The sequence below is a fragment of the Ranitomeya variabilis genome, chromosome 1 (genome assembly GCF_051348905.1).
Source record: "Ranitomeya variabilis isolate aRanVar5 chromosome 1, aRanVar5.hap1, whole genome shotgun sequence".
NCBI lineage: Eukaryota > Metazoa > Chordata > Amphibia > Anura > Dendrobatidae > Ranitomeya > Ranitomeya variabilis.
Genome location: NC_135232.1, coordinates 192,701,098 through 192,989,455, shown reverse-complemented (window position 1 = coordinate 192,989,455; position 288,358 = coordinate 192,701,098). Strand labels below are relative to the sequence as shown.

The 288,358-nt window shown below is 44.4% G+C and overlaps 2 long non-coding RNA genes across 2 annotated transcripts; one reads left to right on the top strand and one right to left on the bottom strand.

Annotated features, from left to right (window-relative positions):
• Positions 1 to 66,238: 66,238 nt before the first annotated feature.
• LOC143793850 (uncharacterized) lies at positions 66,239 to 184,666 on the bottom strand. Its single transcript, XR_013220296.1, has 3 exons — positions 184,487 to 184,666; positions 184,289 to 184,376; positions 66,239 to 66,653 (listed from the first exon to the last, which is right to left on the bottom strand). It is a non-coding gene; the product is annotated as an uncharacterized LOC143793850 (long non-coding RNA).
• A 400-nt stretch (positions 184,667 to 185,066) lies between these two features.
• LOC143793851 (uncharacterized) lies at positions 185,067 to 197,816 on the top strand. Its single transcript, XR_013220297.1, has 3 exons — positions 185,067 to 185,099; positions 185,399 to 185,454; positions 197,785 to 197,816. It is a non-coding gene; the product is annotated as an uncharacterized LOC143793851 (long non-coding RNA).
• The last annotated feature ends 90,542 nt before the right edge of the window (positions 197,817 to 288,358 follow it).

Below are 288,358 nucleotides of genomic sequence, written 5' to 3'. Positions count from 1 at the left end.
GCTCCTAAAAAAAGCGCAAAAGCACAGCATATTGCATATACATGTTTGTTGTGTTTTTCTAAAGGATCATATACCACCTGCTCAGCTCCCTCGTATGGAGCCAACAGGCCTTGTTTGCTGCTAATGCCATACATAATTCAGAAGAACTCCAAAGGAATCCAAAGGAACACACAAACAGTTTTCCATTAGGTCTGTACTGAATTAAAGATATGTACGCCTTGATATTACAGTTTTCTACTACTCGGATTTTCTTTATAGACTTCATGTAATGAAGAGTTGTAGGTAACACATACTGATGTCTAGATGCATGTTCTCTTTTGTTGGATAAAACAAAAGATAGGTTATAGCAAAGTTAGGTTATATTGTAGGAATCAAAATCCACTGAAACATGCTAAATTTTATTCAATCATGAGGCATAATACATAAAACAAAAATGCAAAAAAGTCAAAACACGGAAAAAGCTCAGATGTAAAGGACATCAATGCAGCCCTTGAGGAAGCCCACGTGAAACACGTGGACATCTGCATGGGACATCTCATCACACAGGCACTAGTATGGATAAGCTGGCCTCATTCTCTTCACCTTAACTTTGGATCCATTTCTTGCTGTACCTTAAGTTTTATGTGTATTACTACAACAGCTATTAAGTTTTATATATTACTCAATTTTGGTATTGGCTTCTGTGTAGTTTATACCCATGTTTTGGGGGTGTATACATAACTACAGTATATTACTGTCATGATCCTATGGTAGGTTTTGGACTGACAAGCCAGGGGTTAATTATTGTGGCCTCTCTCTGGATCTAGGAGGGCTTTTTATAGCCTCAGTTAGCTCGAATCCTTGTCAGTTATACTCCTGCCCTCGGCTGAGTTAGTTGACCCTGGTGTGTTTGTGTGCTTGTCGGCTGCCTCACTTCTTACCTTTTCCCGTCTCCACAGTGCTCCGCTCAGCTATCCGTGAGCTCTCGTGGCTGGCCCCGCCTTCGTCCCTCCCTCTGTGGTCACGTGCCGCATGTCCTGCAGGTCGGCGGTCAAGCTACCTCATCCTCCAGGTGCCGCCATCCACATCCAGCCTTGCACCATACCGGACATGTGTACTGTCCGCGACAGGTCGTCACGCAGTTCATTACGATTACAATGCACTAGTGTTGCACTTTGTATGCACTAAGCACTTTAAATAACCATTAATCATGGTGTTATGGTGATCTATCTGCCCAGACTTTCCCTACCCTGATACGTACATGATGAATTGATGCCCTTTACACCTGAGCCTTTTCTGTGTTTTGACTTTGTTATGTTTTTGTTATATGTATTATGCCTCATGATTGAATAAACTTTTCTGGCATTAATAAGAATTTTTTGTGGACATTTACTCCATGTTTTTGTAGGTTTTATATTAATATTGTGGTAGAGAGTGGGGATAAAAGTCACAGATTAGCTTCATCTATACTTCTGGTGAGGTTGATGTAAACAGGCACCAGCTCAATTGTAAATTTCATGGAGCTCCCTGTATTCAGAGCTTATACAGTGCCCAAAGACTTTCTGTGGTGCTCCACTGAAGTAAGTCTGTATAACAATGGGAAGAAAAAAAAAGTGACACTCACCACATCCTGGAATTAAAAGTGGTGCATCATGAGCTTGGGACACGTGTTTGATGAGGGTAGGGGATTTGCAGAGCTCAGACGCATGGCATGCTTATAAGCTGTAATTTTTTTTCCTAACTTTATGTGTGCACATTGAAATCAGGGTGCAGGAAACATCCACAATGTACTGACACAGCGGCTTGTATCATTGGCAGCTGAACTAACATGTCCCTCTCCATATAAAAAGCGGACACCTTGTTTTAGCGCCATTTTGATACTGTTACAGTGCAAAGAGTCTGCTCCTGATGCTGGCAGTGTTAGAAGCTAGATTTTATGTAGTTAGCTAGGTGGTTGTTTATTAGTCAGATAGTTTAACTAGCTAGTGTTCGGTGTGGCTGTGAAATCAACCTTCCAGCATTTTTCATGTGCCATTACTGAGGTCCACAGACAAAGACAGCAGGGCATATTTCATACAAGTGTGTTGTGCACTGCTTCTATTGTTCTCCACACACGAGTAGACCGTTGTAAATCTTATTTTTTCACTAACTAAATGTGAAATAGCATGTCATATCCCACTGTGTGATTTAGTGATGTGGTGACATTGTTCTGTGATTTGAGCTGTTGTACATGAAAAAATATTTTTGGGCGCATTTGCTATTGTGATTCACCATGCCATATGTGCCTAATGCACATAAAAAAAAAAATCTGGTGATAAACTTGATGCAGCCAGCTGTAACCCACATTGTAACTTTGTTGTGGTGATATGAAGCTGTCTGCAGACCTCACACATTACATTTTTTTTCTTGTCTGTTCCTAAACGTGATACAGCCCACCATATCCTACCTTGTCATTTAGTGGCATTGAAATAGTTCTGTGTGCAGAACTGTTGCACATTAAATTATCATTATTTTTTTACAAACATTATACAGCAGCAAGGACCTGAGTTTGAATTTTTTTTGAGCCTATCTTCTAGATTATGTGCATCTTTGGCAACCAATTTCTCACGGGCATCATTCATGCCTAGCTTGGGACGCACATCTGTTACACCTATCTTCTGACGAGCATCAAACACTCTCTGGTTGGTGGAGTGTAAATGACTAATCGTTGTAGGCTTGATCCTGGATTTCATATCTCCCATAGCCTCCCTTTTATTGATCCTGTTATCCATTCCCATCGTCGTCATGCCCCTTTTCCTGATCAGTTTATCTAACGACACGTCGGCCATATTTCTCCTGCAAATGCTGCACCTTCCTAGCAGCAACTGTGTAGGAAAGAGGGTGATCCAACACCACGGACAATGTTCTAGATTATACAGGCCTCATCCACACTAAAAATATATTATTTTTTGCTACTAATGTGTTGTGAATTAGACTTTTTGGCTCCCTCTTGTGGTCACTAGTGATATGACTCTGGGATTGTCTTTCTTCTCTTTGGCACTCACCTGGGCCGTTAGTCCAGGGGTGTTGCTATATTAACTTCCTGGATCCTTAGTCCAGTGCCTGGCATCGTTGTAATCAGATCCTTCTGTTTGCTCCTGTCCGCTGGTCCTGGTTTTTGCAAAATTAAGCTAAGTCTTGCTTTTTGGTTATTTGGGTTATTTGCTTTGCTTCTATTTTTGTCCAGCTTGTACTAAATGTGATTTCTGACCTCGCTGGAAGCTCTAGGGGTGCTGGTGTTCTCCCCCCGGCCGTTAGACGGTTCGGGGGTTCTTGAATATCCAGTGTGGATATTTTAATAGGGTTTTTTCTGACCATATAAGTCATCTTACTATATTCTGCTATTAGCTAGTGGGCCTCTCTTTGCTAAATACCTAGTTCATTCTTATGTTTGTCTTTTCCTTTTACCTCACCGTTATTATTTGTTGGGGGCTTGTATCCAACTTTTTGGGGTCTTATCTCTGGAGGCAAGAAAGGTCTTTCTTTTCCCTTCTAGGGTTAGTTAGTTCTCCGGCTGGCGCGAGACGTCTAGAATCAACGTAGGCACGTTCCCCGGCTACTTCTATTTGTGGTGCTAGGATTAGATATATGGTCAGCCCAGTTACCACTGCCCTATGAGCTGGTTTTTTGTGTTTGCAGACTTGGTTATTATTTTTGAGACCCTCTGCCATTGGGGTCATAACAGTATGCCAGGCCAACATTGAATGTTTAATGCATTGCAGAAGTGGGATTATAAGAAAGGAAATTCTGAGTTTTTTTTTTTTTTCCTCTCTTCCTCCCCTTTACCTCAGAGTGGCTTGTGCTTGCTGCAGACATGAATGTCCAGACCTTGATTACAAGTGTAGACCAGCTTGCTGCTCGTGTGCAAGGCATACAAGATTTTGTTACCAGGAGTCCTTTGTCTGAACCTAAAATACCTATTCCTGAACTGTTTTCTGGAGATCGATTTAAGTTTAGGAATTTCAGGAATAATTGTAAATTGTTTCTATCTCTGAGACCCCGTTCATCTGGAGACTCAGCTCAGCAAGTTAAAATTGTTATCTCTTTTTTACGGGGCGACCCTCAGGATTGGGCCTTCTCGCTAGCGCCAGGAGATCCGGCATTGGCAAATATTGATGCGTTTTTTCTGGCGCTTGGATTGCTTTACGAGGAACCCAATCTTGAGGTTCAGGCAGAAAAAGCCTTGCTGGCTATTTCTCAGGGCCAGGATGAAGCTGAAGTGTATTGCCAAAAATTTCGGAAATGGTCCGTGCTTACTCAGTGGAATGAGTGCGCTCTGGCCGCAAATTTCAGAAATGGCCTTTCGGAAGCCATTAAGAATGTGATGGTGGGTTTCCCCATTCCTACAAGTCTGAATGATTCCATGGCGCTGGCTATTCAAATTGACCGGCGTTTGCGGGAGCGCAAAACCGCTAATCCTCTGGTGGTGTTGTCTGAACAAGCACCTGATTTGATGCAATGTGATAGAATTCAGACCAGAAATGAGCGGAAAAATCATAGACGTCAGAATGGGTTGTGTTTTTACTGTGGTGATTCTACACATGTTATATCAGCATGCTCTAAACGCCTAACAAGGGTTGTTAGTCCTGTCGCCATTGGTAATTTGCAACCTAAATTTATTTTGTCTGTAACTTTAATTTGCTCATTGTCCTCTTACCCTGTTATGGCGTTTGTGGATTCAGGTGCTGCCCTGAGTCTTATGGATCTGTCATTCGCCAAGCGCTGTGGTTTTGTTCTTGAGCCGTTGGTAAATCCTATCCCTCTTAGAGGTATTGATGCTACGCCATTGGCGGAAAATAAACCGCAGTTTTGGACACAGGTAACCATGTGCATGACTCCTGAACATCGGGAGGTGATTCGTTTTCTTGTTCTGCATAAAATGCATGATTTGGTCGTTTTGGGTCTGCCATGGTTACAGACTCATAATCCAGTCTTGGATTGGAAGGCAATGTCTGTGTCAAGTTGGGGCTGTCAGGGTATTCATGGTGATTCCCCGCCGGTGTCTATTGCTTCCTCTACTCCTTCGGAAGTTCCTGAGTATTTGTCTGATTATCAGGATGTGTTCAGCGAGTCCAGGTCCAGTGCTCTGCCCCCTCATAGGGACTGTGACTGTGCCATAGATTTGATTCCAGGTAGCAAATTTCCTAAGGGTAGACTATTTAATCTGTCTGTACCTGAGCATACCGCAATGCGTTCGTATATCAAGGAATCTCTGGAGAAGGGGCATATCCGTCCATCCTCTTCCCCTCTTGGTGCGGGATTCTTTTTTGTGGCCAAGAAGGACGGATCTTTGAGACCTTGTATTGACTATCGGCTTTTGAATAAAATCACTGTTAAATTTCAGTATCCCTTGCCTCTGTTGTCAGACTTGTTTGCCCGAATTAAAGGTGCCAAGTGGTTCACCAAGATAGATCTTCGTGGTGCGTACAACCTTGTGCGCATTAAGCGAGGAGATGAATGGAAAACCGCGTTTAATACGCCCGAAGGTCATTTTGAGTACTTGGTGATGCCTTTTGGGCTCTCTAATGCTCCTTCAGTGTTTCAGTCCTTTATGCATGATATTTTCCGGAAGTATCTGGATAAATTTATGATCGTTTATCTGGATGATATTCTGGTTTTTTCTGATGACTGGGACTCGCATGTGGAGCAGGTCAGGATGGTGTTTCAGGTTTTGCGCGAGAATGCGTTGTTTGTCAAGGGCTCAAAGTGTCTCTTTGGAGTACAGAAGGTTCCCTTTTTGGGGTTTATTTTTTCCCCTTCTGCGGTGGAGATGGACCCAGTCAAGGTCCGAGCTATTCATGATTGGACTCAGCCCACGTCAGTTAAGAGTCTTCAGAAGTTCTTGGGTTTTGCTAACTTCTACCGTCGTTTTATTGCTAATTTTTCTAGCATTGTTAAACCTTTGACGGATATGACCAAGAAAGGTTCTGATGTTGCTAACTGGGCTCCTGCAGCCGTGGAGGCTTTCCAGGAGTTGAAGCACCGGTTTACTTCAGTGCCTGTTTTGTGCCAGCCTGATGTCTCACTTCCCTTTCAGGTTGAAGTGGATGCTTCTGAGATTGGGGCAGGGGCCGTTTTGTCGCAGAGAGGCCCTGGTTGCTCTGTGATGAGACCTTGTGCCTTTTTCTCTAGGAAGTTTTCGCCTGCTGAGCGGAATTATGATGTTGGCAATCGGGAGTTGTTGGCCATGAAGTGGGCATTTGAGGAGTGGCGTCATTGGCTCGAGGGTGCTAAGCATCGTGTGGTGGTCTTGACTGATCACAAAAATTTGATGTATCTCGAGTCTGCTAAACGCCTGAATCCTAGACAGGCCCGCTGGTCATTGTTTTTCTCCCGTTTTGACTTTGTGGTCTCGTATTTACCAGGTTCAAAGAATGTGAAGGCTGATGCTCTTTCAAGGAGCTTTGTGCCTGACTCTCCGGGAGTCGCAGAACCAGTTGGTATTCTTAAAGAGGGAGTTATCTTGTCAGCCATTTCTCCGGATTTGCAACGTGTGTTGCAGAGATTTCAGGCTGGGAGACCTGATTCTTGTCCACCTGACAGACTGTTTGTTCCTGATAAGTGGACCAGCAGAGTCATTTCCGAGGTTCATTCCTTGGTGTTGGCAGGGCATCCGGGAATTTTTGGCACCAGAGATCTGGTGGCTAGGTCCTTTTGGTGGCCTTCCTTGTCTCGGGATGTGCGGTCGTTTGTGCAGTCCTGTGGGACTTGTGCTCGGGCTAAACCTTGCTGTTCTCGTGCCAGCGGGTTGCTCTTACCCTTGCCTGTCCCGAAGAGGCCTTGGACACACATTTCCATGGATTTCATTTCAGATCTTCCGGTTTCTCAGGGCATGTCTGTCATCTGGGTGGTATGTGATCGCTTTTCTAAGATGGTCCATTTGGTACCTTTGCCTAAGCTGCCTTCCTCTTCCGATCTGGTTCCTGTGTTCTTTCAGAATGTGGTTCATTTACATGGCATTCCTGAGAATATTGTGTCTGACAGAGGATCCCAGTTTGTTTCCAGGTTCTGGCGATCCTTTTGTGCTAGGATGGGCATTGATTTGTCGTTTTCGTCTGCCTTTCATCCTCAGACTAATGGACAAACGGAGCGAACTAATCAGACTCTGGAGGCTTATTTGAGGTGTTTTGTTTCTGCGGATCAGGATGATTGGGTGACCTTCTTGCCGTTGGCTGAGTTTGCCCTTAATAATCGGGCTAGTTCCGCTACATTGGTTTCGCCTTTTTTCTGCAACTCTGGTTTCCATCCTCGTTTTTCCTCGGGACATGTGGAGCCTTCTGACTGTCCTGGGGTAGATTCTGTGGTGGATAGGTTGCAGCAGATCTGGAATCATGTGGTGGACAACTTAAAGTTGTCACAGGAGAAGGCTCAGCGTTTTGCCAACCGCCGCCGCGGTGTGGGTCCCCGACTTCGTGTTGGGGATTTGGTATGGCTGTCTTCTCGATTTGTTCCTATGAAGGTCTCCTCTCCTAAATTTAAGCCTCGCTTCATCGGTCCTTACAAGATTGTTGTGAGTTTGGTTTTTGGGCTCCCCCGGTGGTCACTGGTGGTACTGGACTTGTGTGCTTCACTTTCTCTGTTCACCTGTTTCCATCAGGATATGGGTGTATCCTATTTAGCCTTGCTGCTTAGTTATTCTAGTGCCGGCCATCAATGTAACCAGAGCCTTTCTGTTGCATGTTCCTGCTTCTAGACTACTATCAGCTAAGTTGGACTCTTAGTCCTAAGTTTGTTTTGCATTTTTGTTCCAGTTCATAGTTATGTTATTTTTCTGTAGCTGGAAGCTCTTGTGGGCCGAAATTGCCACTCCGGTGTCATGAGTTGACACATGAGTCTTAAAGTAATTTCGGGATGGTATTTTAATAGGGTTTTCAGCTGACCGTGAAGTTCCCTATTGTATCTTCTTGCTATCTAGTAAGCGGACCTCGCTTTGCTGAACCTACCTTCATACTGCGTATGTCTTTTCCTCTGAACTCACCGTCAATATATGTGGGGGGCTTCTGTCTCCTTTTTGGGGGAATTTCCCTAGAGGTAAGCCAGGTCTGTCTTTTCCTCTATTAGGGTTAGTTAGTCCTCCAGCTGGCGCTAGGCGTCTAGGGATAAAACGTAGGTACGCCACCCGGCCACTGTTAGTTGTGTGGTAGGTTTAGCTCACGGTCAGCTCGAGATTCCATCACCCTAGAGCTGTTCTGTTATTTATGTTCTCTGACGTTCCCTTGCCATTGGGAACCATGACAGTATGGCCGGCCCAGTGTTAAAACCGTTGGCAGAAGAAAGGAGAGAAAAAGAAGTCTGCAGATTTTTTTTTTTTTTTCCTCTGAGCTTGCTCTATAGTTGACTTAGTTGCATTTCTGCTCTAATTGCAGCCTTTGTCTCTCTCTCTCCTTCTAATCCTTGAATGGCTCTGATCTCACCTGATTAAAATGGATCCTCAGAGTTTGGCTACAGGTTTGAATAATCTTGCTACGAAGGTTCAAAATTTACAGGATTTTGTTATTCATGCTCCTATATCTGAACCTAGAATTCCTATACCAGAATTTTTCTCCGGGGATAGATCTCGTTTCCTGAATTTCAAAAATAATTGTAAATTATTTCTTTCCCTGAGATCTCGCTCCGCTGGAGATCCCGCACAGCAGGTTAGGATAGTAATTTCCTTGCTGCGGGGTGACCCTCAAGACTGGGCATTTGCATTGGCACCCGGGGATCCTGCGTTGCTCAATGTGGATGCGTTTTTTCTGGCTTTGGGGTTGCTGTTGTGAAATTGGATTTTGGGCTCCCCCGGTGGCCACTGGTGGAATTGAACTGGTGTGCATCATCCTCTCTGTTCACCTGTTTCCATCAGGATGTGGGAGTCGCTATTTAGCCTTGCTCCTCTGTCACTTCCATGCCGGTCAACATTGTAATCAGAAGCCTTTCTGTGCATGTTCCTGCTGCTAGACAACTCCCAGCTAAGTTGGACTTTAGTCCTAGTTTGTTTTTGCATTTTGTTCCAGTTCACAGCTGTAGTTTCGTTTCTGTGTCTGGAAAGCTCTTGTGATCTGAAATTGCCACTCTGATGTTATGAGTTAATACTAGAGTCTTAAAGTAATTTCAGGATGGTGTTTTTTGATAGGGTTTTCAGCTGACCATGAAAGTGCCCTTTCTGTCTTCCTGCTATCTAGTAAGCGGACCTCAATTTTGCTAAACCTATTTTCATACTACGTTTGTCATTTCATCTAAAATCACCGCCAATATTTGTGGGGGCCTCTGTCTGCCTTTCGGGGAAATTTCTCTAGAGGTGAGCCAGGACTATATTTTCCTCTGCCAGGATTAGTTAGTCCTCCGGCCGGCGCTGGGCGTCTAGGGATAAAACGCAGGCTACGCTACCCGGCTACTGTTAGTTGTGCGGCAGGTTTAGTTCATGGTCAGTTTAGTTTCCATCCTTCCAAGAGCTAGTTCTTATGTTTGCTGGGCTATGTTCTCTTGCCATTGAGAACCATAACAGTTTGACCGGCCAGAAAGGGTTAAATTAATTGACAGAGAAAGGAGAGATAAGAGAAGTCTGCTGAAGATTTTTTTTTTTTTTTTTTTTTTTTTCCTTCAGTTCTGAGTGTGCTTGTAATTGAATCTCTTGCAAGTCTGCCTATATTGCAGCCTTTCTCTCTCTCCTTCTAATCCTGGAATGGCTCTGTGTTCACCTGTTTAAAATGGATATTCAGAGTTTAGCTGCAGGTTTGAATAATCTCACCACGAAAGTTCAAAATTTACAAGATTTTGTTGTTCATGTTCCTATATCTGAACCTAGAATTCCTTTGCCTGAATTTTTCTCGGGGAATAGATCTTGCTTTCAAAATTTCTAAAATAATTGCAAGTTGTTTTTGTCCCTGAAATCTCGCTCTGCTGGAGATTCTGCTCAGCAGGTCAGGATTGTGATTTCCTTGCTCCGGGGCGACCCTCAGGATTGGGCTTTTGCATTGGCTCCAGGGGATCCTGCGTTGCTCAATGTGGATGCGTTTTTTCTGGCCTTGGGGTTGCTTTATGAGGAACCTCAGTTAGAACTTCAGGCGGAAAAGGCCTTGATGTCCCTATCTCAGGGGCAAGACGAAGCTGAAATATACTGCCAGAAATTCCGTAAATGGGCTGTGCTTACTCAGTGGAATGAGTGCGCCCTGGCGGCGAATTTCAGAGAGGGTCTCTCTGATGCCATTAAGGATGTTATGGTGGGGTTCCCTGTGCCTGCGGGTCTGAATGAGTCCATGACAATGGCTATCCAGATCAATAGGCGTCTGCGGGAGCGCAAACCTGTGCACCATTTGGCGGTGTCTACTGAGAAGACGCCAGAGAATATGCAATGTGATAGAATTCTGTCCAGAAGTGAACGGCAGAATTTTAGACGAAAAAATGGGTTGTGCTTCTATTGCGGTGATTCAACTCATGTTATATCAGCATGCTCTAAGCGTACTAAGAAGCTTGATAAGTCTGTTTCAATTGGCACTTTACAGTCTAAGTTTATTCTATCTGTGACCCTGATTTGTTCTTTATCATCTATTACCGCGGATGCCTATGTCGACTCTGGCGCCGCTTTGAGTCTTATGGATTGGTCCTTTGCCAAACGCTGTGGGTATGATTTGGAGCCTCTTGAAACTCCTACACCCCTGAAGGGGATTGACTCCACCCCATTGGCTAGCAATAAACCACAATACTGGACACAAGTAACTATGCGGATTAATCCGGATCACCAGGAGATTATTCGCTTTCTTGTGCTGTATAACCTACATGATGTGTTGGTGCTTGGATTGCCATGGCTGCAATCTCATAACCCAGTCCTTGACTGGAAAGCTATGTCTGTGTTAAGCTGGGGATGTAAGGGGACGCATGGGGACGTACCTGTGGTTTCCATTTCATCATCTATTCCCTCTGAGATTCCTGAATTCTTGACTGAATATCGTGACGTTTTTGAAGAACCTAAGCTTGGTTCATTACCTCCGCACCGGGAGTGCGATTGTGCCATAGATTTGATTCCGGGTAGTAAATACCCTAAGGGTCGTTTATTTAATCTGTCTGTGCCTGAACATGCTGCTATGCGAGAATATATAAAGGAGTCCTTGGAAAAGGGACATATTCGTCCTTCGTCATCTCCCTTAGGAGCCGGTTTTTTCTTTGTGGCTAAGAAAGATGGCTCTTTGAGGCCGTGCATTGATTATCGGCTTTTGAATAAAATCACGGTTAAATATCAATATCCGTTGCCACTGCTGACTGATTTGTTTGCTCGCATAAAGGGGGCCAAGTGGTTCTCTAAGATAGATCTCCGTGGGGCGTATAATTTGGTGCGAATTAAGCAGGGGGATGAGTGGAAGACCGCATTTAATACGTCCGAGTGCCACTTTGAGTATTTGGTGATGCCTTTTGGTCTTTCAAATGCCCCTTCAGTCTTTCAGTCCTTTATGCATGACATTTTCCGTGATTATTTGGATAAATTTATGATTGTGTATCTGGATGATATTTTGATTTTTTCGGATGACTGGGACTCTCATGTCCAGCAGGTCAGGAGGGTTTTTCAGGTTTTGCGGTCTAATTCCTTGTGTGTGAAGGGTTCTAAGTGCGTTTTTGGGGTTCAAAAGATTTCCTTTTTGGGATATATTTTTTCCCCCTCTTCCATCGAGATGGATCCTGTCAAGGTTCAGGCTATTTGTGATTGGACGCAACCCTCTTCTCTTAAGAGTCTTCAGAAATTTTTGGGCTTTGCTAACTTTTATCGTCGATTTATTGCTGGTTTTTCTGATGTTGTTAAACCATTGACTGATTTGACTAAGAAGGGTGCTGATGTTGCTGATTGGTCCCCTGCTGCTGTGGAGGCCTTTCGGGAGCTTAAGCGCCGCTTTTCTTCCGCCCCTGTGTTGCGTCAGCCTGATGTTGCTCTTCCTTTTCAGGTTGAGGTCGACGCTTCTGAAATCGGAGCTGGGGCGGTTTTGTCGCAGAGAAGTTCCGATTGCTCCGTGATGAGACCTTGTGCCTTTTTCTCGCGTAAATTTTCGCCCGCCGAGCGGAATTATGATGTTGGGAATCGGGAGCTTTTGGCCATGAAGTGGGCTTTTGAGGAGTGGCGTCATTGGCTTGAGGGGGCTAGACATCAGGTGGTGGTATTGACTGACCATAAAAATCTAATTTATCTTGAGTCCGCCAGACGCCTGAATCCTAGACAGGCGCGCTGGTCGTTGTTTTTCTCTCGGTTTAATTTTGTGGTGTCCTACCTGCCGGGTTCTAAGAATGTTAAGGCGGATGCCCTTTCTAGGAGTTTTGAGCCTGACTCCCCTGGTAATTCTGAACCTACAGGTATCCTTAAGGATGGAGTGATATTGTCTGCCGTTTCTCCAGACCTGCGGCGGGCCTTGCAGGAGTTTCAGGCGGATAGACCTGATCGTTGCCCACCTGGTAGACTGTTTGTTCCTGATGATTGGACCAGTAAAGTCATTTCTGAGGTTCATTCTTCTGCGTTGGCAGGTCATCCTGGAATCTTTGGTACCAGGGATTTGGTGGCAAGGTCCTTCTGGTGGCCTTCCCTGTCTCGAGATGTGCGAGGCTTTGTGCAGTCTTGTGACGTTTGTGCTCGGGCCAAGCCTTGTTGTTCTCGGGCTAGTGGATTGTTGTTGCCCTTGCCTATCCCGAAGAGGCCCTGGACGCACATCTCGATGGATTTTATTTCAGATCTTCCTGTTTCTCAGAAGATGTCTGTCATCTGGGTGGTGTGTGATCGTTTCTCTAAGATGGTCCATTTGGTTCCCCTGCCTAAGTTGCCTTCTTCTTCCGAGTTGGTTCCTCTGTTTTTTCAAAATGTGGTCCGTTTGCATGGTATTCCGGAGAATATCGTTTCTGACAGAGGTACCCAATTCGTGTCTAGATTTTGGCGAGCATTCTGTGCTAGGATGGGCATAGATTTGTCTTTCTCGTCTGCTTTCCATCCTCAGACTAATGGCCAGACCGAGCGGACGAATCAGACCTTGGAGACATATTTGAGGTGTTTTGTGTCTGCAGATCAGGATGATTGGGTTGCTTTTTTGCCTTTAGCGGAGTTTGCCCTCAATAATCGGGCCAGCTCTGCCACCTTGGTGTCTCCCTTTTTCTGTAATTCGGGGTTTCATCCTCGATTTTCTTCTGGTCAGGTGGAATCTTCGGATTGTCCTGGAGTGGATGCTGTGGTGGAGAGGTTGCATCAGATTTGGGGGCAGGTAGTGGACAATTTGAAGTTGTCCCAGGAGAAGACTCAGCTTTTTGCCAACCGCCGGCGTCGGGTTGGTCCTCGGCTTTGTGTTGGGGACTTGGTGTGGTTGTCTTCTCGTTTTGTCCCTATGAGGGTTTCTTCTCCCAAGTTTAAGCCTCGGTTCATCGGCCCGTACAAGATATTGGAGATTCTTAACCCTGTGTCCTTCCGTTTGGACCTCCCTGCATCTTTTTCTATTCATAATGTTTTTCATCGGTCATTATTGCGCAGGTATGAGGTACCGGTTGTGCCTTCTGTTGAGCCTCCTGCTCCGGTGTTGGTTGAGGGCGAGTTGGAGTACGTTGTGGAAAAAATCTTGGACTCCCGTGTTTCCAGACGGAAACTCCAGTATCTGGTCAAATGGAAGGGATACGGTCAGGAGGATAATTCTTGGGTGACTGCCTCTGATGTTCATGCCTCCGATTTGGTCCGTGCCTTTCATAGGGCTCATCCTGATCGCCCTGGTGGTTCTGGTGAGGGTTCGGTGCCCCCTCCTTGAGGGGGGGGTACTGTTGTGAAATTGGATTTTGGGCTCCCCCGGTGGCCACTGGTGGAATTGAACTGGTGTGCATCATCCTCTCTGTTCACCTGTTTCCATCAGGATGTGGGAGTCGCTATTTAGCCTTGCTCCTCTGTCACTTCCATGCCGGTCAACATTGTAATCAGAAGCCTTTCTGTGCATGTTCCTGCTGCTAGACAACTCCCAGCTAAGTTGGACTTTAGTCCTAGTTTGTTTTTGCATTTTGTTCCAGTTCACAGCTGTAGTTTCGTTTCTGTGTCTGGAAAGCTCTTGTGATCTGAAATTGCCACTCTGATGTTATGAGTTAATACTAGATGTCATGATTCTCAATGGCGAGAGAACATAGCCCAGCATATATGAGAACTAGCTCTTGGAAGATGGAAACTATACTGACCATGAACTAAACCTGCCGCACAACTAGAAGTGGCCGGGTAGCATGCCTACGTTTTTTTATCCCTAGATGCCCAGCGCCAGCCGGAGAACTACCTAATCCTAGCAGAGGAAAAGACAGTCCTGGCTCACCTCTAGAGAAATTTTCCCAAAAGGCAGACAGAGGCCCCCACATATATTGGCGGTGATTTTAGATGAAATGACAAACGTAGTATGAAAATAGGTTTAGCAAAAATCGAGGTCCGCTTACTAGATAGCAAGAAGACAGAAAGGGCACTTTCATGGTCAGCAGAAAACCCTATCAAAACACCATCCAGAAATTACTTTAAGACTCTAGCATTAACTCATAACACCAGAGTGGCAATTTCCGCTCACAAGAGCTTTCCAGACACAGTAACGAAACAGCAGCTGTGAACAGGAACAAAATGCAAAAACACACAAGGACAAAAGTCCAACTTAGCTGGGAGTTGTCTAGTAGCAGGAACATGCACAGAAAGGCTTCTGATTACATTGTTGACTGGCATGAAACTGACAGAGGAGCAAGGTTATATAGCAACTCCCACATCCTGATAGGAGCAGGTGAACAGAGGGGATGATGCACACAAGTACAATTCCACAAGTGGCCACCGGGGGAGCCCAGAATCCAATTTCACAACAGTACCCCCCCTCAAGGAGGGGGCACCGAACCCTCACCAGAACCACCAGGGCGATCAGGATGAGCCCTATGAAAGGCACGGACAAGATCGGAGGCATGAACATCAGAGGCAGTGACCCAAGAATTATCCTCCTGACCGTATCCCTTCCATTTGACCAGATACTGGAGTTTCCGTCTGGAAACACGAGAGTCCAAGATCTTTTCCACAACGTACTCCAACTCACCCTCAACCAACACCGGAGCAGGAGGCTCAACGGAAGGCACAGCCGGTACCTCATACCTGCGCAACAATGACCGATGAAAAACATTATGAATCGAAAAGGATGCAGGGAGGTCCAAACGGAAGGACACAGGGTTAAGAATCTCCAATATCTTGTACGGGCCGATGAACCGAGGCTTAAACTTAGGAGAAGAAACCCTCATAGGGACAAAACGAGATTCCGTCTGGAAACACGAGAGTCCAAGATCTTTTCCACAACGTACTCCAAGGTCTGATTAGTCCGCTCGGTCTGGCCATTAGTCTGAGGATGGAAAGCAGACGAAAAAGACAAATCTATGCCCATCCTAGCACAGAATGCCCGCCAAAATCTAGACACGAATTGGGTCCCTCTGTCAGAAACGATATTCTCCGGAATACCATGCAAACGAACAACATTTTGAAAAAACAGAGGAACCAACTCGGAAGAAGAAGGCAACTTAGGCAAGGGAACCAGATGGACCATCTTAGAAAAACGGTCACACACCACCCAGATGACAGACATCTTATGAGAAACAGGCAGAACCGAAATAAAATCCATCGAGATGTGCGTCCAAGGCCTCTTCGGGATAGGCAAGGGTAACAACAATCCACTAGCCCGAGAACAACAAGGCTTGGCCCGAGCACAAACGTCACAAGACTGCACAAAGCCTCACACATCTCGTGACAGGGAAGGCCACCAGAAGGACCTTGCCACCAAATCCCTGGTACCAAAGATTCCAGGATGACCTGCCAACGCAGAAGAATGAACCTCAGAGATGACTCTACTGGTCCAATCATCAGGAACAAACAGTCTACCAGGTGGGCAACGATCAGGTCTATCCGCCTGAAACTCCTGCAAGGCCCGCCGCAGGTCTGGAGAAACGGCAGACAATATCACTCCATCTTTAAGGATACCTGTGGGCTCAGAATTACCAGGGGAGTCAGGCTCAAAACTCCTAGAAAGGGCATCCGCCTTAACATTCTTAGAACCCGGTAGGTAAGACACCACAAAATTAAACCGAGAGAAAAACAACGACCAGCGCGCCTGTCTAGGATTCAGGCGCCTGGCAGACTCAAGGTAAATTAAATTTTTGTGGTCAGTCAATACCACCACCTGATGTCTGGCCCCCTCAAGCCAGTGACGCCACTCCTCAAAAGCCCACTTCATGGCCAAAAGCTCCCGATTCCCAATATCATAATTCCGCTCGGCGGGCGAAAATTTACGGGAAAAAAAAGCACAAGGTCTCATCACGGAGCAGTCGGAACTTCTCTGCGACAACACCGCCCCAGCTCCGATTTCAGAAGCGTCGACCTCAACCTGAAAAGGAAGAGCAACATCAGGCTGACGCAACACTGGGGCGGAAGAAAAGCGGCGCTTGAGCTCCCGAAAGGCCTCCACAGCATCAGGGGACCAATCAGCAACATCAGCACCCTTCTTAGTCAAATCAGTCAATGGTTTTACAACATCAGAAAAACCAGCAATAAATCGACGATAAAAGTTAGCAAAGCCCAAAAATTTCTGAAGACTCTTAAGAGAAGAGGGTTGCGTCCAATCACCAATAGCCTGAACCTTGACAGGATCCATCTCGATGGAAGAGGGGGAAAAAATGTATCCCAAGAAGGAAATCCTTTGAACCCCAAAAACACACTTAGAACCCTTCACACACAAGGAATTAGACCGCAAAACCTGAAAAACCCTCCTGACCTGCTGGACATGAGAGTCCCAGTCATCCGAAAAAATCAGAATATCATCCAGATACACAATCATAAATTTGTCCAAATAATCGCGGAAAATGTCATGCATAAAGGACTGGAAGACTGAAGGGGCATTTGAAAGACCAAAAGGCATCACCAAATACTCAAAATGGCCCTCGGGCGTATTAAATGCGGTTTTCCACTCATCCCCCTGCTTGATTCGCACCAAATTATACGCCCCACGGAGATCAATCTTAGAGAACCACTTGGCCCCCTTTATACGAGCAAACAAATCAGTAAGCAGTGGTAACGGATATTGATATTTAACCGTGATTTTATTCAAAAGTCGATAATCAATACACGGCCTCAAAGAGCCGTCTTTCTTAGACACAAAGAAAAAACCGGCTCCTAAGGGAGATGACGAAGGACGAATATGTCCCTTTTCCAAGGACTCCTTTATATATTCTCGCATAGCCGCGTGTTCAGGCACAGACAGATTAAATAAACGACCCTTAGGGTATTTACTACCCGGGATCAAGTCTATGGCACAATCGCACTCCCGGTGCGGAGGTAGTGAACCAACCTTGGGTTCTTCAAAAACGTCACGAAAGTCAGACAAGAATTCAGGAATCTCAGAGGGAATAGATGATGAAATGGAAACCAAAGGTACGTCCCCATGAGTTCCTTTACATCCCCAGCTTAACACAGACATAGCTCTCCAGTCGAGGACTGGGTTATGAGATTGCAGCCATGGCAATCCCAGCACCAAAACATCATGTAGATTATACAGCACCAGAAAGCGAATAACCTCCTGGTGATCCGGATTAACACGCATAGTCACTTGTGTCCAGTATTGTGGTTTATTACTAGCCAATGGGGTGGAGTCAATCCCTTTCAGAGGTATCGGAGCCTCCAATGGCTCCAAATCATACCCACAGCGTTTGGCAAAGGACCAATCCATAAGACTCAAAGCAGCGCCAGAGTCGACATAGGCGTCCGCGGTAATAGATGACAAAGAACAAATCAGGGTCACAGATAGAATAAACTTAGACTGTAAAGTGCTAATTGAAACAGACTTGTCAGGCTTCTTAGTACGCTTAAAGCATGCTGATATAACATGAGTTGAATCACCACAATAGAAGCACAACCCATTTTTTCGTCTAAAATTCTGCCGCTCGCTTCTGGACAGAATTCTATCACATTGCATATTTTCTGGCGTTTTCTCAGTAGACACCGCCAAATGGTGCACAGGTTTGCGCTCCCGCAGACGCCTATCGATCTGAATAGCCATCGTCATGGACTCATTCAGACTCGCAGGCACAGGGAACCCCACCATAACATCCTTAATGGCATCAGAGAGACCTTCTCTGAAAATCGCCGCCAGGGCGCACTCATTCCACTGAGTAAGCACAGACCATTTGTGGAATTTTTGGCAGTATATTTCAGCTTCATCTTGCCCCTGAGACAAGGACATCAAGGCCTTTTCCGCCTGAAGCTCTAAATGAGGTTCCTCATAAAGCAACCCCAAGGCCAGAAAAAACGCATCCACATTGAGCAACGCAGGATCCCCTGGTGCCAATGCAAAAGCCCAGTCTTGAGGGTCGCCCCGGAGCAAGGAAATTACAATCCTGACCTGCTGTGCAGGGTCTCCGGCAGAGCGAGACTTCAGGGACAAAAACAATTTGCAATTATTTTTAAAATTTTGAAAGTGAGATCTATTCCCCGAGAAGAATTCAGGCAAAGGAATTCTAGGCTCAGACATAGGTGCATGAACAACAAAATCTTGCAAATTTTGTACCTTTGTGGCGAGATTATTCAAACCTGTAGCTACACTCTGAAGATCCATTTGAAACAGGTGAACACAGAGCCATACAAGGATAAGAAGGAGAGAAAGAGAGGAAGGCTGCAGTATAGGCAGACTAGCAAGTGATTCAATTAAGAGCACACTCAGAACTAGAGGGAAAAAAAAAAAAAAAAAAAATTGTAGCAGACTTCTTTTTTCTCTCCTTTCTCAGCCAGTAATTTAACCCTTTTTTTTGGCCGGTCAAACTGTCATGATTCTCAATGGCGAGAGAACATAGCCCAGCATATATGAGAACTAGCTCTTGGAAGATGGAAACTATACTGACCATGAACTAAACCTGCCACACAACTAGAAGTGGCCGGGTAGCATGCCTACGTTTTTTTATCCCTAGATGCCCAGCGCCAGCCGGAGAACTACCTAATCCTAGCAGAGGAAAAGACAGTCCTGGCTCACCTCTAGAGAAATTTTCCCAAAAGGCAGACAGAGGCCCCCACATATATTGGCGGTGATTTTAGATGAAATGACAAACGTAGTATGAAAATAGGTTTAGCAAAAATCAAGGTCCGCTTACTAGATAGCAAGAAGACAGAAAGGGCACTTTCATGGTCAGCAGAAAACCCTATCAAAACACCATCCAGAAATTACTTTAAGACTCTAGCATTAACTCATAACACCAGAGTGGCAATTTCCGCTCACAAGAGCTTTCCAGACACAGTAACGAAACAGCAGCTGTGAACAGGAACAAAATGCAAAAACACACAAGGACAAAAGTCCAACTTAGCTGGGAGTTGTCTAGTAGCAGGAACATGCACAGAAAGGCTTCTGATTACATTTTGACCGGCATGAAACTGACAGAGGAGCAAGGTTATATAGCGACTCCCACATCCTGATAGGAGCAGGTGAACAGAGGGGATGATGCACACAAGTACAATTCCACAAGTGGCCACCGGGGGAGCCCAGAATCCAATTTCACAACAACTAGAGTCTTAAAGTAATTTCAGGATGGTGTTTTTTGATAGGGTTTTCAGCTGACCATGAAAGTGCCCTTTCTGTCTTCCTGCTATCTAGTAAGCGGACCTCAATTTTGCTAAACCTATTTTCATACTACGTTTGTCATTTCATCTAAAATCACCGCCAATATTTGTGGGGGCCTCTGTCTGCCTTTCGGGGAAATTTCTCTAGAGGTGAGCCAGGACTATATTTTCCTCTGCCAGGATTAGTTAGTCCTCCGGCCGGCGCTGGGCGTCTAGGGATAAAACGCAGGCTACGCTACCCGGCTACTGTTAGTTGTGCGGCAGGTTTAGTTCTTGGTCAGTTTAGTTTCCATCCTTCCAAGAGCTAGTTCTTATGTTTGCTGGGCTATGTTCTCTTGCCATTGAGAACCATAACAGGTTGCTTTATGAGGAACCTAACTTAGAGATTCAGGCTGAAAAAGCCTTGATGGCCCTATCTCAAGGGCAAGATGAAGCTGAAATATACTGCCAAAAATTTCGTAAATGGTCTGTGCTTACTCAGTGGAATGAGTGCGCCCTGGCGGCGAATTTCAGAGAGGGTCTCTCTGATGCCATTAAAGATGTTATGGTGGGGTTCCCTGCACCTACAGGTCTGAATGAGTCCATGACAATGGCTATTCAGATTGATCGGCATTTGCGGGAGCGCAAACCTGTGCACCATTTGGCGGTGTCTTCTGAGAAGGCTCCAGAAAATATGCAATGTGATAGAATTCTGTCCAGAAGCGAACGGCAGAATTTTAGGCGAAAAAATGGGTTGTGCTTCTATTGTGGTGATTCAACTCATGTTATATCAGCATGCTCTAAACGTACAAAAAAGGTTGATAAGTCTATTTCAATTGGCACTTTACAGTCTAAGTTTATTCTGTCTGTGACCTTGATTTGTTCATTATCGTCAATTACCGCGGATGCCTATGTCGACTCTGGCGCCGCTTTGAGTCTAATGGATTGGTCCTTTGCCAGGCGCTGTGGGTTTGATCTAGAGCCTCTGGAAGTTCCTATACCTCTGAAGGGTATTGACTCTACACCATTGGCTAGTAATAAACCACAATACTGGACACAAGTGACTATGCGTATGAATCCAGACCATCAGGAGATGATTCGCTTCCTTGTGTTGTACAATCTACATGACGTTTTGGTGCTCGGATTACCATGGTTACAATCTCATAACCCAGTCCTTGACTGGAAAGCAATGTCTGTGTTAAGCTGGGGATGTCAGGGGGCTCATGGGGACGTACCTTTGGTTTCCATTTCGTCATCTATTCCCTCTGAGATTCCGGAATTTTTATCTGATTATCGTGATGTTTTTGAGGAGCCTAAGCTTGGTTCACTACCTCCTCACAGAGATTGCGATTGTACCATAGATCTGATTCCGGGCAGTAAATTTCCAAAGGGTCGTTTATTTAATCTATCTGTACCTGAACATGCTGCTATGCGAGAATATATTAAGGAGTCCCTGGAAAAGGGACATATTCGTCCTTCTTCATCTCCCTTAGGAGCCGGTTTTTTCTTTGTATCTAAAAAAGATGGCTCTTTGAGGCCGTGTATTGATTATCGACTCTTGAATAAAATTACAGTCAAATATCAGTATCCTCTGCCACTGCTGACTGATTTGTTTGCTCGAATAAAAGGGGCTAAGTGGTTCTCTAAGATTGATCTCCGTGGGGCGTATAATTTGGTGCGAATTAAGCAGGGGGATGAGTGGAAAACCACATTTAATACGCCCGAGGGCCATTTTGAGTATTTAGTAATGCCTTTTGGTCTTTCAAATGCCCCTTCAGTCTTTCAGTCCTTTATGCATGACATTTTCCGTGAATATTTGGATAAATTTATGATCGTGTATCTGGATGATATTTTGATTTTTTCGGATGACTGGGATTCTCATGTCCAACAGGTCAGGAGGGTTTTTCAGGTTTTGCGGGCTAATTCCTTGTGTGTGAAGGGTTCTAAGTGTATTTTTGGGGTTCAAAAGATTTCTTTTTTGGGGTACATTTTTTCCCCCTCTTCCATTGAGATGGATCCTGTCAAGGTTCGGGCTATTTGTGATTGGACGCAACCTTCTTCTCTTAAGAGCCTTCAGAAATTTTTGGGCTTTGCTAATTTTTATCGTCGATTTATAACTGGTTTTTCTGATGTGGCTAAACCTTTGACTGATTTGACCAAAAAGGGTGCTGATGTTGCTGATTGGTCCCCTGCTGCTGTGGAGGCCTTTCGGGAGCTTAAGCGCCGCTTTTCTTCCGCCCCTGTGTTGCGTCAGCCTGATGTTACTCTTCCTTTTCAGGTTGAGGTCGATGCTTCCGAGATCGGAGCTGGGGCGGTCTTGTCGCAGAAAAGTTCCGACTGCTCCGTGATGAGACCTTGTGCGTTCTTTTCTCGAAAATTTTCGCCCGCCGAGCGAAATTATGATATTGGTAATCGGGAGCTTTTGGCTATGAAGTGGGCTTTTGAGGAGTGGCGTCATTGGCTTGAGGGGGCTAGACATCAGGTGGTGGTATTGACCGATCACAAGAATTTGATTTATCTTGAGTCTGCCAGGCGCCTGAATCCTAGACAGGCGCGCTGGTCGTTGTTTTTCTCTCGGTTTAATTTTGTGGTCTCATACTTACCAGGTTCTAAAAATGTGAAGGCGGATGCCCTTTCTAGGAGTTTTGAGCCTGATTCCCCTGGTGATTCTGAACCTACAGGTATCCTTAAGGATGGGGTGATATTATCTGCTGTTTCCCCAGACCTGCGACGGGCTTTGCAGGAGTTTCAGGCGGATAGACCTGATCGTTGCCCGCCTGGTAGACTGTTTGTTCCTGATAATTGGACCAGTAGAGTCATCTCGGAGGTTCATTCTTCTGTGTTGGCAGGTCATCCCGGGATCTTTGGTACCAGGGATTTGGTGGCTAGGTCCTTCTGGTGGCCTTCCCTGTCTCGAGATGTACGAGTTTTTGTGCAGTCTTGTGATGTTTGTGCTCGGGCCAAACCTTGTTGTTCTCGGGCTAGCGGATTGTTGTTATCTTTGCCTATTCCGAAGAGGCCTTGGACTCACATCTCTATGGATTTTATTTCTGATCTCCCTGTTTCTCAGAAAATGTCTGTCATCTGGGTGGTGTGTGACCGTTTTTCAAAGATGGTTCATTTGGTGCCCTTGCCTAAGTTGCCTTCCTCATCCGAGTTGGTTCCTCTGTTTTTTCAAAATGTGGTTCGCTTGCATGGTATTCCGGAGAATATCATTTCTGACAGGGGGACCCAGTTCGTGTCTAGATTTTGGCGGGCGTTCTGTGCTAGGATGGGCATTGATTTGTCTTTTTCGTCTGCGTTCCATCCTCAGACTAATGGCCAGACTGAGCGAACTAATCAGACCTTGGAGACTTATTTGAGGTGTTTTGTGTCCGCGGATCAGGATGACTGGGTTGCCTTTTTGCCGTTGGCGGAGTTTGCCCTCAATAATCGGGCTAGTTCTGCCACTTTGGTTTCTCCTTTCTTTTGCAATTCGGGGTTTCATCCTCGTTTTTCTTCCGGTCAGGTGGAGTCTTCGGATTGTCCTGGAGTGGATACTGTGGTGGATAGGTTGCATCGGATTTGGGGACAGGTGGTGGACAATTTGGAGTTGTCCCAGGAGAAGACTCGGCATTTTGCTAACCGCCGTCGTCGTGTTGGTCCTCGTCTTCGTGTTGCGGACTTGGTGTGGTTGTCTTCTCGTTTTGTCCCTATGAGGGTTTCTTCTCCTAAGTTTAAGCCTCGGTTCATCGGCCCGTATAAGATTTTGGAGATTCTTAACCCCATGTCCTTTCGATTGGACCTCCCAGCATCTTTTTCTATCCATAATGTCTTCCATCGGTCATTATTGCGCAGGTATGAGGTACCGGTTGTGCCTTCCGTTGAGCCTCCCGCTCCGGTGTTGGTTGAGGGTGAATTGGAGTACGTTGTGGAGAAGATCTTGGACTCCCGTGTTTCCAGACGGAAACTTCAGTATCTGGTCAAGTGGAAGGGCTACGGTCAAGAGGATAATTCTTGGGTGACAGCCTCTGATGTTCATGCCTCTGATTTGGTCCGTGCCTTTCATAGGGCTCGTCCTGATCGCCCTGGTGGTTCTTGTGAGGGTTTGGTGCCCCCTCCTTGAGGGGGGGGTACTGTTGTGAGTTTGGTTTTTGGGTTCCCCCTGGTGGTCACTGGTGGTACTGGACTTGTGTGCTTCACTTTCTCTGTTCACCTGTTTCCATCAGGATATGGGTGTATCCTATTTAGCCTTGCTGCTCAGTTATTCTAGTGCCGGCCATCAATGTAACCAGAGCCTTTCTGTTGCATGTTCCTGCTTCTAGACTACTATCAGCTAAGTTGGACTCTTAGTCCTAAGTTTGTTTTGCATTTTTGTTCCAGTTCATAGTTATGTTATTTTTCTGTAGCTGGAAGCTCTTGTGGGCCGAAATTGCCACTCCGGTGTCATGAGTTGACACATGAGTCTTAAAGTAATTTCGGGATGGTATTTTAATAGGGTTTTCAGCTGACCGTGAAGTTCCCTATTGTATCTTCTTGCTATCTAGTAAGCGGACCTCGCTTTGCTGAACCTACCTTCATACTGCGTATGTCTTTTCCTCTGAACTCACCGTCAATATATGTGGGGGGCTTCTGTCTCCTTTTTGGGGGAATTTCCCTAGAGGTAAGCCAGGTCTGTCTTTTCCTCTATTAGGGTTAGTTAGTCCTCCAGCTGGCGCTAGGCGTCTAGGGATAAAACGTAGGTACGCCACCCGGCCACTGTTAGTTGTGTGGTAGGTTTAGCTCACGGTCAGCTCGAGATTCCATCACCCTAGAGCTGTTCTGTTATTTATGTTCTCTGACGTTCCCTTGCCATTGGGAACCATGACACAAGATATTGGAAATCCTTAATCCGGTGTCCTTTCGCTTGGATCTTCCGGTGTCGTTTGCCATTCACAACGTGTTCCATAGGTCTTTGTTGCGGCGGTACATTGTGCCTGTGGTTCCTTCTGTTGAGCCTCCTGCTCCGGTGTTGGTTGAGGGCGAGTTGGAGTACGTGGTGGAGAAGATCTTGGATTCTCGTCTCTCCAGGCGGAGGCTTCAGTATCTGGTCAAGTGGAAGGGCTGTGGTCAGGAGGATAATTCCTGGGTGGTTGCCTCTGATGTGCATGCGGCCGATTTAGTTCGTGCCTTTCACGCTGCTCATCCTGATCGCCCTGGTGGTCTTGGTGAGGGTTCGGTGACCCCTCCTTAAGGGGGGGTACTGTTGTGAATTAGACTTTTTGGCTCCCTCTTGTGGTCACTAGTGATATGACTCTGGGATTGTCTTTCTTCTCTTTGGCACTCACTTGGGCCGTTAGTCCAGGGGTGTTGCTATATTAACTTCCTGGATCCTTAGTCCAGTGCCTGGCATCGTTGTAATCAGATCCTTCTGTTTGCTCCTGTCCGCTGGTCCTGGTTTTTGCAAAATTAAGCTAAGTCTTGCTTTTTGGTTATTTGGGTTATTTGCTTTGCTTCTATTTTTGTCCAGCTTGTACTAAATGTGATTTCTGACCTCGCTGGAAGCTCTAGGGGTGCTGGTGTTCTCCCCCCGGCCATTAGACGTTTCGGGGGTTCTTGAATATCCAGCGTGGATATTTTAGTAGGGTTTTTTCTGACCATATAAGTCATCTTACTATATTCTGCTATTAGCTAGTGGGCCTCTCTTTGCTAAATACCTAGTTCATTCTTATGTTTGTCTTTTCCTCTTACCTCACCGTTATTATTTGTTGGGGGCTTGTATCCAACTTTTTGGGGTCTTATCTCTGGAGGCAAGAAAGGTCTTTCTTTTCCCTTCTAGGGTTAGTTAGTTCTCCGACTGGCGCGAGACGTCTAGAATCAACGTAGGCACGTTCCCCGGCTACTTCTATTTGTGGTGCTAGGATTAGATATATGGTCAGCCCAGTTACCACTGCCCTATGAGCTGGTTTTTTGTGTTTGCAGACTTGGTTATTATTTTTGAGACCCTCTGCCATTGGGGTCATAACATAATGTGATACAGTAGAGGAGATCTCACTTTGAAATTGTTTGGAGCATCTAGTTAATGTTATACAGGCCTAATACACAGGCCAAAATAAAATTCTTCTGTTAGTAACATAATACAGTAGGGCAGAGGTGTCAAACTGCATTCCTCTAGGTCCGCCAACAGGTCATGTTTTCAGGATTTCCTTGTATTGCACAGGTGATAATTTAATCACCTGCACAGAATGATTCCAGCACCTTGCGGAATGCTAAGGAAATCCTGAAAACATGACCTGTTGGCGGCCCTCGAGGAATGCAGTTTGACACCTCTGCAGTAGGGGACATCTCACTTTGAAATTGTTTGTAGCATCTACTCTATGTTATAGAGGCCTCATGCACAGGCCCAAAACAAATTCTTCTGTTACTAATGTCATACAGTAGGGGACCACTCACTTTCAAATTGTTTGTAGCATCCAGTCTATGTTATAGAGGCCTCATCCAAAGGCCCCCAACAATTCTTCTGTTGCTAACATCATACAGTAGGGGACATCTAACTTTCAAATTGTTTGTAGAATCTAGTAGCATCTATATAATGTTATACAGGCCTCATCCACATATCCCCAAAAATGTTGTCGGTTACTAACGTCATACAATAGGGGAGATCTAATTTGAAAATTGTTGGGAGTATATCTTTGTCATACAGCCCTTATCCACACTTAAACAATTCTTTCTTCTGTTACTACCATCATACAGTATGGGGATCTCACTTTGAAATTGTTTGGAGCATCTAGTCAGTGATATACAGGCCTCATCCACACTAAAACAGTTTTTAGTCTATGACTAACGTTATTCAGCATGCCATATTTCACCTTTTCATTTAGTGCTACTGAAATTCAGCTGTGCAGAGCTGGTGCAGAGTAAAAATTCTAATTTTTAGTTGCTAATACTGTGCTCCTAGCACACTATCTGAGCTGATTGGGAAAAAGTGAGGTCGTGGTAGAAGGGGAATTAGGCGTGTAATCAAGGTTAATGTGGGGTAGGTGGTAATGTTTGTGAAAGTACTAGTTAATTCATGAGAGTGCTGCTGCCGCCATTTCTTGTCCTCCTCAGAGATCAGTAGTGGCAGCCTCTACACTGAAGCACCATTCTCTGCATGAAATTCCATTATTTTGTGCTAGTAATCCTTTTAACCCTTCAGACATGGAGGTGTGATATGTTGACCTTAACTATACTGACAGGTCTGCTTCAAAACATGAAGACCATGTTGACAGAAGGTTTCTCATGGTTGTTTTTTTTATAGGGTTCAATACTTTTGCTTTCAGATTAAAGATTAAAGATGATTATTTCTGTGGACATTCAAGAGACATCAGGGTTCTTGCTATAGAAAGTGTCACGTTTTGCATACAAGAATTACATTGCTCAATCACACATAGGTAACATGAGAATCTGGAGATCACCATCTACTTTCAAGTCTCTTAATCTAGAGTTACAGAGCTCAGAGCAAAGTATTTTATAAAAGCGTCCTCCTTGAAATTAAACAATGTGATTATTATTTGTCATGTGTGGATAACTTCCAATGTTTGTCATGTAAAGGTGCTGCTGTTTTAGATCATTGCACTTTTGCTAATCACGTTGTCTCCTCTGATATTTACTCAAGGGTTCTACTTAGAGTAAAAGGTCTAAAACTTAAAGGAACTCCTGTAAAATGGTTCAAAAATATAGACCAAGCGAAAGAGCCTTCTGATGGGCCATCGTTATCTAAGCTAACAATCAATCTTCACTGTTGTTTTGTCCCACACTGTTTGCCTTTTATGCCTATTTCTATGGCTATTCTGTGACATCCTCTTACTAAACATATTTACCACCAAATGGTTGCTGCTCTGCATTCCCTGCCTTGGCTTTTATACAGATTACAATAGAATGTGTGATTCTATGCGATTGGACTCTAACATTTCTCCTTGTGGAGTGTGATTTACCTGGCATGCCAGTGTCAGGATTCTTAAAGTTATAAGCCATGCAATGCTCCCCTGTCAATGTAAAACTGCTAGTGACCTCTTAAGAGAGGAAGAGGACTCTAACTCTAGTGCCACCTACTGGAATTTGCAATCCTAAAAGTCAATATCGACCCTTTAACCCCTTCCCGACATCGGACGTACTATACCGTCCGATGTCGGGTCCCCTGCTTTGGTGTGCGCTCCGGCGGTGAGCGCACATCAAAGTCGCGACATGTCAGCTGTTTTTTACAGCTGACATGTGCGCACAATAGCGGCGGGTGAAATCGCGATCACCCGCCGCTATTAACTAGTTAAATGCCGCTGTCAAACGCAGACAGCGGCATTTAACTACCGCATCCGGCCGGGCGGCCGGAAATGAGCGCATCGCCGACCCCCATCACATGATCGGGGGTCGGCGATGCTGGTATATTGTAACCATAGAGGTCCTTGAGACCTCTATGGTTACTGATCGCCGGTGGCTGTGAGCGCCACCCTGTGGTCGGCGCTCACAGCACACCGGCATTTCAGCTACATAACAGCGATCTGATGATCGCTGTTATGTAGCAGAGCCGATCGGGCTGTGCCTGCTTCTAGCCTCCCATGGAGGCTATAGAAGCATGGTAAAAGTTAAAAAAAAAGTAAAAAAATATGTGAAAAAAATAAAAAAAATATAAAAGTTTAAATCACCCCCCTTTCGCCCCAATCAAAATAAATCAATAAAAAAATAATCAAACCTACACATATTTGGTATCGCCGCGTTCAGAATCGCCCGATCTATCAATAAAAAAAAAAGCATTAACCTGATCGCAAAACGGCGTAACGAGAAAAAAATAGAAACGCCAGAATTACGTTTTTTTGGTTGCCGCGATTTGCATTAAAATGCAATAACGGGCGATCAAAAGAACGCATCTGCACCGAATTGGTATAATTAAAAATGCCGTCTCGGCACGCAAAAAATAAGCCCTCAACCGACCCCAGATCATGAAAAATGGAGACGCTACGAGTATCGGAAAATGGCGCAATTTTATTTATTTATTTTTTTGCAAAGTTTGGAATTTTTTTTCACCACTTAGGTAAAAAATAACCTAGTCATGTTAGGTGTCTATGAACTCGTACTGACCTGGAGAATCATGATGGCAGGTCAGTTTTAGCATTTAGTGAACCTAGCAAAAAAAAACAAACAAAAAACAAGCGTGGGATTGCACTTTTTTTGCAATTTCACCGCACTTGGAATTTTTTTCCCGTTTTCTAGTACATGCCATGGTAAAACCAATGGTGTCATTCAAAAGTACAACTCGTCCCGCAAAAAATAAGCCCTCACATGGCCAAATTGATGGAAAAATAAAAAAGTTATGGCTCTGGGAAGGAGAGGAGTGAAAAACGAAAACGGAAAAACGAAAAATCCCACGGTCATGAAGGGGTTAACAATTGTTACCATATGACTTAGGTGTTTCAGGATGTCGAATCTTGTCAGTGCAAAGCATGAGATCTGATTTGGCTGTGTGAGAGGCTTATGACTTGAATCTAAGAGGTAACATTTCTGCTTCTGGAGAGTGACATGCCTGGAAGACCAGTGTAAGGAGGCTTATAAGACATGCAATGCTCCTTTCAGAAATGAAATATATAAATTGCCTCTTTTAGGATTGCTATTTCCAATAAGTAGCACTAGAGTTAAAGTCCTATTACTCTCCAAAGAGGCTATTTGCACAGTCTATGTGATGTACTATACTATGCTACTATGCAATGTGATGTGATAGCTGACAGGCATTATCGAGAAGCCCGCCCATTCTTTCCCGAGGTTATTTGAGCTTTCTCAGGTTATGCAATCTTCTGCATTGTGTAAAATAGCTGTAGGCATTGTTGGTGATATACGCAAATTGTTGGAATTCGCCGGGTCCAGCAAATTTCCTAAATTTCAATACAAGTTTGATTTGCATGAAATTGATGCACTCATCTCTAATAAAAGCTATTAAGACAATGGCATGCTTGTTATTCAGGCTCATTCACAATGTAATGAAACCATATGCTATAAAATATGTTTCTGCCTTATCCTATTACACAATTTATGATATCCTTCTGAAGACTTACAGAAAATGATTGACCTCTGTCATTGCCAACAAAGGATATATAACAAAATATTGAGATGACCTTTTGTTAATGACCAAATACTTATTTTCAAGGTTGGCACACACTGTTGGTGTTATGTTGGCCCATTCCTCATGCAGATCTCCTCTTGAGCAGTGATGCTTTGAGCCTGTCGCTGGGCAACACGGACTTTCAACTCCCTCCAAAGGTTTTCTATGGGGTTGAGATCTGGAGACTGGCTAGGCCACTCCAGGACCTTCATATGCTTCTTATGAAGCCACTCCTTCGCTGCCCTGGCAGTGTGCTTGGGATCATTACCATGCTGAAAGACCCATCCACGTTTCATTTCAATGCCCTTGCTGATGGAAGGAGGTTTGCACTCAAAATCTCACGATACATGGCCCCATTCATGCTTTTATGTACACGATCAGTTGTCCTGGTCCCTTTGCAGAGAAACAGCCCCAAGGAATGATGTTGCCACCCCCATGCTTCACAGTAGGTATGGTGTTCTTTGGATGCAACTCTAGTAGAATGATAGGAAACAAAAAAGCGCAAATAGGGTCTTATCCCACTGATTATTCCAATCAATGTTAGAGAACTGCTCACCTGATGATGTAGAGTAAAAGAATGTAGATGTCAGCTGCCACAGATCCACAGGTCGGCAAAACGACCTCTCAGAGATGTTATAAGAAATGTGTGTGGATGATATCCACGCTGCTGTGACAAAACAAATCCAGATACAATTGTAATACCACCAGAGTTTATTACAATTATATCTGGATTTGTTTTGTCACAGCAGTGCGGATATCAGTCACACATCTAATATATAATTGCCTAGAATACTACTTCCTGCAATTTGTGCCAACTTCCGTGGCTAATGTCCGGAGCTAATGTCCGGAGCTAATGTCCGGAGCTAATGTCCGGAGCTAATGTCCAGAGATTAATTGCCTAGAATACTACTTCCTGCAATTTGTATAATACCAGTGGAGATCGCCAGCCCCTACGCGCGTTTCGCGTAGGCTTCTTCTTCTACGCGAAACGCGCGTAGGGGCTGGCGATCTCCACTGGTACACACCACGTCTAATATGGGTGAGGCCCGGTTTTGTACATACTGATAGTCCTTCACCGTACATGTGTTTTGGGTGGGATTAGTAAGTTGGTATTGCCACTTACCTACTGTTTTTACCTGGGCTCGCTAGGCGTATACTGGAGGTGTGCACTGTGGATTATTGTTACCTGTTTCCATGATTCACAGCATTATTTTGTTTTGACCCTGAGTATGTATCTTACTATTGGCATTTTAGATTAATGGTTGTTAATAAACATGTTACTTTTTTGTACCTCTAATGACAACTCTATGACTCCTTTTTTCGGATTATTATATATATTGTTGGGGAGTTTTTGTTTTGTCCATCCTTGGACTTATATGTGGCTGAGTTCTAATTTTCTATATACTTCCTGCAATTTGTGCCAACTTCCGTGGCTTTGTCCGGAGCTAATGTCCAGAGATAATGTCTGGAGCTAATGTCCAGAGCTAATGTCCGGAGATAAGTGACGTCACCAGTGTCCTACACCCAGGCTGAGCACAGGGGCCCCAGGCAGCATATGGGGCCCCAGGCAGAGCACAGTGGCCCCAGGCAGAGCACAGGGGCCCCAGGCAGCATATGGGGCCCCAGGCAGAGCACAGTGGTCCCAGGTAGAGCACAGGGGCCCCAGGCAGCCTATGGGGCCCCAGGCAGAGCACAGGGGCCCCAGGCAGCATATGGGTCCCCAGGCAGAGCACAGGGGCCCCAGGCAGCATATGGGGCCCCAGGCAGAGCACAGTGGCCCCAGGCAGAGCACAGGGGCCCCAGGCAGCATATGGGGCCCCAGGCAGAGCACTGTGGTCCCAGGCAGAGCACAGGGGCCCCAGGCAGCCTATGGGGCCCCAGGCAGAGCACAGTGGCCCCAGGCAGAACATGGGGCCCCAGGCAGAGCACAGGGGCCCCAGGCAGAGCACAGGGGCCCCAGGCAGCATATGGGGCCCCAGGCAGAGCACAGGGGCCCCAGGCAGCATATGGGGCCCCAGGCAGAGCACAGTGGCCCCAGGCAGAGCACAGGGGCCCCAGGCAGAACATGGGGCCCCAGGCAGAGCACAGGGGCCCCAGGCAGCATATGGGGCCCCAGGCAGAGCACAGGGGCCCCAGGCAGAGCACAGGGGCCCCAGGCAGAGCACAGGGGCCCCAGGCAGAGCACAGGGGCCCCAGGCAGAACATGGGGCCCCAGGCAGAGCACAGGGGCCCCAGGCAGCATATGGGGCCCCAGGCAGAGCACAGGGGCCCCAGGCAGCATATGGGGCCCCAGGCAGAGCACAGTGGCCCCAGGCAGAGCACAGGGGCCCCAGGCAGCATATGGGGCCCCAGGCAGAGCACAGTGGTCCCAGGCAGAGCACAGGGGCCCCAGGCAGCATATGGGGCCCCAGGCAGAGCACAGGGGCCCCAGGCAGCATATGGGGCCCCAGGCAGAGCACAGTGGCCACAGGCAGAGCACAGGGGCCCCAGGCAGCATATGGGGCCCCAGGCAGAGCACAGTGGTCCCAGGCAGAGCACAGGGGCCCCAGGCAGCCTATGGGGCCCCAGGCAGAGCACAGTGGCCCCAGGCAGAACATGGGGCCTCAGGCAGAGCACAGGGGCCCCAGGCAGAGCACAGGGGCCCCAGGCAGCATATGGGGCCCCAGGCAGAGCACAGAGGCCCCAGGCAGCATATGGGGCCCCAGGCAGAGCACAGTGGCCCCAGGCAGAGCACAGGGGCCCCAGGCAGCATATGGGGCCCCAGGCAGAGCACAGTGGTCCCAGGCAGAGCACAGGGGCCCCAGGCAGCCTATGGGGCCCCAGGCAAAGCACAGTGGCCCCAGGCAGAACATGGGGCCCCAGGCAGAGCACAGGGGCCCCAGGCAGCATATGGGGCCCCAGGCAGAGCACAGTGGTCCCAGGTAGAGCACAGGGGCCCCAGGCAGCCTATGGGGCCCCAGGCAGAGCACAGGGGCCCCAGGCAGCATATGGGGCCCCAGGCAGAGCACAGGGGACCCAGGCAGCATATGGGGCCCCAGGCAGAGCACAGTGGCCCCAGGCAGAGCACAGGGGCCCCAGGCAGAACATGGGGCCCCAGGCAGAGCACAGGGGCCCCAGGCAGAGCACAGGGGCCCCAGGCAGCATATGGGGCCCCAGACAGAGCACAGGGGCCCCAGGCAGCATATGGGGCCCCAGGCAGAGCACAGAGATATTTTGGACCACTGTGCGGTGTTTCAGACCCCCTGTGTGATGTCTGGGGCCCTGTTCTTAAGTATATTAAAGATTAAAGTAACGTATATTAAAGTATATTATAGATCAAATTTGACACGTTTATGAGCACCATTGAGTGATATACTCAAGAATGACATAATTTTTCAACATTTTATGGTTTCAAACTGTAAACACTCAGAGTTTTTTTTACTTCAAGCAGAAAACCTTAACGGTTCATAAAAAACTTGACTGTTCAGGATATGATAAAAGTCATAGTATTCTGAATCTTTAACTTATAAAGATACCTTTACATGGGGTGATTATTGGTTCCAGAGAGGCTTTCGGCCGATAATCGTACACATGGCTGGTGACAGGACAATACAATATAAACGTTCAAAGGTAAACACTGATAACATTAAAATCTAATATATAATTGCCTAGAATACTACTTCCGGCAATTTGTGCCAACTTCCGTGGCTTTGTCCGGAGATAATGTCCGGAGATAAGTGACGTCACCAGCGTCCTACACCCGCTCAGGGTGGACAAAGATATATGCCTTCGTGGTGCGCGGCACTTTTCTGATTGGTTGCCGCCTGCCGCGAGCGACCAATCAGAAATGTGCCGTACTGTGACACACTCCGCCCGCCATTTTGGTGTGATTTTTGAATTTTTACCTCACAGCAAGTTTCTACTGCGTGGAGGCGGTCCCAGTGACGTCGCTCTTCAAGCTCCTGCCGAATTTCGTCAAAAAAATGATAATACCATTTACCAAAACTATATATATTTAGTTGTGAAGTGGTTCAGTGACATTTTCACACCAATTTTGAACTTTTGTTTGGTGTTTTCTCCATATACTGCCTATTATTCACTGACTGTTATATTGAGAGACTGCCGTTTATTAACCTCTTCTTTGCCACACTGGGTATATTGCTCTATTATTTGCCACATAAGGACATTGTCCATTATTGCCCAGCAATTTCTCTGCAATATAAACTGCCTATTTATTAATATCTGTATTCCTGCAAAGAACTATTGCCTATTATTAACTGGCTATTTTCCTACTACCTGACACTGCCTCTTATTAACCTGTTGTTTGCCACCACCACGCTTAAAGCTGTTTAGCTTAGCCAACATGAGCTCTAATAGTAAGGATACTAATGACAGAGCCCAAAGCTGCTGATGGCGCACGTAAGATTAGGTCTGATATAAAGTATACTAATAATGCAGAGCAAAAAGACGCCGATGCCGCACGTAAGCGTAAACAGCGTGCTAACAAGAGTACAGAGGATAGATGCAAGCGCCTGGACACTGTTAAGTATAGTAATGACACAGAGTCCAAAGCTGCTGATGGCGCACGTAAGATCAGGTCTGATATAAAGTATACTAATAATGCAGAGCAAAAAGACGCCGATGCCGCACGTAAGCGTAAACAGCGTGCTAACAAGAGTACAGAGGATAGATGCAAGCGCCTGGACACTGTTAAGTATACTAATGACACAGAGCCCAAAGCTGCTGATGGCGCACGTAAGATCAGGTCTGATATAAAGTATGGTAATGATGCAGAGCGAAAAGCCGCCGATGCCGCACGTAAGCGTAAACAGCGTTTTAACAAGAGTACAGAGGATAGATGCAAGTGCCTGGATACTGTTAAGTATACTAATGACACAGAGCCCAAAGCTGCTGATGGCGCACGTAAGATCAGGTCTGATATAAAGTATGGTAATGATGCAGAGCGAAAAGCCGCCGATGCCGCACATAAGCGCAAACAGCGTGTTAACAAGAGTACAGAGGATAGATGCAAGCGCCTGGATACTGTTAAGTATACTAATGACACAGAGTGTAAAGCTGCTGATGGTGCACATAAGATCAGGTCTGATATAAAGTATGGTAATGATGCAGAGCGAAAAGCCGCCGATGCCACACGTAAGCGCAAACAGCGTGTTAACAAGAGTACAGAGGATAGATGCAAGCGCCTGGATACTGTTAAGTATACTAATGACACAGAGTCCAAAGCTGCTGATGGCGCACGTAAGATCAGGTCTGATATAAAGTACGGTAATGATGCAGAGCGAAAAGCCGCCGATGCTGCATGTAAGCGCAAACAGCGTGCTAACAAGAGTACAGAGGAGAGATGCAAGCGCCTGGACACTGTTAAGTATACTAATGACACAGAGCCCAAAGCTGCTGATGGCGCACGTAACATCAGGTCTGATAATAAGTATACCAATGACGCAGAGCGAAAAGTCGCCGATGCTGCACGTAAGCGTAAACAGCGTGCTAACAAGAGTACAGAGGATAGATGCAAGCGCCTGGACACTGTTAAGTATACTAATGACACAGAGCCCAAAGCTGCTGATGGCGCACGTAACATCAGGTCTGATAATAAGTATACCAATGACGCACAGCGAAAAGACACCGATGCTGCACGTAAGCGCAAACAGCGTGCTAACAAGAGTACAGAGGATAGATGCAAGCGCCTGGACACTGTTAAGTATACTAATGACACAGAGCCCAAAGCTGCTGATGGCGCACGTAACATCAGGTCTGATAATAAGTATACCAATGACGCAGAGCGAAAAGCCGCCGATGCCGCACGTAAGCGCAAACAGCGTGCTAACGAGACTACAGAGGACAGACAGAAGCGCCTGGACACTGTTAATGCTGCTTGCAATAAACGCATTACTAATGAGTCTTTTGAGGACAAAACTAATCGATTAAGTAATAAAGCTGCTGCTGCACGCTCTCAACGTTGCAAACATAATATTTCCACGTCCTCAGTCATAGATTCTGCCCACAATACAGCTTCTTTGTCTCTATTCATAGAATGTGTGCAGCCTCAAGCTCCTTTAACCGTTGGTAAATCTGCACGTAAGCGCAAACACTGTCCTACTTACACTCCAAATGATAAACGCCGTCACCTGTACACCGTTAAGTCTGCTTATAAGACATGCTTCACACCTGACTCTTCTAAGGCAACAAACAAACCATTACCAAATGCAGCTGGTGCACGCCGTGAACGGCGCAAAAAAAACGCTTGCACCTCCATATTAATAAACCCTGACCACGATACACCTTCCAACTCCTCAGTGATTGAATCTGTGGACAGTGAAGATCCTCTACCAGGTCCACGCTTTATATATGTTGGCTTAAAGAAACATTCCAATGCTCCGTTACCACAACCTGTACCTCAACATCCTACAGGTTTTACTAATGATTGATGACAGTACCATAGTAGAACACTCCTGTGGTCCTATGAACTATTTATGTGAACATTGTCAAGCATTACATTTTAATGCTGAGATACCAGCAGATAAAAATTTTACTCTGTGTTGTCACAAGAGTAAAGTGCATATACCTATACCCCAATATCCCGAGGTCTTTAAACGATTGCTGACAGGGGAGAGTGAGTTCAGTAAGAATCTCATGGAAAATATTCGTAGTATTAACAGCTCATTTGCTTTCGCCTCCATGGGTGCCAATATATCCCCTCCACCTGGACATGGCCCTTACTGTTTCCGTATACATGGACAAATATATCATCGTACTGGAACCCTACATCCCAGTGATGATCAAGTTCCAGCTTATGCCCAACTGTATATTTTGGATACCGCTACCGCGAATGAACAACGTTTAAACTGTGAACAAAATCAAAAATGTCATCCCACTTTGATGAGTATAATTGCTCTTCAGTTAGACAATATGAATCCCTTTGTTGCTGCCTACAAAATGTTACGAGATGTGGAACATGAAGAACATCTTAAAGCTGAAGCTAATGGCACTCTCATGCCAAATATCATCATGGCCCTTAAACAAGATCGGAATCAAGACCCTCGCCGATATAATAATCCAACTGTCAATGAAGTTGCTGTCGTATTTGAAAATGACAATGGAGAGCCACCATTTAATCGTGATATTTTAATACATTTACAACCGGACCCCAAAAATCCTTTGGCGCCAAGAACACAACAGGTCAGCATTCTACACAGTAATTTAGATGCTTTACTCTATCCTTTATTTTTCCCTTACGGAGACCAGGGCTGGCATGATGGCCTCAAGCAACAAGGGCAAAGTCCACTCAGAGTTACACAACTGCAATATTACTGCTATGTGCTGTCTGTCCGTAATCAGTTTAATCCACTCCTGAATGGTGGCAAACTCACTCAGCAGTACTTAGTGGATGCTTATGTGAAAATCGAGGCAAATCGCCTAAATTATATCCGTCAACACCAAAAGGATTTGAAAGTAGAGGATTATTGTGTACTCCAGGAACATCTCCAGAAAAAATCCATTGAGAAGGGCATCCCCATTGGAAAAACGGTCATTTTACCATCTTCGTTTGAAGGCAGTCCCAGGAATATGCAGCAGCGGTACCAGGATGCCATGGCTATTGTGACTAAATATGGTCGTCCTGATCTATTCATCACCATGACCTGTAATCCGAAATGGAATGAGATTACTGAGAATTTGGAACCTTGGCAGCGTGTGGAACATAGACCTGATTTGGTGGCACATGTTTTCAAAATAAAACTGGAAGCACTCTTAAAAGACATTAACAACGGATTATTTGGGAAAGTTTGCGCTATGGTTCATGTAATTGAATTTCAAAAACGTGGCCTTCCACACGCTCACATTTTGATTATTCTGGACAGCAACTCCAAATTAAGGACTGAGGAGGACATAGACAATACAGTGTGGGCTGAAATTCCCAATCCTACCCACTACCCTCAGCTCCATAAAATTGTTCTCCAACATATGATTCATGGTCCGTGTGGAGAACACAACCCAAATTCTCCCTGTATGGATCTGGGGAAGTGTACAAAAGGTTTCCCTAAAGATTTGCAACCAAGAACCATCATAGCTAAGGACGCCTATCCTACTTATCGCAGACACTTTGGCCCATCTTTTCAACACCATTCTAACATGATTGACAATTCGTGGGTGGTTCCATATAATCCGTTCCTGCTATTAAAATACAAGTGCCATATAAATGTCGAAGTTTGTGGTTCCATTCAGGCTGTGAAATATTTATTTAAATACGTCTACAAAGGACATGATAAAGCCAATCTTGAAATCTGCCAGACTAACATCCAACATGATGAAACACACCAATTCACGGATTCAAGATATGTCAGTGCACCAGAGGCAGCTTGGCGAATATTCTCATATCCAATGCATAAACAATCTCATAGCATCATTCGCCTTGCTGTACATCTACCACATTCTGAGCCACTCTATTTTCATGAGGATGACTCTATTGGAAACATCAAACAAAAGCTCCATCAAAATTCTACACTTATGGCCTACTTCAAGCTTAATCAGAACGACCATCATGCTCATATTTATTTATACCGTGAAATTCCCGAAAACTATGTTTGGAAAGAAGGTTCTTGGGAAGTTAGAAAGCGAGCAGGTGGTTCTGTGATTGGACGAATGTATACTGTCAGTGTGAAAGACCAAGAACGCTACTATTTAAGATTGTTATTGTTACATGTCAAAGGTGCAACCAGTTTTGACAGCATAAAAACTGTACACGGAGTCACACATGAAACCTTCAAAGATGCGGCATTAGCTCTTGGCTTACTATTTGATGATAGTCTGTGGAGAAATACATTACTTGATGCCAGTATTCTCAACATGCCAGCACAGCTACGTGACATGTTTGCCTACATTTGTATTTTTGGTCCTCCAGCTAAACCTCGGGACTTATGGGATGAATTTAAGGAACACTTTGTAGAAGACTACTGCTATGCATACCACTCCGACACTCTGGAGTGTGTCAATTGTGAAGGCTATGCTATGACAGATGTCCAACATGTTCTTAAAGCTCATGGCAAAACTTATACTGATTTTAATTTGCCACGTCCAGTCAAGAAACAACACCTCCTCCCACAGTATGATAAAGATTATGAGTTATCAGCAGCTGCTGAAATGAAAGCTACTCTAAATGAGGACCAACTTTTTGCTTTTGATGCTATCACTCAAGCTTTAGAAGACACTAATTCTACAGCAAAGTGTTTTTTCCTTGATGGTCCTGGTGGCAGCGGAAAAACGTACCTATATCATCTACTCCTACATCAGCTAAGAGGACAAGGAGACATTGTGTCACCTGCTGCCACTACTGGAATTGCCGCCAACTTGCTACAAGGTGGACGAACCATTCATTCTCTTTATGGGATTCCAATTCCTGTGAATGAAACATCTGTTTCCAGGATTAAGAATGATACCGATGCAGCAAAAGATTTGCACAGCACTAAACTTTTTGTTATTGATGAGTGCACAATGCTATCCAAATATGCATTGCATGTCATTGATAGAGTTTTACGTGATGTCATGACAACAAATGTAGCTCACAAAGAAAAAACACCGTTTGGAGGTAAAGTGATTGTTTTTGGAGGCGACTTTAGACAATGTCTTCCTGTCATCCCTCATGGGACAAGAACTGATGTTGTAGAGAGCTGTATAAAATATTCACAACACTGGCAACATTTTACTCGCCTGCCACTTATTAACAACATGCGCTCCATTGATCCTCACTACAGCAGTTGGTTGCTTCAACTGGGAAATGGTGAACTATCTAATGAACATAACCTTGGAGATGATGTAATTGAAATTCCTCCAGACATGGTATGCACTGGCTCTTTAATAATTGAAATTTTTGGAGATAATCTTTGTATTGATGTGAATGACACCGAAAGCATAAATACAGCTGCATCTCATGCAATTTTATGTCCAAAAAATGAGGACGTTGAGAAAGTAAATTCCCAAGTCATGGATTTATTGATAGGTGACTATACTGAATATATCAGTGATGATTCCATCGATCCTGATGAAGCTGATGACCTCGATCAATACCCACTTGAGTTTATGAATTCACTAACACCAACTGGAATGCCTTCACATCGGCTGAAACTTAAAATTGGCACCATTGTCATGTTATTACGTAATCTGAACACGAACAAAGGTCTCTGCAATGGTACGCGGCTCATTGTCACTGCCTTACATGCCAATATCATACTGGCTAAAGTAATTAGTGGGTCAGCAGCAGGAAATGTGGTATTCATTCCACGAATTGATTTGTGTCCATCAGAGACTGGATTACCTTTTAAATTAAGACGGAGACAATTTCCCATCAAGCCCGCATTTGCAATGACCATAAATAAATCTCAAGGCCAGACCCTCCATCGAGTTGGCATTTATCTACCAGAACCTGCTTTTGGCCATGGTCAATTGTATGTTGCTTTTTCCAGGGTGAAGCAATGTTGCAATGTGAGGGTTAAAGTGGTTAATACACCACTTCAAGGACAATTATTGGCTGATAGTACTAAAGTGTTCACACGTAATATTATCTACAAAAATATTTTAGTTTAAAGTTACTTTTCTTTTTTTTCATTATTCAGTTTTTCTAATAACATAGACAGCAATAGGCAAATTCTATGTATAGAGATAAGGAAAAAAAACAAAAACAAAAAAAAATTAGTGTAGCCATAGACATATAGATTTTAAGTACTTATGTAAGAAATACGTATATAACATACGTACTCATTAGCATATAGGGTTAATAACTCTATATCATATCTACATAAATTTAGAAATATGATATATCAATACATATTTTTATAGGTAAGTAGAACACACATTAAGTACAAGATGTAAGATGTGTATCATCCAAATGCCTGTATTTGGTGATAGGAACCTGTATTTGAAGCTCCAGCAGTATAGCTGCTGAGTAGTGTTGAGCATTCCGATACCGCAAGTATCGGGTATCGGCCGATACTTGCGGTATCGGAATTCCGATACCGGGATTCCGATACTTGCCGCGTATCGGATACCGGAATCGGAAGTTCCCAGATTCAAAATGCAGAAATTCAGCCAATGAGAATGATTTCAAGTGTGGGCACATCCTGTTCAGCATGGAGGGCATGAAACTACTGGCATGGCTGTGATTGGCTGCTGAAATGATGTCATGATGCAGTTTAAAAGTCGCTGGCGCCATTTTGCGATCACTCTGCTGTGAATTCAGTTAGTGACAGGACGCTGTTTGCTGACTGAGGGCCAGTTTAGAGATAGCCATTTGCTTCTTTGTGCTTTCCAAAGGCTAATTTAGCAACCGCTGTGTTCACCTACTATTCACCTTGCTTTTGCCTTGTAGCGCTGTTTTCACAGCGATCTGCAAGGTCTGTGTGTGTGTGAGTGCAGCCCACTCTCTAGTCTGAGTGCAGCCACATAGGCCATCCATAGCTGGTTGTATTCAGTTCAGGGAGGGTGGTTCATTGCCTCATACTGTCCTTTTTTTTTTTTTTTCCAAGTAGTGTAGTCTGCTGCTAATTTATTCAAAAAAATCCTATTAGTGTCTTTCCACCCGTCTCCAGCTAATTTGTGGAAAAACACTAGATAGGATAACGTAGAGGAGAGTTTTTGGGCCTTGCAGCGCCGTTTACGGCTGTCTGCACGGTCTCCGTGTGACTGCAGCTCGCCCTGTAGTCTGTGAGCAGCCATAGCCTGGTTGTCTCCAGCTCAGGGTTGTTCACTGCGTCATACCGCCAAATCAATTTTCATTTTGTTTTAAGTAGTGCAGGCTGCTGCACATTTTTTCAAAAAATTCCTATTAGTGTCTTTCCACCTGTCTCCAGCTAATTTGTGGAAAAACACTAGATAGGATAACGTAGAGGAGGGTTTTTGGGCCTTGCAGCGCCGTTTACGGCTGTCTGCACGGTCTCTGTGTGACTGCAGCTCGCCCTGTAGTCTGTGAGCAGCCATAGCCTGGTTGTCTCCAGCTCAGGGTTGTTCACTGCGTCATACCGCCAAATCAATTTTCATTTTGTTTTAAGTAGTGCAGGCTGCTGCACATTTTTTCAAAAAATTCCTATTAGTGTCTTTCCACCCGTCTCCAGCTAATTTGTGGAAAAACACTAGATAGGATAACGTAGAGGAGGGTTTTTGGGCCTTGCAGCGCCGTTTACGGCTGTCTGCACGGTCTCCGTGTGACTGCAGCTCGCCCTGTAGTCTGTGAGCAGCCATAGCCTGGTTGTCTCCAGCTCAGGGTTGTTCACTGCGTCATACCGCCAAATCAATTTTCATTTTGTTTTAAGTAGTGCAGGCTGCTGCACATTTTTTCAAAAAATTCCTATTAGTGTCTTTCCACCCGTCTCCAGCTAATTTGTGGAAAAACACTAGATAGGATAACGTAGAGGAGGGTTTTTGGGCCTTGCAGCGCCGTTTACGGCTGTCTGCACGGTCTCCGTGTGACTGCAGCTCTATCCGTTGTCAGTTCAGCCCCCAAAAAATAAATAAATAATAAAGTTCACCAAACACACCAGTTACACCACTTTACATTTGTGTAGGCCACATTAGCTCATATTAAAGTCTAGTCCACACTTTAGAAAATTAGTGTTTCTTATACCTGTTAGGAGGAGTTGTTCAGGAATAAGCACACAAAGCCGTTAGTACTTTTCTGCTTATCTTTATCAGTCAACCAAGATGAAGAAGGCAGTGAGTAAGGCACGTGGGCGTGGGCGCGGAGCAGGGAGGGGACGTGGGGATTCTGTGCCTGCTGCCGGCACCGGTGACTCATCAGCACCCACTTTCACCAGGCAACAGTCATTCATGCGCAGCTTTGTGTCAGAGCGCCGTACACCGCTGCTGCGTGAAGAACAAATTGAAGCCGTTGTCGGATGGATGGCAGCTAATGCATCAACTTCAATTAGTGCCACATCCTCTCAGACACAGAGCACTGGAGAGCAGCCATCTGTCTCTTCACCACCTGCCAAATTGCCCAGGCAGACAGAGAGCCCAGGGCAGGAGCCGTCTCTACTTCTGTTCTCTGAATCTCTTGGCTTGGAAACAGGGGGCCAGCCAAGCAGCATTGGAGAAATGGAAGAAGAGGCAGGGTGCAGTGATGCCCAACAGCTTTTTCTCTCTTCCCCTGAAGAGGCGGGTGGGCCAGTGGCTCCGGTCACCACATCGCAGGCCGCATCAGCTGATGATGACACTCAGGTGCCACTTACTGGTGCGTGCTCTGCTGCTGAGACTACCCAGGAGGAGCAGTTGGGGGCAGAGGGTAGTGTAGATGATGAGGTCCTTGACCCATCTTGGCGTGAGGGACAGGAAGGTGGTGGGAGCAGCTCTGAGGAAGAGATTCCCCGTACGGCCCAAAGAGGGAGAGGGAGGGGGAAGACTGCGGATCCTGCAGCCTCCGCTTTGGCACCCGTTAGGAGCATGTCTCTTCCAAAAGCCAAAAAGGGCGCTCCCAAGACTTGCAGTGCCTGGTCCTTTTTTGACACAGTTGCAGATGACATTTGCTATGTCAGATGCAAGGTGTGTCATCAAAAAGTCAAAAGAGGTCGAAATGTCAGCAACCTCAATACCTCCAACATGTGGAAACATGTGCGCACCAGGCACCCGGCGGAGTTAGAAAAACACACTGAAGAGCTAGGCCAACCAACAGCGGCAGCTACCACCTCTTCAGCTCGTGTTGCCTCTTCCTCCAGCTCACACGCAGCTGGTTCGGCTTCCTCCCAGGATCGCCGTGGAAGAACCTCTGGCCCTGTTGTCCAGAGACCCGCTGTAATTCCACCCGCAGCACCACTTTCCCAGTCATCCACACACTCCCAGCCCAGTCTACAGCCATCGGTAGTACAGGCATGGGAGAAAAGGCGGCCTTTCTCGTCAAACCACCCACGAGCACAGGCTCTGACTGCAGGCATTGCCAAACTTCTGTCACTGGAAATGCTGTCATTCAGGCTGGTGGAGACTGACAGCTTCCGTGACTTGATGTCATTGGCAGTCCCACAGTACAATGTGCCCAGCCGCTTTTACTTCAGCAGGCAAGCCGTCCCTGCCCTGCACAAGCATGTGGAGGGACACATAAAACACGCGCTACTGAACGCCGTCAGTAGCAAGGTCCACCTCACCACCGATGCGTGGACCAGTCAACATGGACAGGGGCGATACCTTTCCCTCACTGCCCATTGGGTTAATGTCGTTGAGCCGGGTACAGACCGTGCGAGTGGCGCAGGACGTGTCCTGCCCACTCCAAGGATTGCAGGAATCCATTCTGTACGCATTGACTCCTCCTCTTACACCAGTTCCTCAGAATCATCGCTGCAGGAGCCGTCACAGTCCACCTCCACATGGACCCGTGATGAACGTGTACCTGTTACGACCGACATGAGCACAGCCGTGGCCAAACGTCAACAGGCCGTCTTGAAATTAATTTTTTTGGGGAATCGTAGCCACACAGCGCAGGAGCTCTGGAATGCCATCAAGCAGGAGAGCGATGTGTGGTTTGTGCCAGCGAATCTCCAGCCAGGCATGGTAGTGTGTGATAATGGCCGAAATCTGGTGGCAGCTCTGGGCCTCGGCAACCTCACTCACATCCCATGTCTGGCACATGTGCTCAATTTGGTCGTGCAGAGCTTTTTGAGGGACTATCCGGATCTTGATGCACTGCTGCACAAGGTCCGCCTAGAGTGTGCTCACTTGCGGCGTTCCAGCACGGCAAAAGCGCGCATTGCGGCTCTGCAGCGCCGACACCGCCTGCCGGAACATCGCATCATATGTGACCTACCTACCAGGTGTAATTCCACGTTACATATGTTGGAGCGGTTGTGTGAGCAGCAGCAAGCTGTAATGGAGTACCAGCTGCTTCAGGCGCAAAGAAGTCGCAGTCAGCGCCGTACAGACTTCACAACCACAGAGTGGGCCACTATGAATGACGTCTGCCAGGTTTTGCGTCCCTTTGATTATTCCACGCGGATGGCGAGTGCAGATGATGCACTAGTCAGCATGACTGTCCCCCTTATCTGCCTGCTTGAAAAATCACTGCAAGCGCTAAGGGATGATGTTGTGGAAGAGGTGGAGGATGAGGATTCACCATTTCCATCATCTTCTGGACAGTCAGCGCCACGTGGTTCCTCACAAACGCGTAGGCAGGGGACAGTTTGTGAGGAGGATGAGGAGGAGTCAATGGAGGAGGAAGACATCCGTCCAGAGGAGGGAGTTACACAATTGTCCAGTACTCAGTGTGTACAGCGAGGGTGGGGTGATGACGAGCGGGCAGAGATCACGCCTCCAGCAGGGGACAGCGTTTCTTGGGCAGTTGGCAGTCTGCAGCACATGGTGGATTACATGCTGCAGTGCCTGAGAAACGACCGCCGCATCGCCCACATTCTCAACATGTCTGATTATTGGGTGTTCACCCTCCTCGATCCTCGCTACCGGGACAACGTAGAAAGCCTCATCACACCGTTGAACCGGGAGCGAAAAATGCGGGAGTACCAAGACACACTGGTCAATTCCATCATCTTCTCCATTCCAACTGAGAGAAGTGCTGCTAGTGCATTCCAAAGCAGCTCAGTGCGTCCAGGCAGTGGTGGAGGCTCTGCACAAAGAGGGAGCAGAAGCAGTGCCTCTGCCCAAGGCAAGACCAGTATGGCCCAACTGTGGCACAGTTTTCTGTGCCCGCCACAAAAGTCTACACCATCACAGACGGCTCCAGTTAGCAGGAGGCAACGGTTCCGTCAGATGGTGACAGACTACATGTCTTGCCCTCTTGCTGTACTCCCAGACGGCTCTTCCCCTTTCAAGTTTTGGGTCTCAAAGCTGGATACATGGCCAGAGCTAAGCCAGTATGCATTGGAGGTGCTGTCTTGCCCTGCGGCCAGTGTATTATCGGAACGTGTCTTTAGTGCTGCAGGTGGTGTACTAACTGACCGTCGCATGCGACTATCCTCCGATAACGTTGACCGGCTTACTTTCCTGAAAATGAACAAGGCCTGGATCTCGCAGGAATTTGCCACTCCTCTTCCTGATTAAATAATTAGGTGACTGTCTACAGTATCCAGGTCTCCTGTTGTGTTCATCTTTCTACCACCTGAACTGTAATTCCTGGGCTCCAACACCGCCAGTTGAGGCTCAGAAGTGTCGTCTGCACAGTCAAAACATACGACCCAGTGTTATTGGGTTTCAGTAACGTCAGCTGATCCCCAGCTGTGTAGCCGGCAATGTGTCCTGCGACCGCCACGCTGACACAACAACTGAAATGTAAGGGAATCTGTCCCCCCCCCCCAAGGCGTTTGTTACTGAAAGAGCCACCTTGTGCAGCAGTAATGCTGCACAAGGAAAAGGTAGCTATTTTTGTTTAGCTCCTTGCACACGCAGAACTTAACACTTATAAAATGTGTCCACTGATACCGTAAAACCGTCCCGGAGGTGGGACTTTCCTTCGTAATATGACGCAGCACAGCCGTCATTCCTACCCCCTTGGCGCCGTGCCCCGGCTCCTCAGCGTTGTTTGATTCCGTCCCGGAGCCTGCGCTGTTATGTTATCCCGTGACCAGGCACACTTAGCGCTGCCCGTCTTCTGGCATCATTTGGTGTCAGGATGGCTGCGCCTGTGCGGCCGTGCTGGCCGAGAGCCCGCCTCGCAGTGTCTTCTGATTTAATCCCACTGGGGGCCTGGGATCCATGGACATGCGCAGTGCATATCTGAACCTCCACCTCTCACTCATCTCCCTATGGCTTCTTCAGACTGTTCGGTGTCAGCTGGTCCCTAATAGCATGCCACGGCCGTGACACCGCACAGTCTTAAGAAGCCGTAGGGAGGGGAGTGAGAGGCGAGGATATGCACTGCGCATGGCCATGGATCCCAGGCCCCCAGTGGGATTAAATCAGAAGACACTGCGAGGCGGGCTCTCGGCCAGCGCGGCCGCACAGGCGCAGACAGCCTGACACCAAATGATGTCAGAAGATGGGCAGCGCTAAGTGTGCCTGGCCACGGGATAACATAACATCGCAGGCTCCGGGACGGAATCAAACAACGCTGAGGAGTCGGGGCACGGCGCCGGGGGGTTAGGAATGACGGCTGTGCTGCGTCATATTACGAAGGAAAGTCCCACCTCCGGGACGGTTTCACGGTTTCAGGGGACACATTTTATAAGTGTTTAGTTCTGTGTTTGCAAGGAGCATGATGAAAAGAGCCACCTTTTCCTTTTGCATCTTTTGTGCTGCACAAGCTGGCTCTTTCAGCTACAAACGCCTTGGGGGGGGGTTAAAGGTTCCCTTTCGACTTTCTCAGGCTTCGGCCTACATTGTGTTCCTCTGCTTTTCCACCTGTCCCTGGGCTCCAACACCGCTAGTTGCCGTCCAGAAGTGCTGTCCGCACAGTCCCAACAGTCGCTCCTCTGTTATTGGGGTTCAGTAACGTCAGCTGTGCCCCTGCTGTGTGTGTGGCAATCCCTCCTACCTCCTCCTACCTCCTCCTCCTCCACCTGTCCCTTGGCTCCAACACCGCCAGTTGCCGTCCAGAAGTGCTGTACGCACAGTCCCAACAGTCGCTCCTCTGTTATTGGGGTTAAGTAACGTCAGCTGTTCCCCTGCTGTGTGTGTGGCAATCCCTCCTAACTCCTCCTACCTCCTCCTCCTCCACCTGTCCCTGGGCTCCAACACCGCCAGTTGCCGTCCAGAAGTGCTGTACGCACAGTCAACAGTCCCTCCTCTGTTATTGGGGTTCAGTAACGTCAGCTGTTCCCCTGCTGTGTGTGTGGCAATCCCTCCTACCTCCTCCTACCTCCTCCTCCTCCACCTGTCCCTGGGCTCCAACACCGCCAGTTGCCGTCCAGAAGTGCTGTACGCACAGTCAACAGTCCCTCCTCTGTTATTGGGGTTCAGTAACGTCAGCTGTTCCCCTGCTGTGTGTGTGGCAATCCCTCCTACCTCCTCCTACCTCCTCCTCCTCCACCTGACCCTGGGCTCCAACACCGCCAGTTGCCGTCCAGAAGTGCTGTACGCACAGTCAACAGTCCCTCCTCTGTTATTGGGGTTCAGTAACGTCAGCTGTTCCCCTGCTGTGTGTGTGGCAATCCCTCCTACCTCCTCCTACCTCCTCCTCCTCCACCTGTCCCTGGGCTCCAACACCGCCAGTTGCCGTCCAGAAGTGCTGTACGCACAGTCAACAGTCCCTCCTCTGTTATTGGGGTTCAGTAACGTCAGCTGTTCCCCTGCTGTGTGTGTGGCAATCCCTCCTACCTCCTCCTACCTCCTCCTCCTCCACCTGTCCCTGGGCTCCAACACCGCCAGTTGCCGTCCAGAAGTGCTGTACGCACAGTCAACAGTCCCTCCTCTGTTATTGGGGTTCAGTAATGTCAGCTGTTCCCCTGCTGTGTGTGTGGCAATCCCTCCTACCTCCTCCTACCTCCTCCTCCTCCACCTGTCCCTGGGCTCCAACACCGCCAGTTGCCATCCAGAAGTGCTGTACGCACAGTCAACAGTCCCTCCTCTGTTATTGGGGTTCAGTAACGTCAGCTGTTCCCTGCTGTGTGTGTGGCAATCCCTCCTACCTCCTCCTACCTCCTCCTCCTCCACCTGTCCCTGGGCTCCAACACCGCCAGTTGCCGTCCAGAAGTGCTGTACGCACAGTCAACAGTCCCTCCTCTGTTATTGGGGTTCAGTAGCGTCAGCTGTTCCCCTGCTGTGTGTGTGGCAATCCCTCCTACCTCCTCCTACCTCCTCCTCCTCCACCTGTCCCTGGGCTCCAACACCGCCAGTTGCCGTCCAGAAGTGCTGTACGCACAGTCCCAACAGTCGCTCCTCTGTTATTGGGGTTCAGTAACGTCAGCTGTTCCCCTGCTGTGTGTGTGGCAATCCCTCCTACCTCCTCCTACCTCCTCCTCCTCCACCTGTCCCTGGGCTCCAACACCGCTAGTTGCCGTCCAGAAGTGCTGTACGCACAGAGCCAAACACCTCGCCAATGTGTTAGTGGGGTTCAGCACCGCCAGCTGTTCCCCTGCTGTGTATACGGCAACGTGTACTGCGACCGCCACGCAGGCACAACAAGTTAAATTTAAGGGAACCTGTCCCCCACCCCAGGCGTTTGTTACTGAAGGAGCCACCTTGTGCAGCAGTAATGATGCAAAGGGAAAAAGTGCCTCTATTCGTGGTGCTCCTTGCACATGCTGAACCTAACACTTATGAAATGTGTCCCCTCACAGCGTTAAATCGTCCGGTAGGTGGAACTTTCCTTTGTCGTGTGACGCAGCACAGCCATCAGTTTTACCCCCTTGGCGCCGTGCGCCTCCTCCTCAGCGTTGTTTGAATCTGTCCCGGAGCCTGCGCTGTTAGGTTAGCCATTGGCCATGCACACATTTTGCGCTGCCCGTCTTCTGACATCATTTGGTGTCAGGCTGGCTGCGCCTGTGCGGGTGCGCTGGCCGAGAGCCCGCCTCGCAGTGTCTTCTGATTTAATCCCACTGGGGGCCTGGGATCCGTGGCCATGCGCAGTGCATATCCTCGCCTCTCACTCCCCTCCCTACGGCTTCTTCAGACTGTGCGGTGTCAGCTGATCCCTAATAGCATGCCACGGCCGTGACACCGCACAGTCTTAAGAAGCCGTAGGGAGGGGAGTGAGAGGCGAGGATATGCACTGCGCATGGCCACGGATCCCAGGCCCGCGGTGGGATTACATTAGACGACACTGCGAGGCGGGATCTCGGCCAGTGCACCCGCACAGGTGCAGCCAGCCTGACACCAAATGATGTCAGAAGACGGGCAGCGCAAAATGTGTGCATGGCCAAGGGCTAACCTAACAGCGCAGGCTCCGGGACAGATTCAAACAACGCTGAGGAGGCGGCGCACGGCGCCAAGGGGGTAAAACTGATGGCTGTGCTGCGTCACACGACAAAGGAAAGTTCCACCTACCGGACGGTTTAACGCTGTGAGGGGACACATTTCATAAGTGTTAGGTTCAGCATGTGCAAGGACCATAATTAAAAGAGCTAAGTTTACCTTTTCCAGCATTAGTGCTGTACACAATGGCTCTTTCAGCTACAAACGCCTGGGGGGGGGTTAAAGGTTTCCTTTCAACTTGCTCCGGTGCAGGCTTCGGCCTACACTCCGCTCCCCCTGCTCCTCCTGCTGACCCTGGGCTCTAACACCGCCAGTTTTGGCCCAGATGTGCTAGCTGCACAGAGAAAAACACCAGCCAATGTGTCAGTGGGGTTCAGCACCGCCAGCTGTTCCCCTGCTGTGTAGCCGGCAACGTGTCCTGCGACCACCACGCAGACACAAGAACTGAAATTGAAGGGAACCTGTCCCCCCTCCCCCAGGTGTTTCTATGTTTTACAGCCACCTTGTACAGCAGTAATGCTGCATGTGTGCAAGGTGGCTCAGAAATGTATTCTCCTTGCACTCGTGGAACTGAACACGTCTAAAATGTGTCCTCTGTGACCATTAAAACGTCCCTCAGGTGTGATTTTCCTTTGTATTGACACGCAACAAGCTCCTTGGTAACGCTGCCCGTCTTCTGGCATCATTGTTTGGCTGGGTGCGCCTCTGCGGCCGCCTTGCCCCACACAACGCCCCTCGGTGTCTTATTTATTTTGACTGCGAGGGTGTGATTGACGGGCATGAACGGTGCATTTCTTCGCCTGTCCCTCATCTCCTTCCGCCTTCTTCGGACTGTGCGGCTTCATGGCCGTGGCATGCGATAAGGGATCAGCTGACGCCACATAGTCTGAAGCAGGTGTAAGAACCCAAGCGAGAGGCGAACATATGTACTGCGCCAGGCCATGAATCCCAGCCCCGCAGTGTTTTAACTATGTCAAGACACTGCGGGGCTGGGATTCATGGGCATCGCGAACCGCACCGGCCGACATCAAATGATGTCAGAGGACGGGCAGCACTAACAGCGCAAGGCCAAGGGATAACACGACAGCGCAGACTCCTGTGCAACAAATAACGATGCTCAGGAGGCCGCGCAAAGCACCAAGGTGGCATTTTTGCCAGCTGTACTGCGTCTCTTTACGAAGGGAACTCACGCCTCAAAATCAGTTTGACTGTGTAAGGGCCTAAATGTTATACGTGTTCCTTTCAGCGTGTGCAAGGAGCAAAATTAAAAGAGCAACCTTTGACTTGTGCAGCACTACTGCTGCATAAGCTGTGGCTCTTCTACTTTGTAACCCCTGAGGGGGGGTTAAAGGTTACCTTTGAAATTGGTTCAAGTAGGCTTCGGCCTACACTCTGCTCCCCCTGCAGAGCCCGGGCTCCAACACCGCCAGTTGGGGCCCGGTACTGCTAGCTGCACAGAGCCAAACACCAGCCAATGTGTCAGTGGGGTTCAGCACCGCCAGCTGTTCCCCTGCTGTGCAGCCGGCAACGTGTCCTGCAACTGCCACGCAGGCACAACAGACCCAAAGCTGCCGCCAGTGCAGGCTTCGGCCTACACTCTGCTCCATCTCCTCCTCCTGCTGACCCCGGGCTCTAACACCGCCAGTTGGGGCCCGGTACTGCTAGCTGCACAGAGAAAAACACCAGCCAATGTGTCAGTGGGGTTCAGCACCGCCAGCTGTTCCCCTGCTGTGCAGCCGGCATCGTGTCCTGCAAAAGCCACGCAGACACAAGAACTGAAATTGAAGGGAACCTGTCCCCCCTCCCCCAGGCGTTTGTACGTTTTTAAGGCCACCTTGTACAGCGGTAATGCTGCATGTGTGCAAGGTGGCTCATAAACGTATTCTCCTCGCACATGTGGAACTGAAAACACGTCTAAAATGTGTCCTCTGTGTGACCATTTAACCGTCCCGGTGGTGTGACTTTCCTTTGTAATGACACGCTGCAACCCCCTTGGTAGCGCTGCCCGTCTTCTGGCATCATTGTTTGGCTGCCTGCGCCTCTGCGGCCGCCCTGACCCACACAACGCCCCTCGGTGTCTTATTTCTTGGGACTGCGAGGGTGTGATTGATGGGCATGAGCAGTGCATCAGTTCGCCTGTCCCTCATCTCCTTCCGCCTTCTTCAGACTGTGCGGCTTCATGGCCGTGGCATGCGATAAGGGATCAGCTGACGCCGCACAGTCTGAAGCGGGTGTAAGGACCTGAGTGTGAGAGGCGAACATATGTGCTGCGCCAGGCCATGAATCCCAGCCCCGCAGTGTTTTAACAATGTTAAGACACTGCGGGGCTGGGATTCATGGTCATCGCGAACCGCACCGGCCGACATTAAATGATGTCAGAAGATGGGCAGCGCTAACAGCGCTAGGCCAGGGGATAACACGACAGCACAGACTCCTGTACAGCAAATAACAACGCTCAGGAGGCTGCACCCAGCACCAAGGTGGGATTCTTGACATCTGTGCTGCGTCTCATTACAAAGGGAACTCGCGCCTCCAACACAGTTTGACTGTATAAAGGGCTAAATGTTATACGTGTTTCATTCAGCGTGTGCAAGGAGCAAAATTAAAAGAGCAACCTTTGACTTGTGCAGCACTACTGCTGCATAAGCTGTGGCTCTTCTACTTTGTAACCCCTGAGGGGGGGTTAAAGGTTACCTTTGAAATTGGTTCAAGTAGGCTTCGGCCTACACTCTGCTCCCCCTGCAGAGCCCGGGCTCCAACACCGCCAGTTGGGGCCCGGTACTGCTAGCTGCACAGAGCCAAACACCAGCCAATGTGTCAGTGGGGTTCAGCACCGCCAGCTGTTCCCCTGCTGTGCAGCCGGCAACGTGTCCTGCAACTGCCACGCAGGCACAACAGACCCAAAGCTGCCGCCAGTGCAGGCTTCGGCCTACACTCTGCTCCATCTCCTCCTCCTGCTGACCCCGGGCTCTAACACCGCCAGTTGGGGCCCGGTACTGCTAGCTGCACAGAGAAAAACACCAGCCAATGTGTCAGTGGGGTTCAGCACCGCCAGCTGTTCCCCTGCTGTGCAGCCGGCATCGTGTCCTGCAAAAGCCACGCAGACACTTGCTCTTGTACCTTCTGCTCCCCATCCTGGTTCCAGTACCGTCAGCTGGTTCCGGGCAGAGCCTTTGGCTTAGGTGCCTCCCTCTGGGTATCCGAGTTCCACCAACATCAGGTGGTCCTTGGTAGTGCTTTCAGGCACGGGTACCTCCTGCTTAGTAACCGGGTTCCAGTAATGTCAGCTGGTCCTCGGTAGTTCCATTGGCTCTTGGACCTTCGGCTACCCATCCGGGTTCCAGCACCGTCAGCTGGTTCTCGGCAGTGTCTTTTGCTCTTGTACCTTCTGCTCCCCATCCTGGTTCCAGTACCGTCAGCTGGTTCCGGGCAGAGCCTTTGGCTTAGGTGCCTCCCTCTGGGTATCCGAGTTCCACCAACGTCAGGTGGTCCTTGGTAGTGCTTTCAGGCACGGGTACCTCCTGCTTAGTAACCGGGTTCCAGTAACGTCAGCTGGTCCTCGGTAGTTCCATTGGCTCTTGGACCTTCGGGTAGCCATCCGAGTTCCAGTTCCATCAGCTGGTTCTCGGCATTTTCTCAGCCTTCTTGTACCTTCTGCTACATTTCCAAGTTCAAGAGACTAAACACGATGACCCGGAAGACCACCCCTAAGATGACGACGACACCAGAGACGACAACCACCGTGATGACGACGACCCTGGAGACGATGACCCTGAAGACCACCCCGATGACGACGACCCCGGAGACGACGACCCTGAAGACCACCCCGATGACGACGACCCCGGAGACGACGACCCTGGAGACGACGACGACCTGGAAGACCGAGAAGCAGAAGAACAAGAGGCTGCAGAACAAAGAGCAGAAGAACATTAAGCATAACACTAAATATCAGAGCAAAAAATATTATCTAAATTATAAGCAGAATAAGACTAAGCAGTGTATGGGGGTGAGTCCGTTCCTCCTCGTGGTGCCCCTGGATAAAGCCTGATGCTGCAGGCCAAACTGAACGCGGACAAATGTAACTGTTTTGTGACAGGCAGAATGGAAGGTGTAATCTTCAAACTTTTATAGATAACAAATACGGGAATGCCTGACACAAATAAGAATATGATGAAGAAGTAGAATATGATGAAGATAATAGTAAAATAAAAAGAATATGAACAATGTAACCAAAAAAATAATAGGTAGAAGATGAAGAAGAAGATGAATAAGGTGAAGAAGTTGATGTCAAAGAAGCTGATGATGAGGATAATGAAGAAGAAAGTGTGGGAGAAGTAAAAAAGAAGGTGAAGGGCGTGGAAGTAGTGAAACATCAATATCTGACAAAATAAAAAAAAAATTAACATAGTCAAAATCTTTCTAACGCCGAACGTCATAAAAAAAAATAAAAAATCCTGCTATTCTATTAGATTGGGCTAAACCTCTGTGCCTTTAATGTCTCCGCCACGTCCCCCAATACAGCCTACATTATTCTTAGTTGTTTTCCTTCATGTAGAATGAACCTACAAGTTTATAAAGGGTTTATTTTAATTCCGATATTTTCATCCCATTGACTTGCATTGGGATCGGGTATCGGTATTGGATTAGATCCGATATTTTGACGGTATCGGCCGATACTTTCCGATACCGATACTTTCCGATATCGGAAGGTATCGCTCAACACTACTGCTGAGAGATTTCATTTTGTTTTTAAAAAGGGTGAGGTTTTTGTGAACAGGTAAGAGACGGGTGGGATGGCTGTTCACACACATCTCTATCTCCAGGTGTGTTCTGTACATAGAAATAGATATATAGATAGGGAAAGAATAGAGATTTTGCTTTCACATCAACATTTTTCTTCTATTTGGTGAATTTATGGTGGAAAAAAGGCTATTTCTGCACTTCCTGCCTAAGGGCTGACCCACGCCACTCTTGCTGTAATGTATACGGAATTTGTACTTCACTTGCGGCAGGTGTGGCACATGTGGTTTCTGCAGTTTTCGCCACAAAATCTCCACTTACCAGTGTTTTTGTTGTGGCTGCATTTAATGCAATTGTCGAAGCCGCGTTTGCCGCATTTACTGCAAGTTAACTCCAAGCTTCATCTACATTGCATGGCACTTGCTGAAAGTGTGTTGTAGGTCAGTTCTTTGGTGCCAAGTGTGGAAGTTGTATTGTTTTTAACATTACTTCTGCAAATATCAGAAACATGCAGATGTGAAAGAGGTTTGAGTATTAAGAAATAGGAATCAGTTAGTTAGGACCCATCAGTTCAAAGGCTACCGTGACGTGGTTAATGGGCATGCTTATATTAGCCCATCGGTGTACTATGAACGTTGATTTCTTAAATTTTACACTTCTGTAAAAATAAACACAAAAAATTTGGATACACAAAAAGGCTTTTATTTCTGTTGTACTTATTAGAATTATTTAAAATGAAGGCTTAGCTAAGCCCAAGAGATGATTAAAAACGTTTCATACCAACCCATCAGATGTAAAATTACTGTGAAAATACCTGATGGGCACACAAGTATGCGCCAGTATGGGTACTAAGAGCTTTTCCACATAATAATGAAATATTTTAAAATGTCATAGAACATACCAATATACATAGTTATTGATACATATTATTTATTATTTACATTATTGTTCTTAAGCAAAGAACCGTTGTTGTGGCATTTGCCACAACACGCAAAGTTGTTGTCTGATGTCTTTCATTCCTCCCCTCATAAGCATGTTCATGGATCCTGTGTAACTGTACCTTAAATAACAAGAATTGTCAAGAGCTGGTGAGTGCAGCCATTTTTTGTTCTTTCTTACTATTATTTATTAATTGTATTATTCTTACATTTGAATAAATAAAGTATATATGGATTCTAGACTCCCGATTCTTTAGAATCGGGCTGCCATCTAGTTTATTATAACGTCTTGGATGCATTTCAGCATTCTGTCTCCTCCAAACATGATGAGTTTTGTTTCTACCAAACAGTTCTACTTTGGTTTCATCAGACCATATGACATTCTCCCAATACTCTTCTGGATAATCCAAATGCTTTCTAGCAAACTTTAGACGGGCCCGTACATGTACTGGCTTAAGCAGGGGGACACGTCTGGCACTGCAGGATCTGAGTCCCTGGCAGCGTAGTGTGTTACTGATGGTAGCCTTTCTTACGGTGGTCCCAGCTCTATGCAGGCCATTCACCAGGTCTCCTCATGTGGTTCTGGGATTTGTGCTCACCTTTCTTGTGATCATTTTGACCTCACAGGGTGAGATCTTGCTTGGAGCCCCAGATCGAGGGAGATTATCAGTGGTCTTATGTGTCTTCCGTTTTCTTATTATTGCTCCTACAGTTGATTTCATCACACCAAGCTGCTTGTCTATTGCAGATTCAGTCTTCCCAGCCTGGTGCACGGCTACAATTTTGTTTCTGAGAGACCGTGAGCAATGGAATATATTAAAAATAGAAAATTTATTGATACAAATAATATGATTATACCACACACAAAAATTACAAAAACAAATAATGCAGGAAAATAACATCCCCTTGATAAAGCGGGTTCTTTTTCCCGCGAAACGCGCGTCGGGGTACCGATACCCGGTCCAGGACTCCTGCATCTCAGTCTTTTGGTGAGCATTACATCCCCAGGAACATGTAATTTGATACTTGTGGTAATATTGTAGCCTGGGGTTGATGGTGATGCCGCCTATACATGCTGATGTTGCACATTGCACTTTTTTCTATGGCATACTATTTGCACTCAGCAAATAATTACTGGATGTGGAGATACTGTGGCGCTCTGATGTTTCTCCTGCATTATTTGTTTTTGTAATTTTTGTGTGTGGTATAATCATATTATTTGTATCAATAAATTTTCTATTTGTAATATATTCCATTGCTCACGGTCTCTCCTATATTATTAATTCTAATTTTTGAGCAGGATTTGATTCTTTTGCTGTTCTTGTGACATGCATTTAATGCTATTGGGGTTTTTGTGTTTCTCAATTTTGTTTCTGGTGTCCTTCGACAGCTCTTTAGTCTTCACCATAGTGGAGTTTGGAGTGTGAATTTTTTAGTTTGTGAACAGGTGTCTTTTATACTGATAGCAAGATCAAACAGGTGCCATTACTATAGATAATGAGTTGAGGACAGAGGAGCCTCTTGAAGAAGAAGTTACAGGTCTGTCAGAGCCAGAAATCTTGCATGGTTTTAGATGACCAAATACTTATTTTACACCATAATTTGCAAAATAAATCTTGTAAATCAGACAAGTTGATTTTCTGGATTTGTTTTCTCACTTTGACTCTCATAGTTGTAGTCTACCTATGATGTCAATTACAGGCCTCTCTCATCTTTTTAAGTGGGAGAACTTGCACAATTGGTGGCTGACTAAATACTTTTTTTCCCCACTGTATATGCTGTTCAAGTTAGGCACAGAATAAGTGACTCCATAAAATGGAAATGTACACACTTAAAGAATCACTATCACAAGTGACATATTAAGACTATAACTAATTTCACTGCGTACTTCAAGTCATAAAAATGTAGTCATGTTTCTTTTGGAAATCTTTGTACCTTACACGTTTTCTCTAAAATACCTATACACACTCAACTGTACAGGAGCTGGAGTCACAAAACAGTAGGAGATTTATAATGGTCTTTATGGCAGGTTGATTTTTTTTTAAATGACTGGAACAGCTAAAGGGGTTTTCTCTTTGTGGAGAATAGTAGCACACCCCTTCCCAGCCTATCGGCTACTGACTGATTGATAGGTCCAGCTGCATGGTTGTGCTGCTGAAACAAACTGTGTACTCTCCAGTGCTGCAAGCAGAGGCAGCATCAGAGGCGTGTGAAGGGGAAACTGAAGATGAAAAACCAGGTCTAGGGATCCTGCCAGATTCAGAGGAGCACTTACAACCTGTGTCACAAGGCTCTATATCCACTATGAAAGGGGATATCAGAGTAATATTTTAGTACTAATAAACTATATTAGTGAGCCAATTAAATGGGCCATTTTGTTTTTATTTTGACAAATGATCCACGTGATCTTGTAGTACTTTCTAATATGTAAGATAAACAGGTTCTTCTTTTGTACTTTTTATTACACAGTTATCCTTTTCTTATAAGAGCACTTAATGGACGAGCATGTGACCAAACATGTCCATCATACTCATCCAATTGTAAAACACAAAATATGGAGGAGCTGTTTTTAATTGGAGGCAGCTGTTGGAGATGACCATCATAAGCTCCCCCTTAGCTGACATTATTTAGACAAGAGAGATGTATAAAAATAAAGTGGCCAACCCCTTAAATTGCCTTACTAATATACCTTAATTAGCACAGATGCATTGATCTTTGATCCCTCTCATTGTCCCAGCAGCTGCACTTCCATATTTGTTGCAACACACTCAGAGCCCTCTCTCCTTCCCTCTGAGTGTTGCTATGTGGTGAAGGCGGTTGTCTGTCTGTCTGACTCAGTTTTATAGCTAAGCCAGCCCCATTCTGTCATAGCTGATGTAGATACAAAGACAGAGGATGACTTATCTAAAGCAGTATAGTGATGCGCAGTACAACTCTTTTTGGCAAACTGGATCGCTTGGCTCCACTTACCAAAAATAGCTGGTTCTTTTGGATCCTAACTGGATACCTATAAAATATGTGTTCACAATAGGTGAACACACATTTATGATTAAATTAATGGTGCTGAGAAGGGTTTTATATTGGATTTTGGCAACCGAACACATTCATTTTATCCCGGAGAGATCCATTCAGAGATTTTAGTAGTTCTTACTAGGGTGCTAGCTCCCATCGTTCCCAGCAGGGAGCCTGCTCTTTGTACCGCATCGGACAAGTGAAACTTGGTGAGGGGTGATAGCCATGGGTGAGGCTCTCGTCTGAGGCACCCGGTCCCATTACATGAAAGTGCAGGTCCTGGCTGGGTGTGTGGACTTGTGCTGTGGGGGCATTATGCCCATGCAGGCCGCATGTAACCGCATGTTGCTGGTTTGTGAGGGCGAGAGGTTTCACATTTCAATGAGAGAAACCACGGTTCAAAAATAAATTATTTACTAAACTGTACCTTGGTAAGGGTTATGTACAAGGGATAGCAGGTACAAAGTCTTATGGATGTTGCCTTTATAATTTGAAACATTTTCCACACAGCATCCTTCCTCTGTAGTAAACTCCAGGGCTTTCTATACACACTGTTTCTCCCTTTTTCACCACAATCCAGCTTTAATGCTAGAGTCTTGATTAACAAGATGCCTTTGCTTGTTCAGCTGTTCCGCGTCCCATTTCTTCCACTATCGGTACCCTGGAACTCCCACTTGGGACCCTTCACTAATCCCAGACTCACAGTCCTGTTTAGGCCCGTTAACTTTTCAGTGTTACAAGCCCAAGATCTCATGGCTAGGCGTCCTTTCCTTTGTCACTTAATCTCAGGATCTTGCTATCCCTTGCCTCCAGCCTCCTCTCACTAAGGGTACCGTCTCACATAACGATTTACCAACGATCACGACCAGCGATACGACCTGGCCGTGATCGTTGGTAAGTCATTGTGTGGTCGCTGGGGAGCTGTCACACAGACAGCTCTCCAGCGACCAACGATGCCGAGGTTCGCTGGTAACCAGGGTAAACATCGGGTTACTAAGCGCAGGGCCACGCTTAGTAACCCGATGTTTACCGTGGTTACCAGCGTAAAAGTAAAAAAACCAAACCGTACATACTCACCATCTGATGTCCGTCAGGTCCCTTGCCGTCCGCTTCCCGCTCTGACTGAGTGCCGCCGTACAGTGAGAGCAGAGCGCAGCGGTGACGTCACCGCTGTGATCTGCTCTCACTTTCCGGCCGGCAGTTCCCCAAACGCGGCATGGCAACCAATCTCAATTCTAGCCAATTCTGCGTTGAAAAAGTCAAACAAAGCACCTTCACTTCCAAGTTCTGCCATGCGCCCAAACCGTGGTTTACCCCCCTCCCCCCACATATGGGGTATCGACGTATTCAGGAGAAATTGCACAACAACTTTTGTGGTTAATTTTTCCTTTTTACACTTGTGAAAATAAAAAAAATTGGTTCTGAAGTAAAATGTTTGTAAAAAAGTTAAATGTTCATTTTCTCCTTCCACATTGCTTCAGTTTCTGTGAAGCACGTAAAGGGTTAATAAACTTCTTGAATGTGGTGTTGAGCACATTGAGGGGTGCAGTATTTAGAGTAGTGTCACTTTTGAATATTTTCTGTCATGTATACCCCTCAAAGTAACTTCAAATGTGATATGGTCCCTAAAAAAATGGTTTTGTAAATTTTGCTGAAAAAATAATAAAAAATAAAATTGTTTCCAAAATTGTGCTGTTGTAAAGTAGACATGTGGGAAATGTTTTTATTAAGTATTTTGAGTGGCATATCTCTCTGATTTAAGGGCATATTTCTGTTTTTTTCATAAATAAACACAAGTCATATTGAAGAAATGTTACTGTTACCATGAAGTACAATGTCTCACGAAAAAACAATTTCAGAATAAGTGGAATATGTTGAAGCGTTCCAGAGCTATAACCACATAAAGTGACAGTAGTCAGAATTGTAAAAATTGGCTTGGTCATTGAACAGCAAATTGGCTCTGCCACTAAGGGGTTAATTGTTTTATTTTTAATGGAGCAAAAAGGGGGAGATTTGAGCTTCTTTTTTATTTGTTATACTGTTTAAAGCTTTTTTCTTTTACATTTTACTGTATTTAATAGTCCCCTTAGGATACTTAAATCTCATAGCAGAGCATCAGCAGTGCTATGTATAGCTAAAATAATGATCTCCGCAGGTGGATTGTGATAACCGGCATGGAGGTCTTCTGCAGACCCCTGGCTGTCATGGCAACCAATCAGCACCCCAGGATCATGTGACGGGAATGCTGTTGGGTGGGATCAATGACATAATTCCTGTCAGTGATTAACAGCGGCATTTAACTGGCTAACAGTAGATCTCCAATCCATCGGTGGCTGTTAGAGGCACTTGATGGCTGATTTAATCAGCCATCAGGTGTGTAGAAAGATGTGGGCTCAGCGTGAACCTGCATCAAAGGCAAGGACACAGCCTATGACATACATGTACGTCATCGGTGGTGAAGGGGTTAATGATATGTAAATGAGAAAAAAATTAAAACAATATTTTTAAAGCATCTTATTTTATTCTGTATCAAGCGTGAGCACCTTGGGCAGAAATACATGCACACAGGGCTTGAACAAGGGGTAGGCAGAGTAGGCTCATGCCTAGGGTGCCACCTCTTGCCTACCAAAAAAGAAATGCTGAATGTCTGTGGTGGGCTGATATCTACCTGCAGCCACAGACATTCAGCACAGTGATGGCTGGAGTGTGGGCATGGAGGTGAGTGGTCAGTCACTGACACCACTCACCCCTCTCTCTGTTCTGCACCCAGTTCTGCTCTCAATTGCCTTCACGTCTATCAGAATGCAGTTGCTGTGTGCGCAGTCTGTGGGACAGAAGCAGAGGAGCTGTAAGCTGTTGGAGTAGGTGCACACGGGACATTGGATGGTGCAGTGACGTCAATCGCAATGTACAGCGTCCACTACTGCCCAAAGAGACGGTGGACAGGAGCCAGGATTGCCAGGATTAGGTGAGTATGAGCTTGTTTTAAAATTCTTATATTACAGTGCGGGGGGCATAAAATGAGGGGAGGGCTGTGCTGATGGGAGGCATAAAATGATGGGCTGTGCTGATGGGGGGAATAAAATGAGGGGCCGTGTGTTATGACCCCAATGGCAGAGGGTCTCAAAAGTACATACCAAGTCTGCAAACATAAAAAACCAGCTCATAGGGCAGTGGTAACTGGGCTAACCGTATATCTAATCCTAGCACCACAAATAGCAGCAGCCGGGGAACGTGCCTACGTTGGTTCTAGACGTCTCGCGCCAGCCGGAGAACTAACTAACCCTAAAAGGGAAAAGATAGACCTTTCTTGCCTCCAGAGAAAAGACCCCAAAAGTTGGATACAAGCCCCCACAAATAATAACGGTGAGGTAAGGAGAAAAGACAAACGTAAGAATGAACTAGATATTTAGCAAAGAGAGGCCCACTGACTAATAGCAGAATATAGTAAGATGACTTATACGGTCAGCAAAAACCCTATCAAAATTTCCACGCTGGATATTCAAGAACCCCCGAACCGTCTAACGGCCCGGGGGGAGAATACCAGCCCCCTAGAGCTTCCAGCAAAATCAGGAATTACATTTAGTACAAGCTGGACAGAAAATAAGAGCAATACAGATAACCAAAAAACAAGGAAGCAGGACTTAGCTTAATTTTTCAAGAACCCAGACCAGCAGACAGGAGCAAACAGAAAGGATCTGATTACAACGATGCCAGGCACTGGACTGAGGATCCAGGAAGTTTATATAGCAACAACCCTGGACTAACGACCCAGGTGGGTGCCAAACTGAGGAAAGACAATCCCAGAGTCATATCACTAGTGACCACAAGAGGGAGCCAAAAAAGTCTAATTCACAACAGCCATGCATATGGGGGGAATAAAATGGGGTGAGGCACTGTGCTGATGGGAGGGAATTAAATGAAATAAGGGGCTGTGCAGATGGGGGAATAAACTGACAGGCTGTGCAGATGGGGGGAATAAATTGAGAGAGTGTGCAGATGAGAGGAGTAAAATGAGGGGCTGTGCAGAGGAAGGGATAAAATGTGCACCTGTGCAGATGGGGGAATAAAATAAGGTGAGGGGCTGTACTGATGGGGGAATAAAATGAGGGGAGGGTTTGTGCTGATGGGGGGACTAAAATGAGCGGCTGTGCAGAGGGGGTATAAAATACGGGGCTCTGTAGATGGGAGAATAAACTGTGGGGCTGTGCAGATGAAGGACTAAACTGAGGAGCTGTGCAGAGGTGGGTAATAAAATGAGGAACTGTGCAGAGGGGCATAAGATGAGAGGGCTGTGCAGATGGGGGAATAAAATGAGGGTCTGTGCAGAGGATAAATAAATAAGGGGATGTGCAGGGAGGCACGAAATAAGGCAGTGCCATAAAATAAGGGGCTGTGCGAGGGCATAACATGAGGGTGTGTGCATTTGGGCTGTGAAATGAGGGTGTGGTGACCATCATACTGTGTAGGGGGACAGTGTGAGGAGTAGTTACAGTTTCAAGAGGGAAGCATGGTGGGCAGTATGAGGACATAGTGTGAAAAGGGGCACAGAATGCATATGGACAGGATGAAATGGAGGCACAATATGGAGAGGGGTTGCATGGTTGGGGGACAGTGTGCAGATACAAAAAGTGTAATGGATAATTAGAGAGGGGACAACCATGGTATAGTCCATGGATCATAATGGCAGATGGTGTGGTGGTTATAGCTGATAATGGCAGACATATACTATAAAAGGCTTATTTAGAATCTTAATATGGACAGATATTTTTATGCAGAGGGCATTTTAATAACACTCATATTTTTAAGAGCACTGAGTCAGGATTTGCTGCAAAAGACCGGAGAAGAGGGAGGTCTACAGAGAACAGCTGTGGATGTGAAAAGTTATCATGGTATTTAGTCAAGATGGAGATGAAAAGAGATGACTGTAAGATGTAATCTATAAGGTACCTGGATGTAAATGTGTATCTGCGATACTAACTAATTCTTATTAGTACTGTGGTTCCTGCATTATCCACAGTCTGATGATGGCTGTTAATAACTTCCAGTATCTCCTTACTATTGTTAAGTACATACTAATTATGCAAATTGTCTGAAGAGACAATTTGCATAATTAGCATATTACCCATATTGCGGCTTTAAGTCTCCTCATCTCGGCATGCTTAGCATGTCGATCTCCGGAAGGAGAAATTATACTTCTTGATTAAGTATATACTGGAAGTTGAGGGTTTGAGATACAGTTATTTTTGTGGCTGACTTGGTATTACAATTGATTGCTGTACTAAGCTTGATTCTTTTATTCAACTACTCTTGGTTTTGGTTATGCATTCATGTACTGATGGAGGTTCTGGTGATATATTAATTTACTGTTGCTGATTCTGGTGATGTAGTCAAGTACTGATGGTGAGTCTGTTGATGTATTCATGTACTGATGGTGGATATAGTGTTGCATTCATGTACTAATGGTGTTTCTGGTGATGTATTCATGTACTGATGGTGGTTCTGGTGACATTCATGTACTGACGATGGTTCTGGTAATGTATTTATTTATTGATGATGTTTTTGGTGCCATATTCATGTACTACTGATGGCTCTGGTGCTCTAATTATATACTGACAATGTTTTGTCTTCATATTCATGTACTAATAATGGTTCTGGTGATGAATATATCATTATTATCACTACATGAATACAGCACCAAAACAACCATCATCACATGAATGTCACAATTACCAGAATACATCACCAGAACCACCACCAGTTTTGTGCAAGCTATATTTGTCACATGACAGATGTAAAAACCATCAGATGTATCCCTTTATCTATAATGGGCATCTGTTTATTTTCCATTAGAGTATTTGCCAATGATGGATACCTTATTTGAAACCAAACAGACCCAATTATAGTTACGCTTTATTAGTTTCCATAACTATCGTTGGGTTCTACATTAAAATATAGGATGTCAGGGATGAATATTGTTATTTTTTTCCCCTGTATTATGTAAATGGTCAGAAAAAAATTATTGATTCTGTATCTAGCTTTGAAATTTCACAACCTTTTAAGTCACATCCCTAAAGTACACCACTTTTTTTTACGTTTGATAACTTATGTTGTGAAAAAGGTAACAATTCTAGTGGAAGTGGTCATCAGAGTTTGCTACCCAACCATCACATGGGAAGGAGGGATATGCATTAGGGGTCCTGTTACCTTAGTCTCTCATTCATTCCTTTACTTTGGGTTGGAGGGGGAGACACCATAGATTTCATCTGCCTAAGGTATCAAATACTTTGTCCTAGCCCTGCATGCACATACTTACTTTGTCATGCCATCAATGAGGTTATTAATGGTTGTTTTTCATCCTGAATGTACTTGGGCATGCAAATCATCAAGAATCACTGATGGCTGCTCCCTTTGCAATTGATGATCAATGATATCCCAGATGTGCTTTACGGGAGCCATTGTAGCAAGCTTAAGCCATGGAGACTTTTCACAGTAGCATGAACAACATGCAACCTGGCATTGATATGTTGAAAAATGGTTCCTGGGACACTTTGAAGAAATGGCCGTACCACTTGTTGATTAAATCAATGTAAAGCAAATTGTTAGTGAACCTGAAATGAAGACTAGAGGGGTCTGGCTATTGTATAATATGCCACTCCAAAGCATAATCCTGGAAGTTGGCTCAGTGTGACATTCCCTTGTGAATGCCTCTGCATGGTGTTACTCACGTAGACTCCCGACCAATCTCCAGATATAATTTTGTCCAAGGCAAAAGTGAGACTCATCCTTGAAGAGGATAGACTTCCATTCCAACCCCCCTTACATCTTGCTTTGCATCATAATAGGCTTTGAGAGCGGTGGCGTGAGGTCAATGTAACACCTGTAGTTGGACATCTGAATCATAGCCCATTGTCGTGGAAATGCCTTGTGATGTTTTGTTTAGACAGTATCATGTCTTAGACTCAGAATATGACATCTAATTTCACTTGTAGTACAGAATGGATCACTACATGCTATTCTTTTAATTTGAGGATCCATCTGTTCAACTGTTTGCCTCTTTCCACTTCTTCTGTTCTTCCAGTTTGTCAATGTTTTACCAACCACTGGGACACACAAAGTTGAACAATTATGGCATTTCAGCTTACCCATGTTATGATCTGCCACTGTGATAAATTAATGACTCTCAGTTAAAGGGTTCTGCTCCTCTCAGTTTATGATATGATTTGATAACTGGCCCGCCAAGAAACAGACAACATTGTGCACTTAGAATATAGGAAATTCAGAGCATAATAAAAAAAAAGCTGCAAGAAATTACAAAATTTGAATAAAAGTCCCAGTAAAAGTCTCTTTACCAAATTTTCAGTGGAGATGGAGCTGAAAGACCAAAGAGAACTTCACAATAGGCAGAATAAAATGAAGAGATAAGGGCAGCACAACCCTATCACAGTCTGAATGGTGCCCTGAAAAACCCACAGACCATCAACTTTTGTAATAATTCTTTGATACTCTGATAAGACAGGCTTGTCTTATGTTTTCAACACCTAAAATGCTCTTCTTCGAATAATCGGCGGGATTCTTTATAAATAAGAGTAGCCAAACCTATACCTCTCTGATTTATAGAGGTAAGTGGTGAGGTAAGGCTATAAGGATATGCTTATTATTATAGAAACTTGATTTCAGCTCACCTAGTAGCTCTGTGCTCATCCACCTGGGGCTCAGACACTGGCCTCGCCCTGGCCTCACATCAAGGAAAATAGAAAAAATTGGAGTCCGGCTCAACAGGACTGAATTTTCCTTTTCTTTTTCTTTTTCAAAAGAAATGATAGTGCATACAAATGAAAAATGTACATTTTCGACATGACCCAGTCGACGCGTTTAGACTGCACTAGGCAGTCTTACTCATGACTCAAGACTGCCTAGTGCAGTCGAAATGCGTCGACTGGGTCATGTTGACCATGTACATTTTTCTTTTGTATGCACTATAATTTCTTTTGAAAAAGAAAAAGGAAAGGAAAATCCAGTCCTGTTGAGCCGGACTCCAATTTCTTCTATATGCTTGTTATGCTCTGGGGTATGGAGACACCCGAAAATATAATACGTGACATTAAATTTGTAGTGGATAATGTTTCTGCTAATTGAATTTTGCAGAAGTGTCGAATTTGAATTTTGCCTGATCCACTCATCTCTAATTTACCAATAGTGTAGTTATAGATTGTATGAGGTATATATACATATATAAAGCCAAAGCAATGATTTCCTATTACTTTTCCATAACTTGGCACACTTGGCCATTGGACAGGTTTTATTGCAATGTTGATGTTGTTGATATTTTTCCTTCTTCCTTATGATTTGTTCCATGCAATATATTTCCTGCTTGTTCCTATATCGTGTAGATCTGCATGCTTTAAGAGAACCTACATGTTCTAAGACACCTTTGCTAAGGATTATTCTGGTGGGCTGCCATCTCTAATTAATCCTGTAATGGAAACACAAATAGCAGAAAGTCATTAGTGCTAATGGCGACACGCTGCCATATGGTTTTCAGTTCCGATCACATATGAACATTTTCATGAGAATAGTCTTTACCATGGACAGGTTTTTCAATGTGCACAGAGTGATCTCATTGCCACTATTTGTCACTTGACCTTGAACATCATGACATCCTGACATTGCTCCTCCTAAATATTGCATGCTGGGATGTGTGAAATAACATCTGCTATTTTAAGTGCATTACCAGAACAGCGCCATGCTAACAACAAACATTAAGGAACATCAAAGGCAACTAACACTGTGAAATTATCTGTGATGTGGTACAAAAAAAAACATGAAAAGGGACTAAGTGTTCTTAATGTGAAAAGGACATTTAATTAAAGAAATGATAAAAAAGGATATTTCCTAAATGGATCCAAAATGTTTTGATAAATGTTGAAAATTAAAATAAATTCACTATAGATTTTTAACCTCTTGAAACACCATCGAGTCAGCTTTTTTTCTGTTTTAAAATGAATATTTTTTTTAACATTTAGTTATGTCAAACATTATTGGCAAATAATCTCAGCCAGTTACTTGACACAGTTCTGTCTGCTAACACTAGATGGCGCTTAAAAGCTTAATGCATACTGTTTCATAAATGAGATTATAAGATGTATGCAGTAAGCTCATAAGCTCCCCCTAGTGGTGGCTGCAGGTAGCAACAAAATATCACTTGATTTTAGGCTTATACAGAAAATTTGGAGATCTGAAAGAAAAATAAAGAATTTCAACCTTTATAAAGATATAATTTGAAATTAATATAAGAATAATTCTAGGCCTATCTGAATGGCACATACCACATGTTACACATTGACACATATTCTAATATGGAGACAGGATGTTTGACCAGTTATGAGAAATGAATATGAAGTGTCATTCAGAACTTTTCATAGTATAGTAAACTTTGTCGGTATCAATGTACAAACAGGACATAATTAATGAGGTTTTATAGGTTATTTGGAAAATGCTTTCTTCTGATTATAATCAATGTATTTTCAAATTGTTTATTTCCATTAAATCAGTGCATAAATCACATCAAGTGCAGTACCAACACATTAACATTCTGTAAACTTCACCAGGTTTAAATTCCTATTCTTTTACATCCATAAGGAAAGCGGAGTGTCCTGCACACATGTGCAAAGTTTCAGGGGTGTTCCCCATTTCTAAAGCATGCGCTGCTGTGGCTATCCTACGATTGCATAGGAGTGAAAATGTGTCTAAACTATTATAGTGCATGTTTTTATAATTACAGATGAATATTCTGCATATATACATATGTATGTATATATTGAGGTAGACTGACTTGCTCGACTGCTTAAAGAGGTAGTCACAGGAACACTTTCGGTTTAAGTTTTCCACTGGTTTATTAAAACTGTACTGCATAAACCAGTTCAAAATTAGGTAAAAAAAACATGGTCCTTCTGGCATAACAGGAAAAACAAAATAGCATACAGTACAGTCTGCGTGGTTGTGGCTGTGTGGCTGCAGTCTTTGCCGCCCACTCAGGGAAACAAAAACAAGGTTCAGTTCTGTTTAACGTGAGAACAGGTCTGGAGCTCTCATCTCCAGGCACACTGAACACTGGGACCTGGGCAGGTACCTACTGCTGCCCATTATAGCTGTGTTACCTTAACATAATAAGAATTCAAAGCTGGTGAACGATGAACAAATTATTATTATTCATATTGCATACAGAATGGTGAATATTCTGAAAATACACTTGATGTGATTTATGTATTGATTTCATGGAAATGAAGAATTTGAGAAAAAAGAAAATGTTTTATGAAGAGGATTGAGATATTCTGAATAACACCCAGACGTGGAGGTTGTTCGCCTGTTTCATGTGGACTTGTTCTATTTGAGTCCCATTATTGTGCCAGTGTTTGGGTCAACTAGAAGATCCAACGAGGTAGTGAATCATAAAGAAAATTTAATAAATGTAAACTTTATACAATAATTATGCAACCATGTATTTGATTAATAATATAAAGCTCATATGGCTTCAAGTGAGACAATAAATAATAATCGTTATAAAAACATATCTGCGATTTTAAGTGGCAGTGACCAACAAAAACAAACATTTCCAATTAATGAGGCCATGTTCAATTATAACTATTATTTATTTTTGCTGAGGAAAAGCATGGGGGTGTTGTTTTTTAACAGAATAGTCATTCATTTTGCTGCACACACTCAGTCGTAAAACAATGGGACCATAGAGTGGAGGACAGAACCGTCTTCTCTGGGCACAAAGGCTGCATGTTTTTTGCTATGTCATTTTGAATACTCATAACAATGGTCCATTAACACTGAGGCCCTTAGGTTAATCAGATAATAATCACAGTACGTTATGATATTTTGATATATATATATGTCTTCCTTTGTGTTCCATTCAGTTTGGAGGATTATTCACAGTAGTTTCAGCAAATATGAATGTATAGAGCCTAATGAGATTTTGAGATTGATAATGAGATCTTTCTCTTAATGTAACCACATTCTTTGGTGCTGAGTGCATTTTGCAGCAAATTAATTAATTTGCTGCAATTCTGAATATAGTTTAGAAAAAATATTTTGTAGATTACCGCATCAATTTCATTACATGATTAATAATTCTAGCAGAGTTGACGCAAATCCATAGTCTGCTATGACTAAAAACAGTTCTGCTTAGAGCAGAGATGTCAAACTCAAATACACAGGGGGCCAAAATTAAAAGGAACCTGTCAGCAGCTTTGAGTTAATGATATGCTCGTGCTCCGGGGCCTGCAGGCACGTGATGGCAGCAACGCCGCCTGCGCTGTAGCATGATAGCATCTATAATGTGTATTTAATTATTGTTCTTGATGGTATACAAAAATTAAGAAAAAAACATCAGTAAGTCTACGTTCACATTTGCGGTCTGCGCCGCAGCGTCGGGCGCCGCAGCGTCGCCGCATGCGTCATGCGCCCCTATATTTAACATGGGGGCGCATGGACATGCGTCGCACTTGCGTTTTGCGCTGCATGCGTCCCTGCGGCGCCCGCGTCCGGGCGCAGAGGACGCAGCAAGTTGCATTTTTGCTGCGTCCAAAATCAATTAAAAAAAGGACGCATGCGGCGCAAAACGCAGCGTTGTGCATGCGTTTTGCTGCGTTTTTGTTTGCGTTGTGCGTTGCGGCGCTGACGCTGCGGCGCACAACGCAAATGTGAACGTATCCTATGAAATTGGGGCCGGCCACACCTGTGCAGTAGCTGCTATCGACATTCGGCCATCTTGGTAGAGAAAATAAATTGCCTCCTCCAAGATGGAGCATCCAGCGCCTGTGCAGTACCATCTATCGGATGCTAGTTTTTTTTCTATGTTAATCTGAGAGCAGAATGATATAGGACCGGATACTCTGGTCCAGCAATGTGTCACTTAGGCCGGCATCACACTCAGCGTATGAAAATAAGGTCCGTTTTTTACAGCCGTAATACGCAGAAATGTTCCCAAAATAGTGATCCGTATGTCATCCGTAGGCAGGGTGTGGCAGCGTATTTTGCGCATGTCATTCTCTGTATGTAATCCGTATGGCATCCATACTGCGATATTTTCTCGCAGGCTTGCAAAACCGACATCTAATGGATTTATGTGCTCAAATGTTCGTTAAAACATATATACAGTATCTATATATATATGTATATGTCATTGAGACATATATATATATATATTTAATTCAGCGCTAGATAGCATAAAAGCGGATAATTCAATTGCCGGCTTTTGTGATCTCCTTCCCAAACCCGACATGATATGAGACATGGTTTATATACAGTAAACCATCTCATATCCCTTTTTTTTTGCATATTCCACACTACTAATGTTAGTAGTGTGTATGTGCAAAATTTGGGCGCTCTAGCTCCCGCGCAATTTTCTCCGCCAGAGTGGTAAAGCCAGTGACTGAGGGCAGATATTAATAGCCTAGAGAGGGTCCATGGTTATTGCCCCCCCCGGCTAAAAACATCTGCCCCAAGCCACCCCAGAAAAGGCACATCTGGAAGATGCGCCTATTTTGGCACTTGGCCACTCTCTTCCCACTCCCGTGTAGCGGTGGGATATGGGGTAATGAAGGGTTAATGTCACCTTGCTATTGGAAGGTGACATTAAGCCAGGTTAATAATGGAGAGGCGTCAATTATGACACCTATCCATTATTAATCCAATAGTAAGAAATGGTTAATAAAACACACACACATTATTACAAAGTACTTTAATGAAATAAAGACACAGGGTGTTGTAATATTTTATTAGACTCTTAATCCACCTGAAGACCCTTGCTCTGTAAAAAAGGAAAAATAAAAAAACAACAATATCCCATACCTTCCGTTGTTCAGGTCACATCCCACGATGTAAATCCATCCGCAAGAACTCCACGCCGCATGGACCCCTCCCCACCCCTGGGATCCAGGCCGCCGCTGGGATCCAGGCTGCCGCTGGGATTCCGAACGCCACTGGGATCCAGACCGCCGCTGGGATCCAGGCCGCCGCTGGGAAATTTTCCCACGCTACAGTTCATATGAGTTTATGCCACCAGGGGGCGCAGCTTTGGTGACGGCACCGCTAGTCACCGAAGCTCCGTTCCCTGCTTTTCATTCATTCCCCATCTTTTACAGTCGGGAGCAGCTGCATTAGCAGGGCTCCCAGTTGTAAATATATTTAACCCATTCTGATGGATTTACAGCGTGGGACTTGACTGTACGTCGAACAGGTATGGGATATTGTTGTTTTTTATTTTTATTTTTTTTTTTCCAGAAGAACGAGGGCTTCACTTTGGATTGAGCATACAATAAAGATATTAAAAACCTGTGTGTTTCTTTCTTTCATTAAAATACTTTATTCTTAAAGTGTGTGTGTGTATTTTTAACCATTTCCTACTATTGGATTAATAATTGATAGGTGTCTTATTGACACCTCTCCATTATTGACCAGGCTTATTGTCACCTTAAATTGCAAAGTGACATTAACCCCTTATTACCCCATATGCCAATGCCACAGGGCAGTGAGAAGATAGAGGCTAAGTGCCAGAATAGGTGTATCTTACAGATGCGCCTTTTCTGGGGTGGCTGGGGGCAGATGTTTTTAGCCGGGGATGGCCAGTAACCATGGTCCCTCTCTAGGCTATTAATAACTGTCCTCAGTCACTGGCTTTCCCACTCTGGCGGAGAAAATTGTGCGGGAGCCCACAACATTTTTTTTCTGTGAAGTAACCCTTTAAATTAACACCTACAGTACAGTACATTCACACTGTGTTGCTCCACATGGAAAGAGCTCCTCATAAGCCTCCTGCTAGGTCTGACTTCCAGACCAATACTGACACACCCAAACTCTCTTGCAGGGTTTTTTTTTCTTTCCTCTAGATTCTATGGCCATGGGCCACTATAAGATCTGGGCTGGAGGAAATGGACCGGCCCCACTACCTTCCTGCAGTCCGTTTCAAAAATAAAAGCCCATACCGGGTTTTCCTGAATAATTTCTGGGTCAAATAACTTGACCCAGTTCACACTCACTTTTATTCTTCCCTGTGTCTCACAGCCAAACCTGCTGTGAGCACAGGGCACTCCAGCGGATCTAATATGCTTCTAAGCACATCCTGGGGGATACATAGCGACCCTCGCATATGACACCGGTCACTTGCCTTACAATATATATATATATATATATATATATATATATATATATATATATATATATATACACATTACAGACCAAAAGTTTGGACACACCGTCTCATTTAAAGATTTTCTGTATTTTCATGACTATGAAAATTGTACATTCACACTGAAGGCATCAAAACTATGAATTAACTCATGTGGAATTATATACTTAACAAAAAAGTGTGAAACAACTGAAATTATGCCTTATATTCTAGGTTCTTCAAAGTAGCCACCTTTTGCTTTGATGACTGCTTTGCACACTCTTGGCATTCTCTTGATGAGCTTCAAGAGGTAGTCACCGGGAATGGTCTTCCAACAATCTTGAAGAAGTTCCCAGAGATGCTTAGCACTAGTTGGCCCTTTTGCCTTCATTCTGCGGTCCAGCTCACCCCAAACCATCGCGATTGGGTTCAGGTCTGGTGACTGTGGAGGCCAGGTCATCTGGCGCAGCACCCCATCACTCTCCTTCTTGGTCTAATAACCCTTACACAGCCTGGAGGTGTGTTTGGGGTCATTGTCCTGTTGAAAAATAAATGTTGGTCCAACTAAACGCAAACTGGATGGAATAGCATGCCGCTGCAAGATGCTGTGGTAGCCATGCTGGTTCAGTGTGCCTTCAATTTTGAATAAATCCCCAACAGTGTCACCAGAAAAGCACCCCCACACATCACACCTCCTCCTCCATGCTTCACGGTGGGAACTAGGCATGTAGAGTCCATCCGTTCACCTTTTCTGCATCGCACAAAGACACGGCGGTTGGAACCAAAGATCTCAAATTTGGACTCATCAGACCAAAGCACAGATTTCCACTGGTCCATTCCTTGTGTTCTTTAGCCCAAACAAGTCTCTTCTGCTTGTTGCCTGTCCTTAGCGGTGGTTTCCTAGCAGCTATTTTACCATGAAGGCCTGCTGCACAAAGTCTCCTCTTAACAGTTGTTGTAGAGATGTGTCTGCTGCTAGAACTCTGTGTGGCATTGACCTGGTCTCTAATCTGAGCTGCTGTTAACCTGTGATTTCTGAAGCTGGTGACTCAGATAAACATATCAGAAGCAGAGTGTCAGGACTCTGAACATTTTTTACCTTTTGTGCATTACTGCCCTCTTCCAAGATGGCGTCTTTGGTCTCATGTGCACTGTGTCTTCCTGCTATAAAACTACACTCCAGCCTTCAGTCTGTGCTAGAGTATTCTGCCTTGCATCTAGCTCCTGACCTCTGATTACTCCCTGGCTATACACCTGCTCCTGTGAACCTGTGTGGTGATCCTGCTACTCTGCTCTGAGTTCCTGCTGCATACACAAGTTTCCAGTAATACTCCTTCATCTGCTGCTCGTGTTTACTTCATCTGCAATTGCTGGACATGTAAGCTGCTGCTGCTTTGCTATAACCTGAGACTATTAACCAGGCCTCCCTGGTTGAGCTAAGATATGATTTGAACTGCCTATAAGCATATCTATCTGTGTCTGGACTAAGACAAGGATTTATTCGTGTCAAGTATCCTCAAGAATAACTGTGCTTCATAGACTTTCTGCTTGATTGCATTTTTCTCTGAAGACTGCTAAGCTGCATTTATTATTTGCACCAAGTGTTGTGGACTTGAGTTTCTCTCTGCACCTGTTTGAATCACCATGTGATAATATAGACTTTACCACTTATAAAACTGTGTCCTGTAGTTGTCTTGTTCCACGCAATGAGTCTCCTGAGTTATCCCCTATAATTATTACACAGAGGTGACTCTTGGTCTTCCTTTCCTGGGGCGGTCTGTTATGATTTTCCCAATGGCAGGGAAATCAAAATAACAACGGACTAGCTCTCGGGTGATGGAAACTAAAGTGACCGTGACCTGAACCTGACACGACACTGGAAGTAGCCGGGGAGTGTTTCCTACGATGCCCTAGACACCACGCGCCAGCCGGAGATCTAACTACCCCTATCAGAGGAATATACAGGCCTGCCTTACCTCCAGAGATGAACCCCAAAAGGAGATAGCAGCCCCCCACAGATATTGACGGTGAGTCAAGAGGAAAAGACATACGTAGGATGAACAGCAGATTTAGCACAGTGAGGTCCGCTTACTAGATAGCAGAAGTACAGGAAAGAGTCACTTCACGGTCAACTTCAAAACACTACTCAAAAACACCATCCTGAAATTACTTTAAAACTCCAGTGACAACTCATGCCACTGGAGTGGCAATTCCAGTCCACGAGAGCTTCCAGCTACAGAGAGTCACATTGCAAATAGCTGGACAAAAATAGCATAAACTAGAAACAAAATTCAACTTAGCTGAACAGGATCTTGAGGCAGGAGAAAGCAACAGAATGCTACTGATACATTGTTGGCCGGCATCAGACCAGCAGCCAAGCAGCCTTAAATAGGAAACTCCCCTAATGGGTGTCAACAGGTGATCAAGGATAGAAGAAGGCAAATAAGTGGCACTACCATAAAGCACCACCGGGGGAGCCCACAAACAGAATTCACAACAGTACCCCCCCCTTAAGGAGGGGGCACCGAACCCTCACCAGAACCACCAGGGCGATCTGGATGAGCAGTATGAAATACACGAACCAAATCAGGAGCATGAACATCAGATGCTGTCACCCAAGAATTATCCTCCTGACCATAGCCCTTCCACTTAACCAGATACTGAAGTTTCCGTCTGGAAACACGGGAGTCCAAGATCTTTTCCACCACATACTCCAACTCACCCTCAACCAGCACAGGAGCAGGAGGATCAGCAGACGGAACAACCGGCACCTCATACCTCCGCAACAATGACCGATGAAAAACATTATGAATAGTAAAAGATGCTGGGAGGTCCAAACGAAAGGACACAGGATTGAGAACCTCCAGAATCCTATAAGGGCCGATAAACCGAGGCTTAAACTTAGGAGACGAGACCTTCATAGGAACAAATCGAGAAGACAACCAAACCAGGTCCCCAACACAAAGACGAGGACCGACACGCCGATGACGATTAGTGAACTGTTGAGTCTTCTCCTGGGACAACTTCAGATTGTCCACAACCTGTCCCCAAATCTGATGCATTCTATCAACCACAGCATCTACTCCAGGACAATCCGAAGACTCCAATTGACCGGACGAAAAGCGAGGGTGAAACCCTGAATTACAAAAAAATGGAGAAACCAAAGTGGCAGAACTGGCCCGATTGTTAAGGGCAAACTCTGCCAATGGCAAAAAATCAAGCCAATCGTCCTGATCAGCGGACACAAAACACCTCAAGTAAGTCTCCAAAGTCTGATTAGTACGCTCAGTCTGGCCATTAGTCTGAGGATGGAATGCAGACGAAAAAGACAAGTCGATGCCCATCCTGGCACAGAACGCCCGCCAAAATCTAGACACAAACTGAGTACCCCTGTCAGACACTATATTCTCAGGAATACCATGCAAACGCACAACATTCTGAAAAAATAGAGGGACCAGCTCAGAGGAGGAGGGCAATTTGGGCAAAGGTACCAAGTGAACCATCTTGGAAAAACGGTCACACACCACCCAGATGACGGACATCCTACGAGAAACAGGAAGGTCAGAAATAAAGTCCATAGAGATGTGCGTCCAAGGCCTCTTAGGAATAGGCAAGGGCAACAACAACCCGCTGGCCCGGGAACAGCAGGGCTTAGCCCGAGCACAAACATCACAAGACTGCACAAAAATACGTACATCTCGAGACAAGGAAGGCCACCAGAAGGACCTAGACACCAGATCCCTGGTGCCAAAAATTCCAGGATGACCTGCCAACGCGGAAGAGTGAACCTCCGAAATAACTCTACTGGTCCAGTCATCAGGGACAAACAGTCTACCAGGCGGACAGCGATCAGGCCTATCCACCTGAAACTTCTGCAAAGAGCGCCGCAGGTCTGGGGAGACAGCTGACAATATCACCCCATCCTTCAGGATGCCAGTAGGTTCGGAATCACCAGGCGAGTCAGGCTCAAAACTCCTAGAGAGGGCATCCGCCCTCACATTCTTAGACCCAGGCAGATATGAAACCACAAAGTTAAATCGAGAGAAAAACAACGACCAGCGCGCCTGTCTAGGATTCAGACGCCTGGCTGACTCAAGATAAATTAGATTTTTGTGGTCAGTCAAGACCACCACCTGGTGTCTAGCACCCTCAAGCCAATGACGCCACTCCTCAAATGCCCACTTCATGGCCAAGAGCTCCCGATTTCCAACATCATAATTTCGCTCAGCGGGCGAAAACTTTCGAGAGAAAAACGCACATGGTCTCATCACTGAGCAGTCAGGACCTTTCTGCGACAAAACTGCACCTGCTCCGATCTCGGAAGCATCTACTTCAACCTGGAACGGGAGCGAAACATCAGGCTGGCGCAACACAGGAGCAGAAGAAAAGCGGCGCTTAAGCTCCCGAAAGGCCTCCACAGCCGCAGAGGACCAATTAGCAACATCAGCACCCTTCTTGGTCAAATCAGTCAAAGGTTTAGCAATGGCAGAAAAACCCGCTATGAATCGGCGATAGAAATTAGCAAATCCCAAGAATTTCTGAAGACTCTTTAGAGAAGTAGGTTGTACCCAATCACAAATAGCCTGAACCTTAACAGGGTCCATCTCCATAGATGAAGGGGAAAAAATATATCCCAAAAAGGAAATTCTCTGAACCCCAAAAATACACTTTGAGCCCTTCACAAATAGAGAATTAGCTCGTAAAACCTGAAAAACTCTCCTGACCTGTTGAACATGAGATTCCCAGTCCTCCGAAAAAATCAAAATATCATCCAAATACACAATCATAAATTTATCCAGATATTCACGGAAAATATCGTGCATAAAGGACTGAAAAACGGAAGGGGCATTCGCGAGACCGAAAGGCATTACCAAATACTCAAAATGGCCTTCAGGCGTATTAAATGCGGTCTTCCACTCATCCCCCTGCTTAATCCGCACCAAATTATACGCACCACGTAGATCGATCTTAGTGAACCACTTCGCCCCCTTTATGCGAGCAAAAAGATCAGTCAGTAAAGGTAACGGGTACTGGTATTTAACTGTAATCTTATTCAGAAGTCGATAGTCGATACAAGGTCTCAATGAACCATCCTTCTTACCCACAAAGAAAAACCCTGCCCCCAGTGGAGACAAAGAGGGGCGAATATGACCCTTTTCCAAAGATTCTCTGATATACTCCCGCATAGCAGTATGTTCAGGTACAGACAAATTAAACAAGCGACCCTTAGGAAATTTACTACCGGGAATCAACTCAATAGCGCAGTCACACTCTCTGTGAGGGGGGAGAGAATCAGTTTTAGGCTCCTGAAAGACATCATAAAAATCTGACAGAAATGCTGGGATCTCAGAGGGAGTGGATGAAGAAATGGGAACCAAAGGTGCATCCCCATGAATCCCCTGACATCCCCAGCTCAGCACAGACATTGATCTCCAGTCCAAGACTGGATTATGAATTTGTAACCATGGTAATCCAAGTACTAATACGTCATGTAGATTATATAACACAAGGAAACGAATAATCTCCTGATGGTCTGGGGAAAGATGCATAGTCACTTGTGTCCAATATTGTGGTTTATTGCTAGCCAAAGGTGTAGAATCAATACCCTTTAAGGGAATAGAAACCTCCAGAGGCTCTAAATCAAACCCACAACGCTTGGCAAAGGACCAATCCATGAGACTCAGAGCGGCGCCAGAATCCACATAAGCATCCACAGTAACAGATGATAAAGTACAAATCAATGTCACGGACAAAAGAAATTTAGACTGCAAGGTACCCATAGAAAAAGATTTATCAACCTTTTTATCAACCTTCTTTATGCGTTTAGAGCATGCTGATATAACATGAGCTGGATCTCCACAATAGAAGCACAACCCATTTTTGCGCCTGTAATTCTGTCGTTCGCCTCTAGACAATACACTATCGCATTGCATATGCTCTGGTGCCTTTTCAGAGGTCACCGCCAAATGATGCACAGGTTTTTGCTCAGAAGATACCGCCATATGGTGCACAGGTTTTTGCTCAGAAGATACCGCCATATGGTGCACAGGTTTTTGCTCAAAAGATACCGCCATATGGTGCACAGATTTTTGCTCAGAAGATACCGCCATATGGTGCACAGATTTGCGCTCCCGTAAACGCCGATCAATCTGGATAGCCAATTTCATGGCATCATTCAGACCTGTAGGCACAGGGAACCCCACCATGACATCCTTCACGGCATCAGAGAGACCTTCTCTGAAATTAGCTGCTAGAGCGCACTCATTCCATTTAGTAAGCACCGACCATTTACGAAATTTTTGGCAGTATATCTCAGCTTCATCTTGCCCTTGGGAAAGAGCTATCAAGGCTTTCTCAGCCAAAATCTCTAAATTAGGTTCTTCATAAAGCAACCCCAAAGCCAGAAAAAACGCATCTACACTTAATAACGCAGGATCCCCTGGCGACAATGCAAATGCCCAACTTTGTGGGTCACCCCGCAATAGAGAAATAACAATTTTAACCTGTTGCGCAGGATCACCAGCAGAGTGAGATTTCAGAGACAAAAACAATTTACAATTCTCTCTGAAATTCAAAAAACGGGATCTGTCTCCGGTAAAAAATTCAGGCATAGGGATCTTAGGTTCAGACATTGGAGCACGTATAACAAAATCTTGTAAGTTCTGGACCTTTGTAGCCAGGTTATTCAGACCTGCAACCAAACTCTGTGGATCCATGATTCAAACAGGTGTAACCAAAGCCATTCAGAGATTAAGAGGAGAGGAAAAAAAAAAAAGGCTGAAGACTGCAGTTTAAGCAAGGAGTACAAATAAGCACTAAGGTGCACTTTCCAAACACAGAAGGGAAAAAAAAACCTTTTCATATCCTTTCCTGCTTTAGTGCATAGTTTTAACACATGTGGGCCGGCCAAACTGTTATGATTTTCCCAATGGCAGGGAAATCAAAATAACAACGGACTAGCTCTCGGGTGATGGAAACTAAAGTGACCGTGACCTGAACCTGACACGACACTGGAAGTAGCCGGGGAGTGTTTCCTACGATGCCCTAGACACCACGCGCCAGCCGGAGATCTAACTACCCCTATCAGAGGAATATACAGGCCTGCCTTACCTCCAGAGATGAACCCCAAAAGGAGATAGCAGCCCCCCACAGATATTGACGGTGAGTCAAGAGGAAAAGACATACGTAGGATGAACAGCAGATTTAGCACAGTGAGGTCCGCTTACTAGATAGCAGAAGTACAGGAAAGAGTCACTTCACGGTCAACTTCAAAACACTACTCAAAAACACCATCCTGAAATTACTTTAAAACTCCAGTGACAACTCATGCCACTGGAGTGGCAATTCCAGTCCACGAGAGCTTCCAGCTACAGAGAGTCACATTGCAAATAGCTGGACAAAAATAGCATAAACTAGAAACAAAATTCAACTTAGCTGAACAGGATCTTGAGGCAGGAGAAAGCAACAGAATGCTACTGATACATTGTTGGCCGGCATCAGACCAGCAGCCAAGCAGCCTTAAATAGGAAACTCCCCTAATGGGTGTCAACAGGTGATCAAGGATAGAAGAAGGCAAATAAGTGGCACTACCATAAAGCACCACCGGGGGAGCCCACAAACAGAATTCACAACAGCGGTCCTCATGTGAGCCAGTTTCTTTGTAGCGCTTGATTGTTTTTGCAACTGCACTTGGGGACACTTTCAAAGTTTTCCCAATTTTTCGGACTGACTGACCTTCATTTTTTTAAGTAATGATGGCCACTCGTTTTTCTTAGTTGCTTTTTTCTTGCCATAATAGAAATTCTAAGTATATTCAATAGTACTATCAGTTGTGTATCCACCAGACTTCTGCACAACACAACTGATGGTCCCAACCCCATTTATAAGGCAAGAAATCCCACTTATTAAACCTGACAGGGCACACCTGTGAAGTGAAATCCATAGCTGACACAAAGGTGAGAACCTTCTGACTGTGTTGGAATAAATGTGGAGTAGACAGTCTAACAATAGAGGACATCTTAAATAGAAGAGCTGAAAAGTAAAGTATACTAGAAATTTCAATTCTTACATGTGACCTTTCTTATGACATTGACCTTGATGGTATCTTCGGTTCTGTACTCAATTACTAGTCTTTTCTCTCCCATTTGATATAATTATGTCCAGCTAAAGCCACTTTGATGGAATAAAGGCAAAGGAGCTCCAGTCTAATCAGAGTACAAGACCTTCGCTAAAGATAACCGTGTTTTAGCATCCTGAAATAGACACAAGCTAAATAACCTAGTAACTTCCTGATCCCTAACAAATATACAATTCCATCCATATAGCAATCAATTAGGTCAATGTATTTTTTTCTGTTTTACATTACATACAAACATCCTGCCTTGCGTAACACACATTTAATGGCTCTGTAAGGTTGGCCACTAGTGATGAGCGAATATACTCGGTACTCGAGATTTCCCGAGCACGCTCGGGTGTCCTCCGAGTGTTTGAAAGTACTCGGAGATTTAGTTTTAAGTGCCGCAGCTGAATGATTTACATCTGTTAGCCAGCATAAGTGCATGTGGGGGTTGCCTGGTTGCTAGGGAATCCCCACATGTAATCAAGCTGGCTAACAGATGCAGCAGAATAAAAAATATCTGCCCTGGGCTGTGACCCTGAATAAATAATTGCTCCTCACTATATTGTCTATGCAAAATATGACCCCACACTGTCCCTCATATGGTACACGCTCTCTACAGTGACAACTCCTTTCTATACTGGCCCCCCTTTTCACACTTTCCTCTCACACTGTGATCCCCTATGGGACCCAGTCTCTATACTGTACCCCCTCATCACACTTCCCCTCCTTAGTATACTGTCCCCTCTTGGCTGTACCCTTACACTGTCCTCCCATGCTACGCCCCCACTACCTAGTCTCTATTCAGTGCCCACTCACTTTTCTTCCCACATACTGTCTCCTCACACTTTTCCCCTCCATACTCATACTGTCTCTTCTCACATCCCCCCTATTCACCATAATGTCTCCTCATATATTTACTCCCTCACTCTATATACTGCATGCTCACACATACCCCCAACTCCACAAACTGTGTCTGCATGCATCCCGTCACCCTCACTCCCCATACTGTGTCCACATACATTTTTCCCTTGATTACTCATACTGTGTCTTCATACACTTCCCCCCTTTTCTCCCCATATTGTCTGCCTCGATCCCCCCACTCACCATACTGTGTCTGCATCCATACTCCCAGAATGTTTCCTCATACATGCCCCCCATTCTCCCATACTGTTTCCTTGTAAATGCCTCCCATTCTCCCACACTGTTTCCTCATACATGCCCCAATTCTCCCACACTGTTTCCTCATACATGCCCTCATCACTCCATACTGTTTCTAAATACAAGCCCCCCATCCTCCATTCTGTTTCCTCTGTGACAGGGTCACTGGTGAAGAGATGGAGGGGAGAGACATGTCACTGCACGTGATAGCATCAGTGATGTAAAACCAGTAGTTTCCACCAGCACACTACGTTTTGGATGGTTTATGTAGAGTTATGCTATGGACTGGTTTTGTGGACCTCCATAGAGTGGGTGGGAGTGGGTCCACCATATCTCCACATACAGAGTCCTGACAGAACCTGTGTGATGTCAGGATCATGTCATCAATCACATGATGGAGGAGTCACAAGGTCTGCGCTTAAATACCCCATACTGTTTCCTCATATATGCCTCACAGTGTGAGCAGGCTCATGACTCTATGGCCATGTGCACACGTTCAGGATTGTTAGCGTTTTTTTCGCGTTTTTTTCGCTATAAAAACGTGATAAAAACGCGAAAAAAACGCTAACATATGCCTCCTATTATTTACAAGGTATTCCGCATTTTTTGTGCAAATGTTGCGATTTTTTCCGCGAAAAAATCGCATAGCGGAAAAAAAAGCAACATGTTCATTAAAAATGCGGAATTGCGGGGATTCCGCACACCTAGGGGTCCATTGATCTGCTTACTTCCCGCACGGGGCTGTGCCCACGATGCGGGAAGTAAGCAGATTATGTGCGGTTGGTACCCAGGGTGGAGGAGAGGAAACTCTCCTCCACGCACTGGGCACCATATAATTGGTAAAAAAATAAGAAATAAAATAAAAAACAGTCCTATACTCACCCTCGATGTCCGGCGCTGTGTTCCCGCCTCTGTGCTGCACGCTGGCTGGTTCCTGTAGCTGGTGTGCGCTGAAGGACCTCGCCGAATGACGTCACTGTCCTGTGATTGGTCGTGAGCGGTCATGTGACCGCTCACGTGACCGGACCGTGACGTCACGGAAGGTCCTGTGCGCACACGCCAGCTAGAGAAAGAGGAACGGACGCCGCTGAGGAGATGTCTGGGTGAGTATAAGCATTTTTTTATTTTTTTTATTATTTTTAACATTCTATCTTTTACTATAGATGCTGCATAAGCTGCATCTATAGTAAAAAGTTGGTCACACTTGTCAAACACTATGTTTGACAAGTGTGACCAACCTGTCAGTCAGTTTTCCAAGCGATGCTACAGATCGCTTGGAAAACTTTAGCATTCTGCAAGCTAATTACGCTTGCAGAATGCTAAAAAAACGCGAAAAAAACGGAAAAAAAACGCAAAAAAAAAAATGCGGATTTCTTGCAGAAAATTTCAGGTTTTCTTCAGGAATTTTCTGCAAGAAATCCGCAACGTGTGCACATACCCTATCAATCAATCCACCAGACTGAAAGTAAAAAAAAACTTTTTTTATTCACTCCAGTCCAAATCCGATTGTATGGATACATTTCAAAAACTCATAAAACGTGAATTAAAAAATCTGAATCTTAATATCCGGAAAGATGACCACAAATTTAAAAACTTCTCAAATGCAGACTATGTTGAAATAAAAGAATTACAACAGATGTTGGACATCACAATCAAAATGTCCGACAAAGATGGAATAGTTCTCATCATTAATTCTAGAAGATTACAGAAGCAAAATTATGGAACTGTTATTTGACGATATGACCTATGAATCACTTTGCAATATTTTTACTATCAAATGTAAAAATTAATTAAATACGTTGTCCCTAGGAGCCCCGACCAATCAGCGATATTGGGGCGGGATTTAAACACCGCTTCACTTTTTACTATTGATGCTGCCTATGCAGCATCAATAGTAAAAAGATATAATGTTAAAAATAATAATTAAAAAAAAATTGTGATTTTCTCACCTTCCGGCATCCCCGGCAGCTTTTCCCACTCCTTCTGATGCTCCGGTCCCAGTAATGCTTTGCGGTAATGACCCCAGATGATCATTACGGGTTATTGCCGCAAGGCATCACTGGGAACGGACCTGGCGGGAGCATCGCAAAAGGCCTGGGCTGGATCCGGGGGTCGCCGGAAGGTGAGTATATAACTATTTTTTATTTTAGTTCTTTTTTTAACAGGGATATGGTGCCCACACTGCTACATACTACGTGGCTATGTTATACTACGAGGGCTGTGTTGTATACTGCATGGGCTGTGCTTTATACTGTCTGGGCTTTGCTATATACTATGTGGGCTGTGCTATATACTACGTGGGCTGTGCTATATACTGCGTGGCATGTGCTATATAGTGTGTGGGCTGTGCTATATACTACATGGGCTGTGTTATATACTATGTGGGCGGTGTTATATACTACATGGGCTGTGCTATATACTACGTGGCTGTGCTATATACTACGTGGCTGTGGTATATACTACGTGGGCTGTGTTATATACCATGTGGGCTGTGTTATATATTATGTGGCTGTGCTATATACTATGTGGCTGTGCTATATACTACGTGGCTGTGCTATATACTATGTGGCTGTGAAATATGCTATGTGGCTTTGTTATATACTACGTGGCTGTGCTATATGCTACGTGGGCTGTGTTACATACTACATGGGCTGTCTTTCGCCCGGGGCCCTCAAAAACCTGGAGCCGGCCCTGGCTTCACTGATTGGTCGCGCCCGGTCGGCGTGACCAATCAGCAACAGGCGCAGTCCGGCTGCGAATTGGCGTGGGATTTGAACCACGCTTCACTGATTGGTCATGCCCAGCCGAATCCTGTGTATTCATTGCATTATTCTTAAATCTTCATAAATAAACTACATACATATTCTAGAATATCCGATGCGTTAGAATAGGGCCACCATCTAGTCTATATATATAATTGTCTAAGTGTTTGTTTGTCTGTAACTGCAATCCCGCGTCATTGATTGGTTGCGCCCGGCCGGCCTCGACCAATCAGCGTTCATAAATAAACTACATACATATACTAGAAAGAGAATAACATGAAGGATAATCTTTGAGGGAGAGAATAACATGGAGAACAGTCTGTGAGGGAGAGAATAACATGGAGGACAGTCTGAGAGGGAGAGAATAACATGCAGGACAGTGTGTGAGGGAGAGAATAACATGGAGGACAGTGTGTGAGGGAGAGAATAACATGGAGGACAGTGTGAGGGAGAGAATAACATGGAGGACAGTCTGTGAGGGAGAAAATAAAATTTTTCCCCGTTTTTAAGTTTATCATATGGTAAAATAAATGGTGCCTTTGAAAACTATAAGTCATCCTGTAGAAAACAAGCTGTCATACAGCAATAGATGACTAATAAAGTTTTGACTCTTAAAATAAAGACAGGAGAAAACAATGGCAGTGTGTCCAATGGGTTAAAACATAAATGTAAGCACTAATGTTTATATGAATACTAGATGGTGGCCCGATTCTAACGCTTCGGGTATATACTAGACAATCATCTAATTCTGTTTGTTTGTCTGTAACAGATATCCCGCGTCGCTGAATGGTCTCACCAGCTGCCCACGACCAATCAGCGACAGGCGCAGTCCGGCCGCGAATTGGCACGGGATTTGAACCACGCTTCGCTGATTGGTCGTGACCGGCCGGCCGCGACCAATCAGCGATATTGGCGCAGTCCGGCCACAAATTGGCACGGGATTTGAACCACGGTACACTGATCAGCCGGCCAGGCGCGACCAATCAGCGATATTGGCTCGGGATTTAAACCCCGTAGCGCTGGTTGGTCGCTCCCGGCTGGCCGCGACCAATCAGCGACAGGCGCAGTCCGGCCACGAATTGGCGTGGGATTTGAACCACGCTTCGCTGATTGGTCGCGCCCGGCCGGCCGCGACCAATCAGCGATATTGGCGCAGTCCGGCCACGAATTGGCACGGGATTTGAACCACGGTATGCTGATCAGCCGGCCAGGCATGACCAATCAGCGATATTGGCTCTTGATTTAAACCCCGCTGCGCTGATTGGTCGCTTCCGGCCGGCTGCAACCAATCAGTGATATTGGCGCGGGATTTAAACACCGCTTCATTGATAATGTATATATTTTACCACTGGCACTCTTCTTGGCACGTCATCAGTGCTGTGTGAAAGGGGCTTGCTTACTGATCATTTCCTTAAAAGAGTTGTTCACTACTAGGACAACCCCTTCTCAATCTGAATGTTTGGTGCTAAAAAAATACAAACTCTTAGGCTGCCGTCACACTAGCAGTATTTGGTCAGTATTTTACATCAGTATGTGTAAGCCAAAACCAGGAGTGGGACAAATAGAGGAAAAGTATAATAGAAACATATGCACCACTTCTGTATTTATCACCCACTCCTGGTTTTAGCTTACAAATACTGAGGTAAAATACTGACCAAATACTGCTAGTGTGACGGCAGCCTGATAGTTACCTCAGGTGCCAGAGCCATTCCAGCGGTGTCGGCACTCACATTCCTGGGGCTCTTGTGCGGTTGTAATGACACGAAAGCCCTGCGTCCAATCAGCGCAGTCCCCGCCTTTGGACATTTTGAACATCAAATTGTCTTAGTTGCTGAAATGAGAAGCGAGCCACTGTCACACACTGCAGTGATCAAGTGCCAGTCCAGAAATAATCTTTTTTTTTAGCACAGAGCCCAAATTGTATCTGCTGGGACCCAGGAATGAGGATGTTAATGGAAGTTGAGTGGACCATGGAAATTAAAATATGCTAGTCAGTTTTATATATTTAAAGGGTTATATCAACTCCATTCATCTTTGTATCAGGATGTGAGCACGGCAGGAGATGACATGTCTATGGATATTGGCAGGCATCAAGTCCTATTCATTAGAATGAGACAGGTGCATGATACGTGCCTATTGCACATGTATCTTGGCATGTATCAATAGATGTGACATCAGCAGCCCTACTCACCTCGAGATAGGGAAGTTAATGAAGTTGCAATAACCCTTTAAAGTGGCAACAGAACTGAACATATTTTTATGTGTTGCTATAAAAGATACTCTGCCATTAAGTTAACCTTGCAACCTTGTGTTCCTATCATTGATGTTGCTGTAGTGTGGAGGCTGAAAACCACCATTCCCATGAACATTCTGGTGTTGCTCGCTCCTGCGGAGCCTCAGCCACTCCTCCTATGCTGCGGGGTGGGTGTTTCTTGCAGTGAAGTCTATGATCACATGCTTGTAATGGTTAAACCTGGTATCATCTGATTGGTGACATTTTGTATCCTTGGCTGGGAAGGGGACATGCGATTAAAATATGAAACTTTACTCATAGGGAAATTGAGAGGTAGTTTTTAGAATTGGAGGTCACATAGTGATGTGTGCTAAGAAGAAAACTGGAGTCTATACTAACGGCAAACATGTTAGCAAGTGGTGTAATACATCTCACTGATTAAAGGAAATAGCTCAGGATTAGTGATGAGCGATTGTGCTCGAGTTGCCACTACTCGTTACTCGCCCGAGTATCACTGTACTCGGTGTACTCGGCGAGCACCGAGCATTTCCGGGATTATTCGCCAGGAGCTCGGGTCTCCGCCCTGCAATTTTGGTGCTCTTTAGAGGGATGCAGGGATTGTCTGCCATTCACTGTAATGCCGCAGCCATCTTTGTTGTGGTATTACAGTGATTGGCTGGCCGCAGACCATCATCAGGTCTATGAGACCGGATGCAGCTCTGCTCGGCGCATTCTGCTCCGGACTCAGCTAGTGTAGAGAAAGCTGCTGCTGAGATAGGGTCAGATTTGTTCTTTTATTAGTTAGCGTTCGTCTACCATCACAGAATCCACAAATCCAGATAAACCAACAGTTCTTTTTAGGGCTAATTAGGGCGTATATAGATCATTGTGCTAGGTAGACAGGGGAGTCTATGTGCGCATATCCACATCAGTGCAAGGCATGCAGGCACTGAATGTGAGTATATAGATCTCACTGCATACATCAAGAGAGTCCATTACTGTCTGCTGCTGCCTACTTTATGTATATCTAGCTGCAGGTATTTGTCGCTAGGATTATTTTTTTTTGGCACCTGAATCCTGCTAATTTTATTACAAAGCAATACAGAGCCCCCTTTTTTTTCTACATTTATTTGCTTGGTCACACTGCAGACTACATCCAGGTCATTTTAATACAACAGCGTGAAAATCTAGCAATTTAAAACTGCTTTTTTTTTTTGTCCCAGGCATCAAATATGAGTGGCCTTTTTTCTTGCACTGTAGTATTTTTTGCAGCGTCTTACAACATTTTTGGATACTATCATTGCACTAAATATTTTACAATTTTAGTACTCCAACTTTTTTTGTCCCAAAAAAATCCAGGCCACATGTTTAACAGTGTTCTAGCTCCGTCAGACACCAGATCTATCTGTGCTCTACAAATAGTTGCTTTTCAGGTCTACATTCCACTTTTTTGGCTTTCCGCTACCCTAAGTCTATACAGTATTTTGGGGTAAAAAAAAGAAAAAAAAAACTCTCCAGGCCACATATTGAAGAGTGTGATATCTCCGTCAGACTCCTGTTCTATCTGTGCTCTACAAATAGTTGATTTTCAGGCCTACATTCCACTTTTTTGGCTGTCCGCTACCCTAGGTCTATACAGTATTTTGGGGTAAATTTAAAAAAAACTCCAGGCCACATATTGAAGAGTGTGATATCACCGTCAGACTGCTGGTCTATCTGTGCTCTACAAATAGTTGATTTTCAGGCCTACATTCCACTTTTTTGGCTGTCTGCTACCCTAGCTCAAAACACTATCTCTATGACACGCCTCATCTATCTGTGGCCTACAAATTGTGTCATTAGATTAGAGTCGAGGCTTGCATTCACCTTTTTATTAAAATGGGCAAGGTGTGTGGCAAGGGACGGGGAAGTGGACATGATGGTGCTGCATGCAGAGGTCGAGGCTGTGGGCAAGCTGAAAATGGGCTACAAAAACCACCAACATCTTATCGCAACAGATTCCTGTTAGAATTTATAGGGCACGGCAGAACAGCACTCTTGACACCAGAGCAGCGTGAAAAGGTAGTTGGTTGGATGACGGATAATGCTTCCAGTCACTTTGACACCACCACCAGCATCATCTTCCACACGGTCAAGTCTGAGTAGCCCTGACTCTGGACTGCATATTCCTCATCCTGATCCTCCTTCCTTCCACCATGCTGAGTGCCTGAGACAACTGATCCAACACTTGGACACTCCGAAGAGTTGTTCACTTTTCCATTTATCGATTCTGGCCTCTCTCCAGGTCTACTTGAATGAAGGCAAGATGAGATTCCATGTAGCGATGCCCAAATATTTGAGCAGCCACGGTCACATGAAGGCGATGATGTTAACGTGTCACATGAGGTGGATGATGATGAGACACAGTTGCCAGAAAATCAGGAGGAGGACCAGGGTGTGGAAGTGGGAGAAAATGTGGTGGATGATATAGTAACTGACCTAACCTGGCAGGAGGACATGCAGAGTGAGGACAGCAGCACACATGGGGATGAAGGCATAGCACTCCAACAGGCAGGAAAATGCAGTGTGGTGTCCACAGACAGAAGGCAGGCAACCGTTCCACGCAACACCAACATGACAGAAGTTGCCAATCCAACTGTAAGGTCTTCATGAGTCTGGTTGTTTTTTAAAGACTCTGTCGATAACCCCAAACAGGCCATTTGCAACACCAGCCATGCCTGCATAGGCAGGGGTAGCAAACTTACCAGCCTGACCACCACCGGCATGATCAGGCACATGGCAGCAAAGCACCCGACTTTGTGGTCCGAACCACAGGGACCAGGAACAGTGTCTGCGGGTAACACTACACCTTCTTCCACTGTCCCCTGTCCACAGTGCATGGGGAGATGTCTCCTGCCCTGCACCTGCCGTTACCCAGACTCAACTAGCACCATCATCGAGCACGTCCACATCCTTTTCCAAGTGCAGCCTTCAGTTGTCCATACCACAGTTATTAGCATGCAAGCAGAAGTTAGCCTCCAACACCCAACAGGTCACAGTACTAAATTCACAAATTTCTCATCTGTTTCCACTCAAAATGTTGCCTTTTAGGCTCGTGGAGACGGAAGCTTTCTGCAACCATATGGCTGCGACCATCCCAAGGTATTCGGTCCGCAGCCGCCACTATTTCTCCCGGCATTACACAAGCACGTGTCCCATAACTTTAGCCGTGCCCTCAACAATGCTGTTACTGTGAAAGTCCACCTAACCACAGACACATGGACAAGTGCTTGTGGGCAGGGATGGTACATCTCGCTGACGGCACACTGGGTTAACATGGTGGAAGCTGGGACCCAGTCTGACCTTGGAATGGAACGCATCCTCCCCACGCCGAGGATTGCTGGCCCTACGTCAATCAGGGTTGCCCCCACAGTCTACAGCTCCTGCACCTCCTCTTCTGCCTCCTTTTCTGCCTTCATCTCCAAAAGCAGCACATCAGTCACAAGCTTGGAAGCACTGCAGCACTCTCTCAGCCAAGCGCCAACAGGCTGTGCTGGAGCTAATCTGCTTAGGTGACAAACCGCACAATGCTGAAGAGTTGTGGACAGCTCTGAAAGAGCAGTCAGATCTGTGGATGACACCGCTAAATCTAGAGCAAGGCATGGTCATGTATGACAATGGCCGGAACCTGGTGGCGGCTCTGAGGCGAGGCGAGCGCACACACGTGCCTTGCCTGGCCCAGGTGCTTAACCTCGTGGTTCAGCATTTTCTCAAAACCCACCAGAGTTGCCTGATCTGCTTATGAAAGTACACTGACTGTGTGCCCATTTTAGAAACCGTCAGTGTGTGATGTCTCCACTAGTGTTGAGCATTCAGATACCGCAAGTATCGGGTATCGGCCGATACTTGCGGGTATCGGAATTCCGATACCGAGATCCGATACTTTTGTGGTATCGGGAATTGTTATCGGGATTAATATCAATGTGTAAAAGAAAGAATTAAAATAAAAAATAGGGATATACTCACCTCTCCGATGCAGCCTGGACTTTACCGCCGTAACCGGGAGCCGTTGTACCTAAAAATGCGCGCTTGAAGGGCCTTAGATGAGGTCACTGCGCTCTGATTGGTCCGTAGCGGTCGCGTGACCGCTACGTGACCAATCAGAAGCTGCGGACGTCTTCTAAGGTATTTCAAGCGCTTGAAAGACCTTAGGTGACGTCACGGCTTTGTGATTGGTCGCGTAGCGGTCACGCGACCGCTACGGACCAATCAGAGCGCAGTGACCTCATCTAAGGCCCTTCAAGCGTGCATTCTTAGATACAACGGCTCCCGGTTACGGCAGTAAAGTCCAGGGGCCGCCGGAGAGGTGAGTATATCCCTATTTTTTATTTTAATTCTTTATTTTACACATTGATCTGGATCCCAGGGCCTGAAGGAGAGTTTCCTCTCCTTCAGACCCTGGGAACCATCAGGATACCATCCGATACTTGGTGTCCCATTGACTTGTATGGGTATCGGGTATCGGTATCGGATTAGATCCGATACTTTGCCGGTATCGGCCGATACTTTCCGATACCGATACTTTCAAGTATCGGACGGTATCGCTCAACACTAGTCTCCACGCGTTGGTACTCTACACTGCATATGTTGGAAAGGATTTGTGAGCAGAAGAGGGCAGTTGTTGACTACCAGCATCAACAAGGCTGTCATTATTCAGTTCAGACACCACACATAAGACCTCAGGAGTGGACATGGATGTCAGACATCTGTACCATCCTGCAAAACTTTGAAGAGTCCATCAAGATGGTGAGTGGCGATGACACCATAATTATTGTCACCATCCCACTTCTCTGCATTCTGAAAAGCTCTCTGCTCACAATGAAAGAGGATACATGAGGCGGAGCATGAGGATATGGAGCAAGGAACCATTCAGGGTGATTACACACAGCCCAGCCTCATGTTATCTCAATGTGGATTGGTTGACAATGAGGAAGAGGAGGAGGAAGAATGCCAAGAATGTGCAAAGCAGTCGTCAAAGCAAAAGGTGGCTACTTTAAAGAACCTAGTATATAAGACATAATTTCAGTTGTTTCACACTTTTTTGTTAAGTAAATAATTCCATATGTGTTAATTCATAGTTTTAATGTCATAGTGTGAATGTACAATTTTCATAGTCATGAAAATGCAGAAAAATCTTTAACCCCTTCCTGACGTCAGATGGGAGAGTACGTCCGACGTCAGGTCCCCTGCTTTAATGCAGGGCTCCGCGGTGAGCCCGCATCAAAGCCGGGACATGTCAGCTGTTTTGAACAGCTGACATGTGCCCGCAATAGCGGCGGGTGAAATCGCGATTCACCCGCCGCTATTAACTAGTTAAATGCCGTTGTCAAACGCAGACAGCGGCATTCAACTACCGCATCCGGCCGGGTGGCCGGAAATGACGTCATCGCTGACCCCCGTCACATGATCGGGGGTCGGCGATGCTTCAGTATTGTAACCATAGAGGTCCTTGAGACCTCTATGGTTACTGATCGCCGGTAGCTGTGAGCGCCACCCTGTGGTCGGCGCTCACAGCACACCAGATTTTCTGCTGCATAGCAGCGATCTGATGATCGCTGTTATGTAGCAGAGGTGATCGAGTTGTGCCTGCTTCTAGCCTCCCATGGAGGCTATTGAAGCATGGCAAAAGTAAAAAAAAAAGTAAAAAAAAAATGTGAAAAAAATAAAAAAAACATAAAAGTTTAAATCACCCCCCTTTCGCCCCAATCAAAATAAATCAATAAAAAAAAAATCAAACCTACACATATTTGGTATCACCGCGTTCAGAATCGCCCGATCTATCAATAAAAAAAAGCATTAACCTGATCGCTAAACGGCGTAATGAGAAAAAAATCCAAAACGCCAGAATTACGTTTTTTTGGTCGCCATGACATTGCATTAAAATGCAATAACGGGCGATCAAAAGAACGTATCTGCACCAAAATGGTATCATTAAAAACGCCAGCTTGGCATGCAAAAAATAAGCCCTCAAACGACCCCAGATCATGAAAAATGGAGACGCTACGAGTATCGGAAAATGGCACAATTTTTTTTTTTTTTTTTTTTTTTTTAGCAAAGTTTGGAAATTTTTTTCACCACTTAGATAAAAAATAACCTAGTCATGTTAGGTGTCTTTGAACTCGTAATGACCTGGAGAATCATAATGGCAGGTAAGTTTTAGCATTTAGCGAACCTAGTGAACCTAGCAAAAAAGCCAAGCAAAAAACAAGTGTGGGATTGCACTTTTTTTGCAATTTCACCGCACTTGGAATTTTTTTCCTGTTTTCTAGTACACGACATGGTAAAACCAATGATGTCGTTCAAAAGTACAACTCGTCCCGCAAAAAATAAGCCCTCACATGGCCAAATTGACGGAAAAATATAAAAGTTATGGCTCTGGGAAAGAGGGGAGTGAAAAACGAATACGGAAAAAACGGAAAATCCCACGGTCATGAAGGGGTTAAATGAGACGGTGTGTCCAAACTTTTGGTCTGTACTGTACAGGTATATACTATATACAGGAGATGACATAACGTCTGTCAGGGACTGTATGTTGCTTATCCATGTTATGTAAATAAAAGCTTATAACCTGACGTTAAATTCATCTATTGGTTGTATAAATTATTCTTTTGAAAGCTGAAACCCTCCGAAGTGTGGTTTAAGTTAAGAAAATAAATTGGCATCAATGCAGAAATATTGATCAGTTAAGGATTGCTGTGCCCTTTGGAGGTTCCTAGTTCGCCATGGTCACATCTTTGCTATGGATTTTAACACCGATCTGCAGGTCTCTGAGGGTTTTTCTGTCATCTGGGTTGTTGTGGACCGGTTTAGTAAGAAGTGTCATCTGGTCCCATTCAATAAATTACCCTGCGCCAAGACTCTAGCTAAGGCATTTGTGAAAGAGATTGTCAGGCTCCATGGGGTTCCCATGGACATTGTTTCCGATAGAGGACCACAGTTTGTGGCTCGCTTTTGGCGTGCTTTTTGTGACAAATTAAAGGTTCATTTATCATTTTCAACAGGTTATCATCCAGAGTCCAATGGACAGAAAGAAAGAACCAGGAAATGGAGCAGTTTTTGAGATGTTTTGTAGCAGACAATCAGGAGATGTGGTCGGAATATCTACCACTAACTGAGTTTGCTCTTAATAATCATACGTCTTCCTCGGCTTGGTGTTCTCCTTTTTTTGCTATACAGGGAGGCATCCATCTTTCGGTCCATTTTCTAAGATTGGGGCAGCGGTGCCTGAGGAGGAGAGTATTTCTGGAAATTTGGACAGGGTTTGGACCAATGTACGCCATAATCTGAAAAAGGCTAATAGGAGGTCAAATAAATATTTTGACTAGAAAATAAGGGAGGACAGTATTAGAACCCTTCTTGGTGAGATCAGTTATAGGTTTAGCAATCACAAAAAAATTCTTTATGAATGTTCTGTAATAATTGGCAAACCCCAAAAATCTCTGAACCGACTTCAAACATTCAGCCTAGGCCACTCCAGCACTGCCTGAACCTTCACCGGGTCCATCTCAATCCCATCACTGGAGACAAGGTACCCCAAAAAGCTCATTTTCTGTACCACAAACTCGCACTTCTCCAATTTAGGAAAGAACTTTGCGGACTCTCTGCCAATGCGACTCCAGATCAGGTGAATATATCAAAATATTGTCCAAATAAACAATAACACTCCTACCAATCAACGACCTCTGTCAAGACTCTGAACATTTTTATTACCTTTTGTGCATTACTGCCCTTTTCCAAGATGGTGTCTTTGGTCTCATGTGCACTGTGTCTTCCTGCTATAAAACTCCACCCCAGCCTTCAGTCTGTGCTAGAGTATTCTGCCTTGCATCCAGCTCCAGAACTCTGATTACTCCCTGGCTATATACCTGCTCATGTGAACCAATGTGGAGATCCTGCTACTCTGCTCTGAGTTTCTGCTGCATACACCAGTTCCAGTAATCCTCCTTCATCTGCTGCTCGTGTTTACTTCCATCTGCATTTGCTGGACATGTAAGCGTTTGCTGCTTTGCAAAAACCTGAGACTAATAACCAAACCTCCCTGGTTGAGCTAAGATATTATTTGAACTGCCTTATAAGCATATCTATCTGTGTTTTGGACTAAGCAAGGACTTATTCGTGTCAAGTATCCTCAAAAATAATTGTGCTTCATAGACTTTCTGCGTGATTGCATTTTCCTCTGAAGTTTCCTATAGACTGCTGAGATGCATTTGATATTTGCACCAAGTGTTGTGGACTTGAGTTTCTCTCTGCACCTGTTTGAATCACCGTGTGATAATATAGACTTTACCACTTATAAAACTGTGTCCTGTAGTTGTCTTGTTCCACGCAAAGAGTTTCCTGAGTTATCCCCTAGAATTATTACAGGATACTCTAGCCTAAAAAAAGGGAGACTGCTGGAACAAATGACTGCAGAAAGCAGACTAGAGCAGGTGTTTTCCATAATTAGATCACTGCAGAAAGATATGGAAGGTCTGCAAAAGAAGTTTGGAAGCTTTGAACAAAATCAACAAGTGTTTGGACAAACTTTGCAGGACTTAAGCAACCGCCACCAGCTAGCCCACCTAAGTTGACCCCATTCAGATTTAATGGTGATCGCGACAAATTTTGTGGCTTTGTGAATCAATGTATGCTATATTTTGATGTTCATGCTGACCGTTTTCCTAATGATAGATCCAAAGTATTGTGTGTAATAATGCTGCTGACCGCACAAGCGCTCGCCTGGGCAAATCCGATGATTGAGTCTCGTGACCCACGGTTAAATAACTTGGATGATTTCTTGGCCGCTATGGCATTAATGTTCGATGACCCTAATCACCGTGCAACCGCTGAATCTGCTTTGTTGTCTTTACGCCAGGCTAAACGTTCTGTTATTGAGTATGCCACTGAATTCAGGAAATTAGTGGTAGATACCAATTGGGACAGTTATGCAGAATTGCTTATTTTTAAAAGGGGTCTGTCTAGTATTATAAAAGATGAACTAGCTCGCTCTGAGTCACCAGAAGAGCTAGAGACATTTATACAGCATTGTGTGCGCATAGACATTCGCCTTACTGAGCGTAGGCAGGAGAAATTTGCTGCATATAACCATATTTCTAACTTTTCCCTTCCTTTCAAAGAGCCTGCAGGTAAAACCTCTCAGGAGGTGGAGGAGGTGCTCATGCAAATTGATTCCGTTCAGAGGTGCGAGATCAATGAGCGCTGGGAGTACCGCCTTCGTGAAAGTCTATGTTTCTACTGCGGCCAGTCTGACCACTTCTTGATCAATTGTCCTAAGTGTCCTAGATGGCCTAACAAGGTGCTAGCAGCAGTAGGGAAGTATGACAACTGTGATGATGAATCTGACATCTCTGAATGTAGCCTGCCTTTAAACGCTGTATTCCATTCACTTTCTATGACTTCACCCCACAAGGAGCTGAAGGAAAAGAACTCTCACTGTCCTCTCCCTATTAAGATCCTGTGTTCAGGACAGTGGATTTCCAGTGCAGCTATGATTGACTCTGGTGCAGGTGGCAATTTCATGGATATCGCATTTGCCAAGGAAAATGGTATTGAAATTCAGCAAAGAGCCTCTCCAATTACCATGGAAACAGTGGATGGGTCACCTTTAATCTCTGGGCCTGTGGATCAGGAGACAGTACCCCTTGAAATTGTGTTTGAGCCTAGTCATCAAGAGCAACTTTCTTTCTTGCTAATTTCTTCTCCTCATTTTCCTGTGATTTTAGGCATTCCTTGGTTGCGTTCTCAGAGCCCAATTATCAACTGGGAGACCAAGGAGATTACCTTTCCAACAAGGAGCAACTCAGCGTTAACAGAAGCTGTCCCAGAGTCCACAGCTACGGAACCACATGTACAGGTATTTTCTTTACCTCCAGCATATAAAGAGTTCTCTGACATCTGTGACAAGAAGAATGCAGATCAGCTTCCTCCACACAGGCATTATGACTGTCCCATTGAGCTGCTTCCTGGGGCAGCTATTCCTTTTGGTAATGTACACCCTTTGGCGGCATCTGAGCTTCAAGCCTTAAAGGAGTATATTGATGAAAATCTGGCCAAAGGTTTCATACGTACTTCTTCCTCACCAGCAGGGGCACCTATCTTTTTTGTAAAAAAGAAGGATGGGACCCTGAGACTCTGTGTTGACTATCGGGAACTCAATAAGGTAACCGTACGAAACCGTTACCATTTGCCTCTGATTCCCGAATTACTGGAAAGAGTCCACCATAGTAAGGTGTTCTCTAAACTGGATCTTTGTGGGGCTTATAATTTGGTGCGTATTCATCCAGGGGATGAGTGGAAGACAGCATTCAGATGCCGGTATGGACACTTTGAATCTCTTGTGATGCCCTTCAGGCTTTGTAACGCCCCTGCAATGTTTCAACACCTTGCTAATGACATTTTCAGAGATTTGTTGGACCAGTTTGTGGTGATCTATTTGGAAGATATACTAATCTTTTCTGACTCTTTACAGGAAGAACATGTCAAAACTGTTTTAAGACGTCTGAAAGAGAACCATCTGTATATTAAGCCGGAGAAATGCGAGTTCCATCGTTCTCAGATACAGTTCTTAGGTTATATCATCTCTCCCCAGGGGCTGAACATAGAATCTGGTAAGATTCAGGCTATCCTTGACTGGCCGGTACCCAAGAACGTTAAGGAGGTCCAACGATTTATTGGTTTTGCTAATTTCTACAGACTCTTAATTCGAAATTTTTCTGATATTGTCCGTCCCATTACTTTCTTGACAAAGAAGGAAAAGCCCTTTAAGTGGTCATCACAGGCTCAAGAAGCTTTTGATCGGCTTAAGATCTGTTTCACATCAGCACCGCTGTTGATACACCCAGATCTAACACTTTCATTCATTGTGGAGGTGGACGCTTCTGATAATGCTTTGGGGGCTATTCTCTCCCAAATAACTGGAGAGAAGGGTCTGCTACATCCTTGTGCTTTCTTTTCCCGTAGACTAACCTCAGCAGAGAAGATTTACGATGTGGGAGACAAGGAATTGCTTGCTATTATTGCGGCTTTCAAAGAATGGAGGCTGTTATGATCCGGTGGCCTTGGAGCCGCATGAGAGACTTTCTCAGGAGTAGGTGGCACCTGTACTGACCGCAATCCCTAAACTAACACCGCAACTAGAGGTAGCCGTGGGATGTACCTAACACGTCCTAGACACCTCGACACAGCCGGAGGACTAAATACCCCTATAGATGGAAATGGGAATTCTATCTTGCCTCAGAGCAGAACCCCAAAGGATAGGCAACCCCCCACAAATATTGACTGTGAGTATAAGAGGAAAAACACATGCAGGCAGAAAAACAGGATTTAGCAAAAGAGGCACTTCTAGCTAAATAGAAAAGGATAGGACAGAATTCTAAGCGGCCAGTATTAAAATCCTAAAAATATCCACAGCAGATAATACAAATATTCTACATCTAACTAAAGACATAGAAAGTATATCTGCATCTCCTGAGAATCCAGCATGACTGAAAAATCCAAACAAAGTCTAAGCTGGACAAAAACACAATGAATTGCACTGAATTGCAAAGCACACTGCATGTGTGCACAGAGACAAAAAAACAGACACTTATCTTAGCTGAATTGGCAGCAGGGCATGAGGAGCCAGAGAGAGATGCAATCCCTCCAAGTACAATGGGCAACTGGCATGGACTCATGGATCCTGCACACCTAAATCACCTAAATACCTAATAGAGCTGCAATCAGCAGAAACACCTGCCTGCATTACAACCCCAAGACAACTGCACTACCACCAACAACCACCGGAGGGAGCCCAAGAGCAGAATTCACAACAGTACCCCCCCCTTGAAGAGGGGTCACCGAACCCTCACCAGAGCCCCGAGGCCGATCAGGACGAGCCAGATGAAAGGCACGGACCAAATCAGCAGCATGGACATCAGAGGCAAAAACCCAAGAATTATCCTCCTGGCCATAACCCTTCCATTTGACAAGGTACTGAAGCCTCCGCCTCGAAAAGCGAGAATCCAAAATCTTCTCAACCACATACTCCAACTCCCCATCAACCAACACAGGAGCAGGAGGATCAACCGAGGGAACAATGGGCACCACATATTTCCGCAATAAAGATCTATGGAAAACATTATGGATGGCAAAAGAGGCCGGAAGGGCCAAACGAAAAGACACCGGATTGATAATCTCAGAAATCCTATAAGGACCAATAAACCGAGGCTTAAATTTAGGGGAAGAAACCTTCATAGGAACATGACGGGAAGACAACCAGACCAAATCCCCAACCCGCAGCCGGGAACCAACACACCGATGACGGTTAGCAAAACGCTGAGCCTCTTCCTGAGACAACACCAAATTGTCCACCACATGAGCCCAAATCTGCTGCAACCTGTCAACCACAGAATCCACACCAGGACAATCAGAAGGTTCAACTTGCCCCGAAGAAAAACGAGGATGAAAACCAAAATTACAAAAGAAGGGTGAAACCAAGGTAGCCGAACTAGCCCGATTATTAAGGGCAAACTCGGCCAATGGCAAGAAAGCCACCCAATCATCCTGATCAGCAGACACAAAGCATCTCAAATAAGTTTCCAAAGTCTGATTAGTTCGCTTGGTCTGGCCATTTGTCTGAGGATGAAATGCGGAAGAAAAAGACAAATCAATGCCCAGCCTAGCATAAAAGACCCGCCAAAACCTAGAAACAAACTGGGAACCTCTGTCGGACACAATATTCTCCAGAATACCATGCAAACGAACCACATGCTGAAAAAACAACGGAACCAAATCAGAAGAGGAAGGCAATTTAGGCAAAGGCACCAAATGAATCATCTTAGAAAACCGGTCACAAACCACCCAGATAACCGACATCCTCTGGGAAACCGGAAGACCTGAAATAAAATCCATAGAAATATGCGTCCAGGGCCTCTCAGGGACCGGCAAAGGCAAAAGCAACCCACTAGCACGGGAACAACAAGGCTTGGTCCGCGCACAAGTCCCACAGGACTGCACAAAAGAACGCACATCACGCGACAAAGAAGGCCACCAAAAGGACCTACCAACCAAATCTCTGGTACCAAAAATACCAGGATGACCAGCCAACACAGAACAGTGAACCTCAGAAATCACTCTACTAGTCCATCTATCAGGAACAAACAGTTTCCCCACAGGACAGCGGTCAGGTTTGTCAGCCTGAAATTCCTGCAGAACCCGTCGCAAATCAAGGGAAATGGCAGAAAGGACCACCCCTTCCTTCAGAATGCCGACCGGCTCAAATACCCCAGGAGAATCAGGCAAAAAACTCCTAGAGAGGGCATCAGCCTTAACATTCTTAGAACCCGGAAGATACGAGACCACGAAATCAAAACGGGAGAAAAACAGGGACCATCGAGCCTGTCTAGGATTCAGCCACTTGGCAGATTCGAGGTAAATCAGATTTTTATGATCGGTCAAGACCACAATACGGTGCTTGGCTCCCTCAAGCCAATGTCGCCATTCCTCAAATGCCCACTTCACAGCCAACAACTCCCGATTGCCGACATCATAATTCCGTTCAGCAGGTGAAAACTTACGGGAAAAGAAGGCACACGGTTTCATCAAGGAACCATCAGAATTCCTCTGAGACAAAACGGCCTCTGCCCCAATCTCAGAAGCGTCAACCTCAACCTGAAACGGAAGAGAAACATCTGGCTGAAGCAACACCGGGGCAGAAGTAAATTGGCGTTTAAGCTCCTGAAAGGCAGAGACAGCCACAGGGGACCAATTCGTTACATCAGCGCCTTTCTTCGTCAAATCGGTCAGGGGTTTAACCACACTGGAGAAGTTAGCAATGAAACGGCGATAAAAATTAGCAAAGCCCAAAAATTTCTGAAGGCTCTTCACAGATGTGGGTTGAATCCAATCATGAATGGCCTGAACCTTAACCGGATCCATCTCTATAGATGAGGGACAAAAAATAAAGCCCAAAAAAGAAACCTTCTGCACTCCAAAGAGACACTTAGACCCCTTCACAAACAAAGTATTATCACAAAGGATCTGAAATACCATCCTGACCTGTTTCACATGAGACTCCCAATCATCGGAAAAAATTAAGATGTCATCCAAATATACAATCATGAATTTCTCAAGATAATTCCGGAAGATATCATGCATGAAGGACTGAAAAACAGATGGAGCATTAGAGAGCCCGAATGGGATCACAAGGTATTCAAAATGGCCTTCGGGCGTATTAAACGCAGTTTTCCATTCATCACCCTGCTTAATACGAACAAGATTATATGCCCCCCGAAAGTCAATTTTAGTAAACTAACTAGCCCCCTTAATCCTGGCAAACAAATCGGAAAGCAAAGGTAAAGGGTACTGAAACTTGACCGTGATCTTATTCAAAAGGCGATAATCAATACAGGGTCTCAAGGAGCCATCCTTCTTAGCAACAAAAAAAATCCCGCTCCCAACGGTGAAGAAGATGGCCGAATATGCCCTTTCTCCAAAGAATCCTTAACATAACTCCGCATGGCGGTATGTTCCGGCACAGACAGGTTGAAAAGTCGGCCCTTAGGAAACTTACAGCCTGGAATCAAGTCAATAGCACAATCACAGTCCCTATGCGGTGGAAGGGAACTGGACTTGGGCTCATCGAATACATCCTGAAAATCAGACAAAAACTCTGGAACTTCAGAAGAGGAGGAAGAGGAGATTGACATCACAGGAACGTCATTATGAACCCCCTGACAACCCCAACTAGTCACAGACATAGACTTCCAATCCAACACAGGATTATGTATCTGCAACCATGGAAAACCCAGCACAATAGCATCATGCAAATTATGCAACACCAGAAAATGACAATCTTCCTGATGGGCTGGCGCCATGCACATGGTCACCTGTGTCCAAAACTGGGTTTTATTTTTAGCCAAAGGTGTAGCATCAATGCCCCTTAAAGGAATAGGGTTCTGCAAAGACTGCAAGGGGAAACCACAACGCCTGGCAAATTCAAAGTCCATTAAGTTCAAAGCGGTGCCTGAATCCACAAACGCCATGACAGAAAATGACGACAATGAGCAGATCAAGGTAACAGATAACAGAAATTTAGGTTGTACAGTTCCGATGGTAACTGAACTAGCGATTCTCTTTGTACGCTTTGGGCAGACTGAAATGACATGAGAAGCATCGCCACAATAAAAACACAACCTATTCTGACATCTGAATCCTTGTTGTTCCGTTCTAGACAGAATCCTATCACACTGCATAGGCTCAGGCACCTGCTCTGAGGACAACGCCACAGCGCGCACAGTTCTGCGCTCCCGCAAGCGCCGATCAATCTGAATGGCCAGAGACGTAGAATCACTCAGACCAACAGGCGTGGGAAACCCCACCATAACATCTTTAACCCCTTCACCCCCAAGGGTGGTTTGCACGTTAATGACCGGGCCAATTTTTACAATTCTGACCACTGTCCCTTTATGAGGCTATAACTCTGGAACGCTTTGACGGATCTTGGCGATTCTGACATTGTTTTCTCGTGACATATTGTACTTCATGTTAGTGGTAAAATTTATTCGATATAACTTGCATTTATTTGTGAAAAAAACGAATATTTGGCGAAAATTTTGAAAATTTCGCAATTTTCCAACTTTGAATTTTTATGCCCTTAAATCACAGACATATGTCACGCAAAATACTTAATAAGTAACATTTCCCACATGTCTACTTTACATCAGTACAATTTTGGAACCAAATTTTTTTTTTGTGACGGAGTTATAAGGGTTAAAAGTTGACCAGCAATTTCTCATTTTTACAACACCATTTTTTTTTAGGGACCACATCTCATTTGAAGTCATTTTGAGGGGTCTATATGATAGAAAATACTCAAGTGTGACACCATTCTAAAAACTGCACCCCTCAAGGTGCTCAAAACCACATTCAAGAAGTTTATTAACCCTTCAGGTGTTTCACAGGAATTTTTTGAATGTTTAAATAAAAATGAGCATTTAACTTTTTTTCACACACAATTTATTTCAGCTCCAATTTGTTTTATTTTACCAAGGGTAACAGGAGAAAATGGACCCCCAAAGTTGTTGTACAATTTGTCCTGAGTACGCTGATACCCCATATGTGAGGGTAAACCACTGTTTGGGCGTATGGCAGAGCTCGGAAGGAAAGGAGCGCCATTTGACTTTTCAATGCAAAATTGACTGGAATTGAGATGGGACGCCATGTTGCGTTTGGAGAGCCCCTGATGTGCCTAAACACTGAAACCCCCTACAAGTGACACCATTTTGGAAAGTAGACCCCCTAAGGAACTTATCTTGATGTGTGGTGAGCACTTTGACCCACCAAGTGCTTCACAGAAGTTTATAATGCAGAGCCGTAAAAATAAAAAATCATATTTTTTCACAAAAATGATCTTTTTGCCCCCAATTTTTTATTTTCCCAAGGGTAAGAGAAGAAATTGGACCCCAAAAAATGTTGTGCAATTTGTCCTGAGTACGATGATACCCCATATGTGGGTGTAAACCATTGTTTGGGCGCATGGCAGAGCTTGGAAGGGAAGGAGCGCCATTTGACTTTTCAATGCAAAATTGACTGGAATTGAGATGGGACGCCATGTTGCGTTTGGAGAGCCCCTGATGTGCCTAAACATTGAAACTCCCTACAAGTGACACCATTTTGGAAAGTAGACCCCCTAAGGAACTTATCTAGATGTGTGGTGAGCACTTTGACCCACCAAGTGCTTCACAGAAGTTTATAATGCAGAGCCGTAAAAATAAAAAATCATATTTTTTCACAAAAATGATCTTTTCGCCCCCAATTTTTTATTTTCCCAAGGGTAAGAGAAGAAATTGGACCCCAAAAAATGTTGTGCAATTTGTCCTGAGTACGATGATACCCCATATGTGGGTGTAAACCATTGTTTGGGCGCATGGCAGAGCTTGGAAGGGAAGGAGCGCCATTTGACTTTTCAATGCAAAATTGACTGGAATTGAGATGGGACGCCATGTTGCGTTTGGAGAGCCCCTGATGTGCCTAAACATTGAAACTCCCTACAAGTGACACCATTTTGGAAAGTAGACCCCCTAAGGAACTTATCTAGATGTGTGGTGAGCACTTTGACCCACCAAGTGCTTCACAGAAGTTTATAATGCAGAGCCGTAAAAATAAAAAATCATATTTTTTCACAAAAATGATCTTTTCGCCCCCAATTTTTTATTTTCCCAAGGGTAAGAGAAGAAATTGGACCCCAAAAAATGTTGTGCAATTTGTCCTGAGTACGCTGATACCCCATATGTGGGTGTAAACCATTGTTTGGGCGCATGGCAGAGCTTGGAAGGGAAGGAGCGCCATTTGACTTTTCAATGCAAAATTGACTGGAATTGAGATGGGACGCCATGTTGCGTTTGGAGAGCCCCTGATGTGCCTAAACATTGAAACTCCCTACAAGTGACACCATTTTGGAAAGTAGACCCCCTAAGGAACTTATCTAGATGTGTGGTGAGCACTTTGACCCACCAAGTGCTTCACAGAAGTTTATAATGCAGAGCCGTAAAAATAAAAAATCATATTTTTTCACAAAAATGATCTTTTCGCCCCCAATTTTTTATTTTCCCAAGGGTAAGAGAAGAAATTGGACCCCAAAAAATGTTGTGCAATTTGTCCTGAGTACGCTGATACCCCATATGTGGGTGTAAACCATTGTTTGGGCGCATGGCAGAGCTTGGAAGGGAAGGAGCGCCATTTGACTTTTCAATGCAAAATTGACTGGAATTGAGATGGGACGCCATGTTGCGTTTGGAGAGCCCCTGATGTGCCTGGACAGTGGAAACTCCCCAATTCTACCTGAAACCCTAACCCAAACACACCCCTAACCCTAATCCCAACGGTAACCCTAACCACACCCCTAGCCCTGACACACCCATAATTCTAATCCCAACCCTAATCCAAACGTAAATGTAATCCAAACCCTAACCCTAACTTTAGCCCCAACCCTAACTTTAGCCCCAACCCTAACTTTACCTCCAACCCTAGCCCTAACCCTAACCCTAACCCTACCCCTAACCCTAACCCTAAACGTGACTGAAATACGTGGCACTGAAATACGTGGCACTGAAATACGTGGCACTGAAATACGTGGCACTGAAATACGTGGCACTGAAATACGTGATACGTGGCACTTAAATACGTGGCACTGAAACACGTGGCACTGAAATACGTGATACGTGGCACTGAAATACGTGGCACTGAAATACGTGGCACTGAAATACGTGGCACTGAAATACGTGGCACTGAAATATGTGATACGTGGCACTGAAATACGTGGCACTGAAATACGTGGCACTGAAATACGTGGCACTGAAATACGTGGCACTGAAATACGTGGCACTGAAATACGTGATACGTGGCACTGAAATACGTGGCACTGAAATACGTGGCACTGAAATACGTGATACGTGGCACTTAAATACGTGGCACTGAAACACGTGGCACTGAAATACGTGATACGTGGCACTGAAATACGTGGCACTAAAATACGTGGCACTGAAATACATGGAACTGAAATACGTGGCACTGAAATACGTGGCACTGAAATACGTGATACGTGGCACTGAAATACGTGGCACTGAAATACGTGGCACTGAAATACGTGATACGTGGCACTTAAATACGTGGCACTGAAACACGTGGCACTGAAATACGTGATACGTGGCACTGAAATACGTGGCACTAAAATACGTGGCACTGAAATACGTGGCACTGAAATACGTGGCACTGAAATACGTGATACGTGGCACTGAAATACGTGGCACTGAAATACGTGGCACTGAAATACGTGGCACTGAAATACGTGGCACTGAAATACGTGGCACTGAAATACGTGGCACTGAAATACGTGGTACTAAAATATGTGGCACTGAAATACGTGATACGTGGCACTGAAATACGTGATACGTGGCACTGAAATATGTGATACGTGGCACTGAAATACGTGGCACTGAAACACGTGGCACTGAAATACGTGGCACTGAAATACGTGGCACTGAAATACGTGGCACTATGACTGTCAGAAAATGTTCATTAAACGGTTAGGGGTGAGGTTAGGGGTAGAGTTAGGGTTAGGGTTTGGATCCCTTTATCACCTTGATGGTGGTGGGTGGCTTTTCAGTGTGTTTAAATGCATGCGTTTTTAACGCAAACAAACGCATGTGCTTAAAAACGCAAGAAAATACTGCAGGTTGTATTTCTGAAAATGAACGCATGCAGAAAAAAAACGCATGCGTTTGAAAACGCGACCAAACGCGTACAAAAAAACCGCATGCGTTTTCAATGTTAAATATAGGGAAAAAACGCATGCGTTTTTTTGTGCAAAAAACGCTGCAGACAAAAACGCAAGTGTGAAACCAGCGACGCTTTTTATAGCAAAAAAGTTTTTGCGTCTCCACATTTTGAGACCTATAATTTTTCCACATTTTGCTCCACAGAGTCATGTGAGGTCTTGTTTTTTGCGGGACGAGTTGACGTTTTTATTGGTAACATTTTCGGACACGTGACCGTTTTTGATCGCTTTTTATTCCGATTTTTGTGAGGCAGAATGACCAAAAACCAGCTATTCATGAATTTCTTTTGGGGGAGGCGTTTATACCGTTCCGCGTTTGGTAAAATTGATAAAGCAGTTTTATTCTTCGGGTCAGTACGATTACAGCGATATCTCATTTATATCATTTTTTTATGTTTTGGCGCTTTTATACGATAAAAACTAAAATATAGAAAAAATAATTATTTTCGTATCGCTTTATTCTCAGGACTATAACTTTTTTATTTTTTTGCTGATAATGTTGTATGGCGGCTTGTTTTTTGCGGGACAAGATGACGTTTTCAGCGGTACCATGGATATTTATATCAGTCTTTTTGATCGCGTGTTATTCCACTTTTTGTTCGGCGGTATGGTAATAAAGCGTTGTTTTTTGCCTCGTTTTTTTTTTTTTTTTCTTACGGTGTTTACTGAAGGGGTTAACTAGTGGGGCAGTTTTATAGGTTGGGTCGTTACGGACGCGGCGATACTAAATATGTGTACTTTTATTGTTTTGTTTTTTTTATTTAGATAAAGAAATGTATTTATGGGAATAATATATATTTTTTTTTTATTATTTATTTAGGATTTTTTTTTTTTTTTTTTTTACACATGTGGAAAAAATTTTTTTTAACTTTTTTACTTTGTCCCAGGGGGGGACATCACAGATCATTGATCTGGCAGTGTGCACAGCACTCTGCCAGATCGACGATCTGCTGTGCAGGGCTGCAGGCTTACCAAGTGTCTGCTCTGAGCAGACACTCGGTAAGCCACCTCCTTCCCTGCAGGACCCGGATGCCGCGGCCATCTTGGATCCGGGACCTGCAGCCAGGAAGGAGGTAGGAGACCCTCGCAGCAACGCGATCACATCGCGTTGCTCCGGGGGTCTCAGGGAAGCCCGCAGGGAGCCCCCTCCCTGCGCGATGCTTCCCTATACCGCCGGTACACTGCGATCATGTTTGATCGCGGTGTGCCGGGGGTTAATGTGCCGGGGGCGGTCCGTGACCGCTCCTGGCACATAGTGCCGGATGTCAGCTGCGATATGCAGCTGACACCCGGCCGCGATCGGCCGCGCTCCCCCCCGTGAGCGCCGCTGATCGGTGATGACGTACTATCCCGTCGGCGGTCATACGGGCCCACCCCACCTCGACGGGATAGTACGTCAAATGTCGGGAAGGGGTTAACAAACTCAGAAAGACCCTTTCTGAAAATTGCCGCCAAAGCATCCTCATTCCATTTAGTCAGCACAGACCATTTTCTAAATTTCTGACAATACAATTCTGCCGCTTCTTGACCCTGAGACAGGGCCAACAAGGTCTTCTCCGCTTGATCCACAGAATTTGGTTCATCATATTATAATCCTAGAGCCTGTGAAAAAAGGCATCTACATTAAGCAAGGCCGGATTCCCAGATTCCAGGGAAAATGCCCAATCCTGAGGGTCGCCACGCAGCAGGGAGATGACAATTTTAACCTGCTGAATGGGATCACCAGAGGAACGAGGCTTCAGAGCAAAAATAAGTTTACAATTGTTTTTAAAACTCAAAAATTTGGACCTGTCCCCAAAAAACAAATCAGGAGTAGGAATCCTAGGTTCTAAAAGCAGAGTCTGAACAATATAATCAGAAATACCCTGTACCTTAGCAGTAAGCTGGTCTATACGAGAAACTAATTCCTGAACATCCATGCTAGCACAAGACTCCTCAGTCACTCAGGGCAAAAGAGGGAAGAAAAGACAAAGCAGGCTACAGAAAAAAATGGCTCTTTCTTCCCTTCTTCTGAGATGCATTTAACTCATTGTTGGCCAGTTGTACTGTTATGATCCGGTGACCTTGGAGCCGCATGAGAGACTTTCTCAGGAGTAGGTGGTACCTGTACTGACCGCAAACCCTAAACTAACACCGCAACTAGAAGTAGCCGTGGGATGTACCTAACACGTCCTAGACACCTCGACACAGCCGGAGGGCTAAATACCCCTATAGATGGAAATGGGAATTCTATCTTGCCTCAGAGCAGAACCCCAAAGGATAGGCAACCCCCCACAAATATTGACTGTGAGTATAAGAGGAAAAACACACGCAGGCAGAAAAACAGGATTTAGCAAAAGAGGCACTTCTAGCTAAATAGAAAAGGATAGGACAGAATTCTAAGCGGCCAGTATTAAAATCCTAAAAATATCCACAGCAGATAATACAAATATTCTACATCTAACTAAAGACATAGAAAGTATATCTGCATCTCCTGAGAATCCAGCATGACTGAAAAATCCAAACAAAGTCTAAGCTGGACAAAAACACAATGAATTGCACTGAATTGCAAAGCACACTGCATGTGTGCACAGAGACAAAAAAACAGACACTTATCTTAGCTGAATTGGCAGCAGGGCATGAGGAGCCAGAGAGAGATGCAATCCCTCCAAGTACAATGGGCAACTGGCATGGACTCATGGATCCTGCACACCTAAATACCTAATAGAGCTGCAATCAGCAGAAACACCTGCCCGCATTACAACCCCAAGACAACTGCACTACCACCAACAACCACCGGAGGGAGCCCAAGAGCAGAATTCACAACAAGAGGCATCATCTGCAAGGAGCTGCACAACAGATCATAGTGCTAACTGACCATTGCAATTTAGAGTTCCTTAGATCCGCTAGATGTCTTTCTCCTCGTCTGTTGTGAATTTGCTTTTTGCTCCCTCTAGTGGTTACTAGTTTTTTGACTCTGGTTTTTCTGTCATTCCTTTTATCCGCACCTGGGTCGTTAGTTAGGGGTGTTGCTATATAAGCTCCCTGGACCTTCAGTTCAATGCCTGGCAACGTAGTTATCAGAGCTAGTCTGCTGTGCTCTTGTCTACTGATCCTGGTTCCAGTTATATCAGCTAAGTCTGCCTTTTGCTTTTTGCTATTTGTTTTGGTTTTGTATTTTTTGTCCAGCTTGTTCCTATCTATATCCTGACCTTTGCTGGAAGCTCTAGGGGGGCTGGTGTTCTCCCCCCGGACCGTTAGACGGTTCGGGGGTTCTTGAATTTCCAGTGTGGATTTTGATAGGGTTTTTGTTGACCATATAAGTTACCTTTCTTTATTCTGCTATCAGTAAGCGGGCCTCTCTGTGCTTAACCTGGTTCATTTCTGTGTTTGTCATTTCCTCTTACCTCACCGTCATTATTTGTGGGGGGCTTCTATCCAGCTTTGGGGTCCCCTTCTCTGGAGGCAAGAAAGGTCTTTGTTTTCCTCTACTAGGGGTAGCTAGATTCTCCGGCTGGCGCGTGTCATCTAGAATCAACGTAGGAATGATCCCCGGCTACTTCTAGTGTTGGCGTTAGGAGTAGATATATGGTCAACCCAGTTACCACTGCCCTATGAGCTGGATTTTTGTATTCTGCAGACTTCCACGTTCCTCTGAGACCCTCGCCATTGGGGTCATAACAGTTTGCCAGGCCAGTATTAAATGTTTAATGCATTGCAGAAGAGGGATTATAAGAAAGAAGATTCTGAGTTTTTTTTTTTTTTTCTTCTTCCCCTTTTCCTCAGAGTGGCTATGCTTGCTGCAGACATGAATGTCCAGACCTTGATTACAAGTGTGGACCAGCTGGCTACTCGTGTGCAGGGCATACAAGACTATGTTATCAGAAATCCTAGGTCAGAACCTAAAATACCGATTCCTGAACTGTTTTCCGGAGACAGGTTTAAGTTTAGGAATTTCGTGAATAATTGTAAATTGTTTTTGTCCCTGAGACCCTGTTCATCTGGAGATTCTGCTCAGCAAGTAAAAATTGTTATTTCGTTCTTACGGGGCGACCCTCAGGATTGGGCTTTTTCGCTGGCGCCAGGAGATCCGGCATTGGCTGATCTTGATGTGTTTTTTCTGGCGCTCGGTTTACTTTATGAGGAACCCAATCTTGAGATTCAGGCAGAAAAGGCCTTGCTGGCTATGTCTCAGGGGCAGGACGAGGCTGAAGTGTATTGCCAAAAATTTCGGAAATGGTCCGTGCTGACACATTGGAACGAGTGTGCACTGGCCGCTAATTTTAGAAATGGCCTTTCTGAAGCCATTAAGAATGTTATGGTGGGTTTTCCCATTCCCACAGGTCTGAATGATACTATGGCACTGGCTATTCAAATTGACCGGCGGTTGCGGGAGCGCAAAACCGCAAATTCCCTCATGGTGTTTTCTGAACAGACACCTGATTTAATGCAATGTGATAGAATCCTGACTAGAAATGAGCGGAAAATTCATAGACGCCGGAATGGCTTGTGCTACTACTGTGGTGATTCTACACATGTTATCTCAGCATGCTCTAAACGTATAGCTAAGGTTGTTAGTCCTGTCACCGTTGGTAATTTGCAACCTAAATTTATTCTGTCTGTAACTTTGATTTGCTCACTGTCATCTTATCCTGTCATGGCGTTTGTAGATTCAGGTGCTGCCCTGAGTCTCATGGATCTCTCATTTGCTAAGCGCTGTGGTTTTACTCTTGAACCATTAGAAAATCCTGTTCCTCTTAGGGGTATTGATGCTACACCATTGGCAGCAAATAAACCGCAGTATTGGACACAGGTTACCATGTGCATGACTCCTGAACACCGCGAGGTGATACGTTTTCTGGTTTTACATAAAATGCATGATTTGGTTGTTTTAGGGCTGCCATGGTTACAGACCCATAATCCAGTCCTGGACTGGAAGGCTATGTCAGTCTCAAGTTGGGGCTGTCGTGGTATTCATGGGGATTCCCTGCCTGTGTCTATTGCTTCTTCTACGCCTTCGGAAGTTCCGGAGTATTTGTCTGATTATCAGGATGTCTTCAGTGAGTCTGAGTCCAGTGCACTGCCTCCTCATAGGGACTGTGACTGTGCTATAGATTTGATCCCAGGCAGTAAATTTCCTAAGGGAAGACTGTTTAATCTGTCGGTACCTGAACATACCGCTATGCGTTCATATATCAAGGAGTCTCTGGAGAAAGGACATATTCGTCCGTCTTCTTCCCCTCTTGGTGCGGGATTCTTTTTTGTGGCAAAAAAGGACGGATCTTTGAGACCTTGTATTGATTATCGGCTTTTAAATAAGATCACTGTCAAATTTCAGTATCCTTTACCGCTGTTGTCTGACTTGTTTGCCCGGATTAAGGGTGCCAAGTGGTTCACCAAGATAGACCTTCGTGGTGCGTACAACCTTGTGCGCATTAAGCAAGGTGATGAATGGAAAACCGCATTCAATACGCCCGAAGGTCATTTTGAGTACTTGGTGATGCCTTTTGGGCTCTCCAATGCGCCTTCAGTTTTTCAGTCCTTTATGCATGACATTTTCCGGAAGTATCTGGATAAATTTTTGATTGTTTATCTGGATGATATTTTGGTTTTTTCTGATGATTGGGATTCGCATGTGGAGCAGGTCAGGTTGGTCTTTAAAATTTTGCGTGAAAATTCTTTGTTTGTCAAGGGCTCAAAGTGTCTCTTTGGTGTACAGAAGGTTCCCTTTTTGGGGTTCATTTTTTCCCCTTCTGCTGTGGAGATGGACCCAGTCAAGGTCCGAGCTATTCTTGATTGGACTCAGCCCTCGTCAGTTAAGAGTCTTCAGAAGTTCTTGGGCTTCGCTAACTTCTACCGTCGTTTTATCGCTAATTTTTCTAGCATTGTGAAACCTTTGACGGATATGACCAAGAAGGGCTCCGATGTAGCTAACTGGGCTCCTGCTGCCGTGGAGGCTTTCCAGGAGTTGAAACGCCGGTTTACTTCGGCGCCTGTTTTGTGCCAGCCTGACGTCTCACTTCCCTTTCAGGTTGAGGTGGATGCTTCGGAGATTGGGGCAGGGGCCGTTTTGTCGCAGAGAGGCCCTGGTTGCTCTGTTATGAAACCTTGTGCCTTTTTCTCTAGGAAGTTTTCGCCTGCCGAGCGAAATTATGATGTGGGCAATCGGGAGTTGTTGGCCATGAAATGGGCATTTGAGGAGTGGCGTCATTGGCTCGAGGGTGCTAAGCATCGTGTGGTGGTCTTGACTGATCACAAAAATCTGATGTATCTCGAGTCTGCTAAACGCCTTAATCCGAGACAGGCCCGCTGGTCATTGTTTTTCTCCCGCTTTGATTTTGTTGTCTCGTATTTACCAGGTTCAAAGAATGTGAAGGCCGATGCTCTTTCTAGGAGCTTTGTGCCTGATGCTCCTGGAGTCGCTGATCCTGTTGGTATTCTTAAAGATGGAGTTATCTTGTCAGCTATTTCTCCGGATCTGCGACGTGTGTTGCAGAGATTTCAGGCTGATAGGCCTGAGTCTTGTCCACCTGACAGACTGTTTGTCCCGGATAAGTGGACCAGCAGAGTCATTTCCGAGGTTCATTCATCGGTGTTGGCAGGTCACCCGGGAATTTTTGGCACCAGAGATCTGGTGGCCAGGTCCTTTTGGTGGCCTTCCTTGTCAAGGGATGTGCGGTCATTTGTGCAGTCCTGTGGGACTTGTGCTCGAGCTAAGCCTTGCTGTTCTCGTGCCAGCGGTTTGCTCTTGCCCTTGCCTGTCCCGAAGAGACCTTGGACACATATCTCCATGGATTTCATTTCTGATCTTCCGCTATCTCAGGGCATGTCCGTTATCTGGGTGATATGTGATCGCTTCTCCAAGATGGTCCATTTGGTTCCTTTGCCTAAGCTGCCTTCCTCTTCCGATCTGGTTCCTGTGTTTTTCCAGAACGTGGTTCGTTTGCACGGCATCCCTGAGAATATTGTGTCAGACAGAGGATCCCAGTTCGTTTCCAGGTTCTGGCGATCCTTTTGTAGTAGGATGGGCATTGATTTGTCGTTTTCGTCTGCTTTCCATCCTCAGACTAATGGACAGACGGAGCGAACCAATCAGACTTTGGAGGCTTATTTGAGGTGTTTTGTCTCTGCTGATCAGGACGATTGGGTGACATTCTTGCCGTTGGCTGAGTTTGCCCTTAATAATCGGGCTAGTTCCGCCACCTTAGTTTCGCCTTTTTTCTGCAACTCTGGTTTCCATCCTCGCTTTTCTTCGGGTCATGTGGAGCCTTCTGACTGTCCTGGGGTAGATTCCGTGGTGGATAGGTTGCAGCAGATCTGGAATCATGTGGTGGACAACTTGAAGTTGTCACAGGAGAAGGCTCAGCGCTTTGCCAACCGCCGCCGCGGTGTGGGTCCCCGACTACGCGTTGGGGATTTGGTATGGCTTTCTTCCCGCTTTGTTCCTATGAAGGTCTCCTCTCCCAAATTTAAACCTCGTTTTATTGGGCCTTACAAGATATTGGAAATCCTTAATCCTGTATCTTTTCGTCTGGATCTTCCTGTGTCGTTTGCTATTCACAATGTATTTCATAGGTCCTTGTTGCGGCGGTACATTGTGCCTGTAGTTCCTTCTGCTGAGCCTCCTGCTCCGGTGTTGGTTGAGGGCGAGTTGGAGTACGTGGTGGAGAAGATCTTGGATTCTCGCCTCTCCAGGCGGAGGCTTCAGTACCTGGTCAAGTGGAAGGGCTATGGTCAGGAGGATAATTCCTGGGTGGTCGCCTCTGATGTTCATGCGGCCGATTTAGTTCGTGCCTTTCATGCCGCTCATCCTGATCGCCCTGGTGGTCGTGGTGAGGGTTCGGTGACCCCTCACTAAGGGGGGGGTACTGTTGTGAATTTGCTTTTTGCTCCCTCTAGTGGTTACTAGTTTTTTGACTCTGGTTTTTCTGTCATTCCTTTTATCCGCACCTGGGTCGTTAGTTAGGGGTGTTGCTATATAAGCTCCCTGGACCTTCAGTTCAATGCCTGGCAACGTAGTTATCAGAGCTAGTCTGCTGTGCTCTTGTCTACTGATCCTGGTTCCAGTTATATCAGCTAAGTCTGCCTTTTGCTTTTTGCTATTTGTTTTGGTTTTGTATTTTTTGTCCAGCTTGTTCCTATCTATATCCTGACCTTTGCTGGAAGCTCTAGGGGGGCTGGTGTTCTCCCCCCGGACCGTTAGACGGTTCGGGGGTTCTTGAATTTCCAGTGTGGATTTTGATAGGGTTTTTGTTGACCATATAAGTTACCTTTCTTTATTCTGCTATCAGTAAGCGGGCCTCTCTGTGCTTAACCTGGTTCATTTCTGTGTTTGTCATTTCCTCTTACCTCACCGTCATTATTTGTGGGGGGCTTCTATCCAGCTTTGGGGTCCCCTTCTCTGGAGGCAAGAAAGGTCTTTGTTTTCCTCTACTAGGGGTAGCTAGATTCTCCGGCTGGCGCGTGTCATCTAGAATCAACGTAGGAATGATCCCCGGCTACTTCTAGTGTTGGCGTTAGGAGTAGATATATGGTCAACCCAGTTACCACTGCCCTATGAGCTGGATTTTTGTATTCTGCAGACTTCCACGTTCCTCTGAGACCCTCGCCATTGGGGTCATAACATCGTCAGGCTCGTTGGAACTTATTTTTAAATCAATTTATCTTTGTTATCTCGTACTGTCCAGGTTCTCGTAATGGGAAGGCTGATGCTTTATCCCGAATCCATGCTGCGGATTCCGTACCTGGAGCCCCATCCAAGACCATTCTATCTGATGCCAATTTCATCAGAGTTATCCATGATCAGGACTTGTGGAAGGAGTGCAGGGAGGCCTATGACGGTGATGTATTTCTGGCCAACCCACCTGTGGATATTAATCTTGTCTTTAAGGGTGGCATGTGGTTCAGAGATCGACGTATCTACGTCCCTGAGGTCGTCCATCTGCAGATCCCCAAGTTGGTACATGACTCCAAGTTGGCTGGTCACAGGGGGGGTACAGAAGACACAAGAGTTCCTGAGCTGATTCTTCTGGTGGCCAACTTGCCTGAAGGATACCAAGGACTATGTTCTCTCTTGCGAGGTATTTGCCCATTACAAGACTCCTCATGTGGCACCTATGGGTCTTCTACAACCATTACCTGTTCCATCCGGCCCTTGGGGGTCTATATCAATGGACTTTATTGTGGAGCTGCCTACATCGGGAGGCATGAATACTATCATGGTGGTAGTTGATCGCCTGACTAAAGCTGCTCATTTTATTCCATGCACCGGCCTCCCCTCAGCTAAAGATACAGTGTACTTGGTTATACAGAATGTCTTTCGGTTGCATGGGGTTCCGGATGAGATCATCTCTGACCGTGGAGTGCAGTTCACTTCAAGATTCTGGAAGGGGTTTTGCTCTGCACTTAATATTAATGTCTGTCTCTCTTCCGCTTACCATCCCCAGACAAATGGTCAGACTGAGCATACCAACCAGATGCTGGAACAATATCTAAGATGCTATGTCAGCCATCTCCAGGATGATTGGTTGGAGTTGCTGCCGTTAGCCGAATTTTCATATAATAATTCTCAGAGCGCCTCCACTAAATTTACACCTTTCTTTGCAAATCTGGGTTATCATCCGTGTATTTTACCTAGGTCTCCAATTAATTCTCCGGTTCCGGCAGTGGAGGAAAGGCTGACTGCGATGAGACAAAATCTGGAGGTTCTGAAGGAATCCCTGACCATAGCTCAAGAACGTTATAAGAGATCGGCTGATAGATTCCGTAAACCTGCACCCATGTTCAAAGTAGGAAATTCCATGTGGTTAGCAACTAAGAATCTGAAGTTAAACGTTCCTTCACAAAAACTTGGACAGAAAGTCATTGGCCCTTTCAAGATCAACGGTATTGTGAGCTCTGTGGCCTGCAGGCTGAAGCTGCCTAGGACTATGAAGGTACACCCAGTTTTTCATGTATCTTTACTAAAGCCTGTATCTCCTAATACCTTCCAGGGACGTGTTGTGCCACTTCCGCAGCCTGTGGTGATTGACGGGCAAGAACAATTTGTGGTGGAGGAAATTGTTGATTCCAGGATTCGCAGGAATCGGCTCCAATATCTGATAAGATGGCAGGGATATCCCCCTGAGGAAGACTCTTGGGAACCTATGGAAAACATCAATGCCCAACAGAAGATTTCTCGTTTTCATCAGAGATTCCCTGAGAAACCAGGTCCAGGATCGTCCTGAGGCCGCTTCTAAGGAGGGAGTAATGTCAGGACTCTGAACATTTTTATTACCTTTTGTGCATTACTGCCCTTTTCCAAGATGGCGTCTTTGGTATCATGTGCACTGTGTCTTCCTGCTATAAAACTCCACCCCAGCCTTCAGTCTGTGCTAGAGTATTCTGCCTTGCATCCAGCTCCTGACCTCTGATTACTCCCTGGTTATATTCCTGCTCCTGTAAACCTGTGTGAAGATCCTGCTACTCTGCTCTGAGTTTCTGCTGCATACACCAGTTCCTGTAATCCTCCTTAATCTGCTGCTCGTGTTTACTTCCATCTGCATTTGCTGTACATGTAAGCGTTTGCTGCTTTGCAAAAACCTGAGACTATTAACCAAGCCTCCCTGGTTGAGCTAAGATATTGTTTGAACTGCCTTATAAGCATATCTATCTGTGTTTTGGACTAATCAAGGACTTATTCGTGTCAAGTATCCTCAAGAATAATTGTGCTTCATAGACTTTCTGCATGATTGCATTTTCCTCTGAAGTTTCCTATAGACTGCTGAGCTGCATTTGATATTTGCACCAAGTGTTGTGGACTTGAGTTTCTCTCTGCACCTGTTTGAATCACCGTGTGATAATAATAGACTTTACCACTTATAAAACTGTGTCCTGTAGTTGTCTTGTTCCATGCAAAGAGTCTCCTGAGTTATCCCCTATAATTATTACAGGATACTCTAGCCTAAAAAAAGGGAGACTGCTGGAACAATGACTGCAGAGAGCAGACTAGAGCAGGTGTTTTCCATAATTAGATCACTGCAGAAAGATGTGGAAGGTCTGCAAAAGAAGTTTGGAAGCTGTCTTCCATTCATCGCCCTCCTTCACCTGCAGCAAATTATATGCCCCGTGAAGGTCAATCTCAGAGAACCACTTCGCTCCGGTTAGTTGGTTAAACAAATCCGGAATCAGCGGCAAAGGGTAAGGATTGCGCACAGTGATCTTATTAATCTCCCGAAAATCCAGACACGGCCTCAGGGCCCCATCCTTCTTTTTGACAAAAAAGAATCCTACAGCCACAGGGGATTTAGAGGGTCTTATATGACCTGCAGCTAAGCTACTCTGTAGGTATTCCTTTAAGGCTTCCCTCTCGGGAATCGTCAGATTAAATAAGCGAATCTTATGAAGTGTGGCACCTGGAACGAACTCAATAGCGCAGTCGTAATCTCTATGGGGTGGTAGAGCTAGCGACTCGACCTCTGAAAATACCCTCCAGAAATCCTGAATGGCTTCAGGTAGCTCCTTCTTAACAACGGCAGCAATGTGAACATTACAACAATTACCATAACACCCCTGACCCCAGGACCTTATAGTACTAGACGACCAGTCCAGCAAAGGATTGTGCATTTTTAACCAGGGTAAACCCAGGATGACTGGGCAGGGTAATTTAGCAAGAACAAACAAGTCTATACACTCCTGAAGTGCCATATTCACAATAAGTGGGAACCCGGAAACCTTTCAAGAAATACACCCATGTTTCAGAGGAGTGTTATCAATAGCCACAACAGGAATAGGAGATGACAGTGGTTCAGAATCAAACCTATATTTGTCTAGGAATTGTTGATCAATCAAATTAAGTGCAGAACCACAATCCACCATTACCTGAAAATCAATGGAATGACCACAACATGTGGTACTACCAGAAAAAAAACTCCTGCCGACCGTAAAAATGCAATACGAACTGGAGTGTTTATCCTACTGACCTTTTTTTTGACCTTTTTTTTTCTTTCCTTATGCGAACCTCACATTGCTTAATAAAATGGACATTACAAGCATAGCCCTTCAGCGAACATCTTCTCCCTCTCCTGGGAACGAGAGGACATCACCCCAAGTTGCATCGGTTCCCCGCAGTCGACGGGGCAATCCTGAGAGACTGGGTCCAGTATTATAAGAGTCGTCTCTTCACTCCGCCTGTCTCTTAATCTTCTATCCACATGGATAGCTAACTGCATAGCAGTTTTCAAAGTATCAGGTGCAGGATATACAATGAGCAAATCTTTAACTCTTTCACTCAAACCTGCTTAAAATTGACTCTTGAGATCTGGGTCATTCCACCTGACCTCTGCGGACCATCGTCTGAACAGGGTGCAATACCTCTCAGCATCCACAGAGCCCTGTTTAAGCCATCTGAGCTCTGCCTCAGGTGATGTGACCCGATCAGGATCATCATCATATAACAACCCCATAGCAGAAAAAAATGCTTCTACTGATGTCAAACAAGGATCTTCAGGATGAAATGAAAATGCCCAGATTTGGGGTTCACCTCTCAATAAAAACAAAATAATCCCCACACGCTGTAATTCACTCCCTGAAGATCTGGGTCTAAGCCAAAAATATAGTAAACATGCATTTTTAAACGTAAAAATATTCCTGCCGTTTACCAGAAAAAAACTCAGGTAATGCTACCTTAGGTTCTTCAGGGCGTGCTCCAGTGCAATTACTCACATGCTGTTGAAGGTTGGTTACTTTCAAAGTTAACCCTTGCAAGCGTTGAGCAAGTTCCAGGACCCTGCACATATTGAAAGAATCTGTGAATTTTTTTTTTTATATGTGTTGCTGGACAAACCGTTACAAAACTGCAGCACAGAACTAGGAGAGATGGGGGAAACTGACCCTGCACTAAGACTAGGCTGAAACCCTATGATGGAGTGGCGACCCATTCCTTGCGAATAGACCCACCGACGATCCTAGTCTAAACTCAGCGAAGACCTATAGATAAGGGGAAAGGCGGTCCCTTAAAGATCTAAGGACTGGGTGCAAAAACAGGTCACCTCCTAATAGGAAACACAGAGAAGGCTGCACAAACAAACTGAAAACAGAAACAAAAGATAGCAGAACCAGAGATCCCAGAACTGCAAAATATCAAACACAGAAAGCTGCCTAAGCACCTAGCCAGAACTCTAGCGGATTAACACTGTTGTCCAGCAAGGAATGGGAGGCAGGTGCTGGGTAATAAAGGGTGATACAATCACCTGACCAAGACAACCCAGCACCAGGGGAAAAAGATCAGCAGCCAGAAAACCACAAGATGGCGGATGGTCAAAACAAAGCAGATTCTAACAATCACTTTCTATGGGCGACAAAGCTTTTGTTTTGCCAAAATCTGACCATTCTGTGTCCATTAACTGGTCAATATTTCTGTATTGATGCCAATTTATTTTCTTAACCTAAACCACATTTCGGAGGGTTCAGCTTTCAAAAGAATAATTCATACAACCAATGGATGAATTTAACGTCAGGTTATAAGCTTTTATTTACATAACATGGATAAGTGACATAACTTCTGTCAGGGAGTGTACATGTATATACTATATACAGGTCAGATGACATACAGGTATATACTGAGGGGAAAATGTGAGGTATGAGGTGAAAATGAGAGGTGCGAGGTGAAAATGAAGAGGTGTGAGTGCAAAATGAGATGAGTGAGGGGAAAATAGTGGAGTAATTGGAAAATGACAGGGTGAGGTCAAAATGACAGGTGTTAGGGGGGGAAAATGAAAGGAGTGAGGGGGAAAATGAGAGGTGTGAGGGAGAAAATGAAGGGTGAGGGGAAAATGAGAGATGTGAGGGGAAAATGAGAGGAGTGAGGGGAAAATGAGACTTGTGAGGGGAAAATGAGAGATGTGAGGGGAAAATTGAGAGATGTGAGGGGGAAAATGCAAGGCGTGATAGGAATATGAGAGAAGTGAGGTGCTGTAATTAACCACAGTTAGTTACTATGCCCGGGCAACGCCGGGCTCTTCATCTAGTAGAATAATTAAAAACATTACCTGGAACATATATACAATTGATTAATAAAGGAAATTGTTTAATAAAATCAGGCCTTGATGATAAGAGGCGAAGAAAGGACAATTGCTCAGGAACTTCCACCACTTTGGTGGCGACTTCAACCCAGTTTTTTCCATTGCTTCCAAGAGAAAACAAAAAAATGGAGCAAAACATGAATGATTTTATACGTATGTGTCAAAAGAGTAAGTTAGGCAGCTTTTATTACTGGCAGAGCTTCACTAGATTATGATGCCCAATCTCCTTCCTGTTGAATTGTCTTAAGACCCTTCTTGACCCATTTATCTCCTTGTTCAAATCCAACCTGCTGAAGATGGACAGAGGCTGCATCCGAGCAGGTAGTGCTATCGCTCCCTATCGTGGTGCTTCATAATGTTGCTCACTCCTTTTCACTAGTGGGCTCATAGAATGACCACCCTGAATCCAATACATTTTGTTGGCTTGTTCAGAAACTACAGAAGCATGACGGATTTAGTAAAATGAATCATGATTTTATTATTATTATTATTATTATTATTATTTATATAGCACCATTGATTCCATGGTGCTGTACATGAGAAGGGGTTACATACAAATTACAGCTATCACTTACAGTAAGAAAACGAACAATTACAGACTGATGCAGAGGGGCGAGGACCCTGCCCTTGTGGGCTTACATTCTACAGGATGGTGGGAAAGGAGACAATAGGTTGAGGGTTGCAGGAGCTCCACTGTTGGTGAGGCGGTAGCTTCGGTAGTGGTGAGGAGGCAGCAGGGTCAGTGCAGGCTGTAGGCTTTCCTGAAGAGGTGGGTTTTCAGGTTCCGTCTGAAGGATCCGAATGTGGTTGATAGTCGGATGTGTTGGGGCAAAGAATTCCAGAGGATGGGGGATATTCGTGAGAAGTCTTGGAGGCGGTTGGGTGAGGAGCGAATAAGTGTGGAGAAGAGAAGGAGATCTTGGGAGGACCAGAGATTATGTGAGGGAAGATATCGGGAGATTAGTTCAGAGATATATGGAGGAGACAAGTTATGGATGGCTTTGTAGGTTAGTATTAGTAATTGAACTGGATATGCTGAGGGAATGGGAGCCAGTAAAGAGATCTGCAGAGGGGGGAAGTGGAGTAGTAGCGAGGAGAGAGATGAATTAGTTGGGCAGCAGAGTTAAGGATGGACTGGAGAGGTGCAAGGGTGTTAGCAAGGAGGCCACAGATAAGGATGTTGCAGTAGTCAAGGCGGGAGATGATGAGGGCATGCACAAGCATTTTAGTAGATTGACGGTTGAGGAAAGGATAGATTCTGGAGATATTTTTGAGCTGGAGGCGACAGGAGGTGGAAAGAGCTTGGATGTTTGAAGGACAGGGCAGAGTCAAGGGTTACTCTGAGGCAGCGGACTTCCGGTACGGGAAAAAGCGTGATGTCGTTAATTGCAATAGATAGGTCAGGTAAGGAAGATCTATGAGATGGAGGAAAGATGAGTTCAGATTTGTCCTCATTGAGTTTGAGAAAGTGAGAGGAGAAGAAGGAGAATATGGCTGATAGACACTCCGGGATTCTGGACAGCAGAGAGGTGACGTCTGGGCCAGAAAGGTAGATCTGAGTGTCATCAGCATAAAGGTGGTAATGGAATCCATGAGACTTTATGAGTTGTCCCAGGCCAAGTGTATAGATTGAGAAGAGTAGGGGTCCTAGAACAGAGGCTTGGGGGACTCCAACAGAGAGAGGGTGGGATGAGGAGGTAGTGTGGGAGTGGGAGACGCTGAATGTGCGGTTGGAAAGGTATGAGGAGATCTAGGATAGGGCGAGGTCTTTCATGCCAAAGGAGGAGAGGATCTGTAGTAGGAGGCAGTGGTCAATTATGTCGAAAGCAGAGGACAGGTCTAGAAGGAGGAGTACAGAGTATTGTCCGTTAGCTTTGGCTGTAAGTATTTCGTTAGTAATTTTGGTCTAGGCTGTCTCAGTTGAGTGATGGGAGCGGAAACCAGATTGTAGATTGTCAAGGAGCAGGTTAGATGAGAGGTGGGAGGAAAGTTCAGCGTGGACGTGCTGCTCCAGGAGTTTGGAAGCAAATGGGAGCAGCGATATTGCGCTATAGCTGAACATAGCTGTTGGATCGAGGGTTGGCTTTTTAAGGATAGGCGTGATTGTGGCATGTTTGAAAGCAGAAGGGAAGGTGCCAGAAGTTAGTGATAGGTTTATCTCCTTCCCTTCGCTTCTTGTCTCTGTTATATTATTTCTGTCTTCATATTTCTGGTCTGAAAAAAGCTACAAATAATTTTCTATCTTTTTAATTATGAAAAACCCATTAACAAGTATTACTTTTTAACATTCACTTTTTTTCTCATTTCTATAATAAATGTACTCAGAAAACAATAGGAAAAATACAAGAAAATAAACAATTTTTCATGTTAGATGGCCGAAGTTATCATAATGTGAGAAGTATGTGACTCTTATATATACATTGGTGTTATTCATGCTATGTGCCTTCATTAACCTTCTAATGTGACAGGTATGTAGCATGACATTCACTTGTAGCTACAATGAGGGCTCGGCAATCCAGTGCTATAATCCATGTTCATATTGTGGGAGAATTTTTTGCGTAATAACATATTTAAATATTTTGACACATAAGTTAATAGAATGTCACATTACTAAGCAGCCAAGATTGCAGAACAAAACACTCATATTGCTCACTGCTCAACAATCACAATGTAATGCATTTTTTTGGCTTTGTGCTTACAGACATAATTTCACGCCATTGTCTTATTTTATGTGGAAGTATAGCTCTAAGAAGGCTTATAATCCAATAAGTAATGTATTCAAACTTTATGCCTGCTTCAGTATTGTAAGCTATCTCACTATAAGGAGCATGTGAGTGGTTTCAGGCAAACATTTGTGTTTCATTTTTTTCTATGGAAACAGTCCTATTCATGTGATTAAGCTTTATTTACATGGAATTGCACAGAGCATCAAGTTTCTTGATCAATGGAGTGTAACAAGGGCAATATTTTTCTTTGGGATAGAAGCTAAATGTTTAATAGAAATTTGTCAATTTTGCTACTTTATCTGAGAGCAGCATAATGTAGGCAAAGAGACCCTGAATCCAATGATGCATCATTTAGATTACTGGGTGCAGCAGTTCTGACACAAACAGCATTCTTAGACTTAGAATGCAGCAGAGCTGATGAAGCTAACCCGCCCACACCACAGCTTTCTATGTACATTGTATATTGACAGTGAGCTGATTATCACAGATGTGGGCGTGGTCAGACTAGCAATCGTGAGCACATCAGACCTGGCAATGATAATCTTGTGATAAAGCATTCACTGTAAGTAAGCAACAACATACAGCTTGATAAGAGCCATACCATTGAAATCTGAGGTTTAACCCCTACATCATGCTGTCCTTAGATTGCATAGCAAAAGCCTGCCCTGCTGACAAATTATCTTGAAGTCCTCATTTAAAATAAATCTGTGAACATGTTTGACCCCAGAAACTACTTAAATTGATAGATAAATCTGTGATCTCAAATGTGACATTTTTATATTTCTAATCACTGTTATTTCCCCACAATAACCCACAATCTGCAATCCTTGAACAATTTACCGATCTTGGGGCCATTGTAGCGTGAGGTGCTGTGTAATAAGTGACCAACTATCATGGGATTGGAGCAATATTAACACATTGGTACCCTGTGAGGTGCTGTTTGAAAGGGCCGATATTTATTTGTTTTGGGATTAGTGCAATGATCAATGCATTGTCTCTTAAGGCCCCGTCTCACATAGCGAGATCGCTAGCGAGATCGCTGCTGAGTCACTAGTTTTGTGACGCAACAGCGACATCCATAGCGATCTCGCTATGTGTGACACGTACCAGCGATCAGGCCCCTGCTGCGAGATCGCTGGTCGTGTCAGAATGGCCTGGACCTTTTTTTGGTCGTTGAGGCCCCGCTGACATCGCTGAATCGGTGTGTGTGACACCGATCCAGCGATGTCTTCACTGGTAACCAGGGTAAACATCGGGTTACTAAGCGCAGGGCCGCGCTTAGTAACCCGATGTTTACCCTGGTTACCAGCGTAAATGTACAAAAAAACAAACAGTACATACTCGCCTTTCGGTGTCCAGGTCCCTTGCCGTCTGCTTCCTGCTCTCACTGACTGCCGCCGTACAGCGAGAGCGCAGCGGTGACGTCACCGCTGCGCTCTGCTCTCACTGTACGGCCGGATCTCAGTCAGAGCAGGAAGCAGATGGCAAGGGACCTGGACACCGAAAGGCGAGTATGTAGTGTTTGTTTTTTTTGGTAACCAGGGTAAACATCGGGTTACTAAGCGCGGCCCTGCGCTTAGTAACCCGATGTTTACCCTGGTTACCCGGGTGCTGCAGGGGGACTTCGGCATCGTTGAAGACAGTTTCAACGATGCCGAAGTCGTTCCCCTGATCGTTGGTCGCTGGAGAGAGCTGTCTGTGTGACAGCTCCCCAGCGACCACACAGCGACTTACCAACGATCACGGCCAGGTCGTATCGCTGGTCGTGATCGTTGGTAAATCGCTTAGTGAGACGGGGCCTTTAGAGATGTTGTGTACTAAATGATGATCTACATGGGATCAGTGCAATGGACTGACACATGTGAGACGCCGTATGAACAGGCTGCTATTTACTAACCTTGGAACCAATTCAAAAATCCGTGCACTGATACAAAGTATTTTATCACTTTATATTATTGTGAGATGCTTACATGGTTATAACAATTTGCATTCATGCCATAGACGTGCTAGGATTATATTCCAATACATGGATCATTATGACATGATCTGACATCTTCACAAACATAGCCCCCTCTGTCAATGTGACTCCATGTGCGTATTTGGATATTTAAAGAGAAGCTCACCCCTGTATTTTTTGGCTCCTACTCTTCCTGGATTCCTGGAATGGTAGGACATGCTTTTGTTCATTGCATTATATGTTTTTTTCATTGTTAATGTTAATTTGATTTACTGCTTTTTGGACTTTGATATTCTTATATAGGTTATATATACACTTTGCCGATCTTATCTGCCAGGCGTGTCAAATATTTCTATTTTATTTCTGTTCCTCTGCCCCACACTCTGCTCTGTTAGCCAGGGCTTCAATTGATCAAAAATGTTAACAGTGTATTGGCTTGAGCTATTTGCATATACTGGACTCCTAAGCCCTGCCACATAGTGCAAAAGTGTCTAAGGGGCCGATTCATTTGCATATACTGGACTCCTATGCCCTGACACATAGTGCAAAAGTGTCCAAGGGGCCGATTCATTAAGACTGGTTTTTCATTAAATCAGTATAAGATATACGCTAAGTCGGGAAAAGTGTGAAGCCCCTATTCATTTTTGAGTGGGTAGGTACAGTATATTACAAGCAGAAATGACATATGGGTCCAACAGGAATGCTATCTCTCCTTTTGACCTGTTCTTCATACAGAATGTTCTTGTTAATGATAGAAAATATTTCAGGGTGAGAAAAATGCACGTTCAGGTTAAATAAGCTATTACACAACACACATAAGAATAATAATTATATGGACTTGCCCTCACATGAACTCAAATGTATATTGTGCAAGCTTTTCTTGGCTACAGGGGATTACGGACAAATAAAGCATTAGACAGGTCGCTTTAGATGAAAATATTTGCAATACAATGTTTCAGAGGTAGCTGTGCCAATTGAACTTTTAGGGCGCGCTCACATGGCCGTTGATTCTCTCATGCAAGAGAATGGGGACAATTATGTAAATGACACTCGGCCCTAATTCTGATCAGAGTCAGCTTAGTGTGATCTGATTCTCTCTGATGAGAAAATTGTAGGACAGTTAAGGAAATATGGAGAACAAAATGTATCTGTTCTGTGAATACGTGGAAATCGGACTGCAATCAGATGTCATCCGGGTGCAGTGCGATGTTTTCCACGCACACATAGACTTGAATGGGTGAGTGCAATCCAATTTGCAGCATGCTTCAATATTTATTCCATGCTGAATTGATATGAAAACAGAAACGCTGTCCGAGTGCTATCCCATGAAACACTTTATAGCACTCGTCCTATGTACACACTCGTGTGAGTGAGCCCTTAGGGCTGTAATGACTTTTAGATTATGATGTGTATCTTCTCCCACCACCACAGATGCTGTTGTTGGAGATATAAATTAGAGGATCTGTTCACATACACCTGCAAAGTATATAAGTGTAAAGTGGGGTACATCACTATTAGTCTTAAATTCTAAACACAAAGTTTACTTCATGGCATTTTTTTTTACTGAGTACCACTGACAAACTGCAAAAAAGCTTATCAAAGGGTACCCTACAGTACTATATGTTGGCAGTTCTGGAACACTGCTGGCCAGAAAATACAGGAATCAATGGTTGACATTAAAGATAAGAAAAAAATCCACAATACTTCAGTATTGGTTGGCACTTGAATGTCATGACATCAATGGGGCCTAGTAATTGCAGGAGATGCCTAGGATGCTGACATTCGAGTGCCAGCAGTGGAAGTTCACCATCTTGGAACCGGTGTAACAGGCCAGATTATACCCCCAGGCCAGACTATACCCGGGGTTAAAGTGGCCTAGGCTAGATTATACCCCGGGTATACTTTGGCCTAGGCCAAACTATACCCCGGGGTATAAAATAGCCTAGGCCAAAGTATACCCCTCCAGGCCAGATTATACCCCCCAGGGTAAGCTGAGGGAAAGCTGCTCATTCTTCTAGGTCACAGCTCCCCCTCCCATCGGGCACTGCTCCTTTTCAAGCTCCTCCACCTCTGGTGACGCCAGGGATCTCCCTTTCTAAGCCCCACCCCCTCCCTATAGTCACATGTGACATGAAATCTTCAGCCCTGCTCGTGCCAGCTCGTTGTCTTGGCGCCTTGGATATGCTTGGAAAAGGGCTTTGTATACCTAGGGGGCACTGACGAGCACTGAGGGGTGGGTGGGGAACCCCTTTACTGGTTGCTATGGGATATAGCATGATCACTCTATCCTAGCAACACCTTGGATACGCTTGGAAAAGGGGTTTATCTATCTTGGGGGCACCATTGCAGCACTGCGGGTGGGTGGGGAAACCTTTTACTGGTTGCTATGGGATTTTACATGATCACTCTATCCTAGCAACGCCTTGAATACGCTTGAAAAAGGGGTTTATCTACCTTGGGGGCACTCTCGCAGCACTTAAGGATAGGTGGTTAACCCCTTAGGTGGTTGCTATGGGATTTTACATGACCACTTTATCCTAGCAACGGCTTGTATACGCTTGGAAAAGGGGTTTATCTACCTTGGGGGCACCCTTGCAGCACTGTGGGGAAGCCGGGGAACCCTTTTACTGGTTGCTATGGGATTTTACATGACCAATTTATCCTAGCAACGCCTTGTATACGCTTGGAAAAGGGGTTAATCTACCTTGGGGGCACCCTCACAGCACTGCGGGGTGGGTGGGGAACCCTTTTACTGGTTGCTATGGGATTTTACATGGCCATTCTATCCTAGCAACGCCTTGGATACGCTTAAAAAATGGGTTTATCTACCATGGGGGCACCCTCGCAGCACTGCGGGGAAGCCGGGGAACCCTTTTACTGAGGAAGGAAACAGCACAAAAATTCAAAAGCTGACTTAGGCCATAGTATACCCCCGGGGGATAAACTTTATACCAGGGGGTATAAAATAGTTTTTATAGTATTTCTCTAGGCCATAATGTTATCACTTCACTGTTTTTCTCACCCTATTGCTTATTTGTTGAAAAGTGTGCAGATCTGAACTGACAGTAGATGGCGCTGTCCTGTCAGTGCATAGTTAATGATAACTTGTTTTGTATGTTCTCTATGACACCTCTCTGCTCTCTATGACACCAAATCTTTTCCAATTTTGACAACCATGGAAGATCAATTGTATGACCAGCTTTTGAGATTCTACACTGCAACAGAACAAAGGTACCCTCAGTATACCTACGATCTACCTCCTGAGAAACGTGCAAATGCCAAGTCCCAGTTTAGACAAACAGCAAAGCCATATCGAGCCCAAGGAGGAATTGTTTATCATAGGGAAAAGGAGGTTCTTACTAAAAGTCGACTGCCAAATATCCTGAAGGCCTGTCATGACAACCCAATATCTGGGGGCCATTTTGGCAGAGATAAAACTTTAGCCAAAATCTCTGACCGGTTTTACTGGAAGGGAATGAAAAATGACGTTCACCAGTATGTGAAAGCCTGTCAAAAATGTTTTGTTATAAATCCCAAAATCACAAAGGAAGCTCCACCACTCAACAGTATATCAGTGCCTGGAAAAGTATGGAGCTTAGTTGGGATTGATATGATTGGCCCTCTTCAGGAAACATCAAATGGCAACAAATATATAGTTGCTGCCACTGATCATTTCTCCAAATGGACTGAAGCAACAGCTGTCCCAGATAAGAGTGCCAAGTCAGTGGCAAATTTTTTGTACTCCGTTATCTGTCGCCTTGGCTGTATGGAGACTCTGATTAGCGACCAGGGACGAGAGTTTGTAAACTCGATCATTGACAACCTGATGGAACATTTTCAAACAGATCACCGTATTTCATCTGCATACCACCCACAAACAAATGGCCAGCGGGAACGTGATAATCGGACACTTAAAGAAGCTCTTAGTAAGCTTGTCAATGACCAAGGAAACAACTGGGATCAATTCATCCCTGGTGTTCTGTTTGCCTATCACACATCTGTGCATGCTTCAACCAAGGTTACTCCATTTGAGGTCATGTATGGACGGAAGGCCAAGCTTCCCATGGACCTTAATCCCTCAAAAGATGATACGGTGGATCCCATGCCCATTTCAGATCATGCCACCCCTGATGTGCTAAATACACTGTCAAGCATTCTTAAAAAGCTGCACTCAGACGTCAGTACCAACATCCACTCTGCTCAAGAACACCAGAAGTGTGCCTTTGATCGCCGACACAAAAGCAACAAAGAAATCACTGCTGGTACCATAGTTTATATCAAGAATCAGCGCCGTATTCAACGCATAGGTTCAAAGATGGAACCACGCTGGATTGGACCTTATTTAGTTGTGGAATCCTTGACCAAGGGACGAGTAAAACTTAAGAACAACAAAACTGGCAAGATATTAAGCAACACATACCACACCAGCAACCTAAAGATTTACCAGGATAAAGAGGCTTCTCCACCATCCGATGATGATTATTCCAGTGACTCTGCCACACAGAAAAATAAGCAAACTAAGGCTTTCAACCTACTACCAAGTTCAAGAAGGAAGTATCTTAGCACCACTCTTGGCCTTACGTTTAGTAAGGTTGTATACTGTGGATGCAGACGAGACCTTGAACAACCACGGCGTACATATAAAACCAAAGGTGATGGAAACTGCTTCTTCCGGGCCATCAGCTACATCTTGACAGGAACAGAGGACAACCATTCCCTTCTCAGAGATAAAGTCATCCACCATATGAAAACTGACTTGACAAAAAAACTACAGGACTACTTGAACCAAAATGTGAATGAATATGTGAACATCTCTGGAATCTCTCGTGATGGAGTCTGGGCAACTGATGCAGAGATCATGACCACGGCGAATCTGTTGAGTTGCGACATAATAATCTACACAAACGTCGGTGACTCCATGGATTGGTTGACATATCCTGCAAGCTTCAATCTGCAGTCAACAACTGAACATGCACTGTATCTTGAAAATAAGCACGATCATTTCAATGTTGTTATCAGTGTTTAGCTTTAAACGTTAATTTGGTAGCAAGGACATGCTAGACTAAATGTCATAATACACAGAATGACTGTTGGGCGATTTGTTGCCCCAGATAATTGCATTGCATGATAAGTGACTTATAGCTAATGAGAAATTATTGCCCCCCCTCCCACCGCTAGGTGGTGCTGGCTCTGCTTCTACAAGCTCCAACGGCACTAGCCAGGTGCCGCTCTCCTCTATGGCGCCTGGCTGTGACGTCGGCGCATGGAGAGGCAGCGCCACCTAGCGGCAGGAGGGGGACCCCGTCTACCAGGAGACGGGCAGCGGCGGTTAGCGAGGGGGGGTAATCGGGCAGCCCCCCTAAGGTAACTATAAAATGGGGGGGTATTTGTAATGCATATGCATTACAAATACCCCCCTTTACAACTACTTTTGCCATGGGCAAAAGTTTTGTATAGTGGGAGGTACTCTTTAAGAATTGTCAGTTTGGTTTCTCAATAAAATGTTGAAGCATTAAGTAATTCTTGTGTATATCACTCAATGCAAATGATTTCATTGGGGTATAATATGAGCTGAGAGGTATAAATTGGGCTAGGCAACTTTAACCCCAGATTAGTTACATAATCTGGCCTGGAGGGGTATAGTTTGGCCTAGGCTATTTTACACCCCGGGGTATAGTTTGGCCTAGGCCAGTTTATGCCCGGGTATACTCTGGCATAGACCAAATTATACCCGGGGTTAATCTGGGACAGGGTTACTTTGGCCTGTTACACCGAGGAACCCTTTTACTGGTTGCTATGGGATTTTACATGACCACTTTATCCTAGCAATGCCTTGTATATGCTTGGAAAAGGGGTTTATCTACCTTGGGGGCACCCTGCTTGCTATAGGGTTTTACATGGTGTAAGTACCTTAGATTGATCATTTGAAATCGCTTAGCAACCAGGAAAAGAGTTCCCCAGCCTCCATGCAATGCTGCGACAGTGCCCCCAAGGTAGATAAGCCCCTTTTCCAAGCGTATCCAAGGCGTTGCTAGGATAAAGTGGCCATGTAAAATCCCATAGCAACCAGTAAAAGGGTTCCCCGGCTTCCCCGCAGTGCTGTGAGGGTGCCCCCAAGGTAGATAAACCCCTTTTCCAACCGTATCCAGGGCGTTGCTAGGATAAAGTGGCCATGTAAAATCCCATAGCAACCAGTAAAAGGGATCCCCACCCACCCCGCAGTGCTGTGAGGGTGCCCCCAAGGTAGATTAACCCCTTTTCCAAGCGTATACAAGGCGTTGCTAGGATAAATTGGTCATGTAAAATCCCATAGCAACCAGTAAAAGGGTTCCCCGGCTTCCCCGCAGTGCTGTGAGGGTGCCCCCAAGGTAGATAAACCCCTTTTCCAACCGTATCCAGGGCGTTGCTAGGATAAAGTGGCCATGTAAAATCCCATAGCAACCAGTAAAAGGCTATAGTCTGGCCTGAGGGTATAGTGTGGCCTGTTATAGTTTGGCCTAGGCTGTTTTACATCCTTAGGTATAGTTTGGCCTAGGCCAAAATATACCCAGGGTTAAATGTAGCCTAGGCCACTTTAACCCTGGGGGGTATAATGTGGCCTGGAGGGGTATAGTTTGGCCTAGGCTATTTTACACCCCGGGGTATAGTTTGGCCTAGGCCATTTTATGCCTGGGTATAGTTTGGCCTAGGCCAGTTTATACCCCGGGGTATACTCTGGCCTAGGCCAAATTATACCCGGGGTTAATCTGGGACGGGGTTACTTTGGCCTGTTACACCGGGACAGTGCAAATTTCTACACCAAGTATAGTCACATGGCCTTCATGACCACATGTTCTCATATTGGACAGTAACAACAGGTTTTTTTCTTAATGTAAGATCACTTCTTTTTACATTGCATGTGTTTTGTGAAGTCATTCAGTTAATTTCCACTTGTATAGTCATGTTTCAGTTGAAGGTCTACTAGACCTGTGACTTTTATGCGCCAGGAGTCAGACAAGTCATCATAACATTTATTAGAATTGACTTGAACAAAAGGGAGTATAAAAATAACAACCAGCCAAACATGACCTCACTTTCGAAACATTACTACACAACATCTATCTATGGTATATACTCTATACAGCAACATTATATATATATATATATATATATATATAAATCCAGAAAAATTGGGGGCAGCACACCATTTTGTAGTGAAAAGTGGCTATTTAATCAGCCCAGGAAGCTGGATTTTTATAATTGAGGTTTGGTATTTGCCTCGGGGGCTCTGCACCCGGACTCTTTCTTTGTGCTGCTCTAATTCTTTATATATATATGTATATATATATATATATATATATATATATATACAGTACAGACCAAAAGTTTGGACACTCCTCATTTAAAGATTTTTCTGTGTTTTCATGACTATGAAAATTGTACATTCACACCGAAGGCACCAAAACTATGAATTAACACATGTGGAATTATATACTTAACAAAAAAGTGTGAAACAACTCAAATTATGTCTTATATTCTAGGTTCTTCAAAGTTGCCACCTTTTGCTTTGATGACTGCTTTGTACATTCTTGGCATTCTCTTGATGAGCTTCAAGAGGTAGTCACCGGGAATGGTTTTCCAACAATCTTGAAGGAGTTCCCAGAGATGCTTAGCACTTGTTGGCCCTTTTGCCTTCACTCTGCGGTTCAGCTCACCCCAAACCATCTCGATTGGGTTCAGGTCTGGTGACTGTGGAGGCCAGGTCATCTGGCGTAGCACCCCATCACTTTCCTTCTTGGTCAAGTAGCCCTTACACAGCTTAGAGGTGTGTTTAGGGTCATTTTCCTGTTGAAAAATATATGATGGTCCAACTAAACGCAAACCGGATGGAATAGCATGCCTCTGCAAGATGCTGTGGCAGCCATGCTGGTTCAGTATGCCTTCAATCTACTATATAATTGTCTAAGGGGTACTTCCGTCTGTCTGTATGTCTTTCTGTCTGTCTTTCTTCCTGTCTGTCTGTCCCGGAAATCCCGCGTCGCTGATTGGTGTCAGGACTCTGAACATTTTTTATTACCTTTTTGTGCATTACTGCCCTTTTCCAAGATGGCGTCTTCCTGCTATAAAACTCCACCCCAGCCTTCAGTCTGTGCTAGAGTATTCTGCCTTGCATCCAGCTCCTGACCTTTGGTGACTCCCCGGTTATATACCTGCTCCTGTTAACCTGTGGGGTTATCCTGCTACTCTGCTCTGCGTTCCTGCTCCGTACACCAGTTCCAGTAATCCTCCTTCATCTGCTGCTCGTGTTTACTTCCATCTGCATTTGCTGGACATGTAAGCTGTTGCTGCTCTGCAAGAACCTGAGACTATTACCCAGACCTCCCTGGTTGAGCTAAGATATTATTTGAACTGCCTTATAAGCATATCTATCTGTGTTTTGGACAAAGCAAGGCCTTATTCGTGTCAAGTGTCCTCAAGAATAATTGTGCTTCATAGACTTTCTGCGTGATTGCATTTTCCTCTGAAGTTTCCTATAGACTGCTGAGCTGCATTTGATATTTGCACCAAATGTTGTGGACTTGAGTTTCTCTCTGCACCTGTTTGAATCACCGTGTGATAATATAGACTTTACCACTTATAAAAATGTGTCCTGTAGTTGTCTTGTTCCACGCAAAGAATCTCCTGAGTTATCCCCTATAATAATTACAGGATACTCTAGCCTAAAAAAAAAAGGAGACTGCTGGAACAATGACTGCAGAAAGCAGACTAGAGCAGGTGTTTTCCATAATTAGATCACTGCAGAAAGATGTGGAAGGTCTGCAAAAGAAGTTTGGAAGCTTTGAACACAATCAACAAGTGTTTGGACAGACATTGCAGGACTTAAGCACCCGCATGGCAGCCCAGGAAAACAAACTTGCTGGCATAGAGTCCCAGTATGGATGGGCTTTTCAGGACATAAGCACGCAAATAGCTGCACAAGCGACTTTTCCCTCTGGGCAACCGCCACCAGCTAGCCCACCTAAGTTGCCCCCATTCAGATTTAATGGTGATCGCGACAAATTTCGTGGCTTTGTGAATCAATGTATGCTATATTTTGATGTGCATGCTGACTGTTTTCCTAATGATAGATCCAAAGTATTGTGTGTAATGATGCTGCTGACCGCACGAGCGCTCGCCTGGGCAAATCCGATGATTGAGTCTCGTGACCCACGGTTAAATAACTTGGATGACTTCTTGGCTGCTATGACATTAATGTTTGATGATCCTAATCGCCGTGCAACCTCTGAATCTGCTTTATTGTCTTTACGCCAGGCAAAACGTTCTGTTATTGAGTATGCTACTGAATTCAGGAGATTAGCGGTAGATACCAATTAGGACAGTTATGCACAATTGCCTATTTTTAAAAGGGGTCTGTCTAGTATTGTAAAAGATGAACTAGCTCGCTCTTAGTCACCGCAAGAGCTAGAGACATTTATACAGCATTGTGTGCGCATTGACATTCGCCTTACTGAGCGTAGGCAGGAGAAGTTTGCTGCATATAACCGTATTTCTAACTTTTCTCTTCCTTCCAAAGAGCCTGCAGGTAAAACATCTCGGGAGGTGGAGGAGGTGCCCATGCAAATTGATTCCGTTCAGAGGCGCGAGATCAATGAGCACCGGGAGCATCGCCTTCGTGAAAGTCTATGTTTCTACTGCGGCCAGTCTGACCACTTCTTGATCAATTGTCCTAAGTGTCCTAGATGGCCTAACAAGGTGCTAGCAGCAGTAGGGGAGCATGACAACTGTGATGATGAATCTGACATCTCTGAATGTAGCCTGCCTTTAAATGCTGTATTCCATTCACTTTCTATGACTTCACCCCCCAAGGAGCTTAAGGAAAAGAACTCTCACTATTATCTCACTATTAAGATCATGTGTTCAGGACAGTGGATTTCCAGTGCAGCTATGATTGACTCTGGTGCAGGTGGCAATTTCATGGATATCGCATTTGCCAAGGAACATGATATTGAAATTCAGCAAAGAGCCTCTCCAATTACCATGGAAACAGTGCATGGGTCACCTTTAATCTCTGGGCCTGTGGATCAGGAGACCGTACCCGTTGAAATTTTGTTGGAGCCTAATCATTAGGAGCAACTTTCTTTCTTGCTAAATTTCTTCTCCTCATTTTCCTGTGATTTTAGGCATTCCTTGGTTGCGTTCTCAGAACCCAATTATCAACTGGGAGACCAAGGAGATTATCTTTCCAACAAGGAGCAACTCAGTGTTAACAGAAGCTGTCCCTGAGTCCACGGCTACGGAACCACATGTACAGGTATTTTCTTTACCTCCAGCATATAAAGAGTTCTCTGACATCTGTGACAAGAAGAATGCAGATCAGCTTCCTCCACACAGGCATTATGACTGTCCCATTGAGTTGCTTCCTGGGGCAGCTATTCCTTTTGGTAACGTATACCCTTTGGCGGCACCTGAGCTTCAAGCCTTAAAGGAGTATATTGATGAAAATCTGGCCAAAGGCTTCATACGTCCTTCTTCCTCGCCAGCAGGGGCACCTATCTTTTTTGTAAAGAAGAAGGATGGGACCCTGAGACCCTGTGTTGACTATTGGGAACTCAATAAGGTAACCGTACGAAACCGTTACCCTTTGCCTCTGATTCACGAATTACTGGAAATAGTCCACCATGCTAAGGTGTTCTCTAAACTGGATCTTCATGGGGCTTATAATTTGGTGCGTATTCGTCCAGGGGATGAGTGGAAGACAGCATTCAGATGCCGGTATGGACACTTTGAATCTCTTGTGATGCCCTTCGGGCTTTGTAACGCCCCTGCAACGTTTTAACACCTTGCTAATGACATTTTCAGAGATTTGTTGGACCAGTTTGTAGTGATCTATTTGGACGATATACTAATCTTTTCTGACTCTCTACAGGAACATGAAGAACATGTCAAAACTGTTTTAAGACGTCTGAAAGAGAACCATCTGTATATTAAGCCGGAGAAATGCGAGTTCCATCATTCTGAGATACAGTTCTTAGGTTATATCATCTCTCCCCAGGGGCTGCACATGGAATCTGGTAAGATTCAGGCTATCCCTGACTGTCCGGTACCCAAGAATGTTAAGGAGGTCCAACGTTTTATTGGTTTTGCAAATTTCTACAGACTCTTCATTCGAAATTTTTCTGATATTGTCCGTTCCATTACTTCCTTGACAAAGAAGGAAAAGCCCTTTAAGTGGTCATCACAGGCTCAAGAAGCTTTTGATCGGCTTAAGATCTGTTTCACATCAGCACCGCTGTTGATACACCCAGATCCAACACTTTCTTTCATTGTGGAGGTGGACGCTTCTGATAATGCTTTGGGGGCTATTCTCTCCCAAAGAACTGGAGAGAAGGGTCTGCTACATCCTTGTGCTTTCTTTTCCCGTAGACTAACCTCAGCAGAGAATTACGACGTGGGAGACAAGGAATTGCTGGCTATTATTGCGGCTTTCAAAGAAAGGAGGCATCATCTGCAAGGAGCTGCACAACAGATCATAGTGCTAACTGACCATCGCAATTTAGAATTCCTTAGATCCGCTAGATGTCTTTCTCCTTGTCAGGCTCGTTGGAACTTATTTTTAAATCAATTTAACTTTGTTATCTTGTACCGTCCAGGTTCTCGTAATGGGAAGGCTGATGCTTTATCCCGAATCCATGCTGCGGATTCCGTACCTGGAGCCCCGTCCAAGACCATTCTATCTGATGCCAATTTCATCAGAGTTATCCACGATCAGGACTTGTGGAAGGAGTGCAGGGAGGCCTATGATGGTGATGTATTTCTGGCCAACCCACCTGTGGATATAAATCTTGTCTTTAAAGGTGGCATGTGGTTCAGAGATCAATGTATCTACGCCCCTGAGGTCATCCGTCTGCAGATCCTCAAGTTGGTACATGACTCCAAGTTGGCTGGTCACAGGGGGGTACAGAAGACACAAGAGTTCCTGAGTCGATTCTTCTGGTGGCCAACTTGCCTGAAGGATACCAAGGACTATGTTCTCTCTTGCGAGGTATGTGCTCGTTACAAGACTCCTCATGTGGCACCTACGGGTTTTCTACAACCATTACCTGTTCCGTCCCGCCCTTGGGGGTCTATATCAATGGACTTTATTGTGGAGCTGCCTACATCGGGAGGCATGAATACAATCATGGTGGTAGTTGATCGCCTGACTACAGCTGTTCATTTTGTTCCGTGCACCGGCCTCCCCTCAGCTAAAGATACAGTGAACTTGGTTATACAGAATGTCTTTCGGTTGCATGGGGTTCTGGATGAGATCATCTCTGACCGTGGAGTGCAGTTCACTTCAAGATTCTGGAAGGGGTTTTGCTCTGCACTCAATATTAATGTCTGTCTCTCTTCCGCTTACCATCCCCAGACAAATGGTCAGACTGAGCGTACCAACCAGACGCTGGAACAATATCTAAGATGCTATGTCAGCCATCTCCAGGATGATTGGTTGGAGTTGCTGCCGTTAGCCGAATTTTCATATAACAATTCTCAGAGCGCCTCCACTAAATTTACACCTTTCTTTGCCAATCTGTGTTATCATCCGTGTATCTTACCTAGGTCTCCAATTAATTCTCCGGTTCCGGCAGTGGAGGAAAGGCTAACTGCGATGAGGCAAAATCTGGAGGTTCTGAAGGAATCTCTGACCACAGCTCAAGAACGTTATAAGAGATCGGCTGATAGATTTCGTAAACCTGCACCCATGTTCAAGGTAGGAGATTCCGTGTGGTTAGCAACTAAGAATCTGAAGTTAAACGTTCCTTCACAAAAACTTGGGCAGAAAGTCATTGGCCTTTCAAGATCAATGGTATTGTGAGCTCTGTGGCCTGCCGGCTGAAGCTGCCTAGGACTATGAAGGTACACCCAGTTTTTCATGTATCTTTACTAAAGCCTGTATCTCCTAATACCTTCCAGGGACGTGTTGTGCCACCTACGCAGCCTGTGGTGATTGATGGGTAAGAACAATTTGTGGTGGAGGAAATTGTTGATTCCAGGATTTGCAGGAATCGGCTCCAATATCTGATAAGATGGCAGGGATATCCCCCTGAGGAAGACTCTTGGGAATCTGTGGAAAACATCAATGCCCAACAGAAGATTTCTCGTTTTCATCAGAGATTCCCTGAGAAACCAGGTCCAGGATCATCCTGAGGCCGCTTCTAAGGAGGGAGTAATGTCAGGACTCTGAACATTTTTTATTTCCTTTTTTTGCATAACTGCCCTTTTCTAAGATAGCGTCTTTGGTCTAATGTGCACTGTGTCTTCCTGCTATAAAACTCCACCCCAGCCTTCAGTCTGTGCTAGAGTATTCTGCCTTGCATCCAGCTCCTGACCTCTGGTGACTCCCTGGCTATATACCTGCTCCTGTGAACCTGTGGGGTTATCCTGCTACTCTGCTCTGAGTTCCTGCTGCATACACCAGTTCCAGTAATCCTCCTTCATCTGCTGCTCATGTTTACTTGCATCTGCATTTGCTGGACATGTAAGCTGTTGCTGCTCTGCAAGAACCTGAGACTATTACCCAGACCTCCCTGGTTGAGCTAAGATATTATTTGAACTGCCTTATAAGCATATCTATCTGTGTTTTGGACTAAGCAAGGCCTTATTTGTGTCAAGTATCCTCAAGAATAATTGTGCTTCATAGACTTCCTGCGTGATTGCATTTTCCTCTGAAGTTTCCTATAGACTGCTGAGCTCCATTTGATATTTGCACCAAGTGTTGTGGACTTGAGTTTCTCTCTGCACCTGTTTGAATCACCGTGTGATAATATAGACTTTACCACTTATGAAACTGTGTCCTGTAGTTGTCTTGTTCCACGCAAAGAGTCTCCTGAGTTATCCCCTATAATTATTACAATTGGTCGCGGCCGTCAGGCCACGACCAATCAGCGATGGGCACAGTCCGGCCGAGAATTAGTCCCTCCCTACTCCCCAGCCATCAGAGCCCGCTCCATACTCCCCTCCATTCAGCGCTCACACAGGGTTAATGGCAGCGTTAATGGACCGCGGTATAACGCACTCCGTTAATGCTGCTATTAACCCTGTGTGACCAACTTTTTACTATTGATGCTGCCTATGCAGCATCAATAGTAAAAAGATCTAATATTAAAAATAATGAAAAAAATAAAAAATCATTATATACTTACCCTCCGTTGGCCCCCCGGATCCAGCCGAGGCCTTTCCCGCTCCTCGCGACGCTCTGGTGACCGGTCCATGCACTGCGGTCTTGTGAGATGATGATGTAGCGGTCTTGCGAGACCGCTACGTCATCATCTCGCAAGACTGCAATGCACTTATGGGACCGGAGGGTCGCGAGGAGCATCGGTAAATGCCTCGGCTGGATCCGGGGGGCCGACGGAGGGTGAGTATATAACTATTTTTTATTTTAGTTATTTTTTTAACAGGAATATGGTGCCCACATTGCTATATACTACGTGGGCTGTGTTAGATACTGCATGAGCTGTGTTATATACTACATCTCTGTGCTATATACTATGTGGGCTGTGCTATATACTACGTGGCTGTGGTATATATTACGTGGCTGGTCAATATACTACATTGCTGTGCTATATACTACATGGCCTGTGTTATATACTGCATGAGCAGTGTTATATACTATGTCTGTGCTATATACTACGTGGCTGTGCAATATATTACGTGGCTGTGCTATATACTACGTGGCTGTGGTATCTATTACGTGGCTGGGCAATATACCACATCGCTGTGCTCTATACTACATGGCCTGTGTTATATACTGCATGGGCAGTGTTATATACTACGTCTCTATCAATCTATTCAGTAGGACTATCAGCTGTGTATTCACCAGACTTCTGCACAACACAACTGATGGTCCCAACACCCTTTATAAGGCAAGAAATCCCACTTATTAAACCTGACAGGGCACAGGGTGAAGTGAAAACCATTCCCGGTGACTACCTCTTGAAGCTCATCAAGAGAATGCCAAGAGTGTGTAAAGCAGTCACCAAAGCAAAAGGTGGCTACTTTGAAGAACCTAGAATATAAGACATAATTTGAGTTGTTTCACACTTTTTTGTTAAGTATATAATTCCACATGTGTTAATTCATAGTTTAGATGCCTTTATAGGTATATTTTTGACTAAAATGTAAATTGTTCCTTTATGCTATAAACTTCTGACAACATGTCTTTGAATTTCCAAGCAATACATTTTTTTTTTTTTCTGACAAAGAAAAATGGTCTAAATAAAAAAAACACTGCTTTCAGACCTCAAATAATGCAAAGAAAACAAGTTAATAATCATTTAGAAACAACAATACTAATGTTTTAACTCAGGAAGAGTTCAGAACTCAATGTTTTGAGGAATAGCCATGATTTTTAATCACAGCTTTCATGTGTCTTGGGATGCTTTCCACCAGTCTTTCACACTGCTTTTGGGTGACCTTATGCCACTCCTGGGACAAAAATTTAAGTAGTTCTCTTTGTTTGATGGCTTGTGACTATCCATCTTCCTCTTGATTACATTCCAGAGGTTTTCAATGGTGTTCAGGTCTGAAGATTGGGCTGGCTATGACAGGGATTTGATGTGGTGGTCCTTCATCCACACATTGATTGACCTAGCTGTGTGGCATGGTGCATTGTCCTGCTGGAAAAAGCAGTCATCAGAGTTTGGGAACATTGCCTGAGCAGAAGGAATCAACTGTCTTTCCAGCATAACTTTGTAGGCGTCTTGATTCATGCATCCTTCGCAAAGATTAACCTGACCAATTCCAGCCTTTCTGAAGTATCCCCAGATCATCACTGATCATCCACCAAATTCCACAGTGGGTGCAAGACACTGTGGCTTGTATGCCTCTACAGGTCTCCGTCTAACCATTAGGTGACCAGGTGTTGGGAAAAGCTGAAAATTAGACTCATCAGAGAAGATTACCTTACTTCAGTCCTCTATTGTCCAATCCTTATGGTCTTTGGCAAACTTCAGCCTGGCTCTACTTTGCTTCTCATTGATGAAAGGCTTTTTTCTAGCTTTACATGATTTGAGTCCTGCCTCTAGGAGCCTGTTACAAACTGTTCTTGCCATGCACTTCACCCCAGCTGCCGTCTGCCATTCCTTTTGTTGGTCACTTGATGTCATCCTGCGGTTGCTTGAGTGACATTCGAATAAGATGACGGTCATCCCGGTCAGTGGAGAGTAATTTTTGCCCTCTGCTAGTCTGTAGCTTTGTTGTCCCCAGTGTCTGCTGCTTGACTTAGTTGTAATGGCCTGCCGTCTTAGAAATTTTAAGGATGGAGGCAACATGTTGCTCACTGTATCCTTCTGCTAGTAAAGCTAGAATTGAGCCCTTCTTTTTCTCACTCAAGACATCTATTTTCAACTCCTTTGGCATAGTTAAAAGTTATTTTTTCATCCCTATTACTTTTAGGATATTACTAGCACTTGTTTTTCCATCCAGCTTGTCCTACTGCAAGAGGATTGTGAACACCACAGCAGGGTTTTTTACACATTCCTTCGTTAGATAAAATTTGGTTCAGGTGATCACCTAATCAGAAGCACATTAAGTAGCATGAGGTGTACTCTGGTTGGAATTCAACTGACACAGAAATGGAATGGCTGTCAGACATGTAGAGAAGCTGATTTTTATAAAACTGTGCAGTAGTCTCAGTCTTCATTTTTGCCAGAGCTGTTATATATATATATGTATATTGATTTATTTATATTTAGCAATGCAATATAACCAAACAATGGTTACATGGTTGATGATATGCTTTAATTGATATTAAAGGGATGCAAATATTGATAGGGTAAATAGGGTTGGTATTTTCATGGGAATGTAAAATATTTATATATAGCATGTCATGATGCTAAAATTGAGATTTGAAGTGATTAAATATTGCATTGATCATAAAAAGTTCAAATATCACATCTGTTTTATATGCTCTTAATGGGATAATTTTTTTTGGAAGATATATGAAGTTATATACTATTCAAACTAGCACATAACCGGTTTCTGTGACATAGCAGGTAACGATTAGCAACTTTATATTATATAAGACCTACGGTATAAATGTTTAGAAAAGTATAGTACTGAGAAATCTAGATATAACTTTTTTACGTTTTCACAATTCCTTGTACAAGAAGAGCAAGGTTGGAAAGGATGCAGCATAGGAAGGAAAGGGTGTGGTATCACAATTTTAAAATTTTCAATACAGTGATGAAATTTTATGAGGGCACACAAAGGTGAGCCTAAATTCAGATGAAATTGATCATGAATAACATCTGGACAATTGCCTCATGACTACAACATCAAATGCGAGACGCCTGATTCATTCCTTACAAAGCAGTTACAAGTTAGGCAGTGCGTCATAATGTGATTTTACATGTCTTACTACGCATTTTATTCACCTTATTTACTTTATAAACTGAGAGCAGATGACCTGGATTTCCAACAATTTAAATAAGGTGATGCAAGTCTAGTAACAGAGCTGGTGTTTGACGAAGTTTTGCCATTTGCAAAATTAAATATTGGCCCCTGAATGCTGAAAAATGAGTTTAATGACACAGTCACATTTAGTCAATTGAGTATAATGATTTAATATTACTTAATAAAACCATCTATTGCGAAGACAAGTGTCATCAGCATACAGTGACCATATAGAGATAATACTAATTCTACAGTTACTCTAGTACTGCTAGATGGCTCATTGGTGATTGTACTCATTCTCTTTTCCTGTCTTGTAGATGTGACCCAGATTGACATGAAAACTCTTCCAGCATGATGTGTCTGCAGAGTTTTCCACCCAGACATCTTTGGCTCATTACTTTTCCAACACCCCCTTTGCTTTCCCCAATGTGCACAAACTCATTATCCTGCAGTTATACCCTTTTGTGGACACCGATATAATCATAATGGCTACCGTGGTGTCTTCTACAAAGTAATGATGTCCCTTTCATGTCCCGCAGATAGAATTAATTTCTCATTTCTGTTCCAAAACAATAATAACTAATTTAGTGCCCGCCACACATTGCCAGGGGTACAAATATGGTCACTTCTATTTAGATTTCTAGTTTTATTATTTCTAGTTATAATGCCTTCTGCTCTCACAATGTAGTGATATCATAGTGTACGCGATCTCAGGAGACATAGTGGACCATTAAATGACTGCCGATGGCAACTTTTGCCGATTGGCTATAGTTTCATAGTTTAGACAGGTTGGCCATGCAGTCGATTGTCATAGAATGATCAAAATTCTATCCACATAGGCTGTCATTGTTCTTGACAGCACATGTTTACATAGGAAAATGTGCTGCAAGCTTAAAAATCATTTCACCTGATGAATGAGCATCGGGTAATCGGCAGCAGCCTGCATGTATTATTATCAGGATCACTGTTCTTTCCTTCATTATAAATGCACTCTAACTCAAAAGAGATAATAAATAGTGATGAGCAAACGTGTTTTGATAAGGTGTTATCTGAGTATGAAGAGTGTGAAAGTTGATCCAGCTCACACACCAGGGTGTTGATAAAAATCTTTCATTCGGATTTATTTGGAAGAATTCTTTTTAAAGGGAACCTGTCACCACGTTTTTGGAAGATGGGATAAAAATAGCGTTAAAAAGGGGCAGAGGTGGGCGTTACATTAGTGTGTTTGTTATGCGTTTATTACCCACCTAAGTTGCCGAAATACCTTTGCAAAGTCTCCGTTTTTGCCTGTCAATCAGGCTGGTCTGGTCAAAAGGGCGTGTTGTCTTCCCCCAGATTTTGCGTAGTTTTCCGTTGGTGGCGTAGTGGTGTGCGCATGCCCAAGGTCCCGAATCCTCTGCCAGGGGATTTAAAAGAGCGCGCTGTTCGTTATTTCATTGGTGATCGGTGGGCGCGGCCATCTTCCTTTGGCCGCGCGTGCGCAGAAGCGGCGCTCTGCTGGCAGCGGCTTCAGGAAAATGGCCGCGGGATGCCGCGCGTGCGCAGATGGATATCGCGGCGGCCATTTTCCTGAAGCCGCGGCCAGCAGAGCGCCGCTTCTGCGCATGCGCGGAGATGGCCGCGCCCACCGATCACCAATGAAATAACGAACAGCGCGCTCTTTTAAATCCCCTGGCAGAGGATTCGGGACCTTGGGCATGCGCACACCACTACGCCACCAACGGAAAACTACGCAAAATCTGGGGGAAGACAACACGCCCTTTTGACCAGACCAGCCTGATTGACAGGCGAAAACGGAGACTTTGCAAAGGTATTTCGGCAACTTAGGTGGGTAATAAACGCATAACAAACACACTAATGTAACGCCCACCTCTGCCCCTATTTAACGCTATTTTTATCCCATCTTCCAAAAACGTGGTGACAGGTTCCCTTTAAATTAATGCAACATCAATTAGGATGTCTCAGACAACATTGCAAATATAAAATAAGGGGTGATGTATGAAAAGAACCATACGCATTTCGAACAAGAAAGTTCTTGGACACTGGTTATCCGAGCATGCTCCTGTGCTAACCTAGTGTCTTGGGCGTGCTTGAATAATAAGTCCCTGCGGCTGCATGATTTGTGGCTGTTTGACAGCTGCAACACATGCGACGATTACCTAACAAACAGGTAATCCCCCCCGCAAATCATGCAGCTGCGGGGGACTCAAAGATATTGTCCGAGCATGCCCAAGATCCTTGGATAGCATCCGAGCATGTGTAGTTTTAGGCTGATCTCTCACCTTCCTCATGATCAAGGATACCCCACGAGGTGAGATTTTGCATTGTGCCCCAGATCGATGTCGATTGACAGTCATTTTGTATTTCTTCCATTTTCTTACTATTGCACCAACAGTTGTCTCCTTCACACCCAGTGTCTTGCTTATGGTTTTGTAGCCCATTCCAGCTTTGTGCAGGTCTACAGTATGATCTTGTCCCTGACATCCTTATAAAGCTCTTTGGCCTTGCCCATGTTGTAGAGGTTAGAGTCTGACTGATTAATTTAATCTGTAGATAGAAGTCTTTTATAAAGGTGACTATGTGAGACAGCTGTCTTTAATGCAGGTAACAAGTTGATTAGGAGCGTCTAACTGGTCTGTAGGAGCCAGAACTCTTAATGGTTTGTAGGGGATCAAATACTTATTTCTCACTGTAAAATGCAAATACATTTTTATAATTTATACAGTGTGATTTACGGGATTTTATTTTTGATATTCTGTCTCTCAATGTTAAAATTAACCTACATTTAAAATTATAGACTGTTCATGCCTGTCAGTGGGCAAAGTTATAAAATCAGCAAGGGATCAAATACTTATTTCCCCACTTTATTCTTATCGCAAACAATAAACTATTGTATTTTCTTTTTTTTTTTTTAATTTATGGGATGCATTGATATTGGAAGTGCCAATTATCTAGGTCTAGTATATTTTTGATATTGCATTTTCTTATCTGGCTGCATGTGTGTCGCGACTCCAACTTATGTGCCCTCCATGATTATGCCACTAATGGGAGAAATGAAGTCTTTGACATATCACCTATTGAAATCAAAGAGTTGTCCATGTAATGCATTAATGAATACTGGTACTGGTACTTTAGAAATAGAACGTTTTTTAAGGGCAAAATCTACCCGGGTTAATTGATAGTGGTTCTGTTTTAAATATGTTCTTCAGAATATCTGTAGTTTCCAGCTGCCAGAAATGACAGGCTTCAAAAATAAGATGGATTGGGAGATGGATATGTAACAGATAATTGGTTGTCTCAAGGTCTTCTCACTGTAGATAAGTAGTACTTAAGTCAATGTGCATGAAACACACCATGGTTTTACTATATTATATTTCTTCCTCATAAATGTCCAAAAATACTAACTTAACATTCTTCTAGTTGTTAAACCCAAGACAGGCTTTTAATCATAGCACTTATAGTCAAGAAACATTAATCTCCAAGATAAATAATAAGCCCCAGTCTGACTGCATTTTGATGGCTGTTATTTACCCGATTTACTATGCGCTTTACACTGAATTGGTTGCCAATACTTACTGCACCCAAAGTCACATTTTCCCACAGTGGCTGCTAGAGGTAAACTCATTTGCCATGTTATTCGGCAGGCTGCCTTTTATATTTCCAGCTTCTGTTAACAGATAAAATGATTTTTGTGCAGTCATGCATTCTCTATATTCTCTGATGTCATTTCCCACATCAGTGGTTTTAAATAAATTTTAATTTTAAGTTGTTAATAACTTCAGATTAAGGAGCTTTTCAGAGGAAATCAGTGTTAGGCCTGCATTAGGCACTGAGCAGGTAATAACAGTAAGTTCAATGTGTACAAAATACTGGTCTTTTTTCATAATTAAAGGGAATGTGTCATGAGAAAATGACCTGTTGTTCCAACCAGGTTTTTGTGGTGCATTTTAAAAAATCTGTCACAGTTCTTTTTCCCCATATCATAATCTTTATTAAAAACAAAATTAGTAAAGCTGCAATTTTCACACTGGCCACTGGGCTATTTTAGACTTGCACTTCCTTTCCTTTGGGAAGAGTTTTAGCAGGTTCATTATCAGCAGAGAGAGGATTGCAATAACAGTAATAGCGTAGCTATCGGGGAAGCAGAGGGTGTTGCCGCCTTGGGCACCCCGCTCTGAGGGGCCCACCCGGAGCTACACTACTTTTAACTATCAGTGTGCACAGCTATGTGGCCCGTGAGCCCAGGAGGCGGTGCTAGAACTCACACAAGGCCCTCCAGCAAGTTCAACTGTATCGGCATCTGCCGAGTGCCAATGCAGTTCAAAGCAATGTTGGAAGAGGGAGCGTCAGCTGACCCTTCGTCTCCTATCATTCTTCCTCAGCATCTGACGTCTCAGCTCGATGACGTTACAACAGGGCATCCTGTACACTGAGACGCGCGATGCTTCAAAAGACAAGCTGTGAAGACCGGAGCAGCGGAGGAACGAGAAAGAGAGGTAAGTATAGTATTTTATTTTTTTCTAGAACACTGTGTGGCCCTAAAACTGTATTGAGGACCATGGCTTTACACTGTACCGACCATGGGAGATGCATTATACTGTATTGACCATAAGGGGATGCTTTATACTGTGAGGACCATGGGGGGATGCATTATACTGTAAAGACCATGGGGGGATGATTTATTCTGTATGGATCATAGTGTGATACATTATACTGTAAGCACCATGGAGTAATGTTTTATACTGTATGGACCATGGGGGCATGCATTATACTGATTGGACCATGGTGGATGCTTTATACTTTATGGACAATGAAGGATGCATTATACTATATGGGCCAAGGGGGATGCATTATACTGTAAGGACCATGGGGGATGCATTATATTATAAGGACCATTGTGGTTTTAATACTGTATGGACCATGGGGGGTGCATTATACTGTATGGACCATAGGGGGATGAATTCTATTGTTTTGACCATGGGGGGATGCATTCTGCTGTGTGGACCATGGTAGCTGCATTCTACTGTATAGGCTGTGGGGGAAGCTTTATACTGTGAGGACCATGGGGGGAGATGCATTATACTGTATGGACCATGGGGGATGCAATATACTGTGAGGACCATGGGGGTAGCATTATACTGTATTGACCATTGGGGGATGCTTTATACTGTATGGATCATGGGGCGATGCATTACACTGTAAGGACCATGGGGGATGCATTATATTGTATGAACCATGGGAGAATGCATTAGACTATATAGAACATGAGGGATGCTTTATACTGTGTGGACCATGGGGGATTCTTTATACTGTGTGGACCATGAGGGATGCATTATACTATATGGGCCAAGGAGGGATGCATTATACTGTAAGGACCATGGGGGATGCATTATATTATAAGGACCATTGGGGTTTTTATACTGTATGGATCATGGGGGGTGCATTATACTGTATGGACCATAGGGGGATGAATTCTACTGTATTGACCGTGGGAGGATGCATTCTACTGTGTGGACCATGGTAGATGCATTCTACCGTATAGGCTGTGGGGGAAGCTTTATACTGTGAGGACCATGGGGGGAGATGCATTATACTGTATAGACCATGGGGGATGCAATATTCTGTGAGGACCATGGGGGATGCATTATACCGTATTGACCATCGGGGGATGCTTTATAATGTATGGATCATGGGGAGATGCATTACACTGTATTGACCATGGGGGATGCATTATACTGTGAGGACCATGGGGGATGTATTACATTGTATGGACCCATGTGGGGATGCTTTATACTGTGTGGACCAAGGGGGATGCATTATACTGTATAGACCATGGGGGATGCATTATACTGTGAGGACCATGGGGGATGTATTACATTGTATGGACACATGTGGGGATGCTTTATACTGTGTGGACCAAGGGGGATGCATTATACCGTAAGGACCTTGGGGGATGCATTATACTGTAAGGACATTAGGGGATGCTTTATACTGTATGGATCATGGGGGTGTATTACTTTGTATGGACCCATGTGGGGATGCTTTATACTGTGTGGACTATGGGGGATGCATTATACTGTGAGGACCATGGGGGGATGCATTATACTGTGGGGACCATGGGGGGATGCGTTATACTGTATAGACCATGGGGGATGCATTATACTGTAAGAACCATTGGGGAAATGCATTATACTGTAAGGAAATTGTGGGATGCTTTATACTCTAGGAGCCATGGGGGGATGCTTTATACTGTGTGGACCATGGGGGATGCTTTATACTGTGAGGACCATGGGGGATGCATTATACTGTAAGGACATTGGGGGATGCTTTATAGTCTATAGACCATGGGGGATGCTTTATACTGTGAGCACCATGGGGGATGCATTATACTGTATAGACCATGGGGAATGCATTATACTACACAGAACGTGAGGGATGCTTTATACTGTATGGACCATGGGGGATGCTTTATAGTTTGAGGACCATGTGGGGATGCATTATTCTGTATAGACCATGGGGGATGCATTATACTGTGAGGACAATGGGGGATATATGATACTGTATTAACCATGGGAGATGCATTATACTGTGAGGACCATGGGGGGATGCGTTATACTATATAGACCATGGGGGATGTATTATACTGTAAGAACCATAGGGAAAATGCATTATACTTTAAGGAAATTGTGGGATGCTTTATACTGTATGGGCCATGGGGGGATGCTTTATACTGTATAGACCAGAGGCTCAAACTGCATTCCTCTAGGGCCGCAAACAGGTCATGTTTTCAGGATTTCCTAGTATTACACAGGTGATAATTTAATCACCTGCACAGAATGATTCCAGCACCTTGTGCAATGCTAAGAAAACACATATGGTTTGAGGCCCTCAAGAAATGCAGCTTGAGACCGCTGGTATAGACCATGGGGGATGCATTATACTGTGTGGACCATGGGGGGATACATTACACTGTAAGGACCATGGGGGATGCATTATACTGTATTGACCATGGGGGATGCTTTATACTGTATGAACCATGAGGAATGCATTATACTGTAAGGACATTGGGGGATGTTTTATACTGTATGGACCATGGGGGGATGCTTTATACTGTGTAGACCGTGGGGAGATTCGTTATACTGTGAGGACCATGGGGGATGCATTATGCTATGAGGACCATGGAGGGATGTATTATGTTGTGAGGACCTTGTGTGGGATGCATTATACTGCATGGATCATTCGAGCATGCGATATACTGCACGGACCATGTGGGGATGCACTATATTGTGTGGACCATGGGGGATGCATGATACTGTGAAAACAATGGTAGGGATGTATTATACTGTGTGGGGGGCCTTTGGGGGATGCATTATACTGTATGGAACATGGAGTGCATTATACTGTATGGGCTATAACCTATGAGGTGCATTATGCTGTATATAGGATTATGTGGGGGCTATTAAAATATTTGGAGGCTTATGTGGGAGCCTTTAACTGTATGCAAGTGATTACAGAGTGTGAATGTTTGTGCTGGGTCCATCATACTGTGTGAGGGCAATATGCAGTGTGGAGAAGTATGAGGCTATTATACTACATGGAGGGCTGTATGGTGGTCACAGTTTGGGGATCGCACTGCGCTAGGGTCACCATACTTTTCCAGAATAGTTGCGGAGTGGGGTACAGTAGGGTCATCATACTGTGTGTGTAGTGGGTACTGTGAAGGAATTCACTATGGGGGTATCTTAATATTTGTGGGGCACTTTTGTAGACATCATACTTCCTCCAATAGGAGGAAAATTAGACAACTCACACTGCCACACAGTAGGTGCAGTAATAGGGAAAATATGGCAGCAGCGGCTGCCACTGCTCAGTATTGGGGTATCAGCAGGTTGAGGAGGTTGTGGATAGATGGAGACGGTGCCTGCAATGTGAGAAGTCAGATGTGTCTTTGTTGTAATCTCTGCAGACAAGTTTTGGCTGGAAGAAGTTGTCATGTCGGTTTGGGTCAGATGGAAAAGATGGGAAAATTGAATGATTCTATCAGAAAGAACATCAGCTGTTAGTCCTTATCTGTAACTGTGCTGTAATCTTATATTTTCTGCAGGGCTAGTATCTACCACAATATGTCACCATATGGCGGTAATATCAATGTTTGTCTTTGTATAGAGATTTTTTTCAGTAACAGCTGTCATTTGCTGAGGTTCTCCTACATACACTATTTGGGTGCGTCATAGTTGTAATCAGGGTTACATTGTTAGGGGCCCAATCAGAAGTTTCGCCACCCCCTGGACCAAACCCCTAGCTACGCCTCTGAATGACGGGTAACACGTTTATATGCAGCTGATAGCACAGAAACCACAATTCAAAATAGGTGAAAATACAGCCCCCTCTGCTCCTCTCTTCTTCCACAATGATTTTTGCACAAGCTTATTAGATGCTTTAATACAAATGATAGTGTCCGAGTCAGTCTTTTCCTACCTGTTGATTTCCTGAAAGAATACTAAGTATGAGTCTAGAATAACTCAGTGACTAGTGTGAAAAGTGAAATTTTGTATTGTATTTTTAATTAAAACATGATATAGAAATATTGCCTATATAAAAAAAATATTGTCTACATTTATCACAAAAAGGTCATGTTCTGATTACAAATTCCCTTTAAAGATACATTTTACAAGACTTTGATATTAAAGGGGTTGTCCACTACTAGGACAACCTCTTTTTGATCCAAATGTTTGGCCCCCATTACATAATAAAGCCTATACTCGCCTCCTGTGTCGGGGCCGTTCCAGTGTTGCCACTCGTGACGCTGGTGTCACTGTCCCCGCCTTCTGACAAATCGAACATGAAGAGGAAGTGCGGACTGCAACTGATCTTGGACTTCCTCGTCATGCTCAATTTGACTGGTGGGGCCTGTGACACCAAGGCTAATTGGACGCCGTGTCACATGTCACAACAACCACACAGGAGCCCCAGGAAATGGAATACCGAAACGGCAGGAATGGCGAAAACACAGGAGGTGAGTACAAGCTTTATTTTATGGGGGTTAAGTGTGGGGTTGAGAAGAAGTTGTCCAAGTAGTGGAAAACTTTTTTAATGCCCTTCCCTTAGCATAGGTCATTAGTCTTAGAAATGTGAGGGGCTGACACATGGCACCCATGCTAATCAGGTGCTAGCAAGTCTCATGACAGAAGGAAGTACATAATTTAAGGAGTAAGAATACCACAGCTCCATACACTGAGCAATAGCTGATCTTGGATACTACAGTTTAGTTCTCATTTTTTGTCTGTCTTAGGCCACAGGCTCAAAAAGGCTACCTGGGATAGACTTGTCTTGCTCATTCAATTCCAAAGAAACCCTGACACCCTTTAACCAATCTACAAGGGTATGAACTTACAACAGGGACCAGTAGATTTCTAGTATGGTAGGGATGACACTCGGAAGTGCAAACCAGAAGCAGGAATGGCTGCTGTTGTGAATTTGCTTTTTGCTCCCTCTAGTGGTTACTAGTTTTTTGACTCTGGTTTTTCTGTCATTCCTTTTATCCGCACCTGGGTCGTTAGTTAGGGGTGTTGCTATATAAGCTCCCTGGACCTTCAGTTCAATGCCTGGCAACGTAGTTATCAGAGCTAGTCTGCTGTGCTCTTGTCTACTGATCCTGGTTCCAGTTATATCAGCTAAGTCTGCCTTTTGCTTTTTGCTATTTGTTTTGGTTTTGTATTTTTGTCCAGCTTGTTCCAAATCTATATCCTGACCTTTGCTGGAAGCTCTAGGGGGCTGGTGTTCTCCCCCCGGACCGTTAGACGGTTCGGGGGTTCTTGAATTTCCAGTGTGGATTTTGATAGGGTTTTTGTTGACCATATAAGTTACCTTTCTTTATTCTGCTATCAGTAAGCGGGCCTCTCTGTGCTAAACCTGGTTCATTTCTGTGTTTGTCATTTCCTCTTACCTCACCGTCATTATTTGTGGGGGGCTTCTATCCAGCTTTGGGGTCCCCTTCTCTGGAGGCAAGAAAGGTCTTTGTTTTCCTCTACTAGGGGTAGCTAGATTCTCCGGCTGGCGCGTGTCATCTAGAATCAACGTAGGAATGATCCCCGGCTACTTCTAGTGTTGGCGTTAGGAGTAGATATATGGTCAACCCAGTTACCACTGCCCTATGAGCTGGATTTTTGTATTCTGCAGACTTCCACGTTCCTCTGAGACCCTCGCCATTGGGGTCACAACAGTTTGCCAGGCCAGTATTAAATGTTTAATGCATTGCAGAAGAGGGATTATAAGAAAGAAGATTCTGAGTTTTTTTTTTTTTCCTTCTTCCCCTTTACCTCAGAGTGGCTATGCTTGCTGCAGACATGAATGTCCAGACCTTGATTACAAGTGTGGACCAGCTGGCTACTCGTGTGCAGGGCATACAAGACTATGTTATCAGAAATCCTAGGTCAGAACCTAAAATACCGATTCCTGAACTGTTTTCCGGAGACAGGTTTAAGTTTAGGAATTTCGTGAATAATTGTAAATTGTTTTTGTCCCTGAGACCCTGTTCATCAGGAGATTCTGCTCAGCAAGTAAAAATTGTTATTTCGTTCTTACGGGGCGACCCTCAGGATTGGGCTTTTTCGCTGGCGCCAGGAGATCCGGCATTGGCTGATCTTGATGCGTTTTTTCTGGCGCTCGGTTTACTTTATGAGGAACCCAATCTTGAGATTCAGGCAGAAAAGGCCTTGCTGTCTATGTCTCAGGGGCAGGACGAGGCTGAAGTGTATTGCCAAAAATTTCGGAAATGGTCCGTGCTGACACATTGGAACGAGTGTGCACTGGCCGCTAATTTTAGAAATGGCCTTTCTGAAGCCATTAAGAATGTTATGGTGGGTTTTCCCATTCCCACAGGTCTGAATGATACTATGGCACTGGCTATTCAAATTGACCGGCGGTTGCGGGAGCGCAAAACCGCAAATTCCCTCATGGTGTTGTCTGAACAGACACCTAATTCGGTGCAATGTGATAGAAAAACCGCAAATTCCCTCATGGTGTTGTCTGAACAGACACCTGATTTAATGCAATGTGATAGAATCCTGACTAGAAATGAGCGGAAAATTCATAGACGCCGGAATGGCTTGTGCTACTACTGTGGTGATTCTACACATGTTATCTCAGCATGCTCTAAACGTATAGCTAAGGTTGTTAGTCCTGTCACCGTTGGTAATTTGCAACCTAAATTTATTCTGTCTGTAACTTTGATTTGCTCACTGTCATCTTATCCTGTCATGGCGTTTGTAGATTCAGGTGCTGCCCTGAGTCTCATGGATCTCTCATTTGCTAAGCGCTGTGGTTTTACTCTTGAACCATTAGAAAATCCTATTCCTCTTAGGGGTATTGATGCTACACCATTGGCAGCAAATAAACCGCAGTATTGGACTCAGGTTACCATGTGCATGACTCCTGAACACCGCGAGGTGATACGTTTCCTGGTTTTACATAAAATGCATGATTTGGTCGTTTTAGGGCTGCCATGGTTACAGACCCATAATCCAGTCCTGGACTGGAAGGCTATGTCAGTCTCAAGTTGGGGCTGTCGTGGTATTCATGAGGATTCCCTGCCTGTGTCTATTGCTTCTTCTACGCCTTCGGAAGTTCCGGAGTATTTGTCTGATTATCAGGATGTCTTCAGTGAGTCTGAGTCCAGTGCACTGCCTCCTCATAGGGACTGTGACTGTGCTATAGATTTGATCCCGGGCAGTAAGTTTCCTAAGGGAAGACTGTTTAATCTGTCGGTACCTGAACATACCGCTATGCGTTCATATATCAAGGAGTCTCTGGAGAAAGGACATATTCGTCCGTCTTCTTCCCCTCTTGGTGCGGGATTCTTTTTTGTGGCAAAAAAGGACGGATCTTTGAGACCTTGTATTGATTATCGGCTTTTAAATAAGATCACTGTCAAATTTCAGTATCCTTTACCGCTGTTGTCTGACTTGTTTGCCCGGATTAAGGGTGCCAAGTGATTCACCAAGATAGACCTTCGTGGTGCGTACAACCTTGTGCGCATTAAGCAAGGTGATGAATGGAAAACCGCATTCAATACGCCCGAAGGTCATTTTGAGTACTTGGTGATGCCTTTTGGGCTCTCCAATGCGCCTTCAGTTTTTCAGTCCTTTATGCATGACATTTTCCGGAAGTATCTGGATAAATTTTTGATTGTTTATCTGGATGATATTTTGGTTTTTTCTGATAATTGGGATTCGCATGTGGAGCAGGTCAGGTTGGTCTTTAAAATTTTGCGTGAAAATTCTTTGTTTGTCAAGGGCTCAAAGTGTCTCTTTGGTGTACAGAAGGTTCCCTTTTTGGGGTTCATTTTTTCCCCTTCTGCTGTGGAGATGGACCCAGTCAAGGTCCGAGCTATTCTTGATTGGACTCAGCCCTCGTCAGTTAAGAGTCTTCAGAAGTTCTTGGGCTTCGCTAACTTCTACCGTCGTTTTATCGCTAATTTTTCTAGCATTGTGAAACCTTTGACGGATATGACCAAGAAGGGCTCCGATGTAGCTAACTGGGCTCCTGCTGCCGTGGAGGCTTTCCAGGAGTTGAAACGCCGGTTTACTTCGGCGCCTGTTTTGTGCCAGCCTGACGTCTCACTTCCCTTTCAGGTTGAGGTGGATGCTTCGGAGATTGGGGCAGGGGCCGTTTTGTCGCAGAGAGGCCCTGGTTGCTCTGTTATGAAACCTTGTGCCTTTTTCTCTAGGAAGTTTTCGCCTGCCGAGCGAAATTATGATGTGGGCAATCGGGAGTTGTTGGCCATGAAATGGGCATTTGAGGAGTGGCGTCATTGGCTCGAGGGTGCTAAGCATCGTGTGGTGGTCTTGACTGATCACAAAAATCTGATGTATCTCGAGTCTGCTAAACGCCTTAATCCGAGACAGGCCCGCTGGTCATTGTTTTTCTCCCGCTTTGATTTTGTTGTCTCGTATTTACCTGGTTCAAAGAATGTGAAGGCCGATGCTCTTTCTAGGAGCTTTGTGCCTGATGCTCCTGGAGTCGCTGATCCTGTTGGTATTCTTAAAGATGGAGTTATCTTGTCAGCTATTTCTCCGGATCTGCGACGTGTGTTGCAGAGATTTCAGGCTGATAGGCCTGAGTCTTGTCCACCTGACAGACTGTTTGTCCCGGATAAGTGGACCAGCAGAGTCATTTCCGAGGTTCATTCCTCGGTGTTGGCAGGTCACCCGGGAATTTTTGGCACCAGAGATCTGGTGGCCAGGTCCTTTTGGTGGCCTTCCTTGTCAAGGGATGTGCGGTCATTTGTGCAGTCCTGTGGGACTTGTGCTCGAGCTAAGCCTTGCTGTTCTCGTGCCAGCGGTTTGCTCTTGCCCTTGCCTGTCCCGAAGAGACCTTGGACACATATCTCCATGGATTTCATTTCTGATCTTCCGCTATCTCAGGGCATGTCCGTTATCTGGGTGATATGTGATCGCTTCTCCAAGATGGTCCATTTGGTTCCTTTGCCTAAGCTGCCTTCCTCTTCCGATCTGGTTCCTGTGTTTTTCCAGAACGTGGTTCGTTTGCACGGCATCCCTGAGAATATTGTGTCAGACAGAGGATCCCAGTTCGTTTCCAGGTTCTGGCGATCCTTTTGTAGTAGGATGGGCATTGATTTGTCGTTTTCGTCTGCTTTCCATCCTCAGACTAATGGACAGACGGAGCGAACCAATCAGACTTTGGAGGCTTATTTGAGGTGTTTTGTCTCTGCTGATCAGGACGATTGGGTGACATTCTTGCCGTTGGCTGAGTTTGCCCTTAATAATCGGGCTAGTTCCGCCACCTTGGTTTCGCCTTTTTTCTGCAACTCTGGTTTCCATCCTCGCTTTTCTTCGGGTCATGTGGAGCCTTCTGACTGTCCTGGGGTGGATTCTGTGGTGGATAGGTTGCAGCAGATCTGGAATCATGTGGTGGACAACTTGAAGTTGTCACAGGAGAAGGCTCAGCGCTTTGCCAACCGCCGCCGCGGTGTGGGTCCCCGACTACGCGTTGGGGATTTGGTATGGCTTTCTTCCCGCTTTGTTCCTATGAAGGTCTCCTCTCCCAAATTTAAACCTCGTTTTATTGGGCCTTACAAGATATTGGAAATCCTTAATCCTGTATCTTTTCGTCTGGATCTTCCTGTGTCGTTTGCTATTCACAATGTATTTCATAGGTCCTTGTTGCGGCGGTACATTGTGCCTGTAGTTCCTTCTGCTGAGCCTCCTGCTCCGGTGTTGGTTGAGGGCGAGTTGGAGTACGTGGTGGAGAAGATCTTGGATTCTCGCCTCTCCAGGCGGAGGCTTCAGTACCTGGTCAAGTGGAAGGGCTATGGTCAGGAGGATAATTCCTGGGTGGTCGCCTCTGATGTTCATGCGGCCGATTTAGTTCGTGCCTTTCATGCCGCTCATCCTGATCGCCCTGGTGGTCGTGGTGAGGGTTCGGTGACCCCTCACTAAGGGGGGGGTACTGTTGTGAATTTGCTTTTTGCTCCCTCTAGTGGTTACTAGTTTTTTGACTCTGGTTTTTCTGTCATTCCTTTTATCCGCACCTGGGTCGTTAGTTAGGGGTGTTGCTATATAAGCTCCCTGGACCTTCAGTTCAATGCCTGGCAACGTAGTTATCAGAGCTAGTCTGCTGTGCTCTTGTCTACTGATCCTGGTTCCAGTTATATCAGCTAAGTCTGCCTTTTGCTTTTTGCTATTTGTTTTGGTTTTGTATTTTTGTCCAGCTTGTTCCAAATCTATATCCTGACCTTTGCTGGAAGCTCTAAGGGGGCTGGTGTTCTCCCCCCGGACCGTTAGACGGTTCGGGGGTTCTTGAATTTCCAGTGTGGATTTTGATAGGGTTTTTGTTGACCATATAAGTTACCTTTCTTTATTCTGCTATCAGTAAGCGGGCCTCTCTGTGCTAAACCTGGTTCATTTCTGTGTTTGTCATTTCCTCTTACCTCACCGTCATTATTTGTGGGGGGCTTCTATCCAGCTTTGGGGTCCCCTTCTCTGGAGGCAAGAAAGGTCTTTGTTTTCCTCTACTAGGGGTAGCTAGATTCTCCGGCTGGCGCGTGTCATCTAGAATCAACGTAGGAATGATCCCCGGCTACTTCTAGTGTTGGCGTTAGGAGTAGATATATGGTCAACCCAGTTACCACTGCCCTATGAGCTGGATTTTTGTATTCTGCAGACTTCCACGTTCCTCTGAGACCCTCGCCATTGGGGTCACAACAGGCTGCCAAGCAGATCAAAGTGGACAAGTCACATCAAGGACAAAATCAGGAGTCAAGCGGGTAGTCAGGATTCAAGCAAGAATCAGAACATGGAAAAAACAAAACAGACCACAGGAGCCAAGTCAGATCAAGGTCATAGAGCCTAGTATTAGCTTAAACCCACTAATAATTGTCAGCTAGAGTCAGTCTACTGGGTATGTCTCACCATGGCATTGCGTTTTTAGTTTGTAGTTAGTAGTCAGACTACCAATCAGTTTATCACATCTGTAAGTTACTGTTGGCCATACAGCATGTCTACAGGGGAGATTTTTCACGTGGCAAAATTCAACATGTATTTGCAATAGAATCCACTGCAGAAACATAGGGATGACTCTAGGATTTAGGCCTTGGATTATTATTTTGCACTGACTTAGCTCTTCATGCAGATCAGCATAATGACTTTTTAGGTGTATAGAGTCTGTTGCATGCATCAATGTGATGGCATCTAGAGTACTTGCAAAATATGATAATGCACATGTATATGTCATTTGTTTTTGAAGAAAAAACAGTGACTATAGAATTCCTTGCAAGTCAGAGAGCAGAAAGTTTGAGATGGTATATCATATTTTGTTTATCATTCCTATGCATCTCAGCTACGGCTTATTTAATTTTATGTTATTATATGTTCCTTTTAAAACATTACATTGTCTTAATTTCCAAGCTTTAAAATGATATGCTTGCATCTTAGTTTCCATTTACTGATGATTTCTCATAAGGGTATTGTAGACCAGCCACTCCATTTAAAGGGATTCGGTCTCAATAAAATAATAAAGCCTATACTCACCTCCCATGCCAGCTCCATTCCAGCAGTGTCGGCACTTGTGGTCCCGGGACTGTGATGCAGTGGAATGACACGTGATGCCCAGGTGCCCAATCAGTGCTGGCATCACTGTCTCCGCCTTTGGACAAAATTGTGAAGAGGAATTATGGGCTGCAGCTGATCCCTGGCTTCCTCTTCATATTCAGTTTGTCCCAAGGCAGGGACAGTGACGCTGATTGAGTACCGGCGCCCCGTGGAGAGCGAGTGCCGACACTGGGGGAATGGCGCCGACAGGAAAGAAGAAAATGGTGTATATTCACAAACTAAATAGATACTAACAGTACCTCCCCTTTAACGAGGATCCCCCGGATCCTCTAGGCCAGGCCTTATTTGGAAATCTCCTGTGAAAAGCCTTAATTAACCTTGAGGCTGGGATGTCCACAGCTTTCACCCAGGAATTGTCCTTGCGACCGAAACCCTTCCAGGACACAAGATACTGTAACCCTCCTCTATGCCACCTGGAATCAAGAATGCGTGAAATCTCAAACTCGCAGTCCTCATCAATTGGAGGATCAGACGGCATAGCCACCTTATCTAGTGTGTCAACCTTCTTCAGCAAAGATACATGAAAAACTGAATTAATTTTCCAGGACGAAGGAATGTCTAATCTCACCGCTGCCGAGTTGACAATGTGAACCACTTTGAAAGGTCCTACAAACTTCGGCCCCAACTTTTTAGAAGGGATCATCAAACGCAGATTCCTAGAGGACAACCAAACCATGTCCCCAACAACAAACCTCGCCTTTCTTCTTTTCTTGTCAAAATATTTCTTAGACCTCCTATTAGCCTGTTTAAGATTATGGTGCACACTGATCCAAACCCTTTCCAAATTTCCAGAAAAACTCTCCTCCTCAGGCACTGCCGCCCCAGTCCTAGAAAAAGGACCAAAAGATGGATTCTTCCAGGTGCAACAAAAGAAAGGAGAAAACCCAGCCGAAGAAGACATATGATTATTGAGAGCAAACTCAGCTAATGGTAGATATTCCGACCACATCTCCTGATTGTCTGCTACAAAACATCTCAAACACTGCTCAACGTCGTGGTTCTTCCTCTCGGTCTGTCAGTTGGAATGCAAGTGATAGCCCGACGAAAAATGACAAATGAACCTTAAGTCTGTCACAAAAGGCATGTCAAAAGCGAGCCACAAACTGTGGTTCCCTATTGGAGACAATGTCCGTGGGAACACCATGGAGTCTGAAAATCTCTTTCACAAATGCCCTGGCAAGTGTCTTAGCACAGGGCAATTTATTGAAAGGGACCAGCTGACACATCTTGCTAAACCATTCTACAACAACCCAGATAAGAGAAAAACCCTCAGAGACCGGCAGGTCGGTGATAAAATCCATTGCAAGATGTGTCCATGGAGAACTACGAACCTCTAATGGGCAAAGCAACCCTGTCGCCGGAGCATGGGAAGCCTTAGACCTAGCGCACATGGTACACTAATGCACCCACTTGACAATTTCTCTTAGCCACCCCAGCCACCAGAAACTCCGAACGATTGACTTTCTTCTTTCGGCAATACCTGGATGACCCGCCAAACAAGACTCATGACATTCCATAAACAAAGCTCTCCTCAGGGCTTTAGGCACAAATAATTTCCCATATGGAGTGTTAGTTGGTGCTGCATCCTAGGCTTTAAGAATGCTATTTTCCAACTCAGAACCTAATGCTGTCACCACCACCCCTCTCTGCAGAATAGATTCTTCCTTTTCAGTATTAACCGCTGGGGAGAAACTTTGAGACAAAGCATCAGCTTTAACATTTTTTGTCCCATGGATATATGTTGCAGAGAAATGGAACCGGGCAAAAAACAATGCCCACCTAGCTTGACGGGCATTCATATGTTTAGCAGCATCCAGATAGATCAGGTTCTTATGATCAGTAAAGACTTGTATAGGATGTCTAGCGCCCTCCAAAAAATGTCGCCAATGCTCAAACGCAAGCTTAATAGCCAGCAATTCCCAACATCGTAGTTGAGCTCCGCCTCTGAAAATTTCTTAGAAAAGAAAGCACAGGGATGCACCCCATCCTCTCCCTCCTGGGACAGAGCAGCCCCCACTCCTACTGATGATGCGTCCAGCTCTACCAGAAAGGGCTTAGTCTCATCTGTCTGGATCAAAACAGGATCAGAGCTAAACCTCTCCTTGAGATGCCCAAAAGCCTTAACAGCCTCAGGGGACCATTGGACAGTATTGGAACCCTTCTTAGTAAGATCAATAAGGGGTTTTGTGATAACAGAAAAATGCTTTATGAATTTTCAATAATAGTTAGCAAACCCCAATAATCTCTGAATCGACTTCAAGCATTCAGGTCTAGGCCACTCCAATACCGCCTGAACCTTCACCGGGTCCATCTCAAAACCATCACTGGAAACAAAGTACCCCAAAAAACTAATTTTCTGTACCGCAAACTCACATTTCTCCAGTTTAGCAAAGAGTGAGTTTTCGCTCAGAATATGCAGAACCTCACAGACTCTCTGCCAATGCGACTCCAGATCGGGCGAATAGATCAAAATATCATCCATCAAAACAATCACACTCCTACTGATCATCGGCCTCAGGATGTCGTTAATTAAATTTTGAAAGAACGCCGGAGCATTTGTAAGGCCGAAAGGCATAACTAGACACTCAAAATGACCTTCTGGGGTATTAAAGGCTGTCTTCCATTCATCGCCTTCTTTAACCCGCAGCAAATTATATTCCCCATGGAGATTGATCTTAGAGAACCACTTGTCTCCAACTAATTGGTTAAACAAAAAAGAACCCCACAGCCACAGGGGACTTAGAGGGTCTTATATGACCTGCAGCAAGACTAGTCTGCAGGTATTCCTTTAAGGCCTCTTTCTCGGAAATCGTCAGATTAAATAAACGACTCTTAGGGAGAGTAGCACCTGAGAAGAACTCAATAGCGCAATCGTAATCTCTATGGGGTGGTAGAGCTTGTGAATCCACTTCTAAAAATACTTTCCAGAATTCCTGAATGGCTTCAGGTAGCTCATTTTTCACAACAGCAGCAATGTGTACATCACAACATTTCCCATAACACTCCTGACCCCAGGATCTTATCGTACTTGACGACCAGTCCAGTACAGGATTTTGCATTTTTAGCCAGGGTAACCCCAGGACAACTGGAAAAGTCAATTTATCAAGTACAAACAAATCTAAAGATTCCTGGTGTTCCATATTCACAGTGAGTGGAAACTCGGTGACCTTTCGAGAAACGCACCCATGCTCTAAAGGAGTGTTATCAATCGCCACTACAGGAAAAGGGCATGACAAAGGTACAGAATCAATCTTATACTTGTCTAAAAATTGTTGATCAATCAAATTAAGTGCAGAACCACAGTCCACCATCACTTTAAAATCAATCGAATAACCACGACAGGTAGAACTGTTGTGAATTTGCTTTTTGCTCCCTCTAGTGGTTACTAGTTTTTTGACTCTGGTTTTTCTGTCATTCCTTTTATCCGCACCTGGGTCGTTAGTTAGGGGTGTTGCTATATAAGCTCCCTGGACCTTCAGTTCAATGCCTGGCAACGTAGTTATCAGAGCTAGTCTGCTGTGCTCTTGTCTACTGATCCTGGTTCCAGTTATATCAGCTAAGTCTGCCTTTTGCTTTTTGCTATTTGTTTTGGTTTTGTATTTTTGTCCAGCTTGTTCCAAATCTATATCCTGACCTTTGCTGGAAGCTCTAAGGGGGCTGGTGTTCTCCCCCCGGACCGTTAGACGGTTCGGGGGTTCTTGAATTTCCAGTGTGGATTTTGATAGGGTTTTTGTTGACCATATAAGTTACCTTTCTTTATTCTGCTATCAGTAAGCGGGCCTCTTTGTGCTAAACCTGGTTCATTTCTGTGTTTGTCATTTCCTCTTACCTCACCGTCATTATTTGTGGGGGGCTTCTATCCAGCTTTGGGGTCCCCTTCTCTGGAGGCAAGAAAGGTCTATGTTTTCCTCTACTAGGGGTAGCTAGATTCTCCGGCTGGCGCGTGTCATCTAGAATCAACGTAGGAATGATCCCCGGCTACTTCTAGTGTTGGCGTTAGGAGTAGATATATGGTCAACCCAGTTACCACTGCCCTATGAGCTGGATTTTTGTATTCTGCAGACTTCCACGTTCCTCTGAGACCCTCGCCATTGGGGTCATAACAGTTTGCCAGGCCAGTATTAAATGTTTAATGCATTGCAGAAGAGGGATTATAAGAAAGAAGATTCTGAGTTTTTTTTTTTTTTTTTTCTTTTTCCCCTTTACCTCAGAGTGGCTATGCTTGCTGCAGACATGAATGTCCAGACCTTGATTACAAGTGTGGACCAGCTGGCTACTCGTGTGCAGGGCATACAAGACTATGTTATCAGAAATCCTAGGTCAGAACCTAAAATACCGATTCCTGAACTGTTTTCCGGAGACAGGTTTAAGTTTAGGAATTTCGTGAATAATTGTAAATTGTTTTTGTCCCTGAGACCCTGTTCATCTGGAGATTCTGCTCAGCAAGTAAAAATTGTTATTTCGTTCTTACGGGGCGACCCTCAGGATTGGGCTTTTTCGCTGGCGCCAGGAGATCCGGCATTGGCTGATCTTGATGCGTTTTTTCTGGCGCTCGGTTTACTTTATGAGGAACCCAATCTTGAGATTCAGGCAGAAAAGGCCTTGCTGGCTATGTCTCAGGGGCAGGACGAGGCTGAAGTGTATTGCCAAAAATTTCGGAAATGGTCCGTGCTGACACATTGGAACGAGTGTGCACTGGCCGCTAATTTTAGAAATGGCCTTTCTGAAGCCATTAAGAATGTTATGGTGGGTTTTCCCATTCCCACAGGTCTGAATGATACTATGGCACTGGCTATTCAAATTGACCGGCAGTTGCGGGAGCGCAAAACCGCAAATTCCCTCATGGTGTTGTCTGAACAGACACCTAATTCGGTGCAATGTGATAGAAAAACCGCAAATTCCCTCATGGTGTTGTCTGAACAGACACCTGATTTAATGCAATGTGATAGAATCCTGACTAGAAATGAGCGGAAAATTCATAGACGCCGGAATGGCTTGTGCTACTACTGTGGTGATTCTACACATGTTATCTCAGCATGCTCTAAACGTATAGCTAAGGTTGTTAGTCCTGTCACCGTTGGTAATTTGCAACCTAAATTTATTCTGTCTGTAACTTTGATTTGCTCACTGTCATCTTATCCTGTCATGGCGTTTGTAGATTCAGGTGCTGCCCTGAGTCTCATGGATCTCTCATTTGCTAAGCGCTGTGGTTTTACTCTTGAACCATTAGAAAATCCTATTCCTCTTAGGGGTATTGATGCTACACCATTGGCAGCAAATAAACCGCAGTATTGGACACAGGTTACCATGTGCATGACTCCTGAACACCGCGAGGTGATACGTTTCCTGGTTTTACATAAAATGCATGATTTGGTTGTTTTAGGGCTGCCATGGTTACAGACCCATAATCCAGTCCTGGACTGGAAGGCTATGTCAGTCTCAAGTTGGGGCTGTCGTGGTATTCATGGGGATTCCCTGCCTGTGTCTATTGCTTCTTCTACGCCTTCGGAAGTTCCGGAGTATTTGTCTGATTATCAGGATGTCTTCAGTGAGTCTGAGTCCAGTGCACTGCCTCCTCATAGGGACTGTGACTGTGCTATAGATTTGATCCCAGGCAGTAAATTTCCTAAGGGAAGACTGTTTAATCTGTCGGTACCTGAACATACCGCTATGCGTTCATATATCAAGGAGTCTCTGGAGAAAGGACATATTCATCCGTCTTCTTCCCCTCTTGGTGCGGGATTCTTTTTTGTGGCAAAAAAGGACGGATCTTTGAGACCTTGTATTGATTATCGGCTTTTAAATAAGATCACTGTCAAATTTCAGTATCCTTTACCGCTGTTGTCTGACTTGTTTGCCCGGATTAAGGGTGCCAAGTGGTTCACCAAGATAGACCTTCGTGGTGCGTACAACCTTGTGCGCATTAAGCAAGGTGATGAATGGAAAACCGCATTCAATACGCCCGAAGGTCATTTTGAGTACTTGGTGATGCCTTTTGGGCTCTCCAATGCGCCTTCAGTTTTTCAGTCCTTTATGCATGACATTTTCCGGAAGTATCTGGATAAATTTTTGATTGTTTATCTGGATGATATTTTGGTTTTTTCTGATAATTGGGATTCGCATGTGGAGCAGGTCAGGTTGGTCTTTAAAATTTTGCGTGAAAATTCTTTGTTTGTCAAGGGCTCAAAGTGTCTCTTTGGTGTACAGAAGGTTCCCTTTTTGGGGTTCATTTTTTCCCCTTCTGCTGTGGAGATGGACCCAGTCAAGGTCCAAGCTATTCTTGATTGGACTCAGCCCTCGTCAGTTAAGAGTCTTCAGAAGTTCTTGGGCTTCGCTAACTTCTACCGTCGTTTTATCGCTAATTTTTCTAGCATTGTGAAACCTTTGACGGATATGACCAAGAAGGGCTCCGATGTAGCTAACTGGGCTCCTGCTGCCGTGGAGGCTTTCCAGGAGTTGAAACGCCGGTTTACTTCGGCGCCTGTTTTGTGCCAGCCTGACGTCTCACTTCCCTTTCAGGTTGAGGTGGATGCTTCGGAGATTGGGGCAGGGGCCGTTTTGTCGCAGAGAGGCCCTGGTTGCTCTGTTATGAAACCTTGTGCCTTTTTCTCTAGGAAGTTTTCGCCTGCCGAGCGAAATTATGATGTGGGCAATCGGGAGTTGTTGGCCATGAAATGGGCATTTGAGGAGTGGCGTCATTGGCTCGAGGGTGCTAAGCATCGTGTGGTGGTCTTGACTGATCACAAAAATCTGATGTATCTCGAGTCTGCTAAACGCCTTAATCCGAGACAGGCCCGCTGGTCATTGTTTTTCTCCCGCTTTGATTTTGTTGTCTCGTATTTACCAGGTTCAAAGAATGTGAAGGCCGATGCTCTTTCTAGGAGCTTTGTGCCTGATGCTCCTGGAGTCGCGGATCCTGTTGGTATTCTTAAAGATGGAGTTATCTTGTCAGCTATTTCTCCGGATCTGCGACGTGTGTTGCAGAGATTTCAGGCTGATAGGCCTGAGTCTTGTCCACCTGACAGACTGTTTGTCCCGGATAAGTGGACCAGCAGAGTCATTTCCGAGGTTCATTCCTCGGTGTTGGCAGGTCACCCGGGAATCTTTGGCACCAGAGATCTGGTGGCCAGGTCCTTTTGGTGGCCTTCCTTGTCAAGGGATGTGCGGTCATTTGTGCAGTCCTGTGGGACTTGTGCTCGAGCTAAGCCTTGCTGTTCTCGTGCCAGCGGTTTGCTCTTGCCCTTGCCTGTCCCGAAGAGACCTTAGACACATATCTCCATGGATTTCATTTCTGATCTTCCGCTATCTCAGGGCATGTCCGTTATCTGGGTGATATGTGATCGCTTCTCCAAGATGGTCCATTTGGTTCCTTTGCCTAAGCTGCCTTCCTCTTCCGATCTGGTTCCTGTGTTTTTCCAGAACGTGGTTCGTTTGCACGGCATCCCTGAGAATATTGTGTCAGACAGAGGATCCCAGTTCGTTTCCAGGTTCTGGCGATCCTTTTGTAGTAGGATGGGCATTGATTTGTCGTTTTCGTCTGCTTTCCATCCTCAGACTAATGGACAGACGGAGCGAACCAATCAGACTTTGGAGGCTTATTTGAGGTGTTTTGTCTCTGCTGATCAGGACGATTGGGTGACATTCTTGCCGTTGGCTGAGTTTGCCCTTAATAATCGGGCTAGTTCCGCCACCTTGGTTTCGCCTTTTTTCTGCAACTCTGGTTTCCATCCTCGCTTTTCTTCGGGGCATGTGGAGCCTTCTGACTGTCCTGGGGTGGATTCTGTGGTGGATAGGTTGCAGCAGAACTGGAATCATGTGGTGGACAATTTGAAGTTGTCACAGGAGAAGGCTCAGCGCTTTGCCAACCGCCGCCGCGGTGTGGGTCCCCGACTACGCGTTGGGGATTTGGTATGGCTTTCTTCCCGCTTTGTTCCTATGAAGGTCTCCTCTCCCAAATTTAAACCTCGTTTTATTGGGCCTTACAAGATATTGGAAATCCTTAATCCTGTATCTTTTCGTCTGGATCTTCCTGTGTCGTTTGCTATTCACAATGTATTTCATAGGTCCTTGTTGCGGCGGTACATTGTGCCTGTAGTTCCTTCTGCTGAGCCTCCTGCTCCGGTGTTGGTTGAGGGCGAGTTGGAGTACGTGGTGGAGAAGATCTTGGATTCTCGCCTCTCCAGGCGGAGGCTTCAGTACCTGGTCAAGTGGAAGGGCTATGGTCAGGAGGATAATTCCTGGGTGGTCGCCTCTGATGTTCATGCGGCTGATTTAGTTCGTGCCTTTCATGCCGCTCGTCCTGATCGCCCTGGTGGTCGTGGTGAGGGTTCGGTGACCCCTCACTAAGGGGGGGGTACTGTTGTGAATTTGCTTTTTGCTCCCTCTAGTGGTTACTAGTTTTTTGACTCTGGTTTTTCTGTCATTCCTTTTATCCGCACCTGGGTCGTTAGTTAGGGGTGTTGCTATATAAGCTCCCTGGACCTTCAGTTCAATGCCTGGCAACGTAGTTATCAGAGCTAGTCTGCTGTGCTCTTGTCTACTGATCCTGGTTCCAGTTATATCAGCTAAGTCTGCCTTTTGCTTTTTGCTATTTGTTTTGGTTTTGTATTTTTGTCCAGCTTGTTCCAAATCTATATCCTGACCTTTGCTGGAAGCTCTAAGGGGGCTGGTGTTCTCCCCCCGGACCGTTAGACGGTTCGGGGGTTCTTGAATTTCCAGTGTGGATTTTGATAGGGTTTTTGTTGACCATATAAGTTACCTTTCTTTATTCTGCTATCAGTAAGCGGGCCTCTCTGTGCTAAACCTGGTTCATTTCTGTGTTTGTCATTTCCTCTTACCTCACCGTCATTATTTGTGGGGGGCTTCTATCCAGCTTTGGGGTCCCCTTCTCTGGAGGCAAGAAAGGTCTATGTTTTCCTCTACTAGGGGTAGCTAGATTCTCCGGCTGGCGCGTGTCATCTAGAATCAACGTAGGAATGATCCCCGGCTACTTCTAGTGTTGGCGTTAGGAGTAGATATATGGTCAACCCAGTTACCACTGCCCTATGAGCTGGATTTTTGTATTCTGCAGACTTCCACGTTCCTCTGAGACCCTCGCCATTGGGGTCATAACATAGAACTACCAGAAAAAGAAACTCCTGCCGACTGTAAAAATGCAATGCGAAAGGGAGGGTTATTCTGATTGACCTGTTTTTTCTCTTCTTTCTGGATGGACAAACTGTTACGGATCTGCAACACAGGGCTAAGATACAAGGGGGAAAACTGACCCTGCACTATGACTAGGCTGAAACCATACGATGGAGTGGGTGACCCATTCCTTGCGAATAGACTCACTGACGATCCTAGGTTAATCTCAAGTGAAGACCTATAGATAAGGGGAAGGGGTTCCATAAAAGAACTAAGGACTGGGTACAAAAATGGGTCACCTCCTAATCGAAAACACAGAAGGGTTCAGAAACCTAAAACTAAGGCTAGCAGAACCAGAGATACCAGCACTGCACAAATAACACACACAGAAGACAAAGCAAATCACCACGCTAGAGCTCAAGCAGATTAACACTGTTGTCCAGCAAGGAATGGGAGGCAGGTGCTGGTTAATAAAGAGTGAAACAAACACCTGACCCAAGACAAACCCAGCACCAGAAGAAAAGGACCAGCAGCCAGAACTCCACAAGAAAATGGCGGATAGTCACAAACTAAACAGATTCTAACAATGAGAAGGAGATTTGAAGGAGATATCAGTGACTGTTGCTTGGTTTGTATGTGTGGTAATTCCATATCCTTGTCTATTTTTGTTTATTCCCCTACCTCCACGCCACGATGCATGCTTCTGTTATATTTGAGTGAATATTTTGTATGCCTGGAGTTTTCTGTTAACCCTTGTTTGTATTGCCTTGTTTGTCAGGGCACAGTAGCTCCCCCCTCTTCCCTGGGTGGTGGAAGAGAACAGAAGGAGGGCTAACTTAGGAGATAAGGCAAGGGTGGAGGCCCTGGTATCTTCAGCTTCAGAAGTATCCTAAGAAGTAAGGTGAGCTAGTACACCCCCTAGTGTTAGGGACAGGGATGGAGTCCCTGGTCCCGGGTCACCTGACAGCTGTGTTGTGACACAAACTCTATGAGTCTCCAAACAAGGCCTAAAAAACTCATCTTCAGATAAGTAAACTTTGTATCATAAACTTGTTCAAATCATTTTAGATCTCAAGCTGACAATGATCATATGTATAGAATACTTGGTACTATTATTTTCAAAATTAGTGATGTGTGAACCCGAATGATAAAGTTTTGGGTCTGTACATGGACTCTGAACACGGAATTATCACGGGAGTCTGTGTTAGTGTTTAGTGTTCGGCAACCAATCAACAAGCTTTTCTTTTGTGGGCACTTCCGGCCCCATCACAGCCATGCATGTTAAAAAAAAAAGATCTAGAGTCCACACTGTTTTTTTATAACAAGCATAGGTAAAGCAGACAGCGGCAGGCTGCAGATCTAAGCTGTCTGCTTAATCTTGGCTGGTCATCAAAAATAGAGGTCCCCATGCCGTTTTTTTATTTAAATAAATAAGAAATGTAGAAAACTGGGATCACCATGGGACGTCCATTTGGATTATGGCTAATCGTGTGGATTATCATAATTTTTTTAAATAAATGGGGGAAAGATGGAAAATGTTGGGGAGTTTTTTCAAATAAATATTTCTATTTCTGTGTTTTTTTCAAATAAACATTTTTTCTGTTTTTTTCTCTTTTAACTTACTGGCTTAGTAATGGGGTACCTGATAAACACCTCTCCATTAATAATCCTTGGGCTTGATGTCAGCAGATATTACACAGCTGACATCACCCACAATCCCAATACCCAAATTGCCACTGCATCAGAGCAATAAAGAAGAGCCAAGACTAAGCACCAGAATCAGTGCATCTAATGGATGTGCCATTTCTGGGGTTTGTCTTATTAGGCTGGGAAGAGGAAAATATCCATGGACCTTCCCACTCTAATAATATCAGCTACCAACTGCCTGCTTTGCCTTAGCTGGTTATTAATAATAGGGGGCATACTATATAATTTTTTTAGGGTTTCCCGATTTTCATTAACCAAAGGCAAAGCACACAGCTGTGAGCTGATATTAATAGGTTGGAAAGGTCCATAGATATTGGCCCCCTCCCAGTATACTGTAATAAGACCAGCTCACAGCTATCTACTTTCCCTTGACTGGTTATTAAAATTAAGGGAACCCCATATCATTTTTTTCATTCATTTATTTATTTATTTCATTTTACATGCATTTACTTATTTAGTAATAATGTATAAATGAAAAGAAAATGGTGTGGGGGTCCCCATATTTTTCATAACCAGCTAAGAGAAATCAGACAGCTGCGGGCTGATATTAGTAGGCTCATTAGTGTCACCTACTCCTGTTACTATCAGTATCTTTCAATATGACAGTAGTAGTCATCAGCTAGCATCAGACTGGCAGCAACCTTGCCACCACCAGTCACAGCTGCTGGATCACACGCTTTCCTCTGTGTGACAACGTGGGACCCCGCAACAGTCCACAATACCCCGCGGCTGTAACAGTTGGGAACGTCAGCATTTTTACCTCCGGTCAGAGTCACTGTTTCCCTCGCCGTCACACAGAGGACTGCGTGGGGTTCGGGTTCAAGCTCCGGTACCCAAACCAAACTTTTTTTTATAAAACCCCACAGACTCGAGTCTCCCCATCCCTACTCAAAATTGTATTACTTGACGTTCTCTTGATAGGAAAACTTGTTTCCAAATGCATGAATACAAAATTTTAAGTTACAAGAGGCTCGTATATTAGTCAAGAGTTGAAACAGATCACAAAGAACCTTCCAACCCATTCATTTCCGAAGAACTTTCAAATTCTTTATTTGCTTAGTGGTGGTGCTGAGGAAAATGGAACAGTTAATGGCAGAATTCTCCACCGATTGTGGTAAACTGTCCTGGATTCTAACATTGGGACATGCTAATATTGTGGCACCCTCATTGCTTTTTGTTCCAGGAGTGAAATAATAAACAGAATTAATCAATGACTAATTAAAAAGAGACAATACTTAATGACAACGTATGTGTCTAAAAGATTATATTTGTATTATAGAATCCTCAATAAAACAATATTATACAATAAAAAAGCACAAAGTATATAGATATTGATCTGATGGTATTTCACTCTTCTTACTGCCAGCAGAAACTGGTGCCAGCATCTGCTTAAGGCTAAGTTCTAAATGATGAACAAGATGAGAACAGCAATAGGGAATATTGATGATAGGGTAAGCTTCACAAAAACGAGATGCTGCTCAGAAAATTCTATATTGATATACCATGCCTAAAATACTGTGTGTATGGAATAAACTTTCTGGAAATGTCCAAGTGACGAAGATTTGATTGACGAATAGTCATCGAAAAGGACCCCAAATCAGCCTCCCCTATTTACCATAGCATCTGATCACTAATAATCAAATGTACAAGGGACCTGCTATTTGGAAAGGTATATGTTTACAGACAAAATTCACTAATGAGGAATGTTAAAGAGGTATGAAGCAAACAGAATTATAATCATTCCTATGTTAGCACACATTGCATTTAGCTCCCTAATATTGTTACAGCGGTACAGTCTATTAATTGTACATTAATGAATTAAGAAAAGGAAAAATACGTATTTTTTCTTATCCTATAATGTCTATTCCCATTGGCTGCAGATTAAGCTCATTTTTCCAAAGCAATTTTCACCCAGAGAAATTAATTTATACTTCAAAAACAGAGTAGACTTTTAACCCCTTCACGACATCCGCTAAACATGTATAGCACTGCCGAAGGTGCGCTCCCACAAACCACCGTACATGTATGGCATGACATTCGTGCAGGCTCACTCCCAGTGCTGGAGCAATCATCAGCTGGTGTCAACGCTATATGATAGCTGACACCCTGTGTTGGCCTTTAACCCCTCTGATGCCGCTTTCAATAATAACAGCGACCTCAATCAGCGAAGCAGAGGTAGGGAGCTCCTTCTCTGCTCCGATCAGGACAACTAAAAATTGTTTGTGTTACCATGCCATTTGTGACCTTGTATATTAAAAGTCACATGACATGTGGGTCCAGTTTTGTTATTTACGTAATAATACGTTCATGTCAAAAGTTATATGTAGGGAGGACCACTCAACCCCTGCGCAAAAGGTTAAATTCACACCGCTACAAAATTACAATATACAGAAAGGCTTTCTCAAACATGACCTTTCACAACATTGCACTGTTGTACACAACAAGGAATATAAAGATTTAAGAATTTTCCACATAGAGGAAATCCCATTACATACCCATAATCGTACAGAACAGCTCAATTGAAAAGAGATCTTTTGGATCTACAAATTGGGTACATTCATTCCCAATGGTTTGAACGACACTTTTCTTGAATTTTTTTATTTTTAAGAATGTTCACTTATAATTCAGTTTACATTCCCTATTCCTTGAACTTTGTTCTCTATGTTCACGCTCAAGAAAGTATTCATTTTTCATTTCTTCAACATTTAAGGCTACTTTCACACTAGTGTCGTGCACTGCACGTCGCTATGCGACGTTGCAGCGCACCGACGCATAGTGTGGAAGCGCCGCACAACGGGGGCAGCGGATGCTGTTTTTCAATGCATCCGCTGCCCCATTGTGAGGTGCGGGAAGGCGGGGGCAGAGTTCCGGCCGCGCATGCGCGGTCGGAAATGCTGCAGACGATGCACCAAAAAACGTTACAAGCAACGTTTTTTGGTGGCGACGGTCCGACGCAACACGAAGCAACCGTCGCACGACGGTTGCAACGTGTGGCAATGCGTCGCACTGCGTCGCTAATGAAAGTCAATGGAGAAAAAATGCATCCTGCAAGCACTTTTGCAGGATGGGTTTTTTCTCCAAAACGACGCTAGTGGGAAAGTAGCCTTACACACCCCCTTACCTGTTCTGGATCCTGTTGTGGATTCTGTTTGTGGGCTCCCTCTGGTGGTTACTGCTGGTACTGGGTGACTTTGGTGGGTTGCGGCCTTTGGTTTCCACCTGTCCATCAGTGGCTGGGTTTTTCCTATTTTACCTGGCCTTTCTGTCATTTCCCTTGCCGGCTATCAATGTATTCAGATGTGCTCTGTTTGGTTCCTGCCTACCTGCTCCCAGATCTTTCAGGATAAGCTAAGTGCTGATTTTCAGTTGTTTGTTTTTTTTTGTCCAGCTTGCTTATTATGTCTCTATGCTAGCTGGTAGCTCTAGTGGACTGAGGTTCTCCCCATGTGCCATGAGTTGGCACATGGGTTCTTGTAATCTCAGGATGGTTTTTTTGATTAGGGTTTTTTGCTGACCGCTCAGTCCCCTTTTGTATCGTTCTGCTTTCTAGTTTACAGCGGGCCTCAATTTGCTAAAACTATATATATCATCTCTATGTGTGTGCCTTCCTCTCATTTCACCGTCAATACATGTGGGGGGCAACTATATCTTTTGGGGTTCATTCCCCTGGAGGCAAGTGAGGTCTTTATTTTCTCTGCAGTGCTAGTTAGCTCTTAGGCTGGTGCGTGGCGTCTAGAACCAACGTAGGCACGCTCCCTGGCTATCTCTAGTTGCGTTTGTCAGGCGTAGGGCAGCGGTCAGCCCAGGTTCCATCACCCTAGAGCTCGTCCGTAATATATTTGTACTTTGCTTGTCCTGTGCTATCCCTAGCCATTGGGATTCATGACAGTATAGCCGGCCCACAAAGTGTTAATTGTTTGGGCTGAAGCAGGAGAAAGAGAAGTGTTTAAGGGAAATTTTTTTTTTTTTTTTTTCCCTTCAGAGTTTTGCTGCCTAGCCCTTAATTACTGTCTAGCTGCTTCTTACCTCCTCTTAACCCTTGAATGGCTCTGATCTTAGCTGTTTAACATGAATGTCCAGAGTTTGGCTTCCAGCCTGAGTAATCTCGCGGCAAAAGTTCAAAACATACAGGATTTTGTTGTTCACACTCCCATGTCTGAACCTAGAATTCCTATTCCAGAGTTCTTTTCTGGAGATAGATCTACCTTCCTGAATTTCAGGAACAATTGTAAATTGTTTCTTTCTTTAAAATCTCGCTCCTCTGGAGACCCTGCTCAACAGGTCAAGATTGTAATATCTTTCCTGCGTGGCGACCCTCAGAATTGGGCATTTGCATTGGCACCAGGGGATCCTGCATTGCTCAGTGTGGATGCGTTTTTTCTGGCATTGGGATTGCTCTATGAAGAACCTAACCTGGAGATTCAGGCTGAAAAGGCTTTATTAGCCCTCTCTCAGGGGCATGATTAAGCGGAGATATATTGTCAGAAGTTTCGGAAATGGTCGGTGCTTACTCAGTGGAATGAGTGCGCCCTGGCTGCAAACTTCAGAAATGGTCTTTCTGAGGCCATTAAGGATATTATGGTGGGGTTCCCTACGCCTACAGGTCTGAATGAGTCTATGGCTATGGCCATTCAGATTGATCGGCGTTTACGGGAGCGCAAACCCGTGCACCAGTTGGCGGTGTCTTCTGAACAGGCACCTGAGACTATGCAATGTGATAGAATTCAGTCCAGAAGTGAACGGCAAAATTATAGGCGGAAAAATGGATTGTGTTTCTATTGTGGTGATTCAGCTCATGTTATATCAGCATGCTCTAAACGTACAAAAAGGGTTGATAAATCTTTTGCCATTGGTACTCTGCAGCCTAAGTTCAATTTGTCTGTGACTCTGATTTTTTCACTGTCTTCCATTTCCGTCGATGCCTATGTGGATTCGGGCGCTGCCCTGAGTCTTATGGATTGGTCATTTGCTAAACGCTGCGGTTTTAGTCTGGAACCTCTGGAAGTTCCTATTCCTCTGAAGGGAATTGACTCTACACCATTGGCTATGAATAAACCGCAGTATTGGACACAAGTGACCATGCGCATGACTCCCGTTCATCAGGAGGTGATTCGCTTCCTTGTACTTTATAATTTACATGATGTACTAGTGCTTGGTCTGCCATGGTTACAAACTCATAATCCTGTCCTGGACTGGAAAACAATGTCTGTGTTAAGCTGGGGATGTCAGGGGGTTCATGATGATGCACCTCCGATTTCAATCGCTTCATCTACTCCTTCTGAGATCCCTGCGTTTTTGTCTGACTATAGGGATGTTTTTGAGGAGCCTAAGCTCAATTCGCTCCCTCCGCATAGAGATTGTGACTGTGCTATAGAATTGATTCCTGGCAGTAAGTTCCCTAAGGGTTGTTTATTTAATCTGTCACTGCCAGAGCATACTGCTATGCGGAATTATATTAAGGAGTCCTTGGAAAAGGGACATATTCGTCCATCTTTGTCCCCTCTGGGAGCAGGTTTTTTTTTTGTGGCAAAAAAAGATGGTTCCCTGAGGCCTTGTATAGATTATCGCCTTCTGAATAAGATTACAGTCAAGTATCAGTATCCATTGCCATTATTGACTGATTTGTTTGCTCACATTAAGGGGGCTAGGTGGTTCACTAAGATAGATCTTCGCGGTGCGTATAATCTGGTGCGGATAAAACAGGGTGATGAGTGGAAAACCGCATTTAATACGCCTGAGGGCCATTTTGAGTATTTGGTAATGCCTTTTGGACTCTCCAATGCTCCGTCAGTCTTTCAGTCCTTTATGCACAATATTTTCCGTGAATATCTGGATAAGTTTATGATTGTGTATTTGGATGATATTTTGGTGTTTTCTGATGACTGGGAGTCTCATGTTCTACAGGTCAGGAAGGTGTTTAAGGTTCTGCGGGCCAATTCTCTGTTTGTGAAGGGCTCAAAGTGTCTCTTCGGAGTCCAGAAGATTTCTTTTTTGGGGTACATTTTTTCTCCTTCTACTATTGAGATGGATCCCGTCAAGGTTCAGGCGATTTGTGACTGGACACAACCTACATCTGTTAAGAGCCTTCAGAAGTTCTTGGGGTTTGCTAATTTTTATCGTCGGTTCATTGCTAATTTTTCCAGTATTGTTAAACCTTTGACTGATTTGACTAAAAAGGGTGCTGATGTTGCTGATTGGTCTCCTGCGGCCGTGGAGGCCTTTCAGGAACTTAAGCGCCGGTTTTCTTCTGCTCCTGTGTTGTGTCAACCAGATGTTTCACTTCCTTTTCAGGTTGAGGTTGATGCTTCTGAGATTGGAGCGGGGGCGGTTTTGTCACAGAGAAGTTCTAATGGCTCGGTGATGAAGCCATGTGCATTCTTCTCTAGAAAATTCTCGCCCGCCGAGCGCAATTATGATGTGGGTAATCGGGAGCTTTTGGCCATGAAGTGGGCATTTGAGGAGTGGCGTCATTGGCTTGAGGGTGCTAAACATCGTGTGGTGGTCTTGACTGATCACAAGAATCTCATTTACCTTGAGTCTGCCAGGCGTTTGAATCCTAGACAGGCTCGTTGGTCGTTGTTTTTTTCTCGTTTCAATTTCGTGGTTTCATACCTGCCAGGTTCAAAGAATGTGAAGGCAGATGCTCTTTCCAGGAGTTTTGTGCCTGACTCTCCTGGAGACTCTGGGCCTACTGGTATCCTTAGGGATGGGGTAATATTGTCCGCCGTATCCCCAGACTTGCGACGTGCATTGCAGGAGTTTCAGGTGGATAAACCGGATTGTTGTCCACCAGAAAGACTGTTTGTTCCGGATGATTGGACCAGTAGAGTCATCTCCGAGGTCCATTTTTCTGTGTTGGCTGGTCATCCTGGAATATTTGGTACTAGAGACTTGGTGGCCAGGTCTTTTTGGTGGCCTTCCTTGTCTAGGGATGTGCGTACCTTTGTGCAGTCTTGTGAAGTGTGTGCTCGAGCTAAGCCTTGCTGTTCTCGGGCCAGTGGGTTGTTGTTATCCTTGCCCATCCCGAAGAGGCCTTGGACGCACATTTCCATGGATTTTATTTCTGATCTCCCGGTTTCACAGAAAATGTCCGTTATCTGGGTTGTGTGTGACCGCTTTTCTAAGATGGTTCATTTGGTGCCCTTGCCTAAGTTGCCTTCCTCCTCTGAGTTGGTCCCTTTATTTTTTCAGAACGTGGTTCGTTTGCATGGGATTCCGGAGAATATCGTTTCTGACAGGGGATCCCAGTTTGTGTCTAGATTTTGGCGGACGTTTTGTGCCAAGATGGGCATTGATTTGTCTTTCTCATCTGCATTCCATCCTCAGACGAATGGCCAGATGGAGCGAACTAATCAGACCTTGGAAACTTATTTGAGGTGTTTTGTTTCTGCTGATCAAGATGACTGGGTTGCTTTTTTGCCACTGGCCGAATTTGCTCTTAATAATCGGGCTAGTTCGGCCACGTTGGTCTCTCCTTTTTTTTGTAATTCGGGGTTTCATCCTCGTTTTTCCTCTGGTCAGGTGGAGCCTTCGGATTGTCCTGGAGTGGACGTGGTGGTGGACAGGCTACATCAAATTTGGAATCAGGTGGTGGACAATTTGAAGTTATCTCAGGAGAAGACTCAGCAGTTTGCTAATCGCCGTCGCCGCGTGGGTCCCCGACTTCTTGTTGGGGATTTGGTGTGGTTGTCTTCTCGTTTTGTCCCTATGAAGGTCTCTTCTCCTAAGTTCAAGCCTCGGTTCATCGGTCCTTATAGGATCTCGGAGATTCTTAACCCTGTATCTTTTCGTTTGGATCTCCCAGCATCGTTTGCTATTCATAATGTGTTCCATCGGTCGTTGTTGCGGAGGTATGAGGTGCCCGTTGTTCCTTTGGTTGAGCCTCCTGCTCCGGTGCTGGTGGAGGGAGAATTGGAGTATGTTGTTGAGAAGATCTTGGATTCTCGTGTTTCCAGACGCAAATTCCAGTATTTGGTTAAGTGGAAGGGTTATGGTCAGGAGGATAATTCCTGGGTGGTCGCCTCCGATGTTCATGCGACTGATTTGGTCCGCGCCTTCCATAGAGCTCACCCTGATCGCCCTGGGGGTTCTCGTGAGGGTTCGGTGACCCCTCCTCAAGGGGGGGGTACTGTTGTGGATTCTGTTTGTGGGCTCCCTCTGGTGGTTACTGCTGGTACTGGGTGACTTTGGTGGGTTGCGGCCTTTGGTTTCCACCTGTCCATCAGTGGCTGGGTGTTTCCTATTTTACCTGGCCTTTCTGTCATTTCCCTTGCCGGCTATCAATGTATTCAGATGTGCTCTGTTTGGTTCCTGCCTACCTGCTCCCAGATCTTTCAGGATAAGCTAAGTGCTGATTTTCAGTTGTTTGGTTTTTTTTGTCCAGCTTGCTTATTATGTCTCTATGCTAGCTGGTAGCTCTAGTGGACTGAGGTTCTCCCCATGTGCCATGAGTTGGCACATGGGTTCTTGTAATCTCAGGATGGTTTTTTTGATTAGGGTTTTTTGCTGACCGCTCAGTCCCCTTTTGTATCGTTCTGCTTTCTAGTTTACAGCGGGCCTCAATTTGCTAAAACTATATATATCATCTCTATGTGTGTGCCTTCCTCTCATTTCACCGTCAATACATGTGGGGGGCAACTATATCTTTTGGGGTTCATTCCGCTGGAGGCAAGTGAGGTCTTTATTTTCTCTGCAGTGCTAGTTAGCTCTTAGGCTGGTGCGTGGCGTCTAGAACCAACGTAGGCACGCTCCCTGGCTATCTCTAGTTGCGTTTGTCAGGCGTAGGGCAGCGGTCAGCCCAGGTTCCATCACCCTAGAGCTCGTCCGTAATATATTTGTACTTTGCTTGTCCTGTGCTATCCCTAGCCATTGGGATTCATGACAGGATCCTGTCAGTTCTTTGAGCCATGTCTAACCACCTACTTCCTTTTCTTTCTCCTCCCCTTGTCCCGTCTGAGCCACATATGATGTTGAAACTCTTTTTGATTTTTTCCGCCTTGGCCTTTCCTCTAACCTCTGCCTCCTCTTCAGGTTGGCCTCCTTACATTGACACCATATTCCTGCAGTTCTTCATGTGGTATCCCAGTTACAGTTATGCTAAAAAGTTTACATACCCCAGCAAAAGTTTTGCTTTCTTGGCCTTTTTCAGAGAATATGAATTATAACAACACCACTCATGGTTAGTGGTTGGGTGAAGTCATTTATTGTCAAACTACTGTGTTTTCTCTTTTTAAATCATAATGACAACCCAAAACATACAAATGACCCTGATCAAAAGTTCACATACACCATTTCTGAATACCATGTATTGCCCCCTCTAACATCAATGACAGCTTGAAGTCTTTTGTTATAGTTGTGGATGATGTTCTATATTTTATCAGATGGTAAAGCTGCTCACACTTCTTGGCAAAAAGCCTCCAGTTTCTGTAAATTCCTGGGCCATCTAGCATGAACTGCCTGCTTGAGATCTCCCCAGACTGGCTCAATGATATTGAGGTCAGGAGACTGAGATGGCCACTGCAGAACCTTCACTCTGTTCTGCTGTAGCCAATGACAGGTCGACTTGGCCTTGTGTTTTGGATCGCTGTCATGTTGGAACATGCAAGTACCTACATGCACAGCTTCCTTGCTGATGAATGCAAATTTACCTCCAGTGTTTGCTGATAACGTGCTGCATTCATCTTTGCTTCAACTTTGACCAAGTTTCCTGTGCCTTTGTAGCTCACACATCCCCAAAACATCAGCAATCCACCTCCATGTTTTACAGTAGGAAAGGTGTTCCTTTCATCATAGGCCTTGTTGACCTCTCTCCAAATGTAACCTTTATGATTGAGGCCAAAAAGTATTGAAGGCGAGATACTTTGTGGCATTTGTGCAGTAATGGCTTTCTTCTGGGACTCGACCATGCAGCCCATTTTTCTTCAACTGCCTCCTTATTGTGCATCTTGAAACAGCCACACCACTAGTTTTCATCGAGTCCTGTATTTCAGCCGATGTTATTTGTGGGGTTTTCTTTGCATCCTGAATAATTTTGATGGCAGTTGTGGATGACATTTTTGTTGGTCTACCTGACCATGGTTTTGTTTTTACAGAGCTCCTGATTTTCCATTTGCTAATCACAATTTGAACACTGCTGACTGGCATTATCAATTCCTTGGATATCTTTTTGTATCCCATTCCTGTTGTATACAGTTCGACTGCCTTTTTTTCCATAGATCCATTGACAATTCTTTTGCTTTCCCCATGACTCACAGTCCAGAAACGTCAGTGGCTGGCCGAAAGATGCAAAAGTCTGTCTGGATCCCAGAAACTCACTCAGCTTTTATGCACACACACTGATTACAAGTAAACAGGTCACAGATGAGGATGTTACCTTTCGTAGCCATTCAAACTCATTTGTGTCAACTTCTGTGCATGTTATCAGGTCACAATCATCAGGGTATGTGAACTTTTGAGCAGGGTCATTTGAATGTTTTGGGTTGTCGTTATGATTTAAAAAGAGAAAACACAGTAGTTTGACAATAAATGGCTTCACTCAACTACTAGCCATGAGTGGAGAAAAAGTTTTGGTGTTATCATTCATATTCTCTGAAAAAAGGCCAAGAAAGCAAAAAGTCTGCCGAGGTATGTAAACTTTTGAGCACAACTGTATTCAATATCGACATCACCTTTTTCGGCATTGCTCATGATAAAACGGACACCTGGTCACTCAGTCTAGCACCCAGAACTCTGTCTTCACTCACGCTCTGTGACCCAGCACACTGCAGAGTCTCACATTACTTTCCCAGTCTTTCACAGCCTCAAGTGCTCTTTAGAAGTTTGCATCCCATTTTTTCAGTAATAATTCCTTTAATTAGATGTATCTAGCTCATTTTTTACACATTTGTATGCTCATAATTCCTTATTAATAAATCTGTATATTTTTATGAATGAAATGCAAGTGGTTATTCACTCTGCACACTGTTGTAATCTATTACACTCTGCAGGACTGTTCCTTTATTCACGCACTGTGCTTGCACACATTGCAGTGGTTCTTAGCAATATCCCGGGTCTTTAGAGTCTGCAAGTGTAGTTCTTTTAGTAATTCAAATCATATTAATTGATTCATTTATTTTCACTAATAACTTTAGAATGTCATATTTATTATATTTATTCATTAGTGCTTATATCTAAAAATTAAGTTTATAGGGGAACCTTTTTTATAAATTGAAATGTCTAAACTGGAGCCACAATCACTTCATTCAGTCACTGTGTCTGAATACTTTGCAGTGGCACAATATCTTAGGTTCGTCATAGTTTACAAATGCAGTTCTGTCATCAGTTCAAATTTTATTTTGTGGTTGGTGCATTTTTATCAATTACCTTAGATTATATGTTTTTTCACTATATCTTTCATTTGTTTCATTGGATCCTGCATTTATGAATAAAATGTAAATTAATTTTTTTATTTACATTGAAATGTGCAAAGTGGACTCGCAGCCGTGCTTATCCTTATGACACAGTTGAACTCTGAAAGGTCGTGTGCCCGTTTTTTTCAAAAAATACAGCATAAAAAACAGCTATTGCTTACAGTCTCACCAGGTTTTGTCCTGATGAAGAGGTCCTGCGTGACCTCGAAACACGTTGACTTTTAACCCCTTTTTGACATTAGACGTAATAATCCGTCCATGTGCCCTGAGCCTATCTCTCCCAGTGGGTCATGGTACCTGCAAACTGTAACAGTAATCTGTCATTTCTTGCCTTCGGAGCTTAGCACCGGACCCCAAAAAATATTTCCTGATTACATGTAGGGTATTGGCGCACTCAGGAAAAAATGGTCCTCAGTTTGTTGTAAAAAAAATTCTATTATCCCTTAGAAAACTTAAAAACTCTGGGCTAAAACAACATTTTTGTGAGGAAAATATGATTTTATTATTTTAACGGCTCAATGTAATAAACTTCTGTGAAGCATGTAAATTCATCTAAATACATTCCTTGAGTGGTCTAGTTTCCAAAATGGGGTCACTTGTGGGGGGTTTCCACTGTTTTGGCACATCAGGGGCTCTCCAAATGGGACATGGCATCCGCTAATGATTCCAGGAAATTTTACATTCAAAAAGTCAAATTATGCTCCTTCCCTTTCGAGCCCTGCCATGCACCCGTACAGTGGTTTTCTCCCTCATACGGGGTATCAGCGTACTCAGGAGAAATTACACTCCAAATTATATGGTGCAATTTCTCCTGTTACCCTTCTGAAAATGCAAAATTTGGGGCTAAAATAACATTTTTGTGAGGAAAAAGTGATTTTATTATTTTAACAGCTCAACGTTATAAACATCTGTGAAGCACCTGAGGATTCAAGATGCTCACCACACATCTAACTACACTCCTTGAGGGGTCTAGTTTCCAAAATGGTGTCACTTGTGGGGGATTTTCACTATTTAGGCACATCAAAGGGTCTCCAAATGTGACATGGTGTCTGCCAATTGTTCCAGCAAATTTTGCATTCAAAATGTCAAATGGCACTCCTTTCCTTCCGAGCTCTGCCATGCATGCAAACAATGGTTATCGCCCTCATATGGGGTTTCGGTATGCTCAGGAGAAATTACACAACAAGTTTTGGGGGTAATTTTTCCTGTTACCCTTGTCAAAATAAAAATATTGAATCTGAAGTCACATTTTTGTGAAAAAAGTTAAATGTTATTTATTTATTTATTTATTTTCAAAAAATTCCTGTGAAGCATCTGAAGGGTTAATAAACTTCTTGATTGTGGTTTTGAGCACATTGAGAGGTGCAGTTTTTAAAATGGTGTTACTTTTTGGTATCTTCTATCATGTAGACCCCTCAAAGTGACTTCAAATGTGATGTGGTCCCTAAAAAATGGTTTTGTAAATTTTGTTGGAAAAATGAAACATCGCAGGTCAACTTTTAACCCTTATAACTTCCCAGCAATTATACAGTTTTGGTTCGAAAATTATGCTGATGTAAAGTAGACATGTGGGAAATGTCTATTATTAACCATTTTGTGTGACATATCTCTGTGATTTCAAGGCATGAAAATTCAAAGTTTGAAAATTGAAAAAGTTTCCAAATTTTCTCCAAATTTCAGGGTTTTTTTTCACAAATAAATGCAAGTCATTCCAAAGAAATTTTACCACTATCATGAAGTACAATATGTCATGAAAAACATTCTCTTGAATCACTGGGATCCGTTGAAGTGTTTCAGAGTTATAACCCCATTAAGTGACAGTGGTCAGAATTGTAAAAATTGGCCTGGTCATTAATGTGCAAACCACCCTAGGGGGTAAAGGGGTTAAACCTGAGTAAATAAATGTCTTCATTTTATCGATGATGCGTTATCATCAGAAAATGAGTGATACCTTTATCCTCTTTTCTATGACTTTGGTCTACCTCCTGACCGGTATCTATGCAGCAGCTGTGTTACATGCCCGTTGTGTGTTGCCTTTCAGCAACCTAACAAGATGAATCCATCCTTCTTTTTGGACTCCCCATTGTCATCAGATAAGACCTTATTGCACTTTTCCCAGTTTTTTCTTCATCTATATCAATGTGACACGGCACCCCCCCAAACCATTCCAGCAAAACATGAATTCCAATTTGGCCCTTCTGCGCTTTGCACTGGAGTATTAAGGTACTCAGTAGAAACTGCATAACATAGCGTATCACTCATTTTCTCCTATTATCCCTTTTGAAAATTGAAAAACTTGGGGCAAAAGCAACGTTTTAGTGGAAAAAAAGGGTAATTTTCCATTGACTCCGCTCCAATGTTGTACAATTCTGTGAATCATCTGAGGATTAAAAATGATCACTATACCCCTAGTTGATTTCCTTGAGAGGTGTAGTTTTCAAAATGGTCACTTGTGGGTGTTTCTCCTTTTTTGGCATGTCATGGGCTCTTCAAATGGACATTGCATCAGCAATGTATTCCAGCCAAATTTGAGCTCCAGAATTCAATTGGCATTCCTTTCCTTCTGAGCCCTGCCATGTGCCCAAAATAAGTTTTCCACCATATATGTGTTATCCATGTACTCAGGAGAAATTGCACAACAAATTGTATGGTCTATTTTCTTTTTTTACCCTTTTACCCTCATTTTTACCATTGTGAAAATGAACAAGTAGAGGCTGAAGCAACATTTTTGCGAGAAAAAGTTAATTTTTTATTTTCACGGCTCGGTGTTATTATATTTTGTGAAGCACCTGCAGGTTCACCACACCTCTAGATAAATTCCTTGAGGGGTGTAGTTTTCAAAATGGAGTAATTTGTGGGGGACTATGCAAACGAGATATAGCACATATTTCTAATATACTGTTCCTCTGATTGTTCTACTCCTGATTTTGGTTAACAATTACTGATGTAAAATGCTGACCAAATACTGTAATTGAAGGGCACAAAAATTCAAAGTCTGAAAATTGCAATTTTCTAAATTTTATCCAAATTTCTGATATTTTCACAAATAAACACAAAAACTATCGGCCTAAATTTACCACCACAAACATAAGGAACAACATGTCCGGAAAAAAATTATTCTCAGAATAACTGGAGCACGTTGAAGCGTTCCAGAGTTGTTACCTCATAAAGTGACCTTGGTCAGAATTGTAAAATTTGGCCTGGTCAGGAAGGTGAAAACAGGCTTCAGGGTGAAGGGGTTAATCCTTCTGTTACTTTCAACAGTGTTGCAAATTAAAACTCACTACTTTGGGTGTGGAGTGTCTGACTGAGAACAATATTCTCCTTTAACACTCTGGTATATTATATATAAGGTGTCAAAGCACACAGAGGTGTGTAAGGTGAGTAATGCAGACCACAGAGGCATGTTCATTGCTGAGTGAAAATATGAGCATGTCCAAATCAGTGATTAGCACAGAATTTAGCAAACGCCCTGTCATTGTTCTCACCTACATGAAAGAACGTATTACATTCTGATGTCAGCTCTGCACATGTAAAGACCCAGGGCAATGCTTTGTGCTGTACATTGCAGAATCGTGTGTACAGATACCAGGTTTGAGGCCTAAGGGTACCTTTACACTTGCTGACCCATGATCTCTAAATAACCTATTGGTGGTCATTTGGACATGTTGACTGCACTTCAATGCATACAGAATGGTCGTATTAACATAGAATATTACTGTTCTCGGCAGCACATCATCTGTTTACACAGGACAATGTGATGCCGAGAACAATGATTTTTAAACAGGCTAAAAATGATTTCACCTGCCAAATAAGCATTTTTTTCTTATTCTTCACGTGATTGGCAGCCTTTTTATAGAGACCAATTACCACAGGCTTGAGGTTCTACAACCTAAACAAATCAATCACTTGTTAAGAAGCATTCATATGGCTTAGAAATATTTCATTCTACATAGTACATTTGTTTAGGATTACAAAAGTCATTTTTTTTCCAATACTTACCAATGTAGCACTACGATGGATACAATTCCATTATTCACAATTTAAGGAGGAATTAAAAGTCCAGCAAAATGGTGCTGTCGGCCCAAACACTGCAGTATCTGGGAATCTGCCCGGGAATCGGAGGAAATTACATTGGCTTGCCGTCTGTCCGCAGGTTCCCCACTCCTAGATTAAGGTGGGATTTATGATACACCCATCATGGACAGCATTTCTTAGACCATGTAATAGGCATAGCACAATGTTTTCTTTGAGTTATATCATGTATGAAAATATATGAAAAGAAACAATTTATTCTTTTAGTAGTTCAAGGATAAAAATGAATAGTTTATAGGCAGTGAATGATTTTCAGAATGATTTTTTATGTATCTCTGGCTCTGCCCATAATAAAGACACTCTATCAATATGATAGATAGAGCATTGTGCTATCAGGGAGCTGAGATACAGTCTGTTCTCAACTGTTTACAGTAGCAAATGCCACAAGGTGATATGTTATCTTGGAAGGGAACACCATGAACCAAAACATTGTAAAGTCCTATGTGGGTGGACTTTGAGCAATGGTTAGTTTTCGCCTCAGACTGGGAAATCTGGTTGCAGGTGTGGGAGTTGTCTAGAGGTACAGGAGAAAGGAGTCATACTACTTACTTATGTTCCCTGAGCACAATTCACCAAGTTTAAAAGTCATATGTAATTTCATTAATTGACGTATATTAGGAAGTCTCAATGCCAAGCTTCCATAGTTCAATTACTTTGGTTTTCTATGCCGTAAAAAAGCCGATAAGAGAAAAAAAAATCTGCTTGGTTTTTTCCTGTGGCATTCTGCAGTTTAGAGTGTATTTTCATTTTTTAGCATCATGTTCTGATTAATTTTTAATAAATCTTTATAGAAACTGGAGATCTATTTTTCTCTTATAGAGCTTCATAGACACAAAAGGTAACATCTGGAATCCACCACTAAAATCAGCATAAAGGTAAGATTTCAACTCTCTTTCCGGCACACTAACCCGACATCTGCAGATAGATAGCACTTCTGGACATGACAAGATCCTTCTAATTTTGAATTAATGTTAATCTATTGCACAGTCAGAATTATCATTAATAGTTCTTTAATTGCCCCACACATAAGGCCATTCAGACTTACAAAAAGAATTACTGCTGACCACACAGTTCTCCTGAGAACTGAGAAGACAATGTTGGCCCAATAAAAGCATCTCAGTTTCTAATTGTGTCCATTCGAATAGGAGCTAATAAACATTTGCTATTAACAGCAAAGAATTGTATACTATAGAATTGGTTAATATCTACAGTACCAGATAAACGTGAAATGGTAAATATGCTTAAGAGTCTTTTATAGCATAAGATTGAAGTGGAGAGCCGTAAAGAACAAAAGCACCAAAACAATTTTATACACTCAGAAATATTGTCAGTGCTTCAGAATATGATGTGGAATATCATGCAGGAACTAGGAGGAATGCTGTTCTCTTTATACAGCTATATTAGTATAAAAAGAGAACATTCCCAATTAGAACATTATCAGAATGTGTTCTCTAAAAGCGACTACTATGAGTACAGGAATACAATTCCATCTGCTCTGTGATTTAGTAGACATTACTAGGATGTACACCAGAGGTGTGAAACTGCATTCCTCGAGGGCCGCCAACAGGTCATGTTTTCAGGATTTCCTTAGCATTCCACAAGGTGCTGGAATCATTCTGTGCAGGTGATTAAATTATCACCTGTGCAATACAAGGAAATCCTGAAAACATGACCTGTTGGCGGCCCTCGAGGAATGCAGTTTGACACCTCTGATACACTATTTGTTCTTCCGACGTTCCTTCCTGACAAAACTACCTACTGGAGAATTTTAGCATTTTCCATAAGACGTAAAAAAAGGGTCAAAATTAAATGTAAGGGTATGTGCACACGTTCAGGTTTTTTCACGCTTTTTTTGCGTTTTTTCGAGATAAAAATGCTATAAAAAATGCATTAAAAATGCAGACATATGCATCCTATCATTTAGAATGCATTTTGCAATTTTTGTGCACATGATGCTTTTTTTTCGCAAAAAAAACGCATCGCGGTAAAAAAAACAGCGTGTGTTAGGGGTCGAGTTCCCTCCTCTGCACAGAGGGAATCTCGGTCCATCGCCGCTGCGGTCTCCCATTCTTCTCCTGCCGCAGTGGAGCCTGCTCAGCGGAGACGTCGGTCCCAGCGTCTCGATCAATCTGACTCTGTGCTAAGAGTTACTGCTGCCTTTCCTGCTTCTGCCATTGAAGTCGGTGCAGGGCAGCGGCAAGCAGACGCTTCTGGGTCTAAGTCCAGCTTTGCTCGTTCTGAGCATGCCCAGAGTAAGATCTCTCAGTGGAGATCGAGGGTCACATGATCTGATACTGCAGCTAAGATCATTGGCTCCTTCAGGAAGGTCCTGTAGGTGCTCAAGCTCTGGTGTAGCTTCTCATTGGTCCTTCTAGGAAGGTCCTGTACGTGCTGCAGCTATTTAAGGTTCGCATGACCGCACGGCCATGTGCTAGTATTGTTGTTTGTTAAGGGCTTTGCGCCAGTGTGGTCACGAGAGCATGTGTTCAGGGACCCGGCTGAAATAAGCCAATAGAATGCTGGCACCTCCGGCAAGGAGTTTGTGTTTGAATGTGTTCAGGGACCCGGCTGAAATAAGCCCCTAGAATGCTGGCACCTCCGGCGAGGAGTTTTGTGTGCATGCGTGACCACTGACTGCTCTCTGTGTGGGCAGTTAGCCTGTGCCTCTGTGTAGCCTAACAGGGCACAGTGCTTTTCTTTCACGACTACTCGGTGAAGTAACTGAGTTAGTCCATACCGCCATATCATGCCGCCGTTGCTAGCAGCAGGTACTCCTGCATGGTGGACCCTGGGCTGCGAACGCACCAATATCAATAAAAACATCTCTATTTATTCGGTGCGTTCCGCTAGCCGTAACATAATACTAGCACCAGGGTCTGGCTAGTAAATGGCGGACATTCAGCAAACTTATATCCAGCAGCTGGAGGGTAGGTTGGCGGCTCTTGAGAGCTCAACCCCAGCTGTGGATGTTACGGCAGTTTCTGTACAGGCTGCTAGCGTGGCTGCAGCTACCTTGTCCACTGCCACCCCTGTTCTGACATTATCTCGCCTCCCGCTGCCAGAAAAATTTTCTGGAGACAGCAAATCTTGTAGAAGTTTCGTGAGTCAGTGCTCTATTCATCTCAAGCTCCTGGCTGCACGTTTCCCTACTGAGCGGGCTAAGGTGGGATTTATTCCGTCTCTCTTGTCGGACAGGGCGTTGGAGTGGGCTACGCCGCTGTGGGAGCTTGTCGATCATGTGGTGCAGAGTGCTCCGCGGTTCCTGAGCACTCTGAAACAGGTCTTTTTAGGACCTCAAGTCACCCATGACACGGCGCTCCAACTGCTGGCATTAACTCAGGGTGAGTCCTGTTATGATCCTAGTGGCAAGGATCACAAGTAGGACTGGCTAAGTAACTAAACCGACTACAAACTCTGGGAAGTGGTAACTGAATTGACCGCAACCTGATCCTATCCGCAAACAACTATAGGCAGCCGTGGAACGTTACCTGAAAATCCTAGACATCTCTTCACGGCCTGGGAAACTGACTATTCCTAGAGGGAACAAAAGTCCTCACTTGCCTCAGTGAAATGACCCCAAAGATATAGAATAGCCCCCCACAAATATTAACGGCGAGTCAAGGGGAAAGCACAAACGCAGAGATGAAATTAGATTTAGCAAATGAGGCCCGCTAACACTAGAAAGCAGAAAATAGAAAGGGAACTGTGCGGTCAATTAAAAACCCTATTCAAAATATCCACGCAGAGATCGCTCGAGCCCCCGTACCAACTAACGGTGCAGGGGAAGCAACTCTGTACCCCAGAGCAAACCAGCAGAAGAAATCACATATTAGCAAGCTGGACTAAACTCATCATACACAGAAATCATATTGCAGACTGATGAGCAAAAAATAATTAAACAGAACTTAGCTTCTCCTGAAGAGACTGAAACCGAAGATAATCAGGAGTAATCAGAATAGCACTGAGTACATTGACAGCCGGCAACAAGTGGAAGTGGAACAGAGCTAAATAGGAAACTCCCAAGTGAATAACGAGGCAGCTGATCAGCCACAGACCCGCAGGATAACAAACAAAGCCACCAGGGGGAGCCCAAAACAAAAGTCACACAATACCACCTGTGACCACAAGAGGGAGCCTGAAAACAGAGTTCACAACAGAGTCCATGGTCAGCCATTTTGCCATCTGATTTCGGACTCTGGCTTCTGAGCTGGAGTGGTCGGATAAAGCCCTTATCCCCATATTTTGGAGGGGCCTGGCTGATCACATTAAGATTCCTGCCACACTGGAGGAGTTAATATCGGTCTCTACTCGAATTGACCTCCATTTTAACGAGTGGAGGTTAGAGCGAGCCCAGTGTAGGCAGAGGTTTCGGCTGGCTCCCACCTTCGCCAAACCTCTCGAATCTCCGGTCATGGTACCTGAGTCACATGAGGCCATGGAAGTGTCACGAGCGGGTTCTAAGTCCCGGACTGCTCGTGCACTCCAGGTTTGTCATGTTTGCCAGCAGTCAGGACATCTTGCCACCAGATGTTCTCAGCGGTCGAGGAAACGTCAGCGTCTAGTGGTAGTAGGTGGAGGTACACTAGACACGGCGACGTTTGCCTCCGAATTGTCCTTTAGGGGGACAATTATTATTGGCTCATCCTCCCACTCGGTAGAGCTCTGCGTGGATTCTGGGGCAGAGGGCAATTTTATGTCTTCTGCCTTCGCCCAACGTCACGCAATACCCCTGGTTATGCTTGCTCAACCAGTGACGGTACGAGTGGTGAATGGGTCGACACTGCCCTCACAGATAACACACCAGACCATCCCTTTTACTCTGTCCATGTCGCCATCCCATCAGGAGATTATATCTCTGCTCGTCATTCCTGAGGGAATTGATGAGGTCCTGTTGGGGATACCTTGGTTACGGTACCACTCTCCTCATATCGAGTGGTCCTCAGGCAGAATTTTGGGATGGGGTGAATCTTGTGGGGGTAGGTGTCAGAGAGAGTGCGTTCAGGTTGCTACTACAGAGGTACCTGCAGATCTATCCTCCCTCCCCAAGCAGTATTGGTCTTATGCGGACGTGTTCTCCAAAAAGGAGGCGGAGACCCTTCCGCCCCATCGCCCCTATGACTGTCCTATTGATCTCTTGCCTGGTGCTGAGCCTCCTCGGGGTCGAGTTTATCCATTATCTCTCCCGGAGACGGAGGCAATGTCTCAGTACATTCAAGAGAATCTGGCAAGAGGGTTCATCAGGAAGTCAGTGTCACCTGCTGGGGCTGGGTTCTTCTTCGTGCAGAAGAAGAATGGGGAACTGCATCCATGCATAGACTACAGGGGTCTTAACGCCATCACCATTAAGAATAAGTACCCTTTGCCCTTGATATCTGAGCTCTTCGATAGGCTTCGGGGAGCAAGGGTGTTTAATAAACTAGATCTGCGGGGTGCTTACAACCTGATTTGCATCCGTGAGGGGGACGAATGGAAGACGGCTTTTAACACCAGGGATGGGCACTATGAATATCTGGTGATGACCTTCGGGCTCTGTAATGCCCCAGCCGTTTTCCAAGACTTTGTGAACGACATCTTCCGGGATATGCTCACCACCTCGGTCGTAGTCTATCTGGACGATATTCTCATCTACTCTCTAGATATTGATTTCCACCGGAGAGATGTTTGCAAAGTCTTCGACCTCCTACGGGCAAACTTCCTCTATGCCAAGTTGGAGAAGTGTGTGTTTGAGCAGGAGTCCTTACCTTTCCTGGGCTATATCATCTCCGCCCAGGGATTGGCCATGGATCCTGCCAAACTACAGGCTGTGATGGACTGGCAGGAACACCATTCTCTTAAAGCGGTGCAGCGCTTTGTGGGGTTCATAAATCATTATCGTCAGCTTATTCCGCACTTCTCGACTTTGGTAGCTCCCTTGGTTGCCCTCACCAAGAAGGGAGCAAATCCCAAATTGTGGTCTGTGGAGGTCTCCAAGGCCTTTAACTCCATAAAGTCTCACTTCGCTAGCTCTCCCATCCTACATCACCCCGATGTAGATAGGCCATTTATCATGGAGGTGGATGCCTCATCTGTTGGTGCTGGAGCAGTCCTCTTCCAAAAGGATGCTCAAGGTCGGAAGCATCCTTGCTTCTTCTTTTCTAAGACCTTCTCACCAGCAGAGGGGAATTATTCCATCGGGGAAAGGGAGTTGCTAGCCATGAAGTTGGCGTTCTCGGAGTGGAGACATCTCTTGGAGGGAGCTCGTTTTCCCTTCCAAGTCTACACAGATCACAAAAATTTGGTGTACCTGCAGACAGCCCAGCAGTTAAATTCTCGCCAGGCCAGATGGTCCTTGTTCTTCTCCCGGTTTCATTTCACCCTCCATTTCCTTTCTGGGGAGAAGAACATTCGTGCCGACGCTCTCTCTCGCTCCGTTGTGTCATCTGTGGAGGAGGAAGAGGAGCCTCGGCTTATTGTCCCCACCGAGAGCCTGAGAACTGTGGCCCCGGTTTTGCTAGAGTCTGTGCCTCCGGGCAAGACTTTTGTACCATCCGGTTTGTGACCGGAGGTTCTCTCTTGGGCACACTCGTCCAGGGTGGGTGGACATTTTGGTTCCAAAAGGAAATCTGAGTTACTGGCGAGGACTTACTGGTGGCCGCATATGGCTCGTGATGTCGCAGACTATGTTCGGGCGTGTGTCTCCTGTGCCAAAAATAAGTCTCCTCGACAACGGCCAGCTGGATTATTATATCCTCTGCCGGTGGCAGATAGGCCCTGGGAGATGGTCGGGATGGACTTTGTGGTGGGTTTGCCTAAGTCTCGTGGCTGTACCGTCATTTGGGTTATCACCGATCATTTTTCTAAAATGGTGCACTTGGTGCCGCTTCCACGGCTACCTTCTGCATGGGCCTTGGCAGCGTTGTTTATTAAACACATCTTCCGCCTACATGGTATGCCAGTCAAAATTGTCAGTGACCGGGGTCCCCAGTTTGCGTCTCGGTTCTGGAGAGAGCGTTGTCATCTTCTCAGTATTGAGTTAAATCTCTCTTCTGCTTATCATCCCGAGACTAATGGGTTGGTAGAGAGGGCCAACCAGACCTTGGTCACATATCTGCGACATTTTGTCTCAGCCAGGCAGGATGACTGGGCATCCTTGCTATCATGGGCAGAGTTTGCACTGAACAACGCTGTAGCCGACTCCACTGGACAGACGCCATTCCTCCTTAATTATGGTCAGCATCCGCGGGTACCTGTGCCCATTCCCGTGTCTTCCGCCGACTCCAGGGTGGCAGACTGGGCTGTGGAGGCACGGGACATTTGGGACCGCACTCAGGATGCCATTCGGGCCTCCAAGGAGAGAATGAGGTCTTCCGCCGATGCACATTGGCGCCCCGCTCCGACCTTTGCTCCTGGCGATATAGTGTGGCTCTCCGCTCGTAACATCAGGCTGCGTGTTGAGTCCAATAAGTTTGCTCCTCTCTACTTGGGTCCCTTCAAGGTCCTCAAACATGTTAATCCTGTGGTCTACCTTCTAGCTCTTCCTCCACGCCTAGGTATCACCGACACCTTTCATGTGTCCCTCCTTAAGCCCGTATACATATCCTGGTTTTCTGAGTCATCTGCCGGGACATCGGGTTCGTCTACGGACGATTACGAGGTAAACGCTATTTTGGGGTACAAGGTGGTTCGTGGCAAAAAAATTTATTTGGTGGACTGGAAGGGTTACAGTCCTGAGGATAGGTCCTGGGAGCCTGCTGAGCGCATTTGGGCTCCGCAGCTCATTGCTGCCTTCGAACGTAGCGAGGCCCAAGGAGGGGGGGCCCTAGGAGGGGGGGTCATGTTAGGGGTCGAGTTCCCTCCTCTGCACAGGTCTCCCATTCTTCTTCTGCCACAGTGGAGCCTGCTCAGCGGAGACGTCGGTCCCAGAGTCTCGCTCAGTCTGACTCTGTGCTAAGAGTTACTGCTGCCTTTCCTGCTTCTGCCATTGAAGTCGGTGCTGGGCAGCGGCGAGCAGACGCTTCTGGGTCTAAGTCCTGCTTTGCTTGTTCTGAGCATGCCCAGAGTGAGATCTCTCAGTGGAGATCGAGGGTCACATGATCTGATACTGCAGCTAAGGTCATTGGCTCCTTCAGGAAGGTCCTGTAGGTGCTCAAGCTCTGGTGTAGCTTCTCATTGGTCCTTCTAGGAAGGTCCTGTACATGCTGCAGCTATTTAAGGTTCGCATGACCGCACGGCCATGCGCTTGTATTGTTGTTTGTTAAGTGCTTTGCGCCAGTGTGGTCACGAGAGCATGTGCTCAGGGACCCGGCTGAAATAAGCCAATAGAATGCTGGCACCTCCGGCGAGGAATTTTGTGTGCATGCGTGACCACTGACTGCTCTCTGTGTGGGCAGTTAGCCTGTGCCTCTGTGAAGCCTAACAGGGCACAGTGCTTTTCTTTCTCGACTACTCGGTGAAGTAACTGAGTTAGTCCATACCGCCATATCGTGCTGCCGTTGCTAGCAGCAGGTACTCCTGCACGGTGGACCCCGGGCTGCGAACGCACCAATATCAATAAAAACACCTCTATTTATTCGGTGCGTTCCGCTAGCCGTAACAGCATGTTCATTAATTTTGCGGTTTTTTCGCGTTTTTCCCGCTATTCTATGCATTGGGAAAAAACGCAAAAAAAGCCTCAAAACGCATATAAAACACGCAAAAAACGCATAAAAAAGGCATGAAAAATGCAAAAAAAAACGTATGCGGATTTCTGGCAGAAATGTCTGGTTTTGTCAGGAAATTTCTGCAAGAAATCCTGACGTAACCTGAACGTGTGCACATACCCTAAGGGGAACCAGACAGCTGATTACTGTGGCCTGAACAATGGCCATCATGAATCAGACACTTGTTCTGTTATTTCAGGCATCTATGTATTGCAAAAAGCTGTCCGGGGAACATGCTGCTCTGGAGACTAGACCATAAGGAGGGTCCCTATATGCATGTAGGGAGGGACCTGTCACTCAAGTGAACTGGGATGGGCTTCATTTAATAATAAAGCCTCACAACCTGGAATTTACTGTTCTTCTTTTTATTGTGAAGCAAACAACAAATAAGACAACATAACTGAAAACTTCAGTGTGCATAACTATTCCCAAAGTCAGTACTTTATAGAGCCTCTTTTTGTGACAATTACAACTGCAAGTCACTTTGGGTAAGTCTCCCTGAGCTGTCCACATCTTACCACTGTGTTTTTTGCCCATTCCTCAAGGTAAAACTGCTCCAGCTCCTTGAAGTTACTGTGGCATCTAAAAGTTTGGGCACGCCTGGTAAAAATTCCTGTTATTGTGAACAGTTAAGCAAAAAGGGCTAAAGTTAAAGATGACACTTTTCCTTTATATATATATATATATATATATATATATATATATATATATATATATATACACTGTATATATATATATATTGTAATTTTTTACATTATAAAAATTACAAGAGAAAATGGGTCAATACAAACGTTTTGTGTGCTCAGATAACTTTGAGCCAGGTTTAAGACCTTAATTAGCCTGTTAGGGTTATGGATTGTTCAATATCATTGTTAAGAAAGGCCAGCTGATGCAAATTTCCCAGCTTTAGAAAAATTTCCCCAAAAAATATGGGGTATCTGCGTACTCAGGAGTAATTGCACAACACATTTTCAGGTCTATTTTTTCCTGTTACCATTTTGAAAATAAAAAATTTGAGGCTAAAAAACATTTAGTGAGGAAGATGTGATTTTTTTTAATTTTCAGCGCTCAACATTATAAACTTCTATGAAGCACCTGGAGGTTCAAGGTACTCACCACACATCTAAATAAGTTCCTTGAGGGATTTCTAAAATGGGGTCATTTGTGGGAGATTTCTACTGTTTAGGCACATGAGGGGCTCTCCAAAAGCGTTATAGCATCCGCTAATGATTCCAGCAAATTTTGGAGCTCCTTCCATTCCGAGCCCTGCTGTACGCATAAATAGTAGTTTTCCTCCATATTTTGGGTATCGGCTTACTTGGGAGAAATTGCACAACCAATTTTATGCTGCATTTTCTCCTGTTACCCTTGTGAAAATAAAAAACTTGGGGCTAAAAGAACTTTTTTGTGGGTAAAATGTAATTTTTTATTTTCATGGCTCAACCTTATAAACTTTTGTGAAGCACCAGGGGGTTCATGGTGGTCACCACACATCTAGATAAATTCCCTGAGGGGTCTAGTTTCCAAAATGGTGTCGCTTAAGAGTGGTTTCCACTGTTTAGTCACATCAGGGGCTCTCCAAACGTGACATGGTATCCGTTAATTCCAACACATTTTACATTCAAAAAATAAAACTGCGCTCCTTCCCTTCCGAGCTCTGCCATATACCCAAACAGTGGTTTTCCCCCACATATCGGGTATCTGTGCACTCAGGAGATATTGCACAACACATATTGGGTACATTTTTTCTTGTTACCCTTGCGACAAAAAAATTGGTTGTGAAGTAAAATTTTTGTGACAAAAATTAAATGTTCATTCTTTCTTCCACATTCCATTAATTCATGTGAAGCACCTGAAGGATTAATAAACTTCTTGAATGTGGTTCTGAACACTTTGAGGAATGCAGTTTAAAATGGTGTCACTTTTGTTTTTTTTCTGCCATATAGGCCCCTCAAAGTCACTTCATATATGAGAAATTGCTGGTCAACTTTTAAACCTTATAACTTCCTAACTAAAAAAAAAGTTTCAAAAATTGTTCTGATGTATAGCAGACATGTGTGAAATGTTATTGACCTACGTTGTGTGACATAACTCTCTGATTTAAGGACATGCAAATTGCTAAATTTTCTAAATTGAAAATAGGTTTCAGGGTGAAGGGGTTAAATATAATTTTTAAAATTTGATCATGATATCATAGTTTGTGTACCCTGCAATACCCCATATTTTAAGGCATTCACCCAGTTCGAGGAAAACTTTTCACATCATGTTGACATTTAAGAAGATTCAAAAAATGGGGTGCAAGTCTAGAGACCCTAACAAATTGTATAAATGAAGCAGCAAAAGCACTCAGGTGAAGTCTGTTCCCCTTGGCTGTTTGGCTTTACTTGGCTCTCTTCCTTATAGACATTTTCTAGACTTATCATTTGGTCTCATTCAGACGTCTGTGTTGCATGTACTTTGTACATTTTTTTCACGGATACAATACAAACCTATTATATTCTATGCTGCTCTTCACATGTCCATGTTTTTCAAGGACCTCGTGTCCATGCAAAAGACATGGAAACAAGTCCATTTTTTTCCAGCATCACGTATGACAAGTGCCAATGCACCACTATGCATCTGTTAAAAACACGTACAGCACACGGATGGCATCAATGTACAATCCGTGTGCTGTTCCTTAACATTGCAAAGGATAGGAGAAGCTTTGTCATTTATTTATTTTTTTATCCATACCAGAAAAACACTGGCACACTGATGATAAAAATGGACATACTGATGCCCCAAACTAATGACACCGCTACCGTTTTATCATGCACGTGATTAAATACAGAAGAGTGAATGAGGCCTGAGACTGTACTTGCTCAAACCAAATAGAGGTACACACAAGTTAAATGGGTACAGTGCTTGATAATTTCAGCAATTGGTAGACATCTCAGCACCTAGATCCTCAACAATTAAAACTTCTGACGTCTCACCTGGACAGGTTGAAAGCTTTCTGAAACTGAAGACATGAATGGTAAGAAAACAAAAAAAAAATGTTTCTGTGAAAAGACAAATGGAAGAAAAGGACAAATAATGCCACTATGTAAACTAAACATTTCGCAATACTTAAAGGGAAGCTGTCAGTAGGATCAACCCTCCTAAGCCATCATTATGGGCATGTAGGTCATAGGAAGGTCAATAAAATAATACCTTTATATCTGCGATCCAATGTCTTATTTCAGAGTAATCTACGTTTTTCTTAATATGTAAATAAGCTGTTAAGAACTATGATCCGGACATAGATCACCCTGAGAATCTGTCTCCGGAACTTATGTTAGATAAATGGGGGAGTTACCAGTGTGAGACATGCAATGATTGATAAAAATAAAGTTGGCTCGCACACTCCAATATTGGACACTCATATAGGGATGAAAAGGACGCACTGTCAAAAAGTCCCTAGGAGGCCACTTGAAAAAAATTCAATAGAAGAAAGAGACAGCGTCCAATTCAGGTGAAAAAACTTCAAGGATCCATATATTCTGAGAGAGACCAACTCCTATAACCCAATGGGGCATATAAACAGAAGTGGTCATGGTCAGACAACTACTGTCACTTAGGTTGGCCACAAATGCATTTTTTTGATACTTTTTATTCATTATTTTATGACCCCATTAGTCTTTTCTCTTCCCATCTTCTTCTATGCAACTTTGTTGTCTTCCTATAAACTCACTACCATCAGCTACCCTTTTCTGAATTACAAAGTCGCAAAAGACCTTAAAAGGAATTTGTCAGCAGGTGTTTGCTATGTAACCCGAAGACAGCGGGAGATAGAGGCTGAGACTTGTACTTGTGAGGGTGTACTTATAGTGAAGGTTTTATACCATTGTAATTGCATGGACTGCACTAGTCCGACTCCGCCCTCTCCTGTGACTAGCACCTCACTGTCTATAGACAATATACATACAGAGCCTGGTGGGGGCGGGGATAGCTTTCTCAGCTCTGCTGCATTGTTACATCTAAAAACTCTGATTGTGTCACAACTGCTGCACCCAGTAAAATAAGTGACACATCGTTGGAATCAGGGTCTCTTTGTCTACATCATGCTGCTCTCTGATGAGGTAGCAAAACCTGCTGACAGATTCCTTTCAAGACATTTATTATTTGATTGTTATTCTGTAGCTATTATACAAATTACAGATCTGACTAATTTAACATGTGATCTAATGTAATACTGTATATCATATAATGAGACGCTTGCTCTTGGCTCACATGAGCATTACTGGGTCCCTGATCAAAATAATCTGCTCTGATGGATCATGCTGCACATCACTAAGTAGATGTATTTCTGTAATCAGATTTGTAACGTAATTGAGATCATTCCCATAGCATTAGAGAGTCTGCTGGTCTTTGTTCCCTTGCTCACAATCCATAAATCTAGGAATATTCTCATTTGCAATATGTCCAGACTAAAGATGAAGACTGGACGAAACAAAAAGACGTCAGCTGTGTTTTCATACCTTAAAGGATGATACTCTATTGTTTCAGATGTAAGTGAGGCTTTCTGGCTGGAATCCAGGATGACTCACCCTTTATCCTCAAGATGATCTAACTGAGAGTCTCAGTGACGGCAATAGTTCTTCAGACATGTAATGTACGAGCGTACGCCTCAGCGTGGGTCCAGCACTGCAGTAAGAGCTGTGATGTAAGGGCTTTCAATTCTTGAATGTATTTTTTTTATTTTTACTTCTATCATTCCCTGTGTCTATCGATTCAAAGTTGAATCTTGTAAATTATTTATATGGAAAAATAAATTCTTATTTTTATTATTATCTAGCTACAGCACAATAAAGCTCTTGTCAGTGGCTCACCTATCAATGCAATATAATATATAATATCATGCATAATAGATGGTATAACAATTATGAATGTTATGAAATTATTAGAAAAATATATTTGTATCCACAATTTTAGCTAAAGCTTGAAAGAGAATCTGTCATTTGAAAAAACACTATTATCCTTCAGATATAGGGTTAATGTGCAGGTTAATAGCATCCTGAACATGCTTGGTGATGGAACTTAGAGCCACCCTGGTGGGAGGAAATTATATTTATTTCCCCGTCAGATTTAACCTCCCAGTTATTGGGGCGATGCCGGCAGGGGTCCAGTCACTGCTCAGTGCATGGAGACCAGTGGCTGTTATGACGCTTCCGGAACTGTCTGACAGCATCATTCAGATGGCTGCAAGTCAGTGCCAGGGCGCGGATACAGCCGTCCACTATCGCCGCTACCCTTGTGACTGGAAGCCGAATGCTGCTAGGAGGAATAAAGTTAATTTCCTCCTGACAGCGGGGCTCTAAGTGCCGGTCCCGGGAAGTTTCAGATCACTATTAACCTGCAGATTAATCTCAAATCTGCAGGTTTGCAGACATTTCAGCACAGGATCACAGCTGATTCTTTCTTTGAGGTAAAACGTTGTTTAAAAAAAGGCAATGAAGAACTTTACCTCACAAAAACAATCATCTGTCACTTGTGCTTTCATATCTGCATACCCTTTTTCTTCCCCCCCGCCCAGGAGCTGTGGTATGACCAGACCATGTCCCTGCAGGGTTAGACACGGCCATTACACAGTACACAGCAGGGGCACATTTGTAAGATTATCTCAGCACAGGAACATTTTTTTAAATGCATCTAATTGTGGAAATTATTATTATTCCAAGATCTGTTTATGAAAATGAACATTGTTTGTGGGAAAACCCCTTTAACCCCTTAACGACCGCCGATACGCCTTTTAACAGCGGCCGCTAAGGGTACTTAAACCACAGCGCCGTTAATTAACGGCGCTGTGGAAAAAGTGAATAGCGCCCCCCAGAGTCGGATTTTCTCTGGGGTCTCGGTTGCCGAGGGTAGCCGAGACCCCAGAGAACATGATTCGGGGGGTTTTTACCGACCCCCGAGTTGCGATCGCCGGTAATTAACCGTTTACCGGCGGTCGCAACAAAAAAAAACAAAAAACCGCGATTTGCCTTTTAATTTCTCTGTCCTCCGATGTGATCGCACATCGGAGGACAGAGAAATAGGGTCCCCGATGGCCCCCGATAGCCCCCCGATACTTACCTACCTCCCCCGGTGCTCCTCGTGGCTCCCGATGGGCGCCGCCATCTTTTTTCCGGGAAAAAATGGCGGGCGCATGCGCAGTGCGCCCGCCGCCCGGCACCCGGAAGATCTTTGGGGTCTCGGCTGCCGGGGGTAGCCGAGACCCCGAAGAACATGATCGGGGTCGGTTTGCACCGACCCCTGTTTTGCGATCGCCGGTAATTAACAGTTTACCAGCGACCGCAAAAAAAAAAAAAAAAAAGCGATCTGTAATTCTCTGTCCTCTGATGTGATCGCACGTCAGAGGACAGAGAAATAGGGGGATTCGGGGACCCTAACATACTCACCCGGTGTCCCTGGGTCCTCTTCTGTCTTCTCCTGCCAGCCGGCTTTTTCATCATGGCGGGCGCATGCGCAGTGCGCCCGCCATCTGCTGCCATCTGCCGCCCAGCAGGAGAAGACGAGTTGGGGCTAAAATTAGGGTTAGGGTTAGGGTTAGAGTTAGGGTTAGAGTTAGGGTTAGGGTTAGGGTTAGAGTTAGGGTTAGAGTTAGGGTTAGAGTTAGGGTTAGGGTTAGGGTTAGAGTTAGGGTTAGAGTTAGGGTTAGAGTTAGGGTTAGGGTTAGGGTTAGGGTTGGGGCTAAATTTAGGGTTAGGGTTAGGGCTAGGGTTAGGGTTAGGCTACTTTCACACTAGCGTTTTTTGGCTTCCGTCGCAATGCGTCATTCGAGAAAAAACGCATCCTGCAAAAGTGCTTGCAGGATGCGTTTTTTCTCCATTGGCTTGCATTAGCGACGCATTGCGACGGATTGCCACATGTCGCATTCGTCGTGCGACGGATGCGTCGTGCTTTGGCGGACCGTCGGCACAAAAAAAGCTACATGTAACTTTTTTGTGCGACGTGTCCGCCATTTCCATTGTTGAAAAAACAGCATCCGCTGCACCCGTTGTGCGGCGCTTACAACGCTAGCGTCGGTACGTCGGCCCGACACACTCCGATGGGCTGAGTACGACGCTAGTGTGAAAGTAGCCTTAGGCTTCTTTCACACTTGCGTCAGTACGGGGCGGTCGCAATGCGTCGGCCCGACGTACCGACGCACGTTGTGAAAATTGTGCACAACGTGGGCAGCGGATGCAGTTTTTCAACGCATCCGCTGCCCAGTCTATGTCCTGGGGAGGAGGGGGCAGAGTTACGGCCACGCATGCGCGGAAATGGCGGACGCGACGTACAAAAAAAAGGTTACATTGAACTTTTTTTGTGACGACGGGGGCTAAAGTTATGGTTAGGGTTGGGGCTAAAGTTAGGGTTAGAGTTGGGATTAGGGTTAGGGTTTGGATTAGGGTTGGGATTAGTGTTACGTTTGGGATTAGGGTTGGGATCAGGGTTAGGGTTGGGATTAGGGTTAGGGGTGTGTTGGATTTAGGGTTTTGATTAGGGTTATGGTTAGGGTTGAGATTAGGGCTGTTTTGGGGTTAGGGTTGTGATTATCGTTAGGGTTGTGATTAGGATTATGGATCGGGTTGAGATTAGGGTTAGGGGTGTGTTGGAGTTAGGGTTGGAGTTATAATTTGGGGGTTTCCACTGTTTAGGTACATCAGGGGGTCTCCAAACACGACAGCCAATTTTGCGCTAAAAAAGTCAAATGGTACTCCCTCCCTTCTGAGCTCTGCCGTGCGCCCAAACAGTGGTTTACCCCCACATATGGGGCATCAGCGTACTCGGGATAAATTTGACAACAACTTTTGGGGTCCAATTTCTCCTGTTACCCTTGTGAAAATAAAAACTTGGGGGCTAAATATCTTTTTTGTTGGAAAAAAAAATATTTTTTTATTTTCACTACTCTGCATTATAAACTTCTGTGAAGCACTTGAGCTTTCAAAGTTCTCACTACATATCTAGATAAGTTCCTTAGGGGGTCTAGTTTCCAAAATTTGGTCACTTGTGGGGGTTTCTACTGTTTAGGTACATCAGGGGCTCTGCAAACGCAACATAACACCCACAGACAATTCTATCAAAGTCTGAATTCCAAAATGGCGCTCCTTCTCTTCCGAGCTCTGCCGTGTGCCAAAACAGTGGTTTACCCCCACATATGGGGTACCAGAATACTCAGGACAAATTGGAGAACAAATATTGGCATCCAATTTCTCTTGCTACCTTTGTGAAAATAAAAATTTGGAGGCTAAAAAAATCTTTTTTGTGGGAAAAAAAATATTTTTTATTTTCACTACTCTGCATTATAAACTTCTGTGAAGCACTTGGGCATTCAAAGTTCTCACCACATATCTAGATAAGTTCCTTGGGGGGTCTATTTTCCAAAATGGGGTCACTTGTTGGGGGTTTCTACTGTTTAGGTACATTAGGGGTCAGCAAACGCAACATAACGCCCGCAGACAATTCTATCAAAGTCTGCATTCCAAAATGGCGCTCCTTCCCTTCCGAGCTCTGCCGTGCGCCCAAACAGTAGTTTACCCCCACATATGGGGTACCAGCATACTCAGGACAAATTGGACAACAACTTTTGGGGTCCAATTTCTCTTGTTACCCTTGTAAAAATAAAAATTTTGGGGCTAAAAAAATCTTTTTTGTGGGAAAAAAAATATTTTTTATTTTCACTACTCTGCATTATAAACTTCTGTGAAGCACTTGGGCATTCAAAGTTCTCACCACATATCTAGATAAGTTCCTTGGGGGGTCTATGTTCCAAAATGGGGTCACTTGTTGGGGGTTTCTACTGTTTAGGTACATTAGGGGTCAGCAAACGCAACATAACGCCCGCAGACAATTCTATCAAAGTCTGCATTCCAAAATGGCGCTCCTTCCCTTCCGAGCTCTGCCGTGCGCCCAAACAGTGGTTTACCCCCACATATGGGGTACCAGTATACTCAGGACAAATTGGACAACAACTTTTGGGGTCCAATTTCTCTTGTTACCCTTGTGAAAATAAAAACTTGGGGGCTAAAAAATCTTTATTGTTAAAAAATATATATTTTTTATTTTCACGACTCTGCATTATAAACTTCTGTGATGCACTTGGGCATTCAAAGTTCTCACTACACATCTAGATAAGTTCCTTGGGGGGTCTAGTTTCCAAAATGGGGTCACTTTTGGGGGGTTTCTACTGTTTAGGCACATCAGGGGCTCTCCAAACGCGACATGGCGTCCGATCTCAATTCCAGTCAATTTTGCATTGAAAAGTCAAATGGCGCTCCTTTGCTTCCGAGCTCAGCCATGCGCCCAAACAGTGGTTTACCCCCACATATGGGGTGTCGGCGTACTCAAGACAAATTGTACAACAACTTCTGGGGTCCATTTTTTCCTGTTACCCTTGGTAAAATAAAAATTTGGAGGCAAAAAGATCATTTTTGTAGAAAAAATGCGATTTTTTTATTTTCACGGCTCTATGTTATAAACTTCTGTGAAGCACCTGGGGGTTTAAAGTGCTCACCACACATCTAGATAAGTTCCTTAAGGGGTCTAGTTTCCAAAATGGTATCACTTGTGGGGGGTTTCCACTGTTTAGGCACATCAGGGACTCTCCAAACGCGACATGGCATCCGATCTCAATTCCAGCCAATTCTGCATTGAAAAAGTCAAACGGTGCTCCTTCACTTCCAAGCTCTGCGGTGCGCCCAAACAGTGGTTTACCTCCACATATGGGGTATCGACATACTCAGGAGAAATTGCACAACAACTTTTGTTGTCTAATTTCTCCTGTTACCCTTGTGAAAATAAGAATTTGTGGGCGAAAAAATCATTTTTGTGAAAACAAATGCGATTTTTTATTTTCACGGCTCTACGTTATAAACTTCTGTGAAGCACTTGGGGGTTCAAAGTGCTCACCACACATCTAGATAAGTTCCTTGGGGGGTCTAGTTTCCAAAATGGTGTCACTTGTGGGGAGTTTCCACTGTTTAGGCACATTAGGGGCTCTCCAAACGCGACATGGCGTCCGATCTCAATTCCAGCCAATTCTGCATTGAAACAGTCAAACGGTGCTCCTTCACTTCCAAGCTCTGCGGTGCGCCCAAACAGTGGTTTACCTCCACATATGGGGTATCGGCGTACTCAGGAAAAATTGCACAACAAAATTTGTGGTTAAATTTCTGTTTTTACACTTGTGAAAATTAAAAAAAATGGTTCTGAAGCAAAATGTTTGCAAAAAAAAGTTAAATGTTCATTTTTTTCTTCCACATTGTTTTAGTTCCTGTGAAGTACGTAAAGGGTTAATAAACTTCTTGAATGTGGTTTTGAGCAGCTTGAGGGGTGCAGTTTTTAGAATGGTGTCACACTTGGTTATTTTCTACCCCTCAAAATCACTTTAAAGGTGATGTGGTCCCTAAAAAAAACATGGTGTTGTAAAAATGAGAAATTGCTGGTCAAATTTTAACCCTTATAACTCCCTAACAAAAAAAAAAATTGTTTCCAAAATTGTGCTGATGTAAAGTAGACATGTGAGAAATGTTATTTATTAACTATTTTTTGTGACATATCTCTCTGATTTAAGGGCATAAAAATACAAAGTTTGAAAATTGCAAAATTTTAAAAATTTTCGCCATATTTCCATTTTTTTCATAAATAATCGCAAGTAATTTCGAAGAAATGTTACCACTAACTTGAAGTACAACATGTCATGAAAAAACAATCTCAGAATCAGCGGGATCCGATAAAGCGTTCCAGAGTTATAACCTCATAAAGTGACACTGGTCAGAATTGTAAAAATTGGCTCGGTCATTAAGTACCAAATTGGCTCTGTCACTAAGGGGTTAAAGATCCAGTAAAATAAGATTGATATTATTGTTATATTTCGCAGTGTGCCGCCTGATTTTGTTTTCTGTGTAATGCATGTTTCCTTGTTTTAATAGGATTGTAACTTATTGTTTTATAGTGTTACTTTAACAAAGAATAATTATGTTGTATGATATATCTTTTTGTTTTAATTGGATGCACTTCTTTCACAATAGTGTATCAGGTAAAACGCAAGATGAAAACATAGTAAGCAAATACCCTGCAGTAAATAAATAAACAACAATAGTGCATGAAAATAATATAAGGTGCTTAGTTAACATAATTTTGATCAAAATATGTAAAAGCCATCCCTCCACGTCATGGTGACGCTATTTGGGATGGTCCTAACCTCTAGCATTAAAGAGAATCTGTCACCTCATATGTCGTATATAAACTGCAGGCATCGCCATCAGGGGCTTATCTACAGCATTCTGTAATGCTGTAGATAAGCCCCCGATGTAACCTGAAAGATAAGAAAAACAAGTTAGATTATACTCACCCAGGGGCGGTACCGATTCGGTCCGGTCCGATGGGCGTTGCAGTCCGGTCCGGGGCCTCCCATCTTCTTACGATGACGTCCTCTTCTTTGCTTCCTGCTGCGGCTCCTGCGCAGGCGTACTTTATCTTCCCTGTTGAGGGCAGCGTAAAGTACTGCAGTGCGCAGGCGCCGGGCCTCTCTGACCTTTCCCGAGGACCGCCCCTGGGTGAGTATAATCTAACTTGTTTTTCTTATCTTTCAGGTTACATCGGGGGCTTATCTACAGCATTACAGAATGCTGTAGATAAGCCCCTGATGGCCGCAGTTTATGTACGAAATATGAGGTGACAGATTCCCTTTAAAACTTCACTATATGTCAAGTGACGTTCATGTGGATGAGGGCTAAGAAGGACTGAGACTCGGCTAGTGGACACCCAGCCAAGGGGAAATGCATGAATATAATGTCCAGCTCAAAAAAGGGAGGTCAGACCTTTATTTGCACAAGATGCAAAAAAGCTGAAAAAAATCCTAAAGAGATGAACTGGAATTATAAGTCGGTGTACATACAAAACCAAAGAAAAGACAATGCGTGCATATACCCAAATGAAAATAAATAAGTAAAAAAGCAAGTACATTAAATAATTAACATAGGGTACTTACTAAACACTGTTTTTGATAAAAAAAAAAGTATAAAGCTGTCCGACTGTGGCAAGGTGTACCCAATTGGGCAGAACCTACACTCTAATATTAAAACCTACCTAGTGTGAACAGTGGCAGAGAGTTACCGAGTCCCAACCGGACACCCAACTTTGGAGGGACTATATAAGAACTGCCCAGCTTAGTGAAAAGGGGCCACACTTTATTTGTATTGCATTCAAAAATACTGACGAAAAACAGAAAACTGAGCTGAAGTATGACTTGAAAACATGGGTAATGTAAGAGCATGTTCATACTGGCCATGAAAACAAACAAAGCCAAAGAAAAGACAATGTGTGCATATACCCAAGTGAAAATAAATAAGTAAAAAAGCAAGTACATTAAATAATTAACATAGGGTATTTAGTAAACATTGTTTTTGATGTTTTTGATAGGGTATGGTTCCCTTTTCACTGAGCTGGGCAGTTCATATATATGCACACATTGTCTTTTCTTTGGTTATGTTTGTTTCCATGGCCAGTGTGAACATGCCCTTTACACCATGTATGCTTTCAAGTCATACTCTGGCTCAGTTTTTTGTTTTTCTCAAGTTGGTGTACATGCGGCATGTAGGAGCATGTTCACGCTGGCCATGAACAGACAAAACCCAAGATAAAAAACATAATAAGTAAATATTCTGCAGTATACCCTGGGTGTTCATTACCCCTTCTCAGCCCTTATCCACATGTATGTCACTTGACAAATGGTAAGATTTTCATACTAGAGGTTAGTACCATCCCAAATAGGGTCACAATGATGTGGTGGTATGGCGTTTACATTTTTTTTAATCAAAGTGATGTAATTAAGCCCCCTATATTATATTATTTTCATGCACTATTGCTGTTTATTTATTTACTGTGGGGTATTTGTTTATTATGTTTTCATCTTGGGTTTTGTCTGTTTAGTGGCCAGTGTGAACATGTGCTTAAACGCTGCACACCAACTTACACTCACCGGCCACTTTATTAGGTACACCATGCTAGTAACGGGTTGGACCCCCTTTTGCCTTCAGAACTGCCTCAATTCTTCGTGGCATAGATTCAACAAGGTGCTGGAAGCATTCCTCACAGATTTTGGTCCATATTGACATGATGGCATCACACAGTTGCCGCAGATTTGTCGGCTGCACATCCCAAAGATGCTCCATACAAGGCAGGATGGATCCATGCTTTCATGTTGTTTACGCCAAATTCTGACCCTACCATCCGAATGTCGCAGCAGAAATCGAGACTCATCAGACCAAGCAACGTTTTTCCAATCTTCTACTGTCCAATTTCGATGAGCTTGTACAAATTGTAGCCTCAGTTTCCTGTTCTTAGCTGAAAGGAGTGGTACCCGGTGTGGTCTTCTGCTGCTGTAGCCCATCTGCCTCAAAGTTCGACGCACTGTGCGTTCAGAGATGCTCTTAGGCCTACCTTGGTTGTAACGGGTGGCGATTTGAGTCACTGTTGCCTTTCTATCAGCTCGAACCAGTCTGCCCATTCTCCTCTGACCTCTGGCATCAACAAGGCATTTCCGCCCACAGAACTGCCGCTCACTGGATTTTTTTTCTTTTTCGGACCATTCTCTGTAAACCCTAGAGATGGTTGTGCGTGAAAATCCCAGTAGATCAGCAGTTTCTGAAATACTCAGACCAGCCCTTCTGGCACCAACAACCATGCCACGTTCAAAGGCACTCAAATCACCTTTCTTCCCCATACTGATGCTCGGTTTGAACTGCAGGAGATTGTCTTGACCATGTCTACATGCCTAAATGCACTGAGTTGCCGCCATGTGATTGGCTGATTAGAAATTAAGTGTTAACAAGAAGTTGGACAGGTGTACCTAATAAAGTGGCCGGTGAGTGTATATTCCAGTGCATCTCTTTAAGTTTTTAGTATATCAGGTAGGTGGACTTATTTTATTAATCTGCTCTCCAGTGTCCTTACATACAGGAGTTATCATTTCCACTTCCTGGAAACATGTTGGACAGAGAAGAAGGATGGATGAGGTTTATTGCACTCTAGCCTGAATGCTTTTGTCTATTCCCAAGGCCATAGCTATAGTAGGTGTAGGTCTTTTTGTTGCACCCGAGTCCAGGAGCCTAGATGGGACCGAAAGGTTGATCATTCTTTTATGCCTGCCTCAAAAAGATGGACAGTGCTGAAAAAGAGTCTGGACAGGTCCCAAAGTGACGCGGTCAGCCAAATTATCATGAATGGCTCCGTTGGGGATTTCTGAGCCAAGATGTTGACTCAAAGCACCATTAACTATTTAATGTACAATTAATCAGTCAATTTCTAAAAATAAGCATTTGTAAGAAACCAGTCGGATTTGAGAAAAGCCTTTTAGTTAGGTCACAACAAGGTTATACAAAGTTGTGTTAGAATGTTAGGTACCAATATTGCATGAATACTGGATCAAAGAGGAACAGTGTAAATTATATCATAGCTTTAAGAACAGTTGGCTGTTTTCAGATCTGCTATGTCAAGCACATTACATGAGGGCCAAGGTATACCATGTGTCTCTTAGTCTTGCAGCAAAATGTAATTGCAAAGCTTTCAGTGCTGGCATTTGATTGTGCTGCTCTAAGCATCTTTCATGCTGATGTCACTGTAAAATATTCTAGAGACTGCAAACAACTTGTATATTCATTTCATACGGAGCTCATCTTAAGATGTGTCAATAAGGAGGGGAGAGGAGACAGCTGACGCGGCATGTCCCTTTCCTCCTTTTCTTCTCTGCACACTTAAGAGTACAATGGGCACTGTGCAGAAGGGAAATGACATTATTTTTTCGGAATGTGTCACTTCTCCTTTGGATGTTTCCTGTCTCCTCTTTGCACAGCAATAGTTATGGTTCAATGGGCTAATGTCTTAAAGATATTTAGACTCCTGTTTCCTGACTATTTCAAGGTTATATTTTGCTTTAATATGATGGGCTTGAACTATATGATTGTTACTGAGGAAATATATCTATAGATATTTGCAGTATTTGTACTTTTCAGCAATGCTCTGTAAAACAGTAAAGCCTTAAATGTATAACTATAAAGTCTTAAGGAAACGGTCCAGCATTTTTTCATCTCTGCACCTCCATCTGGTTGTCTATTACAATCTGCACTTCTTTTATAGATAGTGTACGGTAATTGCTACATTGCAGTGTGGCCTTGTCTCAGCTTCTATTCAGCTGCCTTCTTGGCTCCAAAATTTCACTGTGCATACAATTCTTCTGTGTTCTGCTATAAATCCCATAATACATCAGCACATCAACATATGAACATGTAAAGCTTGTATCAACTCTGCCTGTTGTGGTGACACTCGGATCGTCCCCTCTATATTCTCCCAAAACAAGCTAATAGATTATATACTGAGTAAAAAAATATTAAGTAAAAGTGATTGGAACAGATGGTGACTGATTGAGAGACCAAGTACCGACACAAGCCCACCTATCACCACTCAGTATCACTAATATATTCCGTATATTACTTTATATAGCATTATACAAAAAAAGGTTGCACTCTATCGTACCAAAGCATGTCTAATATGAAATACATGAAATATGAATAGCAAAATGGCTTTTGAACATTAGGAAAAATATTTGGCCAAATAGTGTGAGCCCATCAACCATCGTCAAGGTGGCCTCATTAATCTGATGGGTCCCTGATAGTGTTGAGCATTCCGATACCGCAAGTATCGGGTATCGGCCGATACTTGCGGTATCGGAATTCCGATACCGAGATCCGATACTTTTGTGGTATCGGGAATCGGTATCGGGATTAATATCAATGTGTAAAAGAAAGAATTAAAATAAAAAATAGGGATATACTCACCTCTCCGGCGGCCCCTGGACTTTACCGCCGTAACCGGGAGCCGTTGTACCTAAGAATGCGCACTTGAAGGGCCTTAGATGACGTCACGGCGCTCTGATTGGTCCGTAGCGGTCGCGTTACCGCTACGCGACCAATCACAAAGCCGTGACGTCACCTAAGGTCTTTCAAGCGCTTGAAAGACCTTAGGTGATGTCACGGCTTTGTGATTGGTCGCGACCGCTACGGACCAATCAGAGCGCCGTGACGTCATCTAAGGCCCTTCAAGCGTGCATTCTTAGGTACAACGGCTCCCGGTTACGGCGGTAAAGTCCAGGGCGCGTCAGAGGGTGAGTATATCCCTATTTTTTATTTTAATTCTTTCTTTTACACATTGATATGGATCCCAGGGCCTGAAGGAGAGTTTCCTCTCCTTCAGACTCTGGGAACCATACAGGATACCGTCCGATACTTGGTGTCCCATTGACTTGTATTGGTATCGGGTATCGGTATCGGATTAGATCCGATACTTTGCCGGTATCGGCCGATACTTTCCGATACTGATACTTTCAAGTATCGGACGGTATCGCTCAACACTAGTCCCTGACCTCCCTTTCCAAACGTGGACACTTACCTAAGGCTAATGTCTGAATGCATGGGTGAATGTGGACACCTCTCTCCCTCTCTCAGTAAAGCCTACATATATGGGTTGGCCGGAACCAAAGGTGATTACATGTCATTTAAAACCACATGGTGAAGGGAAGAGTGCTCAGTCAGTAAGCTAACATAGAAATGACAGAAAAACAACTGGTGTGAATAGGTGCATACCAGGAGCAGCTATTTCCATATACAATATCCAAAAAAAAGGTTGCACTCTATCGTGCCAAAGCATGTCTAATATGAAATAAATGAAATATGAATAGCAAAATGGCTTTTGAACATTAGGAAAAATATTTATGAGACACTTTGCACAAAATTTGGCCAAATAGTGTGAGCCCATTGGACACTGCTGCATGGTTTTATGTCTGAAATAGCGCTGACACCCACTTTTGATCATGCCGGCTCTTGGTGTGAGTCCACGCGATCATCATATCATACATATACAGAAGTTTGCAAGAACGCACCTCCCACAGATGTGAATTTGTTGGAGAGACACATTGGAGAGACACATTGGAGAGACACATCACTCAATAGGAGCAGGGTAAGCCACGTGGAACCTGCCTATCTGAACTCTGTCTAGTGCAGCATGGTCAACTTTTAACTAGGGATGAGCCAACTTGCTCAGGGATATTCCGATATCACTTGAGTATCTGAGTGCTCGGATGTGCTTGTTACTCAGCGAGCATTAGCTGGTTCTCAATTTCAAACTCGAATCCTCACATATTTGGCGCCTGTTACACAGCCACTAAGCATGTGGGGATTCCTTGTAAGTCACTGTAATGCCATAGCCATCTTGAAAACCCAAAAGTTATTATCTCAGTAAATTTGAATACTTTATAACACCAGCTTGAAAAAATGATTTTAAAATCCGAAATGTTGGCCTACTGAAATGTATATTTAGTAAATGCACTCAATACTTGGTCGGGGCTCCTTTGGCATCAATTACTGCATCAATGTGGTGTGGCATGGAGACGATCAGCCTGTGGCACTGCTGAGGTGTTATGGAAGCCCAGGTTGCTGACTTTTTGGTTTTCATTGGCTGTAAGCCATAATCATCAACACTAACATAAATAAACACTAGAAATACATCACTCTGTTTGTAATGACTCTCTATAATATATGAGTTTCACTTTTTGTATTGAAGAACTGAAATAAATTAACTTTTTGATGATATTCTAATTTTGTGAGATGCACCTCTTTTCTGAATTTTGCCTATGGAGGGAGAGAGTGTTGTGGGAGCAGGGATAGTGACCGCACATGGAGTACTGTGTACAGATTTTGGCACCAGTGCTCAGGAAGGATTAATATTAGGGTTGAGCGAAACGGGTCGTTCATTTTCAAAAGTCGCCGACTTTTGGCTAAGTCGGCGTCTCATGAAACCCGATCCGACCCCTGTGCTTGTCGGCCATGCGGTACGCGACTTTCGCGCCAAAGTCGCGTTTCAATGACGCGAAAAGCGCCATTTCTCAGCCAATGAAGGTGAACGCAGAGTGTGGGCAGCGTGATGACATAGGTCCTGGTCCCCACCATCTTAGAGAAGGGCATTGCAGTGATTGGCTTGCTGTCTGCGGCGTCACAGGGGCTATAAAGGGGCGTTCCCGCCGACCGCCATCTCACTGCTGCTGCTCTGAGCTTAGGGAGAGGTTGCTGCCGCTTCGTCAGAAGCAGGGATAGCGTTAGGCAGGGTCCACTAACCACCAAACCGCTTGTGCTGTAGCGATTTCCACTGTCCAACACCACCTTCGGTGTGCAGGGACAGTGGAAGCTACATTTTTTTTTTTTCTCTCAGCGCTGTAGCTCATTGGGCTGCCCTAGAAGGCTCCGTGATAGCTGTTTTGCTGTGTGTACGCCACTGTGGAAACCAACTGCTTTTTTCAAAGCACATATCCTCTTGTTCCTTCCTTTCTGCACAGCTATCTTTTTTGTTTGTCCACACTTTTTATTTAATTTGTGCATCAGTCCACTCCTATTGCTGCCTGCCATACCTGGCTGAGATTACTGCAGGGAGATAGTAATTGTAGGACAGTCCCTGTTTTTTTTTTTTTTTTTTTTTGTGGGAGATTAAGATTTGCATTTCTGCTAGAGTGCCATCCGTGTGTGTGCCATCCCTGTGTGCATCATCTCTCACTCAGTGGGCCATAGAAAGCCTATTTATTTTTTTGCTTGATTTGGGTTCTAAAATCTACCTGAAAAAAAAACACTACATCAATCAGTGGGAGATTAATATTGTCCTCAGGGCTTGTGTGCCACTCCTGATCCTGACTCCTGTGCGCGCCATCTCTCACTCAGTGGGCCATAGAAAGCCTATTTATTTTTTTGCTTGATTTGGGTTCTAAAATCTAACTGAAAAAAAAAACACTACATCCATCAGTGGGAGATTAATACTGTCCTCAGGGCTTGTGTGCCACTCCTGATCCTGACTCCTGTGAGCGCCATCTCTCACTCAGTGGGCCATAGAAAGCCTATTTATTTTTTTGCTTGATTTGGGTTCTAAAATCTAACTGAAAAAAAAATCACTACATCCATCAGTGGGAGATTAATACTGTCCTCAGGGCTTGTGTGCCACTCCTGATCCTGACTCCTGTGCGCGCCATCTCTCCCTCAGTGGGCCATAGAAAGCCTATTTATTTTTTTGCTTGATTTGGGTTCTAAAATCTACCTGAAAAAAAAAACACTACATCCATCAGTGGGAGATTAATACTGTCCTCAGGGCTTGTGTGCCACTCCTGATCCTGACTCCTGTGAGCGCCATCTCTCACTCAGTGGGCCATAGAAAGCCTATTTATTTTTTTGCTTGATTTGGGTTCTAAAATCTAACTGAAAAAAAAATCACTACATCCATCAGTGGGAGATTAATACTGTCCTCAGGGCTTGTTTGCCACTCCTGATCCTGACTCCTGTGAGCGCCATCTCTCACTCAGTGGGCCATAGAAAGCCTATTTATTTTTTTGCTTGATTTGGGTTCTAAAATCTACCTGAACAAAAAAAACACTACATCCATCAGTGGGAGATTAATACTGTACTCAGGGCTTGTGTGCCACTCCTGATCCTGACTCCTGTGAGCGCCATCTCTCACTCAGTGGGCCATAGAAAGCCTATTTATTTTTTTGCTTGATTTGGGTTCTAAAATCTAACTGAAAAAAAAAAACACTACATCCATCAGTGGGAGATTAATACTGTCCTCAGGGCTTGTGTGCCACTCCTGATCCTGACTCCTGTGCGCGCCATCTCTCACTCAGTGGGCCATAGAAAGCCTATTTATTTTTTTGCTTGATTTGGGTTCTAAAATCAACCTGAAAAAAAAAACACTACATCCATCAGTGGGAGATTAATACTGTCCTCAGGGCTTGTGTGCCACTCCTGATCCTGACTCCTGTGAGCGCCATCTCTCACTCAGTGGGCCATAGAAAGCCTATTTATTTTTTTGCTTGATTTGGGTTCTAAAATCTACCTGAAAAAAAAAACACTACATCCATCAGTGGGAGATTAATACTGTCCTCAGGGCTTGTGTGCCACTCCTGATCCTGACTCCTGTGAGCGCCATCTCTCACTCAGTGGGCCATAGAAAGCCTATTTATTTTTTTGCTTGATTTGGGTTCTAAAATCTAACTGAAAAAAAAAAATCACTACATCCATCAGTGGGAGATTAATACTGTCCTCAGGGCTTGTGTGCCACTCCTGATCCTGACTCCTGTGAGCGCCATCTCTCACTCAGTGGGCCATAGAAAGCCTATTTATTTTTTTGCTTGATTTGGGTTCTAAAATCTACCTGAACAAAAAAAACACTACATCCATCAGTGGGAGATTAATACTGTCCTCAGGGCTTGTTTGCCACTCCTGATCCTGACTCCTGTGAGCGCCATCTCTCACTCAGTGGGCCATAGAAAACCTTTTTTTTTTTTTGCTTGATTTGGGTTCTAAAATCTACCTGAACAAAAAAAACACTACATCCATCAGTGGGAGATTAATACTGTCCTCAGGGCTTGTTTGCCACTCCTGATCCTGACTCCTGTGAGCGCCATCTCTCACTCAGTGGGCCATAGAAAACCTTTTTTTTTTTTTGCTTGATTTGGGTTCTAAAATCTAACTGAAAAAAAAAACACTACATCCATCAGTGGGAGATTAATACTGTCCTCAGGGCTTGTGTGCCACTCCTGATCCTGACTCCTGTGAGCGCCATCTCTCACTCAGTGGGCCATAGAAAGCCTATTTATTTTTTTGCTTGATTTGGGTTCTAAAATCTACCTGAAAAAAAAAAACACTACATCCATCAGTGGGAGATTAATACTGTCCTCAGGGCTTGTGTGCCACTCCTGATCCTGACTCCTGTGAGCGCCATCTCTCACTCAGTGGGCCATAGAAAGCCTATTTATTTTTTTGCTTGATTTGGGTTCTAAAATCTAACTGAAAAAAAAATCACTACATCCATCAGTGGGAGATTAATACTGTCCTCAGGGCTTGTGTGCCACTCCTGATCCTGACTCCTGTGCGCGCCATCTCTCACTCAGTGGGCCATAGAAAGCCTATTTATTTTTTTGCTTGATTTGGGTTCTAAAATCTACCTGAAAAAAAAAACACTACATCCATCAGTGGGAGATTAATACTGTCCTCAGGGCTTGTGTGCCACTCCTGATCCTGACTCCTGTGAGCGCCATCTCTCACTCAGTGGGCCATAGAAAGCCTATTTATTTTTTTGCTTGATTTGGGTTCTAAAATCTAACTGAAAAAAAAAATCACTACATCCATCAGTGGGAGATTAATACTGTCCTCAGGGCTTGTTTGCCACTCCTGATCCTGACTCCTGTGAGCGCCATCTCTCACTCAGTGGGCCATAGAAAGCCTATTTATTTTTTTGCTTGATTTGGGTTCTAAAATCTAAGTGAAAAAAAAAACACTACATCCATCAGTGGGAGATTAATACTGTCCTCAGGGCTTGTGTGCCACTCCTGATCCTGACTCCTGTGAGCGCCATCTCTCACTCAGTGGGCCATAGAAAGCCTATTTATTTTTTTGCTTGATTTGGGTTCTATAATCTACCTGAAAAAAAAAACACTACATCCATCAGTGGGAGATTAATACTGTCCTCAGGGCTTGTGTGCCACTCCTGATCCTGACTCCTGTGAGCGCCATCTCTCACTCAGTGGGCCATAGAAAGCCTATTTATTTTTTTGCTTGATTTGGGTTCTAAAATCTAACTGAAAAAAAAAATCACTACATCCATCAGTGGGAGATTAATACTGTCCTCAGGGCTTGTGTGCCACTCCTGATCCTGACTCCTGTGAGCGCCATCTCTCACTCAGTGGGCCATAGAAAGCCTATTTATTTTTTTGCTTGATTTGGGTTCTAAAATCTAACTGAAAAAAAAAACACTACATCCATCAGTGGGAGATTTATACTGTCCTCAGGGCTTGTGTGCCACTCCTGATCCTGACTCCTGTGAGCGCCATCTCTCACTCAGTGGGCCATAGAAAGCCTATTTATTTTTTTGCTTGATTTGGGTTCTAAAATCTAACTGAAAAAAAAAATCACTACATCCATCAGTGGGAGATTAATACTGTCCTCAGGGCTTGTGTGCCACTCCTGATCCTGACTCCTGTGAGCGCCATCTCTCACTCAGTGGGCCATAGAAAGCCTATTTATTTTTTTGCTTGATTTGGGTTCTAAAATCTAACTGAAAAAAAAAATCACTACATCCATCAGTGGGAGATTAATACTGTCCTCAGGGCTTGTGTGCCACTCCTGATCCTGACTCCTGTGAGCGCCATCTCTCACTCAGTGGGCCATAGAAAGCCTATTTATTTTTTTGCTTGATTTGGGTTCTAAAATCTACCTGAACAAAAAAAACACTACATCCATCAGTGGGAGATTAATACTGTCCTCAGGGCTTGTTTGCCACTCCTGATCCTGACTCCTGTGAGCGCCATCTCTCACTCAGTGGGCCATAGAATACCTTTTTTTTTTTTTGCTTGATTTGGGTTCTAAAATCTACCTGAACAAAAAAAACACTACATCCATCAGTGGGAGATTAATACTGTCCTCAGGGCTTGTTTGCCACTCCTGATCCTGACTCCTGTGAGCGCCATCTCTCACTCAGTGGGCCATAGAAAACCTATTTTTTTTTTTTGCTTGATTTGGGTTCTAAAATCTAACTGAAAAAAAAAAACACTACATCCATCAGTGGGAGATTAATACTGTCCTCAGGGCTTGTGTGCCACTCCTGATCCTGACTCCTGTGCGCGCCATCTCTCACTCAGTGGGCCATAGAAAGCCTATTTATTTTTTTGCTTGATTTGGGTTCTAAAATCTACCTGAAAAAAAAATCACTACATCCATCAGTGGGAGATTAATACTGTCCTCAGGGCTTGTTTGCCACTCCTGATCCTGACTCCTGTGAGCGCCATCTCTCACTCAGTGGGCCATAGAATACCTTTTTTTTTTTTTGCTTGATTTGGGTTCTAAAATCTACCTGAACAAAAAAAACACTACATCCATCAGTGGGAGATTAATACTGTCCTCAGGGCTTGTTTGCCACTCCTGATCCTGACTCCTGTGAGCGCCATTTCTCACTCAGTGGGCCATAGAATACCTTTTTTTTTTTTTTGCTTGATTTGGGTTCTAAAATCTACCTGAACAAAAAAAACACTACATCCATCAGTGGGAGATTAATACTGTCCTCAGGGCTTGTTTGCCACTCCTGATCCTGACTCCTGTGAGCGCCATCTCTCACTCAGTGGGCCATAGAAAACCTATTTTTTTTTTTTGCTTGATTTGGGTTCTAAAATCTAACTGAAAAAAAAAAACACTACATCCATCAGTGGGAGATTAATACTGTCCTCAGGGCTTGTGTGCCACTCCTGATCCTGACTCCTGTGCGCGCCATCTCTCACTCAGTGGGCCATAGAAAGCCTATTTATTTTTTTGCTTGATTTGGGTTCTAAAATCTACCTGAAAAAAAAATCACTACATCCATCAGTGGGAGATTAATACTGTCCTCAGGGCTTGTGTGCCACTCCTGATCCTGACTCCTGTGCGCGCCATCTCTCACTCAGTGGGCCATAGAAAGCCTATTTATTTTTTTGCTTGATTTGGGTTCTAAAATCTACCTGAAAAAAAAATCACTACATCCATCAGTGGGAGATTAATACTGTCCTCAGGGCTTGTGTGCCACTCCTGATCCTGACTCCTGTGAGCGCCATCTCTCACTCAGTGGGCCATAGAAAGCCTATTTATTTTTTTGCTTGATTTGGGTTCTAAAATCTACCTGAAAAAAAAATCACTACATCCATCAGTGGGAGATTAATACTGTCCTCAGGGCTTGTGTGCCACTCCTGATCCTGACTCCTGTGCGCGCCATCTCTCACTCAGTGGGCCATAGAAAGCCTATTTATTTTTTTGCTTGATTTGGGTTCTAAAATCTACCTGAAAAAAAATCACTACATCCATCAGTGGGAGATTAATACTGTCCTCAGGGCTTGTGTGCCACTCCTGATCCTGACTCCTGTGAGCGCCTTCTCTCACTCAGTGGGCCATAGAAAGCCTATTTATTTTTTTGCTTGATTTGGGTTCTAAAATCTACCTGAAAAAAAAAACACTACATCCATCAGTGGGAGATTAATACTGTCCTCAGGGCTTGTGTGCCACTCCTGATCCTGACTCCTGTGAGCGCCATCTCTCACTCAGTGGGCCATAGAAAGCCTATTTATTTTTTTGCTTGATTTGGGTTCTAAAATCTACCTGAAAAAAAAAACACTACATCCATCAGTGGGAGATTAATACTGTCCTCAGGGCTTGTGTGCCACTCCTGATCCTGACTCCTGTGCGCGCCATCTCTCACTCAGTGGGCCATAGAAAGCCTATTTATTTTTTTGCTTGATTTGGGTTCTAAAATCTACCTGAAAAAAAAAACACTACATCCATCAGTGGGAGATTAATACTGTCCTCAGGGCTTGTGTGCCACTCCTGATCCTGACTCCTGTGAGCGCCATCTCTCACTCAGTGGGCCATAGAAAGCCTATTTATTTTTTTGCTTGATTTGGGTTCTAAAATCTACCTGAAAAAAAAAATCACTACATCCATCAGTGGGAGATTAATACTGTCCTCAGGGCTTGTGTGCCACTCCTGATCCTGACTCCTGTGTGTGCCATCTCTCACTCAGTGGGCACTGGGCCATAGAAAGCTTTTTTTTATTTATTATTATTTGGTTTCTAAATTGTCCCTGAAAAAAACAATTTATCTTATTTGGTTTCTAAAGTCTCCCTGAGGGGAAAAAAAAAAAAAAAAAAAGGTGGGAGATTAATATTGACATTTGTGCTTGAGTGACAGTCCTGCGTGTGTGACATCTCTGTGATTTTGTGCCACAGAAAACAGAGTGTGTAACATTGTGCCTGATTTTCCTTGTGGTCTCACCAACCTGTTAAGGGATATTGAAATCATACTGAAGTTATAGCTTACCGTGTAAGTTGTTTGACAGCAACAAATAAAGTTACTTTGGTTAAGTTTTTAAAACAATGAGGAAGTCTGGTGCAAGAGGTCGTGGCCATGTGCGTTCATTGTCAGCTGGTAATGATGGTAGTGGTAGTGGAGCATCAGGTGGTCGTGGGGATAAAAATATTCCACGTAAGTCTGGAGCTGTGGAGCCAGTTTCGTCGTCTGGCTACACAAGGCCTCGAACGCTCTCTTTTCTGGGAGTAGGAAAACCGCTTTTAAAGGCGGAGCAGCAACAGCAAGTTTTGGCTTACATTGCAGACTCAGCCTCTAGCTCTTTTGCCTCCTCTTCTGAAACTGGTAAATGTAAAAGCAGCGCGTCGCTTGTGGATGTCCACGGTCAGGGACAAGTCGCTTCCTTGTCCTCTTCAGCAAAAACTACAACAAGAGAGAAGGATGCAGCAGCGACACAACGGGTTACTCCATGGAGCTCTTTACACATACCGTCCCTGGCTTACAAAGTGAAACACTTAACAGGCCATGCCCATTACAAGTTGATTCTGACATGGAGTGCACTGGTGCACAGCCACAGCCAGAGTACTATGCTGCTCCTTTGACTCAGACCACCACATTGCCCTCTCAGGGTACTGATCCACAATCAGACCCTGATGAGACTATGTTGCCCCGCCACGAACGCTATACCACCGACCGACACAGTGACACAGACGAAGTTGCACACGAGCTCGAAGAGGAGTTAATAGATGACCCAGTTATTGACCCCGATTGGCAGCCATTGGGGGAACAGGGTGCAGGCGGCAGTAGTTCAGAAGCGGAGGTGGAGGAGGGGCCGCAGCAGGCATCAACATCGCAACAGGTTCCATCTGCCGGGCCCGTATCTGGCCTAAAACGCGTGTCAAAGCCAAAACCTGTTGGAGGACAGCGTGGCCATCCGGTTAAAGCTCAGTCTGCAATACCTGAAAAGGGATCCGATGCTAGGAAGAGTGCAGTCTGGCATTTTTTTAAACAACATCCAATTGATCAGCGCAAAGTCATCTGTCAAAAATGTTCAACTAGCTTAAGCAGAGGTCAGAATCTGAAATGTCTCAATACTAGTTGCATGCATAGACACTTAACCACCATGCATTTTCAAGCCTGGACTAACTACCAAACGTCCCTTAAGGTTGTAGCACCCTCGGCCAAAGAAGCTAGTCAGCAACGCAACATCCCTTCCGTCACTGTAAGGCCACCATTTTCCGCACCACCGGCAGTATCTGTGCAGGTTTCTTTGCCAGCCAAAAGCACTCAGGGTCAGGGAATCACCAGTTTTGTAGGAGGAAATATTGCATCTAGGTCACCGGCGGAAACAATACCATCTCCAACCGTCTCGCAGTCTGCCATGTCCACCGGCACACCCGCAAGTTCCACGATCTCCATCTCTCCAGTTCAGCTCACACTACATGAGACTCTGGTTAGAAAAAGGAAGTACTTATCCTCGCATCCGCGTACACAGGGTTTTAACGCCCACATAGCTAGACTAATCTCGTTAGAGATGATGCCCTACCGGTTAGTTGAAAGCGAAGCTTTCAAAGCCCTGATGGAGTACGCTGAACCACGATACGAGCTACCCAGTCGACACTTTTTTTTCCAGAAAAGCCATCCCGCCCCTGCACCAGCATGTTAAACAGCGCATCGTCCATGCACTCAGGCAATCTGTGAGTACAAAGGTGCACCTGACTACAGATGCATGGACCAGTAGGCATGGCCAGGGACGTTATGTGTCCATCACGGCACACTGGGTGAATGTGGTGGATGCAGGGTCCTCAGGGGACATCAATTTCGGGACAGTTGTGCCTAGCCCACGGTCTAGGAAACAGTTGGCTGTAGGCGTTCGCACCACCTCCTCCTCCTCCTCGTCCTCCTGCAGAAGCTACAGCTCTTCCACAGACCACAGTCGGCCAACCACTCCATCGGCAGATGACACTGTTGCACACCAGTTGTCCCATTATGGGCCAGCTACTGCCAAGCGTCAGCAGGCTGTATTGGCTATGAAGTGTTTGGGCGACAACAGACACACCGCGGAAGTTCTGTCCGAGTTCTTGCAACAAGAAACGCAGTCGTGGCTGGGCACAGTAGATCTTGAGGCAGGCAAGGTAGTGAGTGATAACGGAAGGAATTTCATGGCTGCCATCTCCCTTTCCCAACTGAAACACATTCCTTGCCTGGCTCACACCTTAAACCTGGTGGTGCAGTGCTTATTGAAAACTTATCCTGGGTTCTCCGACCTGCTCCTCAAAGTGCGTGGACTTTGCTCACATATCCGACGTTCGCCTGTACACTCCAGCCGTATGCAGACCTATCAGCGGTCTTTGAACCTTCCCCAGCATCGCCTAATCATAGACGTTGCAACAAGGTGGAACTCAACACTGCACATGCTTCAGAGACTGTGCCAACAGAGGCGGGCTGTTATGTTTTTGTGGGAGGATACACATACACGGGCAGGCAGTAGGATGGCAGACATGGAGTTGTCTGGTGAGCAGTGGTCCAAGATACAAGACATGTGTCAAGTCCTTCAGTGTTTTGAGGAATGCACACGGCTGGTTAGTGCAGACAACGCCGTAATAAGCATGAGCATCCCCCTAATGCGTCTGCTGATGCAAAGTTTGACGCACATAAAGGAGCAGGCGTCTGCACCAGAGGAAGAGGAAAGCCTTGATGACAGTCAGCCATTGTCTGGTCAGGGCAGTGTACAGGACGAGGTAGCGGGCGAAGAGGAGGTGGAGGACGAGGAGGATGATGGGGATGAGCATATTTTTAATGCGGAAGCTTTCCCGGGGGCACTGGAAATTGGTTGCGTGGCAAGGCCGGGTTCTGGTTTTTTGAGGGACACAAGTGACGTAGATTTGCCTGAAACTGCCCCTCAACCAATCACAACCGGAGATTTGACAACTGGAACTTTGGCCCACATGGCGGATTATGCCTTACGTATCCTAAAAAGGGACACACGCATAACGAAAATGATGAACGATGACGATTACTGGTTGGCCTGCCTCCTTGATCCACGCTATAAAGGCAAATTGCAAAATATTATGCCACATGAGAACTTGGAACTAATATTAGCAACCAAACAATCAACTCTTGTTGACCGTTTGTTTCAGGCATTCCCAGCACACAGCGCACGTGATCGTTATCACACGAGCTCCAGGGGGCAGCAGATTAGTAGTGTTAGGGGTGCACACATCAGAAGTGGCGTTGGACAAAGGGGTTTTCTGACCATGTTGTGGAGTGATTTTGCTATGACCGCAGACAGGACAGGTATTGCTGCATCAATTGAAAGTGACAGGAGACAACATTTGTCCAGTATGGTTACTAACTATTTTTCATCCCTTATCGATGTTCTCCCTCAACCGTCATTCCCATTTGATTACTGGGCCTCAAAATTAGACACCTGGCCAGAATTGGCAGAATATGCATTGCAGGAGCTTGCTTGCCCGGCAGCAAGTGTCCTATCAGAAAGAGTATTCAGTGCTGCAGGTTCAATATTAACCGAAAAAAGGACTCGTCTGGCTACCCAAAATGTTGACGATCTAACATTCATTAAAATGAACCACAACTGGATTTCAAAATCTTTTGCCCCACCTTGCCCGGCCAACACCTAGCTTTCCTATGAAAAGCTCTTGCCTGTGGACTACTGTGAATTACTTTTCTAATGTCTAATTTTCTGCAGCTGATTGTCCGGCATATGACATGTTTACACCTCCCTAAATGGCCAAACTCCCCACACGGGGCCGTGGTATCGCGACTTGGCGCAAGCACCCGTGAGACAGCTGTTTGCCTGAAGAGGTGGGTGTGCTCGCTTTTGGTCGACGGCATTGGTACTGGGTCCCTCATAGTACAATAAAGTGTCTCTGGCGGTGGTGGTGCACACCCAACGTCAGACACACTGTTGTAACATGAGGGGCCCTGGGCCTGTACCACCGGCCACAAGAGAGTTCACCCACCCCCAGGTCAAACATTGCTCTACCACTTCCACAGTTATCTCTCACACTTCCACCAATGTTTAGTCTATGCGCTGACATCCTTCCATACCTGCCACTGACAATACCATTGTGTTGACATGTATGATGGTACATAACATAGTCAGGGGCAGTGTCCTCTATTTACCACAGTAAATACTTTGCGCTAAATTAGTAGGTCTGAAACAACCAGAGGATCCCACCCCTGAACCTAATGATTGCACCCTTTAGTGTCTTTGTTTTAATGCGAGACATTCACATTTATTTGTTGTTTTTTGACTACTAACTGGCAGACACTCATTACAATCGGCCTCCGTTGACCACACCACTGCTGCCCGTGTACCCCTGGAACCTATTTTACAGTGCCTACAGCCAGCCCATTTTATCATGTTAGGCCTTCGAAGCCTGTCTGCGGTCCCTCCTTCCACTAGGCCTCCACTGACCAGACCACTGCTGCCCGTGTACCCCTGGAACCTATTTTAAAGTGCCTACAGCCAGCCCATTTTATTATGTTAGGCCTTCGAAGCCTGTCTGCGGTCCCTCCTTCCACTAGGCCTCCACTGACCAGACCACTGCTGCCCGTGTACCCCTGGAACCAATTATAAAGTGCCTACAGCCAGCCCATTTTATCATGTTAGGCCTTCGAAGCCTGTCTGCGGTCCTTCCTTCCACTAGGCCTCCACTGACCAGACCACTGCTGCCGTGTACCCCTGGAACCTATTTTAAAGTGCCTACAGCCAGCCCATTTTATTATGTTAGGCCTTCGAAGCCTGTCTGTGGTCCCTCCTTCCACTAGGCCTCCACTGGCCAGACCACTGCTGCCCGTGTACCCCTGGAACCAATTTTAAAGTGCCTACAGCCAGCCCATTTTATCATGTTAGGCCTTCAAAGCCTGTCTGCGGTCCCTCCTTCCACTAGGCCTCCACTGACCAGACCACTGCTGCCCGTGTACCCCTGGAACCAATTATAAAGTGCCTACAGCCAGCCCATTTTATTATGTTAGGCCTTCGAAGCCTGTCTGCGGTCCCTCCTTCCACTAGGCCTCCACTGACCAGACCACTGCTGCCCGTGTACCCCTGGAACCAATTTTAAAGTGCCTACAGCCAGCCCATTTTATCATGTTAGGCCTTCAAAGCCTGTCTGCGGTCCCTCCTTCCACTAGGCCTCCACTGACCAGACCACTGCTGCCCGTGTACCCCTGGAACCAATTATAAAGTGCCTACAGCCAGCCCATTTTATCATGTTAGGCCTTCGAAGCCTGTCTGCGGTCCTTCCTTCCACTAGGCCTCCACTGACCAGACCACTGCTGCCCGTGTACCCCTGGAACCTATTTTAAAGTGCCTACAGCCAGCCCATTTTATTATGTTAGGCCTTCGAAGCCTGTCTGCGGTCCCTCCTTCCACTAGGCCTCCACTGACCAGACCACTGCTGCCCGTGTACCCCTGGAACCAATTATAAAGTGCCTACAGCCAGCCCACTTTATTATGTTAGGCCTTCGAAGCCTGTCTGCGGTCCCTCCTTCCACTAGGCCTCCACTGACCAGACCACTGCTGCCCGTGTACCCCTGGAACCAATTATAAAGTGCCTACAGCCAGCCCATTTTATTATGTTAGGCCTTCGAAGCCTGTCTGCGGTCCCTCCTTCCACTAGGCCTCCACTGACCAGACCACTGCTGCCCGTGTACCCCTGGAACCAATTTTAAATTGCCTACAGCCAGCCCATTTTATTGTGTTAGGCCTCCGAAGCCTTTCTGCGGTCCCTCCTTCCACTAGGCCTCCGTTGACCACACCACTGCTGCCCGTGTACCCCTGGAACCTATTTTACAGTGCCTACAGCCAGCCCATTTTATTATGTTAGGCCTTCGAAGCCTGTCTGCGGTCCTTCCTTCCACTAGGCCTCCACTGACCAGACCACTGCTGCCCGTGTACCCCTGGAACCAATTTTAAAGTGCCTACAGCCAGCCCATTTTATTGTGTTAGGCCTCCGAAGCCTGTCTGCGGTCCCTCCTTCCACTAGGCCTCCACTGACCAGATCACTGCTGCCCGTGTACCCCTGGAACCAATTATCAAGTTTATAAGCGTGTCCCGAGGAACACTCCGGTATAAAACATCAGAAAATATAAAAATAAGTATTTTTCTTATAATAAAGAAAATACTGGAGAGATATCAAATGCATACATTTTAACATTAAAAACAAAAACACATACAACCAAAAACTGGTACAGTACCAAAATTGGCCACCAGCTACAAAAACTTTCTCCTGCAAGTAGTTAACTGAAAGGTTTTTTCCATTGAAAACACAGATATGGCATCCACCGAGTGTTGTCCTGTCGCGTCTTCTTTATATTATTGCAAAGAAGCTGCAACTGAATAAAGCTGTGCTTCAACCTTCTGGCTTTCGGCCTATAGTATCAGATATTAAACTGCATTTGGCCTTCAACTTTGGTTACGGCCTACTAATGGTGTCTGCCCCTCCCTGGTGTTGTCCTCAACTGAATACAGCTGAGCTTCAACCTTCTGGCTCTCATTAAGTGTTTTTTAAAAAACAAAATGGTGGTTAGGGCCTACTAACGGTGTCTGCCCCTCCCTGGTGTTGCCCTCAACTGAATACAGCTGAGCTTCAACCTTCTGGCTCTCATTAAGTGCTGTGTTTTTAAAAATTGGTGGTTAGGGCCTACTAACGGTGTCCGCACCTCCCTGGTGTTGTCCTCAACTGAATACAGCTGAGCTTCAACCTTCTTGCTCTCATTAAGTGCTGTGTTTTTAAAAAATGGTGGTTAGGGCCTACTAACAGTGTCTGCCCCTGCCTGGTGTTGTCCTCCACTGAATACAGCTGAGCTTCAACCTTCTGGCTCTCATTAAGTGTTTTTTAAAAAACAAAATGGTGGTTAGGGCCTACTAACGGTGTCTGCCCCTCCCTGGTGTTGCCCTCAACTGAATAAAGCTGAGCTTCAACCTTCTGGCTCTCATTAAGTGCTGTGTTTTTAAAAATTGGTGGTTAGGGCCTACTAACGGTGTCTGCCCCTGCCTGGTGTTGTCCTCCACTGAATACAGCTGAGCTTCAACCTTCTGGCTCTCATTAAGTGCTGTGTTTTTAAAAAATGGTGGTTAGGGCCTACTAACGGTGTCTGCCCCTGCCTGGTGTTGTCCTCCACTGAATACAGCTGAGCTTCAACCTTCTGGCTCTCATTAAGTGCTGTGTTTTTAAAAATTGGTGGTTAGGGCCTACTAACGGTGTCTGCCCCTTCCTGGTGTTGCCCTCAACTGAATAAAGCTGTGCTTCAACCTTCTGGCTTTCGGCCGATAGTATCAGATATTAAACTGCATTTGGCCTTCAACTTTGGTTACGGCCTACTAACGGTGTCTGCCCCTCCCTGGTGTTGTCCTCAACTGAATACAGCTGAGCTTCAACCTTCTGGCTCTCATTAAGTGTTTTTTAAAAAACAAAATGGTGGTTAGGGCCTACTAACGGTGTCTGCCCCTCCCTGGTGTTGCCCTCAACTGAATACAGCTGAGCTTCAACCTTCTGGCTCTCATTAAGTGTTTTTTAAAAAACAAAATGGTGGTTAGGGCCTACTAACGGTGTCTGCCCCTCCCTGGTGTTGCCCTCAACTGAATACAGCTGAGCTTCAACCTTCTGGCTCTCATTAAGTGCTGTGTTTTTAAAAATTGGTGGTTAGGGCCTACTAACGGTGTCTGCCCCTCCCTGGTGTTGCCCTCAACTGAATAAAGCTGAGCTTCAACCTTCTGGCTCTCATTAAGTGCTGTGTTTTTAAAAATTGGTGGTTAGGGCCTACTAACGGTGTCTGCCCCTCCCTGGTGTTGCCCTCAACTGAATAAAGCTGTGCTTCAACCTTCTGGCTTTCGGCCTATAGTATCAGATATTAAACTGAATTTGGCCTTCAACTTTGGTTACGGCCTACTAACGGTGTCTGCCCCTCCCTGGTGTTGTCCTCAACTGAATACAGCTGAGCTTCAACCTTCTGGCTCTCATTAAGTGTTTTTTAAAAAACAAAATGGTGGTTAGGGCCTACTAACGGTGTCTGCCCCTCCCTGGTGTTGCCCTCAACTGAATACAGCTGAGCTTCAACCTTCTGGCTCTCATTAAGTGTTTTTTAAAAAACAAAATGGTGGTTAGGGCCTACTAATGGTGTCTGCCCCTCCCTGGTGTTGCCCTCAACTGAATACAGCTGAGCTTCAACCTTCTGGCTCTCATTAAGTGCTGTGTTTTTAAAAATTGGTGGTTAGGGCCTACTAACGGTGTCTGCACCTCCCTGGTGTTGTCCTCAACTGAATACAGCTGAGCTTCAACCTTCTTGCTCTCATTAAGTGCTGTGTTTTTAAAAAATGGTGGTTAGGGCCTACTAACGGTGTCTGCCCCTGCCTGGTGTTGTCCTCCACTGAATACAGCTGAGCTTCAACCTTCTGGCTCTCATTAAGTGTTTTTTAAAAAACAAAATGGTGGTTAGGGCCTACTAACGGTGTCTGCCCCTCCCTGGTGTTGCCCTCAACTGAATAAAGCTGAGCTTCAACCTTCTGGCTCTCATTAAGTGCTGTGTTTTTAAAAATTGGTGGTTAGGGCCTACTAACGGTGTCTGCCCCTGCCTGGTGTTGTCCTCCACTGAATACAGCTGAGCTTCAACCTTCTGGCTCTCATTAAGTGTTTTTTAAAAAACAAAATGGTGGTTAGGGCCTACTAACGGTGTCTGCCCCTCCCTGGTGTTGCCCTCAACTGAATAAAGCTGAGCTTCAACCTTCTGGCTCTCATTAAGTGCTGTGTTTTTAAAAATTGGTGGTTAGGGCCTACTAACGGTGTCTGCCCCTCCCTGGTGTTGCCCTCAACTGAATACAGCTGAGCTTCAACCTTCTTGCTCTCATTAAGTGCTGTGTTTTTAAAAATTGGTGGTTAGGGCCTACTAACGGTGTCTGCCCCTGCCTGGTGTTGCCCTCAACTGAATACAGCTGAGCTTCAACCTTCTGGCTCTCATTAAGTGTTTTTTAAAAAACAAAATGGTGGTTAGGGCCTACTAACGGTGTCTGCCCCTCCCTGGTGTTGCCCTCAACTGAATACAGCTGAGCTTCAACCTTCTGGCTCTCATTAAGTGTTTTTTAAAAAACAAAATGGTGGTTAGGGCCTACTAACGGTGTCTGCCCCTCCCTGGTGTTGCCCTCAACTGAATACAGCTGAGCTTCAACCTTCTGGCTCTCATTAAGTGCTGTGTTTTTAAAAATTGGTGGTTAGGGCCTACTAACGGTGTCTGCCCCTCCCTGGTGTTGCCCTCAACTGAATAAAGCTGAGCTTCAACCTTCTGGCTCTCATTAAGTGCTGTGTTTTTAAAAATTGGTGGTTAGGGCCTACTAACGGTGTCTGCCCCTTCCTGGTGTTGCCCTCAACTGAATAAAGCTGTGCTTCAACCTTCTGGCTTTCGGCCTATTGTATCAGATATTAAACTGCATTTGGCCTTCAACTTTGGTTACGGCCTACTAACGGTGTCTGCCCCTCCCTGGTGTTGTCCTCAACTGAATACAGCTGAGCTTCAACCTTCTGGCTCTCATTAAGTGTTTTTTAAAAAACAAAATGGTGGTTAGGGCCTACTAACGGTGTCTGCCCCTCCCTGGTGTTGCCCTCAACTGAATAAAGCTGAGCTTCAACCTTCTGGCTCTCATTAAGTGCTGTGTTTTAAAAAATTGGTGGTTAGGGCCTACTAACGGTGTCTGCCCCTGCCTGGTGTTGTCCTCCACTGAATACAGCTGAGCTTCAACCTTCTGGCTCTCATTAAGTGTTTTTTAAAAAACAAAATGGTGGTTAGGGCCTACTAACGGTGTCTGCCCCTCCCTGGTGTTGCCCTCAACTGAATAAAGCTGAGCTTCAACCTTCTGGCTCTCATTAAGTGCTGTGTTTTTAAAAATTGGTGGTTAGGGCCTACTAACGGTGTCTGCCCCTCCCTGGTGTTGCCCTCAACTGAATACAGCTGAGCTTCAACCTTCTTGCTCTCATTAAGTGCTGTGTTTTTAAAAATTGGTGGTTAGGGCCTACTAACGGTGTCTGCCCCTGCCTGGTGTTGTCCTCCACTGAACAAAGCTGAGTTTCCACCTTCTGGCTCTTTTTTTTTTTTTTAAATTGCTGGATGGGGCCTAATAGCTCTGTTTGCTCCTCCCTGGTGTTTGTCCTCAACTAAAAAAAGCTGAGCTTCAACCTTATGGCTTTCGGCCTATAGTATCAGATATTAAACTGCATTTGGCCTATTAGTGTGTTTGGGCCCTTAAAACAGTGTCTGCTGCTCCTGGGTTTGCTACTCCACTCAACAAAGCAATGCCGCCTGTTTAGTCCTGTTACCAATTTTGAACTGCATTTAGCCTACTTTATTCTTTGGCCCTATATTTGTTTCCTCCTCATCCTGCCCACTGCCCAGCCACTGCTACATGAGTCTGCTGGTACATTGACCTAGACCACTACATTCCCCTTGCACTCTACACAGCCAGAATCTGACCCTGCTGAAAGTCAGGTTCCCCTTCCCGCATGTTATACCACCTTACACAGGGACAAAGAGGAAGGTGCAGATGAAAGTACAGGTTCCTTCATCAGGTGGGGGGGCATACTCGTTGGCGACGTCACTGGCACAGGGCCCCTCAGAGTACGCAAAAGTGTCGCTGCTGGTGGGAGGCGCCCCCGCCGTGCAAACACACCGCTGTACTTTGAGGGGCCCTGTGCCAGTGCCAATGCCAACGAGTGGGCCCCCCTGCTTGCTTAGGATCACAGCACTTGCAAACTTGACATACTTACCTCTCACTGCTCCACCGCCGTGACGTAGTCCATGTTTCCTGTGCCCACTAAAACCTTGAACCAGCCCTACCCCCCACAACTTTTGCCAAATCACCCCCAATTTCCAGTGCCCAACTATTATTATAAAGTTAATTTAGATTGACAAGCTTCAGAAAACAAGAATGGATGTTTTTGGCATTAAAATGGGCACTGTAGGTGTTTTCCTGGCCTCCACTCACTGCCGGCTATGCTTCCCCATTGACTTGCATTGGGTTTCGTGTTTCGGTCGATCCCCGACTTTTAGCGATAATCGGCCGACTTCACTCGACTCGACTCTGGACTAAGTCGGGTTTCACAAAACCCGACTCGATCTTAAAAAAATGAAAGTCGCTCAACCCTAATCAATATCACCATTACACACTGAATGGTAAACGACTGGGTAAATCTGACAAGGAGAAGGACTTGGGGATCCTAGTTAATGATAAACTTACCTGGAGCAGCCAGAGCCAGGCAGCGGCTGCCAAGGCAAACAGGATCATGGGGTGCATTAAAAGAGGTCTGGATACACATGATGAGAGCATTATACTGCCTCTGTACAAATCCCTGTTAGACCACACATGGAGTACTGTGTACAGTTTTTGGCACCGGTGCTCAGGAAGGATGTAATTGAACTAGAGCGAGTACAAAGGAGGGCAACAAAATTAATAAAGGGGATGGGGGAACTACAATACCCAGAGAGATTAGCAAAATTAGGATTATTTAGTCTAGAAAAAAGATGACTGAGGGGCGATCTAATAACCATGTATAAGTATATAAGGGGACAATACAAATATCTCTCTGAGGATCTGTTTATACAAAAGAAGGTGAAGGTCACAAGGGGGCATTCTCTGCATCTAGAGGAGAGAAGGTTTTCCCACCAACATAGAAGAGGATTCTTTACTGTTAGGGCAGTGACAATCTGGAATTCCTTGCCTGAGGAGGTGGTGATGACGAACTCTTTCGAGTGGTTCAAGGGAGGCCTGGATGGCTTCTTGGAGCGTAATAATTTTTCATCTTACAGTTAGGATCTTTAGAAGTACGTAGATCTGGGGATTTATTCTGACTGAATATAAGCTGAACTGGATGGACAAATGGTTTTTTTCAGCCTTGCTAACTATGTTACTATGTTACTATGAATACAGTCTCTAGGCAGGGATTAGGGCATTACAGTCCATTGCTAAATATAGCTGTGGCAGTTGACCACATTTTTTGGGGGTGGTGAAAAATGTGACTATATTGTCATCCATAGAGTATTGGGTGCTCTGTGGTAGATTTCTGTGCTATATAACACTGCAAAAAAGCGTTGAAACATTTTTCTGAATTCAGTTACTCATCCATATACTATTACTTGCTATGCTGTACATTTTGGTGTTATATAACAGCCCGAAACAGCCTTGACATTTTTTTCTATATTCAATTACATTGTGGAACATTTCAGTGGCATATAACACTCAAAAAAGTTTTGAAACAATTTTATGTGTTTAATTACTCATGCAAATACTATTACGTGCTCTTTGGTATATTTCAGCATATAACAATCCAAAAAAGTGTTGACAAATTTTTCTATATTGAATTATTCATCCGTGAATTATTCTGTGCTCTGTGGATGTCAAAGATGTCATTATAACCCGAGACTCCTGAAGGAGTGACCAGAGAAAGCAGGTGAGACAGTGGAGGTGGAAGGAACCTGTGGTCCAGAACCAGCTACTTTCACAGAACCACCAAGGCCCGAACCCATACCGCAGCTTTCACCGCTGGGATTCTTGCGTACTGCTGACAGGAGAGCCAGTATCCAGGAACTAGTGAGCGGACTGCAGGGCTTAGCCTTGTTGGAAGAGACAAGTAGGCCATCTTGGACCAGGACTGGAAAAATGCTAGCAGCCCCCTAGTCCCAAGGTACCAACATTTAGCATCCCTGGGGGACGTCGTTACAGATGACCAGCACTGGAGATGGGGGTCCATATAGGAGTTGAAGACCGGCCATCACTAGAGCTGAGCGAACATTAAAATATTCCAATGCTCATTACTCAAAACAAACAATTTCTAATGCTCGGATGCTCACTTCAAGTAACGAGTATAATGAGAGTCAATGGGAAATCTGAGCATTTTTCTGACCGCCCCTACAAAGAGGTCTGGGGGGCAGTAAAAATGTTGAAATGGATGGAAAAACTGCTGAAAGGAGAACAGCATGGGGAAGACCCCAGGAAGCATATTTGACTCCCAGATAGCTGAGAACAATGGTGTCACACTTTTACTCCACTTTAAGGACTGACAATAAAACATTCAAAATCAATGAGAAATTGGAGTTTACTGGAAAAAAAATGTTAAGAAACATATTTTCCCACATAATGACTTGTATATAAGGCTAAATTTAAAAGGATTTATAAAAGTTATAATTCAAATAAACCAAAATTGTTTTTTTATTACAAAATTGAAAGTTTCAGTTTAATTTATGAGGGAAGCAAAAAGTGTCAAAAATTAGGAAGTCAGATACACCCTGTATTAGACAAAAAGGAGGGCCTCATACACAATCTGTTCAAATTCTCATGCAGTGGTACTCCTAGACTAATAAAGACTATGCACTTCCTAGACTAATAAAGACTATGCACTAACTGTAAATCGTGCAAAATGTCATCAGGGACAACCATACACCATTGAAGGCACCAACTGTAATGCCTCAATCAAATATTGTGAACAAATTATAGTTATGGTATTCCTAGACACACAAAAGCTCTGAACACAGTTCAAAGCCTGCCAGGGTCATCCATATACCCTTCAAAGCACCAACTGTAGTGCCTCATAAACAAATTAAGAAAGTTTACTTGTGATACTTCTACACTCATAACGGCTTTGCACAAACTGCAAAGCCAGGAATAAATTATAAGTAGGGTTATCCAGTCATTCATAGACCCTAGAAGGTAATGGGGCTGGATTTATTCAAATATTGAACATTAAAAACATTTTATTTGCTGCTGTCATCTGATGATGTGGAAAAGTCAGGTCTAATCCAGGCTTTGTTCATTGTTATCAGAGTGTGCCTGTCAGCACTTTCTGTTGACAGGCGAAAGCACCTGTCTATAACGACTCTACCTGTCCGGTCTTCTGACCATTCTCATAGAGATATACCTTGACAAAAGGAATTATTTGGCCAAAACGTTGGTTTTAATTTTCTGATTTACACTGGTTGCATCGTAAATTTACCAAACTTCAACGTTCTGTCATATCTTGTGTGCCGAAGTATATCATTTTATTTGATGATTGAATCATTCTTATGACCACCTATTCCCCGTTAGGCAGTTTGAGCGAGCCTACCTGTTTTTCTAATGTTATCATATACCATAACATCCAGCAAATTATTTTTTTCAAACAATTATAACATTTGATATGCACTTAGCTTACAGATCCACACTTTGAACAACATCAATAGACAATCACGACATTCAGTATAATGAGCTCTTCAATGCCTTCTGCACATTCTGAATAGAAAGCATGTTGTTAATGAATATTAATAAGGGCTAGAAGGAAGATAATCTGACTAACAGATATACATTACCATATATTTCTGCTCTCAATCAGTAAATTATAATATTTCTCTCCCTAAAAAATATGTAAAGTATTTGGAATTAACTATCTGGCATGTAGTTGAATTGAGAAAAAGAATGATCATATCTCATTTCATGTTTTATAGATATCTATATCGGTGATTTAAATAGAAATCTGTGTAAGGGAATATTTATGTTTAATTAAAATGATGAACAATAATAACTTAATTTAGCTGCTGTTCTGATGTCCCCTGTGTTAATTAAACTAATGTCTCAATAGTATTTTAGATCTTGCTAAATTAATTGAAGACTGTGAATTTTCAGAACATATTTCAAACTCGTCTTATTATATTTTTCCATCTGAGTATGCAGTAAAAAAAAAATAGACATTTAAAATTTTGTCCCATCTTGCACATTTATGGCACACACCTATTTTGGACCTAAGGGTGATTCCTCTCTTTTGGAAAGTGACATGCCTACCATGGCAGTGTGAGGAGTCTTACAGGCCATGAATTGCTCCTCTGGGAAATTAAATATTTAAACTGCTTCTTTAGCAAGGAAGAAAACTTAAACTCTAATGCCACCTATTTTTGGGTAGCAATGCTAAGAGTGAGTATTGACCCTTTAATGAGCCTCCAAATGACTTAGGAAAAGAACCCAAACCAGACACTCAATCTGCACATTCGTGTTTCATTGTGTTTTTGTCACGATTCCACCACACAGTGTGTTCTATGGATGCAGTAAGTGACAGCTCAGTCACCCTATGGATTTCAGAGGTGTGCTGTGCTGTCAGTTTTGTGAATAGGAAACCTTGGCTGCCCAATCAAGGGCAGGGTCATACTGGGCAATCACCATGCAAATTAAGGATTGTCCAGCAGCCTAATCAATCCGGGCATGCTGAGTTTCCTAGAGGTGTCACACTTTCTGTGTGACTCCTGGCTATTTAGCTAGCTGGCAATGGTAAGACCATTGCCAGTTGCAGCTTTGCCAGATGGTGTGTTTTCTTAGTGCTTTGTGTTCTGCTGTTCTGATCTTTTTTGCCTGACCTCGGATTTTGTATTGCCCCTTTGCTTTTTATGTACTCTGATCTTTATTGCCTAACCTAGGACTCTGCCATTTGAATATTCATCATTTGTCTTGCCCCTTTGCCTTTGACGTAAACTCCTGGCATTTAACCCAAGACTCGTTTACTCCCCTTTCTCATGACATGTTAGTGAGAAGTGATCAATAAGCATTACGACTCAATAATATATGTGAGATATTTTGGAACACCTGGAGTGGAACCGCAGATCCACGACAACGAACCTCCCAAGGGTGAGCTGACCAGGTAGACCACCCCATATACAGGGAGCGTTAGGGGCAGACCCAAGGGAGACTATTGCTGCAGAAGCTGGAACCCGGAGACAGGTAGTAGAAGGTACAAAATAGAGAAGCTGGGCGTAGGACGGACAGAGCGGAGTAAGATGAAGTACAGTTTGGTAAGAGCTGAATACAGGCGAGACCAAAGGAGCACTGGGAAGGGGAAGACACAAAGGAAGCAGGACAGGACAGAGACACCAGACTAACAGAGTACAGAGCGGACACTAGGAAGGCTGGACTGGACGAGGAGACAAGGAAGCCTGGGAAAGGCAGAGAAGTTGAACTGGCTGGACAGAGCGAAGAACAGGCAGAGCAAAGACAAAGGTGGACCTGAGTCACAGAAGCACAAATGACAGACAGTCAAGGAGCAGAGGAAGGAATCACCTTAAATACATGGAGTGCTGAAGGACTTCCGAGTCATGGTCCTCCAGGATCACAGAGAGGAGATACAGAGTGTCTGTAAATCAGAAAGAGGAAGTACTGGAGTGGGCGGTGCGCACATGCACCTGACGAGAACCAGGGAGCGGAGAAAAATGAAGGAGAGGACGCACGCCTGCAGAAGGAACGCGCCGCAGCTGGTAAGTATGAGCGGGGGGAGAGGCGGTGGTCCTGGCAGCAGGCACGGCCACAGAAGGAGTGGCCGTGACTATATATATATATATATATATATATATATATATATATATATATATATACACACACACGCACACACATTTTTTTCTAGTATGGAACCCATTCATATGCTTTGTGATCAGGTGTCAAATCTGACTCAAATGATTCAGGGCCTGGCTGAAGAGCACCAGAGCCTTGAATCATCTCAGTCCCAGTTGTAGAGTCAGGTGTCTATCTTGATGACAATTTTTAAAAGCTCTTTGCTGCCAGCAGTGCCTGCAATGTCTGTAACCTCAGATGTGCAGTTGGTTTCTCCTGAACGATGCTTTATTATCATATTGCTGAGTAAAATTATATAAAAAAGACAAATGTAAATAAAAAAGGTATAGCTGGACAGCTCCATCAGCGGAAAAATAAAAGCTCTCAGAATAAAGTGATGCAAAAATATTTAGTTCTATAAAATAGTTTTTATTGTGTAAAAACATCAAGACATAAAAAAATCTAAGTTTGGTAATTGTATTGACCTGAAGAGTAAATCTGCCTTATCAATTTTACCACACATGGACAGCATTAAAAAAAGACGCACAAAACAATTACTGAATTGCAGGTTTTTGTTCATTCTGCTTCCCAAAAAAACAATCACAAAGTGTCATATGCCTGAAAATTGTACCAATAAAAATATCAACTCGTCCCACAAAAAACAAGCCCTCACAAGACAATGTCTGTAGAAATGTGGAAAAATTATAGCTTTCAAAATATGGCAATGCTAAAACTTATTTTTGCAATAAAATGTGTTTTTAGTGTGTGACAGCAGCCATACATAAATCCTGATCTAAATCTAGTATCACTGTAATCGCACCGACCAGAAGAATAAAGTCTTCTAATCACATATACTTCACGAGGAATGGCGTAAAAAATAAATAAAACCAATTCTTCACCTGCTGTTGATTTTTTCATTCTGCCTCCCAAGATCGCAGTAAGGCTCCGCTTATATTTATCCTGCGCACTGCACTGTGTGCTTACACCGGGATTTCCTTGTATATCTCTGAAATATGTAATTCAGGCTGAACCCCTGGCAGAAGATTCCCTATAATGAGGCAGACGGAGGAACTGTAGAAGACATCTGGATGCCTGTGATCAGGAGCTTTCCGTTGTTTCAGGTGTGCATAAAAGCATGGTCTGCCACAGTTTGTGCACTTCTGAAAAGAAGGACAATGCTGAACAGAGTGTTAACTTTTTTTTTTGAGCAATGTAGTTAAATAGCTAGGCAATCACCTAAGGTTACACCTGAAGGAAGCTCAGCAAGCCTGGACTGATTTGGCTGCTGGACAATCCTTGATTTACATGGGGACAGCCCTGCATGCTCCAGCCCTTGATTGGTTGGCCAGGCTTTCCTGTTCACAAAACTGACAACACAGCACATTCATCCATAGGGCGAACGAGCTGTCACTCACTGCATTCCTAGGACACAATGAGTGGCAAAATATTGACACTGCCCCCTTAAACGGCCAACGGACCCGCAGGTTTCCCAGGAAATCTTAAATGGAAGGCCTTGACCAAATAATCGGCCTTTACAAATCAAGCTGGGACCCAGGGTCTCTCCTTGAGACCATATCACTTCCAATGAATAAGGTATTGGAGGGAGTTTCGGGCCCTCTGAGAGTACTGAATCCTCTGTACCTCATTGCTCCAAACCTTTATCAACAGAAACTTGGAGGAGGCGGGGACAATGGCGATACTACAGAAGGGACAAACTCATTTAATAGGGATTGATGGCAGGCATTACAAATACAATGAGATGGAGGAAGCTTCAATCTAAAAGCTACCTGATTGACAACTTACAGGCTCTCAAAAGGACCAATGAACTTAGGACCCAACTTTGCCGACGGTACTTTATGTTTAATATTTTGGATGACAACCAAACCTTATCACCTACATTAAAGTCAGGACCCAATCAACATTTTCTATCTTCCTTTCATTTTTGGTAAACCTGAGCAAACCCAATATTCTTTTGAACCTCCCTCCAGACATCAAAGAGTTTCTGTATGGTGATCTCCACACCAGAACGCTCAGAACTTACCCTACAAAAATCACCAAAATGGGGATAAAAGCCATAACTACAAAAAAGGCGAGGTTCCAACAGACTGACTGACCAAACTGTTAAAGGCCAACTCAGCAAGAGTTAAGAATGAGGACCAGTTCTCCTGCTGAGCTGCAAAGAAGCACCTTAAAGTTTGTTCCAAAGATTGGTTTGTCCTTTCTGATTGACCATTAGTTTCAGGGTGGCAGTGTCAATCCACAGAGTACTACAAAATGCTCTGCAGCATTGGGAGTCACATTGTACTCCCCTATAGGCACAATACTAAGAGGAATTCCATGCAATCTTACAACATAACAGATAAACAACCTGGAGAGTGTTTCTGCATTTGGTAGCCCTGACAAAGGAACAAAATGAACCTTTTTTCTGAATCGGTCAACCACCATCCAAATAATAGTTTTTCCATCAGACAGTAGGAAATCCATGCTGAAATCCGTGAACAGATGAGTCTATGGTCTTTCTGGAATTGGTAATGGAGCCAACTCCCCTGCTGCCTGGTAATGACTGACTTGATCACGTGCACAAGCTTAATAGCTTTCTGCATAGCTGTGACCCCCAGATGACCATTCAAGATGGAATTATGAATCACACTGCGGGGCTGGGAATATGGCACCTGCGCAGTGGAGCGGGCCACCGTGCTCCATTGAAGATAGTGCCGAATCCGATGTCTTGTGAGATTTGTAAAGCCCTATCAGTTTCATTAAACACAGCTGGACTCCAATGAAAGAGTAGAACCATCTCAAGGAGGATCACAAAGAAATGGACAGAATATGAGTGTCTGAGCAAAGGGTCTGAATACTTATGACCATGTGATATTTCAGTTTTTCTTTTTTCAATACATTTGCAAAAATGTGTACATTTATGCTTTTTTTCAGTCAAGATGGGGTGCAGAGTGTACATTAATGTGAAAAAAATGAACTTTTTTGAATTTACCAAATGGCTGCAATGAAACAAAGACTGACAAATTTAAAGGGGTCTGAATACTTTCCGTACCCACTGTAAATTCAACTGACTGGTCCATCATGAGTTATTTATATTTCATTTGTCAACAAGACCTCCATCTTACTAAAGTTTCAACTTTTTTCACCTAAGGGTACTGTCACACTCTGCAACTTTCCAACGATCACGACCAGCGATACGACCTGGCCGTGATCGTTGGAAAGTCGTTGTGTGGTCGCTGGAGAGCTGTCACACAGACCGCTCTCCAGCGACCAACGATGCAGAGGTCCCGGGTAACCAGGGTAAACATCGGGTTACTAAGTGCAGGGCCGTGCTTAGTAACCCGATGTTTACCGTGGTTACCAGTGTAAAAGTAAAAAAAAAAAAAACGTACATACTCACATTCCGGTGTCCTTCAGGTCCCTTGCCGTCTGCTTCCCGCACTGAGTGCGGCCGTAAAGTGAAAGCAGATCACAGCAGTGACGTCACCGCTGTGATCTGCTCTCACTTTCCGGCCGGCAGTCAGTCAGAGCGGGAAGCAGACGGCAAGGGACCTGAAGGACACCGGAATGTGAGTATGTACGTTTTTTTTTTTTTACTTTTACGCTGGTAACCACGGTAAACATCGGGTTACTAAGCGCGGCCCTGCGCTTAGTAACCCGATGTTTACCCTGGTTACAAGCGAACGCATCGCTGGATCGCTGTCACACACAACGATCCAGCGATGACAGCGGGAGATCCAGCGACGAAATAAAATTCCAAACGATCTGCTACGACGTACGATTCTCAGCAGGGTCCCTGATCGCTGCTGCGTGTCAGACACTGCGATATCGTATGGATATCGCTGGAACGTCACGGATCGTACCGTCGTAGCGACCAAAGTGCCACTGTGTGACAGTACCCTTAGTAATACCTTGCACACTTGACACTTTGTACTTTAGGATATTCGTGGAATGCTGCAGCTCTAGATTAAGGTGACACTGGAGGCTAAATGGTTTCTAGAGGCTAAAGGGCTCCTGGAGGCATGTCTTCTGCAGTTAATTTATAATTCTACTTCTCCACTTGTTTTTGATGATTAAACTGTGACCAGCAAAACATTTGGTTCATGCACTGGTTTTCTTGTTGCATACACATTGTTGGAAATACCACTTTGAAGTCATATATACTGTACATGTCGCTGTCAACTTCAAAACTATTACCATACATTGATTTTCAACAGTTTAATTATCTTCCAAAAGTAATAATTAACACATAGAATAGTAATTTATAAAACCCTTATCTTTCTCTGCCACAGCTGACATTTTTTCAGATTCAAATTTCACTAGTTTTGAACAATTAAGCAAAGTAGAGCCATACCAATAATATAATAACAAAATTTGCCTAAAGAGTCCTCCTCAATAGGTCAAAATGGTACAGAATATTGATGAATGTGATGCATGGCAAAATTATTGCTGCAGTGTAATTTTGCATGAAATCTGTAGTGTTAAAAATAGGTGGTCCAAAATCACCTTTTCATATCTGTTTCATAATCATAAAATCAAAGAATGATTCACAATTGGGGAAGAATCACATTTGGAGAAAATGAAAAGGAGGAAATTAAAAAAAGTGGGGAAAGACAAAGTCCAGAGACTGACAAGTTTTCAGCTTGGAAACTGATGAGAACATATTAAGGACAGTATATAATAAGCTGTTTAACACCAGTAGTTCCCAATGAGTCCAGGAAGGAACATGGGAGAAATTAGTTTTCTAAGATTCTATACATTAGGGATGACTGGACAGATTTTCCTGACGATTATAAATTAATATATTGTTCAAAGGTCTAAGCAATTATGGTGTCATCACTAGCCATACTCTACAGCAGTGGTCCACAACCTTTCTTTCTGAGAGTGACATTCAGATCTAAGAAAGGGTCACGAGCCATATCCAAAGCCCCCTGAGAGGTGACATTCAGCTCTCACCTCCACCCCTCAATCCCATCACAATCGTGATACCCAGAACTCCCATTACTAGTTTCATGACAGCTATTGCTTCCCCACAGAAATCACACGTTGCTCCAATTTAGTATTCTTGTGTCAAGAACTCCCACCACAATATTGCATTCAGCTTCAGGTACCCCTTTATCTGAAACATGATCCTATCACCACCTTGCCATATTTATATTTCAATCCCTACAGCCAATATATGCACATCCATATCGAACATCCAGGAACATGCTTGGTAATATTCGATTATCACTCAAGTATCTGGGTGCTCAGATATGCTCGCCACTCGTCGAGCATAGGTTGGTGCTCAGATTGAATGTTCAAAACCCCTCCCTGCATGTTTGGCGCTTGTTACACAGCCAATAGACACCTGCATGGATGGCCTGCCAGTCACTGTAATGCTGTAGCCATCTTGGTAGTGATATTACTGTTATTGGCTGGCCGCATTACCTCATCAGAGGTTATAAAAGGACTGGCATCGCCATGCTCAGCTCACTGATGCCATTGCACAGCTCAGAGACAGCTCTTATTGGAGAGAGGGAGTAGTTGTCCAGGCCTGTGGGCACAAGTTTTGGAATCAGAGTCATCTACTGGTGAAACTTTGCTGAACTATCATACTAAAAGTCCTTCTTAAGGCTAATCTTGTGCTTTGTTGATTCTATGTGATACATCCTTCATTTAGCCTAGGGACAGCTGTAGAAAACATTTTTGGTGATAAAATTGACTGTATTGTCATCCATACAGTTTAACGTGCTTTGTGTAAAATTACAGTGGTTAAAATTTTTACAAAACCGCTTGGCCTGCTACAGTTGACCACATTTTTTTGTTCCAAAAATTGACCATTGTCATCCATACAGTTTAACGTTGTTTGAGTAAAATTACAGTGACTTAAATTTTTTAAAAACCGCTTTGGCTGGTGACGCGTAGTGACAATTTATTTATTTTATTTTTTTTAAGTTTAGTTTCAATTAATCAAGGAAACCTGATTTACCAAGACCTAGCAATTACAAAATACATAAGCCATGCAGTGAGGGACAAGGAAGTAAAAGTCCTGATGATGGTGCATGCAGATGGTGAGAACACGTGGCAGGTGCAACTGCACCTGTTGCTGGCTGGAGCACCAGCAACATACCCTTCCATGACACACATAGCTTCCTGTCCCACTTTGCAGTGTGGCACGGGACACCACTTCTAAAGCCATATCAGTGCGAACAGATGGTCGGTTGGACAGCAAAATATGATTCTAGCGTGCTTGCCAGCACCACCAGTATTCCACCACCAGTATTCTTGGTTCAGTTTCACAAAGAGTCTAGGTCACTTAACCCTCACCATGATCCTCCTTCCTCCCAACATGTCGAGTCCCAGGAGATCAGTGATCCCACACTTAGACACTCCAAGGTGCTCTTTACATTATCGTTTCTTGAAGGTGGCCTCTTACCTTGCATGTTCCAAGGAGGATAAGAGGACATGTTGTTTAATGATGCACAAAACTTTGAGCAGTCATGGTCACAGGAAAATTACAGTGGAAACGACACGGGAGCAGTGGACATGGGGAATCGGAGCCTGGAAATTGGACCCTAATGTTATTTTAAATATGTCTGTATATTTCCCCATGCCTCTCTTTTTTCTCTCCTGACGGTCATGTGATAATAAAGATAAAAAGTTTTGTGCAGGACATGCCGTGCGTATAATTGGCTATATACGCTGTATAAATCAGATTTTTGTATTAAGATCTGAGCTACAGATATGTACGTCTGTCGTCATGTATTTGTCTGGGGTTATTGTTCATTGGGAACATATATATTACTGTGCATAATGTAGCCTTTTGAATGAGTAGCTTTATATGGTTGTTGCTAAGTGATTATATCACTATGGGGACAATAGGACGCTTGTTCCCCTGAGTGTGCTGGTGCTTGGATCGCTGTGCCGGGTAGCGGTCATGGGACCTGATCATGTGGTGACCTCCTCACGTCAGCGTTCCAGTGCGCATGCGCGAAAAGCGCGAACACACAGACAGGGTGACGGCGAATAGAGTCCCTTGTTACAAATAGCACAACCGTGTAAGTAGCACTGATTAGCCGGTTTGAGCGCCAAGGATATTGTGAGCAATGATTGGTTAGATACATAAACAAAGAAAGGGGTGAGTCCTGATTGGGATTTTATTTCTATAACAACATTCCTTTATCTGTATGTGATTGGGTGTTTTTCTGATACTGATTTTTTTTGCTAAATTCTTTGTTTTGTTTTTTCTTTTTATGTGTTTCATGGTAAAATCGATTTTGATTATATATTGGAAATATGATGTTTATAAATGTAATGATATATTATGTGTATATTTTGTATTTAAGCAAAATGGGTAGTTCCTTGTGAGTGACTGGTGTGCATGTGCCACCACATATATTTTATGTCATGTACATGCTTGATAAAGACCTATAATGGTCGAAACATTGCATCATGGCTGAATAAAGCTCTTTTAATCTCTCATCACCTGGATGGGATGCTGTTCCTTTTTTGTACTGGACTGTGTTTTCTTTCCAATTGGGCCATTGGACTGGAACGTGCACCCCTACATTTAAGTGCTGTCGGCTGCTACTTATTTTTACTTGCCCTATTAGTTATCTGTCATGTAACCAAATAGATGCAACAAAACACGTGGCCAGGTAGCTATTTTTTCACCTGTTTACTAACTTTTTAAATGTTTACAAAACTTCCTTCCTCCTCCAAAATAACTTGATTTCTGTAGACAATGCTCAAGTATTTGCTAATGGTGTACGTTTTTTCCTAGTTATGGTGCTGCATAGAATTTGTCAACTGTCATAACCACTTTCAGGATTCTGTAATATGAACACAAGCAGGATCATTATTGATTCAGATGACTAATGTATTGGCATTTCTTGTTCAAGATGCTTAAACAGTTTGAAGTAGCTGTGTTTTAGAATGCATTGGGTAAGTAGTGTACTCTTCTAAAAGAATATATTTTCATTCTGTCTGACCACAACCTTATCATTTCTTTAGAAGTGATTTAATGAGAAAAAGCATTGTGTAATATCCTTAGGATGATATTTCTACACATTGTTTCATTAGTTGCTTTAGGCTAACAGCATGTGCTACTGGAAAGCTGAATTATAATTTGCTCAGTACTTCTATACTCCATGAACACCGCCGATTCGCTACAGAGATGACTCTGATAGAACTTTAAAGGGGTACTACGCTTCTCACACTCACTAATCCCAGTAGGCTAAAAATAAGCTACGTGCACCCCGCAGTCTCTCTACACCTCCATATCACACTTTTTGCTTCCACCACTCTAAATTTTACAAGACGATCTGGACACCTGCACTGGGTAATACACTGGCACACGCGCAGCCCAGTTTTCCCAAGCATCTGACAGTTACGGTAAATTTCTTGCAACATGACATCCACAGGGTAACACAACCAGGTTATACATTCCCTTTTCCGAGTTGTGGCTAGGCTACGCTTAGGGTGGCAAGGATTCAATGAACAAACTTATTACTTCTTAGATTTAATGTACAAAAGATTATAGGGCTTACAATGTTAAACATACATAAAATCACTATAAAATAACAGGCATTAAACAAAGCCTTTAAAGTTTAAATCCGTGAATGATTCTTTGCAAAGGAGATAAGTGCAGAAATTAGGACAAATTTATAATCTGTTGTCTCTCCTGAATCTGACCTATTAGGTTTTCTGGAGGAGATATCATAAGAGTCTCGTCCACATTCCTCCTCCTGGTTAGGAGAGAGGAGGATGGCTAACAGTTTGGACAGAAACATGGGAGCAAAATATTTATAATTTATGCCAGATTTTCCCACAGGAACCTCCTAGTGGAATAATATGGCTGCCATATTTCCAAGCATATTTTCACCATGCTACACATACCAAAAATGAATATGATTTATCCATAAATTTGGTTGCTTTTTCATTTCTGTGGTTTCCCAAGACCTAAAATCCAGGTGCTTTAACCCACATTAGCTATTATATCCCCCCAATATATTTTTGGATGCTGTGGATGTCAGAGTATTACAGTTTGGCATGGAAATATTGCATTTACATTTTGCCGTGTGATGTTAGAGACGTTCCTTATACCTTAGCAGCATTTTTCTTTACCTTTGATGTGGCACATACAAGTGCTTCTCACTAAATTAGAATATCATCAAAAAGTTTATTTATTTCAGTTCTTCAATACAAAAATTGAAACTCATATATTTCATAGAGTCATTACAAATAGAGTGATCTATTTCAAGTGTTTATTTCCGTTAATGTTGATGATTATGGCTTACAGCCAATGAAAACCCTAAAATCATTATCTCAGTAAATTAGAATACTTTAGAACACCAGGTTGAAAAATGATTTTAAAATCCGAAATGTTGGCCTACTGAAATGTATGTTCAGTAAATGCACTCAATACTTGGTCAGGGTTCCTTTTGTATCAATAAGGGTACCGTCACACAGTACCATTTTGATCGCTACGACGGTACGATTCGTGACGTTCTAGCGATATCCATACGATATCGCAGTGTCTGACACGCAGCAGCGATCAGGGACCCTGCTGAGAATCGTACGTCGTAGCAGATCGTATGGAACTTTCTTTCGTCGCTTGATCTCCCGCTGACATCGCTGGATCGTTGTGTGTGACACCGATCCAGCGATGTGTTCACTTGTAACCAGGGTAAACATCGGGTAACTAAGCGCAGGGCCGCGCTTAGTAACCCGATGTTTACCGTGGTTACCAGCGTAAACGTAAAAAAACAAACAGTACATACTCACATTCCGGTGTCTGTCCTCCGGCGTCTCAGCTTCTCTGCACTGTGAGCGCCGGCAAGCCGGAAAGCGAGCACAGCGGTGACGCGGTGACGTCACCGCTGTGCTTTCCGGCTATGGCGCTTACACAGTGGAGAGAAGCAGAACGCCGGGGGACAGACACCGGAATGTAAGTATGTACTGTTTGGTTTTTTTTACGTTTACGCTGGTAACCAGGGTAAACATCGGGTTACTAAGCGCGGCCCTGCGCTTAGTAACCCGATGTTTACCCTGGTTACCCGGGGACTTCGGCATCGCTCCAGCGCCGTGATTGCACAGTGTGACCGCAGTCTACGACGCTGGAGCGATAATCATACGATGCTACGACGTCACGAATCGTGCCGTTGTAGCGATGTAAATGGTACTGTGTGACGGTACCCTTACTGCATCAATGCGGTGTGGCATGGAGGTGACCAACCTGTGGCACTGCTGAGGTGTTATGGAAGGCCAGCTCTGCCTTGTTGGGTCTGGTGTCTCTTATCTTCCTCTTGACAATACCTCTATTGGGTTAAGGTCAGGCGAGTTTGCTGGCCAGTCAACCACATTGATACTGTTTTTTTTTAAACCAGGTATTGGTACTTTTGGCAGTGTGGACAGATGCCAAGTCCTGCTGGAGAATGAAATTTCCATCTCCAAAAAGCTTGTAGACAGAGGGAAGCATGAAGTGCTCTAAAATATCCTGGTAGATGGCTGTGTGGCTTTGGTCTTGATAAAAAAACTACACCAGCAGATGACATGGCTCCCCAAACCATCACTGGTTGTGGAAACTTCACACTAGACCTCAAGCACTCTTCCTCCAGACTCCGAGATCTTGAATTCCAAATTAAATGCAAAATTTACTTTTGTCTGAAAACAACACCTTGGACCACTGAGCAACAGTCCAGTTCTTTTTCTCCTTGGCCCAGGTAAGATGCTTCTGGAGTTGTCTATTGGTCATGAGTGCCTTGACACAAGAAATGCGACACTTGTAGCTCATGTCCTGGATACGTCTGTGTGTGGAGGCTCTTGAGGAACAGCCAGCTTCCTTAACAATGACCTTTTGTGGCTTTACCCTCCTTGTGGAGTGTGTCAATGACTGCCTTCTGGACAGCAGTCTTCCCCATTATTGTGGAGCCTGCAGAAACAGACTCAGGGACCTTTTTAAACGATTAGGAAGCCTTTGCTGGATTTTTAATGTTAATTATTCTAATTTACTTTTGGATTTTCATTGGCTGTAAGCCATAATCATCAACATTAATAGAAATAAACACTTGGAAGAGATCACTCTGTTTGTAATGACTCTATAATACATGAGTTTCACTTTTTGTATCGAAGAACTGAAATAAATTAATTTTTTTATGATATTCTAATTTAGTGAAAAGCACTTGTATTTGCTCACAAGGAAGTACACAGTAAAAATTGGCTCTTGCAGAAGCTGTCTGCTACTCACTATATAATGTAAACAGTGGCGGTTTATAATAAAGTCAATCTGGGCGGTAGCCCAGGGCCCAGTGGTGTGGGGGGGCCCTGGGCTACCGCTCAGATTGACCGCTGCCATCAGGGCATTACTGCCCTGACTGGCGTATGGGCCCAGTGGGCAGAGGGGGGCCCGCATCGGGCCCCATCTCATCTGCTCACTGGGTCCCTACCAGCGCTGCGGCAGTTTAACGCTATTGACGCACGTCAATAGTTAACAGCCGCCAGCCAATTGGAGGCTGGCAGCTGACGTCAGCTGCAGCGCGCACGTCGCTGGCGTTTGATTTCATTGTCAGTTGCCGGCAATTGCCCGCTGCTGGAGGGAGCTTTGCCACTGGAGTGAGCTTCGCCGCTGGAGCGCGGACAGTTGAGGAGAACTCGTTTTTTTTTGTTTTGTTTTTTATGCAAACGGCAATCCGCGGGGCCCAGGCCAGAATGCTGGACACTGGGGGCAGAGATGCTGGACACACTGGGGGCAATATGATGGACACAATGGGGGCAATATGCTGGACATACTGGGGACAATATGCTGGGCACACATTGGGGGCAAAATGCTGGAGACACTGGGGGCAATATGCTGGAGACACTGGGGGCAATATGCTTGACATATTGGGGGCAATATGCTGGACACACTGGGGGCAATATGCTGGACACACTGGGGGCAATATGCTGGACACACTAGGGGCAATATGCTGGAGACACTGGGGGCAATATGCTGGAGACACTGGGGCAATATGCTGGACACATTGGGGGCAATATGCTGGACACACTGGGGGCAATATGCTGGACACACTGGGGGCAATATGCTGGACACATTGGGGGCAATATGCTGGAGACACTGGGGGCAATATGCTGGAGACACTGGGGGCAATATGCTGGAGACACTGGGGGCAATATGCTGGACACATTGGGGGCAATATGCTGGACACACTGGGGGCAATATTCTGGACACACTGGGGGCAATATGCTGGACACACTGGGGGCAATATGCTGTAGACACTGGGGACAATATGCTGGACTCACTTGGGGGCAATATGCTGGACACACTGGAGCAGAATGCTGGACACACTGGGGGCAATATGCTGAACACACTGGGGCAGAATGCTGGAGACACTGGGGGCAATATGCTGGACACACTGGGGCAGATTGCTGGACACACTGATGGCAATATGCTGGAGACACTGGGGCAGATTGCTGGAGACACTGAGGGCAATATGCTGGAGACACTGGGGCAGATTGCTGGACACACTGGGGACAATATGCTGGAGAAACTGTGGCAGATTGCTTGACACACTGAGGGCAATATGCTGGAGACACTGGGGCAGATTGCTGGAGACACTGGGGGCAATATGCTGGAGACACTGGGGCAGATTGCTGGACACACTGGGGGCAATTTGCTGGAGACACTGGGGCAGATTGCTGGAGACACTGAGGCAGATTGCTGGAGACACTGGGGACAATATGCTGGAGACACTGTGGCAGATTGCTGGACACACTGAGGGCAATATGCTGGAGACACTGGGGCAGATTGCTGGAGACACTGGGGGCAATAGGCTGGAGACACTGGGGCAGATTGCTGGACACACTGGGGGCAATTTGCTGGAGACACTGGGGCAGATTGCTGGAGACACTGGGGCAGATTGCTGGAGACACTGGGGGCAATATGCTGAACACACTGGGGCAGGATGCTGGACACACTGGGGGCAGGATGCTGGACATTGGGGGCAGAGATGCTGGACATTTGGGGCAGAGATTCTGGACATTGGGGGCAGGATGCTGGACACACTGGGGGCAGGATGCTGGACACTGGGGGCAGAGATGCTGGACACTGGGGGCAGAGATGCTGGACACTGGGGGCAGAGATTCTGGACACAGGGGGCAGAGATGCTGGACACTGGAGGCAGAGATGCTGGACACACTGGGGGCAGGGCTGGAGACAGATTGGGCAGGATTGGAGACATGGGCAGAATATAGATACAGAGCATGATTGGAGACACGGGGCAGAATGAAAGACATGGGGTAGGATTGGAGACAGATCGTTCAGGATCATGGGGCAGGATGGATACGATGGAGACTGATGGGAATGGATACTCATGAGGGCAGGATGGGAGAACATATGGCTGGAGCCAGGAATGAGATACACGGGGCCAGGATGGGGGATATTATTATTACCATAGGGGCTAATTAAGGGATATTATTACTGCAGTGATGTATTTATTTTATTTTTTGAGGAAACTGTTTTAAATGGGGGGCGGTCCTGTTACTGTGTAGAGTGACACTATGTTGCCTCTTTTTCTTCATGTGGTGTAAAGTAGAAGTTGGGAAAAATTAAGTAATGTGTTCTGCAAGCGGAGCTCGAGATAACTGTGTTATTTCCTGTAGAGACGAGCCCTGGCTGGAAGAAGTGATGGCGGTCTGTGCGGGATGAAAGATGAAGGACTTCACCTAGAGATGTCAATGGTGAGTCAGTGTTACCTATACACTGACACTATACACTGTATACTATATACAGAGCTCCTGTGTATAATGTGATCACTGTATTACCTCTACACAGACACTGCATACTAAGTACAGATCTCCTGTGAATACTGGCACTTATGTTGATAGTATTGTGTTTTGTTTTTTTTTTCTTCCTAACTGAAGGGTAAATTGACTAGATCAATGGATGTTTGACAGGTTATCGTTTCACACAGCAACTATTTTTCTGAAATAATCTGGTTCAGGTATAGCATGACCACGTCGCATGACCCCGTCACATGACCCCATCACATGACCCCGTCACATGACCGGGGGGTCCACAGTGTCTGAACAGCCCAGGGCCCTGGCTACCCTTAATCCACCCCTAACTGGAGGCCAGGAATTGTCATTCTGCTGATAGATTCACTAACTGTGGTGGAAAACCTCCTTTCTGAATTAAACCCATGGCAGTTTTTTCAATAGAAGTTATTAGTTTTTAAATTTGTAATGATATAAGCTATCAGGATTAAGGAAATGAACACATGCTCCAGACTTCTCGCTCATTGCTCTGTATCGCTGGGCAATCACCACCTTGAACTTTATCAACATCAACAAAATGTTAAGACATTTGGATCCTCTGGTACTTCAGCCATAGGCCGCTTGTCCTACCATGCTAATACCTTAGACTTCTTGCCCAGTGCCCCAGATCTCTGTGAGAACTCCACTTGTAACTAGTGTTGAGCGATACCGTCCGATACTTGAAAGTATCGGTATCGGAAAGTATCGGCCGATACCGGCAAAGTATCGGATCCAATCCGATACCGATACCCGATACCAATACAAGTCAATGGGACTCAGGTATCGGACGGTATTCCTGATGGTTCCCAGGGTCTGAAGGAGAGGAAACTCTCCTTCAGGCCCTGGGAACCATATTAATGTGTAAAAGAAAGAATTAAAATAAAAAATATCGCTATACTCACCTGTCCGACGCAGCTGGGACCTCAGCGAGGGAACCGGCAGCGTTGTTTGTTTAAAATTCGCGCTTTTACTTGGTTACGTGAGGTCCCGGCTTGTGATTGGTCAGGGCGGCCATGTTGCCGGGACGCGGACCAATCACAGCAAGCCGTGACGAAATTACGTCACGGCTTGCTGTGATTGGTCCGCGTCCCGGCAACATGGCCGCCATTAACCAATCACAAGCCGTGACGTCACGGGAGGCTGGACATGCGCGTATTTTGAAAAGCGCGCGTGTCCAGCCTCCAGTGACGTCCCGGCTTATGATTGGTCACGGCGCCATGTTGCCGGGACGCGGACCAATCACAGCAAGCCGTGACGAAATTACGTCACGGCTTGCTGTGATTGGTCCGCGTCCCGGCAACATGGCCGCCATTAACCAATCACAAGCCGTGACGTCACGGGAGGCTGGACACGCGCGCTTTTCAAAATACGCGCATGTCCAGCCTCCCGTGACGTCCCGGCTTGTGATTGGTTAATGGCGGCCATGTTGCCGGGACGTCACTGGAGGCTGGACACGCGCGCTTTTCAAAATACGCGCATGTCCAGCCTCCCGTGACGTCCCGGCTTGTGATTGGTTAATGGCGGCCATGTTGCCGGGACGTCACTGGAGGCTGGACACGCGCGCTTTTCAAAATACGCGCATGTCCAGCCTCCCGTGACGTCCCGGCTTGTGATTGGTTAATGGCGGCCATGTTGCCGGGACGTCACTGGAGGCTGGACACGCGCGCTTTTCAAAATACGCGCATGTCCAGCCTCCCGTGACGTCCCGGCTTGTGATTGGTTAATGGCGGCCATGTTGCCGGGACGTCACTGGAGGCTGGACACGCGCGCTTTTCAAAATACGCGCATGTCCAGCCTCCCGTGACGTCACGGCTTGTGATTGGTTAATGGCGGCCATGTTGCCGGGACGCGGACCAATCACAGCAAGCCGTGACGTAATTTCGTCACGGCTTGCTGTGATTGGTCCGCGTCCCGGCAACATGGCCGCCCTGACCAATCACAAGCCGGGACTTCACGTAACCAAGTAAAAGCGCAAAATTTAAACAAACAACGCTGCCGGTTCCCTCGCTGAGGTCCCGGCTGCGTCGGACAGGTGAGTATAGCGATATTTTTTATTTTAATTCTCTTTTTTACACATTATTACATTAATGTTGTTGCGATACCCGATACCCGATATCACAAAAATATCGGATCTCGGTATCGGAAATTCCGATACAGCAAGTATCGGCCGATACCCGATACTTGCAGTATCGGAATGCTCAACACTACTTGTAACTGTATTGGCATCAACAAAATGCTGATTCACTTGGACCTTGAGGGAAAGCACTGATTAATAGGCTCCTCGTTCTACCACTTTCTGCCTTGAAGGCCTCCAGCTGCACTGGGCTGTTTAGGGGCAGGTTAAAAAAGAACTCTGTTGTTGTGGTTGTCAGAGGAAAGAAATTAGGTATTACATTTATTTTTTTGCCTGCAGACTCAAATGTAGCATTTTTAAGAAGACAGTTGGGCATTATTTTTTTTAAATCAAATAATTTTTGTTGAAAAACTCCAAATACAAATTTTCCATCTTTCAAATAAATAACATAAATGACTTAATAATTCTGTAGGATAATACATAAGCAAAGTAACTCGACTTTAGTTCCCTAACCCACCCTAAACCCAAATCCCAACATTCCAGAGAGGAACATTTTAATTTTCAGAGCAGTGCTAGAATAACGGAGTATAGCATTCATAGAAGGGGGGAGAAGAAGGAAGAAAGAGGACTAAAATGAAGGGATAGCATCGTAAATATTCTATCTGTAATTAGAAGATTTGTGGGCAGCTCTGCAATATCCAATCAAGAATTCCATATCTTTTCAAATTTGCGAATAGAGTTTTGTTTGTGATAGACTCCTATTTCCAATCTGATTATGTTATTTATCCCTTGTTGTAGTTCTCCCACAGAGGTAGGTTGTGTGTCTGGCTAATGAAATGCAAGAACCTTACATGCTTAACCCCTTAACGGCCCCCAATATGCCTTTTAACGGTGACAATTAAGGGTACTTATGCATCAGCGCTGCTTTTTAACGGTGCTGTGAAATGATTTGTTGCAACCGCAAAAAAAAGTCAGATTTCCCATTTCATTTCTTCTCTGATGTGTTTGCACATCAGAGGAGAAAGAAATGGGGTCCCTCGATCCCCCCCGCTACCTCCGATGTCCCTGCAATACCCCATGAAGTCCCCTGGGGCCACCGGCATCTTCTTCCAGGAAGAAAATGGTGGGCACATGTGCAATGCGCCTGTCGAGATCTGCCAGCCAGCACCTGGCAACAATAGGAGATTTTTCCTATTGATTCATTTTGATCACTGTGACAGGCCCTAGCGCAGCGCCCCAGAGTTCTGGTCGTTGCAGTAATGTCAATCTCCCACCAGGGGGAGTGATGTTACGTCTGAAGGCAATAAAGGAGATCTTCCTACCAGGTATCACAAACCATACACCACACTTCATACTCCCGTCCACCAGGGGGAGCCTTGCTCCTATCTACTAGGGCACTCCTCACAATTAGGTAAAACTGGTGAGCTGGATAGAAAGTTAGTCAGAAGCTGGCTGGGCTTCGCCCAGGTAACATCGGGTTAGAAGCTGACTGGGCTTTGCCCAGGCAACATCCTGTCAGGCAGACAGGGGAAAAGGAGGAACATCAGAGCTGCAGACAGAGAGGTCCCTGACAGGGGTGGGATCCTGTCAGAGGCCTAGATAGAGACACGGAACTGTGCCTGCCCCATGTGCGGCAGCATCCTAAGGAAGTACACAAAAGGAATTGTATTGTAGCGGGTGAGAAACGAAGTCATAGCACAAGGAGAGAAAACCAGAGGGAGTTCTGCCCTGCGAAAGGCTGCCTTCCTCTGAGGCGCAGAAGCCGGTGGCCAGAACACCGAGGGAGCAACCATCTCCAAGCCTTGCTCCAGAGACCGGCAGGACAGTCAATTCCATGTTGGCTGCCCAACCATATACCCAGGAGGCACGGTGGCAACTTGTGGGGGCTGGGGCGTCTCTAGTGTCCCTGTAAAAAGCCTCAGGCCACCAGTCATACGGGTTTGTCCTATCCACACCATCTGGGGGACAGAGAGGAACACACAACATCTAGAACATCTACAACAGTTGTGAGGACCTTACCAAGAAGCTCAGCAGGGAGGTACTACAACACACAGGTGCCAGAGGAAGACTACTGATTTCCACCTGGATAAGGGGACTCTGGATTTGCCTTCGGACCGACCGGACTCTGCCTACCCTGTGGTCTGTACCTTGGACTGTGGATGCTGAAGCCTTCAGTAAAAGGTAAAGAGACTGCAACCTTGTGTCCTCGTTCTTCACTGTGCCTCACATCATCCACCATCACCATCTACACTTCTGGGAAGCCCTGGGGATACACTTCACCTGTGGGAAGGTATACCATCTTGCTGCCATAACATCACCCCAGCGGACCCCTAAGCAGCGTCGGTCACCCTGACCGAATACCACAGGTGGCGTCACAAACTACCCCTTTAAAGACCTTTCCCAAAACCATAAAAACTCTTTTCTTTATTGGATGTCCCTCAAAGGGCCACTGACCGGGTCGGGCCACCGTGACATCCCCTGAACTGAAGGACCCAATGCCGAGTACCCCATTGCCCTTACGTGGGGGTACTCCACTATCACAGTGATCAAAATAAAAAAAATTGTAAATAACCCCCCCTTTATCATCCCCTTAGTTAGGGAAAAATAATACAATATAAAATATGTTTCCATTTTTCCATTAGGGTTAGAGTTGGGCTAAAAATAGAGTTAAGCTAAAGTTAGGGCTGGGTTAAAGTTAGGGTTGGGCTAAAGCTAGGGTTAGGGTTGGGCTAAACCTACAGTGAGGGTTTGGCTAAAACTAGGGTTATGGTTGGGCTAAAGCTAGGGTTAGGTTTGGGCTAAAGCTAGGGTTAGAGTTGGGCTAAAGCTAGGGTCAGGATTGGGCTAAGGTTAGAGTTGGGGCTAGGGTTGGGCTAAAGTTAGGGTTGGGCTAAAGTTAGGGTAGGGTTGGTCTAAAGTTAGGGTTGGGCTAGGGTTAGGGTTGTGTTTATGGTTGGGATTATGGTTAGGGTTGGGATTAGGGTTAAGGGTGTATTAGGGTTAGGATTGTGGTTAGGGTTATGGTTAGGGTTGAGATTAGGGTTAGGGATGTGTTGGGGTTAGGGTTGGAGTTAGAATTTGGGGTTCCACTGTTTAGGTACATCAGGGGGTCTCCAAATGCGACATGGCGCCACCATTGATTCCTGCCAATTTGCATTCAAAAAGTGAAACGGTGCTCCCTCTCTTCTGAGCCCTGCCATGCGCTCAAACAGTGGCTTTCCCCCACAACTGGAGTATTGGCGTACTAAGGAGAAATTCCACAACAAATTTTGTGGTCCATTTTCTCCTGATACCCTTGTGAAAAAAAAATGTTTCCAATGTAAATTTTTGGTGAAAAACGTAAAATGTTAACTTTCTCCTTCCACATTGCTATAGTTGTCATAAAGCACCTGAAGGGTTAATAAACTTCTTAAATGTGGTTTTTCGGACCATGAGGGGTGCAGTTTTAAAAATGGTGTCAATTTGGGGTATTTTCTGTTATATTGATCCCCCAAACTCACTTCAAATGTGAGGTGGTCCCTGAAAAAAATGGTTTTGTAAATTTTGTTGGAAAAATGAGGAATCGCTGGTCAACTTTAATCCTTATGACGTCCTAACAAAAAAAAAATTGTTTCCAAAATTGTGCTGATGTACAGTAGACATGTGGGAAATGTTATTGATTAACTATTTTGTGTGACACCACTCTCTGGGTTAAGGGTACAGAAATTAAAAGTTTAAAAATTGCTAAATTTTCAAATTTTTTTCCACATTTCCATTTTTTTCATAAATAAACGCTATAAAAAAGTTATATTGAATACATTTTATCACTAACATGAAGTACAATATGTCATAAAAAAACCCAGAGGGATACGTTGAAGTATTCCAGAGCTATAACCTCATAAAATGACAGTGGTCAGAATTGTAAAAACTGGCTTGCTATTAAGTATCAAATTGGCTCTGTCACTAAGAGGTTACAATAAGATACTCCATCTTCAAATAAATAAAATTTCACTCCTTACACCCTTTACATCAAGGAGATGGCCAAATTCCAAAATGAGCCTATCTGCCTACATTTCAACGTCATATGCATCAAATATTCCTCATCAATCCCACACCTAGAGCATTTTGCATCATGGCGAAATCCTGTCGTGTAAAAAACTTGGAGTTTGTATACTCTATGAAATAAATATTGTTGAGAGAGCCTTTGGGCCTTACAGGGGAGATAATTTGGGAACAGATTCTAGAGACTCTTTCCATTCCTCCACTGATATAGGGCCTAGATCTGCCTCCTTTTTAGCTTTTACTGTCAGAGGGTGATTATCCAGTTGTGATGACAATAGGCACTTATATATGGTAGATATCAAACCCTTATTATAACCTGTAAAAGCAATAGTATCTCTTAGAGGATGATGTGTATACTAAGATCCATAAGACCAGATTGAGCTGAAAGAGCATGTTGGATTTGTAGGTTTGGAGGTTTGGCTTTTATCCTAAGTCATGTGACAAGGCTCGTTAAAGGGTTAACATTGACTGTTAAGATTGCTACTTCCAATAGGTGGCACTAGAGTTCTAGTCCTCTTCATCTCTGAAGAGACAATTTAGGTATTGTTGAAAACTGTTCCGTGATAAATGTTATTTCTATTGGAGCTTTTGAAATCTTTTAAAATAATTTGTAAATAATAATAATAGTTTGTAAATAATTGTTCTATTAACCAGATCCCTTTTTGCTCCCCAATCAGAAAAACCCTTTAACTTTGATACTTCATCCAAATTGGGATTACGCCATAGTGGTGTGTATTTGGCGAAACCTTTACTACCCAATAGTTTCTTTGCTCTGTTCCACACTTTATACACTAATGCCAATGCTGGAGTGAGAGTATTCCCTCCAGGAGAAATGCCAGATTCCAGAAGACACAGGGGTGAGGCCCATTTCATATTCTGTAAATTAAGAGCACCTGACTTGCCCATGTCATCTCTACTTCCCCACGCATGGAAGTGTTGTAATTGGGATGCAATAAAACACAGGAATGGCTCAGGAATCACTAATCCACCCTCATTTTGTTACGTAGGAGAGTTTGTAGTCTTATGCGAGAATGTTGTTTACGCCATATTAATTCCCTGAACATGATTTGTACTTTACAAAATATGGGGGAAGAAGCCAACTAGGAGCAATATGTATCACATATAACAATTGTGGCATAAGGATCATCCAACTGTTGACGCTTCGCTGAGGCAGTGCTGCAGAGCTTCCAGCTGATGTGGACAACATGCTATGAGATAACACATTGGAGATGGAGGATGAGGAGAAGCAGGAGTGGGTGCAGGAACTGGTGTAGGAGGTGGAGGAAACCCTGATAAAAGTGGAGCCAGCAATCCTCGGCGCTAGTAGCACATGTGCTTTGCCAGGGTGGGACTCAGCCCCGGCCTTCACAATATTCATCCAGTGTGCTGTTAGGGAGATGTAGCATCCCTAGTCACATGCGCTTGTCCACATGTCAGTTATATGGACAATCCCAGTAACCGCATTGTAAGGACACTGGTGTTGTTCCTGGACACATGCTGGTACAAGGCAGGGATGCCACACCTGGAGAAATAGTAGCGGCTGGGAACCTGGAACTGAGGGACCAAATTTGTACATCTGTAGCAGGCTATTTCAAACCAACAGAATTTCACACAAAAAAGTCCTACAGTATATCCATCAATAGTCAATTTTTGAACAGCAAAATTTATATACCTGTAGCAGACCAAATTTGTTTTTTATTTCAAACCAATGAAAATTTCACACAAAGGAGATTCTACAGTGTATATGACAATAGTAAATTTTTGAACAAACAAATATGTACACTTGTAGCACGACAATTTTGTTTTATATTTCACACTAACTAAATTTCACACAAACCATGTTCTACAGTACAGGTGCATCTCACAAAATTAGAATATCATCAAAAAGTTAATTTATTTCAGTTCTTCAAAACAAAAAGTGAAACTCATATAGAGTCATTACTAGTGTTGAGCGATACCTTCCGATACATGAAAGTATCGGTATCGGATAGTATCGGCCGATACCCGAAAAATATCGGATATCGCCGATACCGATACCTGATACCAATACAAGTCAATGGGACTCAGGTATCGGAAGGTATCCTGGATGGTTCCCAGGGTCTGAAGGAGAGGAAACTCTCCTTCAGGCCCTGGGATCCATATTCATGTAAAAAATAAAGAATTAAAATAAAAAATATGGATATACTCACCCGTCCGGGGGCCCCTGGACCTTTCCGATTGTAACTGGCAGCCTCCATTCCTAAGAATGAGCAGTTTAAGACCTTCGATGACGTCGCGGCTTGTGATTGGTCGCGTGCCGCTCATGTGACCGCTCACGCGACCAATCACAGGCCGCGACGTCATCGAAGGCCCTTCACGCGCTCATTCTTAGGAACGGAGGCTGCCGGTTACAGCGGTAAGGTCCAGGGGCTGCCAGAGAGGTGAGTATATCCATATTTTTTATTTTAATTCTTTATTTTTTACATGAATATGGATCCGATTCCGATTTCTGATATCACAAAAGTATCGGAACTCGGTATCGGAATTCCGATACCGCAAGCATCGGCCGATACCCGATACTTGCGGTATCGGAATGCTCAACACTAGTCATTACACACGGAGCGATCTATTCAAGTATTTATTTCTGCTAATGTTGATGATTATGGCTTACAGCCAATGAAAACCCAAAATACATTATCTCAGTAAATTAGAATACTTTAGAACACCAGGTTGAAAAATGATTTTAAAATCTGAAAAGTTGGCCTACTGAAATGTATGTTCAGTAAATGCACTCAATACTTGGTCGGGGCTCATTTAATAATATGGAGAATGATAATTTGCAGTAAATGGTGATGGTGGTTGATAATCAGTTCACTTATTCTCAAGCTGTCCCTCTGGGAATTCTCAGTCGATACTCCTTTCTTAGGGCTGAGCAGTGCTTCTCCTCTAAGGTGACTTTTCCTTCTAGAGGTTCAATAGAAATCCTTTCAATATGAAGGTTGTCAGCCCTCTTCATTATGGGTACCTCCTCAGCAAGATGAGGATCAAGGGGGAGAAAGGTCCCTTCCTCTACAGGCTCCTCTCCTCATCATGACTGAATTTTTTGAACCTCACATGAGTTAGATCCTCCCACTCTCATGTGACTCTTACAGGTGCAGTCATTTGCTGACTACTAAGGGAAGCTTGTTCCAGCTCCTTCCAGAAACTTCTTCATAACAAGCAAAGCAGAGTCATGTAAACAAACCAATGAGAGAGAAGATTAGCCTGTGAGTGCTGCCTGTCAGCAAGTCTCACAGTATGGTACAAAAAACAGTTTACACAGAAATCATAAATTTTGCATGAAACACACTTTGTGGGATACAGTTACAGTTATATATGCATTTTCTATATTTATACAGCTTTTCTTACACTTACACACACATGTATATAATGCGACGTGGCAGCTGGACAGGTCCTGAATGGGAGGTATGTGTCCTCAAGGTGCCAAGCCTCAGTGATATAGGACCTGGAGAAGTAGACTCCACCACATATAGTGCTGAGATGTTGGAAATGGATTCTCACTCACAGTTCCAGTTCTTGGCATAGGCTGTTAAAGGCAGTTCACCTGCCTCATTTGCAGTCTGTGAGTGGTGGTGCATTGACCACCAGAATTGTCTATCTTTGCTAAGGAACAAAGAGCTGGAGAGTAACCTAGTCAGACAAATCTGCACTGTTGTATGGGCTATTTACTTTATGTCTTCATTTTTGCAAGAAAAGGCTGTTTTGTTATCCTCACCAGTTTACCGATACTTCATGAACTGCATTTTTGTTTGAACTGAAGAAATCAGATTCCTGTGTGTGTACCAGCCCATTGTTGTGTAATTCATTCACAACCCTCACCTCATGTTGCAGCATTATAATGCACTTCCCCATGTTGCAAGGATCTGTACACAATCCCTGGAAGCTGTAACCATCCCAATTCGAGCAAGGCGAGAATATTTACTGAACATGCCATTAAGCATGTTTGGGATGCTCTGGATCAGCTTGTACGACAGCATGTTCAAGTTCCTGCCAATATCCAGCAACTTCACACAGCTATTGAAGAGGGGAGTGGACCAACATTCCACAGGCCACAATCAACAACCTGATCACCTCTGTGCGAAGGAGATGTGTTGCACTGCCACTGCATGAGGCAAATGGTGGTCAAACCAGATAATGACTGGTTTTCCAACCCTGACCCCCTCTCTGGAATTTGTGAACAATATTTGAGAGAAATAGGTATTTTGTATTCATAGAAAAAGTTTTAGATCTTTGAGTTCAGCTCATGAAAAATGGGAGCAAAAACAACAGTGTATATACGCTGTATATACACTGTATATTGCTGTACAAATACAGCTCTCTTTTAGTCAGAGCTACAAGATTTCCTGATAATCATGGACATCCTACGTCTCTAACACTGTATGCCGATGGGGAGATATTGGGGTAGCATTGTGCATTCTAGAAGTACTTTCCTGGTAGTTCTGAGTTAATTCATCTGGAGGTTGATCATTTTTTTTACATTATTTTAAATCTTATTTTAGAAAAGTGCTTTTTAAATGAAAAAGACAGGGTTATCGAAGTTATAGGTTAATGACAATATAAGGGTACATACTAGTTCCCTGCATGTTTACCTAGAAATTAATTCAAACTAAACAATAGTCAGATATCATCAATTTAGAACTTCCTAGTTGAGTTGCTGTTGTGCTGGTCTACTAGATAAAGGCCACATTCAGAAAAAGCTTTATTATCTAATTAGGCAAAGGGCGTCATAGGCATTCTGAGAAATGTAACTTTTTAATCATATTCCATACAAAGTGCTGGAAATGCATCAGAATGAAGAGCTAGGGGTACAATTTGAGTGGGTTCCCAAACTAGGTAAATGCATGTTCACAAAGACAGGGGAGCATCCTAATTATTCTGGGCACATCAGCGGTCAACAATACTGTTACTGACTAGAAATCACTATAAAAAGACCAAGTTTAATATTACTACCACACAATAACTTTATAGTTGTAGATATTCTGCATATCTTATAGGTAGTGTTGAGCATTCCGATACACACCTACAAGCAGTACTTTCTGATGGCCGTATGCTGTATCCATGGACAACGGTCTCTCCATTAGCCTCCTGATGAACTGTTATCTTGGCAGGGAAACGCGTTGAGGCGTCAAAGGATCACATGAATACCAGATAAGAGAATTTGATTCAACTGTGGTTTTGGTTATATGCTGGGTTGAGTACAATAGGGGAGATACTCTGATGTGTATAAGTGTTTAAGCATGGCTTCACCCGCTTACTCTATGACATTCTTTATCATCTAGTAAGGCAGCACATTGTAGGGCATCCGTGCAATATCCTGTGCAATAGACCGGTGTACATATATATTGCCACTCTGCTAAATGCAAAGAGTATTCCGGAGGGCACATATGCAATAAATCTGTGCAATAACCTGCTGTATACAACATTATCTTTAAGAGCAGCTTGCTGGAGGGCATCTGTGCAATACCGTGTGCAATAGACCGGTATACATATATACTGCTACTATGTTAATTATAAAGGAGTATGCTGGAGGGCACATGTGCAATAAATCTGTGCAATAACTTGTTGTATACAATACTATCTTTAAAAGCAGCTTGCTGGAGGGCATCTGTGCAATACCTTGTGCAATAGACCGGTATACATATATACTGCTACTTTGTTGATTGCAAAGGAGTATGTTGGAGGGCATATGTGCAATCAATCTGTGCAATAACTGGCTGTATATAATTTGCAATAGCAGTTTGCTGGAGGACATCTGTGCAATATTCTATACATTAGATCTTTTTATATAACATTACCTTGATAAATTTGAAGTGGTCTGCATGATATATGCTATGTGGCACCTCAACTAATTAAATACTAGTGCAAGCAACGTGCAGGAGGGTATCTGTATAAAATTCTGTGCAAGAGACTGCTGCACATAATACTACGTATAAACTATAAATTATTTGTACCATATTTGCAAATGCGGCACTTTATTTAAAATTATAACTGTATTACACACAGAGTAAAATACTCCCCTTACCCAGCCTGGTTACATATCTATCACTGTCCACTTTTCTTTTTCCCCCCTCCCTCCTCCTCCCACCCTCTCCTTCCCATGTTTGTATCGGTCCTATTGGGCTGCATGGCTAGATAGGGTAGGGTAAGTGGATAGGGCTACTGAGGAGCAGCCGACGAGAGCGGGGGCGCCACTGGCGTGTTTATTTAGGGGTGCCAACCTCCGCAGCCAGGTAGGGACAGTTTTGTTTAGGGTTTGTGAGGGTCAGCTATACTAGGCCTTTCACAGTATATTAAATTATCACTCTATATCTTGATTGTAGTGTATTTGTGATCATGAGTTGATGTAAGGGCTATCCTAATTTTGTTTATGTTGGCCCACTAATCAAATTTATCTATTGTTGTGGCCGACACATTTAATATTATCCCTCAATATTATCCCTTAATTCTTCACCACCCTCCTTTTCAATTTATTTTCCAGCGGCACGTATGTTGCAGGTACGGGCCTTTTCTTGCTGTCCAGATGTATAGTAGGGTTTAGCAGGACATATCAGGACGAGCCGCCGGTGAGTGGGGGCGCCATTTTGCGTACAAGGTAGGGTGCCAACCTCCACTGATAGGAAGGGTGGACTAGGGATTTTTAGGGAGCAACAGGAGCCCTATTTTTCACATTAAGTGTAGGTTTGCGGGTTTTTTTTTGTCTATTACAAATTTTAATTATTTTCTAATAAAGTATTTTTAGGTATTAGTGGTTTTTGAAATAAAGTGTTTGAATACTATACCAACTTATCTATATATAATTTCATTCCGATACTGCAAATATCGGGTATTGGCCGATATTCGCTGTATCGGAATTCCGATACCGAGTTCCGATATTTTTGTGATATCGGAAATCGGAATCGGAAGTTCCTATAACTTCCCAGGCGTGTGCGGTGCGTATGGTTCCCAGGGTCTGGAGGAGAGGAGACTCTCCTTCAGGCCCTGGGATCCATATTCATGTAAAAAATAAAGAATAAAAATAAAAAATATGGATATACTCACCCCTCCGGCGGACCCTAAGAATGCAGTGAGTGTAGGACCTGCGATGACGTCGCGGTCTTGTGATTGGTCGCGTGACCGCTCATGTGACCACGACGTCATCGAAGGTCCTTCACTCTCTGCATTCTTAAGAACGGAGGCAGACGCTTGCAGCGGTGACAGCCAGGGGCCGACCGAGGGTGAGTATATCCATATTTTTTATTTTTATTCTTTATTTTTTACATGAATATGGATCCCAGGGCCTGAAGGAGAGTTTCCTCTCCTTCAGACCCTGGGAACCATCCAGGATCACTTCTGATATTTGTGTCCCATTGACTTGTATTGGTATCGGGTATCGGGTATCGGTATCGGCGATATCTGATATTTTTTGGATATCGGCCGATCCAATCCGATACCGATACTTTCAAATATCGGAAGGTATCGCTCAACACTGCTTATAGGCAATTATTGAACAGAAATTACTCACAAGTAGTGTTGAGCGATACCTTCCGATACTTGAAAGTATCGGTATCGGATAGTATCGGCCGATATCCGAAAAATATCGGATATCGCCGATACCGATACCCGATACCAATACAAGTCAATGGGACACAAGTATCAGAAGTTATCCTGGATGGTTCCCAGGGTCTGAAGGAGAGGAAACTCTCCTTCAGGCCCTGGGATCCATATTCATGTAAAAAATAAAGAATTAAAATAAAGAATATGGATATACTCACCCGTCCGGCGCCCCCTGGACCTTACCGATGTAACCGGCAGCCTTCGTTCCTAAGAGTGAGGAGTTTAGGACCTGCGATGACGTCGCAGCTTGTGATTGGTCGCGTGACTGCTCATGTGACCGCTCACGCGACCAATCACAAGCCGCGACGTCATCGCAGGTCCTAAACTCCTCATTCTTAGGAACAGAGGCTGCCGGTCACATCGGTAACGGGGCCGCCGGACGGGTGAGTATATCCATATTTTTTATTTTAATTCTTTATTTTTTACATGAATATGGATCCCAGGGCCTGAAGGAGAGTCTCCTCTCCTCCAGACCCTGGGAACCATCCAGGATACCTTCCGATACTTGAGTCCCATTGACTTGTATTTTTGTGATATCGGAAATCGGAATCGGAAGTTCCCAGTGTATGGAACTTCCGATTCCGATTTCCGATATCACAAAAATATCGGAACTCGGTATCGGAATTCCGATACCGCAAATATCGTCCGATACCCGATACTTGCGGTATCGGAATGCTCAACACTACTCACAAGTGAAATTCTCTCTGTGGAGCTGTTCACTGTTGCCATCTGGCCCAGACCATTATGAAGACTTCTTCCAGCTGCAACAAGACTGCAGAACTGACACAGACACGTTTCATTTTTCACATTTACAACACCATCTCCATGTACTCCCACCTATACAAACTCTAAATTCTGCTGATAGCCTTAATTCTGTGCCTGTTTCAGCTACTGTTGTTTTGTGCAGTACCTTAAAAACTGCATTTCAGAAATATTGGTGGCATTGTAATTCACTCATTGTGCTGCCTAGACTGTAATAATTTTCCTAGTTTACTCCAAGTAGTAATGCCATCAGTGCCCCTTTTAAAGTAATAATTATAATGCCCCTCCTAACAAGTAATAATGCTTTGAATGCTCCTTTATCATGCAATATTTCCCAAGAGCCCAGTAAAAAATAATAATGCCATGATAGTGCCACCTTAACATATTTTAATGCCCTGAGTGCCACCTTAACTCATAATAATGCCCCTTAAGTGCATGAAAAAATAATAATGCCTCTGAGTGCTCACTGTGAAACAGTGACCAGCATTGTTGTGAATGGCTGGTATGCATCGCAGAAGAGGAGGTCCTCTGCACTGTAAGCCTGGAATGTTTCTCTGGGACTTGTAGTTCCACGACCCTTGCGCATATTCCTCACTGTAATGAGCGGTCCCACGTGACCGCTCACACAGGACAGGCTGCCGGCGCTGAGAGGAGAGAGGAGACATCGCGGGAGCTGGGTGAGTATTACTTCTGCAAGGGGCCGGGCGGCGCACTGGGGATGGGAGGCAGGAGGTCCCAGCAACTTTATTTTTAACAAGAAAGAAAAAAAAACTTGAGCTTTCATCTCTTCTCTCCTGCGGGGGAATGCAGTATCGGAATGACCCGCTGCATGTGAATGGATGACTGACCATTTCTGCTGAAGTTTTTATGAAAATAATGCTTCACTATCATAATTTAAAGCTCAACAAAAACCTTCTAAAAATTTGGTCAGTACTGATTTTTTTTTGGCTTTGCCATGTCAGTAATATTATATATGTAGATTTGTTGACTAAATGGAAAAACATCAGCTACTTGACAAATTACCATAAAGAGGAGTCTGACATATGGCACCACAGAGAAGGATCCCAGTGCAGGATTACCAATACATTTCTCAGCAGATTTCAGAACTTTATGTTCTCACAGCTGAAATGTAAAGCCAGACCTGTTATGTTGCGATGCTGCGACCTCTCTAATTTCTTATGCTAAAACAAAAAATAGGCAGGTTTGGAAACTTTTCCTTCCACTTATACATATAGGGAATAATTATTTTATGCATAAACTTGGTACAATATGAAAAACATTGTGTGCCATGACATGACAGCTCACATGACCTAGATATGTGGCCACTGGCAGATCATAAGCTAATAATCATCATTATCACATGATGCCAATGAAATCCAATAAAGATTATAAACTTTGCTAGCTTTAACAACATGCCAAAAGAGATACAATTTTAAAAAGTATAACCTTTTGTGACATTTTGCTACGGCTGGTTTGTTTAAAGAAAAGAGCCTAATTGGCTCCAGCTTTGATTTTTTTTTTTACAGAAAACATAGAGATGTGGTGCTAGATTACTCCACTGAGTCACAAAATCCCTTAAAATCTGAGATTATTGCCATGATGAATCTGTCAGTAATTTTCAGATTAATGAATTCTTGCCAGAATAAAAAAAAAAAATACTCCGAAGTCACACAGGGTGCACAAAATAAATTATTGCCTAGAAATTTCAGAAAACATTATAGTGGTGTTTATAAGGATGATTTTTCACAATCAATGAGTAGTTGATTCTAAAACCCACAAATTAAAACTTTGTTAAAGAGAGCAATCTTCAAGTCTGTCTTATTACTAGAGTTGAGCAAATATATTTGGAAACGATCGCCAAATCCGAATTTGCCATACTCGTGCCATTTTTGTACCCTATTTTTGCTGAATTTATGTTTAACAATTAGTTCCGAACATATTTGCTCAACTCTAGTCTCATTGACTCCAATGACATTCGACTAATATTGCAAATACAATATTCGTAGGCGATTGTAATCTGAACCAAATTTTGCAAAATTCGTTCAACTTATTGCCCCTGAGTTAAATTTAACAAGTATGGCAAGCTGTTTTACAATTTTGTATTACACAGAAGTGTTAAAATATAATCAATGGATTATTTCACAAGACAATAAAGTTTTGTTAATAATAGTTAGACTTTTTTTTTCACCTGGGACAAAGATTCAGTTTCCTGTCGTAAACCAGTATCAACATATCAATCAAGTCAAGACTTGTTGGCACTCACAGGCCAAAGTACATTTTAAAATAGGGTTATTGAAAGCAAGGCTGCCACTAGGAATTTCAAGGTCCCATACTGGCAAAATGTTCAGGGCCCCCTTGAGAATCCACCCAAGCTCCACCCCAGCCCTGCCTCCACCCCTCAAATCATCCACAGTCCCACCGACTTCTCTTGAAAAAACTCCACTTCTGCATCATATCCTCATTAATCGCATATTTACAATTACCATCATCACATACATACCCAGCAGCTTTTGTTTTTACCAAAAGATTTTTTAATCCACCACCATGACAAGGTAGACTCTTTTGGCCAGGCCCTACTCTACTGTAACTTACTAAACATTTGTTAAAATATTCAATACAATTTAGGCCTATTTTTATTTATTTTTCAATTTTTAAAATGACCAATTATTTCACAAACAAGGAACAAATACTGCCACACCATGACCAGACCATAAATTACCACCATATAGTGATGAAATAATACCACATACAAGGAACAAAAACCTCCACACCATGGCTAGACTACATATTACCACCACATAGTGACCGAATAATACTACATACAAGGAACAAATACCACTACAACATGTCCAGACCACATAATACCACCAAAGTGACCGAATAATAGCACATACAAGGAACAAATACCACCACACCATGACCAGATCACATATTACAACCACAGTGACCGAATAATACTACATACAAGGAATAAATACCACCACACCATGACCAGGCAACATATTACCACCACAGTGACTGAATAATACTACATACAAGGGCTAAATACCACCGCACATATTACCACCACAACATAGTGACTGAATACTACAATACTGATCATTAATAAAAAAAACACAATGCTAATGTCACCATGAGTGCCATTATACACAGATCTGTACTTCGTATACATTGTCTGTGTACAGGTAATACGGTGATCACCATTGACCTTATATACAGGAGCTCTGTATATAGTATATAGTGTGCAGGTAATACAGTGATCACAGTGACATTATACACAGAATATCTGTATATAGTGTCAGTGTACACAGGAGCTCTGTATATATTATATAGTGTATAGTGAAAGTGTACAGGTAATACATTGACTCACCGGTGATGTCTCTAGTTGAAGTCCTTCATCTTTGCTTTCCAACTTCATCCAGCGCACACTGTCATCACTTCTTCCAGTCAAGACTCGCCTCTGCAGAAAATAACACAGTTATCTAGAGCACATTCCTCAATTTTTTCTCCAACCTCTATACTACGCCAGATAAAGAAAATAGTGACCGTGTCACCCTGCACAATAACAGGACCTCTCCTCCCCCACACTGAAATCAGTATCCTCAAAAATAATATCCTTTAAATAGCCACCAACAGTATTAATATGCCACAATCTGGACCAATGCCAGGAGCAGAGAGCAGGTACAGGTACAGTTGCAAGGTAAAAAAGGTATAATGGTAAAAATGTAATTATTCTTCACTGCCCAGTGGCATCAAATTCTCTGACGTACATGTGGTATCAACATTCTCACTTCACTCCTATATGAATTCATTGGGGGTATAGTTTGTGTCACAGGTTCCTTCTCTGGTACCACACAATCAACAGAGCCAGCAAAGAGTGAACAATCCCAAGACCTTTATTTAGGCAAAAGTACGAAAGGTCCAAATACGATCCACCACACAAAGGATAAAATCACGAATGCAGTTCAGTTACAGAATAAAAGTCCAACAATCCAGCACAGAGGATAACAGTCCATATTCCCTTCTTTATCTCTCTGATATGCTCTTCACATCATGGTTCCACACAGGATATGATCTCTGTCTCACCTCCCTGATATTTACAAGTCCCTCTCCTCATTTACAGGTTAGGGGGGTGGGTTGCAGGGGCTCATTGTTTCAACAAGCTAGGTGAACATGTCATTAGCATATTAGCAAGCAACATTTTTCACTGACCCTGTGGAGAGATAACAATACAGAACTGTGGGGACAATATCAGATGGCAAATAACAACTCATCCTACAAGAGAACACAATGAAAATAAGTAAAATAGAAATATACACAAAAATGATACCCATATAGCATATCACACCATCACAACCTCTCCCCTCTTATAATCAGTGAGCACGCCATTAGGTCTACACAGACCTCTGGCCTGCTCACTTTAGTCCACTTTGCTCCACTGTTTATAGTTGCTTGAACAGTGACATGGGTTGCAATAATCTTGAGCACTTGTCCATAAATTCCCGGGTCCTCACTTTATGGTCATACCAGGCTTTTTGACTGGACTGGGCCATTCGCTGATGTTCATTAGCCAAGGTAGCTAGCTGGGCAAGACAGCCTCTGAACTCTAGAACGTAGGGAATGATTGGCGTTACGGTATCTGTGATATCTCCCTCCAATTGTTCTTTCAGAAGAAGGAGAGGCTCACGGACCTTCTGCTCCCACAAAATGACTTTGCAACTCCCCAATGTCATTTCCAAGGAGGATATCTGCAGGAAGTCCTCCCATAATGCCAATCCAACACAGTTTTTCTCCAAAACCAAAATCCAAATGTATCAAAGCTCGTTGTATATATTTGTGGACACTCCCCTCCAGGACAATGGGAATCCCCGGGCCCTGGTGAATTGCCTCAGGTCGAACCACATGGGGGTCAGCGATATTCAGGAATGCTCCTGTGTCTCTAAATCCCGACACTTTGTATCCATCAATTAAGACATCCTGCAGGTGGCAATGCCATTGCTCTGTATTTCTGATGGACAAAGGCCAGAGTCCGTACACTCCAGGAGGGGTATCTATGGTGCCGTGGTCAGTGGTCCACTCTGGTGGGGGTGGTGGTAGCTCTTCCTCAGGCGAGATGGAGTGCACAAGATGCACTGGACGAGCTGGGGCTGCGTGGGGCTCCCTCCAAATCCTTGAGGGACAGCCAGACTGCAAATGTCCAGGTTGCCTACACCCGTAACATCTCCTCTCTGTGATACCCCCAGGTCGTGGTCAGAACTCTTGGGGCCCAGGATTGTGAGCTGTGATTGTCATCGGCCTGCGGCTGGGTGGAGGGGCAGATATAATTGGAGGGGGATGTGGCGCGGGAGCAGGCCATGGTTCATTGTCCAGAAGCCTCCTCCATTGTGGTCGGATTGTAAAGGTTTCAATCGGCCAGGGCTGCAGCTCTATCCACGGTGCACGGCGTGCGCTCCCGGACCCATTCCCGTACCTCTGCGGGGCACTTGGCAAGAAATTGTTCTATAAGGAACGCCTGTATAACATCTTCCACAGTAAAGGTGTTTTCTGCTTCCAGCCATCTCCGACATGCCTGGGACATCTTATGTGCATACATCCTAAACGATCCCCCCGTAGTGCATGGGAGGTCTCGGAACTTGGCCCTATATGAGTCTGGGGTGATAGCATGGTAATCCAGGATAGTCTGCTTTACAATGTTATAATCCCAATTCCACTGTGAGTCAATGGTTCGGTAAGCCACCGCCAGGCTACCATCCAGGAGTCCCACTATAAACGCATCCAGCTAAAGTGGGGCACCTCAATCACAGCACACTGCTGCTCAAAGTCATTGAAGAACCCCTCCACATCTCCGGAAGCCTCATCAAATGGCTTTAGCTCTGTCCGGGTGATCAGTACAGGCTCCCGAGTCATTGGGTTTACATTCCACATTGCGTTACTCCCTCTTTCAAGCTCCATTGCTTTTTGTCTCCACTGTTCCTGGTGGGCAGCCTCCTCCTTGTACTCCTGAGAGATGCCTGGGCCCAGAACCGCCATCTCTTCTTCGTACCACACCACCCACTGGCTTTTTGGAGTGGGGGTCCTCGTCTCCAGTGCTCGTCCTTCAGATATATGGGGGAAGGTGGTCAGGCTGGCACCCACCAGTAGGTCAATTAAGGCCTCTTTAATCAGTCCCTGGTAGTTCAGGCCCAAGTCTCTGGCTCTCTCCTGTAAACTGGATACAGTCCAATTTCTGTACTCACTCTGTGGGTAGTTCTCCATTAGGTTACACTCTGTTGATCCCACTGCTTGCCACCAGTTGTCACAGGTTCCTTCTCTGGTACCACACAATCAACAGAGCCAGCAAAGAGTGAACAATCCCAAGACCTTTATTTAGGCAAAAGTACGAAAGGTCCATATACAATCCACCACACAAAGGATAAAATATTCCAGAACACGAATGCAGTTCAGTTACAGAATAAATGTCCAACAATCCAGCACAGAGGATAACAGTCCATATTCCCTTCTTTCTCTCTCTGATATGCTCTTCACATCATGGTTCCACACAGGATCTGATCTCTGTCTCACCTAACTGATATTTACAAGTCCCTCTCTTCATTTACAGATTAGGGGGGGTGGGTCGCAGGGGCTCATTGTTTCAACAAGCTAGGTCAACATGTCATTAGCATATTAGCCAACAACATTATTCACTGACCCTGTGGAGAGATAACAATACAGAACTGTGGGGAGAATATCAGATGGCAAATAACAATGAAAATAAGTAAAATAGAAATATGCACAAAATGATACCCATATAGCATATCACACCATCACAGTTTGTAAAATGGGATCATTTATGGAAGGGTTCTGCTATTCTGACACCTTAGAAACTCCGCCAAAGTGACATGGTGCCCTCAAATCATTCCTGAAAATGTAGTCCCTATTTAATACGTATGCACCCGCCCTGTAGCTTTCGCCTCCTGACGAAGGGACGAAACGCGCGTTGGGGCGCTTTGGAAAACCACGCTGATAAGATCACCCTGCTATGTAAGTGTCTGATTCAAACATGCGGTCATTTGATCCCACAGTGATATAGGTGTCTATGATATTAGGGCGCCACCTGGGGCTTTTACTGTGAATAGCAGTAATCACTTTTTCTACATGAATGGTAGATCAAAATAGCGTTGATGTATTTTCCTATACTTACCAAGTAGTGACATATATCACCATACCTGTTGGTATTTGAGACAAATGTGAATTGTTATTGTGGCTACAGGTGTTTGTAGTTTTTTGCTTAATAAAGATTATCTTTTAATATAGCACAGTATACTGGTTGTTCTTTTGAGTGACTCATATCGTGGTCAGTTATATGTGCCGTTACCAAATAAGGGGATTTTGTGATGTGCTCATTACACAACTAGATGAATCCTTGAGAGATGTGATTCCAAAATGGAGTTACTTGTGAAGGTTTATTTTGTTTTGGCATGTCATGGGCCCTTCAAATGTAACATGGCATTCGCAATCTATTCCAGCCAAAGCTGCACTCCAGAATTCAGTTGGTGCTCCTTCCCTTCTGAGCCCTGACATGTGCCCAAACAGTTATTTTTCACCATTTATGATATATTGTTGTACTCAAGAGAAATTGCAACAAATTATATGGTTTATTTTCTCCTGTTATCCTTGTGAAAATGAAAAATGTGGGGTTTAAGCAACATTTTTGCTGGAAAAATGTATTTTTCATCTTCATGGTTCAACATTATAATATTCTGTGCAGCACCTGTGGGTTCAAGGGGCCCGCCATACCTCTAGATAAGTTTCTTTAGGGATGTAGATTCCAAAATGGATTTACTTGTGGGGGATTTCCATACCAGGGGCTCTTCAAACATGACATGACATTGCATCCTCTCTTTCTATTCCAGCAAGTTTTGCTCTTCAAGAGTCAAATAGTGCTCCTTTTCTTCTGAATCCTGCCATGCACCCAAGCAGTAGTTTTTCAACGCATATGGGATATCGGTGTACTCGGGAGAAATTGATCATCTTGAGACCCTTGTGAAAATGCAAAAGTTCAGGCTAAAGCAACATTTTCGTGGGGAAAAATATATCTAATCTGTGTTTCCTCCCATTCAGTTTCATCCCATTGCTTCTACAGTGTGACAGCCCTTGAGATATTTGTAGACAGCTATTAAGTCTCGTCTCAGTCTTCTTTTTTGCAGCTAAACATTCTCAAATCCTGTAACCGTCCCTCATAGGACATGATTTGCAGACCAGTCACCATTCTGGTCGCTCTTCTCTGAACTTGCTCCAGTTTGTTGATGTCTTTTTTAAAATGTGGTGTCAAAAACTGGACACAGTATCCCAGATGAGGTCTGACCAGAGAGGAGTTGAGGGCAATAATGACTTTGCGTGATCTAAACTGTATGCTTCTGTTAATACATCCCAGAATTGCATTTGTCTTTTTTGCTGCTGCATCACGTTGTTGTCTCATGTTCAGATTATGATCTATTAGTATACCCAAGTCTTTTTCACATGTGCTGTTCCTTAGCCCTATTCCTCCCATTCTGTATATGCTTTTTTCATTTTTATTGCCCAAATGTAGTACTTTGCATTTTTCCTTGTTAAAAACCATTCTGTTAGTTGCTGCCCACTGTCCAGTTTATTTATATCTTTCTGAATCCTCTCTGTTCTCTAGTATAAACTATCCCTCCTAGCTTTGTGTCATCAGCAAATTTAATCAGTGTACCCTCAATTCCTTCATCTAAAACATTGATAAAGATGTTGAACAATACAGGGCCCAGGACAGAACCCTGTGGTACCCCACTTGAGACATTCTTCCAACTGTCTGTGCAGCCATTTACGTCCCCTCTTTGGGTCCGATCACTAAGCCAGTTATGAATCCACCTAAGGCTACGTTCACATTGCACAACGCAAACAAAAACGCAGCAAAACGCATGCACAACGCTGCGTTTTGCGCCGCATGCGTCCTTTTTTTCATTGATTTTGGACGCAGCAAAAATGCAACTTGCTGCGTCCTCTGCGCCTGGACGCGGGCGCCGCAGGGACGCATGCGGCGCAAAACGCAAGTGCGACGCATGTCCATGCGCCCCCATGTTAAATATAGGGGCGCATGACGCATGCGGCGACGCTGCGGCGCCGACCGCAAATGTGAACGTAGCCTAACAGTTGCCTTGTCCAGTCCACACTTAGTCATTTTTTTCAATAAGGATGGTGTGAGATACTTTGTGAAATGCTTTGCTGAAGTCAAGATATACTATATCTACAGCATTTCCATGATCCACCCAGTCAGTGATTCTGTCATAGAAGGAAATTAAGTTAGTCTGACATGACTTATTAGTTACAAACCCATACAGACTCTGGTTAATCACCTCATTCTTATCCAGGTACTTACATACATGTTGTTTAATAATTTGCTCAAAGATCTTGTCACTATAGGACTGGCGAGTAAACTGGGACCAGGGGCACCTTTCCTGGCCCTAACACTAGGGGGCGCCCTAACACCCTGTTCCCTGGGATACCTCAGATGGCGAGGATGCCGAGGCCTCCGCCTTGCCCTGTCTTCTTGCTGCAGCCCTGCATCTGTCCCCTTCCCCCACTCAGGGGAGAGAGGCGCTACCGTGTACCGCATTACACCAACCCGACAAACAGGGGAACCAAGACAAGGGTAAAAGAAAACTCCACTCACACAAAATATACTCTCACAAATAACAGAGGTATTCACCAGAGTGTGAAGGAAGGGGGGAAGAAAATAAGGCAGGTAAGGATGAGGAATTTCCAAGCTAACAAACCAAGCAACAGTCGCACAATAAACACCTCCAGTTATCCAAACACCAGCTCTTCACTCTACAGGTCTATATAACAAGTGCTAACTCAGACAAGGATCTGGCTAGAAGGCCTAGCTTTTATAGGAGAGTGTCTAACTGAGCACAGCTGAATGCAGGGATTTCCACATGGCCGTTTAACCCTTGTCCTGCTGAAAGAAGACAAACACATTTAATACACAGGAGAAGTGCTTCTTCTCAGCGGCGAAGCAGGAGCCATAAGATTCTGCAGTCTTCTGGCACTGCTCTGTCACTGTAACTCTGTGACAGATCTTTCCTGGTATAGAAGTCAGACTCACTGGCCTATAGTTCCCTGGGTCCACCTTCTTCCCCTTTTTGAAGATAGGAACAACATTTGCTCTTCTCCAGTCTTCTGGGACTTTTCCTGTTCTCCAAGAATTTTCAAAGATTATGGAGAGTGGTTCAAAAATTTCTTCTGCTATTGCCTTCAGTACTCTGGGGTGTAATTCATCTGGACCTGGAGACTTGAATTAATTTATGTTAGCTAAGTGTTTCCTCACTATCTTTCTGTTTATAGATATCCTGGAGTCTTCTATTCTTTTTATAGGACAGTGAAGATCAGTTGATGTTACATATCCTTTCTGAGAGAAACAGATGCAAAATAGGAATTTAAAAGTTCGGCCTTCTGAACATCCTTTCTTGCCATTTCATAATTTTCATCCTGTAAAAATCCTATAGCATCTTTGACTTTTCTTTTACTTTAGTTTTGACATATCACCCAAATCCTTTTTTATTGCATTCGATGTCTCTTGCAAGCCTTAATTCAATATCAGCTTTAGTAACCTGATTCATGCCCTGCAGATACTGCAGACAGCATTATATTCTTCTTTAGATATGCCTCCCTCTTTCCATTTGATAAACATTTCTTTCTTCCTTTTTAGCATATGTTTAACTTCCATGTTCATCCATCCTGGTTTCCTTAAAGGCTTCGTATTCTTCCCTCTTTTTGGAATTGTTAACGATTGTGCTTTGAGAATCTCATTTTTCAAGATTTTCCTTTCTTCCTGGACATTTTTGTCCTTTACCCATTACTTGCCAAATTAGCAATTTTCATTTTTTTTTTTTAAATGACAGAATTTTAATGATTTGGGTCCTAATGAATCAGAAACATAATTAGCTAAATTTTTTCAAGTACAGATTTTTCAGGAAAGGGCGTCCCAATATTCAATTAAAAATGACAATGACATGAATTCCTATTTTGAAAACATTCATTTTACAAACACAATACAAAAAATTGGACCTAATTATGAAAATTATAAAATCTTAGTTGCTAGAAGCTAAAGATTAGGCGTCCCAAAAAAAGGACATTGGTAGATAATGGGTTAAGGATATCCAGCCATTGTATCCCTCTGATTCTCTTTCAGAGTCCCTTAATATCTGCCTTTCTGAAATCTAACCTTGAAGTCTGAGTCTTCACAGGTCTTCCTCCTGTTAAAAAGATTTCCTCTGCAACCTACAAAAATACCTCTACAACCTAATTTCAGATTTCAATGTAGCAAACAAATATTGTATGGTAGCAGCATAAGGTGTTAAAGGAAACCTGTTAACTTCAAAAACATTATTTACCTGCAGGTATAGGGTTAATCTGAAGGTAAATTGCATTACAATGCTTCCTGGCTGACTTTCTAAATATGCTGTTACTAGGAGTAAATTAACTTATTGCCTCATGTGAGCCATAAGCTTTCAGTCATACCTAATTCCTTATGCTGTACTTTGATTAATTTGATTGACACTTTGATTGGCTCTGCAGTGAATCTGTGCACAGCGAACTGCGAATCCAAGTGCCAGGGCATGCTTACATCCGTCGCTTACAGTATAACGAGCTGTACTGTGAGCAGTGACTGTAATTGCTACCTAAACTGGCCCTATGACTGAAAGCCAACGGCTCCGTGCTGGTAATAGGTTAATTTTCTTCTACCAGCTGCAATTTTAGTAAAATGGCCAGGAAGCATTGTAATGCTCTTTGCCTCCAGATTTAGACCATATCTGCAGGTAAATAGTGTTTTCCAAGATGTCAGGTTACCTTACAAAAACAGCAATCAAAGCAATAAACTTGAATGTAAGTAGTCCTCCAAAACAATATTGGAGTAGATTTACAAAATGGCCAGAATCTGGTACAATTGGTGCCAAACAAAATTGTCCTACATATCCAACACTACATCTATTATGTCGATTAGACACTTTCTGTGGTTGCTCCACTGAGAAGACGAGGTTCATAGGAAAGGTCAAGGCCTAATATGTGATATTGTGCACCAAAAAATATGCCAATATTCTTCTGCAAATTTCTAGCACCTAAAATGTGTGTGGTAAATTTATCTTAGACATTGCACTGACGCACCAAACTGATCAACAAACATTACCCACTGTGATAAATTTTTCACTTTAGGACGGCCTTGTCTAAGTTTACTATGTGTAAAAAAATTTAATAAATTTGCTTCAATGTGTACATAGGCAAACAACTTGTGCAGACGTTCAAAGGGTAGGTATACGTGTGCAATATGTCTACAAGGAGTAGGACCAATGTATTCAGTGAAAACACAGCTTATCTTCAAATGGACAAACCAACATACCACACCTCAAGGTTATTTTAAGAACGTTTCTCCTAAAGCAGGTTTACATATGATATGGTTTCAGAGAATAAAAGCAAACTAGCAGTTTAATCAGGGTTGTTGTAATAAGATAACAGCAGCTAAAGAATTATTTTTCAGCATTTTCTAGGAAAACTAGGCTGTTATGGTTCTGCTTTGTACAGAGCGGTGACAAAGGACCAATAAATGTGCTTAGGGCACTAGTGTACTACTTCACTGCAAAGTGACTGGCAGGGGAGAGGAGCAGAGCAGCTGGGTCAGGAGTTGAACAGGGGTGGAGCTGGGTTGCCAGAGACTTTGCAGTGATGTAGAATTGCAGTTATAATTATGACTCATAAAGGGAAAAGAGACTTCCTGCTTTTACATAGAGCTCAGAAGGACTCAGTGAGTCTGTTTAGTCACGTGATGTCATTGGCCTAATGGAAAAAAAGAAGAATTAACTGGGAATGAGGTCAAAATGAGCAATTGTAAATACACGGTGCTATATAGTATGATGACTGCAATATAAAAAGAGGATAACATTTTGATGGGAGTTATTCTTTAAAGGCATAAATTACATAGGTAAAATGGACATTATGTTGTGTTAGAGAGAAGACTAAAGCATTACAAAACTTGTAAGTGTACAGCGGGTGAAATAAATATTGAACATGTCACCAATTTTCTAAGTAAATAGATTTCTAAAGGTACTATTGGCATGAAATTCTCAACAGATTTCAGTAACAACCTATTTAACCATACAGGCAAAGAAATCAAATCATACTGTAGATATCCATAAACTAAGTTATGTGTAATGATAAGAAGAAATGACACAAGAAAAAAGTGTTGAACACTTTTACTGAATTATTATTATTTATTATTATTTGTTATTATTAGAGTGCCACTTATTCCATATCGCTTTACAAGTGAGGAGGGGTATACATAATAAAAACAAGTACAATAATCTTAAACAATGTACAAATCATGACTGGTACAGGAGGAGAGAGGACCCTGCCTGCGAGGGCTCACAATCTACAAGGGATGGGTGAGAATACAGTAGGTGAGGGTAGAACTGGTCGTGCAGCGGTTTGATCGATCGGTGGTTACTACAGGTTGAAGGCTTGTCAGAAGAGGTAGGTCTTCAGGTTATTATTGAAGGTTTCGATGGCAGGCAAGAGTCTGATATGTTGTGGTAGAGAGTTCCAGAGTAGGGTTGATGTGCTAGAGAAATCTTCTATGTGATTGTGGGAAGAGGAGATAAGAGGGGAGTAGAGAAGGAGATCTAGTGAGGATTGGAGTTTGCGTGCAGGTAAGTTCCGGGAGAAGAGGTCACAGATATATGGAGGACACAGGTTGTGGATGGCTGTGTATGTCATGTGTCATGATTCCCCAATGGCAAAGGAACATCAGAAACACAAAAATAACAGACTAGCTCTCGGGTGATGGAAACTCAAGCTGACCGTGACCTAAATCTACCACACAACTAACAGTAGCCAGGAAGCATTCCTACGGCTGCCTAGATGCCATGCGCCAGCCGGAGAACTAACTACGCCTGGAAGAGGAAGGAACAGACCTGGCTTACCTCTAGAGAAATTCCCCAAAGATGATAGTAGCCCCCACGTATATTAACGGTGAGTTCAGAGGAAAAGACATACACAGTATGAAGGTAGATTTAGCAAAGCGAGGTCCACTTACTAGATAGAGGAAGGATACAAAAGAGGACTTCACGGTCAGCTGAAAAACCCTTTCAAAAACCCATCCTGAAATTACTTTAAGACTCCTGTGTCAACTCATGACACAGGAGTGGCAATTTCAGTCCACAAGAGCTTCCAGTAACAGGAAATGACAAAACTGTAAACTGGACAAGAAAAACAAAACAATAAGGACAAGAGTCCACTTAGCTGATCAGCAGACTAGTAGCAGGAACATGCAACTGAATGACTCAGGTTACAATGGTGACCAGCAAGGAAGTGACTGGAGAGCAAGGCTAAATAGGGAACTCCCAAAACTGATGGAAGCAGGTGAGCTGAGGCAGAAAAGCACACACAAGTCTCCAGTACCACCAGCCACCACCAGGGGAGCCAAAAAGCGGATCACAACAGTACCCCCCCCTTAAGGAGGGGGCACCGAACCCTCACAAGAACCGCCAGGGCGACCCGGATGAGCCCTATGAAAGGCACGAACCAAATCCGAGGCATGAACATCAGAGGCAGTTACCCAAGAATTATCTTCCTGACCATAGCCCTTCCATTTAACCAGGTACTGGAGTCTCCGCCTGGAAATACGGGAGTCCAAGATCTTCTCTATAACGTACTCCAATTCACCCTCAACCAGCACAGGAGCAGGAGGCCCAGCAGAAGGAACCACCGGCACCTCGTATCTCCGCAACAACGACCGATGGAACACATTATGGATAGCGAAAGATGCCGGAAGGTCCAAACGAAAGGAAACAGGGTTAATAATCTCCAAAATCCTATAGGGACCGATGAACCGAGGCTTAAATTTAGGAGAAGAAACCCTCATTGGGACAAAACGGGAAGACAACCACACCAAGTCCCCAACACGAAGGCGAGGACCAACCCGACGCTGGCGGTTAGCAAACCGCTGAGTCCTCTCCTGGGACAAATTCAAATTGTCCACCACTTGTTCCCAAATCCGATACAACCGATCCACCACAGCATCTACTCCAGGACAATCCGAAGACTCCACCTGACCAGAAGAAAAACGGGGATGAAACCCCGAATTGCAAAAGAAAGGGGAAACCAAAGTGGCAGAACTGGCCCGATTATTAAGAGCAAACTCCGCCAACGGCAAAAAGGCAACCCAATCATCCTGATCCGCAGACACAAAACACCTCAAATACGTCTCCAAAGTTTGATTAGTTCGCTCCGTCTGGCCATTAGTCTGAGGATGGCTGAGGATGGAAGGCAGACGAAAAAGACAAATCAATGCCCAACCTGGCACAGAATGCCCGCCAAAATCTAGAAACGAACTGGGTACCCCTATCAGAAACGATATTTTCAGGAATACCATGCAAGCGAACCACATTTTGAAAAAACAAAGGAACCAACTCAGACGAGGAAGGCAACTTCGGCAATGGCACCAAATGAACCATCTTAGAAAAATGGTCACACACCACCCATATAACAGACATCCTCTGAGAGACAGGAAGATCAGAAATAAAGTCCATCGAGATGTGCGTCCAAGGCCTCTTCAGAATAGGCAAGGGCAACAACAACCCGCTAGCCCTAGAACAACAAGGCTTGGCCCAAGCACACACATCACAAGACTGCACAAAAACACGCACATCACGAGACAGAGATGGCCACCAGAAGGATCTAGCCACCAAATCCCTGGTACCAAAAATTCCAGGATGACCCGCCAGCGTAGAAGAATGAACCTCCGAGATGACTCTACTGGTCCAATCATCAGGAACAAACAGTCTACCAGGTGGACAGCGATCAGGTCTATCCGCCTGAAACTCTTGCAAAGCACGTCGCAGATCTGGGGAAATAGCGGATAATATCACCCCATCCTTAAGGATACCTGTAGGTTCCGAATCACCAGGGGAATCAGGCTCAAAACTCCTAGAAAGGGCATCCGCCCTCACATTCTTAGAACCTGGCAGATATGAGACCACAAAATTAAACCGAGAGAAAAACAACGACCAGCGCGCCTGTCTAGGATTCAGGCGCCTGGCAGACTCAAGATAAATCAGATTCTTGTGATCAGTCAAAACCACCACCTAATGTCTAGCACCCTCAAGCCAATGACGCCACTCCTCAAATGCCCACTTCATGGCCAAAAGCTCCCGATTACCGACATCATAATTTCTTTCGGCGGCAGAAAATTTTCGAGAAAAGAACGCACAAGGTCTCATCACTGAGCAATCAGAACTTTTCTGCGACAAAACCGCCCCCGCTCCGATCTCGGAAGCATCGACCTCAACCTGAAAGGGGAGAGAGACATCGGGCTGGCGCAACACAGGGGCAGACGAAAAGCGGCGCTTAAGTTCCCGAAAGGCCTCCACAGCGGCAGAGGACCAATTGGCAACATCAGCACCCTTCTTAGTCAAATCCGTAAGAGGCTTAGCAACACCAGAAAAACCAGTTATAAATCGACGATAAAAATTAGCAAAGCCCAAGAACTTCTGAAGACCCTTTAGAGAAGTAGGCTGCGTCCAGTCACAAATAGCCCGAACCTTGACAGGGTCCATCTCAACAGAAGAAGGGGAAAAAATGTACCCCAAAAAGGAAATCTTTTGAACCCCAAAAACACACTTAGAACCCTTTACACACAGAGAATTCTCCCGCAAGACCTGAAAAACCCTCCTGACCTGCTGAACATGAGACTCCCAGTCCTCAGAAAAAATCAAAATATCGTCCAAATACACAATCATAAATTTATCCAGATATTCACGGAAAATATCATGCATAAAGGACTGAAAAACTGAAGGCGCATTAGAAAGGCCGAAAGGCATTACTAAATACTCAAAGTGGCCCTCAGGCGTATTAAATGCGGTTTTCCACTCATCCCCTTGCTTAATTCGCACCAAATTATACGCCCCATGGAGATCAATCTTGGAGAACCACTTAGCCCCCCTTATGCGAGCAAACAAATCAGTAAGCAGCGGCAACGGATACTGATATTTGACAGTAATTTTATTCAGGAGTTGATAATCAATACAAGGCCTCAGCGAGCCATCCTTTTTAGAGACAAAGAAAAACCCAGCTCCTAAAGGTGATGAAGAAGGACGAATATGTCCCTTTTCCAGGGACTCCTTAACATATTCTCGCATGGCAGCATGCTCAGGTACAGATAGGTTAAACAAACGACCCTTTGGAATTTACTGCCTGGAATCAGATCTATGGCGCAATCACACTCTCTGTGGGGAGGGAGAGAACCAATTTTAGGCTCTTCAAAAATATCCCCAAAATCCGACAAAAATGCAGGAATCTCAGAGGGAATAGATGACGAGATAGGAACCAAAGGTATGTCCCCATGAGCCCCCCGACATCCCCAGCTTAACACAGACATAGTTTTCCAGTCCAGTACTGGGTTATGAGATTGTAACCATGGTAATCCAAGCACTAAAACATCAGGTAAATTATACAACACGAGGAAGCGAATCATCTCCTGATGGTCTGGAGTCATACGCATAGTCACTTGCGTCCAGAACTGTGGTCTATTACAAGCCAGAGGTGTAGAATCAATACCCTTCAGAGGTATAGGAACTTCCAGAGGCTCCAAATCAAACCCACAGCGCCTGGCGAAGGACCAATCCATGAGACTCAGAGCGGCGCCAGAGTCCACATAGGCATCCACGGTAATAACTGATAATGAACAAATCAGAGTTACAGACAGAAGAAATTTAGACTGTAAAGTGCCAATAGAAACAGACTTGTCAACCTTCCTAGTACGTTTAGAGCATGCTGATATAACATGCGCGGAATCACGACAGTAGAAGCACAAGCCATTTTTGCACCTATAATTCTGCCGCACGCTTCTTGACAGAATTCTGTCACATTGCATTTTCTCTGGCGTCCCTTCAGAAGATACCGCCAAATGGTGCACGGGTTTGCGCTCCCGCAAACGCCGATCAATCTGAATCGCCATTGTCATGGACTCATTCAGACCTGTGGGCGTAGGAAACCCCACCATGACATCCTTAACGGCATCAGAAAGGCCCTCTCTGAAATTTGCCGCTAGGGCACACTCATTCCACTGAGTAAGCACAGACCATTTACGAAATTTTTGGCAGTATATCTCAGCTTCATCTTGCCCTTGAGACAGGGCTATTAAAGCTTTTTCAGCTTGAATCTCCAAATTAGGTTCCTCATACAGCAACCCTAAAGCCAGAAAAAACGCATCCACATTGAGCAACGCAGGATCCCCTGGTGTCAATGAAAATGCCCAATTTTGAGGGTCACCTCGCAGCAAAGAAATCACAATCTTAACCTGCTGAACAGGATCTCCAGAGGAGTGAGGTCTGAGAGAAAGGAATAATTTACAATTACATTTGAAATTCAGAAACCGAGATCTATCTCCGGAAAGTACCTCTGGTGTAGGAATCTTAGGTTCAGAAATAGGAGTACGTATAACACAATCTTGTAAATTCTGAACCTTCGTAGCAAGATTATTTAAACCTGCAGCCAAACTCTGAGGGTCCATCCTTAAACCAGAGAGGTCAGAGCCATTCAAGGATTAGAAGGAGAGAAAGGCAAGGCTGTAAATAGAGCAGAAATACAACTGAGCCAACTAAGTAGCAAACATGAGAGGAAAAAAAAAAAAAAAAAAAATCTACAGACTTCTTTTACTCTCCTTTCTTCTGCCAATTACTTTAACAGTGGCCGGTCATACTGTCATGATTCCCCAATGGCAAAGGAACATCAGAAACACAAAAATAACAGACTAGCTCTCGGGTGATGGAAACTCAAGCTGACCGTGACCTAAATCTACCACACAACTAACAGTAGCCAGGAAGCATTCCTAGATGCCATGCGCCAGCCGGAGAACTAACTACGCCTGGAAGAGGAAGGAACAGACCTGGCTTACCTCTAGAGAAATTCCCCAAAGATGATAGTAGCCCCCACGTATATTAACGGTGAGTTCAGAGGAAAAGACATACACAGTATGAAGGTAGATTTAGCAAAGCGAGGTCCACTTACTAGATAGAGGAAGGATACAAAAGAGGACTTCACGGTCAGCTGAAAAACCCTTTCAAAAACCCATCCTGAAATTACTTTAAGACTCCTGTGTCAACTCATGACACAGGAGTGGCAATTTCAGTCCACAAGAGCTTCCAGTAACAGGAAATGACAAAACTGTAAACTGGACAAGAAAAACAAAACAATAAGGACAAGAGTCCACTTAGCTGATCAGCAGACTAGTAGCAGGAACATGCAACTGAATGACTCAGGTTACAATGATGACCGGCAAGGAAGTGACTGGAGAGCAAGGCTAAATAGGGAACTCCCAAAACTGATGGAAGCAGGTGAGCTGAGGCAGAAAAACACACACAAGTCTCCAGTACCACCAGCCACCACCAGGGGAGCCAAAAAGCGGATCACAACAGTCATGGTTTGGGTTTTGCACTGGAGTCTCTGGACAATGGGGAGCCAGTGAAGGGATTGACAGAAAGGAGAGGCCGAGGAATAGCAGGGGGGGACAGGTGGATTAGTCGGGCAGCAGAGTTTAGAACAGATGAAATGTATTTAATATTTCGTACAAAAGTCTTTGTTGGTGATGACAGCCTCAAGACACCTAGTGTATGAAGAAACATGTCGCATGCATTGCTCAGGTGTGATTTCGGCCCATTGTCCACATAAACACTCCTCAAATCCTGAAGGTTGTGTGGGTTCCTTCCATGAACTCTGTGCTTTAGTTTCTTCCATAATTTTCTATTGGATTCAGTTCAGATGATTGGTTTGGCCATTCTAGCAGCTTTATTTTCTTTCTCAAATTTCCTTGGCTGTGTGTTTGGGATCATTGTTTTGCTGATATGCCCACCCTCATTTCATCTCCATCATCCCGGGAGATGGCAGCAGCATTTTATCAAGAATGTCTTGATACGTTTGTTCATTCATCCTTCTTTCAATTATATGAAGTTTTCCAGTGTCGTATGCTGAAAAACAGCCCCACACCATGATGTTCCAACTTTCCACCTCCAAACTTCACTATTGGTATGTTGTTTTTGGGGTGATATGCAGTGCCTTTTGGCCTCTGTGTTGTATGGCATGCAAAAAGTAACATTTTAGTCTATTCTGACTAGATTATATTTTCCAAGTACCTCACAGCCTTCTCTAAATGTTGTTGAGCAAACTTTAAAAGTGCTTGAATTTGCTTTTTATTTAGCAATGGAGTCTTGCATAGTGAGTAGAGATGTGCGCAGATGGAATACCGGATAGCTGAGGGAAGTGGGCAATCTTGGAAAAGCGATGCACAACCACCCAATTGACTGTGCCCACGGCTGATACTGACAAATCAGTGATAAAATCTATAGCAATATGCTGCCAGGGAGCAGATGGCATGGGCAAGGGAAGCAGTCGACCGGTTTTGTTTTGAGCACATGAGGGACAGACAGAGATGAAATCTGTAATGTCTTTGTGCAAGGTCGGCCACCAAATAGTTTCAAGAAGTGAGGAGAGCCATCTTCATCAGTCCGACATGGCCCACTCACTAGCTTAGATGAGTAACCCCAGAGAATAACCCGCTTCCTATCAGATTCATCTATGAAAATCTTACTGGATGGAAGACAAAATATGTCCAACGGGCAACCGTGATTATTTTTTAGGGCTTGATGATATGTTTAAGCTCCTTCTCCTGGTCAGAGGCCTGGAAGGATCTGGAGAGAGCATCTGCCTTAATTTTTTTTATCAGCTGGCTGAAAATGGAGAGTGAAGTTGAAGCGAGCAAAGAATAAAGTCTCTGTGCGGATTAGAGATAGGCAAGATTCTTGTGGTCAGTGAATATAGCCACAGGGTACATTGCTCCTTCAAGCAAGTATCACCACTCTTCCATAGCAAGCTTGATTGTGAGCAGATATCGTTTGCTAATAGAGTAATTGCATTTCGGTTCAGAGAAGATCTTAGGGAAGAAGCTGCAGGTCACCATGTGAAAGGATGAATACTTCTGCATAAGAATGGCACTGGCCCCAGAGAAAGAAGCATGCTGCAGCACAGTGGCCAAGGAGAAACCTCGCTTGAGGGATGCAAAGGCGTCTTCTGCTTCTGGAGTCCACTACTTAGGATTTGCCCCCTTGTGGGTCAGGACAGAAATAGATGCAGTCAGAGAGGAAAAATGCGAAATAAATTGCTGATAGTAATTTGCGAAGCAGAGAAACCGCTGGATAGCCTTAAGACCACCTGGACGGGGCCACTTAAAAATGGTGGATACCTTCTCGGAAGTTGCACGTGTAGCAGATTAAAAAAAAAGAGAGAAGGTCAACCAGCTTCCAAAGTATTTTTCTCCAAGATTTATTGGTTCACAGATAAAACAGGATTAGGTAGGACACGGTTCACATAACCAGAGTAGCAGCAAGGTGAGCTGTTTTTTTTCTACTTTTTTAACCTTCTTGGAAGGATGGTTTGCTTTAAGAAGCATTTCTTAAATTTGGTATACAGGCGGTTCATTGTTAACCTGGCAAATATCCATCCTGTGCATAGGCAAATCATGAGAGATTTTTCTAGGTACACTACCACACACATGTAGAGGAGGTCCCAGAAGATGTTGTTTACCAGTTCTTAGAAGTTGGCTGGAGTATTACAGAGCCCAAGCAGCATACCACATTACTCGTAATGTTCGTCACGGGAGTTAATTCTTCTCCCTGGCGAATGCGAGTCATGTTATATGTGGATCGCCCCCAGGCGCAGGGCAGTGGGGCACTCAGTACCGGGTCCCTCTGTCTCGGTTCTGGGGACGTCACGGTGGCCCGACCCGGTCCGTGGCCCTGCAAAGGGGAGCCCAATTAAAGGTGATAGTTTGTCAAGTGTTCGTGACGCCACCTGTGGTATTCGGTCAGGGTGACCGACGCTGCTAGGGGCCCGCTGGGGTGATGGAATGGCAGCTAGATGGTATACCTTCCCACAGGTGAAGTATGTCCCCAGGGCTTCCTTTGATGAGTAGGTGGTAATGGTGGATGTTGTAAGGTGCGATGAATAACGAGGACACAAAGGTTGCAGTCTCTTTACCTTTTACTGAAGACTTCAGCGTCCACAGTCCAGAGGACCGTTCACCGGGCTGGCTGAGTCCGGCCGGTCCGAAGGCACATCCAGAGTTCCCTTTGCAGGTGGAAATCAGTAGCCTTCCTACTAGCGCCTGTGTGTTGTAATACCTCCCTGCTGAGCACCACGGGATAGTCCTCACAACTGTCATGTATATTTCTGATGTTCTTTCTCTCCGTCCCCCAGATGGTATGGATAGGACGACCCATATGACGGGGTAGGCCTGGAGCTATTTTATAGGGACCCTAGAGATCCCCCTCTCACCACAATTTGCCTCTGTTGTCTTCATTAGGTTAAAGGTTGGGCAGACAATTAACTGTCCTGCCGTTGTTTGAAGTAATGTGTAGAGCCTATTACTCCCTCGGTGTTCCAGCCACCGGCTACGCGCCTCAGAAGGATGTTGCCGATCTTAAGGCAGGACTCCTCCTGGTATTATCTCCTTGTGCTGTGATCTCGTTTCTCACTTCTCCACAATATACTTCACTTCTTGTCCTTCCTTAGGATGCTGCCGCAATGAGGTGCAGGCGCAGCTCCATAACGTTCTATCTCTTGCTATGTCTCTGTCAGGATCCCACCCCTGACAGGGACCTCTGTCTGCAGCTCAGATGTTCCTCCTTCTCCCCATGTCTGCCTGACAGGTCTTCTCTGGGTCGAACCCAGGTAGCTTTCTCACTAACTTCCTATCCAACCTCCAGTTTTACCCGAGTGTGAGGAGTGGCCTAATAGATAGAACCTTTTGCTCCCCCTGGTGGCCGGAGTGTGAAGTGTAGTGTGTGACTGTGATACCTGGTCAGGTGGACTCCTTTAGTACCATCAGACGTACCATCATTCCCCCTAGTGGAAGAGCAACAATACTGCAATGACCAGGATTCTGGGGCGCTGCATACGCCCCTCATAGATTGAGTTTTGTGAAGGCTCTGGAACCCCTTAGGTGATCAAACCGCTCGAAGATGAGAGGTAGGAGATACTTATTCTTAACTGTGATTTGATTAAAGCCCCTATAGTCAATGCAGGGTGGAAGAGAACCATCTTTCTTCACAAGGAGGAGCCCTGCTCCAGCCAGAGATGAAGATTTCTGGATAAGTTCCCCGGTAAGGTTCTTTTCTATATACTCGTACATGGTATGAGTCTCGATCTGTGACTGGGAATAGATTCGGCCTCGTGGAGGAGATACACCAGGCAGAAGGTCAATTGGACAGACATATGGCCTATCATGTAGCAAAGTCTCTGACTCTTTCTTGTCAAAGATGTCCGTATATGTCCAATATGCCGCATGCAAACCAGGCAATTTAGAGGGGGAAGTCGGGGAAGGACGAATGGGACCAAGGCAACTCACATGACAGACTGGACCCCAGTCTTAGACTGGATGTCTAAGACTGGCTCATGTTTTTGCAGTCATGGCAGTCCTAGAAGCTGAGGGTGAGACAAACCGGACAGCACATAGAGAGGAATTTTTTCTGAGTGCAGCATTCCTACCCAAAGTTCCACTGGTTCTGTTATAGAAAGGATGGCCTTGGAGATGGGTCTTCCATCCACTGATGAAATCTTATATCACTCCACGATAGCCTGAAGGATGAAATTACCTGCAGACCCAGAATCGACGTAGGCTCATTCAACAAAATGGATATCGCCACAGGAAACAGCTACTGTTAGAGACAGTGACGGAGAGGGGTAAACCCTACTCAGAGTGGCCTCTCCAACAGACTCTAGGCTGTGGAGTTTCCCAGTCTCTGAAGACAGGAGAAGATGACATGCTTGAACTGCTACAATAGAAGCACCTACCCTCGTATGACGGATCTCTCGGTGATGTTTGACCATCGTCACTTGGTTCCCTTGCAAAGGTTCTGAGGAGGATGATGATGCGAACAAGGCTTGTAAGACATGCTTGGTAGGTGCCAATCAACTCTTATGGTTCACTTCCTTGGAGTGCTCTTGGAACCTAATGTCAATCAGTTGCCAGAGACACCACGTAATCCAATGAGGAGGATATGTTGCGACCGGCTAGCTCATCTTTATTTCACCCAGAAAGGCCATTCCAGTAGGTGGCCACCAGAGCGTCATTATTCCTAGCGAGTTCAGACTACAGTGTGTGGAAGCATACATTGTACTGACCCACTATGAGGTTTCCCTGACAGAGATGGAGGAGAGAAGAGTCTGCTGAGGACTAGGGTTGAGCGACTTTCATTTTTTTAAGATCGAGTAGGGTTTTGGGAAACCCGATTTTGTCCAGAGTCGAGTCGAGTGCAGTCGGCCGATTATCGCTAAAAGTCGGGGATCGACCGAAACACGAAACCCAATGCAAGTCAATGGGGAAGCATAGTCGGCAGTGAGTGGAGGCCAGGAAAACACCTACAGTGCCCATTTTAATGCCAAAAACATCCATTCTTGTTTCTGAAGCTTGCCAATCTTAATTAACTGTATAATAATAGTTGGGCATAGGGAATTGGGGGAAAGTTGTGGGGGGAGTAGGCCTGGCTCAAGTTTTTCGTGGGCCCAGGAAATGCGGACTACGTCACGGCGGTGTTGCAGGGAAAGGTAAGTATTTAAACGTTGCAAGTGCTGTGATCCTGAGCAAGCAGGGGGGGGCCCACTCGTTCGCATTGGCACTGGCACAGGGCCCCTCAAAGTACGGCGGTGTGTTTGCATGGCGGGGGCGCCTCCCACCAGCAGCGACACTTTTGCGTACTCTGAGGGGCCCTGTGCCAGTGACGTCGCCAACGAGTATGCCCCCCCACCTGATGAAGGAACCTGCACTTTCATCTGCACCTTCCTCTTTGTCCTTGTGTAAGGTGGTATAACATGCGGGAAGGGGAACCTTACTTTCAGCAGGGTCAGATTCTGGCTGTGTAGAGTACAAGGGGAATGTAGTGGTCTAGGTCAATGTACCAGCAGACTCATTTAGCAGTGGCTGGGCAATGGGCAGGATGAGGAGGAAACAGATATAGGGCCAAAGAATAAAGTAGGCTAAATGCAGTTCAAAATTGGTAACAGGACTAAACAGGCGGCATTGCTTTGTTCAGTGGAGTAGCAAACCCAAGAGCAGCAGACACTGTTTCAAGGGCCTAACCACACTAGTAGGCCAAATGCAGTTTAATATCTGATAGTATAGGGCGAAAGCCAGAATGTGGAAGCTCAGCTTTGTTCAGTTGAGGACAACACCAGGGAGGGGCAGACACCTTTAGTAGGCCGGAAAAGCCTATTGCATTTTTTAAAATGGTAATTTGGAGCAGAAGGTTGAAGCTCAGCTTTATTTAGTTGAGGACAACACCAGGCAGGGGCACACAGACAGACACCTTTAGTAGGCCGGAAAAGCCTATTGCATTTTTTAAAATGGTAATTTGGAGCAGAAGGTTGAAGCTCAGCTTTGTTTAGTTGAGGGCAACACCAGGGAGGGGCAGAAGCCGTTAGTAGGCCGGA